At 37.7% G+C, this 233,162-nt stretch overlaps 5 protein-coding genes and 1 non-coding gene across 8 annotated transcripts; 3 read left to right on the top strand and 3 right to left on the bottom strand.

Moving 5' to 3' along the window:
• Window positions 1–8,011: 8,011 nt before the first annotated feature.
• On the bottom strand, window positions 8,012–19,248 carry LOC121317767 (spindle and kinetochore-associated protein 1-like). Of its 2 annotated transcripts, none has more exons than XM_041253898.1 (7): window positions 18,817–19,248; window positions 15,987–16,082; window positions 15,569–15,693; window positions 14,153–14,250; window positions 13,427–13,561; window positions 9,161–9,330; window positions 8,012–8,718 (listed from the first exon to the last, which is right to left on the bottom strand). In XM_041253898.1, the coding sequence occupies exons 2-7, from the start codon at window positions 16,072–16,074 to the stop codon at window positions 8,570–8,572; spliced, it is 765 nt and encodes a 254-aa protein (XP_041109832.1). In that variant the 5' UTR covers window positions 16,075–16,082; window positions 18,817–19,248; the 3' UTR covers window positions 8,012–8,569. The 2 variants fall into 2 exon arrangements, with proteins under 2 accessions (XP_041109832.1, XP_041109831.1); XM_041253897.1 differs by lacking the exon at window positions 18,817–19,248 and adding an exon at window positions 16,907–17,030.
• Window positions 19,249–21,378: 2,130 nt separating this feature from the next.
• LOC121317793 (tetraspanin-36-like) lies at window positions 21,379–33,876 on the bottom strand. The gene is made up of 7 exons (XM_041253902.1): window positions 33,683–33,876; window positions 26,173–26,364; window positions 24,874–24,948; window positions 23,811–23,906; window positions 23,410–23,562; window positions 22,539–22,622; window positions 21,379–22,238 (listed from the first exon to the last, which is right to left on the bottom strand). The coding sequence occupies exons 1-7, from the start codon at window positions 33,740–33,742 to the stop codon at window positions 22,149–22,151; spliced, it is 750 nt and encodes a 249-aa protein (XP_041109836.1). The 5' UTR covers window positions 33,743–33,876; the 3' UTR covers window positions 21,379–22,148.
• A 10,743-nt stretch (window positions 33,877–44,619) lies between these two features.
• cfap53 (cilia and flagella associated protein 53) lies at window positions 44,620–53,256 on the top strand. The gene is made up of 8 exons (XM_041253896.1): window positions 44,620–44,825; window positions 45,506–45,735; window positions 47,035–47,208; window positions 48,194–48,497; window positions 49,010–49,228; window positions 49,713–49,929; window positions 50,377–50,479; window positions 52,287–53,256. Exons 1-8 carry the CDS (start codon window positions 44,754–44,756, stop codon window positions 52,525–52,527), a joined length of 1,560 nt encoding a protein of 519 aa, XP_041109830.1. The 5' UTR covers window positions 44,620–44,753; the 3' UTR covers window positions 52,528–53,256.
• A 13,158-nt stretch (window positions 53,257–66,414) lies between these two features.
• Window positions 66,415–187,479, top strand: myo5b (myosin VB). Of its 2 annotated transcripts, XM_041253888.1 has the most exons (40): window positions 66,415–66,641; window positions 67,578–69,294; window positions 111,236–111,346; window positions 113,939–114,110; window positions 118,189–118,333; window positions 124,129–124,285; window positions 124,772–124,915; window positions 125,677–125,758; window positions 130,113–130,220; window positions 133,047–133,156; window positions 134,812–135,077; window positions 135,838–135,919; window positions 137,004–137,144; window positions 137,424–137,546; window positions 138,894–138,977; window positions 147,570–147,716; window positions 148,742–148,839; window positions 150,045–150,131; window positions 155,040–155,151; window positions 157,831–158,042; window positions 158,321–158,477; window positions 159,390–159,629; window positions 159,788–160,024; window positions 161,554–161,647; window positions 162,227–162,372; window positions 162,718–162,834; window positions 163,953–164,087; window positions 164,319–164,384; window positions 166,528–166,767; window positions 169,727–169,821; window positions 176,052–176,250; window positions 176,557–176,650; window positions 177,713–177,856; window positions 180,317–180,468; window positions 181,016–181,105; window positions 181,308–181,458; window positions 182,909–183,194; window positions 183,834–184,008; window positions 185,113–185,193; window positions 186,847–187,479. In XM_041253888.1, the coding sequence occupies exons 2-40, from the start codon at window positions 69,268–69,270 to the stop codon at window positions 186,997–186,999; spliced, it is 5,460 nt and encodes a 1,819-aa protein (XP_041109822.1). In that variant the 5' UTR covers window positions 66,415–66,641; window positions 67,578–69,267; the 3' UTR covers window positions 187,000–187,479. The 2 variants fall into 2 exon arrangements, with proteins under 2 accessions (XP_041109822.1, XP_041109817.1); XM_041253883.1 differs by lacking the exon at window positions 67,578–69,294.
• A 4,278-nt stretch (window positions 187,480–191,757) lies between these two features.
• On the bottom strand, window positions 191,758–191,841 carry LOC121325904. The gene has a single exon (XR_005951384.1).
• Window positions 191,842–192,860: 1,019 nt separating this feature from the next.
• acaa2 (acetyl-CoA acyltransferase 2) lies at window positions 192,861–208,125 on the top strand. Its single transcript, XM_041253874.1, has 10 exons — window positions 192,861–192,973; window positions 196,169–196,335; window positions 197,256–197,384; window positions 198,707–198,823; window positions 198,959–199,106; window positions 203,807–203,982; window positions 204,835–204,964; window positions 206,463–206,533; window positions 206,801–206,955; window positions 207,063–208,125. The coding sequence occupies exons 1-10, from the start codon at window positions 192,958–192,960 to the stop codon at window positions 207,145–207,147; spliced, it is 1,194 nt and encodes a 397-aa protein (XP_041109808.1). The 5' UTR covers window positions 192,861–192,957; the 3' UTR covers window positions 207,148–208,125.
• The last annotated feature ends 25,037 nt before the right edge of the window (window positions 208,126–233,162 follow it).

The following is a 233,162-nucleotide window of genomic DNA, read 5'->3' as shown; positions in this document are numbered from 1 at the left end:
AAACCACTGTGCTTTTATAATGAGAACAGGCCAGAGGTCAGAAAATGCATACAAAAGGGCCAGTACTCAGTGGCTTTTTATGAAAGCACCACTGCTGGACTGCAGGGAGAGTCTCGAACAATAGCTGGCACTGCAGTGGCTTTTGCAGTTATCTGATTAGGGAGGAAAAACAGTTCACCTCATCGTCCTTCAGTGGCTACTACTGGTCAAGTACACATGGATCTAGGCAGGGTCACATGGTAGCTAAGTAAAATCTGTTGCGTAGGTACAGCGAGTGAAAAGAGCCATTTGGCTTGACAGCGTGAATGGAGGTTGGCAAAATTATATTGTTGCAAATTAACAGACACATTGGATACCCCCTACGTAAAAAGGGTTTATATACAATCTAATGCCAGGCTAATTAAATATCTTGAAATTTAAGTAAAAAATAAACAAATAAAAAAGAGTATCACTGTAGCAGTTTGTTATAAAAAAGCTACTGGTATAAATGTCAGTGAACATTACCTATTTAGAGAAGAGCATGTTATGTGCTTGCAACATAGGTAACAATAAATGTTATGAAAATCTGGAACAAAAAGTACAGTATTGACTGTTGAATGAAAAAGTCAGTATAAAGCCGATTACCTTTTAGATTTATATGTATACATTGAAGTTAATATTTGATGCACAGTGGAAGGGATTGACTGATACTGAACAAGCAATAAAGAAAGACGTGTTATATATTGATTATTGTTGGATTTGATTTTCTATGTATTATTTATATACTATATGTATGTATCATACAACTTCCAAAGTAATTTGACTACCTTATTATGCAGTCATAATGCATTCTTATTATTTATAATTTTTGATACACAACAAAATTGGCTTATTTTTGAACAAGCATTAATTTAGCAAATTGTGACTGTATTCACAGTACAGTATGTTTTTTTTAAATTTTATTTATTTTTATAGGGGACAGCTATATGAATAAGTAATAAGACATTATGATTCAGAGCCAGACTCCATATTCCATTCTGAATCCCAGGATAAAGTATTCCTTACAGTGTGTTCCCCTACCCTACCTAGCTGTAGACTGATACATATATTCACAATGTCAAGCATATAAATGGACTAGGTATAAACACTAGTCTGGAATACAAATTGGTACCATTTTGGTACCACCAGAATAATGTCAAAAGCAAAGACCAATGAACACTTTTTACACGTTTAAAGTGATCTACCTTGATGGCCATCATAACTAGCGGTTCATGTAAGTAGCATTTGTAAATATGATTTTCAATGGTAAAAAATATATTGTAAAATATGTAGGCTAGTGTTTGAATTTAATAATCTTTTTGAAGGAAGTCCCAGACATTCTCTATGGTCTGCAGTGTGTCTTAGGATGATTTCCTGCCAGCACACGGTGGCTAAGGCTGGAGATACACGTGCAATCTCTTAAGCTATTTATTCTATGTAAATGAATTAAAAATAAGAATTGTCCTTTTTGCAATAATTGAATTGACAGCACATTTTTTGATTGGCAATTACAGCTCTGATTGGATGCTGGATCATGTATAAGGGTATTGGGATCAGAAAACAAATAGCCTTTCCACACTACCCAAATAATACCTGATCAAGATGCACTGTAACCATGCTACTGTGATTCACTTCATTCACTATCACGTTTTCAACATGTGATGATGGCACGTTCTGTAGGTGATGCAAGAGATCTATGGAAAAAATATGTCATTTGTAAGGCAGAGACATTTGTTACAGCTAGAAGAAGAAATAAATACAACACAGTGGAATTTTTTTCTCTAAAAAATGTGAAATGTTTTTTGTTGATGTTTGTATCATGACTCTAAGTTACAAAAAAAAGCAATATATATATATATATATATATCTATATATATATATATATTAAATAGATTAATATATAGATGGCAGGGAGGGGGTTAAAATCCTTCCCTGCCAAAACATGTGACAATGCAACTTGATGTAATTGTTTTATTGTTTAGTAATCCCCTGCACCTGGTGTTAATTGTAAATTATAGCCAGGTGCAGGGTATTTAAGAGGCAGCTAAACTGCTCAGGGCTGCTGAGTAGAGGGAGGCAGAAGGTGTGGTCTGCTTCTGAGCAGTCAATGCAAAGTGCTGTTTGAAACCTGTGGGGTTTTTTGTGTTTGGTGTCAGGTAAACGGCTTAGCCGTCCTGCAAGTTAGTTAGGGACCTGTTGGTGTATAGTCAGAGCTCCAAAATGGAGTTAGATTTTGTTTGTGTTTGATTATTTGTTTTGTGTTTACTAAAAGTGCGTGCAAGCGCCATAAAAATCAATTTCTGGGTTTCCTGCGTCTGTTGTTAAAGGGGCAACGAACCGTGAGAGTGCAAGGATCTTTCACAATATATATATACACAATATATACACACACACACACACACACACACACACCGAGCATAAAATAAAATAATCACTATTAACATTTATTTTAGAAAAAAATTGACGAAATGTTTTTGGTTTCTTTTTAATCACTCGATCATTCATCTTTGCCCATGACATGCTTGAGTGACTGTGACTGAAGCATATGCACTTAATCACCTAATTAGTGAGACAGTTAATTGGACACGGGATATGCAGTTATTTCAACTGTTGAATTGCAATTGTTTGAATAAAAGCAACGAAGAAAATCACAGAAAAAAAACAACAATATTCCAGGTCTGTCAAGAGAGCAGCGCCTTCGTGCAATTGGCATGTTGGAGGCTGGACTAGGGCAGCGTAATGTGGCTCGTCGTCTTGGGTACTCACAGCCAGCAACTTCAAACCAGATGAGGTGGTATAACCAGACACACTCTGTCAATGACAGGCCACGAACAGGGAGACCAAGAGTCACAACATCTGTCCAAGAGCGACAGATCATTTTGCAGCATCTTCGTGATGTCAGTTGTTAATCAGCACAATAAAAAGTCACTGCACCTACTCTAAAACAGAGTTTGTCATTTTTCGATCACATCTAGGGAATTTTATCCAAATATAAGCGATATGTTTCTTTTGATGCTCAGTAAATTATAGATAGATAGATAGATATAAAAATCAGGAACTGTGACAGCTACATGTATGTGCTCAGATTGTAAAAACAATGTGACAGACTGTTGTACCGATGCTGGAATAAAGCACACACAGCAGGTATTTCAAAGACCTCAGGGCAGGCAGCTTTGACATAGTTTTGAGTCTAAATACTCAAAGCGGCATGCATTGAGAAACATGACCAAATAAATAAATATCTTTTGTAACTGTGATCTAGAAGTGAAATACATGTCCTATTCTCATTTCTTGCCAAGATCTTAGAGAGCAACTGCTGCTGTTTTTATGCCAGTGCAGCCTGTAGCCTTTCTAGTTGTAATACTGGGAAAAAAGCTGCTAACTCTGGTCCCTGTTCTTATTTTATCTAACAAGGTAGAATTCAATTAACTTCCAGGCAGGCAAGCAGTCAGCTTATTTTTCAATAAAAAACAGCACCAAACAATCTTCCTTAGCAACCCTGGGGGGAAGGATTTGGGTGTCAGTGGAGTATTATTAGAGGCGTGCCAGAATATTAAAAGGGCTTTAAATATGGAGATATCCCTCCACATGGTAGAACAAATCACAACATTTTTTTTTTTTCTGTAATTTTTTAAGTCTCTAATATAGGAAAACAAGGGTTGTATCAAATTTAAATGTGCTTTATATATTTTACAATCTGGTTTCCATGGTAACCACCATAAATTGGAATCACATGCTCAGTTTATATAATTAGTTATATCTGATGTTTATGAAAATACAATTACGGTATCAAACTTTTTGTTTGTGTTTATCAGTTGTACTTGACTTATGCAAATTAAACACTTTCCCAGCTTTCTATTATGTCATGAAGCTAGAATTTAACAGAACAATTACATTTGTTCACTTTTATTTAAGTATTTGACAGGCCACATAGAAGAGGAATATGCAATACATTATCCTCGCAACAGTAATTTGTTGGAGGTTAAAAATTAGATGTCTAGAACAAGTTTGCTCCAATGGTTTTCTATAAATCCTTCTGCTGCGTCTACTGTATATTTTATTTTTGGTCTTTTACGTTAACACTGTTGAATAAAATATACTGCTCCAATATAATTTGGAAGCTTACAGTTCTCTCATCATGCTTATACTGAGTTTGCTACTGTAGGCATGGCTATGCTTTTAGCAATCTGTTTTAAATGAACCTCAGAATACAGTTAAAAGCATTCACGATATATAAAGAACAGCGAGTTACATAATGGCAAACACTATTTCCAGCTGATCATATATAATTTTGAGATGCGAGTCAGCATTTTTGCAGAGGGGAATGTTGAAGGTTTTCAATTGAAAGCAGAAAGGTGATATATATACACTATCTGCCAAGAAATAGGGGACCAAAACAATAAAGAGATGAGCTTGTGACTTCACTCCAAGGCTGGATATACCAATGTGGCAAAACAGAGCTCTATTTAAATGAACTGAAGTCAAGTAGTAACAGAAATACCCACAGTAACTACAGAAAAAATATCCTGAATAATTCTTGGTACCAACAGTTGTATTAAACTCAGCCTTGAAAAGTTCACTGTTATACAACATACCAAGACCAGTATGGTAAACATTGTTCAGCTAAAAAACAAAACAAAAAAAACATGGTAAATCTATGTTGAATAATAGGTGAGCATTGGATATTGCTGCTAAATCATTAATTAGTAAATCTGTGTATAAAGCATGGTAAAGTGTGAAACTATATTCGGCATTGATAATATAGGGCTCATTTGGCTGTAATTAAAGCATATGAGGTTCTGACATATAACAATGATCATAGCTTCCATGTGCAAGGAACAATTATCTAGAAGTTATCAACCACTGGTATCATTCAAACATTGAGATTAACAATGTGGGAGTGCTTAGAATCCCTTTGCCATTTAAGTTTCTAAAGCAGTACAAAATGCCTGTGTGCTCTCTTGGTGCATTTCATTGTTCTTTTTAAGATGCAGTGTCCTGCAGTGTACTCAGGATCAAAGGCAAGCAATTTGAGAACACTGCACATTAGCTTGAAGCTAGAAAACCCTGCACTGTTTGAAATTTGAAAGCATTGTACAGTACTCAAGATATAGTTTTGCATCTACTGTGGCTGTTACATTATTATTACAAATAACTTTAACCTTTTACTCTCCAAAATTACTATTAAGGAAAAGGGCTTGTGAGTTGATTTGTAAATGTATTTTTTCCTTTTTTTGAATCCTGTGCAACATATACTGAATTTGAACATGTACTCACTTTAGGATTCTGCAAAGTCGAAGAAAACATTAAGAGTTTATAAAGAGGTAAGAACTAAACCTAAAGATTTATAACCTATAAATACCATGTAATAATAATAATAATAATAATAAATAATAATAATAATAATAATAATAATAATAGCTGGAAATGAGGATTCAACTCCTGCTTTACCAACTGAGGAAACTTTTTTTTTTTTTTTTAAATGTCTTGGCAACTCATGCAGCCAGTGTCTCCACATAAAATAATAATAATAATATAAACATATAAAAAAAATAAAATTCCTGTTATTTTCTATTGTACTCTTTTTTTCTGAATAAAGGTGCCTTTTTACTTGGGTTGTGCACACCCCTGCTCTGTAACTCCATCAATACTAAGAGCTAGATTCTCAGAAGTACTTCTTTCCAATCATCATGATTTCGAGAAAGGAAAACACCACCCAATAAAGCTGCCAAACCAGAAATAAACAACTCAGACATTTAATTCAGGGGCTTTAAGTTGTTTGTTATCCTTTTATAAATTGTAATTGGTGTTTTATCTTTAATAAAAAAAATTACGATTTACCTAAATAAATGAAAGACAACCTCAGTATATCGTTTCAGTGCCTTAATATGGAAAAAGTTAATACAAAACTGTGGGGAAGTCCCCAGACCAGAACTGGTTAACTGGTCTGCTGGGTGGAGTTATTGTACTGGGCCTCTGCAGTGTTGAAAGAAGTAATAGAAAGTTTGCCAAGGAAGAGCCTACACTGCCATCAGGCACTTCCTCCCATGTCTATGTTTACTGCAATCACTGCGTAAGCACAGAGGTAATTCTTCATTACTTTTACATTAGGGAAACCAATTAACATCATAGTGTGCTTCCAGGAAAAGACCCATGTTGTCTCAGGGATATAACACGACGCACGTTGTCTCAGGGATATAACAGTTATTTTAAATAATTACAGTTTAGTGTTTCACCTTATTGTTTCTTGATCACTGTTTTTGTTTCATTATTTGATACTTCTATAAAGCCATTAAAAGGATAGCAAGGCAAAAAGCAAGCCTTAAGAATACATTTTCAAACATTTTTTTCATTCATTGTGTAGTAACAAATGTAAACAAGTATAGTGTTGATCCTGACAATTGAGTACATTTTTGTTTAGAAGATGGCGTTCCATGTTTTTACAGCAAATTATCCCTGATGTCATAGTGGTTTATTTTGGAGCAATCTGCACTGTCATCGCTGCTGCATCAAATACACCAGCAGGGTCTGGAAAAAAATATGAAGTGCAATCTTATAGCCAAAAACATTTTAATATGCAAGTTTTAAGTAAATTGCCAGGATCAACAACCTACTAGCTCATCTTTGTAATGTTGATCACAACATGGCGCTAGTCTTGAAACATGGCCATAAAGTGGTCAAAACAGACAAAAACTAAAATGTTTCTTTTATCAGCACTGCTTGTAATGCGAATCGTGGCAAGAACCATTGGAAGCACAGTGTTTAAGAACCTACGTAATTACCACTATGTCAAACTAACAGGTAGTGTAGGTGTTGAATATTAACATTTAAACGTGCCTTTTTAGTGACAGCATTTCCATAGTTATTTCATGTTGTTTAACATCTGCACTGCTAACCAGTGCCTGTTTCTTAAGAAGAATTTCACTGTTGCATACAGGACATAGAGATAGGTTTGACTAAGAGTTTCAAGCTCATGACACCAAGCTATGATTTTGAAAAATACACTGTATATGTGGACCAATGTAATGGTTGTCTGGAGACTCTCTGCGTGTATAGAAAAAACGCAAACAAAAGAAAACACATTAAATCAGCAGTGCCAGTATGCATAGAGCATTGGAATGTTGCAAACCTTCCAGAAGTATTTAATAACACTAAATCCTAGATTAACTAAGGGGCTTGTCAGCCACAGTGCTTTGTTACCTCTCTGTGATGGAATTAGTGCTAGCCCTGTTGGGGCGGGAACTACAGGGTGATTATGCAGATCCTTTACCACTAACTAGAAAAGCAGTGTACAGCCCCAGGGGTAAAATAATACCAACTTCCGGACAGTGTCTTTGTACTCATTCATTATTACCATCTGTTTGTGTTCATGTTATTTAAAAATGTTTGAACTCATAGGTTATTATTTTTATGATTAGATTAGCCAAACATTAAACAAGTATGTAATCTTTATTTTTTAATAAGTTGAGTTACTTTACCTCTAAATAACGTAGAAATCAGTACCATATACCACTACAGATGATTTGATTTAAAAATGAAAAACACCTATAGTATGTGTAATAGTATGTGCAAAATGAATGTCCACAACTGTACAATTAAACCTAATCAAACCCCATGCGATAATGTGTTGCTTTTACTTCCAAGAGAACTATTCACATTAACAGTATTATGTGTCTCTATATTACCCGACCATTAACTTAGATTAAACCACTACAAAAGGTGAATTACAATACAAAGTAGAAACTGAACGCTCACTTAACTAAATTATAAGGCTCTTGTTTCACAGCAAAGAAAACATTAGTTGTTTCTTTGATGTGACAGGTCAACATTTTTAGAAACAATATGCTGTAAATTGAGCCAACAGACTATTTTTTAGTACTGGTAATCTTAAATGAAAGTGTGGTGCTCTTGCAGTTCCTGCTCTCCATTAAATAAGCGGTTTTCTCATTTAAAAATCAAACCTTAGTTTGTATTATTATAATTATAATTTTTATTAGAAATGGGAAGCTTAATGGGAAAAAAAACTAAAAAACAATAACACTGTGCAAGTCTTTAAATGTTTTACTAGAGCACTGATTGCTGCTAAAGGTTGTGTGCCCAAAACTAACTACCAATGTAACAAGAAAAAACACAATGATCATACATGAAAGCATCTACATTTTTAGGAAACCAAAAGTGCTTCTAGGACCTACTTCTGCTTTTAAGATCACTGTAAATTCATGGATTACATTTAAGGGCCTACCATTAATACATTACAAAGTCACGCCCAGTATGTGTATATATATAAATAAAGCACATCATTCTAATTGGATGACAAAGCTAATGTATAATGACAGAAGGCAATTGGTTTGCCAATGGGCCTTTGCTTGCTGCAAATGCCTCTGACTGCTTTGACTGAGCAAGCAATGCAGTCTACTGTACACCTTTAAAAAGGCTGTATGAATATTGCATGACACACCATTCCATTGCAACAGTCTGTGTCACAACGCGATGATTTTAACCTGCTACAATAACTTTAAGAAACCTTGAAATAAAAAAAGATATGCATGTATCACTGCAGCATGTAGCGGATGATCCCTCCCCCCCTGACCTCTCGAAGTCTCTGGCAGTGCCGCAGCATGTTCAGAATCACATGGAACTTCTTTTCCACCTTCATTTGGGTAAACTCCTTAATATCAGCATCCACAATAAAATATTGACCTGCAACATTAGACAGCATACAGCATTAGCATACTAACCTTCTGGGGCCTGAAATCCGTATATATATATATATATATATATATATATATATATATATATATACACACACACATATACATATATATACAGCCATATTTGTTTTTAAACAAACCGAAAATAAATGTCTAACTGTCATCCATTAAAGAGATATTTTCACTACTTTGCATAAGGCATTCGTGAATTAAGATTTATGCAGATCATTAGAGTATAGGTTTAATCCTGCAGGTAACTTTTAGGAAGATAGTTTGACTTATGTTCCAACATTAATTGTCAGTGCAGATATAATAATAAAAAAAGGCATTAAGCAAAATTTTCAGCAAGATGTTTAGCACATTTAAAATGTTCGATTAGCAATATGGACTGAAGTTCTATGGTATTTATCCTGTAGGCTTCTTGGACTTACCTTTGGTTTCTTTGCACTCTTCATCCTTGAATCGCTGGTAAAGTTTTCGTGTTGCATTGTTCATGGATTTGAGAGATTGCTTCAAAATCTTATACTTGCACACCACTGCTTTGTTAATGTCTTGAATAACATTGTTGATCTGGTCGTAGGTAAACCGCCCTTTCATGTATCTAAGATTGAACAGAATGTATTAAAAATAAGTCTTGTTAAATATTAATGCAAGACAACTCAGTGCACGTATTTCTACAACAAAGAAGAGAAGCAAAGTAGTAAATGTAATGGTGTGAATTAAATAAACCTCTGTTTTAACAGCTCCAGTTTCTCTAGGATGAAAGGCAAATAGAATTACTGATGCTAAAAAATAAATAGTTTCATCCTTTCATCAGGGAGACAGATGTATGCGGGTGTAGAAAGTACCAGTAACCTCTCCTAAATTTACCAGTACCTTGTTCCAATTTATCTCCAAAATTACTTGACCTACATACAATAGAAACATATTGATGTAACCATCAATATACTCAGTGGTCGTGTCAATTCCTCTCCCAATAAACCTACACCAGTTTAACGTAATATTCTTTTCTGAAGCAATCACAAAGAAATTGTCTCTCTTCGAAGAGTTCTTTTTGGCCGACAGACAATTGAATATACTTTTTTAGTGCATGGTAGTATAAACAATTTTACAATAGGACCAACCTGTCTATACCATATATGTTCTCCAAGAAGATTGGAATTGAGGTCACATCATGAGCAATAGTCATGAGTTATAAAATATTAGCCATTCTGCATAAGGTTTAAGGAGATTACTAGCCAAACCAGCTAAGCATTTAACTTATTTCCTGACAAACACATTGGCAATTTCATGGTAATCATGGTAATTTTTTCAATTACTGGTGGCATTTCCTTTGTTTCCTGTTTTTTTCAGTCCTAATTAGCACACTACACCCACCCTTTGATACCATAACGTTTTATCTTGGCTCATCTCCAACGTGAATCCTTGTCAAATCTTCTCCAGTATTACCACAACCTTTGACATAGGCAGTCAAATCTGCACCCAATGGTGCCTATAACAGAATCATTCATTCACAAACCACTGAACAGGTGCCTGTTCCTTTCTCACACCAAATACTAGCTTCCTCTCATTTATTATGCCACCTACATATTTACTAAATCAAGCCATCTATTCATAAATCCATTTTCAGGAACTTTGAGCTGCAATAATGGTGATTAACATAATTCATGTAGACAGCACCTGATGTAGACTTAAATTTTCCAAACAGAAAGAGGTAATCCCATTTGTTCTAAAAGTGGGACTCGGGAGGTCTTTAACAGATGGCTTTTCACTGATCAATTCTATGAAAAGTCAGCAAGTCTCTGTGATTAGCTGGTATTACTGTACTCCCTTGCTGGGAACAGTCTGTCCCAACATATAATCCTGTTTGGAAGCACTATTTATGTAAAAGTCCTGGAGAGGTTTTACATCTATATAAAGAACAGATGCTGGGGTGATAATTATTAAAGTAAGCCTTTCAACAACTTTGTGGAGGTAAAATGGTACAGATCCATTGTCATTACTACTGTGCTGATTTTTTTTTAACTTAATTTTGGAATCTCATAAAATTAAAAGGAGTGCTAAACAATACTTAATTTCCTGGCTTTAACATTATTACTTGTGCAAATTTTATTGTGCCAGCATTCCTTTTTATTTATTTATTTATTTATTAATCATCAATTCAGGATTTGGAAACACCATTTCAAATGCATCCCGGTTCCTTTGCTGGAGGTCACATGGTCTGACGACATGCAGTGCAACAAATTAGGCAACCTGACAGTCATAATATAAAAATAACCTCAATATATACAGTGCCTTTGAAAATGTTCACCTTTTGTTGTGTTATAGCCTGGAATTAAAATTCATTAAAATAGCTTTTCTTTTTTCATTTACCTACACATCCTACCCCACAACTTCCAAGTGAAAAAAATATTCTAGAAATTTGTAGAAAATTAATGAAAAATAAAAACTGAAATAGCTTGGTTGGATAATTGTCCACCCCCCTTGTAATAGCAAACCTAAATTAGCTCAGGTGTAACCAATCGCCTTCAAAAATCACACACCAAGTTAAGAGGCCTTGTGACGGAAACATGAGTTCTGGTGATGAATCTTCCTCCCGACCTGTGAGGGCGCTAAAGAACGAGAGGAGAAGTATCTTGAAGGGCTGGCCTGACAGTTCGTTTCCGGGTCGGGGAAGTGGGTCAGCCTGGAAAGAAGCGCGACTCTGTTGTAAGACCATATTGATTTGAAAGGTAAACGAGAGACAGCTGCAAGTAATAAGGCAGCTGTAACCGTTTACCTAGATATCATGCGGGATTACATATAGGGGCCAGGGTAACACTGATCTTTTCCTTTGTTTGGGTAACGTGAGGAGAGAAGGACTGAGAGGGGAGCTCTCGGAGCGTATTACGTGTTGTGTGTTGTCTTTGTTTGTTTATAATTGTCTGTCTTTTTCGCACCACTAGACAGTTAACGCACACCTCTGGAGCTATCGCCACGTAAAGCACTATCCAGAGCACCACTGCACAGAGCACCTGCACGTTTGAATATCACCCAGGACTGGTGACCGTGCTTTTATTTGTGTGTGAGACTGTACTGTGTTCACCATCCCCGCGCTTTACACATTGTTGTGTACTGCCGGGGATTTATTATTTAACGGTTGCCAGACCTGGAAACAGCACAAATAAATCACTGAATCACTGTTGTCTGTTCATCACTCCTGCACCGCTTTACCGCTACACCTGTTCCCCTTACCAACCACTTTGCCACAGGCCTCCACCTGTGTTAAATTGTATTGATTCACATGATTTCAGGATAGATTCAGCGGTTCATGTACATTCCCTCTGCTTGTTGAAAGGCACAGATCAGGGGATGGATATAAAAAAAAATATCAAAGGCCTTGAATATCCCTTACAGCACGGTCAAGACGATTATTAAGAAGTGGAAGGTGTATGGCACCACCAAGACCCTCCAAACTGGATGACCAAGCAAGGAGAGCCTACCAAGAGGCCATGGCAACTTTGCAAAAGCTACAGGCTTTTATGGCATGTGTGCATGTGACAACAATATCCCAAGCACTCCACAAATCTGGCCTGTATGGTAGTGTGGCAAGAAGGAAGCCATTACTCAAGGAAACCCACTTTGAATCCCGTTTGAAGTATGCAAAAAAAAAAAAAAAAAAAAAAAAAAAAAAAAAAAAAAAAAACCTCAGGAGATTCTGTAGCCATGTGGCAAAAAGGTTTGAAGATGAACACACATGTGCAGTCAGTCGACCGCTTCTTTACACACATCAGCTTCACAATGCAGCCACCCAGGAGCTAGAGGACAACACAGTTCCCTGGCAGATAACAGGCAAGCCTGCAGGTGCCCGGCCAGACTACAGGGGTCGCTGGTGCGCGGTGAGCAGAGGACACCCTGTCCAACCTAAACCCTCCCCCTCCCTCTTCCCCCTCCCCCTTCCCCCTTCTGGGAACTCTCGTCCATGGTTGGCTGTGGAACAGTCCCAGACTCGAACTGGCAATCCAAATTAATGTACACGGGGGATCTTAGCGTTAAGGACCGTGACAACATAATGTCCTGGCATCACACATTTTAAATTTAGATCTAGATTCAGATATAAAACAGTATACATCTTTATATACAAGTAGTTTTACAGTCAAGTAGCCAATACAACATTCTAATATCTGTAGTATGATTATGGGTAATACCAAATCTGGCTGCATAGTTTACCATCAGCTGTAACCAGTTTAGTGGTACATATAGTGAGACGTAATAAATCAACCATCGAGGAAAAAAAAAGCATTAATTAATCAATTTTAAGATACAATATGTATTTTTGTAAACCCCCCCCCCCCCCCCCAAAAAAAAAATTATTTTAAAATACTGTAATCCAATAGAGATTAATTTACTTTCACCTTCGGCCAAAGATACGTATGCAGGTCCATAATGTCAGCTGTTAATTATAATAATATAATTATTATTATTATTATTATTATTATTATTATTTTGGAGGAAAAACAAATATTTCAGGACAATGCCTCAATATCAGTTTGAACACAAAATTTGTTTATCTACTTGACTTTCCCAAAGTTATGTACGAGACCGTTCAAAGTTACTTACGCTGGAATGTTTTTGCCTCAATATCAGTTTGAACACAAAATTTGTTTATCTACTTGACTTTCCCAAAGTTATGTACGAGACCGTTCAAAGTTACTTACGCTGGAATGTTTTCAAACTCTGTAGTTGTGAGGAACAGCATCTCTCGGATACAATCTTTGTGTTTGGAGGGTTTCTTTGAAAGCTCCAAATCCTTATTACTTTCAGGTTCTTGGCTTGTTTTTAGCACTGCAGCACTGTCAAATATGAAAAAAGATCAGCGTGCAAACAAAGATTCCATGTGAAGGGGTGGCATTTCCCAGTCCAATGTTGTAATCATGGTTGTATGTGCAAATCTTCCAAAACAAAAGGTGTACTAACTGCAATTGTAAGAAATTTAGAGTTAAACACACCCAAGTACATATGGACATATGGATGAGGCATAAGATGTGAATGTGTATATTTAATTAGGAAACCTTGAGTCATGGCCAATTGTGGGTGAAAAAGTGTACAGTATGTGAAAGCCTGCTAATTAAGAGGTATCTAACTGAAGTCAGCTATGTTTTACTGTTTGAAGTTGTACATCTGCCAAAACAAAATAGACAGAAACTTTTTAATTGTAGAGGGACATAAAGCACTGTTAGTGTTTTTGTTGAATAAAATAAAGTGTCTCATTATTATCAAATGTGGGTATAGGGTGCAGTGCTATGCACATCAACAAAAACTATGAGAAGTAAATGGGGTGGAAAGTAGGCTGTAGCACAGCTGGGAGGAGATATTCCAGCTGGCTATTCATGTCACTGTTTGATAAACTACCACACATAGTATTTAAAAAAAAATAAACCTACCTGCTCTGAACAGGCCCCTTCCTGGACATGTGGGGAGGAATATTCTCTTTGAGGTGCTTTGCTTGTTTCAAATCCTCCTCAAATAATTTCTCTAACTCCTACAACCAATTAAGAAAATTCACCCGTTACTAATGCTCTAAACAGGATTTATGTTTCAGATTGTTATTATAAAACATATGGCTCTCCTTTATGCAATGTTCAGTATATGTTCAAATAAATACAGACTCAATCTCTGCTCTCCATTCCAAAGTGCTTTAAGGAGACCACAGACGACAGTATATATAACAATATATAGATTAGCCTAAAAGCTCATGGAGGTATTAAGAAAAACATAGCCATTTTATAAGACTTGCTAATAAAAACAATAAATGATTTTAAAAGGTGCAGTCACACAAGCCAGACCTTGTAGTACTTTGCCACTCTAGAAACTAAAAAGACATGCTCCTGCAATTACCTGCAGACTTTTTACAGGAAACCCAAAAAGAAAACAACCTTCTTTAACATGTAAAGATTATGTATTTTTATAATCTAACGTGGCACTACATTTACATTTTGTCTGTGCTCTATAGAATTTAAAATACAAGTAAAATATATGTAAGAGCAATGAACATTTCAGAAGTACCCTGTGCCAATAGCAATTCAGCCACTGACACTATTCTTTTGCTTATCGGACAGTGCCCCCTGTTGGTTTATTTATAATATAACCTTTTTGTTTTGTTTTTTTAAACTGTAGTAAGTGTAGTTAGTAAATCTAGTAATAAAAAGGGTTTACATATAGTATGTGAACACAAGGGGAACAGAACATAAGAGTACTTTAACTGCAGAAAACATGGTCCCTCTTGCATTATGTAGATGTTTGGGCAAAACCTGCATGTGTGTCTAGCAGAGCTGAATTTATGGATTGAATAGGTTCTTCTTGCTGCCTGTGTCCCAAGGACAAATCCTTCTGAGTGAAATTTCCTGTATGCAGCTGCCCTTTCTTCAGAAATGTTCTTGTGCTAGACACTCACAACTAGTGTAACAAGTACTGTTATAAAGTTTGATTGGCCATTAAATAGCCATAATTGCATTATCATGCAACTATAGTACAGTACTTCACATTTTCTTTAGAAAAAGTACAAATCTCATGACATTTAAAAATACGCACTTGATTGGTTACTTCACATCTACCACTACTGTTCATGTACGCACTGGTGCTTTATCAAGCACTGATGGTATTGTAATCTTTTTTTTTTTTGCATTGGTTTGATAAAGTAACTGGTTGTTTGCATAGGACCCAATTGTCAGAATTGGAAGCTCCCACACCACAATTGGCTTCAAGTTTGTAACTTGTTTCAGGATTTCAAAATGCAGTCTTCCCAAGAACAAAACAAAGAAAAAAAGCACAAATAAAAAATAAAAATAAAACATAATTACCTTGAGCGATTTCAGTATCTCCTTTTGCTGGTTAACCTGTGCTTCAAACTGGTTTAAAAGGTTGTTTATAGAGAGAAGATCCTGACTTATCTTTTTCAGCACATTTCTCTTATCAGGGTCCTTAGCTGAAAAGACATGAACCAGTTTTTTTTTTTACCCTAACGATTCAGTTTCTTAGTCTGTATTGAAGTTGAGGATCAGCTGATCCCCAAAAACTGTTCTGCAATTTTTTTTTATTGCAATTGACCAAATCATTCAGAATGCATTTCACCATAGCATTACTACAACTATATATATCAAATGATGTGTTTTACTGTAGTGCTTATAATGATAGAATGACATTTGGCACATGCAAGCTCGCCCACACTATTGCAAAGAAAAAAAAAATCCTTAAAACTGTACACCCTGCAAACCATACCCAAGGTCCTTAAATGGAGGATCTTCATGACACGAGATATCTTGTCATTGATGTGCTGGGTCAAACCTTCTAGGTCAGAAGATTCCATTATGTAAACTAGATGTAAACAAAGAAAGACAAATACGAATTGTTTAAGATATATTTAGCCTCAATATTCAAAGCTTTTTTAATTATTATTTGTTATTCTTATTAAAAACAAATAGTTTTTAAATGCAGGTGGAAAAGTATGTCTTAAACCACAGGTGAATTCTTCCTGAGTGCTTGCTCCAATGTAGAGGTATGTAGAATCAAACTCTCTTTCACTCCTCCAGTTAATGTCACCTCACCTCCCACTTAACACATTTAAACTTACGTTTCAGTAGATAAACAATGAGGACACTTAACAGACAGTAGGCCTATCACTTCGGATAAAACATTAGAAAGTTTACATGTAACTTAAAAGTGTAGTGTTAGTTTCAGATACGCGTTAAAACGTGGTACGGAGCGCATTACTTAGTTGTACTGATGAAATGCTCCGACATGAACAAGTCGTGCAATATACTGTACAGAAGCAAAAATAACAGTGTAATGAATGTTTTATCGTTCCGCTTTCTTATGCTTATGCAATGTGTGCCCGTTTCACGTTGCACTGCTAACAATGGGATACCTATGTACATTTGTTGTGTCAACACTCTGTATTAAAGTTTATTTTGACAGGAAAGGTGAGCCCCTGGATGTATTGTACTGGCTGGCTGTAGAACAAAGCAGTTGTTAAATCATAATGTAATTCTATCTTTCATACATAGTAATTATAGTATTTGTTTCTGTAATGGTTGTCGTGTGTAAGTTTAGCGGACTGTTAAGATTGTACTGCGGAAAATGTTGCTGGTATTATAAATACAATCCTGATACTTGTATAAAATGTGAAAATAAATACTTACTTCAGTTTGTATTTAAACTCGCGATACGTCTTTTCGCTTCAATCTCTTTGTTTGTATGCTGAAAATGTCTGGTACCGTACCAACGGTAGTCGGTTTTGCATTTCCTTCACATTTCAAAACTCCCTCATCCGTTCCTGCGAGAAAGCGCCCAATGACACTCTCGCGAGCCTTATCTAATTACAATGTATGTCGGGAAATGTAGTTTTCAAAGTGATTCTAATGCCGCCAATTGACAGGACTAGTAGCCAACACGTGTTCGAAATGTAGATTTAGGGCCCCATTCACACTTGGTTTATATCACCGTGTAACAGATTTTTTATTTTTTTTGGTTCCTGGGTAGTAAGTGTTATTTCCTAACTCCTTATGCCTCAAAAGTATAGAAAATGGCTATTATTCCCCACAAACTTTGCTTTTGTGACCAGGACAGTGATATTTTGAAATTTACCTATTTTCCAGAACATTCCAGATAGATTCAGTGCTGAGTAAACTTGGAGTAACTTCTAGAACTTTCTAGAATTTTCCAGTAATATAAATAGTAGTATAAATACAGGGGCCTTAAGCCCACTAGTTCAGTTTAGTTCCAGCTGCCTAAGTGAATACATATCTGCATTTTTCTGAGATGCCATCAAGAGGCTGCAATGGTGGCATTCCTGATGGGACTCCAAGGCGGTTTTACCAAGTTTCCCTGCTATCTTTGCCTTTGGGACAGCAGGGACACCAAGGCGCAGTACCACAGGCGGGACTGGCCACAGCGGACCGAGTTCTCTGTGGGGAGGAACAACGTCAAGTGGGAGCCACTGGTGGACCCCCGGAAGGTGCTGATGCCACCACTGCACATCAAATTGGGCCTTATGAAACAATTTGTCAGAGCTCTAAATAAGGAGTCGGCAGCCTTCAAGTACCTTCAAGACTTCTGTCTGAGGCAAAGGTCAAAGCCGGTGTCTTCGTCGGACCGCAGATAAAGAAGATCCTGGAGTGCAATGAATTCCCCAAGAAGCTCACTAGTAAGGAGAAAGTGGCTTGGAACAGCTTTGTCGCAGTGGTTCGGGCTTCCTGGGCAATCACAAGGCCGAAAACTATGTGGAGCTGGTTGAGACTCTGGTAAAGAACTACGGCACAATGGGCTGTAGGATGCCCCTCAAAGTCCATATCCTTGATGCTCATCTTGATAAATTCAAGGAGAACATGGGAGAGTACTTGAAGGAGCAAGGCGAGGCTTCCACCAGGATATACTGGACTTTGAACGCCGCTACCAAGGACAGTATAACGAGAACATGATGGGAGACTACATTTGGGGGCTAATTTGTGAAAGTGATTTACAGTATAATCATAAATCTCGAAAAACTACTCACTTCTAAATCTTTTGTAGTCATTTTTGTATTACTTTAGTATAAATACATGTTAATTTGGATTCATATGTTGTTTTTTTCTGACTTCTGCGAAAACAGTTTTCTCATTGGAAATAGGTAAATTTCAAAATATCACTGTCCTGGTCACAAAAGCAAAGTTTGTGGGGAATAATAGCCATTTTCTATACTTTTGAGGCATAAGCAATCAGGAAATAACACTTACTACCCAGGAAGAAAAATTGTGTTACATAGTGTATTCCGGTTCCCGGTACGGTTCGTTTGAGTTTGGAACGTTTGCCCTTAAGTTGGAAAGCTCCAAACGTTACCAGGAACGATTAAAACGAACCGTCCGGAGACCACATGAAAGAGGTGGTCTAGGCACGGTTGTATTCGTTCTGGGGACAGTTCGCTAATTTTTGCTTCAGTGTGAAAGAAAAAACGTTCTCGGTTCAGTTGCGAACGTCCAGTGTACCAAAGTGTCATTTATATTTAGTTCAGTAACTGATGTAACTGAGTTAGGATCTTGTATACAATAGTATTATTCCGATCATTGTAGCATACCTTGAAATTGAAGATGTCACTTCATGAAGACGAAGAAAAGCATTCCGTTGCCTCTTCTGCAGCTGTAGAAATATTGTATAAAAATTAAAAACCGCCACATTTAAAACAATCGAGAATTAAGAATATTTAATTATGTCATATATATTAGGCGGGCCTATATAATAAACAAATGATAACTTAAGATTTGTTTTCGTAGTAGTGCCAGTAGCTGAGAGACTACTCCGGGTGAGATTTTGTGCAAACAGCAGATTCCACAAGAAGATATAGTCTGACGTGAATACGTTTTAATTAAGATGCGTATTTGTCCCAGTGCTTTAAAGAAAACAAGTGCGTTGTGTTCGGTTTTGCAAAATCGTGATATTGCTACTGCATCATACAGATCAGCTGCATAAGGACCTTTCTACCACAGAATAGAATATGTTTTTAAAAAAATGCATGAATTAAGTGGCTTATGAACAGTAAGTGCAAAATGTTTATTATTATTAAATTATATTATATTAAATTAAGGCTGCCAAATGTTAAATTCATGTTTTTACGCATCCTGTATCAAACTGTACCGAGTTTTATGTTATTTGCTATTCATTAGCTATTAGCAGTTTTTTGTGTCTTGGTATAATTGCAGATGTGTAATATGAAAGGGAAGTGTTCTCGGTACGTTTGAAAAGATGGAAGTGAACTCAGTACACATCCAGTGTGAGGAGGTTTCCACTGAAAAGCGCCGAGAACACTTGGTAAGTATACCGTACTTGGTACACTTACAAGTGTTTCCAGTGTGAAAAGGGGGTTAGATTGAACAGTATCAGTGACATTAATGACCACCACACTAAACTGAGAAAAATGCCACTTGTGCAGACATTTCGAAACTATCTGAAATATTCCCCGCTGTAGAAGTCTTTCTTGTGCGACCTGAAGTAGGGGTTATACTGTGCTAAGCCCCCATAACACAGGTGTCTACAGCGCTGCACCCCTAATGTTTCTGCAGTACCACTTTGATAACAGCTTTCATTGTGAAGAGCTGTGCTATTTGAGCTCTTCTTTCACTGGACAATGGTATTTTATTTATTTATTTATACTTAGGCATTCTTTTTTTTTTTTTTTTTTTTTTTTTTTAAAGTTCAGTGGTAATCAGGAGCTCTGGTAATGGCTGCAGCCACGAATATATAATCCATTAGACGTTGAGATTATTCATTTAGGACAAACAAATCACACTAACAGAAGAGTTCAAAAAACCACTTGACTGTGCAATTTCAGACTGAAATTGAATGACAAAAAATGAGAAAACCAAGATTTATGTATACATGTATTTGGATTGTGTATAGTGTTTCACAATTGGAAACTTGGATTTCTTCACAATCTAGGCAATTAAAGGACTGTTGAGGTCAGACATATGCAGTTTATCTGTTGGGAAAATCTGAATTTATTAATGGATTTTTTCTTTTCTTTGAGGGAATTACTGACAATTGTCCTATTGTGATGAAACTTGCTCTTTAGTTATATATAATGTGAAAAGGTATAGTACTTAAGTGCTGATTCAGTCGTGATGAAACTATGTATGGATATACTTTAGTGAAAACTATTAAGGGCATCAAAATAAGGGGGTATATGAAGGCATTTGTCTGGTCTATCTATGTCAAACAAATTTTCATAGGTGCCAGTGTCAATAGGTCATTGCAATTTGCTTCTTTTTGTTGCTTTTTTTAAACTATATCTCCTTCAGTCCTGATTTTATCTGTCCACTCAAAACCTGGGATGCCCACATTTGTGGCCCCAGAAGCTAAAAGTTCATAGTGTTGTTATTATGCTGTCATAAGCACCAATGATTAACCTGTTCTGTTATGTAATCTGTATTTTCTTTTCTAGTAAGAGTTTTATTCCTTAGTAACCAATGCCAAGTATTCTGCTATCCCTCTGTGATCAATGACAAGTTTCTTAAAGATGCTATAGCACAAGTGTAACAGGCTGTGCGCACATCTGCACTTGTGTTAATGGTGGTTTTAACCTCATCAACATGTTACTGAATCCATAACGACTGTGCATCACACCGCAGTACAGCACTACCAACCCAAATTCCTGTTGGTTGTACTGTTACTGCACTGTATGCCACCGCCAGTTTAATGGAACATCAAAGATGCAATGTCCTACTCTTCTGTATTTATATATTTGATAAAGTTATTAACAAATAAGCCCTTGTTTAAATCTATTGGTGTTTCGTGTGCAATGTTAGAGTATAACAAACAGAACTTAGAAAGCTGAAAACATCCTGCTTCTGCAGCAAACGGATGGCGCATACCTGTTAATGTCATTGTAGTGACAAGACGACTTCAAGAGGAAGATGTCTTTCTGCTGAAACTACCTTAAAATAAGACACGCTTGTTTTTGATGAAGACGAGTGCATTAAAGGGTAAACAAGTAAAACATTGAACAGGTTTGAACACATTCCTTCATAGCAGCTAATGCCACACAATATGAATTCTTAGTCAAACTGGAGCATGTAAAATGTGTCCATTTAAGTTAACGCTCTCCTCTCATCCTTTGTGTTTTGTGGAAATAAGGGATTCAAAGTAGTCTATAAAGTTTATTGATTTTTTTTGTTGTTAAGTACATACTGGTCAATCAAACGCTTGGAAAGTAAGCAAAAACAATAAAGTTTCAGAATTCATATCTTTAACAGGATTAATTATATTTCTCTACGTAATTTAATTTTTAAAAATGAAATAAATCTGTGCATGTGCTCACATCTCCATTTCTAATGTGTAACATTTGGCTACAATGTATTAAGACCAAGTTAAACCTGTCAAGAAATTAAATATGTCCAAAATATGTTTCCTTATTAAAAACAAATGCATTCCTAAGGCAATAGCAACTTGTTCAACTTCAGGAATTGAAGAAAATGTGCCCATTATATTACATGCAAGCAAATGGACCTGCTAGTTACAAGCAAAATAGGCCCAGACAACCCCAGTCCCACAAACAATTCATCACAGCTTACAAGTAGGCACACTGTACAGGAGGACCATTTTCAATACTGGAGCCATTTTAAGTGCAACTTGGCATGGGTGGGAAATATCAGTTATCTTAACTAACGTATTCTTCTTGTTGGATAGATTCACTTTGTATTATTTTCAGTCATCACAAAAACTCAACAGAAGGTGAACTGCAAATGAAGCAATCAGAAGATCTTCCTCTTTTTCTTAAGCTAGTTTGAAAAAAGCAATAACTCTGTTAAACTACAATAGCTGTATTTGTAACATGCTGGATACAGTGTACAGTAAGTGTCCCTCAGTAAAAGGAGAACAGCTTTGGATGCTCTCATCTGGGGCTCTCAATACTCTTTATGCATACGTTCCCGAATACAAAGGCTGATATTCACGCTGTCTCCTGTTCCTGCATGTAATCACGCACACACTCAGCATCCCGAAAAACTGGAAGAGAAGAGAAGGAAACGTCAGCCTAGCATCAGCATTAACCATGTTGTCCTTGCAATATTTCCTGAAAACGGTCAAAAAGGTTGTAACTGCCAGCGCCTGGTTTATTCAGGCAGTAAATCACATGTAGTTTTGACAATGCTGCATTAACAGCTGTGATCTTAAACTGGACTTAAAAATATTTTTCTACAAGTTAGGAATAAGATGCACATTTTTTTTTTTATTCCTTTCTATCCCATTTTAGATTTGTTTCTGGAGAGATCCAACACCTTTGTACGTTTTTAACTGAAAGATTACCTTGATAATGGCAAATCCCAGGATCACCAGCATGGCATAGCTCAGCACATCTTGCAGGATGCGCGCCAGCTTGGATTCACAGCCCTGTGCAGTGGTTGAAGATCACAGGGTTATAACATACAATAGGACTGCGCCATGTCTACTTTTTCACTACTGTGAAATATCTAGTTACATGTATGTAGATGTAGAGGAGTCAACATCTTGGAGTTTGTGGAACAAAGTTTCAGAGTTGGGAAAGCAGTTCTGATAGTTTTGCTTTCATCAACCAGACCAATCAGAAGACAAAACTAATATGCAAAGGTTTGCAATGAAGCAATGGCTTAGTAAACTCTTATTGGGGGTCTGTTTTAATTATCTAAAAACAGCAGCAATTTAAACCCTATAGGCCTTTAGCTCTACAATAATACTGTTGGTGTTTCCCTCTGTGACTATTTAACTCCTTTCTTAACATTACACAATTCAATAAAAATCTGGTTGGAAGAGACCCTTGATGAAGCAGGTTTATTCATTTAAAAAGTTTCAATATTCAGATCTACCGGTATTTAGATCCATAAAATGGGCCTTGTGTTTTTATCGTGATATTACATCTCAAATCATCCATATTTCTGTAATGCAAAATAAAAGCAACCAGGCTGAAGTTAAAGCTTCATAACTGTCTTAAAGCTATGCAGCATGACTTGGTAACACTGCAATTAATATTTACTTGGTTACACTGCATGCATACTGAATTTCAGTCGTATTCATTTTTACTGTGCAGCCCAATAATGTACGTCACTTCAAAATGGTGTGTTTGTCTGTGAAAAACAGTTGAACACTTTGTAAAGACTGTACACCAATACTGATTCCATTCGGTGGATGAGCCCTTCTTTACCAGAGTGTAGATGTTTTCTGTTTGGTCCATGCTCCCGGTGCAGTTAGTAAAGCCCTGTTTGCAGCAGCTCTCAGGTACAGAGTGGTTACCAGTGGAGTTGTACCACTGAGTGGTATTCCAGTCAAGGTAGCTATTGATTCCACAGCACTGCACCTGCAAAGAAAATAAACAGCACACACATTATTACCACACGGGGGCAAAATGACACTGAGCATATGGGTCCCCTTTTTTAAGAATAATTTTAAAAACAATGAATCAGGGCCCTTTATTGTTTGAATATGTCTCACGGCGTCTGTAAGCACGAAAATGAAAGATATCACCAGCGCTTGCAAGCCTTAGTATAGCAGCCGTCTAATACAACTATGACATGCTTGTATACAGTCTTCTGATTTTCAATTTACCTGTTGTTGCAAGTAATCCACTGCCCTGCTTTCAGCATTATTCCCATCATACTTCTGGAATACATCATTCATTGACCTCTCAATATCACTTTTTATCTTAAAAAAAAAAAAAAAAAAAGTGTTAGATAAAAATTAAACCAAAGCCAACACTTGCAACTAAACAATGGTTATCCAACAGTTACATCAAAATAATACATAACCCATTATCAAACTGTACATTGGGGATTTAAACATCAGCCATTTGGTGGTAATTTAGAAATGTGTGAAGTCTACTGTATCTCCAGGGAAACAGCTGTAAGTGGATAAGGGGTATACTGTATTACCACTATTGCAGTAGTCATATCTTTGGGTGGCACTGCACACACAGCACTACAGATTTAGAACCAACTCATTATTTTCCATTGACACTGCCTGTATTATAATCTGAACGGACTGATTATTTTTTTTACTCTACCATCTACTGTGGTAAATCACATGAACAGTAGTCACAGAGGCTTGTAGTAAGGGGTTCAAGAAAAGTAGCAGGGTTCCAAAAAATAGTATTATACATCGCCACAGCTATTTAAGTAACAGATATAATTTCTCTTTTCATTGTTAACATCCTGACAACTTTTTAAGATGTTTGTCCGTTTCAAAGTTATTTTAAAAAATCCTAATAGGGGCTCTGGCTTTTCTGTTCCATACCACATCATGGATGGTTATTGCTTGTAGTACCTGTTTGACAACGTGGGCACCAGAACAGACAGTTTGAAAAAAAAGCTTTGAAACCGACTAAGTGTAAAAAGTTGTCCCCCATGTTAACAGTGAAAAGAAAAATGACATGTACATTATTTAAGCAGTCGTCCTAACACACGGGGATGTGGAATGCAAGATTTCTTGCAACCCTGCTACTTCCTCTTCATTCAGGAAAATCCTAGATCCCCAGGAATGCATATTTTTCCCCATTCCTGCACAACTAACCTGCTCTTTGTTAAACATTTAGAAAAGCCTGAAAAAGGGCTACTTATTTTATACTCCGACTAATTGGAAATGATGGGCAGTAACTAATCCTGGACTCACTTACCCGTCCCTGGTAGATGATTGCAAGCACAAAGGCAGCAACTTCAGCAGCAAAAATTATCAGGATAATGACCAGGAACTGTGGGGAGAAAGCAAGGAAATGTAACAGCAAATATTGTCAAATAATTAAAACATTAGTTATACATAATGTCAAACACTTAAATTATTTGGTGAGTACTAAAATCGAAATTCAGCCATCATCTTGTTTAAATGGAACATCGGTTTGACTACTGGGGTAAGCACCTTTAGTTTTAATAAAAGCACTTAGACATTAAATGTTTTGTATTAAATACAAGAAAAAAGGGGCAAGCCAGTGCATTATGTAACATTATTTAATTTACCCTACTGAAGATTCATTAAATACTTAAGAACCTGCAATATTACAGTCAAGGTTGTCTACCCTTGCAATAGGTTATTTTACCTGGTCAGTGAAGTTCTAACCAACATCTTTTTTTTCTGACATTATCCTACTGACTGCTTCCTTTATGACTAACCAGCTTTGGAGTCAACCTTTGACCTCAAACGCACTGCTGAGATGAAACAACTTAAGTGCATGGATAGAAGAGTACAAGAAAACATGCAGACTGGGAGCTTTTCTTTATCGGTTTCCAGATAGGATTAAAAAAATGAATGTGTTTGCTACAACATGTGCATCTTTCAAAATTGCACATAAACATATCTGTCCTACCAGTGATGTGAATAAAAAGGGTTGGTTTATTTGCCATTTTTTATTTTAGAAAAACAGAACTGAAAACAAAAAAAAAGAATTTTTATCATTTCCAAAAAAAAGGAAGCATAGTGGTATTGTTTTTTTTTTTTTTTATTTTGGAAATATTTCTACAGTAACCACACACTTTTGTATAGTTTAGGGCAGCAACCTTTCCTTTTTTATTTTTTTTTTCATTTCAGCCAAATTCTCTCTCATTTTTCATTCTTCTTTCACAACATAATCTATTGACAGTTTTGAAAGTGTAAATGTCTGTCACATGGACCAGCTGAGTGTACAGTATAGTTGGTCAAAACAATTTCCAACACCATGACAATTATTTAATGGACCATCGATCATTTCTAAAGCTGGATGGAATGGTATAAACTGTGCATGACGCACAGTAGTTCACTTTGCAGAGGGAGATTTATTATAAACCCAATCTCAAATCACCCCCCCCCCCCCCCCCCCCCCCCCCCACTGTACTTTAACATATAAAAACAGAAAGTAGAACCTTTTCAAAACGCAGTTACACGCCAATCTGGTCTGCACGTTGTGTGTAAATTGCAAATCGACAGAGAAAAGCAATTTACTTACAAATCCCAGTCCAACGCGGGACTCCCGTAGTGTGGCGCAGCAGCCAATAATTCCGATGATGAACATCACCGTGGCAACAGCAAGGATGACCACTGCAGGCAGCAGAGTGTATTTGTCTTCCAGGAAGTTGTCATAGTTTTTGTAGCTGGTGAACACATAGGATCCCACGTAAGAAAGAGCGGCACCTGCAACCTTAAATAAAAATTTAAAAAAAGTATAAAATAATATTGTCGATGATGTACAGAATGAGCATTAGACCTAGTGGTTCTCAAGCCACTAATACACGGTCCAACAGACTGGTAATATAAAGGCAGGAAGTACAGTTAGAGGAATAACAATGCAAGGCACCCAAATCATGATAACAGTGCAATGGGCTGAGATGTAAGCTATATACTATAGCAGTTACCATTACTGTCGATAAAGCGATGGTCTGGTGACCACTGTACTGTATAGTTTTACTGCAGAATTCCAACTACTACGGAATTCCAATGAAAGTGACAGATTAAATGAAAAAAGGTATATATTTTTTTTTTTTTACCAAAAAACAAACAAACAAAAAACCACAAATCTGCATACTGCATCTGGGTTTCTCTTCCATCTGGTTAAATTAGTTGCAAATATACTGCCCTGTGTCCCCTCTGCCCAAAAAATCTGACAGTGTTACTCATGTTATTACAACACCAAATGTTGTCCCCCCCAGCAGGGGATTTTACAATCCGAGGTTAACACTGGGAGGGGTTTTATAAAAGAAATCAAAAATCAGGAACATTATGGTTTCAAATGAAGGTTAACCATCAGAAAATTACAGAACATGCCCATATTCAACAAGCAAAGACCCCTAACCCGTCCTTCTGATGAGACGTAAACCCGAGGTCTTATTATAAGTGACTCTGCATAGTTCACCTCCTAGTCTCTATAAGTCGTTTTGGATAAGAGTCTGCAAAATAATAATAATTCATTAATACCAATAATAATAATAATACATAACCAGCCTGCAGTCAAACAGTGTAAGCATTTACCTTTGAAAATAAGATTAACTGAATATAAAATAACTAATTTTACTTCTGTATCTAACATAGGTGCATCTAATATCTGTATCCAACTAGTTTCTGTGGTGTTCAATGTTCCTCCAGCCATTATGGCTTTGTTTAAACTGTATGCATGTGACTGCATACTGTACCTTACAAGTTGTATTCATGTGACTGTGTAGGTTACAACAGGAAGGAGCAAAATTAAAAATATTGCTCAGTTCATCACCACTACCCAGCTGACTGTCAAAGACGTTGCCAAATGACGAGACTGGGTCATGTGCTTGAAGCCATACATCAAAACAGATTTTTTAAAAATAGCTTCCTCCTTTATTAAATCACACCAACCAAACCAAACAAAAAAAGCAAGAGGCAGCTTATCCATTTCCATTTAAATATTTAGGGACTACATTATGCTTTACAGTATATGTAAATGTTTCTTTCTCGTATTACATTTTGTGTGTCAACAAGGCTGGATAAACATCTGTGTTCACAGCCATAAGGAAAGTCAATCAAAATACCCTGGGAATGCAAAATGAATAATATTGCATAAAAGGGAAAACCCTGTAAGCACAAGCCTGAGGCAGCACAGAAACAATAAATCTGACCAAAAACCATTTACACATCAATACAAAACAAACCGGGAGCCATTTAAAAGACAAGTAAAACAGGAGGGCACTGTTTCATAACAGAAGAAACATGCAGCACATTAAACCAGAAAATTGAGTTTGCGCAACATCGGTCAACGTGCTTTAAAACACTTGCTTCTGCATGCACTGTAGTAACAGAAACAAACAGCGATGCTGTGCCAGGCAAGTTTCAGGAGGAGAGGAAGCTTGCGTTTCTGCTCTTACAGCCAGCTGTCTGTGGGGACTGTAAACAGAACGTATGGCGTGCATAGAAGGCCAACATGTGGTAACATTTAGTAAACTGTATGAGAAATTGAAAGGACCAAGTGATAGCAGTTTATTTATTTTTGTTCTGTATGGAGGGAATGTAAATGTATCAGGGTACCTTCTAATCAAGAGAAAGTCAACTATGTATAATGTAAATACAGGAAGCTAGACTGATGCTGGTTTCCTTTTGCAGCATCCCATGACTGGAATAAGCCCACTGGAGACATGCCAATTACTGGCAATGTGGATTTGATTTCATCAGCATTGTTCTTGAAATAAAAAAAAATAAAAAAACACCTTTTACAGTATAATTTCCCTTTTCTGGCACCCACTGTACAGTCTACTCAAAGTTTGCATGAAATGCAATTAAATGTTCAATTTCTGTACAGTTGGAGCACAGTTCTGTAGCATGCTCCGATTGTGTAAAGTGAGAGGATATCAGGTCTACAGTGCACTGCTGGATGCAAATATCCACACAGAACTCCAGCTGACCTGGCAGATACCACTGTGTGTCCAAGAACCAACTAAATCAGCATTTATTATTATTACTATTATTATTATTATTATTATTACTATTGTATAGCCAATAATGCACTTAACAAGTTCATAGATATGGATTTTTTTATTTATTTTTTAAATAAATTTGAAAATCCCTTAGCATGTGACCTATGCAAATATATGTGGCCACAATATACATCATGTAATCCACTAACCCTATAAGCTGTGTGAAAGTGTGCCATTTAAGGTTTATGGACTAGATTTAATATTTTTTTCAAACAGGACACAAACCTATAAAAAGGGCTTTATTTTACTTATCCTGAACTATAAAAAAAAATAAAAAAATGACTGCTCATAATTGCTACATTGCAACTTTGCAAGAGATGAGGGGGGTTGGTGGGTTAGCTAGCATGGCTCACTGGAATTCTATGCCAGAACACAGCCCATTAAAATTGTCTTCCTCTATAGATCTTTAAACTAACACTGAAATATACATATGTGCTTCACCAGGACATTTATGATTGGTTTAATATAATTGTATAATGCCTGGGGCTGCTGATGAGAGAAAAAAAAAACAAAAAAAAAAAACATTAAGTGTTTAAGTTTATTTTACATAAATTATAGCTATCACCACAATCTGTTTCTTCCAGCAATAGCTTACAATAAATATTAAATTCCTGTTTTTAAAGTCAATAAAAATTTTAAAAAAGGTGCAGATCAAGCTTTTTTGCTTGATTCATCTTTTTTGCTTTACATTTTCAGAAACAGATGCTGATTAGTGTAGCAACACATTGGCAAGAGGAGCAATCTAACCTAATGTTGGTAAAACTGCACATAAGACAAAATTAGTGCTTTGTTGGAACACAAAGCTGATTTTCTTCAACTCTACGTAACAGATTTGTAACAGAAATGAAACTAAAACCCACAAAACAAGCCTGGGTTTTCCCCCACAAGAAGCAGTGTTCTTGTTTAATCATGTATCCCTTTTGTAACTCTACAAGTCAAACTCCATTATCTGTGACTTGCTGGCGTAATGACATAAGGATTTTTCACATTTGACATGTCAGAAAGTTTCCTTGTCATTGCATTACTGGAGATGTAATCCGTCACAGGGAAAACTAAAATAGTCAGTAACTTCCAAGAGCAACGTCACTCTGTGGTGCTATGAAATCCTCACACCTGCAAATGTTTTACCAGTAACAACCTTAAAAGACATTTAAAAAAAAAATGAAAAAGGCCAGTTTCCCCTCAGACAACATTAACAAAACTCCTCCACCACCTTTAATGTTTATACGTTTAGCCCATTAAAAGCATTCCAGGTGCAAAGTAAACCATGAATTATACAACAATAGAACAAGCCTCTACTGTATATAATAATTACGGAAATTCCATAGTTTTACCCAGATATCCGCCTTGCATCAAAACCAATCTTTTCTTAAATATCCAATGGGATTTATATTAACCAATTCCATGTATTTGGAAACTAAATGATGTATGAATCAGACAAACAATGAGTAATTAAGATTCAGGGTATGTGAAAAAGTAAGTGAACCCTTGGTTTTTATCAGCTCAATTAAGGGGACAATTAGCATCAGGTGTTTAAATAATTAGGTAGATCTTCAGGGGTGAGTTTGGGAGGCCCCACCCTATATAAAGATCAGAAACTTTGTGAGTTTGGTCTTCACCATACAGGTGTGTAGAAACACGTCATGCCACGATCAAAAGAAATGAGGACCTCAGAAAAACAGTGACTGATGCTCATCAGTCTAGAAAGGATTACAAAACCATTTCTATGGATTTGGGGCTCCACCAATCCACTGTCAGACAGACAGTCTACAAACTGAGAAAGTTCAAGACCACAGTCTACCCAGGAGCAGTCGTACTACCAAAATCTAAGAACAAACCGGAAAATCATTAAGATAGCGTGACAAAGTGCCCGCCCGTGTCTATTTTTCTGTTATATGTTGCGTGTGGTGTGTTAAATGTTAGTGTATAGGCATTGGTACACGGGATATAAAACGGGTCTGTGTTCACGTGTGTTTAGAAATGTATAATTGTATTTAGGCACGGGATTGTACATCACTTCACGTGCATTTAAAGTAGTTAATATGTGAGCACGAGGCTGCACATAATTAATTCACGTGCTGGGATTCAAGTGAATTATTAATTAGTAATTGAATCCCAGCACAACAGTATATATAGATGCACGTTTTACTCATTCAGGGTTGGGTGTTCGGCGAGTAGGGAACGGGAGAGAGAGGAGGAGAAGGAGTAAGAGCTTAAAATCAATTGCTATTGCATGCTGGCGGGACCAGCACGATACCTGTTTATTTCAAACTCACAGTTTTGTTAGTCTATCTGCTCACCGTATTTGTTTAGTATAGTCCGTTCTGTGTGTATTTATTTTGGTGTAAAGTGCCGTTTCCTGTTTCCTTGAACCTTTTATTTACAATAAACCGGCGCAAGCAAGCGTCTTCGCCATTTCACTTAGTTTTGTCTCCGTGTATTCCCTTCCTGGTTCTGACGTCACCCACTCCGGCCGTCTTTGTGACAGGTAGTCACAAAGAACCCCAGAGTAACATCCAAGGTTTTGCAGGCCACTCTCTTCTTGAATAATGTGAGTTCATGAACTCACATATCAGAAAAAGACTGAACAAAAATAGTGTTCATGGAAGGATAGCCAGGAGGAAACCACTGCTCTCTAAAAAGAACATTGCTGCCCGTCTGAAGTTCGCCAAAGCGCATACAGATGATCCACAAGACTTCTGGAACAATGTTCTCTGGAGAGACAAGTCAAAGGTAGAATTTTTTGGCCTCAATGAGGAACGTTATGTTTGGCGAAAACCAAACACTGTTTGAACAGAAGAACCTCATCCCAACCGTGAAGCATGGTGGTGGGAGTGTGATGGTTTGGGGCTGCTTTGCTGCCTCAGGACCTGGACGGCTTGCCATCATTGACACAACCATGAATTCTGCATTGTATCAGAAGATTCTAGAGGAAAATGTCAGGCCATCCGTCCGTGAGTTGAAGCTGACAATGATCCTAAACATACAAGCAGATCAACAAAAGAATGTCTGCAGAGGAAATTCCGTGCTTAGTTGAAGTCATTACTGCTCAAGGGGGTGCCACCAGTTACTGAATCTAAAGGTTCACATGCTTTTTTCCCCACATGGATATTGAATGTTGAATCATTTGTGGATAAATGAATGTTGAAAAAGTATCATGTTTTTGTGTCATTTGTTTTTCAGGTTCTCTTTACCTATTATGAGGACTTAGATTAAGATCTAATAACATTTTAGGTTTGAAATATGTGAAAATCCTAAGGGGTTCACAAACTTCCTCGGCATTGAATTTTCCTGAGTTTATTTAGGGAACAACTATCAATTCCGTTTTCAATACTGAACCCTGGAGTGAAGGCCCAGTCTGGATGGTCTTGGCCTGAGCTCCTCTAGCACCTGATCCATAAGGGGTCACTGAAGCAGGAGATGAACTATCCCAGCCAATGTCCCTCTCTAACCCACAGGAGAGCAAAGGCAATGCAACATTCTTATGAGCCCCTGGCCTGGAATATAACTTGAAAAATGCTCACCAGGGTTGGGGTCAATTCCTGTTTTTCAATTCCATTTCCAAACCCTTTCAAATCAATTCCAATTTGAAAAATAAATTAGAATTCAAATATATGAATTAACCCCAACCCTGGTGCTAACATAACTCACCTTGCACCCACATTAGTGTTTTCATTGGTGAGACATCTTTAGTAGCATATTTTTTAAATACATTTACCAGTTATTACTTTTCGGATTTTCACAAAACAGCGGCAGGACTGGTATTAACCGCGTAAATGACTGATTACACCTCAAAAGTATAGAAAATGGCTATTATTAAATACAGTATAATCGTAAATCTCGAAAAACTACTCACTCCTAAATCTTTTGTAAATACAGTATAATCGTAAATCTCGAAAAACTACTCACTTCTAAATCATTTGTAGTCATTTTTGTATTACTTTAGTATAAATACATGTTAATTTGGATTCAAATGTTGTTTTTTTCTGACTTTATGTGAACGAAAAGACACACATTTGCCCGTTTTCCCATTGGAAAAAGTGATATTTTGAAATATCACAGTCCTGGTCACAAAAGCAAAGTTTGTGGGGAATAGCAGCCATTTTCTATGCTTTTGAGGCATAAGCAATTAGGAAATAACACTTACTACCCAGGAACAAAAATTGTGTTACATAGTGTTAGTTCACGTCATAACGTCTGCAAACTGTACCATGTGGAGTGATCACATGATAGTGTTACATCAAGGATTTGAAATCCCAATGAAAATGAACGATAGATTCCACTTCTCACGCTCAACTCAGTGCATGTAATCAATCCATTTTTCAACTCGTGTGTGACTGCACACATAGCAGGGCTAGATTCTCGAGGCTATCCAAATCGTCATTAGCGCAATTATAATTATAAAACGAGATAGAAACAACTTAATCAACAAGCCTGCAACAGTAAGTAAAGTCGTGGTTGTTTATATCTGGTTTGATAACTTTGCTGGGTGCGTTTCCCCTTCTGGAAATAAAAAATGCTAATGACGATTTAGCCCACAGTATCAATTACCATGTAAAATGTATTTTTTTTTTTCTTATTACTTCTACAAGGTAATGGCCTGTCTAAAATAGCTTGTGTGACTACTTTATTCTGTATTTCAGTCATAAATTTATGATAATTTCACCGATCACGGCGAATTCACCAGAAACCGCGACATTATAAATTTGACTTAATAGGTTTCCTGGTTTTACCTTATTAGGTTTCTACAAAATATTTCTTAACCATGCAGAACTCACACTACACTGAGAAAACTGCAGACTTATTTCATCAGTTTTCTGATAAACACACACACACACACACATTATATATATATAACAGTAAATATATATGAGGTTGAAGAAACAAAAAGCCCTAACGTTGCCTTTTTTGTAAACACACCTCACTGTTCGTTCACCCATTGTATTTCCAAAACATATTCGAGGCGATTTATTTAATAATATTATCGACAACATAAAATGAACATATATAAATCAAACTTACCCAGAATATTACACTGAGAAAAAGTAAAACCGATTTAGAAGTTATTATTCCACAATCCATTGTTGATTTGTAAAACTATATGCTTAGTAATGATGTACGCAATAAACTCGACTCCTACGGCTCCTGAAGCGTAAAGTGTGTTTTATAACTACACTTCCTTGTTAAATTGTGTGAACTCAACAGCACCGGACCACTTTGAATTTGAGTCATCGTCACATGCTTGCCTCCAAATGGGATTAATAATCGTCTTTGTGCGCAGGGTCCTAAGGCACACATGTATCTATCAAAGCTACGTTTTTGCACAATGAATACCCGAACAAAGAAAGGCGGTTGGTTATGGGGTGCCTTATGTAACAAAAAAACGTTAATGTCTTTTTTTTCCAGATTTAGATTAAATCTTGTATTTTTCCCCCAGATTTATAAATGTTGTGAAAAAAAAAAAATTAAATGTGTACATTCAGATGTAATTTATCAATCTAGTTACAAGATTTAACATCTAGCTAAATAACTAAATCTTAAATCTCTTAATAAGATTTAACATCTAGCTAAATATTTAACTATATCTTAAATGTCTTGACAAGATTTGTGCTTTCAAGCGATTTGATTGGCTCTTGTAATGCGGAAATGTCCATATTCCTCGATGAGCATTACAAGAGCCAATGAAATCAAAGAAAGGCGGTTGGTTATCTTTGCGAAATATTGAAACTGTTCAAGGGAATCCATGCACCAAAGCTCTTAGTCAGGCTAATCGAAAAAACTAGACGTCTTAACAGTGAATTTCACACTTAAATACACTGGACTAGCAATTCCTTAATGCAACTTTACAACATTATTTCCAGGTAAAAGTTAAGCTTTATCGACTGGCAAGTTTGTTTACATTCCCCAATTACTTTTAGAAAAATTGACATAAGCTTTCTATACTAATTAGCAGAACCTTCCACTACTGATACATTCTGGAACTTTCATAACACTGTGAAATTCTGTAATATACACAGGGTGCCTGCAAAGGCAGAAGGAAATGGAGTGCTTGTGGGAAGACCTGTCCAGGCAGCTTGCCTGGTGGTAGGGAGATCCGGCTACCCCGGACGGACAGAAAGGTACCCGGACCTGGAAAAGAAAAAGACCCAGCCAGGTCCAGTCCGAAGCACCGACCTCCATCTGACGTGAGCCCCGAGTTGAGGGCCGGGCACCCACGGATAACTATCACCCCTGTGAATTTTAGCTGAGGCAAATTCTACCCCTAAACGCCCCCCCCCCCCCTCGTGAATCTTAGCCGATGCTAATTCTCACCCTGTAGTGAGAGTTACTCTACAGGTGACAATTTGCCTCGGGGTGGAAGTTAGCCGAGGGCTGTGACACACAAGTTTGCTTATTTTTGGCATCTTGGAAGACAAAAAGTGTATTTCCATAGGCTCCCTTGTGTAAGGGGCTTTATTTACTTCATAAAGGTGGTTGTTGGCAGGAATGGGGTTAAATTCTGTCCCTGCCAAAAACATGTGAGAATATGGCTGCTCCTTGTGAATGTTTAGTGATAATTGGGAGCAGCCACATCTCATAAAAGGAGAGCTCAGGTCTCCATTAGGAGAGACTACCAGGGAACTCGAACCAGAGAGGTTTGTGATCCACTTCTAAACAATAAATGTTTTTTTTTTTTTTTTTTTATACCGGAAAACAGCTTAGCTGTCCGGTATAGCTTATACCCACAACAGTTTAGTTAGTACTCCTGAAAGGAGTTAGGTTTTTGGTTTTGTTTATTTTTGTTTTGGAGTTTAAAATAAACATACAGGCCTGCCCTGTTGAAAACCTACCTGTGCTTGTGTGGAATACTGTTCCTTTTACACAAAAGACAAGTGAAGACAGTCCTGCGTGTGGCAAGCTCAGGTTTGTCAAAGTACCCTAGCATCAGGATCTGTGTTGTTATTAAATCTGTGCGGCGCATCAATACCCACTGCTCTGTGTCTGATTCTGTATTATTCTGTGATGACCCACTTATGTAACATTGTCCTGTTACAGACAGTGAGAGATCTTTTAAGTATTTTAGAATGACAGGTGAAAGGTTTGACAATCTGTTAAACAGATTGGAGCCATTGCTTCTATGCAGAAATACACATGCAATGCCAATGACACTTGCAGAAAGACAGAAACTCACACTACACATAGCTACTGGAAATTCCCTGCAAAGGGTGGCAGCAGGCTTTACATTCTCTCCAGTCCTTTTCTATTTTTTTTTTTCTGAATAATACACACCAACGTTGTTTCTATTATTTGGGCATCTATATTCTTCAAGTGAGGGGTTATATAAATAGGAATGTTTATAAACTTATTCTATTAAAAGTTCCTTGACGTCTTGCTCCATGATGGTTATCAGTGTATGACATTTTTCAACATCATCCGACCTCATGAGATTTCAGGCCACAGACGCATGCGAAAAGGCTGTATGCCTTTCTAAAATGACCCAGGTCACACAGGGTCGGAGCCTGAAGTATGAACCAGCTTTTAGTTATTCACTGCCCCATGTTAACCCCTTAAACTGTGAATTAGCCAGTTCTTGAAACAAGTGCTTAATTTATTATGCAAAAAGCTTAACAATAAGTCACTTAATGTTACTCTGAGGTAACCTAGAACTTTAATTCTCGCTGTGTGTTGAACAAATCCTTCGAATAAACTATTTGGAATTATTTGATGTTAACCAGAATTAGCTCATTATTGTGCTATGAGTTTTTTCTGGAAGATGAAAACAAAACAGCATTTCTTGTGCTAAAGAATGGCCTACCAAGTTTCATCCCAATCTTGAGATATGTTAACAATTTAGTGTCTGAATTATAGCATTAAATATCCCCATTTCACGAATGTTCATTTCAGCAAACAGTGAAGGCTGAATATTGGAGGAAGAACTTGGGCAACTTAGGGTTTAAGAAATATTAATTAGACTGCATTCAGGGTGAGCTATTTAAACATGTTTTATTACTGAGTCAATCAAAACCATTTCAGTTACGATAAAAGTTCAGAATGGAGTTGTCATCCAGTAGTCTTGATTTTAATAATTGTTTTCCTTCATAGGTGTTCTTCCACACATTTACCACCTTTGTCCTGATGACAGATATACATGTTATTTGAAAAAACTATAAAAATATTTAACAAGTGGCATCATCCCCTGCCAAGGCTGTAAATACAAAATTAGAGCTATCAGTATCACGGAAAAGTAAATCCACTTGACCTACATTCAAGTTGTGCAACAACAAATGAGTACTTCTCTCGAAATGTGTTAAATGTTCATGTGACATATGTTCCGACGATGGACAGGCAGACATGCAGAGTGTCTCCATAATACTCTTAACACAGTAACTTGTGCAAACTAAGTTTCATCACAACTGGACAAGCAGTTCTCTATGTAAAAAAAAAATATGTGACATAAATGTATTCATATATACCCCGTTTCTGATACCCTCTGAATTTGTGTTAAAGATTGCCATTAGCACATGATATTGTATTAGGGTCTCACAAGATGCTCACATGTCTTCCATTCCCTCATTGAGAAAGTAATTCAAATGAGAGCTGACCTCAGGGCCAAACACTTCCACATTAAAATAATCTGCTGCATTGTCCATATATTTGTTTAATGATTTTTCACTTCCCAATACGGGAAATTACACAAACAGGGTAGGGAGTGGATTTGGGTATTGGATTATATCTGGTTAAAGATTACTCAAATTTGTGTTTGATAATGATTAGCTTTCTCCTACAGTTTTGTTAAAGTTAACATTCGGGGCAAATGCCTGGCTTTCTGAGAGTAAGCTGAACAAGCAAATCTGGCAGTTGCTATGGGTCCTGTGTTTTATGGTAGGTACATTTGCTTTCTTGTAGTGCCGCACAAACTGATTATTTGATTAATTAGATTGACCATTCCAAGTGAAACAAATGAAGAAACAACTGTTTGGATTTGCATGGATAACTATTCTCCATAGTTTAACACTCCTTCCACAATGGCATGCTCTACCTGGGTCAGGACCTACCCGGGTCAGGACCCGGTGTCATGTGGGTCAGGTATGCGATTTCACACTGCTTTTGATAAAGCAGGGTTGACCTGGGTGACACACGCAAGTGCACAGTGCGCGTCTCAATGCCCCGGAAGCAGCTTGTTGCTGATGCTTTCATCCAAGCTTCTCTGGATTGAACCGTCGGCACAAATGTTGATTAGAGCAAAGGTTTCAACATTCGTGTTGCAATCTGGCTCATGCTCTGTCTCAATCAACAAAAATATGGCAAAACAGAATAAACAAAAATGTTCCTTGCAAAAGTGAAACCTTCTCACAGCAGTGGATGTTTATTATTTTTGCCGGCTCACAAATGGCCATCATGAATTTTGTTTCACTCAACCCGGGTCAAAGCGTGTAGACCTACATCTTGAGGTGGGTCGCTGGGACCCGGGTAACCCAGGTACATGGGTAGCCAAGGCCCAGGTTTGGACCTGGGTAGGAGTGCCAGTGTGAGCAGGGTTTAAGCTGATCAACCGAGCGAATCAGGGAACCTCAATGGCCTGCAACGCTGCAGCACTCCTGCAACACTGAGAATTTTTTAAAAAGCTGTGTAGTTATTTTAAACCCTCCTGTCTGTGCTGTAAAGCAGCACAGAAACTACAACACTCCTTTTGTCCATTGTTGGGGTGAGGAGAATCTACTTGTTTTTAACATTATTTTTTTTTTCTTAATTTTCTTTAAATTGGCAGTAGCTGTCTATTTATACAACACAGAATTAATTTAAAATGATAATTCCCGCTGTTCTACCCTAACTTGACTGGCTGGTGCATGTTACTAAGGAAACAAGAAAAGATACAAAAGAAATGTGAACATTAATATTTGTTGAAATATGCAATAAATGACACAAAAGAAATGTGAACATTAAAAAAAAAACATTAATTGCAAATGATTCACAATATGTATTCTCAGAATTAGTCTGCAGAACATCACCCTGCTACACCACATCTTCTGTAAGTCATGGCCTGTGACCCTGTGACTTCACTTCCTGTGGGGCATGATGATGACCATGGGGTCTGAATCTTGAGGATCTGTAACAGCTGCTTGATCATATTGCCATAAAAAGAATGTAAAACACAGGCACACATACCTCTAACACATTTAAATTAAATCCTCCTTTTACTGTTTTGCAGGTTCATATTTTGATTAGTGGGAAGCCAGATTATTGCCATAGAATAGATTTACAATTAATGTGTGCTGAGCCAGGGCCTCATAAAAAAAAAAAAAAAAAATATAATATATATATATATATATATATATATATATATATATATATATATATATATATATATATATATATATATATATGGGCAGCTGATATTTGAGCTATATATATATATATATATATACACACACACACACACACACACACACACACACATACACTGAGTGTACATAATATTAGGAACACCTGCTCTTACCATGAAATAGACTGACGAGATGAATCCAGGTGAAAGCTATGATCCCTTATTGACGTAACCTGTTAAATCAACTTCAATCAGTGTAGATGAAGGGGAGACAGGTTAAAGAAGGATTTTTAAGTCTTGACATGGATTATGTATGTGTGCCATTCAGAGGGTAAATGGGCAAGACAAAAGATTTAAGTGCCTTTGAACGGGGTATGCTAGTAGGTGCCAGGCACGCCGGTTTGAGTGTCTCAAGAACTGCAACGCTGCTGGGTTTTTCACGCTCAACAGTATCCCGTGTGTATCAAGGATGGTCCACCACCCAAAGGACATCCAGCCAACAGCAGGCCAGTGGTTGAAAACGGCTCATTGATGAAACAGGCCAAAGGAGGCTGACACGAATTGTGCAGGAGGCTGACACGAATTGTGCAGAGCAACAGACTGGCTACAGTTAGTCAACTGATAGTCCAGTACAACATTGGTGCCAAAAGACCCATAAAAGAATGCACAACTTGTCATACCTTGACAAGAATGGGGTATGGCAGCCGATGGCCTAACAGAGTTCCACTTCTTTCAGCAAAACACAAGAAACTGTGGTTGCAGTGGGCTAAGGAATGAAAACTCTGGACACTGGAGGACTGGAAAAATATTGCCTGGTTAGATGAATCCCAGTTCCTGCTGTTTCACACTGATGGGAGGACTAGGGTATGGAGAAAACCACATGAGTACATGCACTCATCATGCCGCATGTCAACATTGCAGTCTGGCGGTGGTGGTGTGATGGTGTGGGGTGTGTTTTTCTTTGATAAAAGTGGAGCAATGTTTGAATGCTACAGGATATCTGAACATCACTGCCAATCAGGTGCATCCCTTCATGGCAGCAGTGCATCCATCTGCTAATGGATTTTTTTCAGCAGGATAATGCCCCATGCCACAAGACTAGGATTGTCCAGGAATGGTTCCACGAACATGACAGTGAATTTAGCTTACTGCTGTGGCCTGCCCAGTCACGAGATTTCAATCCAATTGAGCATCTGTGGGATAAGATGGAAGGAGCTATTTGGAGTAGAGATCCACTACCAGCCAACTTGACACAACTGTGGGAAGCATTGGAGTAAACATGGGCCAGCATCCCTGTGGAATGCTTTCGACACCTTGTAGTAATACATCTCAGTGAAATAATGCTTCATTTCTCCTGAAAAGTGATGAAATTAAAAGCTATTTTATCATGTATACTAGGTAAAGGCTACAAGACCATCTCCAAGCAGCTTGATGTTCCTGTGACAACAGTTGCAAATATTATTAAGAAGTTTATGGTACATGGAACTGTAGGCAACCTCCCTGGGCGCGGCTGCAAGAGGAAAATCGACCCCAGATTGAACAGAAGGATAGTGCGAATGGTAGAAAAAGTATCTAGGATAACTGCCAAAGAGATATAAGCTGAACTCCAAGGTGAAGGTACGTCAGTTTCTGATAGCACCATCCATTGCTTTTTGAGCGAAAGTGGGCTCCATGGAAGAAGACCCAGGAGGACTCCACTTTTGAAAGAAGAACAGAAAAAAGGCAGACTGGAATTTGCTAAAATGCATATTGACAAGCCACAATCCTTCTGGGAGTATGTCCTTTGGACAGATGAGTCAAAACTGGAGCTTTTTTGGCAAGTCACATCAGCACTATGTTCACAGACGAAAAAATGAGCTTTCAAAGAAAAAAACACCTTACCTACAGGGAAACATGGAGGAGGATCGATTATGTTTAGGGTGCCTTGAATCTGTGCAGGGCACAATGAAATCTCAAGACTATCAAGGCATTCTGGAGCGAAATGTACTGCCCAGTGTCAGAAAGCTCTGTCTCAGTCGCAGGTCATGGGTCCTCCAACAGGATAATGACCCAAAACACACAGCTAAAAGCACCCAAGAATGGATAAGAACAAAACATTGGACTATTCTGGAGTGGCCTTCTATGAGTCCTGATCTGAATCCTGTCGAACATCTATGGAAAGAGCTGAAACGTGCAGTCTGGAGAAGTGACCCATCAAACCTGAGACAGCTGGAGCAGTTTGCTCAGGAAGAGTGGGCCAAACTACCTGTTAACAGGTGCAGAAGTCTCACTGAGAGCTACAGAAAACGTTTGATTGCAGTGATTGCCTCTAAAGGTTGTGCAACAAAATATTAGGTTAGTGGTCCCATCATTTTTGTCCATGCCGTTTTCATTTGTTTTATTATTTACAATATTATGTTGAATAAAAAATCAAAAGCAAAGTCTGATTTCTATTAAATATGGAATAAACAATGGTGGATGCTAATTACTTTAGTCAGTTTCAAGTTATTTCAGAGAAGATTGTTCTTCGTTTTTTGTGGAGGGGTAACAACAAATTTGAGCATGTGTATATATATATATATATATATATATATATATATATATATATATATATATATATATATATACACACACCCCTGCTTCGTGGAGGCTTACCATAAGGATGAGGTGGGGTCTCCAGAGGAGTGGCTTTGCCTGTTTTCTCAACAGCAACTGCCTGCCCACATGCAAGAAAAGTACCATATGCTTCCCAAGCCCTGTGGAGCTACTGATTGGAAGCCCTCCTCTGCTGCCTGGAGGACCATGGTTGGTGCCTTGCATGCAGGGAGTTTGGGCATACGGTGGTATGCTGCCCCCTCCAAGATGACGAGGGGCTACTTGCCCGAATGCCAGAGAGGGAGGAGCCACTGCCATCCTGAGTGCCAAAGAGGGACGAGCCTCTACTGTCAAAGGGCCAAAGGGGGAGCCACTGCTGTCTCAAGGGCCAAAATGGGAAAAGCCACTCCCATCTCCAGAGCGACAGGGGGGAGGAGCTTCTGCTGGCTCCAGGCTCAGAAGGGCAACCACCAGTCCAGCCATGGCTGCCTCTACACCTGCTGCTGAGGGGAGTGCGGAGAAAGCCAGCTGCATATCCGGTGGATCCAGCGTTTGCATGACGGGAGGGTCCGTAGTTCGCATAGCCAGTGTCCAGTATCGCAGTTGCCAGTGCTGCCACTGCCGTAGTGCCCGGTCCCGCTGCTGGAGGATGTCCCAGAACCACTGCCAGTGGTGCCACCACCAGCAAACCAGGGGCTTGCACCTTCACTGAGGCCACGCTCTAGAAGGGAGCCCTGAGAGGGGAAAAAACACCCATTGGGCTTAGGGGGTAGAAAGTGGGTTAAATGGGCACCCCCTCACCAAAGACCAGGGGTTTCCACGGGGGTTAAACAGTCGCTTGCATCTTGCTTCACTTCCCCTGGTGGCCCAGGCGCCACTGCACAGTTGCCGGGGACTCGCAACTCTGCCTGTGGTTGCACCTGCCCGGTTGCCCCGTCTTTGTCAACTGGGTCCCCCCAACCAAGGTGGACACATCTGGGGCCAGTCATTCACTTGCTCTCCTGTCCTGATAATTGCACAAAGGGATGCAAAGGTTTCAAATGTTTCAAAGCTGCCTTAAAGTGCACAGCCCTTTGCAAATGCAGTGGAGAATGTGAGAAGGACTAGACACATTATATAAATTCCTGTGTACATGTTTAAGAATTGTCATAACATGGACATGAAAAAAGTACTCATTGTGAGCTAGTGAAACATTCTGTTGTGTTTGAATGTTGTTAAAATAATGTAAGCATTGCTAGATTACCAGTGAGTGGAGCTAGTTTTATTATTTTTTTTATTATACACCATTTGTCCTCATACATCTGGTTCAGTACTTTTAGCTGTATTTTTGTAAAAATTGTTTGGAGATGCATGACCTTTAAATAGACCCTTAAATAAGCTTATAAAAAGTAAACATCAAGCCATAATAAAGACAAACTTGTGATTAACAGAAGTTAACTGTGATAATTGACAGCTAAATAAATATACAAAATATACAACTTTGTTTACAAAATACTATTTAAGGACATGAAAGATGGGTCTATAGCAGCATTTCAAGTAGAAAAGTTCTGGAAACTCGTCAACATCAAGAGAGAAATATATATGTGTGTGTGTATGTGTATATATATATATAGAGCCAGCAGAAGCTCCTCCCCCCTGTCGCTCTGGAGACGGGAGTGGCTTTTCCCATTTTGGCCCTTGAGACAGCAGTGGCTCCCCCTTTGGCCCTTTGACAGTAGAGGCTCGTCCCTCTTTGGCACTCAGGATGGCAGTGGCTCCTCCCTCTCTGGCATTCGGGCAAGTAGCCCCTCGTCATCTTGGAGGGGGCAGCATACCACCGTATGCCCAAACTCCCTGCATGCAAGGCACCAACCATGGTCCTCCAGGCAGCAGAGGAGGGCTTCCAATCAATAGCTCCACAGGGCTTGGGAAGCATATGGTACTTTTCTTGCATGTGGGCAGGCAGTTGCTGTTGGGAAAACAGGCAAAGTCACTCCTCTGGAGACCCCACCTCATCCTTATGGTAAGCCTCCACGAAGCAGGGGTGTATATATATATATATATATATATTATATATATATATATATATATATATATATATATATATATATAATTATATTATTATATTATTACAATATAATCAGAATAACTCAATTATCAACTGTACCTTAGCATTAGCACAACATAATACAGGGATGGAAATAAGACTCCTATTGCATAGCTGTTTCTCTTCAGGTTTTGCTACGAGTTCAGATAGTGTATTGGTAACAAGCTCAGGTGTCTCTTATTAAATTCATAGTAAAAGCAAATGGATGAAACTGCTATGCAATGGGAGTCTTATTTCCATCCCTGTATTAACTTTAGTTCCAAACGACTATTACGTTGAGTAATATGCAATTATTCATGGATCTAGATAGTAATTAGCATCAATACAAGTTCCACTATACTGTACAGTATTTAGTGCAAAAAAGCCAATAGCAAAATACATTCAAAGTGAATGTATTACTGAAGTGTTTCAATAAAACAAAGAGCCCTAACTTGCATTTATATTAATTTGTTTAAGAAATGTGTAACCTGGAATAGATAAATGGAAGTTGTTGCCTAGTTTATAATGAATTCAAGGGGGTACTGATTTTTTTTTTTAAATAGTGAACAGATTGTACATCTTAATGTATTTGTATTGTATTTTTTAAACTTCATACCGATACAGCGTGTGTTTAAACACGTCTTAGTTACCCCAATACAGTACTCCCACATCATAAATGCTGCTTACAAAAATTAATACATAAATAAATAAAATAGACACATTTTCTGTCTATTAAACCAAACGCGGGTACATATAAAGTATGAACTAACGGGATTTTTGTTGTGGTGTTACACGGTCCATATACAAGGTAATTAACTACCGGTTTTTAGTTTCATATATTATACAAGCACTGGACACCACAACGTCTCCAATGGCTTATAAAACTTTGCCCCATTGTCACGGGGCTTGTGTCGGACTGGTAGGGAGAGGAGGCCAAACACCATACGCATTCATATTTCTATGGCAACAGTCGTCACTTCCTCCGGCATTGTTTTGGTTGCTATGGAAGCAAAACGATGGTTCCACACACAAATACAACTTTTGCCATGACTAGCAGAGGCTGATTATTATATAGGACACCGTATTGTCCTTCTTTGTTTTTATCTACTATTTTCTCATACTTGGAAAATAAAACAAACAAACAAAAAAATATGTTGGTGGGTCAGAGAAGCAGACCGCGCTGCAGGGAGTTTACAGGACCAACTCCACATTCAGTAGCTGTGGTACGTAGCGCTGTTCAACACTGGATACTGTTCTAACTGTTTTTTAATTTATTTACACAGAATACAAACAACAGAATAAATACATGCGTGGTTCAAACTTATTCAGCAGCCGACAAAAACAAAACAAAAAAACAAAAAACAGAAAACGGACACATCTATATGTTAATGTGGACTAAAGGAAAAGCAATGGCAAGACGCTCTAAGCAATTCCCAGATACGATCTTTATAGCCAGAAAAGGAGAGATTGTCCGTCTTCATACTACAAATAAAAGAGTTCCGCATTTGTGTTCATTTTGTAGTTTTTGCTAAAGGCTTCCCATTCCCTGCCTCCTCTTGTGGGTTCTGGTTTCGAGTCTGAGGAAGTTGTCAAATGTCTCATCTAATAATACATCTGACACTACAGTTGTATGCTGTAGTTTATGTTACAATTTGAGGGACAAGGCTGGATTTTGTAGGAGCTGGTGAAATGATGTATTTAAATGTTGTGTGTAAGACTGATATTAAAAAAAAAAAAAAAAAAAGTTACATTTTTTTAAAGTAAACTGAACTTTAGGATCTGTCTGTGTCTGTGTGTGTGTATACATAGAGCTGTTTGAATTCCCCATAAGAAATATTGTCATGGAGAGCTTTTGTACATCATAATTTAAGCTAATTACATCTAGCTCCCATCTTTTTTTCAGAGAGCAAAGTTCCCATCTGCAAAGCCACCAAATTTTTTAATTCTAGAAAGAAGACGACACGATGAGGCCAGAGAGGAAGTCTTGGCTTTTACTAAATACCACAGCCAGTGTGCCATGAAATCCAACTGGGAGAAGATCACAGACAGGCGGATCATGCAGGGCACCGTCCAGAGGAGGGTCCATGAGGCTATGCATCAGTACAAAATGGGGATCGAGGAAAGGAGGGAAAGGTTAGACTTTGCTTTAAAAGATCATTTGAAATGTTCCAGGCACTTTTAAGTAACAAGAGCGCTTAAAAAAACACTGTTTTTGTTTAAGACTGGTAATGACTAGCTCGCTAAACATCTGTTTCTGATGAGTGTAGCTTGTTGTTCCAGGGCTAAATGATTAACAAAAAAATTATAAAGATAAATTAATGTAGAAATTACAATAAACTGTTCTGACAACATAGTGGAACACTGGCTTAATACATTTCTCATTGAAGGACTCCTGTACACAAACACATGTTTTAAATGATCTATCAATAGTCTATACAGTAACAGTGAATGGTAACACCCTACCCACTTATTTATCATTGCCAGTCAGCTATGGATCTAAACTCTTAAAAGACCAGGCGCGTTTAGATCTCCGTTTTGCAGGAAAAATACTGTGTGGTTTCCCTCCAGTGGTCACCCAGAACCTTATTCCTGAAATCTGACTCCTAGGTAAATTAATTCCTGCTGGTGGGGTGAGTAGGTTCCGGTGACAGCTGTGGGACTATACAGCATCATTGGCCTTAGAGGTAAAAATGAATTTTAAAAGTGCAAAAAAAGAGGATTACCATATTAGTATTTGAAGTAATCAATCTTTTGAACAGTACTGTACAACTGTACCTTTGTGTCTACACTAATGCTAGAAGTACCTTGCTGGTTGCATTATGTTGTAACAAAAGGAAACTAATATGGTGACCCTTACTCAACAAGTAGATGTAAAAGGTAAGGTGAATTCACTTCTACCTACACTCTGTACTTTCGATTGTATTTGAAAAGAAACATTCAGCCAATGAAAGATTTGCACACCATTGTGGTGATCAGTCACAATGCTATGTGCTTCCAGAGGCATATTCGACATCAGCCGCCACTTGCTGATATTATCCACCCAGTCAAAAGTGTGTGAAAATAGGCATGCAAGTGTAAACACACAGCTTAACTTTATTTGTTGCAAAAGCACAGTCTCCTTCCCTGTATAGTTGCAAAGTACACTGCAGGGTCTGCTTTCTTTTAGTTAGAGAGCCTATAGGGTAGGGGATCCTCCAAATATGTATTTATCATGTTATTTATCTCCAATATTGCTTAGTGGGATACTTTTTTCCTGCCAGTTTTTAAAGGGTAAAACACAGCACTGCCATATACTTAGTACAACATTGTGACATAACATGTCATATTACAACAAACAGTAACAATTAATGCATGCATTTTTTTTCTTAATGCTTAAATAATCATTTGAAATTACATTTTGATCTTGTATAATGTATTTTTCTTCTTGTGCAGGCTACGTGATCTGTTGGACACTGAAGAGAAACTTTATATCACCGAAATGGAGTGCATGGAGGAGACAACATTAGAGCGACAGGCTAAAATGAGAGAAAGAGCCAAGACCCTGAGAGAGAGAAGAGAAAGCGAGAGACAAAAATTAGTTGTTGAAAAACGAGATCAGCAGTTCAGGTAAATATATAGTTCCATTGCATTGTTGGGAATTAAAGAGTATATATATATATTTTTTTATTGCAGGTCCTTCATTACAAGGTTGTGTTAAGCCATGTCCAAACTGTATTGTGACATGTTATCGCAGGATAACAGGATTTGAATGTACAATGTTAGTCTTAAGAGTAGTGATTATTTATACTGGAACACTTCTGTTAAATGAAAAAATGATCTAAAAATCATGTTGCTATAATTTAGGTAAATAGTACATATTTTAACATACTAATCCTTTAAACAATATTGAAAATCACACTTATTTGCGCATTTGTAGGAATACTAATAGCTTTGAACCTTTTCTTTATTAAAAAAAAAAAGTCCTTTACTGTAGCCGTGCCTTGTCGTAATAATTGTTAATTGCCAATTACTGAGTAATTGTTAATCACTGAAATTGATACAAAATTATAATGCGATTTGATGTCAGTACAAAAGACTAGCTTTACTAGTTCCTGTACCTATGTATTTTTGTATTCCATTATCATCTGGTGTATTGTATTTGTTATAAAAAAGAACTGTACAAGAATCTCGTAAACTGACTTAAGCAAAACACAAGATAAGTTTTAAAATCAGTGGAATTAAATGAATTCTATGTGGAGACAATCCGCTTAAGCCATTAGTTGAATTCATTTAAAGGGTTTAAAATGATTGCACAAAGCAATAAAACATACAGCTTTTTCATTTGGCTGAAAAGGGCTGAATACTTTTTGAGGTTGTGCTTCTTGTGCTTTAACTGGCTTGTGGATATAGAGGATACTGAATGGTCGTTCGTGGTATATGGCTTTTATTCACCACAGTAGGATGGTAGTGGTTTATGTAAGGACATCTTCCTGAAGTATGTTAGCTCCAATTATTGTGTGAATTTATATTTTCCCCACAATGCTTTTATCAGCTTACTAATTCGTTGAACTGGGATTCCAGAGTTTGTATAACTGTGTGCGTACATGTTTAGGGAGCAGTGTGAGGAACTGCGTTCTCTGGTGACACACCGACGGCAGGGTGAGGTTTGCTCTGAGAGGAAGGTCCAGCTCACGATGAAGGAGGAGATCCGGAAGGCGGAGAAGGAGCAGGAGAAGCTCTTTGCTGATCTCTGGGACAAGGACAGGCTGGCCAAAGAGGCGCGGGAGGAGCAGGAAGCAGTGAAACGGATGGAGAGGAACCGGGAGGTGCTGGATGTTCTCCAGGTCCAAAGGGCAGCACTTGAAGCCCAAAAGACAGAAGAAAAACGTCTGAAGGCAGAGGAGGCAGAGCTGCTGGTAAGGGAGTTATGTTTGTACTAGATGAGAGAATAAACGCCTGTATTATATATATATATATATATATATATATATATATCTATATATATATATATATATATATATATATATATGCTATTATACATGCCCATTTATTTATGGATATGTATTTCTGATGCTCAGTATCCTGAATACTAATAGGAATTTAAAATGCATGTAAACATCCAGATTATCATGTTCCGGATTCGGGGGAAACAGTACATGTTGTTTTCATGGCAAAACCCGATTGTGAAACAGAGAACCAATGATATTTTAATGAAAATATCAAAACAAGTATGCCAACTACTTTTAGACCTGCCTCCGTTTAGATCATTAAAATACCTCATGGACGTCGAAAGATCTGATAAGGCTCAGTTTTAAAACCTTTTAAAAGTCTTCTGGGCATTGAAGAGGATTTCATTATTGGAATGTGAACCTGAGACTTTGTTGTTAAGAAGTGGGTTAGATTGTAAGTGCTGTTTTCTAAAATTCAGAAGGAGCAGCGGGAGTTGCTGAAGCTAGAAAAAGAGCGTGAATGGCTTCAGAAGCTGCAGGATCAGCAGCAGACCAGGAATCTCCTGGACGAGTCTCTGCGTCTGAAGATTAGGCGCCTGGGCAGGGAGTATCAGGAGGAGGTCGCCCTGGACATGAAGATCATGGAGCAGGTTCTTAACGAGGTGCATGACGAGACAGAAGAGAGACACAAGAGGAAGGTAAGCGGCATGGAAAATCATCAGATCGTAGTTCTATAAACCGGGTACATGTATATTCCTAGTGATTGTGGCTTAAGTTATGCTATATCTATTAAAAGTAACTTGTTCAATTGTTGGGGAAAAAAGTTTCAGTGAGAATCTTAATGTCTTTATATGCTAGGTTCTAGAAGTACTTAACTTTTATTAGTAATTGTTAATTGACAATTATTGAATAATTGTTAATCACTGAAGTTGATACAAAATTATAATGCGATTTGATGTCAGTACAAAAGACTAGCTTTACTAGTTCCTGTACCTGTGTATTTTTGTATTCCATTATCATCTGGTATATTGTATTTGTTATAAAAAAGAACTGTACATATAAGGCTGTAGTTCCATTATGGGTTGTGGTGGTAAACCACAAGAGCAAGAACCCCCAAAGATGTATAATATTATACAGATAAGAGAGTATCACACTCAGCTGAGCTGTGGTTGGGTTGTGTAGATAGAACTCCGTGAGGAGCAAAAGAGGTACCGGCAGTACCTGGCACAGCAGCTGCAGGAGCAAAAACAGCAGGAGAGGGAGTTGGACAAGCTACTCGAGGCAGAGCTCAAGAAGTCCTGGGCCAAGAGAGACAAGCAGTGGAATCTGGAGAAAGAGGCGAGGAACCGTCTCATGAAGGAGGTCATGGAGACACGGAAGGTTCAGATTCAGGACAAACGTAAGGAGTCTACTGTTTTGCTGTCCATGGGCATTACTTAAAAATTAGCCTATGTGGTAAAGTGTTTCCAAATTTCTAAATTGCTTGCAACTTTCTATATCTTTGGTAGCTTGCTAAGAAAGTTGTTTATATAATTTTATGATTACTGCTATAACCCTTGCTAGGCTTTTAAATACAGTCCTAAAAGTATTATTAATCACATAGATTTTAAAATTACTTTTGAAATGCAACCTTGCAGAATTTTAATGGTTCCGAGATACTGCTGAATACTTACATGGAAAGTCTATGAACATATTTCTTAGATTTTAGAGCTGTAAAAAGAATGGTTCTTTCTGACATTTTTCACTTTATTCCAGACATTTCTTATACTAATATTTTTGTAAGCATTTAAATGTTACTCCTGGGAATTAATGTCCATTGATGAGTATTTTATCTGTTTCCCACAAGTGGATGGAAATACTCAAATGCAGATGGAACTTGCCAAAGACCGGGAACTGTTGGCCAAAGCCATTGAAGAGCACAACGCATTGGAAGAGGAACGACAAGCTAAGTATGTTCACATCTCTTGTAATGTATTGCTTTTCTCTATTTCCCTCACTGCTTATGGTCTTTGCAATTACTATGAGTGGTACTGATTTATGTTACTCTCTAATACCGAGTTATTTCCATTTTTCTCCAAGACTGCCTTTACTTGGTTTTGAGTTTGTATGGAGAATCCTAAGCCTTCCTATTTCTATTCAAATTACAGGACAATGTAACATTTCAATTGTGCCAGTCCCATCTACTCTTTCTTTTTGTATTCTGTATGTAGAGTAGGTGGGGAAAGCAGAGCAGAAAAGCCACATTGTCACGTTGTTTGAATGGAATGAGGAAGGCAGTTCAGTCCAGACAAGCTCAAAGCCATACAAAAGTGATAATAACTTAATATAGGAGTACCATAGCACAGAGTCACTCAGCATGATTGCAAACACCATCAAACAGTAAAGGAAGTAATATTTCATGCGTTAAGTGATGGCAATGGAAGGCGAGTGAAAGCAAATGGAAGCAGAGTAAACGTAAGTTCAGAACAGAAAGCTGGAAGCACCTTTTTTTTTTACACAGAGAGATGTGCAGAATTATAATAGCTTGTAAAGTAGTAACATTTAACACTTTTAGAATTTTAAAATAATTGGATTGTTCTCTATAGATGGGGCAAATTGTGTGCTAGCAAGTCTTGTTTGTTCCGTTTCCTATGTTTTTATGACCTTTGCTTGGGGAGGTTCCATTACTAGCTATTCGAAAAGGTCATAGGCAAACTAAGCGTTCTGTTTGGTTGTTAGTGATTACACTACCATGCAGGAATTTTTGCAGGACCGCGCTGGTAAACTTTATTTTACCTCATCACATTTTTAAAACTTAAATGAACTGCATAAAGGTCAAAGCACCTCTGGGTCCACAACTTTTAAAAAGTGAATTTCGCCACCATTACAGGTGGTTAAGAACGACAGTACAATAATTGCAGACACCAGTGTGTATTAAAATAAAGTAAACAGTTTTGTTTGTGTTGACTATGAGTAACACACCAGCAAGCAAGCCTGCCTGTCTCTCCGAATTGTGCTGACGTGCTGAGAATCTGATGACTGGTGGTGAGAAGAAATGCACGCTTGCCATTTAAAATGTAAAGGTGCAGAGCGTCATTAATGTAACCATCAAATGTACATACCAGCGTGTATAAAACGTAGGGAAACAGTTCTAGTCTTCCATTTTTTTTTGTTTTACTACAAAACAAGACATTCAAGCTGCTGTATAGAAATAAATAAATAAATCTATACAAAAATAAAATAACAATCAATTCAGCAGTAATAAGTTCTTCAAGCTTGTCTCTACAGCCAAGGTATAGGGACTGTTTTGCACTGGAGGTAAGATACATTCAATACAAATGAATTTGAAGTTTAAAATCTAGTGGGGTTTTTTTGTTTTCTTTTCATAAAATTAACAAAGTAATGTTATAAGCGCAATAACACACACCTCTCAACACACCCACGACGTGCTGTAATTTTATAACTACTGCACGCCCTGCTGTGTGTTATTGCTTACATGTATTTATAGTAATATAGTAATTGTCACATTGTCAAATATGTTAAATAATGCTGTTAAATAATAATATATTACAGAGTATATAGGTTTTCTTACTTAGTGTGAAGAACTCAATGGAAAAGTGAAAAACTCTGTTCTTCACATTTTTCTATTACATGACTTTAAAAACAAGAAAACTAACATTCGTCCTTCTGTGTCCTTCAATTTGGTCACACCCTTTAGTGTGTGTGTGTGTGTGTGTGTGTGTTTGTGTGTTAATTGTAACTATTTTGTATTTAAAGACAAAAGAGAGTCAGCCTGGAATACCAGGGCGATTTGTTTGCCCAGATGGCATACCAGCAGCAACTCCGAGAGGCTGAGAAAGCTGAGGAGTGGCACGAGTTTGATGCAGGGATCAGTTCTCAGCAAACATACCAGAAAAAGCTGGAAGAAATCCTTTCCCGTCCATATATGAGTAAAGAACAAGTCCATCCCTTCAGAAGAGCCAGAGTCTCCACGCCTAAGGACTGGCTCCCAGCTTAATTTAAAAGGAATGAAAAAGTGGAGCATATATATAAGTGTATGTCATTAATATATTAATACATGTTCGGTGTTCCACTGTTAAACTTTTTTGTAACTTTTATTAGCTGTGTACTTGCATTAAATATTTATCTGGTAAGAGATACTGACATTCTCTTCTATGAATCCCTAGTTCCTGTTTTATTCCATCTGAGTTTAAGAATCAATAAGTGTGTCTTAAATAAAGGAGGTGTATATTGTTTTTGATCAGCGGTATTTTTCTGTGATGATAGACTTCATTCCTAAAACCCTTCAAGTCAATAGTTGTTTGAGACATTTTCAAACAATTTTCCCACGGAATTCAAGCAAAACATCAGAACAGTTCAGATTTTAATAAATTACTTGAAAATGTCACATTCATCTAGTTCCTTCAACAGTCAGGGAAAAAAACAAAAAACTTTTCTGAAATACTTATACTTTGTAGTGCTAAAGAAAATACTGTGTTGTGAAATTTGCTGTGTTTTCTTGGTGTGACTGTGTTTAAAGCTTGACTAAGGAAATATTACATCTGTATATACTGGTTATGAATTGTAACCTTCCAGCAAAATCAGAAGACTGAACTTACAAACATGGAAATTAATTAGAGGTGAGGGTAAGTAATACAATGCAAAATCAAGTTAAGATTAGGGCTAAGAATAAAAAAAATAGAAGTCAGTGAAATTCACCTATGATTTGGTACATTGTTTTTTTGTTGTAATTCCAAAACTAACAATAAATATGATAATGCTTTCAAATGTGATTTTCTTTTTTTTCTTTTCTTTTTTTTTTTTTTTTACAAAGCTGGTTACAGGCAAACTGTTAAATGAGTCACATTATGAGAAAAAAAAAAAAAATGTGAAGATTGAGAATACAGTAATCCGTCGCTTATCTGACTGCGATGGAACCAGAGTCAGGGCGGATATGTAAAAAAGGTAAATACATTAATCCTGTTTTAAATACCATTATACACAGCTGTAACAATTACTGTATTCACACATTGTTGTTTTGAGATGCAGCTTTTATTAGGGAGCTCCCCTAAATCCCTCGTTTAGAAAGATATAGGGTATTAATCAGTGGCGTAGCCACAGGTTAATACATATATATATATATATATATATATATATATATATATATATATATATATATATATATATAAACTGTGCACCCCGAAGGCGGTGTTTAAGTTTAGGTCAAATATGCAATTTTTTAAAATGGCGCAGGCTTGAGCCAATCAAAAAAATAGTCATTGTGATGCAATATTTAGGTGGGATCTTCCTCTCCCACAACGAATCATGTGCAAACCACGTTTGATTGACAGCTTGCGAGACACTTGGCGCGATCTGTTGACAAGTCTTGGACGCTTATTTTAATGTGCATTTTTAAAGTAAGTTATTAGTAGTGAGGCGGTCAACACGGCAAACAAATATGCACGCACTTTTAAGTTTTGAGAGTTTAGTAGAAAGGCTCGAGGGAACAGGATTAAGATAGCTGGCCGAATGCTGACAAATAGCTTAAAATTCCTTTTCAGCTTCTTTGAATTTACCGTGAAAAAAATTGGCTTTATTTTCCTTACAGTATTTCACACTGTGAATTCATACTTTTACTGGCGCCATGCATTTGGTTACTGTGGCAACGGGGTCAAACAAATACCGACTTCATGATTGGTGTTCGAGTCATAGTACAATGACCCAGCGAAACAGTGGCACATGATGATATAACTTATTAATAACTTGAAGCTAGCTGTGGTTTTAAATTTTCATAATTATTTATGCGTAGTATTAGAAATATAAAGAAATACAAAAACTTGATTTTTGTCATTTAAGGTTTGCCGTTTACTTTTCTCCCGAAGATTTACCTAAAGGCGGCAAATATGGAAATTGCACGTTCCTATTCATTAATGTGTCAACATAATTTGAAAAGGTTTACAGAACTTGAAAATGTTGCTGAATTTGTCACTCAAGGTTGTTTAAAAAAGTCTGTTTTTGTCTGATTGTTACGTTTTTTTTGCAGTCAACGCAATATCTTTACTTAGCTGTACCTGAGAAAATGCAGTGAAAACGAAAGCAGCCATATTTACCTGGAAACGAGGTATTCTCAGCACAGCTAAGATTCTATTTGGTTTGAAGGCAGGAGGAGTTTAGCCTGATTTTAAGTTTTTGCTTGACAGACTCGCTTATACATGGTTATTTCAATGTAGCTAAGAGATTACAATAAAGCTAAAAAACAACAACAAAAAAAAACCAATACAGCTTTTTTGTTTGGTGATTCTTTTAGTTTCTGTTTGCACTTTCCTTGTCAAATGAAACGGTTTTCGCAGTTATTGTGCACAGTGTGTGTTTCTGTAGGTTGTATGCATATGTGCTTTGTATTTGTGGTGTATACGTGCAACTGCTGTTATAAACTGCAAAAAAAATATTCGCCTTGCTTCACTCGGCACCATACATTCTCAGTCTTGGCTACTTTGCTCTGCTCAAACCCCGGGGAGATATTTGATGTATTCAGAGTTTTAATTGATTTAAATCAAATTTTGTAATGTAAACTATTTCCTGTGACACCAGACCTTTGGTACTTGCCCATCCACCCGAAGGTGGGGCCCAACCAAATTACCTTTCGTAGCTACGCCCCTGGTATTAATGCTTGTGACAATGCCGGCTGCCTGTACACTCGCTGCTGAGTGACAGGCAGGAGATCGATCTGTTCAGTAATAAACTAACGTTGCTGAAGAGATTGATCATGCCTGATAAACGTTTAAGATGGATATGTGACGCGACAGATTACTGTATAAACTACAGTATTACCAAAACTGAACTTCTTATATTCACCACAAGAGGGCGCATCAAACTCGGTAATTAGCTACTATAACTGGGAGGTTTTAAAGCCCCTGTTTTTAATTTTTGTAATAATTTTCTCTATCCTTCCAACATGGTACGCAACTAAGAAAGGGCAAGCAAGAGAACAAAAATAATTACTAATCAGTAAATACTATTGGCTAGCAGTAACATATATAAAAATACTGCTGCAGTTTTAATCACTGAACTAAGAGACTGCCTTTGCACACTTTAAAAGGCAAACATACAATAAACAGACGGATTGGTTTTCATAGACAACCATCTAAACAGCATTTAGATCTGTCACTGCTTGGATTATAATTGCAGTGTACACGAAAAAACACGAACAAAAAAAAAAAAGTATATATCATATATATATATACCTAAAAGAAACTATATATGCATAATATATATAAATAGTATATATATATATATATATATATATATATATATATATATATATATATATATATATAAAAAGCCATTATAACTGCACTTTAAGTGTTTAACATCACACCTGCAAAGCCCATGCCTTGCAGTAGTGTTTTTTATTATTTAAAGATGTTTGACATATGAAATGTAAAGAAAAAAGGGCAATAGTTCCGTGGAGACTCACAAACATTGTATACAGTAGGTGGGATTTATATTTTGCTATTAGTTTATAAATATACTAGGAAAAGCACACAATGACGCCTGTCTGTATGTGATCAGTAACACATTATTGTATGATAAGTTTCAATTAGATAATACAGCTAGTGGATGCTATATGTACTGTTGCAGGGATTGTGTGACAGCATCTAACAGTGGCCCCTGTCTGAATTTACATTATTTCTGCCAGTTAAGATTTACAGGCCTGACTGATCCTAGTCTGTTCCAAGGATATTGTCTGGGCACTTTCAAAATTGAAATTGCATATTCAGTAAATGCCCTTCAAGGTAACAAATTATATAATCAGTTGGGATTATGAAATAATAATTAAGGTAAACTGTTGACACTTACTTATAATATGATTAAATAATACAAAATTAATTGATACAACACATGTTAATTCATTTTTGGTCATTATTGTCTGGCTTACATGAATTATTATTATTTTTAATTTTTATCTGAAGCAATAATAGTCATATTAGTAATGATAGCCAGGGCATCCAATTCATTTGAGAAGTTGGACTGGAAACCTAAAATACAGATGTAAATATTGAATTTTAGTTACAAATTGAATATAGTTATAAAGCCGCAGTTTGCTATACAGAGATTGAGATAATATAGCTACAACTACAGTATCTGTACTTTATAGTATCAACTTTCAAAACAGTAAACCAGACGACCTGAGTCAGGTCCTAACAAGTACTGTTAAAACTTGTTTTTTCAGGGCACAGCATTCTCTCCTGACACTAGGGCTTGAAAATAGAAGTAAGCCTCACACCCACACTCAAACACATCTCGTTTGTATCGACGCAAAATCGCCCACATTAACTTCCACAAACACACACAATGTACACATTCACACGCAATGTACACTTTCACACACAATGTACACATTCACACAGTCATCCACGTGATAATGTACACATTCACACACAATATACACAATCACACACAATGTACATATTCACACACAATGTACACATTCACATAGCCATCCACATTATAATGTACACATTCACACACAATGTACACATTCACACAGCCATACACATGCTAATGTACACATTCACACACAATGTACACATTCACACAGCCATCCACATGATAATGTACACATTCACACACACACACACACAATATACACATTCAAACAGCCATCCACATGATAATGTACACATTAACACAAAATTTACACATCACACACAATGTACACATTCACACATAGCCATCCATGTGCATGTTCACGTCTCTGTCCGATTACAGTTACAAAAACAGAAACAGTAAAGCTTCCATTCCTATAGGCCTTTCCTTATACAGGTTCATGTCAGTTTGCTGCATTTGTTCCCTAACCTGACAGACAACATGGTCTATATTTAGATTGTTACAGTAAAACCAGATTAAGAATAGAAGAATGGCTTCCTAATTAGCGTTCAGTCCAGGGCTCTTTATAAATCATTACAGTTGTACCTCACAGAAATGTATATCAAAATCACAGCTTAAATCCTGCACTCACAGTCTTACGCACACGGGCCTGAATTGTGTGTTAAGGTAAGGATTGTAGGTGGCTGAGAATGGCATTATGGAGTGTACGGTCTCATGAAACCTTGTCTCTAGCTCTGTCTGCGCTGCAGTTATTCAGTTTATAAGCAAGATTATGTAAACAGGAATCCATTATTGTCCACGGTCTACTGTCATGCATTGTCTTACAGTGCCACATCCAGTACAAAAATATATAAGATTTCCAAAAACCGGTATAAACAATACCATATTGAGAACTACTCAAACGAACCTTAGTGGTGGTCAGGACTATTATGCGCAACCAAGCTAGCTGACATTAATATGAATCTTTGACCCTTATCAAAACATATTGCTATATAGTGTGATAACGGCCTGCATTTTCCACCTTCCTTTAATACGTTGTGTTGAAAAAGCCCCTTCATTTAATTTAAATATCCCAGTGTAAAAGGACACAATATAAAAATAAATGTAATTTAGAAGAAAAAGGAAAATATGAAACAAGTGTAATCATAGAAAGTTAGGTAACTCTTGCATTTTCTCAAGTTACTAGGTAAGTCATGCCTTGTTGTAAAAGTCATAAACTGCTTTATTAAAACTGTCCCATAACCACACTAACAGCCCCTGGTTAAGTCTCAGTTTTCAAGGAAACACACATCATGGCAAATGTATATTTCAAACTTTTACACTTTAGCCCAAACCAGTCTAAAACAGTAAATATCAAGCAGTATTTTATGAATAAAAGAATAAAGACAATAAAGATTTATGCACAGTGTAAGGATAATGGTTTAATTGACTGTTTATTAAATCTTACTCCTGCACAATGTATTCTCCTGAACATTATACTTTCTTAATAAAGCATAATCACGATTCAAATTATTTATGATTGGCATACACTTTAATAAACAGAATTTAGACAGAATATTTAACAGGTTAGACAGAATTAATTGGTTTCAAATAATACAGATTATCATAATTTGCAAACTTTAATTCTAGGTGAACTAAAGCAGTTACACTAGCTTTTAAACAATGGTTAGATAAGTATATTCACCTTTCCATTGGGAGCCATGTGGCGATAACTGCATCTTGGGGCATTCCGATATTTATACAGAACCTATCATAGTTCTAAATTGCTTCAGGTTATACAAACAGTTTTATTTGCAGCACTTGCCCCTAGGTATTCATAGGGTGTTTTGAGTTCCCGCAGCAGTTCAAAGGGTTTTATTGCTCTTTAGGAGACTCTTTTGAACTAATTGCTGCTCCCTTAATCAAGATAATCACACCTTTGATCTAAGTTAAGGAGTTATTATACATTTGCTCTACAAAACTAATGATGTAGTAGTTGATAGTTAATAAGACTTTGTGAAAAAGTAATTGAGAATATCTGTACCACAAATGCAGGCCAACCTTTATTTCCTGAAGAGACAGAACGTTTTTGTCTGTTTAAGACAGGTGGCTGCTTACTCAGGGTGCCTCGGTCATATGAAAAGAGAAATTCTATTCCAGGGTTAACTGGTTGCTAAGAACAAGTGGCTGCTTAGTACAGGTGGATTTGAATACTGTAATTCATATAAAATACTATGCACTCTACATCGTTTTGAAAAATGAGCAACATGATACTGCAGTAAATATTGTAGTAAAGGCCAGAGTAAATAAATGACTTACAACATGGGAATGTAGTTACATGTGAGGTGTGCATTAAACTAGGTCCATAGTATTCTAAATAGTACCATGCTGTTTTTGATGAGGTAATTTCAGAATGTCTGCAGGCGATGCTAGCTTTAATCAAGCAGTTCAACCAAAACTGAAAAGGCCACTAACAACAATAGATTATTTTATTCTAACCCTAATTGTTTAGGAAGTGGTTTGTGAGAAGATGCAGATAACACCGTGTAACAATTTTTTTTTTTTTTGTTCCTGGGTAGTAAGTGTTATTTCCTAATTGCTTATGCCTCAAAAGTATAGAAAATGGCTATTATTCCCCACAAACTTTGCTTTTGTGACCAGGACAGTGATATTTCAAAATATCACTATTTCCAATGGGAAAACGGGCAAATGTGTGTCTCTTCGTTCACGTAAATACAGTATGATCTTAAATCTCGAAAAACTACTCACTTCTAAATCTTTTGTAGTCATTTTTGTATTACTTTAGTATAAATACATGTTAATTTGTATTCATATGTTGTTTTTTTCTGACTTTATGTGAACGAAGAGACACACATTTGCCCGTTTTCCCATTGGAAATAGTGATATTTTGAAATATCACTGTCCTGGTCACAAAAGCAAAGTTTGTGGGGAATAATAGCCATTTTCTATACTTTTGAGGCATAAGCAATTAGGAAATAACACTTACTACCCAGGAACAAAAATTGTGTTGCATAGTGTAATGGATTCAAGAAAGCATGAAACACAGCGACACAAGAGTCTGAGCCGAATTAATAACCACAGAGACACATAAATCCCTTGTGTTTGTTTTCTTAACTCAGTCATGCTGAAAATATAAATAAACAAGAAAAAGAAAAATAGAAATAGACTACTGCAGAGAATGCCAATTCCTATAGTGATTTAAAAAGCAACAGGCAGTACTCTCAATGATGGCAAGAAAAAACCCAGGGAATGATTTGTTAAGCTGTCATAATTTGCGTTCTCAACAATGTAGCTTTAGCAGATCAAATCTGAAAGAGCTCTCAATTTGCTACTTTTCAAAGCTTCCAGAAAACAAGAAGGAGAAGACCAAAAGAAATTGTTTGACCTCACCTCCTTGGATCAGCTCTGTATATAAAGATGGATAAGTTGGAAATATTAAAGCTTCAAACCCTTTGCCTCATAATCAGAAGCTTTTGATACTACCAGGTTGTGACCCATAGTGAGGACTTTTGACAGCTTGCAAATTATTTGAAATCAACACCAAACTGTGATGTCCGATTGCTTCAACAAAGCTTCTGTACACTGTTACGGAGATATTGATTGCTGAGGTATTCCCAGCAGGATGGACATGGTTTATGTTCTGCACATCTTCATATAACTCTTACTTAAGTGATAACTACAGGGCGTGCAGGGTGGATACATCCTAGATGAAAATGAAGATGTTATACTGCAGATGGCTTCTAAAGTTCTTGGGTCTGTTGTTGTTTTAAGGTCCTGGTGTTAAGTGCAGTTAAGTGCTGCTTCCTCTCTGAATTTTACAGTAACTGAATCGGTTATCAGCAAAATCACTAAGATTTATTCTCTTGTGTGAAAGTTGGTAGTGTCTACCTAGACATTTAAGAGATTAGCAATACCCTGCTAGCTTTTGGGTCAGAGCTAGTGGCTTTGTGCTTCTGTTCAGGTGGGAAATCTTGTTTTTAATAATTGAATGGACTGATTGATTGTTTGTATATAGTTAATTACGTAATTTAAACAACTGCGTTCAATTAGAACTTTTAAAGTCTGTGTGAGACAAGGCTCTGGACTGCTTAATTCAACAAGCAAGGACCTGGTCTGAACAAGATGCTGGACTGGAATGGATAAAAAGAGCGAGGGACACTGCCACAGAATGATGTATTACCAACTAACATTACAACCTCTAGTGGACATTGAACACATCCTTTTACACTATTACAGCTGCAGTACACATTCCTCTGCTAGCACTTACCACATTGAGGTAACTGTCTTCAGATTTAAGGTCCCAAATGGCAAACAGATCAAGTGTCAAGTGACAGTGTCAAGCCAAAAAAACGACATTTGCAAAAAGCTGTGAGATTCAAGTATATTAAGGTATACTCTTTCTATTTGAACAGGTGAGTGTAGAAGTGTAGGCTGCATCTTTCTTTAGGGTCCAAGCTATTTTTGCATGCTTATTATTATTATTATTATTATTATTATTATTATTATTATTATTATTATTATTATTATTATTATTATTTACTGTTGTTAGATTTGTGGCTATAACTCTTTAACTATAAAGAAAACGAGACGCTTTTTAGAAAAAAAAATGTTTGCAAAAACAAATTATTTGCATGACAGGTCAAATCTGACAGTGTACAACATGAAACTTCGACATGCAGGGAAAATCCCTTTTAATTATTTTAACATTGGATAACAAAACCTATTGAATTATTTCCTTAATACCTGAAAAAGGGACCAAAGTTCCCTGGTTTTCTTTTATTATTTAAATAATAATAATAATAATAATAATAATAATAATAATAATAATAATAATGTTTATTATATATATATATATATATATATATATATATAGATATATATATATATATATATATATATATATATAAAATAAGTCCTTGTGTCTTAGATGTCGCCATTTCTCTTACTTTGTAAAGATTTTTTTACTTTATTGTAAATGTTTGTTTACAGCATCCAGTAGATCTCTCAGCTCAGCAACAACACTCACAACTACTCTCGTTCAAGGCTATCTCCTAATATGAACATCTACCTTAAATACACAAATAGGACCTCGTTTTAAAGCAGGGTGTCTCTCACAGTGCCTGAGTAAAAAAGATTACAAAAGGTCACCAGCAGGATATTTTACATTGGGCGGACCCTAAAAAGTTAAAGTGAATTGCCACTCCCAATACTGACAGAAGCTAATGTGTCGATTTGAAAAGAGGAAAACAAAATATGAGTCACTTAAGAGTTACTGAACCAAATGTGTGTGTGTGTGTGTGTGAATCTATGAAAAAGACCTAGGAGTTTTTGTTGACTCAGAAATGTCATCATCTAGACAATGTGGGGAAGCTATAAAAAAGGCCAACAAGATGCTTGGATACATTATGAAAAGTGTTGAATATAAATCAAGGGAAGTAATGTTAAAACTGTACAATCCATTAGTAAGATCTCATCTTGAATATTGTGTTCAGTTCTGGTCACCTCGCTACAAAAAGGATATTGCTGCTCTAGAAAGAGTGCAAAGAAGAGCGACCAGAATTATTCCTGGTTTAAAAGGCATGTCATATGCAGACAGGCTAAAAGAATTGAATCTGTTCAGCCTTGAACAAAGAAGACTACGCGGTGACCTAATTTAAGCATTCAAAATTCTAAAAGGTATTGACAATGTCGACCCAAGGGGGTTTTTCGACCTGAAAAGAAACAAAGACCAGTGGTCACAAATGGAGATTAGACAAAGGGGTATTCAGAACAGAAAATAGGAGGCACTTTTTTACACAGAGAATTGTGAGGGTCTGGAATCAACTCCCCAGTAATGTTGTTGAAGCTGACACCCTGGGATCCTTCAAGAAGCTGCTTGATGAGATTCTGGGATCAATAAGCTACTAAAAACTAAACGAGCAAGATGGGCCGAATGGCCTCCACTCGTTTGTAAACTTTCTTATGTTTTTATGTGTGTGTGTGTGTGTGTACTACATAACCTGTTCCTACTATAATAAATCTGACCGATTCGTTGGTACAGAAGTATTCATTTGAGGTTTTACATGAATGTGTGTCACAATGTGTTCAGAGAGAGGCCATTAATAAATACACATTTATTTACATACATCGTGCCAGTCTCTCTGGTCATGAGGTATCTATTGCACAATGTTTATGAAGGCAGCTTATAAATACAATTGCAATTGTTCCAAACTAACACTGCTATTGTGCACTTACTGGTACAAATCTTTTCTGAGTTACTGAGAAAACACTGAATTAATGTTTCCCATCATGAAAGGCAATTTTGGAGCCGAGTTCACTGATGTGCTTGTACCATGCAATAAAAAATGCAATTTTTTAAATACAAAGTTTAACATTACCCAAATTAGTCCCTACAAAAAAGTTTGAAAACTGCAATTGGGATCCCAATATGTCTATCTTACTAGTGGATTACTGTAACACAGGCCTGTCCAATGGCAGTCTCTTGAGCCATGTGCCATATTGGTTGTCTTATGGAATATGCAGTGAAAATACACAAAACGAACATGTGAAGCCAGAAAATGCTAAAGTAGTATTCAAATTTAATCAAATTTCTTTGGTGCTATTTTGTAGGCTTTTTAGTTTGTGGTGGCCATTTTCAAGAGCCTACTGGTGTCTTCATGGCTCTTTAAGCCAAAAAGGTTTCTTAGCTTAGCAATATTACCACATTGTTGCAATTTATATGCACAATGTATCGTAATAATAATGACCAGAGGTGTGTATTAGAAACAGCCTGTCAAAAAATACTAAGCTGCAGTAGTAACCCATAATGTACTTATAACTTGTAGGGGAAACATTGTTTTCTACATAACTAAACCAAACTATACCCCGGTATTATAAACAGTACTGGTATATAACTAATGCTATTATAACTATTGAAATTATTTTTTAACCCACTGCGTGTGTTGGTAGCAGAACAAATGACACAGTAAGAGAGTATGCACTCTTGTCGGCCTCAGAAACTGAACAGGGTCGGGAGACTGTAACTGGAGGAAGTGTTAGTGTGTGGGCCATCACTGAATAATAATGAGTCAGACACGGAGCACTGGGTGTTGACATGCCACACAAGTGCACAGATTTCATTCAACACAAGTGTTGACATTAGGGTACCAGCAATGTTATCCATAGTCTTACATTTAATAAACAAAACAAAAAAAAACACAAAGCTAGAAATGAAAGTTTGCCACACAAGCTGAGCTCTAGTCCCACTAAAAGGAATGCCTTGCTCCAGGAACCTATTACACTAGGCAAACCCTCTCTACACTGTTTGGGATCAACATAACCTAAACAAGGGTTTCCCAATCCTGGTTCTGGGGACCCACTGTGTCTGCTGGTTTTCATTCCAACTGAGCTTTGAATTACTTAACTAGACCCTTAATTTAACTGATAATTTGCTTAATTAGACCTTTTTTAATTGTTTTTAGATCTTAAACAGTTGCAGAGTTGAAGTTACTTAAATAGTATTATAGCTAACTTGAAATCCACAACTGTTTAAGAGCTGAAAACAAGTAAAGAGGTCTGATTAAGCAAATCAAAATAATAAAAAGTCAGAAACAGATCTGAAATACAGTACGAAATACAAATGATTGATTATTCACCTTAAACATCACAGTCGAAATATACTAGTCTATAAAAATAGCAAGATTACTTAAAGCTCTTCATGTAAATACATGAGTTAAATTCAATTGCTATTTCTTTATAAATGTCTATGCAAAGCTTGAATTATTCAATCAGTTTTAAAATAGCTAAATTGAAAGCATTTAGATTTTATGTGTAAAGATACAGATCAAAGGCTACTCTTAACAATCCTTAATGCTTGGCAAACCTCCTGCTGGTTGAGAATTGTCCTGTTAAGTGTCCTACTCTTCTGTACTTCCATGGTGAAATCTTCAATTTTCAAAGGAATCCAATAACAAGGTCTATGTGTTTGGTCTGTAGAATCTTCAATCCCTATGTGATATAACACAGTTCGTGCTTCCATAGATTCTAACTTGTTCAGCTGAACAAGACTGGTTGATTTATGACAGGTTTCACCAGTCGGTCTCGGTCACTTCATCCTGTTGTGCAGTGCAGCCTGCTACCTGTGTCTCAGTACAGTTGTCAATGGAGCTTAGCGGCTAATGATTGAGTCAGTACTGTCAAGGTACCCGAGTTTCTTCATCTTCGTGTTTTCAGTCTCATTTCCATGGTCCCTATATGGTCAGGTTGTGCATCTTAGCTCTTTGTTAAGCATCTCAAGAGCTGTTTCATTAAAACTCTTGAGTTTAGTTAACTGTCTCTTCATGGAAACTGACCCCTTTACAGGTTGTGGTTGACACCTTTTATTCTAGGCCCCTGCAGAGGTCTTAGAGGAAATATGTGTTGTTCCACTGTTTGCGTTATTGACACTGTTCTTGTCTTGAGTTTTAAGTTTCTGCATCAGTGACAGATGTCTTTACTTTAACCCATTGTTTTAATTAACCCTTTACCGGGTACAGTTCCTACAGCTGTTGCTCCCGAAGTCCTGGCCTCCCAGCAACTTTGAGTCGTTGTGACGGTCCTGGCTGAGAGGCTTCACAGGCACCGCCTTGCAGTTGAAGGGTTCCGTAGTAGTTCATTCTGTGGAGAGGACAATCTCCTCTCTGATGAAACAAAGCGCCCATCTGTGTAGCATGGAGGTGCAGTCACCTCGAGCTCCGTGTAGCCTCCCCAGGCACGCCTCCCAGCCAATCAGGCCCACCCGATCAGCTCGGCGCCGGGAGAGCATAACTGAACAACAGTTCTGTTCCACGTCCCAGCTGCACACATTTGCTCTTTCCCTGTCACAGTAACGTACAGGAACCAAAGGTTGCTTGAGAAATTGGGTTATTAATAAAAAGGTAAAGGTGTACAAAAATTGAAAGAACAAAAAAAAACCCAACATCTTCATTTACTGCATGAAATGCCAATCAGTGTAATGCAGTTTATTGAAAAATTGCTGATAGCATTGTGAATATCGAGGTGATCTGGGATCAAGACCAGGCAATAACATTGGTTACAACCAAGTTGGTGCTATGCAGAATTATTGACAGAAATCTATTTGACCGAGGGTATCTTGCTTGTATTTTGTGCTGTGGACTGCTATCCACTGTTGATTAGACTATTGGATTTAAACCCAGGCCTCTAGAGATGAAAAGCAATTGTAACAATCTACAGTTGCTAATGAGAGTCCCAGAAAGTTTTTACTAGACCAGACACTTATACTGTACATTCTTTATTTCTGTGAGGAGATTATCAAGAAAGGTTTGTTTGTAAGTGGTTACACATACTGTAATGTGGCCAAACTGTATACAAATCTTTCACAGGCTTAACATATTTGGTATTTCAATTGCAGTTAATTTTAATGCTCCACTCTATCCTACATTGTTGTGACTCATAAAACTCCCCATACCTTGAGAGGGAGTGGAAAGGAGTGGTACAGGCAGAGTGGCGTGATTAACAATAACTTCACTTGCTATAAAGGAGGTTCAACCTGAAACAAACAACCTGAATACATTGAGGGGGAAATCATTGACCATAAAAACGATTACCTAACTACTACTGCATGTGTTTAAATAAGGAGCATTTGTTATCAGATCTCATGAATTTGGGTGTTGTTTTGGATTCATATTTATAGTCTTTTTTGTCATCTGAAGAGAGAACATAAAGGTTGAAAATATGCCAGAGGAGTACAACTTCTACGCTAAGGTAAATGCATGTTTCTCCCATCTAATGTAAACTGGGGCTGAGCCCATAACTTGATTGATTTAAAATTAATGCATAACCCCGTAGAAGACATTTCACATCTGTGATTTATTAGACTTATAAACCATGTAATATTCTTAATGTATATCTCAAAAACATATTTGCATGAGATATAAAATGATAATCTTTGCCATATTCACTATGAGTGCTAAGCACAAAAGGATTTGCTTGGTAGGATTACTGACACAAACACATATATTTCCTATATAAACTGGGAATAAAGTATGCAGGAAAGTAACTACTATGTAGCTAACTGTAGTTAATGTGCCAGAATTTTGAAGTTTATCCAATAAAATAAAAACATGAATATTTTGAACATTTTGAAAAACCTAACTGGTGACATTTTGTTTAAAATTTTCCACAATTGTCTGTTTCAGAGGATTGCCAATAAAGGACTTGTTAGTGTAAAATGGTCTACAAATAAAGTATTATGATGTATTTATTGACACATGCATTGGTTCAGTACTTGAATTAATTACCTTTTGCCATTTTTCTTCCTGTTCATATGCAAGTGGAATCTCAGCATTTTTTTTTGGTGATTCATATATTTGTTTAAGCACTGTTAGCATGCACTAGCTTGCTTCAGTACACAACATGTTGACAGCTTGGCATAAGTCCAGTTTACTGACATGACAGCGAGTGAGTGGCGGAAGTGACATAAGCACAAGGCCACTACTATTTTTATTGAATGAACAGAGCTTAAATGCTTGACCAAAAAACTGTGACTAGTGGATAGATCTTAAAATAAAGACCATGATCAGGACTGGACAAAAAATTGAAATGCCCACATTAATTCCTAAATGATTACCACAGTTCATTTCTTCAGGAAAGTTATGGGTGCAAATCTACAATAAAATCTATCTCCAATATGTCCCATAGATTCCTCACTTTTGGCACTGCTCCTTGAGAAACATCATATGGACACATCTGCTAACCAAATGCCTCCTGTCAGCCCTATCAGCAGGCTTGCCACACATGGATATGCACCCTTTATATAGTGCAGAATATATAGTGGGGATTTGAAAAGCAAAGGAATCAGTGATGTCAGTTGTGCATGAGAGTGATACACATTTACACAATCATGTGTGCTACAGATGACTATTGTGTATGTTGTCCAACCCCTTCTAAGATTTGGTCTCGACACTTCTGCCCTCTCAAGGTACAACAGTTTAAAGCAACCCTCTTCTCTGTGTTAGTTTGAACCTCTTAATCCCTTGTGCTTTTTACACTGGACAGAGAGGGTCCTTTAGCAGATCTCCACTCACAATATTCTGTGCCATCTCTTTTTAGTGCAACTGTGGGACAGAAAAATCACTGTATAGCACTGTCAATAGGGACTTTGCCAGGCTCAGAGAGCAATAGTGGATTTTAATACACAAGGACCAACATGGATACCAGGGTTTTTGTATAAGGCTCTACCTCCAGAAATCTTGACTTAAACAACAATAACAATGGCAGTGAAGGGGTTAATAAATAATTATTTCAAACTTTTAAAAGACTGCATTAATGTGGACTTCAGAAATGTTACATTTATACTAGAACTGGATGCTAACTGTGTGCACGTAGGCAACAATATGAAATCTTAATTGTTATAATTAATTCAATTAATGCACAGTCCTAATTTAATTAAACAGAGAATGTACACCTCTATTCTATACACGTTTCTCTCTGTACAAGTCAGGAAATAGCAGACAACAACACACAACTCTTAATAATACATTTTAAATGATTAATTGATACAGTCAATATGCAAACTAAGGTTGATTGAGAGCAGTAAAAACAAAAATTGGCATAGAGTACCACATAGCAGCATTGCTGTATATGTGCTTTTTGTGGCTAATATACTTATTATATCATGTATGTATTGAGGGTGCCCAAGTCCTAAAAATATGAATTATTTCATAAAATATTACACAACCTAAACTTTGCTTATATGGCAAAAGACATGGCAAACAGACTTGTATTAATTTCATGGGAAAATGTAATCCAGATTACCGAATGAGATACATAAACAATCATTTATCTTCGGTATGGAATATCCCAGTTGGAGTGCGCGCACGTGCGCTTTGCCTAACAGCCAGCAGGTGTCACTTCTGTTGTGTTTGGGATTCCGGGGGAGACGGGCAGAGTTTAGGTGAGACTCTGCATGGAAGCCCAGACAAATGCATAGGCACGGGAAGGAAACAAGGGAGTAATTGTTTCGTTTAGTTTCGGGTCTTATTTCTCTTTACTTCACCTAGATAGATAAAAATAAGATTCGAGTTCATACCTGGACAGGGAGCGGCTTCGTTGGGAGGAGCAACGGTCAGAGGAGCGATAAACATTATTGAAAGATAACTTCACCTGCTGTAAAGGGAAGGTCAGCAAAAAAAAAAAACAAAAAAAAAAACAGCTAACAACAAAATCTGACAAGCAAAATCAGGAACCTGAAAATATTAGGAAACATGGCGACCGGTCAAGCATCTATCTAAACCAGTGCTCTGCTTTAAATGGGGATTATTTTTAATCTGATTTGAGGGATTTTGTTCATGTGTTTCTGTAACCTGAAGGAGTGATCAGGTGGAAAAAGATGTCAGTGAATGAGCTCTACACCAAGGTAAGGCAGACCCTTTCCGGGTAGCGAACTCTTAATTTGATTCTGAAACATTGTGCTAATTGCAGTTGCTTATGAGTTACTTTGGAATATTCAAATGAAAAACAAAAATCGAAACTGATGCGTACATTCCAGGTAGACTGGACAGTCACGGTATTCACTGTAACATTTTTTTGATTGAGACCAACCCTATCGTTTTTATTGCTGCATACTAATTTTATTTAATAGGTAAAACGGGAAAGTACGAAATCGCACGCTCATCTATTTATACTTGTGTTTATTTTTTAAAATAAAATCTGGTTTTATCATCTTTTCAGTAGTTTTACAAAAGATTGCATGTTGTGTCGACGCTTTCATGCAGATTTGTGTTACTTCAGTGTAACCCATGGTGCCCAGCGGACAGTTTTGTAACTTGCTGCTGTTATATAAATGAATACTTCTCATTAATAGTAATAGCCATAAATGGATAACGCGTGGGGACTAGAGAGTTGCTTAAGGAAATTGGAAATTATAGTTTGCATAACTGCTAGCATTGGGCGTTACACCTTTTGGAAATATTTAACTTAAAAAGGAAAGGCAAGTCGCGATATCGCTGTGTGACATTTCAGTCACAACAATATCTATTCTGTGATCTAATTGTGTGTTTTTACTCTATTTTATTAAAGTACTTTAATAATATAGTAACACGTTATTGTTAAATTAAAAAACGTATAATGAAAATTCCCGGATATAAAGAACGAACGTGTCTAACATACTGCACTGAAACATTATATTCAATTACAGTCAGGTGTTATACCAACAGGTGCATTTTTGGTTTCGCTCTGGTTTCGGTAGTATAGGGAGTGGGTAACATTTACGAGTTTAATGGGATTCTGAACAAAAATGTCGGAATACATTTTCATTACATTTTTTTCAAGAATATGCACAGCTTTTACATGTATCGCTGTCTTGAATATTTTAAACGAGTGTGCTTTAAAAAAAAAAAAAAAAAAAAAAAAAAAAAAAATTGCAAACGTTTTCTTTGTTAATCTCGCCTGTAAATATCTAAGCACCAGAGTTGGTTTGCGTTTCATATTGTCGTTGTGTTAGTCACATCACATTTTCGTCGTGTTGAGAATTTGTGGATGGTCCCTCCACACGTACAGGTGACGGGGGGCGGGACACGACAGCGACGGACACGTGACACACATCTTTTAAATATACATTATTTGAACAAGCCCTGGAATTGCAGTTTGTATTCTCTCTGTTAAAAATTCACTGCAACAGTACATCTGATATTTTCTTGAAATCTTTTAGTCTCTGCATCCCACTGGGTGGATGTCACTTTGTTTTTTAAGCAACCATAACTTTATTTGTTTTAATTATTTTAGAAGGCAAGATAAATAGCACTGGGAGATTTACCCTGAAGGACATTTAGAAATATTACCAGAGCTTATGCACATTTTAAATTGTATCAGCTTTGACCGGGGCAGCATATTATAATTGTTTGGAGTTGCATGACAAACCCAGCTATATCCAGCACAATCCTGGATACCAAATATTCAAATGCCACATCTGCATTACACAAGATGACATTTTAACATGTTCACATTATGATGGTATTGCAACGATTTGATACAATACATGCTGGTAAACCATTACACTGCCATATCTTCAGCTGGTAAATTATGCTGTCTTTAAGGTTTCTATATGTTAATATGCTGGCATGATATCTCTCTGGTAGTTTTCAGACTTTACCGAAAGGGTTGTCTGCATGGACATTATCGTCGGCGCCCTGCATATAATGTGTAACAGTGATGGCGAGCAGTGTTTTTCTATTCCACTATTCCATGTCATTTTTTGTTTTTCACATCTAACACATACTGTAGATTTTTAGATTCAATATGTTTTTTTCTAACTAAGGGAACCTATGTGTATACAATAATATATCATATACTGGGGTTAGTGCAACATGCTATGCAATGGAGTTGACCCACATGACATTGGTGCCTAGAGCAGTTAGCTGGCTGTAAAGTGTATGATCGTCTTTATATTACAGCATGCAAACTCTTTAAAGACCCAGGATGCTTGAAATCCATATTAATATCTTCTACATGTATCATAGATATTATAGTTAAAAAAAAACCTTGGTAAGGGCACTCATTTCAAGTTATTGAGACTCATAAATCTGTGGACAAAAGAAGGCAACTGGCCCTCTGTCTTTTGGAATGTAAATACGTGACACATTTTTATTTGCACAGTAGCTAGAGAATCACTTATCCAGCTGTGATTAAGTACTGTTGTGTTCTGCTCTTTATCATTCGAATTCCTGTAGTTTTGTATTTTTAGCTGTGGGGGGTCGTGCATGTTTCAATCATGCTTGTCAGAGGTGTCCACCATCACCTGAATGTCTTTCCTTGACACTGTGCTGCACATGGTTTGAACTCCATCTGTGTAACGTCTTATGCTACTTGCATGTAACCAGGATATTTTTTTGTAATCCTGTGCTAGTGCAGCTGAAATGTGAATTCCATCTGCTTGTAAAAGAGTCCCAGATTTCACAGCATTACCCCATATTCTGAAACGCATCACCGTGTCCCAAACAGAAAGGTCAAGGGATGTTTGTTTTTAAGCCTGTATTTAATTTAATTTATTTATTTATTAACAAAAACCCACTTGGTCAAAATGGTTTGTTCAAATGAAACTATAGACAGATAAATATAGGGTTTTTTGTTTTTTCTTTGTTTTGTGAAATAGGGATTCCGAAATATTCTGCTCTGCCTATAAAATAGCTAATTATTGTCCAGGATCCAAGCCATTTCAGTTCAGAGCACTAATGTTGTCACAGTAACTCTGATTAGTAGGTATACTTGCTTCCTTTTTTAAATTGGAGAGTATAGTATAGGAGGGTCTTGAGTTCAGGAAATTTCCACATAAAAAATTAAAGAGGAAAGGACGAGAACCTGTTGGAGTGGATTTACATCAAAAGATAAAACATGGCAGTTTCATTTGTGGGATTCACCGACTTTAACAGCAGAAGATTGAAAATGCCGGTCCCCTATAATGCATGTGTTGATCATAGAGGCCGGTCCCCTATAATGCATGTGTTGATCATAGAGGCCGGTCCCCTATAATGCATGTGTTGATCATAGAGGCCGGTCCCCTATAATGCATGTGTTGATCATAGAGGCCGGTCCCCTATAATGCATGTGTTGATCATAGAGGCCGGTCCCCTATAATGCATGTGTTGATCATAGAGGCCGGTCCCCTATAATGCATGTGTTGATCATAGAGGCCGGTCCCCTATAATGCATGTGTTGATCATAGAGGCCGGTCCCCTATAATGCATGTGTTGATCATAGAGGCCGGTACCCTATAATGCATGTGTTGATCATAGAGGCCGGTCCCCTATAATGCATGTGTTGATCATAGAGGCCGGTCCCCTATAATGCATGTGTTGATGGTAGAGGAATAATTGGCGGTCGCTTAAATACAAAGATTTAACTCAGTAACCGAGCAAACCCTTACCAGATACATGAATTTGATTTATATTTGGTTCTCTACCCAAAGAAAAGGAACAAGTTAGATGTCTACCGTTATGTGTATTCACTGTGTTTTATACAATATACATGTTAGAGAAGACCAGCTTTAAACCTGGGTTATGTTCAGTTGGAATGTATTTCTACCCAAGTTTGAAACTGGGGTCCCCTGGTTTATAACATAGAAATATGTTTCCCAAAAGTAATCACATTTGAACAAGTTGCGGTTCTGACTGGCAATGAAAAAACCTGCACCTGAGAAGGTTGGTTCTTAAGCAAAGCTACGCTGATGCTTGTGCACAATTCGTTTAATTAATAACAATTTATCAGGCAAAGTACACTTGTCATTCAGGAACACCGATTTCTACAAACAAGTGACAGTCTGGAACAGCACACAGGTTGTCCCAAAAGCAGAACTAGGATTTTGATTCTTGATTAACTTGCAGTTGAGTCAAAAGAAAAGAGAAGAAACACTGTTTAGAAATCAATGCACTGCCAACTGTATTAGCCAGGGAGTGCCTTCCTAAGCTTCCAATGGGAAGGGTTGTCGAATTGTAAAACAAGATTTGCATGGAGGTTGTTTGGCAACGATGAATGCACAGTGTTCAGTAGTTTGTTGTTTGCCTTGAGTGAATAATTGTTTATGAATGGTTAATGTTTTAGGAAAATAAACACAGTACAGATGAGTTTTTCTGGAAACTCAGTAGCACAGATGATTAAGTGATGACCCGTGCTCCATGGTTGTGAAAGCCTATGCTATTTGGAAGAGTCATTTTGATTACTAAATGGAATGATGTCTAAAGCTAGAAGTCAATGGAAATGTTTCATTACAATTTTTTAGGCACGGTACTGTATGTCAGGCTGCATTAGAGATGCACATTTAGCTTGATCAAGCTTAATAGTACAATGCAAGATATTAGCTACTTAAATGTATCTGATGTCACGTTCATTTAGCCTAGCATTCTAATTTTTTTCATGCAAGCCCCCATTGTGGGGTTTATAAATGCAGTTTTAATTTTTTTTTTTTGTGAAAAAGAAAAATCACGACTTAGTTAACTTGCATAAGGGTTCAAATACACTTTCCAGACATCTCTGTCTGAAGTTACTGTAGGAACTGGATTACAGTACTATTTATATTTGTGTTCAGAATGGACACATTTGTGTAAAATAGTATATATGTCTGAGTTTGGGCTCACTACTGCTAAAACCAGTCCACAATAACTGTTAAATACCTGTCTGCCAAGTATTATTGAGAAACCTGGTTAATTCAGTCAATGCAAATATGAGTTACAATTAGGATGTGTGGTTTTACATGTTTACTACATGCATAGAAAGCAAACAATATTCATGAATTTTATGGTAAATAAAATATCATACCATCTTTTAGTTTAAGTCCTTTTTGTTCTCAGTCCCTTTTAAAAACATATTTTGGATCTGCTGTGTTCAACACGACCAAGTAGTCTCTCACAGCAAAAACAAAACAGACAAAAAAAAAGATTAAGAAGGGCTTCTAGTCGAAACATTATTGAACTTAAGTTTGTTTTCGTATTTCAACATTCGACACCATGTATTGTTTAGTAGTTATGGATGTATATGTTATGTGAAATGCTAGGAAATACTGTGTCTCCAAGCACAACGAATTTGCCTTGTTTCTTTTGTAAAGCTTTAGTCCATACTTTTGTTCCCTAATCACTTGAAGCAGATCACATGGTCTGAATGCAGCAATTAGTTTCATATCTGCAACAAAGGAAACAGCACTTCTAATAGGGAAGGGATCAACAGCACTTCTAATAGGGAAGGGATCAAATTGGAATTTGTATTTCAGTTTGTATTTGAATTTGCTCAACCATAGCAGAAAATGTGCCACTTGTCATACATAGCCCCCATTCTGTATTCATTTTTCAATTACTTTTCTTTTTATTATGCCAGCTGTATTCTCTGTGTTCTATCCCACATGAAATGGATCAACCCTTTATATGATCATCTCTTTATATGATGATCTGTCTTGTACTGCCTAAAGTGTCCTAGCTGTTGTAACGTTTCCATGCATTTGCATAGGAATGACTGGGGGTTTGTTGCATTTGCTACAAACCAAGTTCATCATTGTACCATTCTACAGATATTAGGCACCTGTGCTCCTGCCCCAGTGCAACAGTGAGTCCATTGTGAGTCCCTGCTTCCCTAACTGTGCTTGTTTGTGATTCCGCTTGGCTGCCCTAGTGGAAGCAGCTTGGTCACGTTGCTACGGAGATCCTTAAATGTGTAAACAGATAGTGATAGGCCACTGTTCCTCTGGGAGACTTGGCTGTAGTTTGTGTCTGATTGGCTGGAGGTGATTGTCCGAGGAGAAGGATTACAGGAAGAAAAACTGTTCCGTGTTCAAAACGTACTTCCTAGACACGCCTTGTTGAAACATGCTCACAAAGAGTGACAGTGCAGGTGCAATGAGACAAAAGGGTTGTGTACAGCATGTTATTATAGGAACATTAAGTGGTGGAAAGGAATGGCCTGGGAAGGGGCGACCTGCAGACTGACTAATGATCCTTCGCGTAGATTCGAATTAGAGACAGATAATTGCTTTATCAACATAAGAACATAAGAATGTTTACAAACGAAAGGAGAACATTCGGCCAATCTTGCTTGTTTGGTTGTTAGTAGTTGTTTATGGTGAATAAACAACATGCATAGGACAAGCTGCGATAGTCCATCCATGAGAAGAACAACAACAAAGACCAGTGTTGTGTTTTAATTTGGACTGACCGGTACGAGGAACTTTTTTCATCTCACTTTCCACTTCCTACCTGAAGAAACCTTTGTGTCTGTGTTTTCTGTATTCAGATGATTCTATTAAAAGGGTAACACCTTTGATAAAACTTTCAGAGCTCTTTTAAATGACACACACAAATTCATTCAATGAATAATAAATAAGGGCTTTTTAATTGCCCCAGACATGCAACCATGGGAATCTGGTAGTATGTACAGTTAAATGAAATATTTGAAATTATCTGAAGTCATTTTAACAGTTGTACAACATTATAAAATCTTTATTTTGCTTTCTCCCTTATGAATTCAGTTGTTTGCATAATGGAACAAATAAACAAGTGCATTTAATCTGCTGGACAATTCCAGTCTCATTTCAATATACCTTCCTCTGTCCACGGAACCTGGAATAAAGCCTTTTTTTCTGTTCTGTAGTTTTGTGATTGTTGAATGTAGAAAGAGCTGTTTATTAAATGTACTGTATGTGTATGTAAGTGTGTATGAGAGCTTTACTGATTTCTTCACAATTCTAATAAATTAAAAAGGGTGGCTGATGTGGGGGCAGATGCATTCATTCATCAAATACTGCACAAGTCTGCTCATACAGATGCCAGCAAATGGATTTTGTACATTGACCCCAGGTTATGTGTGCTGACAGCATCACATTGTTGGCACAAGCCATGTTGTTTTTTTTTTTCTAAATTTAGTAGTTACCAACTGTTTGTATTATTTTCTCCCAGTCTCGAATATCCAATTATATTTAGGCTTAGATCACCACCCCCGCGCTGATTCGGGAGGGAGAAGATGAACAGACGCTGTCCTCAGAAGCTGACTGCTTTCTTTTCACACTTCAAACTCACTGCGCACCCACCTCAGAGCTACAGTGTTGGAGGACAACGCAGCTCTGGGCAGCTTACAGGCAAGCCCACAGGCACCCGGCCAGACTACAGGGGTCTCTGGAGCATGATGATCCAAGGAAACTCGCTGCACCCCCCTGGGTGGCGCTTGGCCAATTGTGTGCTGCCCCCTGGGAGCTCCTGTCCCCGGTTGGCTGTGGAATAACCTGAACTCAAACTGCTGACATCCAGGCTACTGTAGGGCTCATCCTGCAGTCCACGAGGAGCACCTTAAAAGCAATGTTTTATGATGCAGTTGTATACAGTGGAACTCTGTCTCTAATTTTATGCTCTTTTAAGGCAAACATTGATCATTCCAGGTAGTAAGAAATAATGCTTATATTGATAGTAAATTATTTTCAGTGTTGGGACTCTTCCAGGACAAGGTTTAAAGAAAGGGGAAGCTATTCAAAAAGGGTTTTTTCCAGCAGGCTTTGGAACACTTCTTGAACTCAGTATGTCTTCTAGGATTCTAGCAACCAGGAAATGATACTTAAAAAATTTTTTGAGTTGAAATTTCAGAAGCGCTTGATGATGAAGTATTATGTTATTTTCCTTTGTATATAAATGTAAAAGAAGGTGGATTTAATTAAAAATGTTCATTTGAATTTGATACGTTAGCTCATACCTTCCCACAGGCCCGGTGTCAGGTTTGCATGGGCCCCGGGCAACAGAGCTCCAGTGGGCCACTCCTCACCTCTGCTGCCGAACAAAACAATTATTACTGTCAGAAAGTTTGAATAGTTTTTAATTGGAACATAACAGTAGTGAAATAACGATGGACAATATAGAGATGTTATTTAGTAAATGTGAGCCAGATTGCAACAAGGACGAAGACACTTTTGCTCTAATCAACATTTGGGCCAATGGTTCAGTCCAGACAAGCTTGGATGGGTGACTGTAATAAGCTGCTTCCAGGACATTGATATGCTTTTTGTTTACTTGCGCCTGTTAGCCAGGTCAACCCTGCTTTATCAAAAGCAGTGTGAAATCGCGTAGTCGACCCGCATGACATCGGGTCCTGACCCGGGTAGAGCACGCCAGTGTGAAATGGGATTTAAACGTCTGTTGTAAAACATCGACCTATTCCATTACAAGCAGTTTTCTAACTGAAAATGTGACGGCATCATCTAATCATTTGACAAGAGTTCACCACAATCAACAACAGAGAGTGGCTGCTTTGGTTCCACATTATTAACTGTGAAAGTTCACAACAAATACCTCTCATCACCATTTCTCATTTCTCTGTGATTCAGTGGTACAAACAGATTGATACATTAGGATGATGCGATTGAGGGAGTATTGTGGTTGAGGAATCATATCGTCATAAAGAACAACTGTTCCACATGCTGAAAACCGGTGCTCTAGCACACACACATTACAGCTATGAAGCTATAAAGAAGCTGGTGGTGTTATAGGTATTGTAGATACATAGTTTTATACAGCATTCATTAAATACCTAAGGCTATTTGACCATTTATAATCTTTCATCACAGTCTGTAGTACTGCATGTTTATGGCAACCAATTTAAAATGTGTTTCCTAGCTTAGACAGTTGCTTAACTGCAGTCTCTACACCATCTGATACATTTTCCCAGTGGCTCTTTAGCAGCTGTTAGTGTGCTGGAGTTACCTTACTCGGCAGTCAGTCACCAAGAAGTCTGTGCTACTCAGGACTGATTGGGATTGACACTAACCTGTGAGGGTCGCTTGTCTTATTGATGGCTTTGCAAAAGCTAGGCAGGCATTTCAGTGATCAATATAAAAAAAAATGATCTTGGCATAATTGATGTATGTTCCAACTTGTTTGTGTGTGTGTTTGTGCAGCTTGAATGTTTCCCCCGTTGAATAATTGTACCATGGTTCAAGTTTAATTGAAGCCATTCTGTGCATTTTTTCCTGTAGTCCTTAAAAATGAATACAACTATTGAGTTTTTTATTATTTTATGTAAATACAATGGACTTTAAAGGAATGGGAAAGGAGATTACAGTTTAATTAGCTCAGTGTATGAGTTGAGGTAATAAATAATTACTGCATTGTTGTCTTTCAGGGTCCATTTCATTTGACAAACATTCCCTTGATTGCATTGACCAGAGTAGCTATGGTTTGTAATAAAAAAGCCATTTAATTAAGTCAATTGTAATAGTGTAGAAGTAATCAGGAGAATCTGCAAAGCCTTTAACACTGCAAAAGACTGCATCAGTGCCCCCAACATAGTAACTTATTATTCTTTGCCTACATTTTAACACCGTGTTTATAAAAAAAATAAAAAGCACAAGCCATCACACCTGAGAGTTTTGTTTTCATTGTTTAATTAAATTCACCCGGATAGAAACAGCAATGTCCTTGAATGTAATTTGTGCATATTGTAAGGGGAGGGGAAAAAAATTGAGATTCTCTCAAGAACAGTAAACTGGTTTTCTTGTGACCTGAGCCAGATTCCAACCCATGCCTCCAGAATTCTATAAAGACTAGTGAATTAGCCTGCTGCATCGCCTAGCCCCCTTCCTGATCATTAGAGAAAGCTTCAGTGACTAGTAACTATTTTGACTGTAACTTGATTAATGGCAGAAGCAACTGAAGATCAAACCCTAAACTCTTGAGACCAAGAATCCATAAAAATTGTCGTGTGCAGAAATCCAGAATTAATGTCTCTGGGGGAGTGGGTGGCCTTTGCGTCTAATCTTTTGGGTGGCTGACGAAGGTTGACTTTGCATTCTTCGGTTATGGACTGCAGTGATTCAGTGCTCCGTTAAGGGCATATACAGACTTTTTTTGGATCTTGGTACATTTTAAGTTTAATTTATATGAAAAGCGCAGTACTTGCATTACTGTGTTGGAGCCAAAAAGTCTTGAATATGGGTTTGTTTGAAGGTTCGCTTTTTAGCTGCCATTGCTGTCAAAGTCCGGACAAGCAAAAATTGAGTCGGACCAGCTTCGGGTTGCTGTTGCAGCCAGTCCAGTCCTTTCTGAGAGTATTCCATAGCTTCACTGTGTGTTTTGTTTCCTCGTCTTCCTTGTCGCTTTCTGTTTTGTTGCTGTTACTTCCATTTACTGCATCCACCATCTCTTTATCTAAAAGTTGATAGCCAGGATCTGCTTCATCACACTTCACCCCCTCTTTAATTTTTATTTCAATTGTAAGCACAACTCGCTTTCTCTTTCCTGTAGCCATTTTGCATTAGCGCTGTACACGTGAGTGATGTTGTTGAAGTGCTTGATCATGGCGGATAAACGATTAGGGTGGATATGTGATGTGCGGATACATGACAGATTACTGTATATTTTCCTTGGAGTTAATGAGAAGTTGCTGTCTTGTGTGGCACTAAATTCCTTTGGTTTGGAGATAAACTGAACTGCAATGCTATTACTTTACTGTGATCGCCGATTGTCCATAAAAACATTTCCCATAATAAAGACAATTTTAAGTCATTAAATGGTCATTACGCTGATATTAAAAAGAATTTATCGGAATGAAATGTCTTATTTTCTGTACAGTAATGTAGACAACAGCTCTTTTGGTAACTATGGTAGGAAACAAAACACCAGTGCCTATTTTCTGGTGACTACTGTTTGTGCTTCAGCAACTTCCCTATCCAACACAGCCCTTTATCATTCTGCTTTTCCATTCTAAACATCCTTCAGTTTTCCTGTAATGTTTCCCTGGCTGCCTGTCTGTCATATAGTCCCTCAACAGGCTTGCCAGGTTTCTTGACCAGTAGCTGTTTTATGTTCTTTTCCTCCTCTGCAGTGAGTCAAAATGAAGAAATGGGAAAAGTCTCTGAGGTGGAAGAAATATTGCCTGATGGTACTGGAGTCAGCAATTTAATTAACTTTCACTTATTGTGCCTATGTATACTAACATGCTTTAAGGCAGCAGTGTCTATTGATATCCATTTGTGTGTTTGAAAATACTTTGGGGTCTGTTTTTCTTTCCTTACCCCAGTTTCTTTACAAATTCCAAAGTTTTTTTTTTTTTTTTTTTTTTTTTTTTTGTTATTTTGGGAGTACATGCAAGATTACATGCCAACATTGGGACTTGTTTTGAACTCTTATGTCCTTGAACTCTTCAATGTTAGTGAGTTTGGGATTAGTGTTACTCTGTTATACTTGTTCTAACCACACATATGATAATTGGATCTCTGTTAATAAGTTTTTGAACATAAAGGTTTTCTGTCTTTTTATGTTTTGTTTAAACTGTTACAGAACAGCCTGGAAAGTTGACAAGAAACACAATACATTACCTTAGCTTTTGTCCTGTGTTGTCTGTAGTTGTATATTTAAACTTATTGCAGGCTCTTTTATATTTGTGTAATCACACATCGGGGGTCATAAATAAACTACTGCCCCCTGCAACAATGCTGGTTTTCTGTTCCCATAATACACCACTCTGTTAAATCGGAGCAACAGCATGAACCGATTATTGAGAGATGTGCTTGTATGTCTTTTTTTTTTTTTTTTTTTTTTTTTTTTTTAAATTTGGAATCGCCAGTTGTTTCTTTACCCAATTTGAAATGCCCAATTATAAGCCTGGCTCACCGCTGCTACCCCCATGCTGCCTAGGGAGAGATGAAGACGAACACATGCATCCTGAGGTAGCCATGCATGAAGCTACCTCAGAGCTACAGCGTCGCAGGACCACACAGCTCTGGGTCGCTTGCAGGCAATCCTGCAGGCACCCGGCAGATCTACAGGGGTTGCTGGTGCGCAGTGAGCCGCAGACACCCTGGCCGACCTAAACCCTCCCCACCCCGGGTGGCGCTTGGCCAATTGTGCGCCACCCCCTGGGAGCTCCCGTCCACGGCCAGCAGTGGAATAGCCTGGACCCGAACTGGCGACCTCCAGTCTATAGGGCGCATCCTGCACTCCATGTGGAGCACCTTTACTGGATGCGCCACTCAAGAGCTCCTATCTTTTTGAAGGTACCGTATGTTCATACACATGTCGTACTTCTATATTTGCATGCAGGCCTACATACTGTACTGTGGATGTCTTTATTAGTGAAGGTGATCCTGATAACCCTAATTTCGTATTTGCATACAGTTGATTTGCATATGGTTGATAATGAGATTTTCAATCTTCGATCAGGCAAAAAGTAGTGGATTCAGATTAGCCAACCTAGTCTGCACTAAGACAAAAAAAAGTAAGTCAATAATTCTCCTCAAGACTAGAATAGCATTCCATTTCTGGCTTGCATATTATGCAGCCATAATGTAACTTAAACCAACTCTAGCCCAAAAAGCACTTGTCATTCCAATAGCTGGAATTTGCTTTACATTGTTCTGGTTTGGTCACCTTGCACTATAGCTGCATTCAAGATGTGTGACACAGTGATTCTGAGTTGCACTTGCAGTTTGACTAGCTCTCTCACTGCCCCTCGCTTTCTGATTCTCTACAGTGCTGTAGAACACGAACATTTGTTTTCTTATGGTACAGTGCTGCTCCACTGCTGTGCCTTTGCGACATGCAGTACATATTTATGGGCCTTTAGTCTTGTTGTTATTTTCAGAAATTACAACCTTTTTTAATACAAAAAAAAAAAAAATCTTCAATTCGTATGGCTAAGACCGTTGCTAGTTATTCAAGATTTTTAACAGTACAAATAATTGTGTTTTTTGAAGTTATTGTGCTGCAAAGAAAATGGTATTGGATTGCTACCTTCACCAGGAGCCTTTAATTGAGGGGGAGAAATTTCTATAAAAGATGATTGCCTATTGTGTCTAGTGTCCTAAAAGAAAAAAAAAAGACTTTTGTTCTCTATAGAAAGATAAGGAGCAAAATTGCTGAAAAAATACTATAGTGGAAGACAATGTGACCGACCTTTTGAGTTGGTCCCCAGGGGAGAATATACCATGTTTTTTCAAAGGAGTGAAACTTGACCTTTAATTTTCCACCTACCTGATCATATTATGTGTACACAGTGATACATAGCTCAATAACACAATTGTGCCCTTAGCTCTAGCAGTGGGTTAATATGTGTCTTAACGTCCAGGGTCTGTAATACACAGAAGTAACTATCAACTGTGCTCTTTTGGAATTGGGTCTAAAGAAGAGCACTCTAAGGTTGCATTATTCATGTCAAGTCAGCTCAAATCAATGCTGTTTAATTTACTGCTGCTGTTCTAGCATTTCTCGGGCTCTCCTCTGCTGGGAATACCTTGCACTGTCATTTCATTGACTGCAGTGAAGGCATTGCACTATTTTGTAGGCAAATCCTGCTGAAACCCACTGCAGGGATTGTTTTTTGCAAGTTAGCTGATATTCTTTTAGTAACACTAAACCTTTACTTGACTAGGTAGCGGGGGGTCTACAATTCAAACAAGCAATGAAGTGAAATTTGTCATGGTTGTAATTGAAAATTAGAGCTATCAGTAACATGAAAAGGTATATATCCACTGTAAAAGTGTGAAAGTGTAGTTGGATAGAGTTATCATAACTGAAGAAGTGCTTCTCTAGATATACTTAAAAACTGACAGAGAGTGGCAGACTGCGCTAAACTGTGTTCTTTTTCAAGTTTTGTTATACAGTAATTGGACCAACGGTTCTTAGAACATGTAAAAATGAAGGTGTGACATAAAGACAACCATTCGGCCAGACACACCTGCAGCATCTAATCCACCCCCCTCTTTTCCACTGTACAACCGGGCCGCGCCGGGACCATGCCACACCAGCCCGACGTGACTTAGGAGCCTGGTTGTTCTTCCACTGCAGAGCCCGAGCCGTGTAGCTGTCGCATGTAGGAGATGCAACATTAAGAGGCACTATATTCGAGCTGAGAATGGTGGATCCAGAGGTTATGGTTGTGTTTTCCTTCGTTTTCATTCTTCATATGTTACTGAATACAACTGAAATGCAATGATGGGCTGATTACACAAAGAGCAGAAGAATGCTTCTCAGAGAGAGCATTTGGATATGACAAGCAAGGTACAAGTGGACTGACAGACGCAACATCATGACAAAAATCATAAACCTTGCTCCTGGCCCGGCAAATACAGTGGAAAACCACCTGTACTATGAGGACCTGAGGTCCTCCTGGCCTGGAAAAAGGGTATTACATACTATCAACCTGTGCTAAGAATGTACTTAGCAAGTTTTTCTTTATGGGCTGTATGGGGCAGACATCCCTTTGGACCATATTTCTGTTTGAGGGATCATGCTGCATACAACGATATCTTTCATGCATGGTATTATTCAGTGCCAATACAACATGCATGTGGGCGAGCCTATTACTGTATTCCTTTGAATATAAGACATACTTTTAAAACAAAAAAAAATGGCCTGCATCTTAAATTTGGGTATTATGATATGTGTATTAAAATTGCTAACAAAAGATGTGGCAGCCGGAGTACACAAACAACAACAAGACGTTGCTGCCCGATCTCGAATCATCCATGACATAGTCAGCTATTCTCAAAGAAACGGCTGTCATTGTCTGGAAGATGTCAAGCAATAAAGAGGACTCCTCCCAACTCAGTGGAAGATGATTAGGAGAGATGTGTTGTTGTTACAGTCATGTTCATTTACCATGTAACATTTCATTGCAAAAAATTGAGTATTCCTTTGTGTAAATTGATCTTATTTGCATAGGTAAGGTTGTATCTTTGTAAATGCATCTTTATTTGATGTTTTATTTTTTTCTTCAAATTGAGGGTGGGAAATCTGGGCTGCCTCTTAAATTCAAAGCTGTCTTAAATTTGAATGAATACGGTATTTTATTCCACAACTCATCATTTGAGCCGTGCTGGCACCTGTATAGCATCCCTTCCCCCAGTCATTTCCCACAAACACAAAAAAACATCTTTAATGAGGACACTTCACTGAAATGACCAAGAGCTTGATAATAAAAATGAATCTCACAGTGGGTATTTATTGTAGTCCTCAGCTCTGCCCTCATCATTACGACCACGGACAATGCAAGCTGCTGCCACTGTTTTTACTGTACAGTTATTTGTACAGACTAGCATGATGAGGTTTGTAAGGCATGTTGCTTTGTATCCACCTTTTGCTGTCAACTTTCCTTTGCCCCAGTACTGATGGATACTCTGATAAACCCAGGCCACTCCTTTAAGTATATTGTAAATTTGAATTTATTTCCTGCTGTTCATAGAAATCAGATAAGACCGGCCCCTAAAAAAAAAACCAACCAAAAAAAAAAAAAAAAACGTATACGTATAAGTTTTATTAATTGCAGTGCAATAACAAATTCAAGGTTGAAGTTTGCACAGTGAGATAAGCCTATGCAGGCATGACAATGTATGAAAACTATTTTTAAAAGAAGCATATTTTCAGGAATGCTGCTGCTTTTCAATACAATTCCTATAATAGTGTTTGATAGAGCTGAGACAAATATTCAACATTTCACACAGTCACTGATTGAAGTGTGTTCTGAAGAAAACAAATGACCATTAGCTCCAGAACACAACTTAGCAATGTGCAAAGAGTACAATATTTATTTAACTCCCTCAACATGTCTTTACTGTAGTGTATTATTATTATTATTATTATTATTATTATTATTATTATTATTATTAATCCTATTATTTTGCAGCTAATTCAAGTTCAAGAATTATTGAGTTTGTGTTGAATTTTGAGAGTTGTTGAATATAAAAAAAAAAAAAAAAGCCCCCCCCAGTAGTGTTTTTTGGGTATGTTTTCTTGTGTTCTACTTCCAGTACATACAAGGACATCTGTCTGGTGTAATCTCCTAGGGTTTAAAACAGAGGGATGGCACAAGCCGCAAGTTCTGATGTGTGAATAAAATACATACAAAAATACCCACAATTCCACTGTTATATAATTCTTCCAAAGTATTGTAAAAAGGGAAAGATTAATTGGAATAAAGTTAAACGTTTTAATGCATATGTATTGAAAAAAGGTTAATGTTAATTTATATCATGTGATACATGAAAAAGGAGACTGGTTTTCCATCCCAGTAGACTGGTTTTACATCCCAGTGTGTGGCAGGGTGGCAGGGGCTTGCGGTCAGTCTGCCTTTTAGAAATAATCACAGATTGCAGATGGATGCAGATTTATCCATTCTAATTCCTGGAGACAAATACAAAAAAAGAAAGCACATGAAGGAATTTAAAGTAGTTTATGCAGAAATATAGGTGTCTGGCAACGTTTTTTAAAAGACAACGACAAATAATGTACTTTCAACTGGCAAGCGCTTTCAGGTTTGTGGAAAGTGAATATATTTCTGCAATTTCACATCAAATGTGCCATGTGTGGCGCTAAACTTGAGAATCCGGGTGCTGCCGTGACTGTTGTAATTTCTTTACGTTTATTTTATATTGCTGTAAATGCCTTTTCAAACAAACATCACAGGTGGAAACAGAAACAGTTTTGCCTGTTCTTGTATTTATTGAAGAGTGTCATTGTGTTTATGCTGTCATGGTGTTGTTTTTGTTTCTCATACACCCCTTTGAATTGATTTTCCCCTCCACGTTATTGTCTTTCTTGATCTTCAGCCAGTTCCGTCAGTCTAACATTTTAAGTATATGGGAAAACTACGAAGCGGTTTGCAATTCACTATGTTAACCTAAGATTATTCATCAGGTTTCATTCGACTGAAGCAAAAATAATTATTTCCTTGGGGTGATGCAAAACTTTTGGCCATAGCTGTAGATTCCTATAGAACGACCGTTGGCAGGCTCTAAATTAGCTGTCTATTAGTGTGTATTCAACTAGATGTGCTCTCTGTATAGTCCTCTATAAATAAAATAGAAGACCCTTAACTTTCTAGCAGCTTGTGCTGGTAACTCAGGGGTGGGCAATTCTGGTCCTGGGGGGCAGGTGTCCCTCCCGGCTTTTGTTCCAACTTTGTCCTTAATTACTTAATTGGACCAATTATTACCAATTGTTGGTCTAATTAAGTAATTTAGAGCACAGTTGGAACAAAACCCAGGAGGGACACTGGCCCTGCAGGACTGGAATTGCCCACCCCTGTGGTAACTGTTTCCAGTACTTTCACTCTTGAGTATGGCAGAACCGTGGTTGGGGGAATTTGTTTTGCAATGCAAAACACCAGTTTTCTGCTGGAGGGTTTTGCATAATAATTTACAACATTGGGAATAGGACAGGGCAGCAGGATCATGTAAAATGAGAATGGATATGACTGACCAGTTCAGAGGGGGTAGTTTCAAACACATCCTGCTTTTCAGGTTGTGTGGCTTGGAAGCTTCCTTGATGTTGTAACTGGGTGGAAAGAAAAACACATGCATGCATCTTTTTGTATGTATGCGTTTACATAGTTGTACTGCAGTGTTCATTGAGGGTCAGCTTCTCTTTTTCAAGAGCACAGATACAGTAGTACTGTTTCTGAGTGTAATGACAATACACATCCACAGAGTATGTAATCTAAAATACAGTACATAGAGGTACTGCACCTTCATTGGTTACAACCAGCGCTCCAGATAAGCTGCACACTGGGTGTTTTCATGCATTGAAAAAAATATGAGTTACGCATTAGATTTCAATTGAATGCGTAAAGAATATGCATAGCAATTTTGCTGTACAGCTTGAGTTTGCATGTTTGAGTTTGCAAAGCTTCATGTAGTTCGCTGGTTCCCACATTCTCAGTGGTCAGTTGTTAATATACTGCAAGCAGTAGCTGGAGAATGACTCAAACAAATACTAGGACAGCTAATTGTAACCTACCTTGGAATTGCCAGAAACACGTGAACAATAAGTCCAGGTTTTCAGTAAAAAATTATTTAAAAAGTACAGTTGAATCCATTCACATGCAATGCGTGTTTGTGACTGGTGAATAAGCGGCTGGATTCTTGATCTCTACTCTGTCTTAGTCCCTCTCAACCTAACCTACCAATTTACCTATCTGTCAACCACAAGTACATCTGTATACAATATTCTGTGTTAGGAGAGAGTCGTGGTACTTTATATTGATATAGCAAGGAGCTCAATAAGGAATGCAATGTTATCGTTTCTTTATTTGCATTAGTGCAGTATCTGTACAGTTATTTGAAAGGGAAGTTCTTCGTTACCTCTGTCATTCTGATTGCAGGGTTGGTGATCTGCGTTTGTTTAGACAATGGGCACAGCAAGACACTGGTGCTGTTCAGTATACTGATTTATTCAATGTAATTGTGGGGCTGGAAACGATGCTTCATGAAAAGGAAGAAAGGGCACGTTAAAAGCAGTCTGAAAACTGATACATTTTTACTTGTATCTAGAGGACTACATTTTTATTTGTATGAAGAGATAGCACAAGAATATTGCAATATAAAGTATAGAGGCATCTCCCTCCATCTGTATTTAAATGTTTACATATGTACAGTTGTCACACTGAAACTGCTGTGCAATGGGGGATTTACTGGACTATTTTGTTACGTTTTGTCACAATAAAGGAGGTACGTGGACATTTGTGGAATGATTCAGTAAGAGGATCCTGTGATACGGAGCGTTTCAACAGCTGTAATTTTAATGTCTGATTCCACAGCAGTCCTAACTACTCAGGCAACTCAGGAGGTAAAACTCAGGAGAAATTTAGCTACACAGTTGTTCCTAATAGAAAAAGAAAAAGGAATCTCGAAGTGAAACAGCCTACTTGCACAGAGCATGTATTTTCCTATGTGCTGTTACGGAGTTCCTTTGCTGATACTATTTTAATTGCCGCCCTGCTGGAGACCAGCAGATTTGAACAGAAAAAAACTATTTAAACCACCACCAACTGGCATCCTTAACAGGGCATCATTCCACCTAAACCATATAGGCTGAATAAATAAATAAATAAATAAATAAATAAAGGTGTGGTCTGTATCATTTCTTTCTTTTGTTTGTTAAAATAGCTTTAGTTTTGTTCGAAATATTCCCAAGGTTTGCCTATATGTTCTCCATGTTTAGTTTCCTCACACTTTAGGAAATGCTTCTCTAGAAGGTTCCATCTGATTTACATTGACTTTATTGTGGATACTGATGTAAACTTGGTTTGAAGTATACACAGGTAAAAGGAGACAAGCCTTTAAAATCTCAGTTCAGTGCCTGCCCAATTTATTGTCCTTTTAAATAAAGGGCATTCCAGTAATCTAGAGAGGCCTGTTTCAGTTCTACTTTGTTAAACAGACAAGAGAGAGGATGGCAGTCTAGCCCTCTTTTGTCTGCGACCTCTTTTTTTTTCAATAAAATAATCTTTCACTATTGTTATCCTAGATGAAAATGCCACACTTTGTGAACCTGTAGTTCTGCAGGTTTGAGCAGTACAAGCAGTAGCTGTGAAAATAGCCTGGATGATAATTCCTTGACTTCCACACCCGTCTCCATGACAAGACTTTGATGACAGAAGCTGATAAGCAGTGAAGTGTAGGAGTGGGTTACCTCAGTAAACAGTGGGTGTGGGTAAGTGGGTGGAGCTTCCTCCAGGGGAAGAATGTACTGGCCAGACTAGATGAACAGCATTCTATATCTTTTGTAAAAACACACTCCTGTTATCCCTAATGGAATCTGAGAGCAAAACTCCTATGTTCCTTCCAACACAAAAGCCCAAAGAACTTGTCAAACTATTTTATTGCTCTTTAAGGGGATAGTGTTAGACAAAACATTTAGGAGGCCTAACAGAATACCACTTGGGAGTTGATTTGATTAACTTGTACCCAGCTTGGATAAGCCACAGCAAGATTTTTAGAGCATTTTATAGCAAAGACGAATCACCCTGGATTGGGTCAACCACCCCATAAAAGTACTGCTATTAAATAATCCATCAGTGGCTTAACTCGGTGGGCTATGAGATAATGAAAGTATGATTGTAGGGTAACTTGAGAAGTTAAACATTTGCAAGCAGGCTTGAGTCATGTAGGATGGCTTTTTTTTTACAGGAGAGCTGTCAATATTTAAGGTCATCTGGGTTGTGGTAGGCAAATCATTTTGTGTTCCAAAGTTCATATTGATTGTGGGTAGTAAGGTGAACATTTGATGGAGAATAATTAGTCACCACAAGAAGTGCCAAATTTGGTATAGTATAAGCCTTATATAGTATTATATAATAGTATTTTACTATTAGATCTGTTTATACAACTAATAGAAGGCCTTCTGTATTAATATTATGTTTTTCTTCAAGATCAGTGTCAGTGTGCAATAGCAATCCTATGCTTGACAGATACACTGTACTGTACTCAAAGCAATTTGTTATCAGGGATAATACACACTTCTGTTCACTTAGGGACTAAAATATAAAGACATTTAATGAACGCACACCTTGCTATATGTGAAGCAATTGTTTGCAGTAAAAAAGGGCTCTTTTAAAAAAAAAAAAAACATGACAAGTCTAATCAGTTTTCCTCTCAGACCAGGAGAATAAAGTGGTATTTGTCTTCATGAGACTGAGACTTAAGTGATTTAGTAGCAGTGAAGCAGATTTAGATGACATCTCATCAGTCAGGGCTACTGATGCTGCCACTGCCTCCTGGAGAGAACCACATTAGAATGCTTTGCCAAGTGTTCTGCTATGTGGCATTGGACCTCAGTCCATCCAGTCCAACCACTTGCCCTCTGAGCACCCCGCTTTTTGATTTGATACTCTGCCTCTCTTCATGAGAAGGAAAAGCCACAGTTGTCACATTGTTCTAGTTTTTATGGTAGGTGCTTAGCTGGTCAGAAATGCACTGTAAGCATCTAATCAGCACTATATGGGCCCTCGCTGCTGCTCACAGCAAGAGCAATTTTGGGAAAAACTGCTTATTCAAACCTGCATGTATTGTTTTGTTTGCGTATTGCCAGGAGGGAATCATAATTCAAGTACATTGGGGTGCTGTATTTCAAAAGCATTAGCAATGCAGTCCTCTGTGCTAAGCAAATACTGCAAGATATGTACAGTGTTCTGGATGCACATTGACTGAGTTGAAACTTGTCTATAACGGAATTATTCAGTTATGGGGTCTCCCTTGTCCCAATAATGGCACCTTCTCTGCAGAACAGTGCCCCCTAACAGCATTGTGTGTATTGTTGGGCTCTGGCTCTTAGGAAACAGTGCTCCATACTCCATGCAGCACATGAGTTTCCTTGGATGTCACCCTTCCAAGAGTTTATGCTTGAAACAACTAAATTGTCTTTTAAAATCGACCAAGCCTTAATTATTCATTTAAAAGCAGAACGTACAAACGTTATGTGTAAAACTGTATTTACAGTAATAAAGATTAGTCGCTTTTGCTTTTAAATGAAAAAGTAAAACTTATAATTTAAAAACCCATTTAGTTGTTTCACAGAAAAAAAACCCTGTAAATTAAATCAGTGTTATTATTAACATGTTTCTCAGTTGTGATTGAGATGCACAAATGGCTTAATGGGTATCAGTTGAATTCTTAAAGGAGTGTATAAGTCAGGGTAAAACACCAAAAACCAGAAAACCTATTCATACCTTTTCCAATTCATACAAACAGGAATATGAACTGATATTCTTGCAAGTTTGAAGCTGCCAAAGTAACGCATTGTCCACACTCATGTGTGATGTTATGTGCACTGCAGCACATGACATCACTCCCTTGAAGCTACAGCAGCTCAGTTATAAATCAGTAATACAACATCAGCTATGTTTTTATGATTACATTTAGAATTTATCTTTTAGATTATATGTAACTTACACTATTTACTGCAAATGTAAACTAAACATTACTGCATAATGCCAGCTAATTTTACATATATATATATATATATATATATATATATATATATATATATATATATATATATATACACACACACACAGTGCCTATAGAAAGCCTACACCCCCTTGAACTTTTTTCACATTTTGTTGTGTCAGTGCCTCAGAGGTTCATGCATTTAAATGAGGATTTTTTTCCACTTATCTACACACCATAGTCCACACTGTTAAGGGGAAAAAAGTTTTATATTAAAAATACAAAACTGAAAGATCATAGCTGGATAAGTCTCCACCTCCTTGAGTTAATACTTGGTGGAAGCACCTTTGGCAGCAATTACAGATGTGAGTCTGTTGGGATAGGTCTCTACCAACTTTTCAATATTTGGCAATATTTGACCATTCTTTAAAAAACTGTTCAAGCTCTATCAAGTTCCTTGGGGAGTGTTGATGGACAGCAATCTTCAAGTCATGCCACACATTTTCAGTTGGATTTAGGTCGGGGCTCTGACTGGGCCACTCAAGGACATTTACCTTTTTGTTCCTTAGGCACTCCAGAGTAGCTTTGGCTGTGTGCTTTGGGTTGTTGTCATGCTGAAAGGTGAACTTCCGTCCCAGTTTCAGCTTTCTTGCAGAGGGCAGCAGGTTTTTTCTCAAGGACCTCTCTGTACTTTGCTCCATTCATTTTCCCTTCTATCCTGACAAGTGCCCCAGTCTCTGCCTATGAGAAACATCCCCATAACGTGATGCTGCCACCACCATGCTTCACAGTAGGGATGGTGTTCTTTGGGTGATGCGCTGTGTTGGGTTTGTGCCAAACATAATCATTTGCATTTAGGCCAAAAAGTCAGACCACAAAACTTTTTGTCACATGGCTACAGAATCTCCTGTGAACTGACCAGATTTGTGAAGTGCTTGGGATATTGTTATCACATGCACACTTTGACCAGTCTTGGCCGTTGCCATTGGCCTCTTTGTAGCCTCTCTGATCAGTCTCCTTGCTCGGTCATCCAGTTTGGAAGGACGGCCTGATCTAGGCAGGGTCTTGGTGGTGCCATACACCTTCCACTTAATCATCTTGATTGGGCTCCAAGGGATATTCAAGGCCTTTGATATTTTTTTATATCCATCCCCTGATCTGTGCCTTTCAACAACTTTGTCCCGGAGTTCTTTTGAAAGCGCCTTGGTGCTCATGGTTGAGTCTGTCTAACCCTAACCCTAATCACTACAGTTTAATACAGGTGGAGGCCACTGAACTTGTTGTGTGATTTTGAAGGTGATTGGTTACACCTGAGCTAATTTAGGATTGCTGTTACAAGGGGGGTGGACAATTATACAACCAAGCTATTTCAGTTTTTATTTTTAATTCATTTTCTACAAATTTATAGAATATTTTTTTCACTTGGAAGTTGTGGGGTAGGATGTGTAGAGAAATGAAAAAAAAGATATACTTGTTTACATGTAATTTGGCAATTTCAAAATATTTGCCTACATGTAACTGGAAGTTAGCAAAAGTGCGCCATTTAAAATATTAGCTTAAATTGCAGTTTGTGGTGTTTTATGGGTTGGGAGGGTTCAAAAAAGGGTATTGATGCATGTCTTATTGTTTGAAATGTCAAGATCTATTTGTTTATTTGATTCACTTTTTTAATGATTGATTAATTGTTGTTTTTTGACTGAGAATAATAAAGTAAAATAACAAATAAATAAACATGTCCAGCATTAGAAATTTCTTTAGCTTTCTTCACCTTACATCATAACGCTGTTAACAGGAAACACTGACTGTATACACTGTAGTTAAATCACTAAGCCAGACCAACACTTTTATCTGTATAGATTGTCTGGTACTATTTAAAAGAAATAAGTTGAATAAAAAGTAAATTCTCCTTGCTTGCGACTAAGATAACAGGATCAACTTGTATTAAAGCTCAAATGTTGCAAGTTGCAGTCTTTTTTTCTTCATTCTAATATATTGGGTATACCTTCCAGTAAGTACCCTCCACCATTTTTCAAGATTTGTTTTTCGCACACAATTTTTTTAAACCATACTCAGTTATTGATGGACTGCTATGCAGCAATTTATTACATGCTGTCATAAACAGCCAGTGTATTAGTATCCTTTTTTGGCAAATGTTTAATGATTATAAAAACATAAGCACCTGTAACTAATCTGATATTTGGATGGTGCAAATGTCTCTTTTTACTTCATGCTGGAGAAGATCACTTCCCTTAATGCACTAAGCCAATCATGAGCTGGAATTTCCTTAATGGTTAATTTTTACAGATTTTGAGAACCTGTGATATCTAGTCTGAACAAATCGACAGGAACATTTAGTTGATAAAACATTATCTTAACCTGCTCATGTTCATAAAATAGATATAATCTGTGCCATGCAAAAAGCCTTTTGTCGTGAGATATGGACAGGTGTTATGTCATGGGTGCCCTTGAAAATGCATGTATCTACCTATATATACCTTTATCTAACTTGAGTGTATTTATTCACAGGTAGTGAGTAGGCTGATTCAGCAGAGGGCATGGAAACCTGAGCCTAAGTGACTTTTATTCTCACATTTTAACTGCATAGGAATACTATTTGTCAGCTACAGTATATGTTTTACAAAAACTTAATTAAAAATATTTATGGTTTAAGCTTGAAGCAACAAAAGCCTGAAAATTCCTTACAAAAAAAGGACAAATTAACTTCAGTGGTGCAGCTTGAAGCCACAAAAAGTCAGAAAGTGCTATACTGCCATTATCTCAGCTGCATCCAGGTTTGTCTTTTCGCATAGATACCGAGATGTGATGTGCAGGGTAGCATTCAGTGATAAGGGGAATTGTGATAACAGCAGAAGTAAGAAAATGAATTTTAAAACCTTAGCAACAACATCTTTAACTAGGAAAAAATCCACTAAGTAATGATAAGGGGAGCAGTGAAAATCTTTTTGAAATAACAAAACATCAAAGCAAAACACAAATACTGACTGTTAAAATATTTATTCAGCATTGCGTAAACCAGATTTGTATTGTCAGTAGCTGACAAATTGTAGCAATTGATGTATTTTGGATGCTCAATATTTGAATAGTATGCTTTTTGAATGTAGGTTATTTCTTTCTCTGTAGTCAAATTTTAGACCTGGGTGAGATTTACAGTTTCTGGCACAAAAAAAAGTGATTTTCATACCCAGTGATTTTCTCAAGGTTTTTTTCCTCTGTAAGTGATAGTTGATTCCCTATTTGACATGACTGCCGGAGGGTAAAACCCTAAGCTGGCCTGCTCAGTGTTTCAAAAGCAAGGTATTAATCAGTTGCTGATGATTCTGTATCCTGACGCTATCCAGCAAGTGAAGAGGCCAGTGGGGTGAGCGCTTGTCTGCTAGCAGGGTTGCTCTGAACGAAGAGCTGGTTTGAGAAGTCTTGTCTGAGGCTTCCTCCAGTTTAGACCTTTGCCTAATGTTGACAAAGACATATAAAAGAAATGTTCGTTTAAAAGGATTTACAAAGATTACTGAGGAGTTTTTGAAATCTTGGTTATTTATGTTAAGTAAATATTTTTTGAATCTCTGGAACTTGAAAAAGGCTAATCATGTTTAAAATGTACAGTTTTTTTGGAATAATTTTATAAAACGGCATAAGTGTTATTTATTCCTCAAAGCCCAAAGTTTCATAAAACCTCCTCAGACTAAAGTCCAATAAGAAAAGACATTTACTTACATAGTAAACAGGAAATATCAAATTCCCAAACAAATACTTTTTAATGAATAACAGTTTACTGTTGAATACCTTCAAGTTTCTGTAACACACGTAACTGATAACACACTGTGCTGTGCACATGATGTTTTGGAACTCAATGCTGTCAGTTAGTATACTCTGGATCCTGGATCTCAGGAGCTTATGGCATCGCTTTCCTTTAATTTGGTGTGAAAGATGTACCTGCACTGACGTAAACATTTCCTGACCCTGTGTAGCTGTTGACTGGAGGTTTCCAAAAACAAATCTAACCAATTATTGTAAGAGGACGATTTCCAGAAGAAAAGTGTTTGATGTTAGTAAGATCATCATTTACTTACTTAAATGCAGGCGTTTGTTTGGGATTCTGCTCATACATTTGATGTCCAAGCATATACAAATCTGATACTGCAACAGTGACTATAATTTCCGAAACAAAGTATACAAAACGCTTAACCTGATGCGTTATTTTCGATCTGAAAACCAACCATCTAGATTTTAAAAATCTTGATACCAAGAGGTGTCATAAAGAGAGAATGATTAAAATGTTAAGGTGTGTTTAAAGTGTACTCTCATATGCTGTACATTGTGCCTGTAATGTGTGCTCATTGAAATATTTTTCCAATTCAGTTACTTGTTCCAGGATACCAATATGTTTAGTACATACAGGGTTAATGTGCAATACCTTTCCCACCCCTGCTGTTGTAACCTATACACCTTACCTTAAAATATGGTAGTAATACCTCCAAGGATTAGCTAAATGCATGAATAAACCAGTCAGAATAATTTTATTTGAAACCTGCAGTTTGTACAGATGTAATGTGTGTAGTGTTACAAAGAGACATTTAGTTACCTTTTAGTTTCTGCTCCCTTTTTTAGCCTTATTGGGGTATATGTCTGTGGCAAAGTGGTTAACATTGTGTAGGTGATCAATAAACAGATAGACAATGATAATTCAGGTGCAGAGGCATTTTATGTGTATATTCCAATGGTCTGATGACAAAAGACAGTAAATATATAATAATATATATATATATATATATATATATATATATATATATATATATATATATATATATATATATATATATATATAATAATGAGAATTGGCAATACAGCAGTGTGTATTGCTCCATTTTAATCTATGCTTTGGTCCCAAAATAATAGTCCCAATCTTTAACACCCACACGCACCAAAAACACAATCAAGTCCACAGTGAGAGCTATAGTGCTCGTGGTGCAAATACAGTTAATCGTGAACAATAGTGCAGTGTTTCCGGGTAAGAGCTGGTGACAGCTCTGGATCATGTTAGCCGTCTAATAACAACAACCAAGTAAAATTAGAAACAACAAAAACAAATGAAACACTCAAGATAACAATATGGGTTTTCCTTCCGGTTCAGCATTAACCATACAAAGGAGCAGATTACTTTGCTACATCCCCTTTTGTACCATCAATCATCACCCTTTGGTTAACGAGTGCAACCACTCCTCCAATCCGCGGCTGCCACATTGTTTCCCTTCCGAGTTGTACCGCAGCTCTGCTCCTTTCTTGATGGCTGACTTCCACCTAACCCTGGGAATGAATTGTCTAGCCATCCAGTCCAGGGCACTGTTCCCGTTACACAGCGCCTACACAGGCCGAGAGGGAAATTTATTGTCACAATGCCCTATTGTCAACTGTCTGTAAAGATCCGCCTTCTGTAAGGAAGTTAGTTCCCAATCATGACTACCATGGTTAAAGGCTACTATCCATTGTGATTTGTATCATCCCTTATTGTTAATGTTAATGTTAGGATAGACTTTGACCCACTTTCAGATAGACTTTGACCCAGATTTAATTTGAGTCACAATTTATTTAGAAAAAAAAAAAAAAATATATATATATATATATATATATATGTATGTATATATATATATATATATATATATATATATATATATATATATATATATATATATATATATATATATATATATATATATATACTGGAGAGCAACAGGCCATTCAAACAGCACTCATGTTTGAATCTTCTGTCTATTGAATAGTCATAAATAATATACTGACTAAAAAGAAGCACCTGCATATGTGTGTGTCATACGAATGAGACTAGACATTTACATCTTCTCGTGGGAAAATTCTGCATTGATTTATTTCAAAACAAGTTATTCAATGAAGCAGCATCTTCATAATACGCCTTAAATATAAATGGATGGGTATGCAACTCTGGGAAATGCTTGTGGCATTGTGTGGTACAAATTCCAAATTATTTTCACGTTCTGCATTTATAAATTATAAACTGTAAATAATAGCTATGTCTTTGCTTTTTTCAGGGATCATAGAATCATAGAAATTTCTGTCTAAAATACTTACCATTTTGGCTTTCATTGAATCAATTATGAAATGATTTGTGATAATTCATACTAAATCCAGGTGCTTGAAGAAATGTGAAGGGAACATGCCCTTACCATGCCATTTTCTTTAAATATATTGCCAAACCCCAGGTTTATTAGCTTAAAACAATAAAAAACGAATTTTCTAAATCTGTCTTGGGTGTTTTTTTTTTTTTTTTGTTGTTGGTTATTTTCAGTTCAAATCAGAAATTTCAAGCACTAATGCATACCTCCCAACTACAAAAGCTTGGCCAACACTATATAAATTTATTTTAATTGACAATACCATGAAATGTTGTCTATTTGGATAGCATGCAAAACACAGTACAAACCATGAGATTTGAAATTTTGTCTGGCTTTGATAGTCAGGTGTGAAAATTCAAGCTTCAGAACTCTTTCAGCTTCACCAGTCTTCATTAGCCAAGATGTAATGGGCAGCCCTTTGTGTTACTTAATGAATATATAACTATATATGATATATATATATCTATATATTATATATATATATATATATATATATATATATATATAATAAAAAAAAAAAAAAACATGTAGATGCTGCCTTGCTAGGTGGGAAGCAGTGAGGCTGTAATCATGCTATTAATGGGGACTTTTTAAAAATAGTTTTTACATTAACCCACTTCTAATTATTTATTTATTTTTTTCATAAAAACAATACATGATATACGGGTGCATTGAGCATGAATACAAAGTGCAAGCATGTACTGTACTGTACAGCTCCATACAGTATATAAAAGACCAGCTGCTCATTGGTACCTCTCCGCCAGTCCCTTTCAGTTTGGAGACTAGTAAGTCTTTCAAGACCAGACCATTTAAAAGTGTAAGCAACTTTAAACTACGTTTTTTTTGACATTTTTTATATCTTCCCTCGTGTGGCTTTTAACAGTCAATATGGGACATTCCCTGAGGCATGAGCTGCTTGTGGAAATCTATTGCAGGTATTGAATTTACTTAAGCATTACCTATGAAAAATAATTGTATCATAACAATTAAAAGGGCAATGCTCTACTCCAGCGGAGCTTACAGTAAATAGCAAATATGAGAAGCAGCGACCTTTGATAAAGTCACTGTTCACAATTCTTGGTGGTTTACATTTGAACACACTTTCTAAAGTGCCCCACTTGTAAACAGACAGGTTGTCTAATAACTCGCACTTCACTTTGGAGTGCCCTTGGGTCTCAGGACCACCTGGCAATTCTGCACGTCCCATCCACATTGTACCTGCTTGTGTGGTGTTGTGTAAAATGTCCTTGAATTGTCAGTGACCTGGTGCAAATATATCCTTGCAAACAAAAGTCTAATGGCACCAGCCGTTGGACAAATATCTGTGCAACACATAAACACTGTATCAGCAGCTGATGAAATTCACCTGCTTTATACAATATAAAACTTTATTATTGCCGCACTCTCCTTATACATTGTTTGGGAATCAAAGTTAAGAGGCTGTGATGTTTGTGTTCTTCCTCATTTAAGAATGCAAGTGTAAGTGAAATGGCATTAAATTGCATGCCAGGAACAGCTTCATATAGAAAGCAATGCACTCTGGTATGTATAACATTTTGAATGTTTTTTAATTGGGTGTTTAATCTTGACATTTTCTATTTTCCAATCATGACCAATTAATCGATTTTATCACACGTTTGCTTGTGATATAAAAATGTTTATCTCTTTTAGTTACATAATATGACATTTTCTTTTGGGCTGTACTGCCCATCTACATTTCAAATGCCAAGATATAAAATACATCAAGAGTGTATGTGTCACTGTCAATTACCAGTTGCACTGCAACCTAGAACACCATATTTAACAGGTCAGTTTTTATTGTAGCGTAAGCTTTCAAGTTTCAGACTAACAAAGGTAACTTGCTGAGTGTTATTTGGGGTAGCAGAAGAGAAATGTAATTTATTGAGTGTGGTTTTGTTTTAGTTAGCTGCTGATGAAAGTACGATATAGCCGTTAATTTTCTGATACTGTTTGAAAGAAATATAAAATAAAATAGACTAAAAAGAGAAATCAGCTTACTTGCAACCTGAGATGATACAATACACTTGTACTGCTGTGAAAAGAAAGTCTTTTTTTAAAATTTATTTTTCATGCACGTTTTTTTTTTCATTTTTTATGCTGTACTCAGGTAGACAATATTAATTGATCAATTCTTTTTTAGTCTTTTTTTTTATCAAACACTGTAGCCTACTATAGAAATGCAAAATGAAGACATGTCAATTAAACCAAGGAATGACAGTAACTTTAAAACAACAGGGTTCATACCAATAACAGAAGAATTTAGAGAAGCTGCAAAATAAAGGATTTGGAATAGGAATTGATATTTTGGAGATTTAATAATTGTTATGATTGTTTAACTGCTGTTTGAAGCCAATTGAATTGACTAACAGTGACTTCCATTTTTAAGTAATATGTTGCCACTGTGAGAAGCTCTTTTTAACAGAATACTGCTCATTGCAATTCTGATCAATGATGTGCTAGATTTGGAACTGGATTTGGAACTGAAAAACAGGAATATGTTTAAAACACTTTTTTTTTTCCTTTTATAAATCACAGTGAAGATAACAGTAAGTAAAACCCTCAAAAGACGAGGGTATTGCTGCTAAAGACAGTAACACTGCATAGTTTAATAATCTAATAAGCCTTGGAAACGAAAGCTTACTGCAGTGCAGTGAAGCATTGTACATCTGTAGCACTATATAGGCAGAGCTGTCATACCCTTGAAATCTGGCAAGGGATCGGCTAGTTATATAGTTATAAAGTATAGATGGCTTTCAGGGAACTATCATCCATAAGGCAGCAAGACCACATAAGTGGTAAGTGCTGGAGTCACATCTGGGATATGGCCAGACTTTATATTAATGATATATGTAATAGGCTAGATGTTTGGAATTGGGGACCATTTGTCTTCTGAAGTCTAAAACCAAGTGTTGTTTCACTGTGATCTCAAAAAAGGTTTCTGGTAATCCCACTGGACCTCAATTGGACTTGCGCCTGTTTACTGAGTGGGTCACAGGGTGTTTCTACAAACCTCCTCTAATCTGCTAACCCCAATGGATTTTACAATAGACCTGAGGGGGAAAAAAAAAACAACTCTGCATTGCAGGCAGATCTGTGTCTTCCATTATGTCCTTTCTCCAGGTTCTGGTCACCTGATCTTTAGCAGTACGTTGATCCTCCCACTTTATTGATGGTGCACCCCATTGAGTTAGTCTGCTGCAGTGTGCTCACTGTGCACTGCTCTCCAGTCTCAGACCCATGGCTATAAGGCTCATCAAGGAACAGATTGAAATAGTAATTCATACTGTCGTTCATTAAAATGTAGGCAAATGTATTTGATTCAAGATCCTAGCCATCAAGTCGATCTGTATCGGACAGATTTGCGTCTGATTCAGAATCTGACTGTTAACTGTGGTTTGTTTTCTTTGGCTTGTATTTTAATACTATCAGGGAGAGACTGGCTCACAATTATAACACATTTCTATGTTGTCCCATTGAGTACAGTGAGAATATGGTTTTTAATATTATTGTTTTTTGCATTAAGACATTTGTTCTGTAGTTATAACTTGCTTGACTTAAGCATTTTGTTTTTTAATAAAGCAGTCACAAATTACACTGTATGTTTGAGGTTACTTTGTCGATAATTATATAAAAATGTATGTGAGTCTAGCCATATTACTGGATATTTAAATTGAAGGATCTAATTATTAGTGGCACTACTTTCAAATAATTTTCTGAGTGAGTAACTTAAGTGGGACAAAATGTACCTCAGTATTTATTAAACAAAAGTGCATTGCAGTCCTATTCATTTACCAGCATTCCGATGCTTTAAATTACCCTTAGATTGTTCAACCCAGTGATTTGGGTCATGGTTAAACCGTTTCCCTTTATAAAATAGGGACTGTCTGTGTTTCTACTTCTGCTGATACATCTGACGTTCTTTAAATATATTTGTATTTAAATCTGACTGGCATATATGTAGCATTACCAGAGATTCTTAATGAGGAAATGATGGACTCCTGGCTCTTTTTATTGATTTTTTTACTTGAATAGTTGTTGGGGGATTCACTTGAATAGGTGATGGGGGATTGTCACAAAGAAGGCTGAGTGGAGACGTCAGAACCAGGAAATGAATACACAACGACAGGACAGATGAGGTGAAATGATGAAGACGCTTGCTTGCGCTGGTTTATTGCAAATAAAAGTTTAAACAGACAAAAGGCAGGACACAGCACTTTACGCCAAAATAAACAGACAAACAAAACGGTCTCTATTAAACAAACACGATGAGCAGATCGACACACTAACAAACAGGGTGAGTTTAAATAAACAAGTATCGTGCTGGTCCCACCAGCATGCAATAGCAATTGATTTTAAGCTCTTACTCTTTCTCCTCCTCTCTCTCCGTTACCTACTCACCAAACACCCAACCCTGAGTGAGTAAAACGTGCATCTATATATACTGTTGTGCTGGGATTCAATTACCAATTAATTATTCATTTGAATCCCAGCACGTGAATTAATTATGTGCAACCTTGTGCTCACATATTAACTACTTTAAATGCACGTGAAGTGATGTACAATCCCATGCCTAAAAACAATTATACATTTTTAAACACACGTGAACACAGACCCATTTATATCCCGTGTACCAATGCCTATACACCAACATTTAACACACCACACGCAACATAATCAGAAAATACACACAGGGGCGGGCACTTTGTCACAGGGATTCACTTGAATAGGCGATGGTGGATTCGTTTGAAAAGGTGATGGGGGATTTGCTAGGATTAAAATGAGTCTGTAATAAGGCAAACAGTTCAGTTGTATCATTATTGATCAACAACAACCTAAAGGTTAAATCACTGATGAACTCCAGGGCAGCTTAATGAAAAACTTTTCAAGTGAGTGAGAATTTCATTGTTCTGGTCAAGTAACTGGAATGCATGCATTTTCTAGTGCTCACTTATTGGCTGCACTCTCATTGGGGAATATTCTATGTTGGAATTTAAGACAGGGGAATCCAGAGAAAGCTGTTAAGGGACAATCTTTGTTCTGAATGCATTTGGAAGCTGGAGTCAGCACTATAGAAAAGAGATTTGAGGAGTATAAAGCAAAAAGGTTAATACGTTTGCACAATGCTTTATGCATCAGCCTTACAAATGCTACACAAAACACTGCCATCAAGCTTAGTTTGAGATCAGAAGAGGCTTAGAGTGCTTCAGGCAAGCTTACAGTGCATACACAGAAAAATTAGGTATTGTGGCAGATAACAGCTTTGTAAATCATAAGATGTTTTATGTTCTAAGTGTATCTTTATAAGAACAGTGCTTTAATTTTGGTGTCCAGGCTTCAAAGTTCATTATATTAACGTGTAAAGAATTTAACACTTTGAATTTAAATATTCCTTTTACTTGAAATGCATGTCTATTGCTATTGCTCTTGGCTGAGACTCCAAGGAGATACTGCAACTCTGTGTTCTTGTTGTTAGGTATAGGCAGAGGGTGGGGCATAACACCGGGTGCCCAGATTTGGTCCCATTAGAGAACACACAGTAGGGCCTTATTGTTTTGTTGTAAAATACTGTAGGAATTATCTTTATCAAGAATTAAATGGCAGCTGTTGGACATTAGCAGATACATTATAGTCAGGTTTCGATTTTTTGCCCTTAAGTTGCTATTGCACCACCTTGGACAAAAACATGGTGGTTATTACCACTTGACTGCTATAGTGACATACTAAACACTTGCACGCATAATTGGAAATTAAAGAAATTAAGGCATTGTAAACAACAGTATAATCTAATAGTTATGATGACATTTTGTCAGCAAAAGTACAGCTTAGCTGAAAAGTGGGTAATAATAATTAAGTGTATAAGATGATACCTCTCAGTTTCACAGCACTTCTTGGTAGCAATCTTCTACAGTAAACCCAGATTGAAATGAAAAAATGTTTTGCTTTTAAGAAATTTCACTAGCTGAGTTCATTTGTACAAAAAGTATACCATTCGGTCTATAAATATTGTTTTGTGAAGCTAGCTAGCACTCAATTGCAAGAAGTGCTTTGTGGAACGCCCCAGTTTTTTAGTAATCGAATATGCAATGAAAGCTAAAAAAAAAAAAAGGCTAATAACTGATGTAAAAAATCTATGTGAATTCATGGCTAGATCGCTGTGAGTCACTAAAGATCAAGCCTTTCAAGAAGAATATGATTCTAAGGGGTTTGTGTGTATGCGTGCGTGGCTTTGTTTTTATAAATGTGACTGAACAAATATTATTCTCCAGTGAAGTGGAAATTGGCTTGTGTTGGTTTAAATACCATAATGGAGCTCCACAGCAACAGACTCACCAATAATAAGCGATCTGCAGCTGTGTTTTAAAACTTTTTTGTTTGTCCTCCCATATATATATTCTCATTACTGTAAGTAAGCCCAGTTAGCCATGCTGTTCTGGCTCCAGCTTTCCTGCAAAAATGGGGATCTGCTCTGGTAGTGTGTAAAGGGTTACCAACCACAACATGTCTTTATACATTCTGTAAACATTTCAGCCCTACTATACTCCCAGACTGTCACTCATTTGCTCCAGGAGAGACAAGCTGTACTGTATAATATTTATGCACAGAATGCTTTGTGTTGTCCGTGCACTGTACCAATTACACTTTCCATTTTTATATTGTGCATGGCATGTGGGAAGAGTTTTGCATCCATCCTTGTGCACAATGGCTTCCTACTGTAGACCGAAGTCTGGTAAACTTGGTTGCTTGCTTCTGCAGTTCAAATGGAGGTTGCTGACACTTGTATTTTTGAATCAAAGGGTGGTTAGTGGAAGGCTGTTTTCTTGTTAAAACATCATTTAAAACAAGCCCACTATAAGCAAAATGCACAGGACCTTTTAGATTAGAGGAGGAAGTGTGGTCCATTGGTTAAAGAAACAGACTTGCAACAAGGAGGTACCTGGTTCAAATCCCAGCTCGGCCACTGACTCATTGTGTGACCCCAAGCAAGTCACTTAACCTCCTTGTGCTCCATCTTTTGGGTGAGACGTTATTGTAAGCGACTCAGTGATGCAGAGTTCACACACGCTTTGTGATGGTGGTCCACTGTGAAAGGTGCTATAAAAATAAAGATTATTATTATTATTGTAGTATTGGAAGGGTAACTCAATGCAATCTCAGTACAACACAGACCTTTCCAGAAGGAAGAAATAGTAATGCATGATTTCATGAGTTCAGAAACAGTTGGAAATGGTGATTAGAATACATATATAATGTGGAGAATAAACAGAAACAAATTTGATTATAATGCAAATTCAGTGAGTGTGATGTATTCCCTCAAGGATAGATTGAGCCCTACAGCGTTATCAGTTCAGCAGCTTTTAAGTGCATTGAATTTATCACAAAAGTAGATGTGATTCACGTCTTCTCTAGGATCTGAGGAGGTTTGATTTTCTCATTTATAACACTGTATTTGAGTCTCTCCTGAATGATGTGTAGTCTATTTGCTATGTGAGGTGAAGGGAATAATAAAATAACCTCTTGGGGATATATCTGAATGGTTTGCCATGCTTTGCTTACTCAGAAATAGAAATATTGTTCTTTGCCCCAGATCTTCCTCTTTTAAAGATTATTTCTGAATAGATTTGCTGGATAAAATGCTTTGATCAAACCATGTGTTTCTGGTCTTGTGAGGACAGTGTGCTGTTTGTAGTGTGAAATAAACCCTGACTTTAGAGCCACCAGTTCCCAGCCAATATAAACTTTAGAAAGCAAATGGCAGTGACAACTTGCAGGCAAGCCTGCAGGCGCCCAGCCAGTCTACAGGGGTCGCTGATGGACGGTGAGCCAAGGACACCCTGGCTGACCTAAGCCCTCCCCACTCGGGCGGTGCTCGGCCAATTGTGTGCCGCCATCTGGGAATTCCCGTCCACGGTCGGCATTGGAATAGCCTGGACTTGAGCCGGCGACCTGCAAGGTATAGGGGGCATCCTGCACACCATGCGGAGTGCCTTTACTGGATGCGCCATGCAAATAAATTTCAGACCCATTTAAATTAATGAATCAACATGTTGGCTTTAAAGTGACTGATATGTTTGGCAGCATTTTTAAATAGTTTCTGATAAGTCAACACTTCTAATTTAAAATGTCACCTAGATTTATATCAGTAAAAAACTAAAGGTAGTATTTAGGCCTGCCGCCAGCCTCTCCCTTTCACTTGTTTTTCAGCTTCGCCCAGTTTACTGCTTTCACTAGTTTTACAACGGTCGGGAGCTCAATGTTTTATTTTCTTTAAGTACTTTGGCATTTGGCTGTTTGTCAATTTAGCATAATTATTTTAATTTTATATTAGGTCTACACAAAGTAATATAAAAGACGGGACAGACTCAAAAACTCTTTCAGAGCAAAAGGTTTAATAATAATAATAATAATAATAATAATAATAATAATTGATTTTGTATAGCACCTTTCGGGGATCACAAAGCACTTTACATACTTAAATGACAATAATCAAAAATAATAAAAGCAGCAGTAAAACCGCACTACAAGAATATTACAAGAATAAAAATATAAACAGAAAAAAACACGCACAGAACTAAAAGCAATTTAAAAAGCCATAGTAAAAAGATGTGTTTTTAAAAGAGATTTAAAAATATCTGGGGACGGAGCTTCCCTTATTGTGAAGCATGTTCCAAAGACGAGGCGCGTAACTGGCGAACACCTGATCTTTCATTGTTCACAACCTCATCTTTGGTCTTAAAGCATGTAGAGGGGCATGGAACATTTTTAATTCTTTTAAATAGGCTGGTACTGGATTATTCAGGGCTTAGTGCTGAAACGGCCAGTGTTTTCTCATTGTACAAAAAATGTGATTTCTGTTTCAGTTTGATTTATTTGGTTTGTTGGTATTGTTCAATTTTGAATTTTATGCAGATGTCAGTTTTGGTTTGGTTTTGGGTTGGGAAAATCATAACTCTTGCACCCCTACCATAAAGCAATCTTCTGTTATGAGATTATCAACTGTGTATACAAACCATTTTCAAGTTGGATAAACCATCACGTCTTTATAGCTTTATATTGTATAGAAAAATTGGACCAACAATAGTTGGACCCACTGGATTTGTGTGCTTTACAGCATTGTATTCCATAAAGCAAATAAAACATTACTGCTAATATTGATCAACTTTGAGATGGAATGACGCTAATAAATCACTTCTTTTGAGATATATATATTGTGAGCAGGGAGAGGGTGTTAATTTCCTCCCTGCTGGAAAAAAAAAATGCGGGTGCACATTTGTGTTTGTTTAACGATATTTGTGTTAATTGTTTTATTAGTAATTATCCCCTGCACCTGGCTATCATTGTAAATTAGAGCCAGGTGCAGGGTATTTAAAGAAAGCAGCCAGTGTGCTCAGGGCTGCTGTGTGAAGAGCCCGGTTGATGGTGCTTTCAACTCTAAGAAAAAAAGGTAGCGTGTAAAAGCCTTTTTGTGTGTTATGTTTTGTGTTACAGGTAAACAGCTTAGCTGTCCTGTCTTAATTAGGTTCCTGTGTGTGTTAGTTAGTGCTCGTAACAGCTAGGTGTTTGTTTTGTGTTTGTTCATTTCGTTTTTGTGTTTATTAAAAATAGCGCGTCGGCGCTGGAAAAATCCATTTCTGTGTCCTGGGTCCTGCTTTAAAGGGGCAACGAACTGTAGTGAGTGTGAGGATCAGTTACTATATATATATATATATATATATATATATATATATATATATATATATATATATATATATATAATATATATAATATATATATATATAAAAAATAAATACTTTTGATGGCCTTTTCAGTGAGGAAAGTAATGAGTTTGCTATGGTTTATGGGCGTGTGTATGTTCAGTCAATGTTACAACACACCCTGAGCTAATTTTGAAAGAATGCAGAAACATTACTTTACAGTAGACAGCATCTTTTGTGTTTATGTGGTGATGCCAAACTCGGTTTGGGTGTTGATACTGATGTCATGGATTTTAAACTTTAACCTTTATTTCCTTTGAAACCACTCAGTAATATTTTAGATATGCTTTGTGGGTTTCTATTACTGACTCTTGGAAAGAAAAAAAAAAAAAAAAAACTGTCTTATCGAATAAATCCTAATTGTCACTGAGTGGCTGGACCAAGTCCAAACTAGAGAATGTCTGACATTCCCAGCCATTTGTAGACAGACATTTTAAATAGAAGAGCCCCAGTTTTATAGAAGGTGTGCCAGGTTAATTAGATGTGTTGTTAATTAAAATGTGGTGACCTTACTTAGTGCTCAGTTAGACCACCTTGACAAGAAAAATTGGAAAATGTCAAAATCATCTTCCTCTTGAGCAAAGGTTTGTGTGAAGATAAATGTAGAAAGATAAATAGTAATGTGGATATAGCTAACCTGTATCTCTGTTGACCAGCTCACTGACTGATGGCTTACATTGGCAGGTTTGACCAATAATTTGGTCAAATATGTGGCATTGCCTACTGCCAAGAGGGGAATTTGCTCTCTGGTTTTCTAACATTTGTGATTTTTGGTAAGTGGTTTTGAAAATGGAATGGATTAACAGCACTGAAGATGAAAGCCAATCTCTGTCTGTGGAGAATTGATAGTAAAGACAGTGGAAAGCAGCAGGATTCTTAACTTTTGCTTTTTATAGTGCATCTGAACCTTGATCAGACATGACATGATCTCATTCTGCTGTGTAGGCCTGAGTCACCGTCCTTGGGTAAACCTAGATCACCTACTTTAATGCAGCAAAGGTTGTTGCAAGTTGTGGCAATCTGATTAGAAAAATGTGACATTTAGTTTTCCTGTGGTAGACATACACCTCTCCCTTGTGCAATAGCAGGTATTGTAACAACATTTAAAAAAAAAAAAAAAAAAAAAAAAAAGTTAATGGAAAGACCCATTTGTATTTGAAAGGTCATATTTAAAAAATGTTGTTCGATACAAAATGTTCAAAATTTCTTAAGTCAAGATACAATTGTTAACAAGTCCCCTAGAGAAAATAGACTATGTAGCAATAGCAAAGTATCTGTCAAAGTTCAGCTCTTCATCTTTCTTCAGATGTGGGGAGTTTATTAGAAATTAAAATTGTGTGGTTTAAATAAAAATCACTCTACTATGCATTTATGAATTATAAATACTATAGGGTTTCTGATTATTGGTTTAAATGGTGTGACTGGTGTTTACCCTATAAAAACTGAAAGCATGCCAGACCAGTGCTTGTGGTAACTTACCTCTCCGTTCATGATGCAGTTTACTGTAATGGTAAGAGGTACGACCTGTCCTCTGATTCCAGTCTTCACTCTTACCTGAATGCATAAAACGCCAGATGAACCGCTCGATTAACTATCGGATGATTTAAAAAAAAAAAGTCCTTATTAAATAAGTAATTCATACAGAATACTGGCAGCATTCTAAAAATAAACCATGAAAAAAAGAAGCCATAATTATAAATTAGGTATTTGGTTCAAATTGTTAAACATAAACTTTTATTGGCACTAAAGTCAGTTTTGAGGTACGTGAAGTCCATGTTTGACAACCTGGAAAGTCTTTGTTCTAAAAACTGAAGTCAGCTGATTTATACATATTGTTTGTATTAATGGGAAGTTTGGCCATGCTGTGCTTTGAAGAGGTCACTGAGTAGAAAGGACAGCTCTGCAGTGAGTGATTCCTGCACAGAACAGATGTGTGATCTGCATAAAGGTCCCAAGGTGACCACTTGCAGACAGATGGGCAAAACTGTAGGTTCACTGCACTAAGAGATATTTAAGTCTGTGCTTTAGCAGTACAGAGAAATCTAATTGTCTTAAAATATGCATAACATCAAATGAAAATTGCTCCAGGTATAGTGATTGCCAAAATTAACAAGTGGGATCTGGATGTATGTGTTTTTGTTACAAAGATGGCCGGAGTGGTTGACGTCAGACCAGAGCCAGGAAATAAGCAACAGAGAGGTGGAGTTTGGTGGAGCTGAGCGCTTACTTGCGCTCAGCATTTAATAAACAAACAGACAGACAGAAAATAAACAGTTGTAACAATACAAAAACAGGACATGGCACATTCGCCAAAATAAACAGACAAACAAAACGGACTAAACAAAACACGGTGAGCGGATATTTTCCTACTACTACTACGACTATTATTATTATTCCTATTACCTCCATCTCCAATCCCGTTCTCCACTCACTGAACACACAACCCAGAGTGGGTGAAAACATGCAGCTTTTATGCAGCTGTACCGAGACTCGATTGATCATTCAATTGGAGTTGCGGTACAACTGCATGTGAATTAATAAATTGCAATTCCCTGTGCTTGCATATTATTACTTTTTACTTGCACGTGAAGTGCTGTGCAATCCTCGTGCCTAAATACAAATATACATTTTAAACACTCGTGTAACACAGACCCGTTTATATCCCGTGTATCAATGACTATACACCAACATTAACACACAACACAAAATACACACAGGGGTGGGTACTTTGCCACGGTATTGTATTACTATTCATTCAAATTTTGTTCAGATTAAAATGTATTTACTAACCATAGCATGACAGGATCTATCCAACTGAATCTCTACCCACTTATCTGTCTTTATTCATTATCTGGTACGCCCATATATAATCAGTATATGTGAGATGGTGCCCCTTCATCTGCTCAAAAACATGTTATAAAACATTTCTCAACTTGTCAGTTTCAGATTTGGTTCCTGAAGCAGCTAGTGTAGCGAAGGTATAGTGTGTTACGGAGGGACTAGAAGCCTGAGGCACTTTCACTGATTACTTTTGTACTGGGCACTGTTTAAAATGACATATTCCATGATTCAATTAGAGAATGCTTTCCCCTTCATACAATTTAGTTTCCCAAGTGAAGGTAAATGACTATAATAGCAGTAGAGTTTTAATACCTTGATAATCTTTTTATTGTAGCTCTTGTGATAAAACAATGGCAGGTAGATTAAGTAATTGTTAATCCTGGAAAATAATTGACCCATATTAGTCTCTGCTGAACTTTGTGTTGTGTCCCCGATACTGGTGCCTGAACAATTGCAGGAGTTTAAGCAGCAATGTAGGAGTTGCATCAACAGTATCCTAAGCTTTTTTTGTATTGAACTTGAAACCGCAATCCTTAAAAAGGTTAACCCACACCTTCCCATTTTATTACATCATTGTAAACATTGACCGTATTGATTATTGTAAACATTGACTGTACAGGTTGTCTCTGCTCAGCATCACACAGTGATTAAAGCTTCTGTTTGTGACCACACTCTCCTCTCACACATCCACAAACACACACACCAGTAATGCCCACAGATATGCCTGCAGCCTGGCAAGGTGAAAGATGCTTTCTGACAAGAAGCAGGGTTTCATAAACACAATGAAAGCAATATATACGCTTTCGCTTCATCTATTATTCATGGTGGCTTAAATTGTATTGCAGGCAGGCAGACTCTTTGCCACAATGTGCACATGCCCTTTTGGACTGTATGCATTGTGAAACATACTATGCATAACACGAGGGATTCCCAACCTTGGTGTTAAAGGTTTTTTTCCATCAAACCACTTCCCTCAGGGGACCAAAAATATATGTACCTTATATTTTGTTTATAAACTATTATACTTATATGTATGCTGTACTCATGTGCCTATAAAAAATTATCATGCTTTTCGTTTAGGCCGTTTTTTGTTATAATTGCATATTGCTATTTGGCTATGCTGGAATTTACAGTGATCACCTGGAGTTTGCTAATGGACTGCAAGTGACCCCCAGACCATAGGTTGGAAACCTCTGCACTGTAAGAAGTATGCATTTTGTGACGTGTACATAGTGGCACAGTCCAAAAACCTTATATAAGCTGTTCTACAAGAAATAAATATATTACAGATGGGTATCAGGTGATGACCCAGTTGTTGGAAATAACTTCCTGTTTGTTTTTATTTATTTATTTATAAATTTTTTAAAATCCTTACATTATTTCTGTTTTAACGTTCTTTTGCAGTACACAAGGGTGTGGATCCCTGACCCTGAAGAAGTTTGGAAAGCAGCTGAAATTATCAAGGACTACAAGGAGGGAGATCCGATTCTGCATCTCAAATTGGAAGATGAGTCGGTAATGTACTACTGTTCTAATTGTATCTCTTACTAATATAGACATTCTGAGTTCTGTTTACCACCTGCACCTCATCAAAATCTTACTGATTTACTTACTAGAGATGTCTTTTAACACTATCATTGTAATTTGAGTAATCTTATAATTCTAGATCTTTAAATCCCCCCCCCCCAAAAAAAAAAAAAATAAATAAATAAAAAAAACACATCACCACCTGCCTAAAAACAAGCCTACTCTGTTTGGTCACCTGGCTACACCTGGTGCACCAATGGTATTTTGCAGATATTTTTGTCAAGTAAGTCATTTGGATATTGCTAAATAAAAGGCCATCTAATGCTGTGCAAGCTTGGACATCTTTGATCTTGAAGTGAAAATAAGATATTAGACTGGAAATCAATCAATCGGTATTTATTTTATATAGCGCCTTTCATAGTGGACCATCATCACAGAGCTTTACATGATACAGTAATAAACAATGCACAGTACATTAAGTACGGTAACAAAAAAAAGTTAGAACTAGCAAAGACACAACCGCTAATAACAGATATTGGGCTTAGAGAGCATGGAAAGCAAGAGAGAACAAGTGGGTCTTGAGAGTTGATTTAAAGTGAGCGATGGTGAGAATAGCGGGATTGTTGTCTGTTGGGTAAAATGCCATTGTGACCAAACAACTACCCAAAAAAATCCCACCTCCTTATCCAAAGCGTGCCAGTGGTATTGCTATGAATACATCTGATTTTATTGATCTACAGTTTCCATTATCTGGGTCCACACTGGCCTTCAGACTGTCACAGTAGAACACCTGAGCCAAGAATAGACCTCATTAACAGTTCAAGTACCACATTCTGAAACTGAGAATATTTGAATAATGTATTTTTTCGAAGGGCACCCTACCTTGCTGTTTTTTGTCAATGATTTGTGTCCCGCAAAACAAACTGCAGAACCACAAGCCACCTTAAAACAAGTCCAGTCATATGCAAGTGCTGAAAGGTAGTTCGAAGTGAAGTGCTTACTTGCTACCTCAAATTAACATAGACAGACATTTCCATTGCGACTTTTCAGCTTTGCCAAGTTAATGAACTCCTACGTTTTCATTATAGAGAGAATTAGTGGAAGGTAAGATGCAAGTGAACAAGTATTGCCCTGAGGCCACTGAATATGTAAGCATTTTGGAAGCTAATTAAGTGATTTCAATGGAATGACACACTTTGCAGTCAAGGACAAGGAAGAAATTGTTATGCTCCGAATACTATTTTGCCTGTTTAGTTTCATTTCTAGGTGGCGCTGTGCAAAGCTGCTTTGTCAGTTTCCTCGCTAGGTGAAAATTTGGGCGTATCTGTAAGCCCTTGCCTGAGACATTTGCACATCTGAATGGACTAAGTTTAAAACTTAGGTTTGGGAGGAAGGACTGCCCTACACACATTGCACCATCCAATTCTGGCCTATAAGAAATATAAATAAACTAGTAACTTATCCCTAGACTGTGTTGGATTTATTTATTTATTTAACAATCAGTTTTGGGGAAGTTGTTAATTTCTATATGTGGCATAATCATCAACAAAAAAAAAAAATTAATTCAAATTTCTGTGATGTGGGTTTTTTTCTTGATCTACAGAATTCTTCTTGTTAGCATGAACAACATTATAACTGGTCCCCTTACAGTTAAGATGAAGATCTATTTGTTAATGAAGCTGTATCGATATTGACGCCTATTTAAAAGTATCAACTCTCTCCAAAGGTGTATTATTACAAGTAATAATACAATTGGAATTATTGTTTCGTATAATTTTCTATGAACCAAATAACATGTTTGTTTTGTTTTCTTCATTTAAAATCAAACCATTTTTATCAAACAAAACTTGAAGTTCAAAAAAGTAATTCTGTAGTGTTAAGTCATAGTCATATGTACCGAACTTTTTCTGCAGACTATTTCATTAGTTCTTACTCATCTTACGTCATCACTATTGCTTGTGCTATCTCTTTCCTGTTGTGCAGTTGTAAGTAGCTGTTGTTTTGCATAGAGTACCTCATGGTGTGTCATCTGTTTCTAAGTGGAGAGAGGGAGAGAGGGAGGGCTCCCTTTGTTGGTTTTGATTTGATTTTAAAGCCATACCTTTTACAAAGAACACATTAAGCAAAAACATTTTTGTGCAGGCTAAAATATGAAATTGTTTGTGGCAAGCTTGTCAGCTGACAGACTTTCTCTAAGGCTTGTCCAAGGCAAGCAATGTTTATTGATCTTGTAACATTTTGAAAGTCCAGGAATTTCTCCATCCTGAAATTGCTTCCTGACAATACAAGTTGACTTTTATGTCGTTAGTTGAATACACCTGTAAGTCGTTTATAGATTTTCAGTCAACAAAATGGCTACATATCAAATCACTCCCTGATGGCGAAGAGTAGAAACAGCCTGATTGCTTATGGTGGGGTAATGTTCAACATATTATTAATGGTGTGGGCTATATTTTTTTTTTTACCAGATTTACTTGCATACAGTGTTTAAAACAGTCACAAGGACTTAACAATATACTGCCTAAAATCAATAGAAAAGACCACCCTTGTGGCTGATGTGCTTAATTCTTACCTTCCCAGACTATTGAGTATGCCATTAACCCAAAGACCAACCAGCTGCCATTCCTACGAAACCCGGATATCCTGGTGGGGGAGAATGACCTGACAGCGCTAAGTTACCTCCACGAACCTGCAGTCCTTCACAACCTGAAGGTGCGCTTTCTGGAGTCCAATCACATCTACACATACTGTGGTAAGTACCACCCACCAGCCTGAAATTCCGAGGAACATGACCATCTGCTTGTGGTGAATGTGGCAATATGCTGAAATTGTTTTTAATGTGTGTGCACACATTTTCCATTTTACTTGAGAGATCTATACTAATACATAACAACTTAAAGAAAACTTGTAGTTTCTGTAGCTTGAAGAAGACTTTTCAGTTAACCATGTTCTCGTATATCGAAAACTTGATCTCTCACACATTTTACCCTGCACACAAGGCTTGCTTTATGGTCAAAACTGAAATCTCTAAGGTCGATACCATAGATAATACAAACTGCTGGCTGGTCTGTCTGGCTCTCTGCTCTCCTCATATTGGCATGTTAAGTATGTGAGATACCTCGTTCCCATTGTTAAAGTTGTACTCAGCCTTAACTCAAACCCGTGTTCCTTTCCAGATTCTCAGTGGTTTGTTAAATATAGTTTTATATTACAAGGTCATTCATATGGGTCAGTTTACAGGATGAGTAAGATACACTTCACTTGATTGTCCACTTTCACATTATCCAAAGTGGACACTTGAAACATGTTTGTTTTAATGATGTCTGCACACAGCTGTCTGTTGTGTAGTCTTCATGGCCAACAAGATGGCTTAAAATTGTGAATCCTCATTGGAAAACATTTAATTCAATTTTCTTAAAATTGAAAACAGAAAAAAGGAGAACCATTTTACAAAACTTTGCTCTTTAGTCTTTTGCCAAGCCCCATGTACTGATTTACGGATGTGTTTAGTTGTCTCGGTCAGCTTGCTGGTTTTCTGTAATGTTATCTGTAGTAATTTATAAAAGTATTTTACATTATATATATATTAATTAATTAATACATTTTCTGTTTGTTTGCACACTTCTAATAAACATTTATTGAAATGTATTTAAATAGTTAATTTTAGGATATTTATTTATTGTTCCTGTTTAACAAATGTGTACTCTTGTTAGAAATGTCACCTCGGACCTAATAATAATAATAACACTGTGTAACAAAAATTATTATTTTTTTTTTTTTTCCTGGGTAGTAAGTGTTATTTCCTAATTGCTTACGCCTCAAAAGTATAGAACATGGCTATTATTCCCCACAAACTTTGCTTTTGTGACCAGGACAGTGATATTTCAAAATATCACTATTTTTAATGAGAAAATGGGCAAATGGGTGTCGTTTCGTTCACATAAAGTCAGAAAAAAAACAACATATGAATCCAAATTAACATGTATTTATACTAAAGTAATACAAAGATGACTACAAAAGATTTAGAAGTGACTGATTCACTGACTGTGAATGAAAAGACACACATTTGCCCATTTTCTCATTAAAAATAGTGATATTTTGAAATATCACTGTCCTGGTCACAAAAGCAAAGTTTGTGGGGAGTAATAGCAATTTTCTATACTTTTGAGGCATAAGCAATTAGGAAATAACACTTACTACCCAGGAACAAAAATTGTGTTACAAAGTATAATTAGAATTCTCATGTGAATTCGTTTCCTTACTGTACTGTGTGATGTTCTCCAACCCCCCCCCCCCCCCCCCCCCCCCCCGATTTGCCAATGATAACGACAAGCTTTGATTGACACCTTAGGCTAACTAATCGTAATATTGTCATAATGCATCGGTCTAGACTTTTTTTTCATATTTTTTTCTGTTTTTTTTTCTCTTAGCCATGCACTTTCTGGTTTCAGGTTGTGGTGGTACACCTGTGTTCAAAACAGGATGGAATTTAATGGCAGAATTAACCTTATTTACTGATCTTATGAAGCACGAGGGTATTACAGGACGGTGGTGAAGAAAAAATACCATTGGCATAATACTAATTAAAATGTCCACAATAATGTTCCAAGAGTAACCTTGTGAGACCTTGTTTGTCATTCTGTGATTTTTTTTACCGTAGATCCATGTTTATCTGTTTTCCATTGCTGAACAATTGGTACAGATGAATAGTGCAGTCAATTATTCATGTAACCCAGCAATAAGTAAAGGTCTTTGGGGAAGATGGAGTTTATTTTGCAATCTTTTTGCAACAGAGGTGGTCAAAAGTACTTCTGAGTGAGACAGTCTAAAATGCAAAAGGGAAGTGGAAACCAAAGTAGTGGCAGTTCTTCACCTTTGGGTCTACAGTCCTGCTTTGTGTTACCTGTGATTTGTTTGCCTGGGAAAGTTATCACAGCCAATTTAAGATAACTTAATAATTGTATTGGAATGAAGGGATGTTTCTCACTGAGATTGCTCTGTGTGTGTGTGTGTGTGTTTTACACCAGGTATTATCATTAGCACAGTGTGTTGCGTTGAATAAACTCTCTGTAACAGCGTGCACCATTGTTGGTCCACTTGTAGAGGAATTTTTGTGCCTCTTTGTGGCTTGGCTGTGGTGTTGGTCTGAGAAGGAAACCACATAGCTTGTTTTCTTCCCTTGCATTGATGCAGTAGAAATAACCCTTACTTTGCTACAAGAGAAGGCCATTGAGAGGAGGCCTTTTTAGCCAAAGAGAACTGCTCTTTAATATTAGCAGAGAGCTGTCAGAAGGTATTGTAGTGGAAAGGCTTTAGGCTGTGGTCTGATTCAAAAGCTATCCAGTGTGGTTGTGGTTTGATGCTAGATGCAGACATTGGCAAGATGGAAATGGGTCATTTGTGTAGCATAAGAAGTTTGGCTATAGAAATAGCCACAAATTTTTATTTGACTAATTTCACCCACAGAATCTCAGCATAATTCAGTCAGACACAAGATTTTAAATTGGCTCGGCCATGATCAATTTAGCACCTGCAGAGCTGAAACCCCTAAAATACATGTTTCTCCATTTTATTTATTCATGCCATGATCAATTATTCAATCAACACAGGTGCATTTGACAGGGATGGAATTAACCCCATCCCTGCTAAACTTAAATACAAAATACACACTATTTACATGTGCAGGGCTTACGCTCTGTCACAAGGAGCTTATGGTTATTTTAATCCTACATATCATTTTTTCTTTAGGACAATACTGATAAGCACAAAAATGTTAGATGAAATCATACCAAACCACATGAACCGCCAATATGACCTGGCTTCAATCGTTTGATAAAAATAGGGAAGATAACAGTTATAATTTTAACTTTTGACCCTTATGTAGGTCTGTGGCAGTGTGGCAGGGTGAAAGTTGTGACAGTGCATGGGTGTATATATGGGGAGTATTGGATGACAGGGAGAGGGTTAAATTCCTCCCTGCAAAAACATGTGGAGATGTGGCTCGAGCCGTCCATTAAATAAAGCTGCAGGCATATTTATAAGGTGATCGCAGGTGTTAGTGAGAATAGAGATGGTGAAGGTACGGTGGTGTTTTGTTAAGTGTTTGTTTTTGATGGTAAATAAATGCGCTTGAGCTCTTGAACTCTAAGCTTTCTGGTCTCTGAGTCTCCTTGCCAACGCCACCCATTCACAAGGTCTCATGTCTCGCAGTTTAATGACATATGGGTAATTTTTAGTGTAATGCCACTAACTTAAAATGGAACCATTTTGTAATGTATTGGATAGTTGAAAATGTACAAACGCTCATGTACTAAGAAAGGAATCGACACATGCTTAAGATGTCAGTTGGAGAAAGAACATTGTTTCTGTATTACAAATGCAAAAGTTTTTAACTTGACCATATCTGACTTTAAGGATTACACTTTCAAGGTTGAGACTATAATTAAAGAAAATAGACATTTCAGGAAGCACCTTGGTTAAGTCTAACTACTGTATAACTTTCTTTCCCCAAATGCACATGTTTTATGTAATTCTGTATGGTGGGGGCATTTATTTCACAATGTTTTGTCAGTAGTTGTCAGATTTAACAAACTGAACATCTAGATCAGATGTTACAAAATGGTAAAACTGGCTTTGGGAAATGTCTACAAAAATCAGAGCTACCTAATAAACTGACAGTGAGTTGCTTGAACTGCACCTGCTGTATAGGTGTTGAATGAAGAGCCAAATATTCCATACAACGGCATCCCGTATTACTACCAGGTGTAACAAAGTAAGCATCTGCATTTTTCTAACTGTTTTTTCTGTGTGTGTGTGTTTTGTATTTACAGGAATTGTGCTGGTTGCCATTAATCCGTATGAACAGATGTCCATCTATGGAGAAGATGTCATTTACGCTTACAGTGGGCAGAACATGGGTGACATGGATCCCCACATCTTCGCAGTGGCAGAGGAGGCTTACAAGCAAATGGCCAGGTAAAGGTCTTGTGGTTTGGCTTGCTTCCCAGGGAGGCAGCACGACTTTCTGCTTTCACAGCTCCACACTGTGGAGTTCTGTCAAAAAGATTTAAAACCTATTTGCTTGACCTGGCTTTCGCATGATTATTAGTTTCTGTGTAGAAGCTGTGCCTGGTGTAAACACAGGTGATTGTGGTGTATTTTACAAAAGAATAAACAAACAAACAAACAATACAATCTGAGTTAATGGCCACCTGCTGTTATCCACCCTCAAATCCCAAACCTAAACTACATATATTTTAAATTATATGTGAATAACAGAAAACTGACACTTATATTATGTAGCCACACACTCTCAGTCCCTGGTGTTTGTTGCTCCATGGTGAGGTGACAATCATATTGAGACATTTTAAAGCTGTCATTAGTTTGCTACAGTAGTGTGTGTCTCTGTGTTTACCCTGTATAAGACTCACAGAGCTCCAATGCTAAAGCCTAAAATATGATTTTGCAGATGTGTAGTGGTATTGTATGAAAATGCATTGTTAAAATATGCCCAAGCAGCACTGAAAAAAGAAATGTGAGGCTTTTCTGTTTTCAGTTCCCCACATATGTTTTAGACTCCAGGAATCTAACTGTTCCCCCACCTTGTGGCACAATACAGTCCCTAATAGTTCAGCTGAAGTTATTTCATCATAATAAAGCTGTTGACGTTTGTCTTCTGGAATTTTCCCTGTGCTGTTTTTGAAAGTGAAGTGGCTGTCTTTAAAGTTGGAATTCCAGTTTCTGAGCGTGCTTGGCATTATGCCTGGAAGATAAGTGTTTCTCTGGCTATCAAACAGGAGGTCAGATGCATTCATTTAGACAATCAAAATGTAATTGCTGGGGCTCCCGCACCCTATATCGCCTGGATGGTCGCTGATTCGAGGCCAGGCTATTCGACTGCCGACCTGCTGAGCATCGCCTGGGTGGGGAGGGCTTAGGTCGGCCAGGGTGTCCTCGCCTCACCGTGCACCAGCGACCCCTGTGGACTAGCTGGGCAAAAAAATAAAAAAAAATGTAATTGCTCATGAGTGGCACAGCTTCTGTTATCATAAGTTGCACAGTTGGGTTTGGTAGAGGTTGGCCAAAAGTGGCGTTATCATCTCAATTTATTTGACATTTTTTGCATTTTAAGCACCCACCCCTTTTTTCTACTCTATTTAAAACGTCTAATATTAGTATCTCCTCACTTTTTTTTCAACCCACTTAACGATTTCTAAAAGATCAACATGCAACCTTTGTTTTCTCTGTTAACCTTCTTTTTTCACACACTGCACCTCAGCAATGGATGTGACCAGGCTTCAGAACCCTGGAGGCAAGGGCTCAGCCCAGGAAGTTTCCATCTGGACTCAGTGGATGCCTGACCGGTAGAGGTTACAGAAGCGTGATGAGATGAACTTGCCCAAGCTGCCTTTACTCTGCAACTATTTATAAGTGTACTGTATTTTATTCAGTGGAGTGATTGGTAGATAAGTTGTGCTGTTCTGCAGAGCATATGCTGTTGTTGAATTACTTTGACCTTATTATTGAGCATTGTTTGCCTCTGGTGGTTCGTGACATACTATGGTCTTCAACTTGCCTGCACTTGTACTGTAGCTGAACCCTGAGCTCTGTGTCACCCCTCCACTGAGTGCTAAACTGTGCATAACTTGTATGGAAATATGTTTTGGATCACATTAACTTGAATATTTAATGCCTCTCCTTCTGTGCTCTCTAACTAAAGGTATCTTTTGATACCTCAAATATGTGCAAGTGGTACCCGAAATCTTACTACTTTATATATTCTATTTAGTGTGCATGTGTTTTGACGGAAAACATTACTGTTGGAAAACCTTACTATTAATCACTGGGCCACATTCATCAATTGATCAATGTTGTGAGGCTTTAACAAGGTGAAAACCTGGTTATCAATCCATCGCCTACTGGTATGTGATTTAATTTGACAGAACTTCTGCAATACCTTTTAAAGTAGGGGTGATCAACGATATGAAAATTGTATATCGATATCATGCACATATTTTGATATCGATAATATCGAAGTCTTCCAAAACACAGAAATATAATAACACAATTGCATGATATACATATATAGACATTCACAGATTTTTCCATATGAAAAGTAATAACTTGCTATAACTTAATGGTGCTTTGTTTCACAATATCTATGGAGAAAAACAAGGTCTCGTTATATTGGTATACTATTCCATTATCAGCCACCTCAAAACCGAAACATTGCTATACTTTACTGCACACAGACTTTCTAGACGATCCGAAAGTAATTAAGTCTTCGGCTGCTGCATGTAAATGCTGACTCACGGCACCTCTAAAAGTATTAAGTATGGTGTCTTGCTGAATTTTGCATTATTTTTTCGATCTGTTTTGATGTTTTAAAAGTACATCTCGTTTATAATACTGAAAGTTCACTTTTTAAAAATACCATAAGTAATCGCACCGACAAAATGCAATGAAATGCTAGTGCATGCTCTATCTCAAAATAATGCCAACAGTGCTTAATGCAGCATGCAGATAGCAGTTTGGTACCTAAACGCCAATCAATGGAATAAAATGGTTAAAAAATACTTTAGTGTGTGGTGTTTGCCTACAAGACTGACAGTGATTGGTATGTATAGGGTTTGTTCTATCTTATTATAAAATAAACTTGATTATACTGTGTTTATATTTTTAGCAGCATTAGCAATACAAAGTATGTCTCTGCAAGTGTATGTGAATTTTTTTTTTAATCCCATGATATTGCGATATGGAAATTATCGATATCATATCAAAATGTCAACATGGGTGCCCATCCCTACTTTAAATTATTGTTGTTGCTTTAATGTCGTACTGTAGATAATTAGTACAGTAATGATAAAAGGCACTTTTTCTGTTCTGAGAACAGAAGGCTTTTTTCAAACAGCTCTTTGAGGAAGCTGCTTAGTTTTTGTGAATGGACATGGAATACAACAGAAACGCAACAAACCGAAAACAAAAGCCCTTTGACTAATTGCTTTTGTCTCCAGTTATTCTGCATAGAAAAGCACTTTTTCATAACTGCCCACTCGGCAGACCGGAGGGGCTGCTAATAGGCCTCAAGGGGCAGCATATGTTTGTAATAAACAATTTTTTGGATGGATGGATAATATTGAAAAACAAGTTGCAATAGCATTGAATCATTTCAAAGGAGACACTTCCTAACTCTAATTATAAATGCAGTTTCTAAAAGCATGGTTGAAAACCAGTGCTGCATATATTTTGAATATTCTATTGATTGTTTCTTTGAATCGTTGAATATGTGGATAATATGAACATTTCAGCAGTCAACAGTAAGTTAATGTGCTGACATCTGGGGGATAATTGACTTTAATTGGGCTAATGCATTGGAATATATTGAATAGCTGGTGTTTGAATTTGTGCAGATTCCATTGCTGTCTTTAAAGTCAATGCTGTAGTTATGTGGCTTATTTGTTATGTGGCTCATTTTAATGAAGTTTGAAGAAGTTTTGAAAAGGTTTATACATCAAAAGGTGCATGTCTTCACTGGAAGTTTGCACTCTCGGATTTCCACAGACAGACAAAGACGAGAGAGACTTGCAATGTTGAAATGGCGCTCTTTAATTTCAGAAATTAGTGAGGCCTAACTTTGCATTTCGCACCTCATGCAATCTTTAGTTTGATTTATAGCCCAAGGCAAGTTCCATCTGAACTATTCCTTAACTATGATACATTAAAGAGTAATGGGTAGAGTACTCAACTCAACAGATCAATTGAAATATTTATTATGTACATCATTCCATTTTATTGCAATGTAATTTTACAGTACATTTTGCTCAAGATTAATGGAAATCAAAATTGAAGAAAAGTATGCTCCTGTTTATCTAATTCCCTAAATATATCTAACCAGTTTTGAATATCTCTCATTAGTGCAGTGGGGGCATTGTAATAGAAAAAAAATATATAAATACATGTACACGTGGTTTGATGCATGAACTGTCCACTACAAGCTTCAGTGCTGGACATGCAGTTCTAGAACTTTGAACCTAATCTCACCTGAACAGATCTAAAACTCGACATTAAATGCCACTGCACCTATTCTGCTGAGAAACAGCTCAGCAGCTTAACCTAAATATTAACGTAAATGTTCACAGTGCAAATGCAGTCTTGAAATAGAACTAGCAAGAAACAACCAATCAGGGTGCATGTATTATAGGAGCTCTTACAAGAACCACCTGCTTTTGTGGAAAATTGGCAAAAAATGCATGTCTAAATTACAGTACTCTTCCAACCAGCTGGGAAGCACAACTAGAGGCAATGTGTATAATTGCTATTTTTGAATAGCAACGAAAAATATTGTTTATTGTAGTACAATAGACTGCCCTACAGTAAAATCCTTCCACCGGGCTTACTGTTTTGATTGGTATTTTTTTTTTTATAGAATTCTGCACAACTGTGAAATGAAAAATCTGCAGTGCTTAGGGGAGAGGGGAGAGGGCTTAGGTCAGGCAGGGTGTCCTCGGCTCACTGTGCACCAGCGACCCCTGTAGTCTGGCTGGGCATCTGCGGGCATGCCTGTAAGCTGCCCAGAGCTGTGTTGTCCTCCGATGCTGTAGCTCTGGGTTGGCTGCATGATGTGCCTGCAGAGCAAAAAAGAAGCTGTCAGCTGACGGCACACGCTTCAAATGACAGCGTGTGTTCGTCTTCGCCGCTCCCTAATCAGCGCAGTGGTGTGGTTTGTGAGCTGAGCCTAAAATACATTTGGACATTTCAAATTGGGGGAAAAACATGGTAAAATCAATTGGTGACTGCTAAATTTATAAATAAATAAAAACAGATTTTTCAATGTGTACTTGTTCTACAACTGACCCTCATCCCTCAACTCAGTCTTATGTACAGTATGCTGTGAATTTATTCTGTGTCTTTTATTTGTGCCGTGCCAATATAACACACATTTTCATAAAACAATGCAAATTAAAACTTTAACAGATTTTTTTTTAAGTATCTACTAACTATTTACAAAACAGAAAAGCAAGACTGTGTAAACAACATTCAGGGTGATACAAAACATTCTTCTTACTCACAGAACCCAATACATGTCCAACCCAGTAGACATGTAGTAATGACATCATAGAGCGCCCCCTCTAATCAGTATGATTGAGGTATGAAAGTTCACACCACATGTTGTAACTTCTACAGGTATGTGTAGCTAGGAGATGCATTACAACACATTTCAAAACACTGTAAGAGCTAATAAAACATTTAGGCATAATAAGGAAGCAAAGCAGTCAGACTTCTGTTTTTAGAAAGCTTTTTATTGCAATCATGCAATAGAAATGACTAAAATGACACAAGTAGGAAATTAGGAACTTCCTCATAGAAACGTATACTCTCCTGGCTTTGTCTGAAATGGAATTTTGGGAAATCCATTAGTAGTGTGTGCGTATGGAAAGGCAAAGCAGGATCACACTTTAAATACCACATTGGGAGTTCATGGCTCCCAAGTGCACACGCCTACATGATTCATGGAATTATCATGCGCCCAATACTGTAGACACATGTGAATACGTACCAGATGGCAGTACTCTTGTGAAGTGTTTCCATGTAGATGAAGGACAAGGAGATGTGTTAATCTGAGCCCACATCACATCTGATTTAGTCAGTCACTCTGTTCATAATGATTTATCTGACACTCTTTGTATGGCTCCGAGTAAGGCCTTGTGATGCTAAAGTGGCTCAAGTACCTGATTTGTCGACTGCTAACTCGCTGTGTTCTTGATCTACAGAGATGAGAAGAACCAGTCCATTATTGTGAGTGGGGAATCTGGGGCAGGGAAGACGGTGTCTGCAAAATACGCCATGCGTTACTTTGCTACAGTTGGTGGATCTGCCAGCGAGACCAACGTAGAGGAGAAGGTGCTGGCGTCCAGTCCAATTATGGAGGTAAGGAAGGAGAAATGCATTATGGATCGCTACCTCATTAATTTTTTTTGTCCTGCAGGTGAGCAGGTCACCTGAGGTTTTAGCTGCCTCCTCCTTTTATATATTGTCCATGAAAAATGGAGGGAAAACTAGCAGAGGCTCTTTCTTTTGCATTTATACATTAACTACATTTTAACAGAACAACTACAGAGACTATAAATACAGTATTGTATAGGTAGACCAGATAAATTAATGTTTATGGTTAGTTCATGTTAGACACAGCAGCTTGTGGAGGCAGACGCAACAGCAGGCTGTTTGTTTTGTTTGTATCCTCTCGGACAGGTACTGTTTGCTATAGGAACGGCCTGTGCCAAACACAAAGGGTGAAGTGCTAAACTGAAGTACGAGCATAAAGATGAATACCAATTTGTTTGTATATTTCTGAGCTGTCTTTGTTAGGCAATATACAGTACCAAACCCTCTTCTTCATTTCATTTTCTTTACAAGGCCATTGGAAACGCCAAAACGACAAGAAATGACAACAGCAGCCGCTTTGGAAAATATATCGAGATTGGCTTCAATCGCCAGTTTCACATCATTGGTGCCAACATGAGAACTTATCTTCTGGAAAAGTCAAGAGTTGTCTTCCAGGTAGGTATTGCAGGATACATGTTGTACCACACATAAGGTTATGGCCGGGAGCCTTGGCCTCTTGCTAATGGTTTTTACATTAAAAAGCAACATGAGTAAGAATTTATATTATTTTCATGCCTGATGTTTAAGTGGTATCCAACCTTTTCTGGAATAAATTCAAGTTACAATTTTTTTTTTTTTTTTTTTTTTTTTTTTCAATTAAAGTACCCTAATCCATTGCAATTTTTTTTTCTTTTGTGACACACACAAAGCCTGGAGTCTAGGATAACGGATAAGATGACCTATTTTTTAAATCAAGTATTTATGGTTTGTCATACCTGTTTACCTTTTGGAAGAGACAGACACACAGTAACTAAAGAAAAGCTTCCAACTCTGAAGCAATACCCTTGAAGCAAGGGCAGAGATATGACCAGCAACCTGCTGTCAAAAAATGTAATTGGCTAGAATGTCTGGGCTTACAAAGATATCAAGTTTTTGCTCTAAGAAAGCTAGCCACAGTTGTGCAATTGAACTGTTTGCATATTAAATACTTTTAATGGTGCAAGTCACCACACTATTAGATTCTGTGTATTACAATAAATCAAGCTTTATATTTTTACTTATATGGAAAATATAAAGTTGTTTGATTTTACTATGACTAGGTAGATTTAAATGATCTGTAAAAAGCTATTACAGTAACTATTTTGAAAGCAAGCTGTCTTTTTTAATCTGAAGCCTAGAACCTAGGTCCCTAGGGTCACAAATATTTTCTGTTTTAGGCAGAAGAAGAGAGAAATTACCATATATTCTACCAGCTGTGTGCCTCTGCCAATCTACCTGAGTTTAAGGACCTAGCCCTGAGTAAGTGTATTGTCTTTCCATCTCTAAAGTTTTCCATGGGTTAGATACAGTAAATATGCTCTTTGGCTGGGTTTGTTTTTTTGTAATTTGTACAGATACACAATTTGTAGGCTTACTCAGGTTTTCTACAAATGTATAGTAGCTTACCATAAGGACGACGGTTTTCTCAGTGATCTTTCTAGGTTTTTTTTTTTTTATGACGAATACCCTTTTTCTTGCATTTATTGCATTTTATTAGATGACAATTGATCATTCATAACTTCAAACACTCAATCATAAATGCCCAGGTAAAACTTGTCAGTAGGTAGATAAACGGTTTGGCTAGGCTTGTCTTCAACTGTGTCCATTAGGAAAGGTTAGCCTTGTCCTAAATGATTGGGTCTGTTGCAGGAGTGGCCAAATCTAGCCCTTCGTCCTGGTCTTTGTTCTATCCCTGTTCTAAATTGTTTAATTGCAACATTTAAATCTCCACCCAGATAGTTAGTTATCTAATTTTACTTGTTAAACCTGGAGTGGAATGGCCTTCCAGGACCGTGATTGGACAATTCTGGTCTATTATAATTCCAAACTTATTTTTCCTAACCATTTGTAAGCACTTTGATTCTTGAAATGGATGCACATTTCTGATATTACACAATGTCCTGGCTAAAATGACTGGTATGGCTATAAAGATTACTTTAAGTAGCGGGGTTCCAAAAAAAAATAGCATTACATGTCCACAGGTGTTGAAATAACGTACCTGTAATTTTTCTTTCCATTGTTAACATTTTGACAACTTTTTACACTTACAACTTTAAAGTCTGTTTCAAAGTTATTTTCAAAATGGATTCATGATGTGGCACAGAACTGAAAAACCAGAGCATTTGCTATGTGTTTTAATTCTAGTTTTTCTTTTTATTCGCTCTTTCTGCAGTGATTTTAGAGGACAGTTCTCAAACCCTAGTGCTCTAGAGCAGCCATTTTGAAAATAGCTTTGAGAGCAAAAGTGTAAAGTTGTCAGGATGTGACAGTGAAAAGAGAAATGACAGGTACATTATTTAAACAGTTGTAGCAACACGTGGGGATGTGTAACGCGATATTGTTCCGCTCTTTAAGATGTTCCCCTTAAATAGTTGTCCATATTCAGATCCTTCCTATGGTGTCCCATTTTGTGAAATTACAAAATGATGCATACACATTTTTTTAAACTTTAATATTTTATTCAAAACTTGAATGTTCAAACTGAAGAGTAAGATAAGTTCTAATGGTAAGATAAGTTACAGTAAATGTCAGCAAAAACTAAAGAAAAAACTGAAATCTGTTGATTGCATAAGTATTCAGACCCGTCAACTCAATATTTGGTGGAAGCACCTTTGGCAGCAATTATATCCGCAAGTCTTGTTGGGTAAGTCTCTACCAACTTTGCATCCCGGTTTGGTGTATTTTGTGCCCATTCTTCTTGGCAGATTTGCTGAAGTTCTCTCAAGTTGCTTGGGGGTCGCTTATGGACAGCAGTCTTTCCACAGATTCTCAATAGGATTCAAGTCAGGACTTTGACTAGGCGACTCAAGGACATTCAATTTCTTATTCTAAAGCCACTCCAGGGTAGTTTTGGTCTTGTGCTTTGGATCATTGTCCTGCTGAAAGGTGATATTCGCCTCAGTTTTAAGTCTTTAGCAGACTGAAGCAGATTTTCCTCTAGTATTTGCCTACACTTCCATTTTTCGTTCAATCCTAACAAGCTTTCCAGTCCCTGCTGAGGAGAAGCATCCCCATAGCATGATGCTGCCACCACCATGCTTGACTGTAGGGATGGTGTTGACTGGGAGATGTGCTGTGTTGGGTCTGCGCGGAACCAAAAGGTTCCAATTTTGTCTCGTCTGACCACAACATCTTTTGCCACATTTATGCAGGATCACTCGGGTGCTTTGTTGCAAACTCCATGTGGGCTTTGAGATGGCTTATTTTTAGTAATGGCTTCCTTCTTGCCACCCTGCCATACAGGCTACTTTTGTGAAGTGTTCTGGATATTGTTGACTGATGTACATTTCTCCCATCTCAGCCATTGAACTCCAGCTCTTTCAAAGTTGTCATTGGCCTCACAGTGGCATCCCTCACCAGTTTCCTCCTTGCCCGGCTGCTCAGTTTGGAGGGACAGCCTGATCTAGGCAGTGTCTGGGTGGTACAATGCACCGTGCATTTCTTGATGATTCAGTAGACTGTGCTCACAGGGATATTCAGAGACTTCGATATTTTTTTGTACCCTTCTCCTGATCTGTTCTTTACTTCTTTTTGCTTTTACTTTGAATGTGTGGAATAGGTTGTATATATGAGACATATTAATTCCTACTTCAAACTGTCATGAATAGAGAGATGATTTGATTGTAATATATATATATATATATATATATATATATATATATATATATATATATATATATATATATATATATATATATGCAGGGCATCCAAATCAAACTGGTTTGCCAACTTAATTATCCTTACCATGGAAGTTTGCAACGCTGCACCCACACCTACTAAAAAATGTTCTTTATACATTATAGTAGATGTTCACAGGTCACAGCCTATGAGTAACTTGTTATTATCATCCAGTTTTGCAGTTGTACTTGTAATTGTATTTTGAGGGCCTTTTAATAATCACTGTTTATTTTTTAAAAGTATGCAAAAAAACACAATAAATGACTGACTTTTTATTGTAGTAGCACATTTGTTTTAAGCAGATTGGGGCAGATCTACATTGTTGGCAGAACTAGAGGCATCTTGAACAGTAAAACAAAGTGTACATATGCATTGCTACATGTCTTTCTGGTTCGCTAACAGTCATACAGAGCAGGTATTAAATCTGATTGACATACGCCTTTCTACCCAGCCACACTCCATGCTGTATTTTCATGAACTTAAATACACTACTTTAAAATTGAGTGATTTATTACAGTAAAAAATAAATGGAAAAGCATCTGCACTTGTCCAGTTTGGAGTATAAATGCACATGTTTTAGTTACATGCTGTTTGTTGTCTGAGAGAAAAAAGAAAACACCAAGAAAAAGGTGCATTATAATAATTTCACAATTTTGTGAATATATTATTACTACTGAGAAACATACTACATCAGTAAAAAGGTTTTTAGTACTGAAGGCTTAAAATCTGGGCTGGGTGCGTTAATGGATTGGAGGCTGAACTTTACATGCATAATCTCTCTGCCTGCTAATGTTAGAGGCGTGAGTGCTTTATTTGATATCTACTTAAAACAGCATTAAAGCATCACATATTAAAGTGGCTTATTAGGTCAGTGAGTAGAACGGCAAGTGCTAGACCTTTCCATGTCTTTCAGAGTAGGAAATTCTATAAGCACACATATAAGTAATTATTATTGTAAGGGAATGATAAAGCAACACATTTTCCTGACCCAAATCAGTCTGTGTTTTATTGTGAACGTTTGTCATTTTATTATTTCTGTTATTCAATTTCACAGCATTCTGTATTTAAATTGAATAGTAAAGTGTTGCCGTGTATTCACACATAGTAAAAATCAGTTTGAAATAGTTTTGTTTTAAACTTAAACAAAAAACAATTAGACATATTTACATCTTATAGGATATGTTTAGCCTTCTGTAAACCTAAGAATCATTTGCAAATCTGTAATTTCCTTAGACATACTTTCACTTTTATGTATTCCATGATTTTTCTGCCTAGCCTTGAGTCTATAGAAAATCCAGCTTACAACAAATTTCAGAAGCAGTTGTTCATCACAAAAGGGCCTGCAAAAAAACCCCAAAAAACAAACAAAAAACCCTGATTAAAGTTATGTAGAGGACTGTGCTACCTGTGATTAAAAACCTATGGCTGATTTCATTTGTTTATTTTATTGTTGATAAGAAGAATTATTCTCAACAACTTTTTTATATAGATAAAGACAAACCTCATTATTTGATATATCTTCTGATGTTTCAGAGGCAGCCAGGATCACAAAGTGATACAATCTGCTATAATCCAGGTTTCTGAATTCAGATGGTTAATACTGTGGGTTAATGAGACGAATGGGGTGAAATAAATGCAACTCCTGTAAATAAATCCACCTGGATCTGGGTTACTGCCTTTTTTAAGCATCTCAAAGTGAATAATTAGGGCTTTGTTGTACAGAGGAGTGGGCAGGACTGGCAGGTATTCTAGATAATTAAGTTTATGAACTGAACTGTCCAATGACATGTGACGCATCAGGCAGTGAATTTTAACAAGACCTTTTTCTGTCTGTCCCCCCCCCCCCCCCCCCCCCCCCCCAAAAAAAAAAGTGTTCTCGTGGATATTTGTACTCCTTTTATTAATGTCTGTTCCTGTTGTGTATCTTAATCCTCAGACAGTGCAGAGGACTTCTTCTACACCACCCAGGGTGGTAACATCTACATCGAAGGGGTTGATGATGCTGAGGACTTTGAAAAGACAAGAAATGCCTTCACATTGCTAGGTAAGGGGAAGAAGTATTTTAAAAAGTGAGGAAAGAATGGGGTTAACACCTGATAGAAATATAAAAACAATATAAACCAACTTTAACAGCAGCATGTTTTATGAATCTGTGGTTGTGGGTTTTGGAAATGTGTTTGTGGAAAGAAAAGTGTGAATTTACACAGTCAGAATTTATTAAGTACTGTGGTGTCCTTCAGAAATTCAAAAACGAGAACCCTGTGGTAAAATTGTGTTTGTCATGTGTCTGTTATGCAGTTCCACAGACGACATTACCGAAATAAATTGTTGGAACCTCTGTTGACAAACAGTTGGCTGTTAGTGGCAGCAAATTCTAGTAAGCATTTCAAACAGTCAAGCAAAATGGGATTCAAACAGCTAAAAAATGACCTTCAAAAAACACCACTGTTAGGAGTGCAGTATTTACCACAATTACACTTTTATTCATTTTAACACTCTAGTGTGTTCTGCCACTTTGGGGCCAGGAATCCAACAGCAATGCATTGCTGTAGGTATTGTAACTAAATATTTGTGTTTTGAACCCCTTTCCTACAATAGGATTGGACTGTTCTGATACCTCCCAAAACTGACTAAGCTTGGGATAGTTTGTCACAGTGTGAATTATAGGGTGTAAACTTGAAGGAAAGAAGGGAGGAGGTTCATGAAACATACAGGGTGTTTGATGGTATTGTGACAGGATTTGAAATTATATTATTTTAACAAGACATGTTTCTGTAGGCCAGTTTCCATGCAGGGCTATTTACACGTGAAGTGGCGGTGTGAATCAAAGTTGTAGCCGAAAAAAAACGGCCAGAGAGGGATAGGGTAAATCTCATTTACTCGTGTAAATGATGAAAAACACGGGAAAACCACGGCCATTTTACTCAGCTCTAAATATTACAAGGTCACTTGTTATTGTGGGTTCCAGGACGGCAGAAAGTGGGCGATTTTAACGTTAGCAGTGGTGTATTTTACCTTAATGATAATGCGGGCAGCTTTTTTTATTGTTATTTTTTGCTGTGTGTCTGTCCTGTCATGCGGTATATCTCAAGTGGGTTTACAGTTCTGAATAAAACAACTGGGAAATATACCATGAACTGCAGTGTACACTTATAGTATTAACGCAGCTGTTTGAGAATTCTCTTGCTGTAAAAACTACGCTAAAGTTAAACATGAAGAGCAAGTGAGCTGCTTAAATGTCTGTAACTGAATTAATTTCTGTGCTTTTTTTGATCCCAGTTATGTCTGAAGACAGCGCGTGTCCGCTCTCCATGGTAATAAATAAAGTTGGTGAACTGGATGTCATCAGACAGCTCGATCGCCCAAAACTGTGCAACAGATATACCAACAAGTTGTTGATGCCCTCTCAGAACTGACCAATTAAAATTGCAAATGAACGTATTGATTGTGTTTTATTGATTTGCATTATTAATATTTAACACAACGGTAAATCCAACACAACTTAAAAGAAAGGAGAGACTCTCTGACAGCACAAGACCCCTCAGATTGCTGCTGTTCAGTTGAAACTGGCGCTTGAGGTAACCTTCCCCCGTCTGTCTCACAGGCAGCCACTGATTCCTGAACACTTCATTTTGTTGTTGACAAGAGTTTGTGCAGGATATAGCAGGCAGTGTTAATTTTGGGAACAAACATGCTGCACTTTAGTCTGTTTCATCAGTATCCGCCACCTCCCTTTCAAGTGCCCACTACCCGTATTTGCCCAAGCGTGGTGTTGAATGCTTCCTCAGCAGCTGTCAGCTGTCCGTATGGTAAGGGTTTCATAAGCAATGAAAGTAGTATACGCATCACCTGATCCCCTATATGCTATATTGCCTGAATGAAAGGGAAATGTCTGTAAAGTCTCCGTCGGTTTTCAGTCCTGGTGATCTGCAATACCTTTTGGTCAGTTTCATGTTGTACCTCCGAGTTCATTTTTAATCAACGAGTCGTAAGATAAATTAGTTTAAACAGTATTAACTACTAACGACATGACACCCCACTAATGACATTTGAAAAACAATTTGGGCAAGAGCAGTAAAGCACATTATTAACCAACCAGGCACAAGGTATTTAGAAGTTGCAGCTTAAATTCTCTTGTGCACCAGTTCTCTGTGTGCGCATGGAAACAACATAGCTAATTAACATATCAACCCCCACCTTTCCCTTTCATTTGCATGACGTCGGGTGAAAAGCCTTGTTTTCTCGAGTAAAATAAACGGAGCGAATGGAAACCCCAAAAAGCATTTTGCACAAATCATTTTTCTTGAGCTAAAAAAAAAAAAAAGACATAGATGGAAACTCCACCTACATCTCCGTTTTCAAATCTTAGAGTTTGGTTTTATAAACGTATACCCCGCTGGGATTGAATTTGACATTCCAACACACTGGTGAATCTTTTTGGGTGTTATCAACCACCTAAAAGTATTTTTAGGAGTAATCCTGGGATAACCGCAGATAGCTGGTTGATGCAATTCGGGGGATTTTCTGGTGTGGCTGGCTATAGGAAGATCCGATGTAGAGTTATCAGTTGATTCTGACAGTCCACTAATTTGAACATATCTCTCTTTTGGTAAATCGACAGCTGATTGATTGTGCCAAAGGTTTCACTCTATTATCGATTGCCCGTGATTATTCTGGATTGAATCAAGTGTAATACAGGGTATATAGAAGGAGGAGGACTCACTACAATAAGGTGTTAGAGCTTTGTATTAATGTACCGCAAAAGTTACAGCACATACACCATTGACTTTCAATTATGAAGTTGTAACTTTTAAATGTCAGTTTGTATTTTGTTTATTTTTTTAATGTCTTTGTTTATACTTGTTTTCAGGTGTCAAGGAAGCTCATCAGATTAGCATATTTAAAATAATTGCATCAATCCTCCATCTGGGAAATGTTGACGTCCGTGCAGAAAGAGACGGGGAATCGTGCAATATCTCAGTAAGGAAAATCCACTGTTGCAAATGAAATGTACAGAACAAGCACAAAGGCTTACAGGGATTTGAATGCGCTTCAGACCAGGAACTGTTATAAAGTATTAAAAAAACACACACACAATACAACTGAAAAGGAGGCATTTGGAAAAAATTACATTTTTATAATCCAAAAAACCACATGACTAGGCAAATGCATTTAAGACAATCAGATCTTCAAGGGCACATTTATATTTTTGCATTCTTAAAACAGTTTTCATATGCCATCCATAGTTATCTCACAACAATCCTTTATTACAGGCGGCATACTTCTGTAATAGAATGAAAGGATTGATTAATGTTGGTCGTATTTCTTATCTTAGCTGAGGGACACTTTAATGATTTATTTAACATGTGCAGCCTGGAGTTGATCACTTGTGTTTGGGTGCTTTAGAGCCCACTGGAGAACTTTAATTAATGAAAGAACTAGAAATGAACTGTTGCATAATTGAATAGCAGGTTAAGTGTAACTAAACGTATCAGAATGTGATTAGTCAATGACATTGATAATTTCATTTAGCTTTACTCTCCATCACTAGCAAGCATTGGGTAAGGGAACAAGGAAGAATACTTAGTAAAAAGGACCTGTCACCAACTATAGTCCTATGTGCCATAAACATCGTTTAGCGCTTCAGGTGAGATTCTAAAACCTTTTCCACAAGAGTCAATCTGCAGGATACTGTAAATGCGCTTCACTTTCTTCAAAGTTAAAACAAATACAGAAACCTTTCTTTTCCTCTTATACGCATACTGCATCTCTATCAGTACACAAGTAACTCTCTGTCTTGTCACTTTATACTTTGCATCTTGGTGTCCTTCAAGCACCACCACTATTACTGTTCAGTTCATTACACAACCAGTTGGCTACCCGGTTACTGCATTTCACTTTTTGTTTTAATTCTGCCGCATCAGCAGAACATCTACTGTAAAACTGACCTGTATAAAAGACATCTGCTTTTATTAAGAGGCACGGTATTATAGAAGAGCAGTCGAGGCAGACCGCATAGTTGTACACTTCAGTCTGTTCTGCAAGGTGCTCAACAGCATCTGTCCTGTATAGTGCGTTAATGAGATAAAGAGCCATTTAGTGAGCTTAAGGATAAAACAATCAAGTGCCTAAGGGGATTAAAAAGACTGAAACTAACACACATCACCCTAAGAGGATTCCATATTCAGAGCAAAGTTGTTTAAGTGAAGCTGAACGGGTCCTGGGGACCAGCTCCAGCTTTCATAGTTTTGCATATGAACGCATCCGGGTTCTGAAAGATAGCTTCAGTGACAAGTTGTTGTATTATATCTTTTTAATTTACTTTTTAAAATTTTTTTATTATTATTTTATTTTTTTATAAATTCATAGTCAGCAAACCCCCAAAAAACAAGAGTAAGTCACAATAGCACAAAGATGGCCAGATCCGTGGTGTCCAGGTTGATTACTGAATTGATGATGGACTTCCTTTAGAGGAGAACAAAATCATTAAATAAGAAAATCGAAGCTGTTCTGCATGTTTATGATGAATTGGGCGAACAGTAATCTTTGAGAATGCACTAGGTACGGATTCTTTTCAATACGGGAAGTCACCTCTTTCGTTTACTCAAGTCATTTTTTGCTGCTGTTCCTCTCAGAAAGAAGACGCCCATCTCAACCACTTCTGTGAGTTGCTGGGGGTGGAGCACGATCAGATGGAGCACTGGCTGTGCCACCGCAAGCTGGTGACTACAGCGGAAACCTACGTCAAGACCATGTCCATGCAGCAGGCGGTCAATGCCAGGAACGCTCTTGCCAAGCACATCTATGCCCAGCTCTTCAACTGGATTGTGGAGCACATCAACAAAGCCCTTCACACCACCAGCAAGCAGCACTCCTTCATTGGAGTGCTGGATATATACGGGTAAGAGTCCTGCAGTCTGCCTAGCAACAGCTAACTGGTCTCAGAGCGTTGCCGTGGTTTCACATTTAAATTTAATTGAGTTGTACTTGGAATCTGTTGTCTGAGTGGGCGGTAGAACTATTTGGATGTAGGCCCTCTGGTATAAGTGGCAGGCAGTGAGGGCTAATCAGACACAAACATGTAATACTTTTCTATCTGAGATCAATGATCCAAATAGTAGACATTTCACTTGCAATAAGTACTTAAAAGTCAGTGTTCTACCTTTTGGAGGAAAAACTACATAGGAAACAAAGTCAAGTATTAGACAAACATTTTAATAGAATGTCTTTTTCATTCTATTTCTTACACTGTAGTTGTACTTCAGAATTTAGAATTAATTGTTTTATGGATAATTGAGGGAATTCTCAGTTAATTTGCACCATTTTAAGTAGAAAACTACCTGTTAATATGCATAATTAGTAAGAAATGGGGTGTTTATTTTCTTCTTGCTGCACTGGGCACACAGCAATTGCTTGAATAAAAACACAGAAAGAGATGAGTTGAATTTTGCACCGATCTCTTTAAACTTTGAAAACCACCATTACATGCCACTAAGTTTTGTTAACATGAAATCATGTTCTGTAGGCATGTGTTGAAAACATTTTTTTAAGCATTATCATCCTAACTTTTGCCTAAAAAACATAGGCATAAGGTGGGCTTGAAGTGATTGAGTAAATATGTTTTTATTACACATTCTTTTGTTTTTTTTCCTTCATACCAGGTTTGAGACTTTTGAATTCAACAGTTTTGAGCAGTTTTGCATCAACTATGCCAATGAAAAGCTGCAGCAGCAGTTTAATTCTGTAAGTTGACTCAGTTTCCACTAGTAATGGGGGGGTGACAATCTGGGATAGGCAGTATGGAGACTACTTAAATGCGTGTTGGGGAGATAAGGGAGGACAGGTTATTCATTGTAAGAGGGTTTGGTATTGGCACCAATAAGGTTTGAATTGCAGTATCTGGGAGAGGGCTGCTACTGAGCATTTTTTCACACAGGTATTTGGTAGCATGCATATTGTTGCTATAGCCACAAGGGTTTGAATTGTTGCATCTCAATTGTCTAGCCTGTTCAACAAAAAATATACTAGGCAGAAAGGCATTTCTTTAATTTGCTGGAAAAAGTCAAATTTCCACTGTCCCATGGGTTGTAGTGGAGAGACTGGATAAGTAATACCCGAATATAACAAGTAATGTTATGTGAGAAGAAAATGATATTATTTAGTAAGACAGCATGGTCTGAATTGCAGTGATGTGCCTTGGGCAAGTGACAGTAAATTGCATTTCTACAAATAAATCCCCAGGCACCTCAGCATTATACAAGAAAAATAATCACTCATAACGCCTATGCCTATGTTGGTAAAACATTATCAATCTCTTTTACCCATGCTGCATGGCAATACAGATATAAATGTGTAATAAAACATCTTAACCAACGGAAAGGCATTTGTCCTGCATTGCTGACATAAAAAAACACCACTACAGACACTAGAGATAATACAATTCTGTATGTAGCTCATGCCACATTGGCAGGAACAGCACACTTACCCATAAATCATGAACAAGCAATTTTTGTAAACCTTTCAGAATGAATAGCATTTAATGCTATTTAAATAAAAATACAATAGTATACAGTAGCTAAAACTAACCAGCATACCATAAGTTATGAATGGACTCTGTCCAGGGGTATTTTGTGGAAATGCATATGATGTATCTTTCTCTGTCATTCCGCTTGCTGAAGTGACTCTGGAGCCTCAGCTCTGCATTTTAACACCTAAAGAAACCTTACAAACATAGATCCTTTATAGTAAGATCAAGCTGTAACCATGGTAAGCTGTCATAGTGAACATGCAATTTTAATACAGCTCTTCCATTCCTGTTGTGTTTTAGCATGTCTTCAAACTGGAGCAGGAAGAATACATGAAGGAACAAATCCCCTGGACACTTATAGATTTTTGCGACAACCAGCCCTGCATTGACCTCATTGAGGCGAAGCTGGGTGTGCTGGACTTGCTGGATGAGGAGTGCAAGGTAAGAGGGCATACAGCAGTTGGCTTTTATATTATACCTTTAACATGAGAAGAGGCCTGACTTGGCCTAGGCTTACCTTTGTGCCACAAGTTCAAAAAGCCTTCCAGCAGAACCTGTTGCACCTCCTATGCTGTGAGTGTGCAGGGACAGCCCTGTTCAAGATCCTTAAGTGTGAAAATATTTGAATCCTGACCTAAGTCTCCTGGTCAGATTCCTGAAAAGGCTGTTGTTTTTTGAGTGGGAAAAAAATAAACTAATATGTGACTTCTGTTATTACAGGTGCCAAAAGGAACTGATCAGAACTGGGCCCAGAAACTCTATGACAGGCATTCTGACAGCTGCCACTTTCAGAAGCCCAGGATGTCCAACACCTCCTTTATAATTGTTCACTTTGCTGATAAGGTGTGTCTGAACCTGCTTTCAGATTATGAAAAATAGCCATTCATTTGTTGACATTTTCTGATGGTTCAGTGCCTCAAACTTTATTTCCCTCTAAGGTAAAAAGGAAAAGTTGGACAATAATATTTTCTGTGTCTAACCTCAGTAAAGAATAAAACAACATGTCTATGAATAATAGGGCTGTTTTTTTTTTCATGGCACAAAATGCTTTATTTCACCATTTTAAATATAGGTATTTCAAGATATTTCACGATTTAAACATCACGTTTATGAAAGCAAAAAAAAAAATAAATAGCATTATCACATTCAAAATTGATACTTTTCGCTAGAAATGTTTCTTAATATTTAAATGCTTACCTGGAAAACGGTGAATTTTAAATTGTAGAATATTTTGTTTTTTATATCTTCTTTGTTGGCCATTGAATTAAGAACAACCACATTTGAAAAGTCAGTTTCCCATCATTCTGTTACTTTAGAAATGAATCTGCTGTTGTATGTACAGTATGATTTCAGTTTATAGAGTCAATTTATAATTTGCAGTGTGTTTGTCTAGAGTAATCCATTTCCAGTATGTCCCATTTTTCCCTGTTGATATGGAGTCTGCTGTTTAAGATACTGTAACTGGTGCTTTTAAAACTTTTAAAAATAGTAATGCAAACTGACATTAACTTGTGTCTGATGTGGGAGGTATAGAAATCTTAATTGATGATGTTTTATTGTTATTGGTTGGTTTTGGATAAAAACCTGTGTTAGAAATGTTTGTGAGCCATTTGTCTTATTATAGCAAAGCTTGTGTGTATTTGTGTATACATGTGTGAGTGCATGATTTGTTGCCCTTGTTAATCTTCCCTTTCTAGAGTCACGAGTAGGGAAAGTCAAAACCCAGGCCTTTGTTGTTGCAGTAAAATGAATTCCTGTTGGCCGCAGATTCAAAATGAGTGCACCACAAATACTAACAGGATGCATTGTTACATTGTGCTGTGTTTTATTTTACCATGGCTGATGTAGTTTCAGCATTCAAATTGGACTACTCTGATCAATAAATAAGGGTCTGTGGTCAGGTTAAGGTCCATTTGTGCTAAAGCTCAAGCAAATGTATGTCTGGTGGTTTGAATGGTCACCTGAAATGCCAGAAGACAAATCATACATACAAATGTGTATGGAAAAAGTGTTTCATAAAGACATGAAGCAATAGTAAATACAAAAAAATTACTGAATATGTTATGAAACTGCGTGTGACGTCGCCATCCTGTTGCGAAGAGTAATGTAACACTGATGTCATTCTATCTGCAGCTCTGCTTTATCTTTTAGCTTCTGGTTTCAGCTTTATTGTTTGTTTTTTTTTGGCAGGTGGAGTACCAGTGTGATGGTTTTCTTGAGAAAAACCGGGACACGGTGTATGAAGAACATATCAGTATTCTGAAAGCCAGTAAGGTAGGTACTGTCTGGGTCTGGATATATGGTAGATGCTGCAGCTGTGTTTTCTAACTGAATGAATATTTGGGAAAAAGAGCAAGGAAAGATTCAAGACGGTTAAATCTGTTTTTGTCAATGAACAAGAAAGCATGGCTAATTACTGATCAATGAGATAAGGAGGTCTATTCACCTGATCTCAGCGTTGGCTTCCACTAGATACCATTGTTGTGATAATCATTAAAAAAATGGGGATTAAAGTCTCTTAAGTGTGTTTTTGTCATTTAGTAACTGTTAAGATCAATTGAATAGAAAGTGGTCTGATAAGCCTCCAGATTCATTTCACATCAGGATGACTTGTCTAATGGAATGAGCTCCGCCCAGGTAGCTCTACTGACTGTGCTATGGCTGGTGTTTTTTTAATTATAATTTTTATATTTATTTTGTATTAATTCAGCAAGTAACCTCTGCATGTAAGTCGCATAAAACACACACACACACACACACACACACACACACACACACACACACACAATGTGTTACTGGGGGTTTAAATACAATACTGACTTTACTGAACTTTTGTCTGACAAATGTTTTTTTTTTTTTTTTTTTCTGTGGTGAGAAGCATAATGCAGTGCTGTGTCTGCAATACTGACACTGGCTGCACAGGAGGTAATAAAATAAACTGCAATGTTCAGAAGTGGTAATGCTCCCCCCTGGGATGTGAGATTTAATAAGGCATTAACATCACACTATATTGAAGTGTTGCTGCAAAGAGTTTCTGTTTATTGTTTACTAACTTAAGTTTCAAACACAGTGACTGCCTTTTCTATGTGAACCACAGTAACACAGCCTGTATATCACTCCATATAGTAAACAATGCTGACAGAGGGTGAATAGCTAATCTGGATTTATGGCAGATCAACCATGTTGTTTAGTGGTAATGGTTCCCAAGTAGATTTTACTTCATAAATAGTTTAGCTTTAGTATGTTTGTGGAAAAATGGTACATTTATAATGGTTTTTTTTTTTAAATTCAATTTCTTTCTTTTCTGCCGTATTAAAATGTTCTTTTCTTAGGCAGTCTTCAGTTCTTTTTATACTGTGGCATTAATACATGTGAATAGCATGTGATGAGGAAACCAATGAGCACATTTGTAACTATTGTCAATTTTAAAGAAATCTTGGTGGTTTACCACCTCAAATTTACCACCAACTACTTGCACTTAAAAGAAGAATGAAACAGTCCTGAGATTAAATAAACCCTCTCATAAAAAACTGAAAATGATTATATATACTGAATATGCACAATCAATGCCAGCACACATTGCCGTGATTTGCCAAATTTGGCAATCACCCCTTTATTTTTCTATAATCATTTTGTCTACTTTTGCATCTCAATGTAGAATATTGCACTTGAAAAATAATGTGGGTAAGGATCTCCATGGATATTTGTCACTTGGTCTCATTATCTTGTTTGGGAGAGAAGCAACATGAAACCAACTGAGAGTGAACATAGACACAGAGCATGTTTGCCTCCCAGGAGAAAGGGCAGGGGCAGAGCGATTAGCGGGAACCAAGCTCTTGTACAAGAGTCTCAGTGTGGAACCTCCCTGACTGACCTTGAGAAGGCTAATCAGAAGTGTGAGAGGGGAAAGAGGGATCTTCTCCTCTCTGCTTTCACTGACATTTCAGCAGCTAATTTGGGGAAGCCCGGAGAGCCGAACATCCAGGTCCCTGCCAGGAACACATCCCCCTTCCCTGCCAAAAACAATTCAGCCAGCAGCCTCTGAGGCTTTGATTTCCATTACCTTTCATTGAAAAAGGGAGAGTCTATCAGTGAGGTTAAATACCATTTTCAGCAAGTTATCTGCTCTGAACAGTTGGCTCGATATCGCAGTCCCTATGGAAGTAGTGCTGCCTTAGTAGGTTAGCATCCCCAGTGCCACTGCAAAGAGTTTCTCTGCAAGTCAGCACTTGGCACATGGATAGTGACCTCTAAAGCAGACAGAGGAGTAACATAGCAGCAGGGAGACGTACGTTTGCATTTGGGGAGAAGGCAGCTTTTTGTTTTTCCTTTCTTCAATAACAGCATTGATTACAGAGAGCAAATAAAATGTTCCAGCCAATAACAAAAACAAATACCAGATTACTTTTTGTTAAAATGTACAGCTTTGTGTTTTATACACTGAATAGTTAAATTGATTAAATACTACATGGCTGCACTGATAGTATTTTATTGCAGGTTGAGCTGTCATGCCCTTTAAAGCTCATTTACTGCATTTGGCATTAGATTATGACATGATTTATGATTTAAAGTAATATTGCTTGATTATTACTTAATGGATCTTAGTTTTTTAAACAAGACTCTTGGCTTTAATAGAAAAAAAAAAATGTAACCAGTCCAGTGCAACCTATTGACTAGAGAACCCATTCCATACCCTCACACTCTATGTGTAAAGAAGTATCTCCTTCCCTCGATTTTAATGTACAGCTGTGCTTCGATTCACTTCGATTCAGAAAGTTATTTTCTGTTTCTATTATATATCCTGGTGACTTTTTAAAACTGGGAATTTTAAAACACCACTGCAGCTTTTATAAACATGTTTAATCTTCAAATACAGCTGATATACCAAATGATTAACCTGCCCCTGCATTAGTGAATGTAATAATAATACAAAAAAAAAACATTAAGAAACACCACTTTGAACAAATGTGGTATTTTTTACATCCACTGTAGGCAGAGTGTTGCAGGGGGACATGTTATTGGCTACACTTACAGTGGCTCTGAAAAGTATTCACCCTCCTTGGACTTTTCCACATTTAATTGTGTTACAACAGGGAATCAGAATGGATTTAATTAGGAGTTTTTGCCCTGATCAACACAAAAAAAGTCTAAAAAGAAAAATTTACAATTTTTTCTAAATTAATTACAAATATAAAACAGAAAATAACTGATTGCATAAATATTCACCCCCTTTGCTGTGACACACCTAAATAAGCTCTGGTGCAACCAATTGTCTTTAGAAGTCACGTAATTAGTTGAATGGAGTCCACCTGTGTGCAATTAAGGTGTTTCACATGATTTCAGGTTAAATACACCTGTCTCTGGGAGGTCCCACAGTTGGTTAGTACATTTCCTAACAAAAACTACAACATGAAGACAAAGGAACATTCAAAGCAAATCCGGAATAAAGTTCTTCAAAAACACCAATCAGGGGTAGGATATAAGAACATTTCCAAGGCATTGAATATCCCCCGGAGCACAATAAAGTCCTTTATTAAGAAATGGAGAGAATATGGCACAACTGTGAATCTGTCTAGAACAGGCCATCCTCAAAAACTGAGTATTGTGAGTGCTATGTTTAGCGCTAGCCTAACAGCGCACATCATCCTGAGAACACCATCCGTACCGTGAAGAATGGTGGTGGCAGCATCATGCTATGGGGATGCTTCTCTGCGACAGGGACGGGAAAGCTCGTGAAGATAGAGGGCAAAATGGATGCAGCAAAATACAGAGAAATCCTGGAGTTAAACCTGCTGAAGTCTGCAAGAGACCTGGGACTTGGGAGAAGATTCATCTTCCAGCAGGACAATGACCCCAAACATACAGCCAAAGCCACATGGAAGTGGCTTAAAAACAAAAAGGTCGATGTCCTGGAGTGGCCCAGTCAAAGCCCGGACCTCAATCCAATTGAGAATATGTGGAAAGAGTTGAAAATTGCTGTTCACCAAAGGTCCCCATCCAACTTGATGGAACATGAGCAATTTTGCAAAGAAGACTGGACAAAAATTGCAGTGTGCAGATGTGCAAAGCTGGTAGAGACTTATCCAAATAGACTCATGGCTGTATTTGCTGCCAAAGATGCCTCTACCAAATATTGACTCAGGGGGGTGAATACTTATGCAATCAATTATTTTCTGCTTTGTATTTGTAATTACTTTAGAACAATTTGTAGATTTTATTTTTCACTTTAATATTATGGAGTTTTTTTGTGTTGATCAGTGGCAAAAACTCCTAATTAAATCCATTTTGATTCTATGTTGTAAATAATAAAATGTGGAAAAGTCCAAGGGGGGTGAATACTTTTGAGAGCCACTGTATATGCAAGAGGACTTGGTATTGGTTACACTTATTTTGTTCCAGCTGTACTTAGAGAAGGCATATTTGAGAGCTTTATAGGGGCCACAAGGGTGCTTTTGAAAGGTCACCAGGAAGTTATGGCTTGAAATTATATAAAAAGTGATTTTAAACAAGAACACATGAGTTAGGATATCTGTAAGTGTGATAGTTATGACCTGTTCCAACTTTTTTCTTGTTTCTTTTTTCTTTTTTCTTCTTTCAAATTAACTTCTGACTTAGGTTTAACATAGCTCTTGCTGCAAATTAGATGATGTCTAATTAACCCAGGCAAAATCTTCATGACACTTGAGATGGCGTGCAGAATGTTTGAAAGTAACATTTATTTTAATTGAATTTGCCAGCAAGTCATCTCATTTTAGCAAAAACCCCAAGCAGACTACAAGACCATAAAGATGTAGTGCACAATTACAAATGGTCATCACAAAATCCATCACATGGATAAGATAATCTGCTGACTCGTTTGTTCTTGTAGCGTAATGGATTGTATTTCTCTACATGTTGTACTGATAGGTTTATCACAAAGACATTGATAAAGGCTTCTCATCCGTGTTATGAGACTGACGTTAGGAAAATGTGCTATTTTTTCAGGGCATACTAGCTGTTTTAAGCATGCTCTTTTTAACAAATTCACAATCTGAAAAATCATTGGCCGCACATCCAATCTCTTTGCTGAGAATAAAACTCATCCACAGCACTTTCATTTTTTCTTCTTTTTCAGAAAAAAACTTTTCATTTAGATTCTGTAGCTTCTTTCAATTCCAGTAAAGTCAAAATACGTTGCTTTGTGCAATGTGTCATACTAGTGACGTTGCATGTTATACTATTTCATAACTAACCGTTGCACTGCAAATCAAGTATATTGCATTGCCGTCAATGCAACTGCACTTGTTGAATACACGTGTTCTATTAAAGAGGTGGGTTGTTTTAAAGAAGAATTCCAAAACAGTACAGTACATCAATGCAATTTTAGAAACTAGGAAGTAGGCAGACAAAAATTGCTTTTGATTGTAGTCACATAGCACTGTCACCCCGATCCATGGATCCTATTCTGGAGGGTGACAATGCCAACAAGGAAGAGAACTGAGGCAACGTCTCATCAGTCAATATTTCTCAAGTAAGCAGAATAAAAAGAAAAATATGCAGTTATGCATATATATGTGCCTCAATTTCATGCATTTAAATGAGGATTGTTTTCCTTGAGGACTGTTGATGGAAAGCAATCTTCAAGTCATGCCATAAATTTTTGATTGGATTTAGGTTGGTGCCCTGACTGGGCCACTCATGGACATTTACCTTTTTGTTCCTTAGCAACTCCAGTGTAGCTTTGGTTGTGTGCTTTGGGTCGTTGTCATGCTGAAAGGTGAACTTCAGTCCCAGTTTCAGCTTTCTTGCAGAGGGCAGCAGTTTTTCCTCAAGGACTTCTCTGTACTTTGCTCCATTCATTATCCCTTCTATCCTGACAAGTGCCCCAGTTCCAGCCGATGAGAAACATCCCCATAACATGATGCTCCCACCACCATACTTCACAGTGGGGATGGTGTTCTTTGGGCGATGCACTGTGTTTGGTTTGCGCTTCACAATTAGGCCAAATTTTAGTTTTGTCAGACCACAAAACTTTTTACCACATGGCTACAGAATCTCCTTTTTTGCATTGTTCAAACAGAATTCAAGGTGGGCTTTCTTGAGTAATGGCTTCCTTCTTGCCACCCTACCATATAGGCCAGATTTGTGGAGTGCTTGGGATATTGTTGTCACATGCACACTTTGACCAGTCTTGGCCATAAAAGCCTGCAGCTTTTGCAAAGTTAAAATTGGCCTCTTGGTAGCCTCTCTGATCAGTCTCCTCCTTGCTTGGTCATCCAGTTTGGAGTGATGGTCTGATCTAGGCAGGGTCTTGGCAGTGCCATACACATTCCATTTCTTAATAATCGTCTTGACCGTGCTCCAAGGGATTTTCAAGGCCTTTGATATTTTTTTATACCCATCCCCTGAGCTATGCCTTTCAACAACTTTGCCCAGAGTTTTTTGAAAGCGCCTTGGTATGCATGGTTGAGTCTTTGCTTTGAAATGCACTACCCAGCAGAAGGAGCCTACAGGAACTACTAAATTTATCCTGAAATCATGTGAATCACTACAGTTTAACACAGGTGGAGGCCACTTAACTTGTTGTGTGATTTTGAAGGCGATTGGTTACACCTGAGCTTATTTAGGATTGGTATTACAAGGGGGGTGGACACTTATCCAACCAAGCTATTTCAGTTTTTATTTTTAATTTTCTACAAATTTATAGAATGTTTTTTTCACTTGGAATTTGTAGGTTCAGGATGTGTAGATAAATGCAAAAAAAAAATAAAAATAAACTTAATGCATTTTAATTCCAGGCTATAAGGCAACAAAAGGTGAAAATTTTGAAAGGGATGTAGACTTTCTATAGGCACTGTGTGTGTGTGTGTGTGTGTGTGTGTGTGTGTGTGTGTGTATATATATATATATATATATATATATATATATATATATATATATATATATATATATATATATATATATATAATTAGTTGAATTCAGCCTTTACCAGCTATCAAACCCACTATACATAACATTTCCTAATCTGTTTTTTTTTAATGCTTATTTAAAAAAGTATGATCGAGGGAGTCCAGATTCATTCCTTGGCTAACTGCCTCTTTGCTTGTACAATCTGCTGTCATAAAGAAGTATTGCTGTAAATCATGCAGTGGTGACTATACAGTATATCATAAGTGAGCTTGGTTATGTGTTTTTCTTTTTCCTTTAAAAGCTTTTTTCTTAGAAATCCCATCTTCCAGGCAGTAGAGCGTATTATTTCTTGTGCTTGGGTGGAACTAAAACAAAACCTGAAAGTAGTAAAAAATGGTGGGTAATTAGCTTTAAAAGTATGTGTCCTTCAAGCAATGACATCTGATGTGAATACAGTGCCCTGACTTGGTCAGAAGATGGGTTAAGTACTTTGATAGAGTATGCTGAATGCTGGGGATAATGAACGGGAAGACTAATGCAAACCAGTGGTTATTGAAGCAAACCACAGAACTGTTCCACCTTGGCTTGGATTGCTGCTGATTTGAAAAACTTTAGGTCTGGGAAGTAGTTTGGTTGAAGGACTCTTTTTTTTTTTTTTTTGTCTTTTTATAAATGTTATGCCACTCGTTCATATTGGTAAAACTAACTAGAAGTATTATTAATAACGATAACAACAATAATAAGCTACAATATAGTGTGCTCTAATAATTTCCTTTCTGAATGTTTTTTCACCCTGTCTGAATTGTAAATAAGGTCAACAGTCGTCTTGTCCGGGGTATGTTAATTCTATTTCTCCAACCTGTAAATGGGGACAAGACATTGTAATGATATTTGTTGAAAAGGCTGTGAGAAGTGAAAGGAAACAGACGAGTCAGCTGACAGAGGAGATTCATCTCTGACTCTCAAACAAGTAGCAGATAAGAAAAATGAAAAACAAGATGGATGAGGTACAGGTGTTTGCAGGAATATGATGAACACGACAGCATAGGAGAATTTGGGCAGGAAGATGTTTTTTTTTTATGGCAATGTACAACAATATTTATTATGGTACTGAATGTCCTTAATGCTTTAAAGAAAAAAAAAAGATTGTGGTATGTGTGATTGGGATTGTATCTTTTTGAGTGAGTGTGGGGAGATTGAACCCTTGTGATCGCTCTGATAGTACAACTGAAATGGCAGGTCAGTGAAATCTGGCAAATAGCTAAAGAAACAGCTCACTCAGCATCAACACTGGTCAGCATTTTCTCCCTTTACTGTACATGCTTTTAATGAAACTGGTGTACATTAAAAGCAACCAGAGAGTGTAATTAATTTTCTTCATTTGGAAGCCCATCAGTCAAGTATTTCTTTGATTTACATTTTGTCTGAAATATGTCTCTTTGATTTGGAAAAATAAAGTAGTTGAAATACCTCATAGAGGTCTTATTTTTTGGTCAATTATTGCATCACCAGCCACTAACCTTCCAAATAAATACTAATTTAGGGGAAAATGTTGATTCAATCTTACATAAAAGTGTGTATTGAGCTAACTATTGTTCAGTTGAGCAAAAATTGACATCTCAAGAAACTTCAGCTTTACTGTAACTTTAAATACTCAATAAAAAAGACTAGTTGGCAAATGTTAACACAAATAAAGGCAATAGACAGAATGTTTGTTTACTTCCCTGGGTTACTTCTATTTAAACATTACTAATCCTTCATGAGGTCAATCTACATAGAATTGTGGCCACCCCATTTTAAGTTAATTTAATAGCAATATGTAATACATCTTCCAATTGCACTGCAAGAAGGTACCTCCGTTTCTTGTAGCCCTTGCTTGTAGTTTCACATCTGAATACAATAAGTAAGCATGCTTGGTTAATGTTAAGGGAGACTAAACCAGTCTGACTGAAAATATATCTGTTCCACCTGTTTTAGTTCCAGCTGGTGGCCGACCTTTTCCACGATGGCAAAGATCCTGTTCCCACCACATCCACCACAAAGACTTCAAAGGTCCATGTCCGGTCTGCCAAACAGATCCCCAAAGCCCCAAATCGGGACCACAGGAAAACCGTTGGCCATCAGGTAAGTGATTCGCTGAACACGATTCCAAGCATTTCTGTCTTTAGACGACAGAGTACTGATTAGGTATTCACTAAAAAGAACAAGAAAATACAAAAAAGCCTGATCCTACCTTGAATATTTGAAGAGCAGGAGAAAAAAAAATCAATGAATTTAACTTAAACCATTATTTTGTTTTCTTTAGATATTTACTGTAATTGTTCTGTTTGAAACTTCTCAATCCCCCTGCATCCTAATAATACCTTATGAAAAAATAAATAATTATTTTTAAATACTGTACACTAACAACACACCTAACAGTGTGTTATTCCAAAGAAAACGCACCTTGGTGTTTCTTATTGCTTTACTATGATACAGTGTTATCCTTGATAATGTGTCTACATATTTGCTGTTCGGTGTCACTTTCTCTGAGGCTCCTTTTACATTTTCACATTAAAACATTGTCCTAATGGTGTTTGTGTTCCCTGATGTTGGACACCATCAAGGTGTGTTATTATTGAATGAATTCAGGCACAGCAATATTTCTCCTCCCACACAGCAGTGAAAATTTAAAAACAATCAAGGTAGAGCATCCATTCTGAGAACAGGAAATTGCTATTTTCATAATGTCAACAGTGATAACCTGCACCATTACATGGTAGCCTAACAGTTACCATTGAAGGGTGGTATTGCACAAGTGAAATACAGCGTGACAAATTAGCCATGAGACAAACATGACCCAAGAGTGGAGTACCAAAAACGATGGCCTATCTCCCAGAATGTGTAGCTATTGCTGATGCTCTTTGTTCATAGGAGCAGCAGCTAATGGAGTTACAAATTATTCTGGGAAATCTATCAAGTCGAATATCCAGTGGAGTGTGGTTCTTTCATTACTAAGAATTTCAGACATGTTGAATAGCACTGTATTCAAGCTAGGGTTTACTAAGGAGCATATCGAGGTGGTGCGAAATAGAAGTCTTTCAAGTTCCATAATGTGAGTGGTGTTACCAAGTTTTACTGTAATATGTGATGCTTGTGTTTTTCTCTAGTTCCGAAACTCACTTAATTTATTAATGGAAACTCTGAACGCCACAACTCCCCACTACGTACGTTGTATCAAGCCCAACGATGAGAAACTTGCTTTCTCGTAAGTATACACTTTTTTTATTAAATTATACCATATCCTCTCCACATTCACATGTATCACATACATCTGAAATGATTTAGGGTCAAAATTGTTGCAGGGCTACAATGAGAATGAGGGTTTTGACCAGATTATTTATGTTTATTATAAATTGTATTTTCTGGACAATATTAGTTTCAGGCAGGTGATCTACTACGCAAATACATCCTGACTAATTTTATTATCCTCTCATATGGTATGATTTGGTAAATAATTTAGATGTATGTATATAAAGTATTTAATTTACTCTAATGGTTGTCCTTCCTCTTCTGGTAAAACATTTGTTGTGTTCATTTGGGATGCAAGCCAGTGCATATCTCAAGTTTGACATTGCAGCTCTCCATTGCAGGATTTTCAAAAGCTTGTAAATGATAACTCCAGTGTTAATCAAGAAATCAGTATGAATTGAATTTGGTATTTTCAAGCTGTCATTGTGCCTATTTCGTTATTAAATAATCATCCTAATGTGATTTCTGAAATGATGTTGATTTACGAAATAATGTTAATATCTTAACAAGCAGGGATTCTTGCAACTATTTATTTTGTTTGCGTGGAAATTTAAAATCAAATCCATGTTAATTGTCAATTTATCAGGAGTTAATTTGCACTTGGAAAAAGGTTGAAACAGACATTTAACAGACCGCATCTGTGACGCCAACGATAGAGAGAGAGAGAGAGAGAGAGAGAGAGAGAGAGATTGTACAGGACCAGGATTAATTTCGTACAGACTACCTCGATAAATCAGTATTTGTAGTTATGAAAATATTGTAGCCTTTTCTATACTTGCAATTATGAATTAGATGTAGTCACTTATTTTAACCATTTGTAACATTACGCACTAGAATGTGATCGACATAGATTTTGCCTAAACTTATTTTGTTATGTTGTCAGACTCTCCCCACACTTTGTGTACAATGTACACTTTCACCTTGTTTGTATGCATATACAATGTTCTTATAATACTGTAAGTGTTCGGTGGCTACTTCTAATCATGTTGTATGTATTTATTGTGGAGGCCAAAGAGTAACGGAGAAGAATTCACTGACCAATTAAGTAAACAAATTGTGGATTGAGTCAGGGAGTTCTATTGTAATTTTAAAAGCTTAAGAATTCTTAAAACATTCATATGTTTGTTTATTTTTTATTTTTTTCCAATTTTATTTTTGCAGGTTTGACCCCAGCAGAGCAGTGCAGCAGCTGAGAGCCTGTGGTGTGTTGGAGACCATTCGTATCAGTGCAGCTGGATACCCTTCCAGGTATTTCCTTCAGACCTATTATTTGGTTTAAAAAGAAAACAAGATTGTCAGGCAGGCAAGATATGTAGATTTCATCTGACAGCTAATGCGGTAAAGTAGATTAGATTTTTGATGGAACACAGAAGTCTCTGAAATGTCTGAAAAATTAACATTGCATCAGAGATATTACTCAAAACAATGCTTTCCAGCTTGAGACTCGGTTGTGAAGGCGGGTTGTTATGGGGGACTGTTGTGTCAGCACAGTGAAAAGTAGCATTTTATAAATTGAACACAAACATCTGTGACAGAGAATTGCTAAGTGAGCTGCAGGTGTATGTTAAAAATATCAGTTGAAATTCACTTGGTATAATTTTCTGTTTTAAAAACGCGATGTTTAAAGCAGCCATTCAACCTCAGCTGAGCTCTTGGAAACAAATCTAAACTACACCAGGTACAGCAGATTATAGGTATTAACCTGCCACACGCTGCTTTATTTGTAGGAGTTTCCTTCCTGTGCATGTCTTACATCCCCAAGAGGCAGTGTTGCACTTGGAGGTTAAATATGTTTCCTACGGCTCTGAGGCTGTAACATTCTGAGTTTTATGTGATGAATGATACAAAGTAACTCTTAACATTATATATATATAACAATATATTATGCAGGATAACTCTGATAGAGTTGGACGAGAGAGCATAAATGGACATTGCGCAAAAGAAAGTTTAGAACAGAAGTCGGGAAGCACTTTTTTACAGAGTTATACTGTAAATGCATGGAACGCCCTACCAAGTAAAGTAATAATAATTAAAATACTAGTAACAATCAATAAACAATGAACTCCTTTTAAACTTTATACTCTAAGTAGGGACACATGGGGCAGGATTTTCAAAAGGTCGTAAATGATAACTACGTTGTTAATCAACAAATAGGTATGTAGCATTGATTTTGGTATTTTCAAGCAGTTGTTTTGCCTATTTTTGTTGTTAAATAATTGTTCTAATGTGCTTTCCAATGTTGATTTGCAAAATAATATTAGTGTCTTAATGAGCAGTGCTTCTTGCAACTATATTTCTTTTGTTTGCCTGGAAATTTAAAAGCAAATCCGTGTTAATTGTCATAATTTATCAGGAGTTAATTTGCTCTTGGAAAGGGAGGGTTTTAATTAACAAAAGAGTTTATAACTCACATTGAAACAGAAATTTAACAGGTTGCGGCTGTGAAGCCGATGATACAGAGAGAGTGTGTACAGGACCAGAGTTGATTTCTTACTGTCTAGATAATTCAATGTTTATGTAGTTATGAACATATTTCTCATGGAATATTTCCTGGAGCCCATCTGCCACAAATCCCCCCCCCCCCCCCAAGCACATCTTAAAAAAAAAAAAAACAACTAGTTAAGCTCGTACATTCTCAGGCAATGTAAGTGGGAATGTTCTTTTTTTTTTTTTGTAAAAATATAGCGTTGATTACATGGTGCTTTATGCATGGTTAATTCACAAAGTTACATTTTTGCTTCACTATATGTGCATTATAGGAGGGAGTTATTTTGTGTTTTGGTCAGATGTGTGTTATGTGTCCCGCGGCACCCCAACCCCCCCAACCCCTGCCCCGTTTATAACGCTCTTCGGTTATAACTCTCATTATGTGTCCCCCGAGATCCGCGTTATAACGAGGGAGCACTGTAGATACGCTTTGCAAGCCAGTCCAATTGTATTGCATAATAAAAGGGGTAAAAGCTTTTGGCACCAGTTCCAGTTAAATAGATTAATCCTACCTGTTTCATGCAGTTTATTGTTAATTGTGTCTCAATCCAAGCTTGAAGATGTTTATTAGAACTGAACACCTCATCCCAGCCTTACCATGTGCGTAAATAGTGCAACCACCCCCCCCAAAAAAATGCTATGGTCTAGATTCTCAAAGCTATTTACTCAAAGTCTTTATTAGCACCCTTTTTTAGATTGTGTTAATTAAATAAATCCACCTTTTAGAAGGTTAAAAAGGAAGGAGTTATATGTACAAACCTTGCAGCTACCAACTCGACACTCAAATTAGTATATACTGTAAGTAATGTGACGGTACTGTCAGTATTTTTTTTAATTTTTTATCGTGACATGGTTATAGCCTCTCTATCCTGAAGCGATTGACCTTTGACAATCCTGTGTTTTTTTGAAGCTCCAATCAGTAAAGTACTTGCGCTTTGTGTTTTCGTCTCCACTTACACTGCACACTTGTATGATCCCTGTCACTGTTGCCTTCGAGGGTTTTAATAACATGGTCTAATTCTGTGAAAAATGAGTTTAATCTTTGTATCCAGTGAGGCTGTGTTGGAGTGAAATTCCTCACTTCTTGGTGTGGTGCTTTAGTAAATTATATAGTAGTAGTAGTAATAATAATAATAATATTTCCAGACTTAAAATAATAAATAATACAGACTTCCAAGCTCAGTACCAGTTGAGCATTTTGGAAAGCTGTAGCATTGCGGCACAAGTGTTAGCAACAGATCAGTTTTATGGAGCAGTTTCAGTTAAGAATACTGCATTAGTTCATTATCTCATGATAATTTTAAACACCATAGTAACCATGACCCTATCTACACTCTGTAAGGAATTAAAAGCTAGTTCTACATTTGACCTTAATGAGAAGTCAAAGGTCACAATTAAGATAATTTTTTAATAGAGCATGTATGGGTTCTTATATGTGTTCCATAGTAACCATTAACCCTTTGAGTAGTGAGTTCTAAAATGCACTGCCAGTCCTACTGGAGTGAGTTTTCTTTTCTGCCTTCTGCATGCGCTTGATTGTTACGAGTAGAGCGTACAAACAAGCTGAAAGCTACATGTTTGCATGTATGTAATGAATACTGACGAAATACAGACAAATTGTTTTTATCGTAAATAAATAAAACAAATAAATATATTTTTTTATTTAGTCATGGGAAAGGTTTTGACTAAAAAATAACATGTAGCCAATAAACAACAGAGTGGAACAACCACAACAACACTTCCTAACAAAACAAAGAGCGAGAGCAAGAGATGAATAAATCATATCCGGGTATACAGTTGGTGGGGGCGGAGGGAGTGAGAATGTCTAATGCTTCAGTGTATGATACTCCTTGAAGCATGGAGCAACGCACAGACTTTAACACTGCCTATTCGCTGTCACTTGATGTTAATGGCAAATATTCTTCACTTATGTCTTCATTGAAACACTCAATGACATTCGATTCAGTGGAAGAATTGTATGTCTTTAAATTTAAATCGGAATCTGAATTCAGTATTAATACTAATACTTCTTTCTCACAGAGCGATTTTCGCCAGTTTACAAACACTGTTGACATTTTTGGGACTGGTGTTATTATATGTAATTCAGTCAGTATCTGGCAAAGGGCTCAAGAGACCAATAAAAGGTGTTACAGAAGCCTAGTGTTACAATATTATGTGATCAGGGGTTTTGTCAGCTCAGTAATTCAAGTTTAAAGTTGCAGAACGGACCGGTACATTCATACTCCCTGGGGACAAGAGAACAGCTAACATACCGGTATATTTGAACTACTCAAAGGGTTAACCTGTCAGCACTTTGTCAGGAGTTATAAGCTAGTTTTACATTTGACTGAAAATTTTGAAAGGTTTTTAAAGAAATGCGTCAGGCAGGCATATTGGTTTACGCACAACACCATTTTTGAAAAAGTCAATTGTATTGACACAGGAATGATGCTTGTCAACTTTGGATTTAATCAAATAAACCATTTCTCAACTGAAGCAATTTTAAAAATTAAGAAGGAAATGTAGGTCTGGCTGCCATCTTGTTTTGCCAAAGAACACCATTTTGCCATATTTGAATTCCATTGCCCCAGGATGATGCCTACCAAGTTCAGAGTTAGTTGGTTAAAGGATTTTCAAACAGAATCAGTTTGATGTTTGGGGTACGTTTCTACGAATTTGGTGGCAACCATTTTGATATTCAAGTTTTTTGCAGAAACTTAGGCTTTGCAAACTTGAAGTGGATTTTGTTGTTGATGACATATGACAAGTTTTAAAAGGTTACACGGTGGTCAAGCAGAAGCAGTTTGAAATTGTGTGGGGGGGAAAAAAAATAAAATAAATAATCATAAAAAATCTTTACAATAACAATAGGCTTCCCCAGCCATTTTGGCTTTGAAGCCTAATATCATTTCTTATTCTTTTTTTTTCTTTTCATGACCTACATTCCAAAGCTGCTTGGCATCTCAATCCAGGGCAACAGTAATTAAAGGCCTGTTTAAATTTCAAAAGATTTAATACCGTGCAAATAACATTGCAAACATTTCTAAACTACATGCCCAACCTTCATGTGTCCTTAAATGTGTTTGCTTAATCAGGTTTACAGTCTTGAGGTGAAATACCACATTTACTATGCTTTGATATATGCAAATTTGTAACTGTCATATATCTGTCTTGAAATTTTGAAATGGCAAACTCTTATTTCTATTAAATTGTTTGTGTTTTGTAACCCTTGTCTCTTTAGCCAAATGGAATTCCAGCAAATGAAAATGCAGTCCATTAGGACAATATTGTAGACATTTAAATCGTATTTTGTAATATAACAGATGCAGACAGGATTTTGTTTAAAAAATGACAGAATGACCTTTGTTAACTACTGAGTGCTGTGATCAGTCAGCAGGTGCTGCAAAGCCTTTGTTGTCTGAGCTGAACATATTTTTAATGTGTATTTGTGCTGAGTGTGGTCCTGCCTTGAGTGTATTCCTGGTTTGATATGATTTATTATTTTTCCGTTGAGTTGTTTTGTGCTGCAGCCAGCATGGCTGTTCTATAAACGAGAGCTTCCATCTAATTGAATGTCTAGAAGATTTTTTTTTTTTAAACCTAAAAAGCAGCTTTTCAAATTCTATTGACAAATAAAGTTTCAGACATTTTCCTTCTGTCCTTTTCCAGATGGACATACCCTGACTTCTTTAACAGATACAGAGTATTGATGAAAAAGAAGGAAATTGTTCTTTCAGACAAAAAGCTCACCTGCAAGAATCTGCTGGGGAACCTGGTGAAGGTGGGTTATCTCAGTTTTTCACTATACACATTTCTACCTGTGCAGCAGTGCCTTTTGGGGCTTGCCTGGAAACATCATAAAATAAATTAAATAAATAGTGTGGGTCATAAATAAGCACTGTTTTTTTTAATGAAGTCCACCCCATTTTCTCACCACTTCAGGTTATTCTTGAAAAGGGTTCTGAGATGTTTTACTCTCTCACTCTTAAATGTCAGTAATGTTTTCTTTCCCCTCACTGTTTCTCTGATCTTTGTCTTTGTTAATACAGTTTGTGAGGGAAAAGTAGAAGCAGTATTCTAGCTTATTGCTACTCTTGTTGTCCTATGGAGTCTGAACAAACTTTCTGGACTGTGGCTTTTTTTTAACCATGCGTTGTTTTCAAGGTCTGGTTGAATTCACTCTCCCTTAGAAAAGAATAAACGATTCTGACTAGCTCTTTCTGAAAATTGTTCACCGCACAGCTTCAGGAAAGTAAACCACAAATTAAAAGAGTATCTTCACCTCCGGCAGTAGTGTAAGAGGAATAGGTTGAACTTTTTAGTAATGTATACAGTAATACTTTGGGATTTTTAGTATACAGTAATATATTGGTATTTTGCTAGAATTGTTGCACTTGCTTATTTAGCTAGACTTTAAAAATAATAAATTAGCCATATTGACAGGAAAGTGATTGATTGTAAGCAAGACAGACTCTATGCATCCTTGTCACAAAGACGGCTGCAGTGGGAGACGTCAGCCCAGTAACCAGGAACCAGGAAATAAACAACAGAGAGGTGGAGTTGTGGGGAAGCTGAGCGCTTGCTTGCGCTCAACATTTAATGAATGAACAGACAGTAAATAAAAAGGTTGTAACAAAAACAGCACACGGCACATGAGGCCAAAATAAACAGACAAACAAAACTGACTATACAGACAAACACGGTGAGCTGATATTTTAACTATTATTATTATTACCTCCGTCTCCAATCCCATTCTCCACTCACTGAACACACAACCCTGAGTGAGTGAAAACATGCAGCTTTTATGCAGCTGTACCGAGATTGGATTGATAATCAATCATTCAATTGGAGTCGCGGTACAACTGCATGTGAATTAATAAAGTGCAATTCCCCGTGCTCACATATTACGTTTTACTTGCACGTGAAGTGCTGTGCAATCCTCGTGCCTAAATACAAATATACATTTTAAACACTCATGTTACACAGACCCGTTTATATCCCGTGTACCAATGACTATACACCAACATTAAACACACAACATACAACACAAAATACACACAGGGGCGTGCACTTTGCCACAGTCCCATACCAAGGACATTTAAAATCCCACTGCTTAGTGGTGCACACTGGTAAATGTGTTATTGATCCATTTCAGTTAACTAGATGGTGCAAGTGACAAGTTTTAGATCCTGAATGCCTCCTAGTTTTTTACAGTGACTGCAACTCTCAGACCTTTTTCTGTTCTTTTGAAACCATATGAGCTGAACCTGAAAATAAAAGCTATTTGCCTGGTCATTAGATATCCCTGTTTTACATGCTGCCTCATGCATTTTTTTTTAACATTGCCGAACACTTATGTGAATATTCCAGGCATTTTACTTGGCTAGATCTCATGCTGCTTTTGGCTGCCTGAACTAAGTGAAAATTGAAAATTAAATTATTGATAAAGATTGTTACTCCTTATGAGGAATGTACATCTATAGAAACAGGCAGTATAGTGGAGTTGAGTATAATTGTGCCTGGATGCCATGCTTACATTTATAAATCTTGAGACCATTCATCCAGGTATGATGAAAGCTGGTATGGGCATGCGTTTGTCAGCTCATTTCAAGAATTAATTTAGAATTATGCTGTACACGTATTTTCATTATTCAATCACTAATGTCAGTGCTTCACCATCAACCTTAGTTTATTGTGGTACAGTTAATCTAAAGATATTCTTAGTGTCATCAAAATGTCACATGTATTCATCAGCTGTACAGAATTATTCACGTTGTTCATTCATATGTATAATCAATCTTTTTTTTTAATAAAATTTTACCATCAAATATATTAAATCGATGATGGTGAAATCCCAGTTATTTCTTTTAAGTTGACAGCGTTTATACAATGTCAGTCCCCTCTCTATCTCCCTGCTGTCAGCACCTACATGTCCAGGGAGTTCTGTAGTATCAGAAAGTCTTTCTTTGTAGAAGTTTCATCGAGACACTCGCTTAACCACAGCCTTTTCTAGTTTATTTGACTGGATTCACTATAATGTGAGGAACGTTTCAGTGTTCTGCTACTGGGAGTGTATTGAATAAGAATTTTTTTTTAAGGTATTAATACTGACTACATCATTGCCTTCCGCATGGAACAAAAGCATGCCTACTAGACATTTCATACAGTATTAATAAAACTCATAAGTTCCCCACATTAATGTATGTGTATCTATTTGCATGCACATCACTATTAGTGGAAGCATACATACAGTGAATTATATGTTAAAATGCAATACACGGTTTACAAGACTTTGTAAAACAAGAGTTTAAAAAGAGAGGTGTTCCGAAGGACTTCCATAAAAGGTTTACAATTATTTTTATCTACTATAAAGTATTATGTTGGCAGAAGTAGAACTTCATAGCAAATTGGGTTATAAGGAATAGCTTGTAGGATTATAATGACTGATTTTCCTCTACAGGATCCAGACAAGTTCCAGTTTGGAAGAACCAAGATCTTCTTCCGCGCTGGTCAGGTTGCCTACCTGGAGAAGCTACGAGCAGATAAGTTCCGCTTTGCCTGCATCATGATCCAGAAGACCGTTCGGGGCTGGCTGCAGAAAGTGAAGTACAGGAAGATAAAGAAGGCCGCCATGACAATGCAGAGATATGGGCGTGGCTATCTGGCACGCAGGTCAGTCAAAAACATCATGGGTCATTCTAGCTTAAGTGGACCAAATTCTGTGGGGATATATAAACCACACATTAGGAATAAAAGGGTCTTGTGAAAGTCATGCCACTTGTAGGGAGAACATGTCTGAACCCAATTTAGTGAACGTGACAAATCACCTTGGTATCTTTAGCCTGTTTCAACAAAAGATAATACCTTCACATAGTTCATTAAACAATTAAACAACCACCCTTTCTTTAAAAACTAAACGCTTTTATGCCATTGTACGTTTCCACTTTTAGACTGGCAGATCAGCTTAGGAAGACCCGAGCCGCCATTGTGTTCCAGAAGCAGTTGAGGATGCTGCGTGTCCGTAGGGCCTACCTGAAGATTCGAAACGCTACGATTACCATCCAGGCTTACGCAAGAGGCATGTTTGACAGGCAGCTTTACCACGAGGTAAGGGTTAGAGTTAGTTCTAGCTCCACTGCTGCATCTTTCACTCTATAGTGAGAGACACAGTGGTAGCTGCTACCCCTTTTGCGGATGGAGAAGTTAGATCTTTGTGGAAACAGCCGGACCTCTCATCGTTAAGGATATTAGGTTTTTCTCTGGAAGTTTGTTTGCAATCGTTTTAAATGGTTCTGGGTTTTGTCCATCCAATATTGAGTTAAACTATTTTGTTTTCTCTAAATATCTCTTTACCTGGCTTTGAGCTTGTATGGAAAATCCTAAGGGTTTGAACAGCCTATCTTGCACAAATAACATCATGTGATAATGAGACCTTTCAACTCTTTGTCTGTATAAATGTAGAGTAGGTGGGGCTAGAAAAGTTGAAAGGCCAGATTGGCAAATGATTTGAATCTAATAAAGTAGACTGTTCAATCCTGGCACTTTGTATTCTCCTGGCAAGCTCAGGTGAAGGGAAATTTAAAGACAAATAATAACTCAGTAATAGAGATTAGATACCCAAATCACTCCGAGTGATTGCAAACACCATAAAAAGCAAGAAATATATAAAAAAAAGACAAAAGAAAAAGCTATTCAAATAACATTTGAAGCTGCATACTCTTTAAATACGTATGCTAAGATTTTCTTTTATACATTTTGCAATATATATATATATATATTTTTTAAGCCAGGATTATATAAGACTGCGTATATATATATTATAAAAAAAAAATTGGTCCACCAAGACTGCGTAATACATTTTTGGTCCCATAACCTTTAAACGATTATGGGACTGGATGAGCAAACTATATATGAAAAACAACAATAGAAGTGCTGCCATTGGCTCACAGGCATTAAAACTTAATTCAGTCTCTATTTAGTGTATTACTCTTTTGCTTGTTTTGTTTTGCTGTCCCCTAGTTCTTGTTACACCACAAGGCAATGATCATTCAGAAATATGCCAGGGGCTGGATGGAACGAAAGAAGTTCAAGCGTGCCCGAAATGCAGCCGTCGTGATCCAGTGTTCCTACCGGCGACTGCAGGCTCGGCGTGAACTGAAGCAGCTGAAGATAGAGGCACGCTCAGCTGAGCATTTAAAAAAGCTCAATGTCGGCATGGAGAACAAGATAGTGCAGCTACAAAGGAAGATGGATGATCAGGTAATGACTAAAGACTAGTGCTAATGGGGTCTGTGAAACCAGCCCTTAGTGTTTAAAGTTATAGATGATCTCCCTAAGGATTCTGCTAGTACTTAAGATCCAGCTTCCTCAAAGATGCCATGCCCATTGTTTATGCACTTCTCCCTTTCTCCTTCCAGAGCAAGGAGTACAAGAGCTTGAATGAGCAGCTGAGTATGGCCAACATGGCTTACTCTGTGGAAGTGGAGAAGATCCGTAAGGAGCTGGAACAGTACCGTGGCAAGAACGGTGAAGAGAACCAGATCAGCAGCCTGCAGGAGGAGGTGCAGAGGCTCCAGACCAAGTTGAATAAGGCGCAGGCTGAGAAGAAGCAGCTGGAGGACACATACTACACTGAGAAAGAAGATCTTCTAAAGGTAGGCCACCTCAGGTCCACAACCTGCACAAATAAGCCAATCAAAAGAACCAATTACTCCAGTATGATTGCCTTATAAGTGAGATATTTTAATGGTATATTATATCGGTCATTGGGGCACTGCAATCTTCATTAGAGAAACAAGTATAGTAAGTGTACAACTGGTATTTTGTATAAGAGGGAGGGTGCTGCATACAGTCTAGCTTCTCTTACGATATAATACTTGAGTACTTTTGTTGACCCTAAAATCAGACAGAAGCAACTGTACATATTACATTATTATAAATATAATTGAAAAGAAGAGCAAGGAATAGTTATTTTGTTGACTTTTTTAAAGGAAGTCGCGGAGACAGAATAAACTGTACTTATTAAGTTAATATAATCTTAATTTAAAAGAAGAGCATGACATACATATATTTGGTAAACACTTTTTGTAAGAATATATTTTCCTTTGATAGCTGTAGAACGTGCTGTTTCTTATGCACAAGAACACGGTTATGCTTTGGGACTAGGGCTTAAAAGGAAATATTAAGAACAATTCAGTGTGGCCGTGTCTCTAGCCTCCACCCTCTATTGATATTTGAAAGGTCCTTTTTCTAGCGCTTTGAAGTTCCCAAATCCATTCAGTCTTGGCTATCACTCAAAGAGCTAGCAAGCCCTAAATGACAAGCTTTGCTTTCTTCACCTCCCAAGTCATAGATTCTGTCATTACATCCTCTTTACAGGGGAATAACCATACCCTTGTTTTCAAGGAAAATGGCAAAAGTAAAACGATAGCTGCTTTTGTACGGATGGTCTGGCTTCTATAGAGAGAGAGAGGAAAAAAACACCTTTTATTGAAAATAATAAAGTCTTTGTTGCGTTTTTCTTTCTGACAGAATAAGCATTAACCCACACCTCTCTAATTTGGGGGTGCCTATTAACTTTTGGCAAGTCTCTTTAAGATATTGCTTTTATTATTTAATCCCCATGACAGGTGTTTTATAAAATAAATGAATATAGTTTTCTTAATACATATGTTTTGAAACTCCAAAGCTCTTAAGATGTAGCCTGCCTATATAAATAAGATAATACAAAAGAGGTCTTTATTTTTTTTGAAACTGTGCAGTACCTGGCTATTACAATTAAGATGTAAAGGTTTAAGCGATAATCAAAAATAAAGATCCTCAATGTTGATCTGAAAATGTACTTTTTTGTGAAGGTGTTGTCATTTATTTTAAACAACTGTAATTAAATACTGTGTGTGAAAGTCATTGTAAAATTTGAAATAACTGAATCCCTGAAATGGCTATAGTGTAGCAATTCTCAGCTAGGAGGAGAGCTTACATTGCTCTGCTGTGGGTCCCTCAAAGAAGACGACTGAAGCATGTTAATGCCCAGAACAGGTGGGAGTGCAGTATTCCTGGGGTTTGCAAAGAGAAATCTGACCCTTTGTCTCACTCAGTGGTGTGGAAAGAGCCCTTGGTTAAACACTAACTTGGTCTTCTGGTAGGTACAGCAGTGATGTTGTGTTTGTTTACTTTTATGCAGAGATTGGGAGATCTCGAGGAAGAGAATGCACTATTGAAACGTGACAAAGAAGAGATGAACCAAAAAATACTGAGTCAGTCTAAAGACTCTGAAGGTAAGACCCAGAGCATGGAAACAGTGATAGACATTTAAGAAGAGCTCACCAGTTCACACTACTGACACCTGATTGGCTAAACTATTTAAGGCTATATTTTGGGAACCGCTTGCCACAATTTGATTAACATGGAAACAAAGCATAACTAGTTACACTATTGTGCTGCTATAATGTATTTTTAAAACTGTAGCATCCTTTGATTTTATTTTAGTTGTGAAATATTTGTGGACATTACAACTTACTCAAACTTTAATATCATAATTGTTCATTATGACCCACGACATTTGTAATTCAAGCTCATTAACTTGCTGTAGAGAATAAAACAAGTTCATGAATCCCGTGGACATGCTAAAACAAGTGTCTTATCTACTGAAAAGTTTTTGGTTTAGAACAGACATTTAAAAAAAAAAAAAAAATGTATTTAGTATGTCTTACAGCTCAGTCCATATTTTATGACAGATGTGGAAAGACTACTACTGTGTTCTGGAGCCATGCATATATTTATTTATAGTATTGGACAAGTGTCATGGCTACTGTAAGCTTGGTTTGTGACTGTTGTCTGTGTCCTGTTCCCCTCAGACCAGGTCACCAGCAAGACACTGAAGGAGAGCCAGCAGAAAGCTGAACTGGACGATGAGAGGGCGCGCTATCAGAAACTGCTGAAGGAGTATTCCCGACTTGAGCAGAGATACGACAACCTCCAGGAGGAGATGTCCCTGGCCAGGGTACACCATTACCAATTCACAGATATGTCCCCTTCGGCCCCTTAAACAAAGAGCGTTCTGGCTCCTGAGTGGCGCATCCAGTAAAGGCGCTCCACGTGTAGTGCATGATGTCCACTATAGCCTGGGGATCGCAGGTTCAAGTCCAGGCTATGTCACAGCCAACCATGACCGGGAGTTCCTAGGGGGTGGTGCACAATTAGAGGGAGAGCTTAGGTTGGCAGGGGGGTTGTGAGTGGTGAGCCGAGGATATAGATAATAGTTGGGCACAATTGGGGATCAATACATATGTTTTACTGGTCCAAAAATAGTTACAGTAATCTAAGCCCTATTCTGTTTTTTCCCCAGTTTCATCCAGGACACAGGAGAAACCCCTCCAACCAGAGCAGCCTGGGCTCAGACTCCAACTACCCATCCATCACCTCTGAGGTCGGAGACACGGAGGACACCTTACAGCAAGTGGAGGTAACAGGAGTCCAGGACACACTTTTCTTGGTTTTCAACATGCATTTTGAATAATGTAGGATTAGACTATTTAAAATAAATAAATAAATAAATAAATAACATTCCCAGAATTCAAGGGGTGTTGTGGTATTTAACACATTCAATTCACATTACTGTATATAATAAAATGTAAAGCAACATATTCTTGTTACTTTACAAACAATGAGTTGGACCCCCCACTATTAGTGCTCTGGAAAGTCTTATAAGTATATGTGTTGTTGGTAGGCAATAATGAGGCATTTCATACATTTATATGCAGTAGGGATTTAGATAGGTCTGCATAACTAGCGTGTATGGACAGCTGAATGTTTATGGTGGATGGCAGTTGTGTAGCACATATAGAGAGAGTGATGGAATACTATACTTGTTTTTTTCTTTTGTGAAGATCTAGTGATTAGAGCAATGCAGCTGAAGTGAGGTGTCCAAATCCAAGCTTATCCACACTGGGGTCTATTTTAGTTCTCTAAACATAGGAGGATCTATTTTAACAGTCTTAGCACACAGTGGAGGTTTCAAATCGCTATCCTCTGTGGGAATACGTCCTAGAACAGCAAGACAGTGGAACATTCTGCACCGTGTGCCTAAAGCAGGGCGAGCGCTTTGACAGAGAATTCATTTTGGGTGTGTTCAGAGAAAAGGGTGGAGTATGTTTATTGCAAGATTGTACTTGCTTTTGCACTTTTTTTTGCTTTACTTTCACTCATCCACTTTTCACAGCTGAGGTGTAAGATAAGGTGTAAGAAACAGTTTTGGGTGGCTGCTGTAATTGAAGGGGGATTCCTTGGCTGCCAAAAGCTTACTATTTAATAGTTTCATTAATCATCTCTTAGGGTTGTATGTATTGCTTAAATGTATGGATAGCTCTGCTGTGATTCCAAAAAAAAACATGGGCAGGTTAAAATAAACTGGTGTGATTTTTCACTGTGGGCCAATTGCCCATGTAATGCATTTACAATGGAAGGGTACATTGTTTTATAGTACTTTTTAATGAGTGTTGAAACTTACTGTATACCAGTTTTCCCAACTTCTTCACTGTCCCTGTTTGTTCTTGATCCCTGCTATTTTGACTCACTCCCCAGGATATGGGCATGGAGAAGGCAGCCATGGACATAACCGTGTTCCTGAAGCTGCAGAAGAGAGTGAGAGAGCTGGAGCAGGAAAGACGCAGACTGCAGGTCGACCTGGAGAAGATGGAAGAGCTGGCCAAAAGAAAGGTCTGCTTTTTTTATATGAAGTGTTTTGAATTAACTCCCATTCCTTACCTGGCTGGTCCTGCAAGTTGTTTCAAAGTGACACATAATAATAAGCTTGCTAGTCTCTGCTTGGGAAACCAAACCTGTAAAACTGGGATGTTTTCTTCAAGCATCTGAGTTATCTAATTCCTTTTTTTCACTTTAGATGCATTCTATTTGTTATAAGAAGTCATTTTTGTTTTTGACTGGTAGGGTGATGAGCACAAGGACACAGCAGATCCAGACCATGATGCAGATTCTGCCTACAACAGCCTAAAGGTAAAGATTTAGACATTAATATTAAAGATAATAGTTTTTTGGTGGTGTTTTTATTTATTTATTTATTTTGTTTTTGAGTCATATTTTAATTTATTTCAAAACAGTTTTGTGTAGATTTGTAAATACAAATCTTTCAGTACTAACTAGCACATCAGATGGCTAAGCCGTTTACTGATTTAAACAAAACAATTTTACACGCACGCAAACAAAAAGCCACTACTTTTAGAAAACCCACACAGGTTTCTTTACAAACGACAGCCTGTCTCTTCACACAGACTGGAGACTGCCCTGAACAAACATTTGTGAACTTCCTTTTTCCTGTCTGCTTAATCACAGGCAGATGACACTCCTTATTTATTAGAGCCAGGTGAGTCTCACCCTGGCTCCCATGGCATTCTGGGGGATGTAGTCCTTTAGCACCTCATGGACTACATTTTTCTCTCCTCCTCCCCCTAGTCTGCCACTGAAATGGCAGACTAGGGGAGGAGGCTTTGTTGCATTGTGTACTTCAGTAAACACCTTTGGAGTGATCTAATGAGTGTATTTATATTGTGGGCCATCAGTCTTACCTTGCTGACTGTCTTCTATCCTACGGAGAGCACAAAACTTATTTTATAAAGACATGTTGGTGAAAACATGGATACCCTTATGAATACTGCACTGCACGGGGACACACAATAACCCAGTGTTTTCACACGTGTCAAGAGTTTTAAGAGATCAATTTAATGTGAAGCAACACAACTAATAACCCCATTGACTAAGCTATATGTAAACCACAAGGATTACACTGCTGTTCACTAGTCTGCCAAGCAACTACAGTTACATAAGCCAATTCACAAAGATTAGAAAAAACAACTAAAACTACTGTATATAAAAGTATATTGAAATTAGCCGTCTCAGTTATACTCAAGGTGTTAAGCATAGCAGCTGTAATAACGACATGGTGAAGATGATGCACATCTTGAGCGGTGAACTTTTAATATAGCAAGGCTTCTTTCAACTGTAAATATCATATACAGAGTAAAGTATTTAAGACAGTGTGGTTAGAATTGAGGTTAGCTCTCAAAACCATTTAAAGTTTCACAACCGTGCTTCATTAGGACTAATAAAGTGTGGACCCCTGGAAGAATTGTAAACGTGGTTGCTTTTCTGCAAGGAGAATCCGCCCCTAACCAACCCGTCATCAGCAAGCGCATAAAAGCTCTGTGTGTTATTCTCTCATGTCACTGCTTTTTGTTTCGGCCTCCATCCTCCTAAGCCACCACCTTGCAATGTGCCCTCGTCCTGGGAGAGGTGACCCATAGCCACTTCCTATCTGCGGCACTGGGATGCATGTAACTGTTCATGTATTTCCAGCCGGCCTCACGCAGGTAGCAGTCGGGCACCAATGGACGAGGCCTTCGGACAAATTTATCTTTCACTAGGGCCCTGCATGCCCATCACAGTCATCGGGCCCTGAGTGCCCTTCACAGTTCATAAATCATCTGCAATTGCAATCATCATCATTCATTCATTGCGAATTCTCCGTGCTGAAATGCAAAATGTACAACATGTGCTACATAATTCATTCCTCTTCCCTTGCATTCATTATGAAAAGGAAGATTGTAAAGGGGAGGCATCCCATGTGAACACAGACTGTCAGAAATTAAATTTGTCCTGATAATATGCCTCAGCGTTTAACTGGAGGGACAAGTTAGAGGACCAGGGCCTTAACGTATTTAAACAAAGGATAAGAACATAAGAGAATTTGAGAAAGAGAGGAGGACATTCGGCCCATCGGTGGTTGCCCGGTTCCTCGTAGCTGTCTGATCTGAAAATGGTCCCTCTGATTCAGCCTTAACAACATGGCTTGGTAACCCATCCCATACACTCACAACTTTGTGAGGTAAAGAAGTGTCTCCTGCCTGCAGTTCTAAGTCTGTCTCCACTTCATTTCCATCCTCTGGTTGTAGTTTCTGTGTTAACTAAGGTTAACTTTGTCAACTACTTTAAATATTTAAAAGACTCAATCAAGCTCCCCTCATTCTTCTTTGTTTTAAAAGTAAGACCAAACCATTCTATCATTCCAAGCAGTACCTGTGATAGCACAGTTCGTCTGCATAGATTGTATTTATCAGCAGGTGATTTTTCTTGTTTCACACAGAGACAGGAATTGGAATCAGAAAACAAAAAGTTGAAGAATGATCTGAATGAACTGAGGAAAGCCATTGTGGATAGGGCCACCGAGAACAACTCCTCCAATGAACTTCAGGATAGCTACAACGTGCTGCTCAACCAGCTCAAGTCAGCCAATGAGGAGCTGGATGTGCGCAAGGAGGAGGTGCTGAACTTGAGAACACAGATAGTGAGCTGCTCCCAGCAGAAAGAGCCCATCACACACATTGTAAGTGACACTCTGTTGTTGTTCTGTATGTCTTTGTAGCATTGGCTGTTCTGTTTAGCTTTCTATGGCAGTTTTTCCTTGAATTTGTGTTTGTTAGAGATCAGGATTGAACAACATGTGGCGGACTCACAGGGGGTCTATTTTAATGATCTTAACAGTGACTGATATTAATACCTCAAATGTATAAACCTGATTTTCCGCTGATCTCATTTCTGTGGTGGCTTATCAAGGACAGGGGACCTCTTCAAACCTTTCTGTCAAGATCACGAGAAAAATGATCTCAGGAACATGACATTTCAAACTGTTATGTCGAGATCAGAAGATAATGCTTCTTGTGATTTCGACATAACTCATTTATAATAATCTTTATTTTTATATAGCGCCTTTCATAGTGGACCACCATCACAAAGCGCTTTACAGAGGTAGGCTGTGAACTGTGCATTGTATGCAGAGTCACTTACAATAGGACACTGATTTAACATCTCATCCACAGGATGGAGCACAAGGAGGTTAAGTGACTTGCTCAGGGTCACACAGTGAGTCAGTCAGTGGCAGAGGTGGGATTTGAACTGGTGAACTTCTGGTAACAAGCCTTGGACTTTAACCACTGGACCACACTGCCTCCTTGTGTTTAATGTTGTTAATATGTGCATCAGTAAATCACCCCTGGCACAAAAGACCAGTAGGATTAAAAAAGAGCGGTGATATTTATAATGAGCACATGCCTTTCAGTGTTTGCACCAGATCACAGCCAGCATGCAGAGTTCAAATAATAATTGCACTTAATGATCAGATCCTGAATAGCAACACACTTGTCCTGTGAACTAATTTGCTTACTGTATATTTTAGTAGAAAGGACCATGAGTCCAGGTTTGATTGCATAAAATATTAACTACACTCTGGTTTAATCTGAATAATACCGATGTGCATCCAATTGGATATAATAGGTTTTCCCAGCTTTACTGGGCAAACCCATTATAAGATGGAGTCCATTGAGTGCTGAATGATCCATGACCCAGGAACTTGCAGCACTGCTTAATTAGAAGTGCTTAATTATACTGTGAGTTATTTAAAAAGAAAGCACGAATTATCATTGCACACAGCTCAGCTACTTCAAGACACAATTACCTGGTTCCTTTAGAATCTGCATTAATGGTGTTTTTTTTTCCCTGCTGTCTAATTTTTCAGTTGCCTATGTTATCTAATATGTGTAGTTTTTGGTATTAGCTTAGTACATTTTGACAGTGAAAGATGTACACAAAAAATCAAGGATCATAAAAATCCCCTTAAAGTGTTTTTGCATATCAAGGCAAAGTAAAATTTGTCTAAAAAGTGTGTGTGTGTATGTACGTACACACACACACACACTTTTTAGACAAATTTTACTTTGCCTTGATATGCAAAAACACTTTAAGGGGATTTTTATGATCCTTGATTTTTTGTGTACGTCTTTCACTGTCAAAATGTGCTATGCTAATACCAAGCTTAGTATATATATTAGAGAGAGCTCTATCTATCTATCTATCTATCTATCTATCTATCTATCTATCTATCTATCTATCTATCTAATTAGGGGTTTACATTTATTAATGATAATAGGTAGGTCACACCTGTGGGCTATGATCAATTAAAAAAAAAAAATTGATGGATTCAGCTTGTCTACCTGAGTGTGGTATCAAAAAAACAGTGTATGAAAAAGAAATCTTGAAAAATGACAGATGATACTTCTAAAGACCTTGGCAAAAGGGCAACTGGAAGATATACCCAATATTTCACAATATCTCAAAATGAATTTATATGTAATTAATACTGCAGCAAGATTTGTTTATCTGAGTACACTACAGTAACTTTAACTTTGCCGCTAGAGGATTTTCGTCTCTACTTCCTAGCCTAATTGTTGATGCATAATCGGACAGTGTTCTTTTGAAGATTTATGTTTGTGCTCCCTGAATATTCAATCTTCATTCAATACTTACTTGAATATGTATTCTGTTTGAGCTCTTTCTTTCTTCTCTGTCTTTCATTGTGTATCAAATCCTAAAGTTATCAGTGAGCTACAGGGTCCTGTTAACACCTTCATGGTAAGAACTTGTACAGAAAGTCAGTATTGAAGGGGCTCTGATACACTTCTAAAACTTGAAAGAACAGACAGCCCTATCACATGCCAACATTAAAGTATAAAACCCAATGTAGTAAGCTTTTGCATTTCAAAATAACTTCATAATAACCCTGTGAGGCCCACGTATATTTCCAAATAGGTTGAATATATTGCAGTGTAAATATCTAATCATGTTATACCTTTAAGAGGGGAAATCTGTTGTGGTTGTGGTGGAACGTCAAGGATCATAGTGTGCCTGAAGATATACATATAACCACGCTTGGCCTTTCTTGTATACATTTGCTGGACTGTGAACTTGTCTAGAATATCTATGCCACCCATGAACTTACTCTGCTGGTAAATGGTATGATCAATGGTATGATCAAAGTCCATGTGCATTGTTTTTTTTTTTTTCCCCAGCTAGATACTTAATCAGTTGGTTGTGCATCAGTGTAAGATGACACAGTGTAACTGTTATTTATTTGCTGTTAGGATGTTTACCTCGCAGAACATGCTATAACTTCATTATTAGGTGTGCTCCATATTTGCAGCATGCACAAAATCAATCAATCAATCTTTATTTTATATAGCGCCTTTCATAGTGGACCACCATCGCAAAGCGCTTCACAAAATGCAGCAACAAGAAAATCCATAATACTTATGGCTGACAGCTGTAGTATATCTTCTATCTACAAACAGGTCACATTAATTTATTTTCAATCCCATGTAGGGAGATGATCCACATGGAGGAAGCTTTTGTTTCCTCTGCAGGTGGTAGCAATTACTGTTGCGAGGAAGCAACCCTCGGTCTCAGGGTATAAAAAAATGTTATTAAATGTTAAAATGTTGTTATTACTGCAGGAAAACAAGAAAATACCTGACTGGAGCAACAGTAACAAACACATGGACAGAGACGATGCCATTGAGGCCTATCAGGGAATCTGCGAGACTAACAGGTAAGCTGCTGTTTACGATACGGAACTGGAATAAATTAAATTACTAAAAACAAAATAAGAGTTACAGACTTCAGTCTTGGCTCTCCAAGCAAGTACTCCTGTGGTAATTTTGTGATATTATTCCTGCTGCCACATGTTGCATGTCTGAACAGTGTGGCACAGCCGAAGGAGGTTGGCATGCACGGATACCCATAACACAAACACTGTTGTATTGTTCGCACATTTTAAAAGCATGTTTGATTTGTATCCTGGCAATATCGAAAATATCAAAGGAAAAGATTATTTAGCATGCAGTGACACAACTACAGTACTGAATAACCACTGTCTGGTTTAGCACTCAAGTAATAATCCATGTAGGACTCACCCACAAGGAAGCGCAGTAAACCATGCTCAGTAAAACTACAATTCCCACAATACAACATTTAAGGGTTGGTATCGGTACCATAAAGTCTACCTCTTTTTGCAACACTCAAACCATGTCTAATTACATTTGTATTATGTATTTATTTTGGTGAAAATATAAAATAGCACTTGTGCAAAACACTTAAAATGCTGGTGCAAAGTATCAGAGATACTGTATTTTAAAATCTCATGTTAAAAGTATACTAATTTGAACCTAAACAAACTTTGTTCACATGGTGTGTACATTAGAAATGCATCTGCAGAGAGCAATGGTTTGTGTTGTGTATTGCAATCTCTAGTTGAAACTTTTACCTGGGTGATTTTGATCCTTGAATGATATTAATGTGTTTTGACAAGAAAATTGATTGTCAAAATGCATTAATATCATTCAAGGATCGATGTAGATTGGGGATGTCCTACTAATCATTTTACATAAATTTGACTATCCAAACAAATCTAATTACAGTTCCAGAGCTACACTATTTGGTACATGCTGCTGTTGATTCTACAGTGCAAATTCTCTTGAGGGATTCAGAAGCGGGACTAATAAATCTAACTGGAATTTCTTAAAGCGCTAGCAGGCAGATTTACAGTGTGAATATCACATAAAGTGCAAGAGTATCCTTTTGAGTAAAACAGTGGAGGCCAGTTATCTTCCTCTTAAAAAGAGTAATATCCTCCTGGCCTTTAAAAAAAAAAAAAAAAAAAAAAAAAAAAAAGCCAAATGTGCTACATTAACTGATGCTAGTTGTCCCCCGTTGCTGGATAACACATAACAAATAATGGGGCTCATACTGTTTCCAGGGAGGATTCAGATCTTAAAGGTTAAGGTTATAAAGCAAATGTTTCAACAGCACATGCTTGGTAGGCACCATTGATCTCTGAAGTGAAATATGTGCTAGCTACGAATAAAACAAAACAAAAAAACAGAAATGTTTTCTGAGGACTCGTTACAGCCAAATAGACATTATAGTCAAATAGCCTTGGGCTTTTTAAAACAGATGGCATTTAAAGCTGTACTTTAAATGGGATGTTACTCACTAGTATGACAAACAGTACTGTCACACCTTAATTCCACTGGTATTTCTTATTGGCAACGTCATGTCATGCCACGGATATTGTGTTTAAAATCCTATTTCAAGAATTGCCTCTGGTAATGTGGGCCTGCATGGACCGGGTGAAGGAGGCCAGGGACTATTTTCATCTTTTAAAGAATCACAGAAGCCCATAGAGCTACACTTTTAATCAATCAGTCAGCCTTTATTTTATTTATTTTAGTGCCTTTCATAGTGGACCACCATCACAAAGTGCTTTACAAGATGCAGTAACAACAAGAAAATCCATAATACTTTAAATGAAGAGAAATGCATAATACATGATATACAGTAAAATCTCTTGTATGCAGAGGTACTACACTGTGTAACAAGTGAAATGAATTTGGTGGGCTCAAACACTTTGGATAGCAGTCTGAATTGCAAAACCACTACTCTGTACAATTCAGCACAGTTTGGCAGCCCCAGCTTAGCAGTGCTACAGGCAGGACAGGGCCTTCACACCTGAATTAAGGCAAATAAGGAGAGCTTAGTAGGTAGGTTTGCGTAACACTAGCCTGACTGCAGGCAATCATTGTAGCCCATTCGAAATTCCCAAAAAACTAATAAAACTGGAAAGAATTGTATTAATTTTAAAATATTTATGAGCCGTTTCTCTCTCTGTGGTGCACATGCTGCACATCATTCCGCTGACAGCTCATTCAGCCTATGGTTTTGCTGCCTCAGGAGGCAGAAACACAGATTTTGTTTTTAACATTGGTATTAAACTCATTCATGTTCCCTGTCAGTAAGTCTGTATGTCAAGTGTGGACGAGGAAGCGTTCCTGTGGGTGGTGGAACAGTTTGAAAGCAGTAGCTCTGTTTGGCCTCCTTCACGCACTGCAGCGCTCCTTTTTCAAGCTGATGTGCTTCTTGATTTTTCCTTTCTGGTGCAACTGACCTTCTTGCTTTGTTTTTTTTTTTTTTTGTATTCCTTTTCCTTGCCTCTTTCTTTCTCTCTGTCCCTCCTCCCCTTGGTTTCCAGCAAGGCTCAGGATTGGGGCTACTTGAATGAAGATGGGGAGCTTGGCCTGGCCTATCAGGGTTTAAAGCAAGTTGCCAGGTTACTACTTTCTTTTGCTTTTTGCTTGCATCTGTCTTTTCTTTACACATAGGGTGTGGGGTGCAATGCAAATTTTTCACGTGTGCTATTGGTAACAAGGCTACACTTCATTGCAGAACTTTTGTTACTGTACCAGTGCACTCACGGTTTGCAATAGTCATTTTTTTTAACCACTGTTTGGTGATATAGCAGCTGAGGCGAGGAATGTTACTATCGGGCACATTTGATGTAATGTTTAAGAGAAACTGGAATGACAAGTTGTTATGGAGAGTGCAAAGGTTGGCCAGCAGAGGGCACTCTAATGAAGTCAGAAAGAGATGATGAGAGATTGCTGATTTTTCTCTGTAGCTGTAACTCCCCAGAAAATATGATTCTGCACTCTAACAAGCACTGCACTAAAATATCAATTAAATAGTTAACATAGTCTGAAGCAGTGGCCTCTGTTTAAGCACCTCATGTCAAACATCATTAACAAAGTAAGTTATTTTCATGTAGGAATAACAAACAAAACATATCAACATTAAGCACATGATGAATTTACTCAAATAAATAATATTTTTAGAATGCATGAATTAAAACGATTCACTGACAGATTATTCCATCACACATAATTTTCTTCACAATCAATATTCATTCACAATTCAAGACCCTTAGTTAACCATCTAACCACTTTTTGCCACTAAAACCCATCTTTTTAACACCGACACTGTGCATCCAAATACAGCAATGTTAAGCGATGTATTTTTTTTTTTTTTATCTGTTTTACTACCTTCCATGCTGTAAGGATTGTTCTTAAAGCACTTATCGCACAACAGGAAAAAAGCATTAACCATTGTAGATGGAAAAAAATAAATGTGGTTCCATTTGGATAATGACATTTTAAAGATATTTCCACATGCAAGAATCATCTTCCCCTCATCAAACTGCTAGAGAGAGCTGTAGCTCAGATCACTCTGCCAGCATGGGTCGATCCAACTGCTGGGCTGGGAGGACAACTGTTTGATATTAATATCCCGTACTTTTTATTTATTTGTACAGTTTAACTTCTTCTTCTTCTTCTTCTTCTTCTTCTTCTTCTTCTTCTTCTTCTTCTTCTTCTTCTTCTTCTTCTTCTTCTTCTTCTTCTTCTTCTTCTTCTTCTTCTTCTTCTTCTTCTTCTTCTTCTTCTTCTTCTTCTTCTTATGATTATTATTAGTTATTGTTATTATTAATAATAATAATAAAAAAATGAACAAAAATGAGAAACTTATTGAACAGGACATTTGATATTACAAAGAAGATTAATGTCATTGTCAAGACATTCAATAGACACTTAACATTTATTTGCATTAAGTGTATCCCATGAATGCGACTGTAGATGGGCTGATTCATTTTTGTAAAAGAAAGCTTTTGCATGAGCAGGGCGGCACCATAAAGCCTAGAGGACATTCTCATGTTTTTAGTCACAGCACACTCTTGTCGTCTCCCAGGGTTAGTGTTTAAAAAATGACAGTAAATTAGAGCAGTAAATGGGGAACACAGTGGGTATGTAAAACTGTTCTCTTCAGGAGAAAATCCATAAGCAACATGTACTATTAGAATATTTACAGTTGAATTTAACAAATGAAGGTTATTGAGTTGTGCTTATTACAAGTGTTTAAAAATAGGTTCCCAGTTAATATTTGTAATAAATACTTATTAAGGTAAACATTTTGATGATTGAAGGAGACGGTGTTGCATGCGGCAATCATATTTTAGTCCATGGCCACTAATAAACTCCCAATATGCGCCCTTGTGTGGCACTACTAGTTGCACCCAGATATTAAACATGCTACAAGTAGGAGCCTTTGCAATGTGGCAGATCAATAATGTTTTCTGGGGAAAAAGGAAAACTGTATCCTTAAACTAACATATGTCTTATCAGGTTGTTTTTTTATCACTAAGACCTCTGCTCCAGACTGTTAACTGACTATCACCTTCACTTTTCCCCTACTTTCCCTACATTGGCAGTCTGTATCAGTGGACTTTACTGTTGAGTGTCACAGTGGAACTCTGTTTATCTACGTGCGCATGGGTCCAAGGATGTGCGAAATCGGTGGATAAATGAGGTGTCATTTGCGAGTGACTAGAATGTATGAATAAAATACAGAAACTAGTAATGTAAACTAAATTAGTGCATAATGGAGATGTATGCAATACAACATATTACAAAGGCAGAAGAATGTTTTAAAATTAGTTTACTTTGACAGTGATACTGATCTTTTCAAAATGCGATACACCTCCAACCCGGTTTCCTTAGCTTTTCTGCTAAACCAAAATATATATATATATTATTAACAAATATTATATACTAAAGAATACTACAAAATTACAAGCTCATAAGACATTTTATGATGGGTGTAAGCTATTCAGACCCTCACAGCTCACAATTTTCCTGTAAACGAAGTCAATTGGCTAGTATTATCGCTAATTTATTTAGCTAAGTGTTGCTAGTTTTCTGGTATTTCAAACAAAAAATACAATACTATATAAAAAAAAAAAGTAAACTTGAAAACTAAATAAACAAGCCTGCTGTGTAATTTAAACTTGTCTTGCATTTCAACAAAATACATACTAACAGAAGTTTGGTTTTCATAACTTTTTTAAACAATTCACTGCTGCAAGTTGTTCTTTTGAACCTTGACAAAGTCCATCATAGTGTCTTGTTTCAGTGAGGCAAAATATGTTTGCTGGGCTTAATTAACTAATTTTACAGAGTCCTTCTGCTGTACATGAAGCGCTGCTGTCTTGGCGTCGAAGCCACAGGTTAGACTGACACGTGCGTTTTTATGTGTGTCTGTGTGGACCACGGGCATTAAGTCTACATTGGCAATAATGTATTGTATTGCAGAGATAAAACTCATCAAGGCGCTGTGGATAATTGAAGTCGCGGATGAACGAAGTGCAGATAAACAAGGCTCTGCTGTGTTAGTTCATGACTTCTCCAGCTGTTTACAAAAGCCTTTTCATTTCAATTCTATTTAAGCCCTGAAGAGTGTACCTTGCTCAGAGAATCCTAACTGTGCTGTGCTTTATCAACAGTAATACTTATTTTTAATTAAGTGGTCCTATTGTGTCATGTCAGAAATAAAATGAATGAAAAATAATTAATAAACTTAGCCCCGCCAAAAATACGATATTGTATGGTGCAGGCGATTAAAATGTTCTTTAAACATCTTTCGTTGTATATTAAGATTCACTCTTCAATAACTAATAAATTATTTTGGATATACTTTATACACATACATTGTACACTCTGACACAAGCACATCTTATTATCCATCGTAAAACTATAAGAAACTAGGTGAAGGAGGCAAATATTCGAGCAAGTGCCTCGTTTAGTGTCAACTACTTACATTAGTGCTACTCGACTACCTGTTGGTGTCGCAGACCCCAATTAGCTTGGATCTTGGATTAACTTCTCTATTGTTAGGTCATTTTAAGTAGCCCACAACACTGCATTGTGTAAATCTTTGGCACTGATAATACTGGCGTAAATGCAGTTACGTTGGCGCAAGTTAAGTCACAGGACATTTGGACATTGTGTGGGATTTCTGCATGTGCAACAACTTTGAGCTTACTTGACATCCTGTGTGACACTTGGTAGTGTAAACATATGTGTGATTGTTTCATTTAATTGTATGCCGTTGCCCTAGACTCCTGGAAGCCCAGCTGCAGTCTCAGAGCAGGCAGTATGAAGACGAGATGGAGGCTCTGCGTACTCAGATCGAGGTTTTCAGGGACGAGATTGAGAGGAAGCAGGAGCTGCTCTCCCAGACCCTGCAGCTCTCCCCCGAGGCTCAAGTAGAGTACAGCATACAGCAGGAGATCACACGCCTCACCAATGAGAACCTGGTGAGACATCTCAACCCCAGACTAGCTCTGAAGAGCCAAACAGTGCATCTCCAAGTCATGGTCATTTGTGAGATCGCCCTGGCTAATGCAACCATTGCAAAAAAAAATGCACATGTATACTGTGCAGAAAACTGAATTGTGTGGCAAAGGTGGGCCAGAGATGATAAAATCCCAAAATAATTTACTGTGTATCAGTGGACAGGCAAACAATGTAATTTCAACCAGGGTATATGTGGATTGTCACCACTCAGTACTTTTGTTGAGTTTCTCTCTTATGATGATGATTATGGTGATGTTGTTGACTAGGACCTGAAAGAGATGGTAGAGAAGCTGCAGAAGAATGAGAAGAAGCTGAAGAGACAGCTGAAAATTTACATGAAGAAGGTTCACGAACTGGAGGGTAAGTTTCTTTATCAGAAGTCCAGCAAGAGTTAATCTTCACCCCAATGATTGATCAGGGTTACAAAGCATTGTGGCTTTCTGATGGAAGTCTACTCCAAACCTGGCTGCCTGTGTCTTTTCTGAAAAGCCTTATTTTAAACACACCATACAGTGGATTCCTGTGCCACTTGGTAAGACTGTTCTTTTCTGTAACAGAGATGTTCTGTTAAGAGCTCTGTTTTAGCACGTTTTTCAGAATACCAGTATCCATAATGAAGCAAAACTTTGAATAAGTTTGTTTTCACAACAGGGATTGCCTTTAAGAATACTGATTCAGAATAGAAACAGAACACTGAATTTATAGAAGTGTGCTGAGATAGAATGCAGTAGAAATACTTGCATTATACACTGACTTGGCATTGGGAACCGGACCCCTTGGTCTCTCATTTTTTCCCAGTCAGCTGTTTTCCCTGTGCCCATCCATGTCAACTGGAGCAATTGTCACAATGCATTGTGAACCTGCAGGCAGCCTGCATGGTTTCTGGTGACACTGATGGACGCACTACACTAATGTTTCTATTTTGTGTTTTCTCTGGCTGGGAGCCCAGTGGGGCAGGTTCAATTGTAAATGTCAACATTTGTGTATTATAGCAAAGTGCAGCTACCTTGCAAAATGTCAACACAGCTCAGTGTTAGATATTGCAATGTTGAATATAACAGACTGCTGGGGAAATAATTCCAAGGCTTTTCAAAAACTGACTTTCAAAGTTTTAAAGGATTTTCCAACAGTTGTGGTTTGCAGATAACCTAAACGACTGATGTTGTACCCTCTGACCAGGGTGACCAAATTGTAAAAGGACATGGGATCACTGGGGACATGGCATTAGGGAACTGTAGACTGGAATACCCTAAGGCCAATTTGAATGTTATGTGCTTATCTTTGGACCTCGTTCTGAACACTTAACGAATCCATCACACTAGGTTATATTTATTGGGTGTTATATAATGTTTCCGTGAGCGGGGATGTTTAGCATGTGATAACAGACAAATCCTTATTTAGTTTATTATTTCATAATTCCAGCTGCTGAGCCTGCAGTGCAGCCTGAGAGGCGCCGCCATGAGCTGACTCGGCAGGCGACGGTCCAGAGGAAGGAGAAGGATTTTGAGGGAATGCTGGAGTATTGCAAGGAAGACGAGAACATGCTGGTCAAAAACCTTGTCACAGGTAACGTGTCATTCCGAACAGCAGCAGTGGCATCTTGAATGACCATGATTCACGCAATCAAAGGAGAGTGTAGACAAATGCAAAACATTTTGATAAATGTTTTGCTCAACACCAGTTGCGGCATTTGTCTTGCGACATTGTAGAAAGTAAATCGTTTTTGATTAATGTTTTAGCAAGAAAAGCGCTTCTTTCCCCTGACGCTACAGCCAAAAGCAGATGTAAGGACAATACTGAGGCTCGGATACAGGTCCAGTAAATGTCCCTATACAGATGTAGCTGAGCATTGCAGGAGGCGAGGATGATTCATCGACTGGAAACGCATTCATTTTAATTTGTTTCCAGGCTCATTCAAAGACACAGCTCTATGCATGTGATACACTATAGATGCGCTCAGTTCAATTTTGCAGCACAAACGGCATGAGCAAGCAAACTTTGTTTGTAGTATGTTGAAATGAGTTCATTTTTAAATGTTTTACTGTTTTTTGTTTAAAAAATAAATAATACATGCTGAAATAAACTTTCACATGGCTTTAAAACTTTAAAGTTTATGGCCTATGGCGTATAGATAAAAAGAACAGTAAAATGGCTAATAAGTAATTCATTAGGGTTTAGACTTTTTTTTTTTTATAGTAACTGAGCCAGGTTAACAGGGGTCCCCTTGCTGCCTTGGGGCTCCATGTAATTGCAGGGGTTGCATGTGCCTAAAACCACTACTGCTCAACACATTGAGTTCACTTCTGTTCATCTATATAAAGCTGTTGATGGGAAAATATTATTCTGTTCAGTGCTTTTGAAATTTAGACTAAGTTATATTTTTCTTCATAAAAAGGTTAACAAAATCTGTTTGGAAACAGACTGGAGTATTTAATACCAGCGCTGTTTTTGGAAAGAAAAAACAAACTTTCACTTACTTTTTCTTTTTTAAATTAGTCTACTGTAAATTTAGACCTACAAGCAATTTTAGTTAGTTCTTTAATTTGCTACATTAAATATGGCAGGGTGAGCTTTCTTCTGTATTCCTTGTTTGTTTAATAATAAAAACAACCCTGCATTCTAATCTAGGTATGTGCCTATCTAGCCCCACCACTTCTGCAGTCACCTTGCAGTGCACATCACAAAGCAGTATAATGAAGCACTTGCTTGATGCTTACTATTGCTGAAGTCTGACCTAACTTTTCAGGACTAAGATCTGTTGAAAATCCATCTTCATAACTCCTTCATATTTCACTGTTATCACTGTTTGGTTTGGTTAGTTGTGTCATAAACTCAGTTTGAATTGGATGACTGTAAATGTTAAAATATTAACAAAACATTTATTACAAACCATTTTGGACAATCCTTCATGAAGTAGTTCACCAGCATGTGAAAAGAAAATACAGAATGTGGAACACATCGATATAATCATTTGGTTTAAATCAACTCTAAGTTCTTTCGTGGACTGTGTGTTTGAACTTACCGTGCTTTGCTTCAATCCCACTATGCCCTTATAAAAGTTTTTCATGATATTTTTGCAGTTTTACAATGCTTTTCCAATGGTAATACTATGCATTTACCATAGTTTACCCTGGTTTGCCATATTTATGAATGTACCATACGTTGATGTTCTTTACACTAGTTACCTGTGCTTTACCAGACTTTCACTGTGCTTTATTACACTTTGCTAGGCTTTTATTATGAGAAACTTACAAGGATGGCTGGCACACAGACTTTATATTGGTGTGCTCCTGTTTTAATGGTATTGAATAAGAGCTTTTTTTACTTCAGCTCAGAAGTTCTAATATTTGAAATTGACTGCAGACCTAGCAGACACTAGTGACCTTAACGTATGTATCTAATGTGGCAGGTCTTGAATCAGTCAGGGTTAGCGGCATTATGTGGAATTTATTTTAGAAAGTTTAGCGCTTAGAGCCCTGAGCAATGGGAATTTGCAGCTAGTATTTTTTTTTTTTTTTTTTTTTTTTAAGTTTACGCATATTTACCCTATTTCACATTACCACTGCTCAAAAGTAGAATTTAAAACTCAATTTGTCAATAAATTTCAAAGAAAAAAAAAAAAATTCTACATGCAGTGCTATGCAAGCTTGTCAAATTGAACAGAAATGTACCAGACACTTTTGAGCTAGTTTTAGAGTGTTTTTGTCAACTGTATAAAAATTAAAATATATAAATGTACGGACCATCCATTGCCTTCAGTTCTTGGACCTGTCCACGTCGTAAAAACTGCTAACAGCAGTTCTTGCAAGCAGCAAGTTGGTTTGATTTATCTGGATTCCTCTCAACTGTATGTTGAACCATTTAGTATGTTATCAAATGGTTCATTTATTTGAATTAATCACATTTAAAAGTTCTTTGAATGAGGCCAGTTTTCATCCATAATAACTGCTATTATGGCATTGCCTACAACTTACTGTGCTTCTGCACGGACACTGGAGTGTTTAATGCTCTGTGCTACTTTGACAGATATGAAACCCCAGGTGGTGTCTGCCACAGTGCCCTGCCTGCCAGCCTACATCCTCTTCATGTGCATCAGGCACGCAGATTACATGAACGACGACCAGAAGGTGCACTCCCTGCTCACCTCCACCATCAACGCCATCAAAAAAGTATTAAAGGTAAATACCATGCTGTCCCGGCTTGTTTGATCCATTCAGGTCATGTAATCCACGCTGCTATGCTTTTGCAAAGTGTAATATTTTTATACTGATCCCAGAAAGTACGGGGACAAAGTTTTGGTTGATGTCTAAGGACTTGGGTGGGATTTACACAGCACCAGTTAGTGCAAGTACTGTAAATAGTGATTTTATATACTTACTTATTTTTGCAACCAGGCTGTAATCTTGTTTTACGCTGTCAGCACAGGGCCTGTGTTCATATCTATTTTCAGCTTGCCACACTGTCATATTGCGGTAAAGGAGTATCTGTGCTGTACTGAACTGTTGTTTGTTAAAGCCACAGTAGATAATGAGTTCTATCTAGCCATATTTGATAGAGTTATTATAGTGGAACTGACAGATTTGTCGAATTTTAGTTTAAACTAATTCTGTGCCATAATGCATCCACTGGAGCTGAGCCAAAGTTAATAGGAGAAGCTGCTTCCTTCACGGCAGTTGATTCATTAAGACACTATTAATAATGCTACATTGTATTACCTTGTTACAGAAACACAATGATGACATTGAGATGACCTCCTTCTGGTTGGCTAACACCAGCCGCCTCCTGCACTGTCTGAAGCAGTACAGCGGAGATGAGGTGAGGCCCTTACTTTGCTAAAGAATATCAAGTATGTGGAGAGGAGAAATAAAGGTGGATTGTTGTGTATGAAGATAGTTCCATCTGGCAGGAGTTAGACCCCAAGGAGGGCTCATTTCTTCATAATTTACAAATACCATTTAAGTGAAATGTGAAACATTTGAATCTGTAAACCTTGTTGTTCTGTCAATGCCCCACTCAGGCCTTCATGACCCAGAACACAGCCAAGCAGAATGAGCACTGCCTGAAGAACTTCGACCTGGCGGAGTACAGGCAGGTCCTCAGCGACCTCTCCATTCAGATCTACCAGCAGCTCATCAAAGTGGCGGAGGGAATCCTGCAGCCCATGATAGGTGAGATCCTCTTCCTTTTCTTGTTTTCTGTGATTTGATTGACTCACTTCATACTGTCTATATACTGTAGGCTTCTACCTCGTCACCACACGTCATCATGTGTCATTTATTTTTGTAAAAGAGAGATCAAAAGACTGTGTGAAATACATTAACGCATTGATAGTCAATAGACGGGCCACGGTCCGATTAAGGACCGCCAGTACATTTTGAATGTATCGCCAAGTTATATGTCAGTTTGTGCTTTGCTTATATTCACACATAGTTCTTATGAAAGTGTGGCACAGTAGGTGTCGCTGTGATAATAAAGTAGTAGATACACAGCGGGCGCTGTGAATTTGTGTTATTAGCAGCTATAATCTTGCAGTTTTGCTGTGTCAACCTCTCCCTTCTCTATGGCTAATAAAATAACCGTCACTAGTACGCTTTTTTGCAAGTAAACAATTAAGATTGAATATTCATACCTTCCGTATGGTTCGTGTTCTGAAAATTGCCCCTCACAGAGTGTGTACGAGTACTACAAAGCCCATTTTTGTTAAGTAGCTTTTCCAAGTTGAATACAAATTATTACCGATACCAGTAAAATCTATGATACTGTGCTTTTTTTTTTTCTTTAACAGATGCAGATCTTTGCATCTGCCTTTATTTCTTTTGCTGAGCCTGGTGCCCAGGCAACCTGGGTTTTATTCCAAAAGGACTTCATATATTTCTTGCAAATAAAGTCTCAATGGCAGCGCTGAATGATCTCATGAGGAACAGAATAGTGCATATACAGTAGTGTGCAAATTTACTAGAACACCTCAAGATTTGTCATTTATATCCTTTATATACCTACCTGCATGAAAACCTCAGGGTGTGAGAATTTCAGTTTTCTGTCAGTAATCGGTTATAGAAACAACAGGCAGTTGTGTGAAAATGTTAGTTTGTGCTTTAATTAGGCATCTTAAACAACTTCTAAAAAGTATTGATTGCATATGCACAACAAATCGAAACTACAGAAGCATTGGGCTGTTCTAATGCATTTGCACACTACAAATGAGTGACTCATTTTAAAGTAGGTGTCATTCTGTTGAGGAAAGTGGGAGCTCACCTCAATCGGGCAGACATGAATAATATAGATCAGCAATACCTTATTAACACCAAGAGGCTCTTTATATTGTACTTAATAAAAGAAACGTATACAATTCACTGACAAAAGCAGAGGATGGAGGTCTCATATGAATATTTCCGAGAAAGTGCATTTCTCTACATTACTCCAGGTAGCCCACTTCCAGTTGTGACCTATTGATTTACCATGCTTTATTGCTCCCCAGATCAAAAACCTCCTGTCCACTCTGTTACTTTTATGATTGCATGTTATTTCAAGCACCTGTTTGTCCTAAATGATATATGCTGTCCTGTGCGTGTGTGGGTAAACAGCAAGTAGAGTAGTAAAGGGGTCTTATCTTTTCAGTGTCTGCCATGCTGGAGAACGAAAGCATCCCAAGCCTTTCTGGTGTCAAGCCCATGGGTTACAGGAAACGCTCCTCCAGTATGGTAGATGGAGACAACAGCTACACCCTGGAGGCCGTCATTCGTCAGCTGAACGCCTTCCACTCCACCATGTGTGACCACGGCCTGGACCCCGAGATTATCCAGCAGGTCTTCAAGCAGCTCTTCTACATGATCAGCGCAGTGACACTCAACAACCTGCTGCTGAGGAAGGATGTGTGCTCCTGGAGCACTGGGATGCAGCTCAGGTACCTCTGATACCTCAAGGACATCGTCCAGCGCTAGACATTCGGGGCCAGGCTTTTGTGATAGTCCTGGATATACAGCTCTGTTAAAAAGATTTAGGAGGTTATGACAATGGTATATGTTCCTACTGGACACTGGAACCATTTAAACCACTGTAACTGAAGCAGGCTGTCAGTAATCTGTACAGCCAGATTACTGATGAAGAATTATTGATATATAAATATGTTAGCTGAGTTGTTTGTCTGTTTGAGGCTTTGCAGATCGAGAATATTTCAATTAATTTATTTTTTGAGGCAAGTCGAGTCTGGGGAACTTTAATTGCTATACCATTTTTTTACAGGAGAACACCCATCACATAATATTCAGATAAACCTTTTATACAGTACCAAAAAAAAGCACTTGGCTAAATTCACTCCTCCTTTTATTTTTTTATTTACATTTTTTTGGAGTAGTATACTGCAGCATACACTAGATTGTGACAAATGATGTCGCAATTGTAACTGCAGGAGAAACGTAATCGGACAAATAAAAATTCCCATTGAGATCTTATTTCCAAGTGGATCGTTGAGGTTGACTACAGAATAGCTAACAGTAGGTATATGCGGAATACTGATTGGTTGTGCTGCCTGTGTGGATTGCAGGTATAACATCAGCCAGCTGGAGGAGTGGCTGCGGGGGAAGAACCTGCAGCAGTGCGGAGCGGTGGGCACCATGGAGCCCCTCATCCAGGCTGCTCAGCTGCTGCAAGTGAAGAAGAAAACCACAGAAGATGCCAGAGCCATCTGCTCCCTGTGCACATCACTCACCACCCAGCAGGTAATCCCGACTTCAACGCATAAGGATAAGGGATTCACTATGTCTTCATCTCTTGCATCAGAGGCGCAGAACAGCGTAGTCAATTGACAGTATTTAGTTCTGAAACTTTGACGCTGCACTTAAGGGGAGCAAACATTCCACTTTTCTTGGAAACTTATTTGGTTCTTTGCTTGTTCAAATTCAATTTTTTTCATTTTTTGAGATATTTCAAGACATCACATTATGATTGAAAATGCATGTAGCAGCAGGGTACAAAATCACTTCGTGTACTGTAGCTCAGGTTCACTCCAGTGGCCTTCCTCGTGTGACCTACAGTATCATCTAGAAAACCAACGAATCCAAAAGTATAAAACAGTGATAATATTTCAAAGGTAAGAAAATGCATATTAAAACTTTTGCGCTCACTGCTTTGATAGAATATGTCTGAATAGCACTGGGATGCAGCTCAGGCACATCCTACACCTATCCTTCACTGACCATTAAGGGCTAGGCTTTTTTTTTTTTTTTTGGTAGATCTGGATATATCAGTACAGCTATGTTAAAAAGGGTTCAAGTTATGAGGTAATATCAACTGTATATATTTAGACTGGACACTGGGGTAAAAGAACATGCACGTGCTCGTGTAAAACCTCAGGGGTGGGTTGGTTTAGTGGATTGATAGCCATGATGGGCTTGGGCCCTATTGCATAGACTTGCATTAATCTTGATATGCAGTGACAGGAAGCATGATTGTTATGATTAATAATAATAATAATAATAATGTGCAAACACACCTCCTCTGCAAAAACGCATATGGTGCAACAGAATTGATAATGGCTGAGTATTTGAATCATTAGAGGCCTTAAATGAGCTTTTAATGGCAATGTTTCAGCATTATGACAGTTGATTAACAATACCATATTTTGTACATCTGTTCAATTGAGTTACAAACGTCTGTGATCCCCTTCAGTTTCCTATTAACTGATTAAGTGCAGATGTGTGACATTTAATACAACTGTCAAACTGAGACACCAAACTATTAAAAAAAAAAAAAAAAAAAAAAAAAAAAAGTTCTAATACCTTGAGCACATTCAGTAAACTTTTTTTAAAAACTTTTAATTGCAGATTGTGAAGATACTGAATCTGTATACTCCACTGAATGAGTTTGAAGAACGTGTAACAGTGTCTTTCATAAGAAATATCCAGGTGAGTTTTGTTGTCTGGTAGAACAACATGCTGTACACCATGTGTTTATAGCTTTATAACCTAAACCGGTTGGCTGCCACAGTAAATAGAACGATGTGTCTTCTGGTGTGCCTGTCTGACTGTCTGCATTGAATATTCAGTTTCATTAACAGCACTGTCGAATGCTGATCTCTTCAAAATAATTAAGTTAAAGGATATTCCATGAATGTGCATGGAGTACTGTAACACCAGTCCGTGTAAGTTTGAGTGTTTTGTTTAAATAACAATTAATGGAATATAATATGGAAAATTAAGCACAGTGTGTATAATCGAACTGTAAATTGAACTGCTGAATTTTGTGAATTACATTCTTTCTTTATATTAAGTTGTGCATCTGCTTAGCAATATGACGCTATTTGGAACAGTACTATTTGTTAGTAGCTCAGAAGGAATGCAGATTCCAAAATGAGCTACTCTACAGTGCTGAATACAGAAAGGTTATTCAGCGCAAGATATTTCAATGCTTGTTGTTTAAAACAGTACAAAAAGATTGCAATAAAGATGATTTTCTAAACTGAGGTATATATGTTTGGGTAAGAAAGATGATAAATGTCTGAAATTATGAAGAAGTAGACTGCTTTTCAGACATTTACCGGTTAATCTTATGATTTACAGAAACTTATTGGTAAATGTAGGTATATCATCCAAGAATTTATTTATTCGTGCATATAAATGGTCAACATAATCATTAATGTCAAAGAATATATTTATTTCTGCATACACATTTTCCATTAAGAAAAAAAAAACATTGTCTAACAATATATTTATTTCTACATACAGATTTTTCCATTATGAAAAACATTAATGGTGAACAATATGTGTACTTCTGCATACGCATTTTCCATTAAGAAAATAATCATGAATGAGCTTACAGTAATGCACAGTTGAACATTTTAAATTAGTTCAACATGGTACTGAACAACATTGTGATCCACTTATGTAGAACAACCAACATTCTGCTAAATTTGTGTATAAAACAATTCACAGTGGCATTAAAGAACATTGTACTCCAAATACACAGTAGTTTGAAGAAAAATAACATTATGTTAAATGCAAATTAAATAATACAGGACCTTAGTTTTTTCAACAGAACATTACACTTTGGTTATGAAACAAAATGACTCCTGAAGCCTTACAATGCGCGAAAGCAAGACATTCGGTCACTAGCCAAAGGCACTTGGTTACTGTTGAGATTTACTGGTAAATGTCAGAAGAAAGGCATTCTCGTGTTTATTTTGGATATTGGTAAATGTCGACATTTACCAGTATTTTGACTCTTACCGTAACACATACATGTATGAGTACTGTAACCAGCTGCATCGGCACTGAAAATATTAAACCATCAATAATATAAAGCAGGCTACTACTAAAAATAAACTTGGCTGGAAAGTAAACAGGTGTATTTTTTAATGTTTGTTTTGTTTTAATGTGTTTTTAAATATTCTTGGTAACAAATGTGCTTTAATGAACTTCCAGCCAACATATGATTTAAATATAGTTTTGAGCTGTAATGATTTGTTTTGATTTAACATTCTCTCGCTTTGCAACTCCAGAAAAACTGTCAGTTTTTTTCTTTAAATAATACAAATTTGTATTTTGTTTTTTTCTTCATAGGGTCAGCTACAAGGGCGCAATGATCCTCAGCAGCTGCTGCTTGACTTCAAACACACGTTCCCTGTCCTTTTCCCTTACACCCCTTCAGCTCTCAGCCTGGAGACCTTGCACATACCAGCCAGCCTGAACCTGGACTTCCTAACCAGGGTTTGATTCCTCTGCACTGAACAAGACATGGCCGTCACAAGCCCAGTCTGCAACCTGGTGAAAAAAGCCTGGATAAGGTGGAGGCTTCAGGGCCAGCTTTGAGCTCTGATGGGACTTCCTATATAATGGTAGTGAGCCTATCAGAAGACTTCCAACTGAACTTGTAGTAACATTAAGCAGTTTTTTTTATTTTTTTATTGTCCCTTAATAGTGGCACTTTATTATGATCAATATATGTGACATATACAACGGCAATGTTGCTTAGTACAGTAGAAAAAGCATGTCTGTGTTTGGAAATACTACTACTGCTGCTACTTCTTAATAATAATAATAATAATAATGGTTATGTAGGAAATGTATTATTACTATTATTATTATTAGTAGTAGTAGCAGTCGTAGTAGCAATATTAATAGAAGTAGAAGCAGTACTTACAAGCTACTCAGAAGTGAATGCATTGGCACAGTAAAATATACTCTCCAACACCCTAGTGGCTATTTGTTTTCAGTTAATAGTAAGAGAGGAAAATATTCACATTGTTGATAAATGAATGAAATATGAAGTTGTTGAAGTTATTTTTTGAAATTTGCATTCTTAATGTCGCTAGGTTGTCCTTGTTTTCCTGCCTCTGATTTGTCCCTGTGTATCGTAAAGAGCCTCCAGCCACCCATTCTGTGCCAGAGATGACCATTCAACTGAAGTAAACCTTCATAATAAAGTGACACTATAGTACAAGGAACTGGGTCCTCTAGAAGCACACAACAAATAAACGTCAGTCAGGCATGACTTCTCACTGTACATTCACACAAGTTAATGTAAACTTCAAAGTACTTGTTTGTTTCAGCTTATGGTGAGACACAGTACAATCTCATATAAGATGCCTTATAGACATTCTAAAAGGGCTTATTTTTAATATGGAAACAGCTACCGTGTTTAATGGACTGGGCTACTTGATTTGAACCCAGGCATAATCTTCCAATTCCTGTAACAACCAAGACGTTTCTTGTCTGAATTAACATAGGAAATGTTTACTGAGTAGCATTATGCTAGCCGTATCTAATCTTCCATTTCATGTCTATGTGGTGCCTGTACAACCTTCAATGTAACTTGGTGATGATGGTCAGCCACATTTATAGTAAATGCGCTCTTTTGAATCATATTTGTTGTGAGTATATTATTTGGTTCATGCCTAATCTGGTGATCTGACATCTCCATCCGTGTAGATGCACCCCTTTATGTAACGCTGGATGTGGCTCATGATAGTCTCATTCAGTTGTTCTGTAAGAACAACCAACACTTATTTGCCATGTAATATACACTACCAGTAAGGCAAGCCAAGCATCTGTTGTTACATTTGCAACAAACTTGCAAATCTTGACGATCCATTAATGACTTTGTTTGTAATTACATACATATAGCATACAGTATCCTGTACGTGGTTGCTTGTATTCTGTTTGGACATATTCATGAAGAGTAAATATCTTACAGTGTACTGTATGTTTGGTGTGCTTTGATAAATCAATTCTTGGAATGGAAGATAGATCACTGTTTCATGCACTGCATTGTATTCAGATATTCTTTTGCTTTTTTAAATGTTTACATCACCTCTGTTTGATTTCTCATTTCTCAATTTCGTTTGGCGGGTTCAGCGCATGTTGATATACCAAGCCTTACAGATCATTTTGTGCCACGCAGTGGAAGATGCAGCGATGGGTAGATACACATTGGAATGTCCTTCCTTGTTTCACCGTTGTGCACAAAGTGTATCTGGATACAATATTGGTGTATTTATGCCTGTATTGTGATATTAGTAGTAAAATGATACAGATGTAAAACAATGTGTATACAATTCAAACCACATATATACATATATATATACATACACACACACACACAGAGATACATGACATGATTTCTTACCAGCGGTATGGTTAGCTAGCTCGAGTCCTGTGACCACCTAACATAAGTTCTAGATGATTGAAAGCTACTGATTTTTGTGTATCTTACATAATGATAATATTGAAAGTGGAGTTCAATATCACAAAACCCACAGATGTTTTCAAATGAATTGGCACAACTGACAGTCGCTGCTCAGGCGAGGCCAGGACTACATGTCAGAGGTAATTATTCAGGTCAGGATTGAAAGTGAAGCGGTGGAGCTCTGTGGAGATGCTTGCATGGTGCCCACTGGTACTATCCCTGACTTTAGTGTTGTTGTCCCTCATCCTTCATGAACACGACACAAACATTGTGTGAACTATTATATATATTTACATATTGCCTTTCAAAAGGGGTGGGTGAGGTATATTATTATGTCTGGGTATATCTGTATATGACTTGTACTTATGAGAGAAAAGTGATTCAATTAAAAATGATGCTAAAGTTTTACCTTTTGAAGAAACATGTAAACTACACATATTGTCTTCTTTCTGAAAACAGTCATAGAAAACCTCTAGATATATCAATTAAAAACATTTTAAATAAATTGGAAAATGTCCTTACTTTCTTGACAAACAACATGCCAGTAGTATTTTACATCAACCAGCAGCACAGTAGTTGAGGGAGTAATGAATTCTCCTTCACAATATTATCCTGTTTTCTACTACCACCAGAATGATCCATTAGTGCTGCTATTATATTCACCTCTGGTTTTAGCTTTTGTATTTTAGGCTGGGATTCATCTAACAGATTATTACAGCATGAATTTTCTGAAAAACTTTGAATAAGCAGCACTTTGTTAATATTGCCACTAGGAGGCAGACGAGTGTGGGAAACAGCATTACTATAATAGCAGTTCCATTTCAGGAATATACTATAATCTTTCTTAGTCAGTGAAAAAATCAATATCATTAACTTTAGTGCCATACTATGTTCCTAGATATCCCGAGTATTGCTACCTGCAAAGCAGAGGAGAGTGTGAAGCTCTTCCAAACTGAACCTGTTTCGACTTGTCCATTAGCCAGGTACAGCAGTGACCTGGACAGAAGTGAAAAATAAATTGCATTAAATTAGTCTTTGGCTGTGTTAAAATACAAAAAACCATCCTGACTTCCTATCTATGTGTTCTAGCTGCACCCTTGTCTTCCAAAAGCATTTAATGGAGGCCATAGTGGCCCTTTCAGTGTCAATCATGTGATTTATTTGGAACATTACTTGGGTTGACTCACTGCAAGAGGTCAATGACAGGTCAATATTCTCTGCAAAGATTCTTCCCCAACCACAGTGGGACACTGACCTCAATTTACAGCAACAGGACCATACCTCACATCTATAGAAATGACACTAATTCAGTAATATATCACTACAAACTACACGGTGCCATTTCTGAGGCAATACAGCAGATTAACATGTATATTAATTTGATCATTCATTTTGCTGTGGTTAGTAAATGACCTACATCTATGGCCAAAGGTGAATTACCCTACAAAATTAACAAATTTTGCTTCATAAAGGTGACTGAAACCTGCTAAATGTTAACATAATGAATTACATACTGCTTTGTAGTTTTTCATATATTTAACGAAATTGAAAAACGTGACATTTTTAAATCTAACATGAAATAATGTACTACTATTATGGCTTCCAGTAGCCTTTTGCGGTATAATTTTGTAGTTTCTTTCATTAAATGATGTTAAATAAAAGATTGAAATTATGTCCACACAGTTTTGGTTTTTTTTTCTTTTTTGGAATTGTCTCAATCCTAAAATTCTAGGTAAAGCAAAACTTTTGGCCATAGCTATATGTATCTGCACATTACTTGCACTGTAATATTGCAAAAATAGGCGCCTGGTCTTATGCATGGGTACACACTGTTTACTGTGAAAATGAAGTTGCTCCTGTGTGCATAAATAATCCCCCCTTGGCTGATGATGCCTGCAATTGAAAGGTGTGGGGGCTGAGATGTATATTCATTAACATTACTTTACAACAGCATGGCAAGCAGTGTGGCATACCAGCACATCTTGAGTGTATGCACACCTCCCAAACAAAAGGCCATGTGCCCAATTGTTTGTCCCCCCCAGGGCAGGCATGAGGGCTGCTTTTGGGCCAATAGGGGATGCTAACATTACCACTGCTTGAACCACCCCTAATCTGATAATTAACAGAGGTCTTTGCTCTGCAGTGGTCACAATTCAGCACCTTTCAAATCATCAAAATATAAAAAGGAAAAAAACTGGGTATTTATACAATAGAGATGTGTTTTTCTTTCTTCTGCCAATTAATGTACCCTAAATATTTAAGACTTATTTGTTAATAAAGACCCAGAACAGTTGTAAAATATGGCAGAGTTTTAAATGATTTATTTGTAAGTGGGGTTACACTGTGATGTGCATACATCAAACTGACATAAACAATAACTATTCCTACAATAACACTACAAAGAAAGGCTTTCATAGACTGTGAAGTGTGAACTGAGACAGATGACTCCTCCACTTGTTAACTGAAACGATCCTTGGCAAACATCATTTTAGATACTCCCATAAAAGGAGTAACTCACATGGATGCGTGCAGGTGTTTTCAAAGCCACAGCATTTCACATTAATCTGCACAAGATACTGTCACGATCAAAGAGAAGCTTCAGCAACCAAAAGACAACTCACATCCACATCCACATTTTAACACTCACTGGTTGTATTCTTTTTCTAAGAGGGTGCATAAAAACAAAAAACAAAACAATAACCCGCTACACTGACAATAACAAATGAATGGCTTAAGCATTAACCTATTGAGAAAGTTGACTATTCAGTTAAGACTTGGTAGTATAGTGGTCTCAGCTTTTGCAACAGCACTAGTTCCATCAGGTTCACCTTGGAATTCAGATTGCGCAGTGGGCTAGTCATCATTGACCACATAAGTCTTAAACACCGAATGTAAATCATATAACAAACCATACGACTATCAAAAAATATATTATTACACCTCCAGCAACAAATAGTCCTATTCTGGCTAACAAACCCAAAAAAACAAAACAAAACAAAAACAAAACCGATCTAAAAGATTCAAACAACTCGATAGTTTCTGTGTGGTACGAGCTCTGTTTCTATTATGCCAATTAAGTTGTTTATTAAATCGTATAATTTAAAAACATGAAGTGTAGTAACACAATCACATCTTAATATTTATTTCTGAGCAAATCTAGCAACACACCGAGAGAATCGAGTCGTTAAAACTAAAACTATTTAAGATGAAAACATTTATGTCTACACACATTTCAGTTTGAAACAAACAGACAACCCCGTCACCAATTGTTTTCTAATCATTCAGATCTTCTATTCAGAGATCCTGGTCATATAAGGAAAATGACTGGATCATAAGGGTAAAATACAATTTATGCCCACCATCATAGAGGGCAATTTCAGCTTTATTCTTTATTTCTTCATCGAAAAAGCGCTGGATAGAGCACCATTCTCTCAGATGAGGTATATCAGAGATGCAAATTAACGTCAGCACTTTCGTTTGTTAATCGAATCCAGACATTATATAATAAAAACCAGAAACGCAATATAAGAACAATGCTATATTTTTTCAGTTTATTACGTTCTACAACTTCCATAAAATAAGATATGTACAAAAATGGGTCTATTTAACTCTATTTTTTTTGTTTTTTTACTGCGCTAAAGATTTAATACCAATACATTTCTGCTTTTGTAATAGTTAAAAATCGTCACCACATAAACCCTGCATTATATTCTCTATACGTTGTGATAGAATTTAAATTACATAAATAACAAGTGGGCGTTGATGTTTGTGTTGAATGTTATTCTTCCAATATAGTACTAACTTTTTTCAACTTTAGCTCCTAATTGGCTTGAGGAATAAGTGGGCGAGGTTTTATAAAAAGTACTTGGCAACCCTGCCCATAGATGTAGGTAAAAGGTCGCGCCGAAGAGTTTTAAAGCGCTGAATATATACAAAAGCAGACGGTGTGACCTCCAGAGACTATCTAGCAGCAGGAGACCAACACAATGTCGCTTATTAGAGGTAAATATTTAAGAAAGTTGCTTATAATATCCATGCTTACATATGACAAACCGTTTAGTTTTGATAGCTGGAATTCTATGTAGAACTGGCTTCCATAAAGATGGTTTTAAAACATGTTTTTCTAAATGTTAACGTTATCAGCACAGGGAGAAAATAGAAGATTTGACATTGCACAGTTGTATGCAGCGTTTGAAACGTGGGTGGGTTGGATGATTTTACCACATCAGCTACGGATTATGTATCGTTTTTAAATGCCATCTACAGTATGTTATTATTACGGGTTTTTATTTATGCAAGGCGACATACAGTCTAGGGTGTGTGAACTATGCATCAGCTGCAGAGTCATTTACCACAAGGTCTCACCTGAGACGGAGCACAAGGAGATTAAGTGACTTGCTTAAGCCAAGGTCACACAGTGAGGGATTTGAACCTGGGATCGCCTAGTTACAATAACCACTAGACCACACAGCCTCCTCGTCCTCCTTGTTTGTGTTTTAATGTTATACAACGAAAACATAACTTGTTTTACTGTCAATTGCTTTATATTTATCTTTGTATTCCAGATACTGCGGTTTATTAGTCCAGTAAACTTTGAATAATCTTGGACTCTGACAGCGATAAAAAGCCTTTTTCAATCCAACTTTTAAAGTCGGTAAAACGTATGCGAATAAGAAAATATATGCGACAAACGCTATGGATAACGGTTTAAGTTGACTTTTAAAAAGTTTCAGCTCGCAGCGACATTTTTTTCGATACTTGCATGGAAAACTGTAACGAGAGTATTTCTCGTCCCGGTGCCCTTCTTCGTCATTCCAGTGACGTCAAATTGTTTAGCGCGTCTGCTTTGATTGAAAGAACATGTCCAAATGGTGCGCCTGACATGGTTAGGGCAGGGGGGAATTTTGAAGTTGAATAACCTTATTTCAGATGTAGTTGAATTAAAAATAAGTAAATATCAGGTTTCTATGGTTGAACAGGTGAGGTTGAAGTTAAAAAAGAAACATTAAGTATTTAGGATGTGTAGAGAAGTTCAAAACGATACAAAGACAACCACACCACGAAGAGCATGGAAAATGACAGACACAGGGAATGTGACAACTACACAAAGATACATGTAAAATATAAAACTTGAAGAGAAAAATAAACAAATATAAAACCACAAAAACACCAAGTGAAAAAAAAAAAAAAAAAAAAAAAAAGATGTGCAAAAATGTGTAAACAAGTATCAAATTCCCAAATAAAATCAAACGACAGGATTAATTCCGGCACGTTACAGTCCATGTAAGCCGTAGTGGGCTTGCACTTTGTCCAAGTTGCACTGCAAAAGGCACATTCAAGTTAATAACGCTAACCGAAACGCAAGGTTTTTAAAATAATACAAAGAAACAAATAATTGTTCCTGAAATAGGTGGATCTAAATGGAGGGGAAAGTCAGTAATAAATAAACAAATAGATACTGTAAATAAAGAGAAGATAACTGGTAATCATACATAAATACAGTAACTAAACAACAATACACAGTAATAAACAGCAAAAGCAGTAGTAACCTTCCAAACAAGTGGTGTGCTTCCCTTCGGGGAGCCATTTGCGTGACTCGCTTTCAAGTACGCTGCTCCGAAAACTTTTTTTTTTTAAATATATTGCGTCAGCGCAATGATAACCATGTTGTGCCATAATAATAATAATATTTATAGCGCCTCTTATAGTGGACCACTATCATAAAGCTCTTTACAAGATACGAGACTAGGGTGTGTGAATTATGTATTCGCTGCAGAGTCACTTACAACAACGTCTCACCCGAAAGAGGGAGCACAAGGAGGTTAAGTGACTTGCTTGGGGTGACACAATGAGTCAGTGGCTGAGCTGGGATTTGAACCCGGGGAGCTCCTGTTTATAAACACGTTTCTTTAACCACTGGACCAGACAAAGTTCTATGACTCGCTGACCTTTTTGCAGTGAAGTTACCGAGTAACTTAGTCGATAAATGGATGTAAAGTGTTGAAACACATTTTCATTAAAAATACGTTATTTTTAAGTTCATTATTTACCTTATCTTTGTGAATGGTTGGTTGTTTCCGAGTAGCCTCCTACAGCACTGCCCCTTAAAAAAAAAAAAAAAAAAAAAAAAAAAAAAAAAAAAAGTTGAAAGGTCACAGCACACAGGCACCTACCTCAACAGTGCAAGAAACAGGGATCAGAAAGATTCGAAAAAAGACTAGGAAACAGGTAAAACTAAACGTTTAACAGGTAATCAACTCGTTTATATACAGTTTGCAATATATATATATATATATATAAACGTCATATTAATAGATATTATTGCAGTCAGGATTCCATAGAAGTTTAGCAATGTTTAGGTTTGGAGAAAGTGAATATTTTCAATAGACTACTTGGGTACACTGCATTGTATGAAAAAAAACAACCTTTCAAGAAATAAAATGTAAGTGTGTGCAACCCCACTTTTTTGTTTAAAAAGTACATTAGTAAGTGCAGTGTGTTAATGAAGCTCACAACCTGGAGTTTACAGAAAAATATAATCTGTGTTCATAATTTCAGCAGCCGTTTAGCAGGTTATGTGTAATTATACAACCAAGTCATTGTTGTGCATGTGTGTCAGATGGGAAGGCACTTCACTTTCAAAAGTGAAGCCGTAGTAAAGAGAGATGCTTTACACCAGGGGTCTCTAACCCTGGTCCTGGAGAGCCCCTATCCAGCAGTTTTTATTGGTGTCTTTACATCATCAATGACTAACGATCTCAAACACCTGTTAATGTTGACTAATTAAGCCAATAACTTGTTAATTTAAGTAATTTAGAGATTGGTTGAAACTAAAACCAGCAGCCACAGTAGCTCTCCAGGACCAGGGTTGGAGACCCCTGCTTTACACGCTCGAAACGGCTAACCAAATGTATGTACACTAACTATTCATAACATATTCAAATATATTTGTCATTTTGACCTTGTAAAACTAGTACACAAAAATTGAACGGACGAAATACAACACGAACCCTATTAGTAGGATTTGACTGGTAATTCCAACCGTAATTCATAAAATTCGCGGGTACAGTGACCTACGGAGGGAAGTGCTTCCAGAAAATAAGAGCATGACCTGAGGTGAAACATACAAGCTATGCATACAGTTGTATGTATGTATGTATGTATGTATGTATTCATTTATTTATTTTTGTATTTCAGGTGTATTTATTGTGTCTGCCAAACGTACACCTTTTGGCGCTTATGGAGGTCTGCTGAAGGACCACAGTGCTACTGACCTTGCTGAACATGCTGCCAAGGCTGCCCTAGCTGCAGGCAATGTGGCTCCTGAGATTGTGAATAGTGTCATTGTTGGCAATGTCATGCAGGTACTTCAGCTGTTGTTCAGACAACTTTTAAAATCATTAGAAAAACATGATAAATTGTTTAAACCTGTCGCTCTGAATCCATCTTGGAAACAGACTGACAATGGCAAGCTCTTGCAGGCTGAGCCCATTTTATAAGTTACTATTTGAAAATAAAACAGACCTATCATAAGGCAATGTTAGACATACAAATTGAATCATGTGACATTTCACAAGATTACTGAAAGGGGCAGGATGGGCATCTATATCACAGACTGCAACTGTAATCATTTAATCAAAAAAATACTGTTACAAGAATACTGTGTTACTGCCTGCACATAACAGTGATGACAACAGGGATGAGAGTAAACCTCACACTACATACCAATTTGAGTTGCTTCCCGTTTTAATGTTATATTCAGCTTTTAATAAGACAAGCTGCGGGATTCACAATTTCAACTGATTTTTAAGGGTTATAGCTAACGAAATAATTTAGTTTTCATAGCTAAAAATCATATCTAACTGCAAAGTATAACTCATTAGTGCAAGCAGCTGGTTGCAGAATTAAATTGTCTTTACCCCTTCAACACCTTCCTTCCTGTCATAATATTTCCTATGGATATTATTAAAAAATATATATCATTAGGCAGTTTTCTGCCTGTCCAGTGCCTTCAGAAATTCTAACTTTATCTTGACATGAAAGACAATTGCTGCTTCCCTTGCTAAACCCCATGCTGTTTTGGCAGATAACTTAGAAATTTGAGGTGGATTTCTAAAGTTGGCTGTTGTCCCCGGTGGGGATAGATTAGAATATCTACCACAGTTCATGCTGAAGTCTAATCCAGACAGACGAAAACCGCCTATAACCTAGAATCTAAAAGTTTGTTTTCTGGTTCTTGTGAATTATGTAAAGCCATCTGTTTGGATGTATTTCTCTGCTGCAGAGCTCCTCGGATGCAGCCTACATTTCCAGACATGTCGGCTTGCGTGCTGGAGTCCCGATTCCAGTCCCAGCTCTCACAGTAAATCGTCTCTGTGGTTCTGGCTTCCAGTCCATCATCAGTGGAGCACAGGTAACTAAACTGGAATCAATCGTTGTTTAGAAGTGTTAAATCCTGGGATCACTACTAGAGCTATGGATGCTTTTATATAAAGCATTGGGGCTCAGAATCTCTAACTGGGATATGGTGATACCTGTCTGTCTTTGTGTATGTATGTCAGTTAGATTTTAACAAGTACATTCTGTGGATTTTGGTCATGTTCTGCTTTTACATGTTACTGTATTTACTGATGTGGCAGGAGATGCATGCTACAAATATACTTGATCAAAGTCTCTTATTTTGACTAATTTTGTAGTGTTTGTTTGTGAAATTTGTTCTTGAAAAAAAAAAAAAAAAAAAAAACTACCAACAGTTCAATGAATATCAAACTTCATTTTAACTCATAGCACTAAATAGCTTTGTGTAAGTTTATTGGAGTAGCCTGCAGTTTTTCCTACAAGACTTCAGTGTTGAAGGAGTGCAGTGTTCAAAAACTTTTAAATAAATGAGTTAGAAACTGTGGGTTTCATCAAAAAAGCATGTAGAACAATTTGGTGAGGTATGAAAAGTTTTAACATTTGATAGGGTTACCCATTGTTTAGTCACGGTCTTTATTAGAATCGCTCAAATTAAAGGTGACCTAACAAAATGCATCAATCAATCAATCAGCCTTTATTTTATATAGCGCCTTTCATAGTGGACCACCATCACAAAGCACTTTACTAGATATAGTATAAAAAAGCATAATACATTAAGTACAGTGAAAAATGCATAATACATTACATACAGTGAAAAACAATGCTTAATACATTAAATACAAGGCTAGGATGATAACATTGTGGCATGATATAAGATATCGGAATTAAAGAGCATGGAAAACAAAAAAGAACAAGTGGGTCTTAAGAGTTGATTTAAGCAAGCGACGGTGGGAGCATCATGCATCAAAGCTGAGAGAGAGTTCCACAGAGTCGGAGCTATGAAGCTAACGAATGTACTCCAAGTGTGGTGCACTTTTGCTTGGGGATAACAAGCAGTCAGAGTTGGAGGACCTCAGCTTGAGGGCAGGGACATAGCGAGTCAGCAGATTGAGGAGGCACTCGGGACCTGTGTGATGAAGGGCATTGTAGGTGAGCAGGAGAGTTTTGAAAGTAATCCTGAACTTTACAGGTAGCCAGCACAGCTGCGCAAGACTGGGGGTGATGTGTTCACCTCTGTTGCACCCCTGCCAGGTCTTAGCCAGCATTTGTAAACTAGTAGTATATTTTTACTTGGTGAGAAAGTGTATAAATATTCTGATATCTTAAACACCAAAAAAATCTCATGTCTCATGTGTTTTTGTTTTCTTTTTGGCATAGGAAATATGTCTGAAGGAGTCTGAGGTTGTGCTCTGTGGTGGGTCAGAGAGTATGAGCCAGGCCCCCTATGCAGTTCGCAACATCCGCTTCGGAACCAAGTTAGGAGTTGATCTCAAGGTGCAGAAATTATTTGCAATGCAAACCAATAAATAATTTGTTGTTTACGTTGGTTACCTTTTTGCTCATTTTCCTCTTGTCAGATATGTATGTCGTTTTAGATTACAAGTTTTTTGTAATTGTGTTTCTTTAAAGTTGGAAGACACTCTATGGGCAGGCCTGACGGATCTGCATATTAAAATCCCAATGGGAATAACTGCTGAGAACCTGGCTGTCCAATACGAGATCAGCAGGGAAGACTGCGACAAATACGCACACAAAACACAGCAGAGGTGGAAAGCCGGTGAGTGTGGAAAGCACAATGAATTCTTAAAAATAATATGTCAGCCTTCAGGCAGTTTCACTCTAAATAACTTATTCAGGAACAAAGTAAATCAGGAACAAAACACATGTAATGCATACACAAGGCTTCAGAGGTGGTATGTCTGAGCTGGTGTAGGTGTAGATTTTCTGAGCCATGGCATCAGTGTAGATGTTTCTCTTCTGAGCTGTCATGGCACAGCGATGGTATGTCTCGGCTCTCATGGCATCAGAGATGTTTGTTTTCTGAGCAAAGAGCTTTATCACCTGGTTTTATCAGACACAGCTGCACTCTGATTTCTGAAAAGCTAGTTACTCCCTGGCATGGGTGTATTTCGGGCCACATGCCAAGTTAAAGAGCTACAAGGTAAGGGCAATATGTAGGCAAGCGTTTCAAAAGCCTTACATATGTATAGCACTAAAAAGGCTGTACATTATACATTTTCGCGGGCTTAGGCAGTGTTGCAAGCTGCAAGGTAGGCATCAGTAGATTGGTATAGATGCACCTCTTTGCACCAGGGCTGACCTCCACTGTGCGGGAAAGTCTGACTGGCTCAAGGGGGCTGTGAAACCGGTAAGAAGGAGCAGAGTGGTGCAGTTCGTTGAACGCTACAGTACTGTTCTCTTAGACGGAATTATTAAAATACATTTGCACCAGTAGAAGATTCTGGAGGTCACAGCGAAACTAAGCACTTGCTTTCTATACTGTCATTAAAGTGACAGTTGTTTTATTAGTTTTTTCCACGGCTGTACAATAAATCCTCTTTTTTTGAGGGGGTGTTACAATCGTGTGTATTTTACATCTGCCTCAATGTACGCATAGCGTACATTGAGGCAGATGTAAAATCAGCCAGGTACGTTTAAAGAAAACAAAAAAAGTATCTAAAAAAACAAAAAAAACAAATGCCCACTATAATTTAAGAGTGACATAATTGACATGTTATATATGTTTTGCCATTTCTTCATAACATTATTGTGATCTCAGGATGTATAGAAATTAGACTGCTGGGGTATTGAAACTTCACGCCATACAGACATGTTCGGGCAGCTGAGTTTGCTTTATTTGTATGGGTTTCATTCAGTTTGATGCTGATTCTGTGATTTCTTACATTATTTACTGTCAGTTTCATAGTACCGTTTTAAATTCTAAGGAAGTCTGCTGGACTTTTATGTGTCTCGTTTGTGTGTCTTTTCTGTCTTGTCCTGTGTATGTGTTGCATGTAGTGTAAGGGTGCAACCATGCCACATAGAATGGAGAAAGGAGCAGGGATAGACCTGGTTGGTCAGTCTGAGCGGAGTGGGCAGGAGCAGCCGAATGGGAGGGTATAAATACCGCTTGCATGGGAATGAGGAGAGAGAGTGGTGGGTTCGAGTGGTGAGTGAACGAATGGGATGAGACGAGACAATTAGAGTGGAAGAGGGCCTGTGTGAGAACGAAGCCTGAAAGGGGTGTATAACGAGAACCTGAGACTGTGTGTGAGGGAACGTGTGAGTCAGTGAGTAGGAAAGATGGGGGCTGTTACTGTGGCATGGCCTGGGCCCAAACATGGACAGTGTTTTAATTCAACAAATAAATTGGTTATTCATCGAACCTGGCAATGTCTCCGTCTGCTGCTTTATCATACACTATAAACAGACGCACCATTTTACTTTAAACATTACAGATACTTCTGTGTAGTAATAATAATAAAAAAACTAAAAATAGTATTCCTATTAGTTGAGCTATGAGTTAGTCTTTGCTATCTGGATGGCCAAGCTCCTTGACCCGATCTTATGGGTGATTTTTTTCTGTCGTTTTCGGCATCTTTAAACCGCTTGTTCAGTGGTAGGAACACACTGGACACTGAAGTGAACTGCAGCTACTTTCCAGCATGAATGTGACAGTGCATTGCGTTCAACCTTGACCTCTGTATACCAGAAGCAGTTTTATTGAACAAGTATATTTAAGTAAATTTAAAACAACATTGCCTGTGTTGATGGTGATAAATGATAAGTGTATTGATTTGGTTCTCAAAAAAAAGCCTTATGTTTTTTCCCTTCCCCAAGTGTAAAACAAACAATTCTCCAACAGTATTGAAAATCCGTGTTTTTCCACTTTATTCCACTGCAAATATCAAGATTCCGATGATTCCTTTTCATCCTGTAGAAAGAGTTTAAAGGAGTGCATCCTTCCGATATGTTTGATTGCTGTCGTAGCAGTATGGGTAAAAATAGACTGAATGGCTTTGCCCTGCTATATGTCCACAGAGACATGTCCCAGGAGGAAGTGTTACAGCACTTCAATAGATAAGGCAATAGGAGGATTAACAATGCAGCACAGCCTTCGAAAATAAATTTTTTTGCAGGATTTTTTATAACGGCAAATTCTTTGTTGACCACCTTCTTGGCTGATTTGATATGATGTCTGGTAAAGCTATATTGTCAGGGTCAAATCATTGTGTACGCAGAATCTTCCGCTGTCATGTCAAATTCACCCCCCTGAATCACATGACGTGTCAGTGTTTTGTTGCTATGTGCATCCCTGAGTCATGTGACATGTCAGAGTTGTGTTGTTATGTGCATCCCATCTTAGCTCCACTGTTGCTATGTGTGTACCTGCTTTAGCGCCATTGGTCGTGACACTGACAGTTTATTGATGTTTTAAAAACCGTAGAAAGTAAAACTGCAGAATAAATGAAACATTGTAATGACTTTTAAACTTGACCTACCGTGTTTTGATTGATTGTCTGAAGTCTGCCGAATGCTTTTATGCTAATATGAAAAAAATAGCACACTTGTCATTGTGTTTTCTTCCTTGCCTTATTCTCTGTAAACATACTGAATGCTTATTTAGAGCTACTATTACATTAAAAAGACCAAAATATGCCGATTTGTTCTAGGTTCCTTTTGAAGTTCTCTTTAACATATTGTGTTAGTTTATCTGAATAGGTAAACCACTAAATTCCAAAAATGTAACTTCAGGTTTCAATATTTAGGGAGTCTGGGCCAGCTCAGTTTTTTTCAGCTCTAACCAAATGTTGTATGCACACTCAGTTTATCATTATTGCAACACATAAACAAATTAATTAATTTAACATTTATTTATAAAGGCAAGAAGCTTCAGGACTACATGAAACAGTATGGGAAAGCAGGGCCAGGAATTGGTGATTTCTTAATGCCATCAATGTCAACTGTCAGTACCACATCAATTGTATCTTCCATGCCGACTACAAGTTCAACTGTTACATCTCAACTTGCAACTAAACAGTCAACCTCATCACCAAGCACCATGCGGTCTTTTGTCAGTTTAAATCCAGCTTTGGCTGTAGAAATTTGCTTGACAGCCAAAGTAATCACTAGTCATGTGAAGGGATCAGCAGGATTTTTCAATTTATGTTTAATTAGTGCAATAGCTAAAAGGCTCACTTGTGGGGAAAGAAAAACCGCATACATGCAACATTTGGGATAGCACCCCACTTACACTCGGCTAAAAAACAAAGCCAAGCAACAGTCAGGATATGAGAGTATGAACAGTGAGATGCAAAGTAATCAGCTAGATGTCCACATTGGATTCCGGAATGAGAATTGTGTGCAGTCGTCAGATTCTTGAATGAGAATTGTGGCCAGTCATCAGATTCACTTTTTTTTTTTTTTAATAAAAACATGAAGCAGCCAAGGATGGCGCTAGTGGGGAGGGACTAGTTAAATTGGAACTGTCCTGGAGATCGTTGACAGACTTGATATGCATTTGAGGTGTCTGTCACTGGAACTGGGTATTTGGAGTCTGGTTCCCACGCCATGTGGATAGTCTAGTTAAGGCTGTAGCTTTTTTCCTAGGTGTGAATGTGTCAATTATAGTTATCACATTTTTTTTTAACAGAAATTTAAAGTGTTTGATCTTGGTTTTATGTTGTTTTTTTTTTAATATATAAATTTAGTTGTCGCCAATTATAATTATTAGGCTCAACTCACTGCTACCACCCCTGCGCTGACTCAGGAGGGGTGAAGACTAACGCAAGCTGTCCTCCAAAGCGTGTGGTGTCAGCCGCCCGCATCTTTACACTGTAGACTCATCATGCAGCCACCCAGAGCTATGGCACCGGAGGACAATGCAGCTTACAGGCAAGCCCGCAGGCCCCTGGCCAGACCACAGGGGTCGCTGGTGTGTGGTGAGCTGAGGACACCCTGGCCGACCTAGCACTCCCTCCCTCCAGGTGGCGCTGGGCTAATTGTGAGCCACCACCCCCTCAGAACTCCTGGTCATGGTTGGCAGTGACATAGCCTGGATTTTAACTTGCGATCTCCAGGCTATAGGTCACGTCCTCACAGAGCAACTTTACTGGATATTTTTTAATTGTCAGTTTTATTAAAAACAACGGTACTCCCTGGAACCGGATCCTTGATATTTGTATCTGGATCATCAGTTCCAAAGCAGGAACCAGGTACCATACAGAGCCTGGAAACCCTGGAAAAATCAAGAGATTAGGTATGGCTCATCTTGTTAGCATGAGCTCCCTCGCTGCCTTTATGAAAAGTCATTTTTTTCAGTTGTGTGAACCCCTGTTAATAAGGATATTGTAACAGGGAAATGATGTCTTGTGAAGTGTAGGTTTCAGCTTGTACCTTGTAGAAACTGCACATAAACTGATTACAATGGAAGAGGAAATGTGTAGACCAAATGTATTTATTTATTATTTTTTATAGCTCATGACGCTGGTCACTTCAATGCAGAGATTGCTGCTGTGGAGGTGAAAACGAACAAAGGGAAACAGCCCATGACCCAAGATGAGCACCCCAGACCCCAAACCACACTTGAGCAGTTGGCCAAACTGCAGCCAGTCTTCAAGAAGGGTGGAACTGTCACTGCGGCAAATGCTTCAGTAGGTTTTATACAGCCCCTCCTCCCACACACTGTTGCAGAGGCAGCTGACAACAAAAGGGGGGCGATCTAATCTATGATTTAAATAGGGGGACTGATTAGAGGTTGTTAGTATAGTGTGTTCTTTTTAGTAAATGTTCCACTTATGTGGGTCATTCTCAGTGATTATTCAGACCGATGAGTGGTGTCCATGTTGCATCTGAAACCCCATTTACTGTAAATAATATAATTATTACATTAATATGATTTATTTCACAATTTGGTGAAATTGTACAAAAAATGCAGTTTGGTTGATCAGTCTTGTCCCTGGTGTTCTAGAGTTTGCTAGCTCATTGTAAGTGCAAGATGTATAACCCTAGTTGCCCTTGCTAAGTCTTTCCTCTTACTCGCCTTACGTGTTGAGTCCATGAAATATTTAAATAAATTAATGTACTGTGGTACTCTCTGTTCTATAGGATTAAATACCAGCCCACCAATTAATAGAAAACTGGTCTTTGTTGAACTGGTCACAATAAAGAGTTTACTGTATGTAATTTTTGAGGTTTGTGTATGACTGTAGGAGAATACATGTGTGGTGTACCTGTGTAGTACTATTCCCTGCAGTTCACGTTTTTAAACCATTTTTTGAAAATCTACAATATCAGTGAGTATCAATATCAATATCATTACCATAACTAGGTTTTTAAGACTCTTCCTGCATGCTCGACAGTTGCTCTAGGCGAAGCCAGGTTAAAAGAGCAAGACCTTTTGAGGCAGGACAGTGTTTCAGATAATACTGCTCACCCAGCTTGGCATGATGGTTTCTCATATAAATACCCAACTGTCTGTCCCATGCTTCTGTTGTAACTTTTAGGGTGTGTCTGATGGAGCTGCTGCTGTTGTGATTGCCAGTGAAGATGCTGTGAAACAACACAAGCTTACCCCATTGGCTAGAATTGTAGCTTACCATACGTCTGGGTGTGATCCCAGCATCATGGGAATTGGTAAGTGTTGCAAGGGATACTGGATTTTTAGATTTGATACAAATCTTCAGAAAATGTAATCATTTACATTGGGGGGGGGGGGGCATGACACAACCCCTTTTCTCTTTACTTCTCGGTTTTTAAGTTTAATTGAAATCAAGTTTTGTGTGAACTCCTGTTGGCTCAAATTTGAATGGATTTGGATTTGACTTTGGATTTTCAACCCCGCAATGATACATGTCTGCAACATACAGTATTATGATGTTGTTCTACGTGACCAGCAGATGCTGACAATAAGGAATTTAGGTGAAATACTGTATGTCAAGAATAGTTTTTTGTTTTACAAATTGTCATATTTTACAAAGCAAATAATTGACTGCAGTATAACTTAACAGATTTAAGAAATGTTTTCAATATACATTTGAGAGAGTTACAAATGCAAAGCAATCACTGCAAATAGAACTTGTCTTCAGGACACAATGATGGAGCATGCCACTGGAGGGGGTACTCGTATTGCTTGCACTTAAGTTATAGGCAGGCAGGTCTTGTACCAAACACACTAGTGTTTATAAGACCATTTAGTAAAGTGCAGTGTTTAAACTGTAAATGATAGAACACTGCATTTTTCACACCTACCAAATAGCTTTTTTAATTAATTAGTTATTTTAGCAATAAATAATTTATTTTATGGGAGAAATCTTCATAATTTCCAACTGTATACAGTTTGTTAATATTTTCTGGTACAAATCTTAAATCTGCTTTTTATTTTTTAGAGGGGACAGAAATGTTCACTGGTTATACAGGTTTTATGAAATTCTGTTTCTCTGGCCCCAAGAATATTTCACTTAGCTGACTGTGTTATTTGTTATTGCTGATCCCAAGATAGAGTGATAGTAAGTGATCATTTTTATTCATCCAGGCTTCGATCTTAATCTTCATATTGATTATGTATTAAATCTAGTTGCATGTGCAGGTACTGTAAACTAAGAGGCTGAAATAATCTTGGGTATGTGAAACTTGGTAAAACGCCAATAAATTGCTATATACTGTAATGGCTTGATTCTGTTACCCTTGAGACATAATTCAATCCAAGTGTTTTATTTCTTAACCTGGACAATATTATCTGTTGGCTTGAATTTAAAGCGCTAAAGATGTCACATTCTTGCACTGTACATTATAGGAATGTCATGTTTTTAGAAATTTCCTATTGCTGACTTGGAATCATAAATCTGACAGTCTCCCAAATTGACTACTCTGTAAGAGTCATTTTTAAAATAATTATCTTCAGTTTGTAAGGCTTTAATTTACGCTGAAGTATTACAGTATGTTAAAGCGCAGTGCAAATTGTCTTTTGTACATGGCAATAACACCACAACTTAATAATATAAACAAACTGGGGTCAACTTTAGTCTTTACATTTAGACTAATGTAAATTACACTTTTTTTCTTTTAATCTAACGATTTTGGTGTGTTGTTGTTGTGTTTTTTTTTTTTTTTTTTTTTAACATGTATAACTCAGGACCTGTACCAGCAATCAGCGGAGCTCTAAAGAAAGCTGGACTTACTCTTAAGGATATGGATTTGGTAGAGGTAAGTAGACAAGAAGAGCTCTCTTGGGGGTTCGCATCAATCATTTCTTCTAGTGAAACAGTGAGATTTTCTCATTGACATTCTTAACATTTATTTCAAAGCTTTCAATACCAGACTTGACTCTTTGAAGGTTTAAAAAACGATATCTACAGTTCTTTTATATTGGATACAACTAACTGCTGTACTTTTTTTAACTTTTACTGCACAAATGTTCATCCTTTGCTATAAAAGTTTTTATCCTGACCCATATACCCCCTACTTATCCAGGTAAACGAGGCGTTTGCACCCCAGTACCTGTCTGTAGAGAAAGCCCTGGGACTGGATCCGGAGAAGACCAATGTGAATGGAGGTGCCATTGCTTTGGGCCACCCTCTGGGAGCCTCTGGCTCAAGAATAACTGCACACCTTGTGCATGAGCTCAGGTAAACGGGCAACTATAGTCCTTGCACTGTGATCCTCAATGTATCAGTCTGAAAATGTTTACACAGTGACCAAGAGGCGAGTACCATTCATTTATTTTTCTTCCCAGGCGCCGCGATGGTAAATATGCTGTTGGATCAGCCTGTATCGGTGGCGGGCAGGGCATTGCCATTATCATTGAGAACACCCATTGAGCAAAGACATGAAAAGGGAAGGGCACCGCTATCCGCTTTTTTTTTCTTCTATTACTGTTTGTATTTAGAAAGCTGCAAATGGAAAATTGTGTATGCTAACAAGCAATTTTGACAGTATTTTGTACCGTATGGAACAGTTTGTTGTGCAGCTGTTTAGTAAGGCAGCATTCAGCCATACGTATTTAAACTTGGTTTGTACCCAAAAGTGATAGCTAAAGAGGTAAAAATGAATGTGCCTTTTTAAAATGAGTAATTAGAAGTGTTTTTAAAAATGTAATGATATGCCATACTGTCAGTAACTCGCTTATCACCGCAAAAAAAGATTGTGATGGCTGCTTTGGAGTCCAATGTCCATGCTTTTCATCGTTCACATTCTATTGTGCGAGTATTACGTGTTGGGCTGTGTTTATAACCACGCTGCCGTAATTCCCCGACGATGTACTTAAGTTGTCTGTTCGTTCACAAAATTTAACATGTTAAAAATCCCCAACAAAGCAGATGTTTCATTACTCTGAAACCAAGTAGCACTTCTACTTAACTGAAGAATAATTGAATACATTAGTTCAGTCTGTACCTTAATGGTGAATTAACTGTGACAGTGAATGTTACAGTTAGTGGGGCTGTATGAAGAATTGTTCTCAGTTAAATTGTTAATAAAATTTGAAGACAAAAAATCCCTGAGGATGGTTTCTTATTATTTCTTAGTGCCTGTACTCAGCTGTATGAAATGCAGTGTTCTAGTTACCTGCATAGAAGAGCAGCAATATGTGCAGTACTTGTAGCTGATGAATTGGTGATTTATCAACTAAAACAATATTTTATATTACGTGAATACCAAAGGGAATATCATTTTTGATTACAGTACGAGATTGGTTCAATTAATTGCACAATAACTTTTATGATCTGTTAAGTTGTGACATAATCTGAAGGATGGTTTGCGTGGTCGAAGCTAATAATCATTAAAAACATTTAATCTTGCTTTTTTAATTTTATTTTATTGCATTCTCACCTTTCTAATTACCCATCTTTCACATTTTTTAGCTTTGCTTTTTAAATGTTGAATTAAAGTATTGAATTGCTGAAGTAAAATAGTTTATTTTACATAACTGTGGTTCCCCATTCAGTTCAATATTCATATCAGAATATTGGGCAGCAGGATCCAAGGAAGAAAACCAGGCTGTTTTGTATTTTCATCTGTGTTCATATGAAATCGCCACCAATCCTTGCACACCTGTACACAGCACATGTACAGTACGCCTCCCTGCCAACGTGTTGGAAAACTGTTGACTTACTATATTTGATTTTAGGTGATGCAAAGTTGCACCAGTCCCTCCTAAAAGATTAAATCTTCCAGACAGGATTTACAACACATGCATCTGCAGACAGTTTTGTGGTCTTGGCTGCACTGCATTCAGCTTGCGGAGGAGCGCCCAGTATCACAGAGTTGGACTGAGAATAAAATCATTGTGATGATTCATGCATCAGACCACTCTTACACACACGGAGGTCTGGCAGGACATTACCATCTAGGTGCGTGCAACCGTATTACACACAGCTTCTTAGTCTGTATATGGGTGAGTCAATTCAAGGAACTACAGTATCTACTGTAGTTTAACATCCAAATGTAACTCATTGGTGTTTGTTTATAGCATTATAACATAGTTTTGACTTCCTTCTTTTATTTGTTTAACATTTTACAATTACACAGGTGCCAAGGTTCAGCTACAGTTACAATTACATTGAATTACAATTAATTACAAATTACACAACTACAATTGTAATTGACCCCAAGTGTAGATCAAAACTTTCTCCCACTTTTAAACCCTCTTGCCGGCTTGTCACTGAGCTAAATAAGTGTTCCTGATGTTTCTTACAGCAGTAGATATACAGGTAAAGAACGCAAGATGTGTATACAGTAGCACAGGAAACAGAATAAGGTGGCTTTGATCATTTTCTGTAGTAGCAGTGTTGGGTAGTTTAGTAACGATGTATGAACAGTAAGTGTTTCGGCTTTTCAGATTAAGCAAAAGTTCTTTATTCACTGTAGAGTAAACTGAGTGTACAGTAGATGACGTAATCTCTACTGTTTGTGTTGATAATACAGTACTCACTTTCGCCTATTTCCTTTCGTCACATAGCATTCTTGCATAATGTATGTGCCCTGAATTTCCTTTGGCACACTGCCCAAGTCAACAGAACAAGAAGTTATTAAATAGTTTATGTGGGAAGGTCCATTTAGATTCCATTGTAGTTTTTCATGTTGTAAAAGTGTGACCTGGGAATTTAGTGGTATTGTGGGAAAAAAAAAAATATTAGTTACTATCAGGACAGCTTTTGCCTACAAATACTTTTTTTTACATTTATTTTTTTTATGTTTGTAATACAGCAGTGTGTTTTCTTCACCACAAGATGGTGTGTTAGATCTTTTGATGAATTTGGGAATTTCAGTTACAATCTGTGTAGTTTGCTACATAGTATAGGACTAAAAATGAGGTTTTCCAAATCTGTATTATTTCCAAATAATTTCTTCTATAATTAAGCAAATGGCTGTGAAGTGTTTGCTGTTTATCTCGTTGAGCCTGTGAACTGGATTCAAGTGTAACATGAGATAATAAAGGTTATTTGCAGAACAGCAGGAATGGAGGTCATCTGTTAATCTTCAGTCCTCTTGATTGGTACTGTAAGGACATTTAAAATTTAGTATAGACAATGAAATGGATAATAAAAATGTATCTAAACAACTATATAGTGGTATTTCTTAACAACTTTATCAATGACAAGTATTCAACATGCTCAACCACATAGTAACAACATGTATGTGTACTGAGCCATACTGAACTCCTTGAAAACTTTATATATATCGATCTATATATATAGATATATATATATGTATTATATCATATTATATATATATATATATATGTGTATATATATATGTGGTAGATTTATATATATATATATATATATATATATATATATATATATATGTGTATATATATGTATATATGTATATATATATATATGTGATATATATATATATATATATTTATATATACATATATATATCATATATGTGTGTATATATATATATATATATATATATATATATATATATATATATATATATATATATATATATATATATAAAATAATGTGTGTGTGTATATATAGAGTTTACCTCAGGAGAAAGTGTTGGGCGTAGTATCTTATTGGATGTACAGCAGTGGACATTTTTATTAAGTTCTTGCAACAGGCTACTTTATAGTTTTGTTTTTTCTTTACTTTTGATTTTTGCCTTTGTGCTACAGTACCATATTAAACCATATGTTGGTGTGTTATGTGTCTCAGGGACCCCTATTTTTTGTGACTTTCCACATGTCAACCACCGAATGGCATGCAGTGAGCTCAGATTGCATAGCAGGGGGCTGGGTGGGTCAGTGGTCTTATTCACTAGATTATTATAGTATTTCACCACTGGAGGCCTTCAAATCCAGCTCAAGTCACCAATGAAATGAGTTTACTGTTGTAACAGGGTGGAGGCTGGGCGTGAACTGGCAACCTGACACACTGCAAGTGAGCATCTTAATCACAATGCAAAAGAGCTGGGCTCCCTACGTTCATGGTTTTAGAGCTTTTTAACCTCATGTCATCTCGCCGATGGGACAGAATCCTTAACAGCAGTGTATCACACAACACTGCCCATTACACTCTTCCCCCCTTTTGACCTTGGCAATCAGCTGTGGCCAATCTGTGAGATTTGAGTCACGGCAACAACATAAGCGGGCGCAGGCTGGGTACAGTAACCCCATGCACTGCAAGCGAGCATCTTGCCCATAATGCAAAAGGCAGTTTATCACACAACACTGCCTGTTACACTGGGCATAACCAAGCCCACAGCTGTAATTACTGTTCTTTGAGCCAGGCTTTAATTGTTTGGTTGATTGAATGATTAGTGTACATCAGAAAACCCCCACAGTTTAATTGGCAGTCTGTCGTTAATGGAGGCCCAGGATTGAATAGCATAACTGAGGTGCACTTGCAGAGCTGTGAGGGAAAGGAATCTTGCCACCATGAGTGACTATAGCCAATGCCATTATCCCTAATCTTTGTTAGGCATTGTGACAGAGAAAGAATGAATGCAAATCTCCCTCCCAACCAGAAAAGGCGCTGTGGAAGGTTGGTGGTATGCTTTCCCATTGCTGGGGTGACTGACGGTAGGCAGAAACCGGAAGTCGGACATCTTGCAGGAAGTGCGTAGTGGCAAGTATGCAAAACTAATCCCTTGCAATAAACTATGGGGCAGACAGCAATTGGAGAGACCATGGCACCAAGTTGATTGCAGGGAGGAGTCAGGTAGTACAACCCCTTACTCTGAGATCACAATCTAAAGAGGAGTGAGGACGCAGGTGCTGTCGCCATGGAGGCAGCACTGATCCCTGATCACGCCTTTCACCACAAGGTACTCGCACACACCATGATCCCCAACTTTTGAAGAGTACAGTTTCGTGCACTGGAGAAGTGGGATTACTGTTGTGTTATTATTTCTGGGTTTGTAAAGCACGCCGTGTTTCCCCCTGATACCATTGTTGGTAAAGGGGTGGTTGCAATTTTTGTACGATTATTTTGTTTGTTAAAAAATAAACACAGACAGTTCTGGGGATCAATAACTTGGTCTGGACGTTCTGTTCACTACACCACTTCACATCTTGTTCACATCTAATCGTTTGCAAGCTACTTTTACTGTGCCTCCAACACGAGTGGGGTTTTAATGGTAATTAAAAAAGCAGATCAACACTATTTTCCTGCTTCTGTTAATGCAAATTGGATATACCTGTTTGGTGAATTAGTATTTGCCCCAAGTTTCCCTGTTGCCTTCCCCCTAACACACCACTTGTCAAGAGAAATTACAATGAATGCATTTTGCTTTCATTGATTCAAATATCACTTTAATGGTGAATGGCTTAAAGCCAGCTCTTTTATGTTTAAATTTTGTCACTGGCTCAACTGAAAATAAACATTTGTTGTGTAAGAAAAGTAATTGCTCCCAACTTGGCCAAACAACAGTCCTTTGCATACATTTTTGTGCAAGGGGGACAGAGCAAAGCCATGGAAACTGGCAGAGTTTCAATCGTATTTTCAATCAGGCTTGGAGCCGAGACTTCACAGCTTGATAAAAGAAATCTAAAAGGTAAAAAAACTAGAAGGTTAAAGCCTTAGTTTGAATAATAAGGGGAAAAGTATGAATTTTCTCAGTGCTCCTATAGAATTTTTTTGTCAAACTGATGCAGTGCCCAAATAGTGCTTAATTATTCAGAGAAGAAAAAAGTTAAACTGTTTCCTCATTATATCATATACAGGGGAAATTATATATATATATATATATATATATATATATATATATATATATATATATATATATATATATATATAAGCATATCATCCTAACAAGTTGCTTTATTGTTGCTGAACAAATAATAGACACAAATGCCCACGTATGCAGCGACTTACAAGCTTAATCAGGTGTTCTAGTTACTATAATTCACTGTTCATCCCTGTGGAATTAACAGCAGCCTCCTTAAATTTACAGCCAGCAGGGTACCACATTAATGTTTTAAAATCGAAGGAGCTTCCATAGGGTTCAATGGAGGTCTCTGACAGCATGAGAACCCAAACAATACAGCTTGTAACCCGTACTGAACTTAAATTAAACTCCCCTGAAGTGTAAGCACTGTTACAATATGAATCCTTCAAGAAATGCTTTATGAGGACAATATTTGTTCACCTCTTTTGTAATTTCTGTTCTTTGAAGTTTAAAAGATCAGTTCATCAAATTAAAAAAAAAAACTCTTGTTTGCATTTATTTGATGCATTATGTATTGTCCTACCTATCCCCGCTAAAAGTTTATTGAATTCTGATGTTTATTTTTGTATCTGAAAACATGCTATAGAGCAGAACAGTATGTTTTCTTTAACACTATGGTTACTAAGCCAATTCAATGTGTGTGTGTCTACATACAGAGAGAGTTTATGTGCAGTTCAGAGCTGTCAAGGTTCAGTGTAAATGATTTGGATCCTTTATTTAGCTCTACAGCCTGCAGTGTTAGCGTTCAAACAAGCTATACTCGTTGCACAGTTTTGAAATCCAACAGCTCAGCTGTCAGCGGCTTGCAAGCTCATACTAGATTAATATGACGTTGACTATAAAATTCTAGAATGAGCTGTTCAATTGAAAGACATATAATGCCCTGAAAGCTGTCGTATCATTTATTTGTTCTATTTAAACAACTTACAGTGTTATCTTTGTCCCAGTAAGCCCTATGCAAACAGTAACGCCAAGAGGTATTATGGGTCTATACTGAATTGCACAGCCATTTTTAAAGTGGGGGTAAAATACTTTTATCCGTAACTGGTGCCTCTACCTGACATGTCTCAGTTAATCACTCTGCACTGGAAGACACAGTCCTGAAAGCATCCTAGCCAAATTCTCCCTTACACTCCATTCTACTTACGTATGTGACATTCTTCCCACTTGATCGCTGTCAATTCTTCCACTCTGAGACCAATCGTAACCATGTGTGGCAAAGTGGTTTGTAGTGCTCCGGTGTATAGGTGATTTGAGGTGCTCCAACAAAGGACAAACACAAAGTTTACCGGTCAGGTTTCTTTTAATGCCCTTTAAACCGGGTTTCAAATAATAAAGCTGGCTCTATCCAGCAATGGGTATTGCCAGCAAAAACTGGACTCAAAATAATAAAGCTGGTTCTACCCAGCAATGGGTATTACCAGCTACAAAACAAAGGGGTTGCAGTCCCGAAATAATAACCACAGAAAACACGTCTCCAAACTGGGTGCTCTGGTGCAGGTGCGGTGCTCTGAGTGCTGGTGCTCGTGCGCGTTCAGATCTGGGCTTCTCGCTGCAGCTCCAGCTTCATATCAGCTGTCTGGCAAAACAAACACAACACTTCTCAATGAACCCACACTTCATTCAAGGTTCCGTCCTTGTATCCTCCCATTAACCACAACAAAAGAGACGATTACGGCGTCACGTCCCCCTAAAGTACCCTAAGCCCCGCCCCCTCCGATAGCTAGTTCAATCACGTCTCCTCCAATTCATGACTGAAACTTCGCTCACCGTGCTAGGGCGATGACTCCAGGTACCGTAATGCCGCCCTCTTCCTGAATGGCCGGCTCCCGACTGTCCCTGGGATGAACTGCCCAACCATTCAGTAGGAAGCCCGCAGCTCCTGTTGTACAGTGCCCTCACCGGTCGAGAGGGAGATTGTTGATTCGGATTCATTCGCTTTCTGTCACATATCCCACTGCTCAAAGTGGAGCCGAAGGAACACTCGGCTGAATCTACCTTACCCATTACACCCCCCTCCCAGGAAAAGTAATCTGCATTTTGATGATCTTTCCCTGCACGGTGTGTCATGAAATACATGAAGGGTTGCAGCGCCAGATACCACCGAGTTATCCGGGCGTTGCTATCCTTCATCGTGCTTAACCATCTGAATGGGGCGTGGTCAGTAACGAGATTGAATGAATGACCCAAGAGGTAATAGCGTAAGGTCTGAGTGGCCCATTTAATGGCCAGACTTTCCTTTTCTATGACGGAGTAGTTGTGCTCCCGAGGGAGCATTTTCTTGCTTATGTAGAGGATGGGGTGTTCTACTCCGTCGACCTGCTGGGACAAGACCGCCCCCAGACCAACATCCGAAGTGTCGGTGTGGAGGAGGAATTCCTTATCAAAATCTGGTGTGATCAGGGCGGGGGCTCGGCAGAGTCGTTGCTTAATGGTATCAAAGGCCCCCTGACATTCCCCTGTCCATTTAATTAAATTTGGTGTGCTCTTTTTAGTGAGGTTCACTAGAGGGTTTACCACTGTGGCGTACTCGGCGATGAGTCGACGGTAATAACCGGCCAACCCCAAGAGAGACCTCACCTGGGACTTGGTTTTCGGGATTGCCGCGTCCATCAAAGCCTGGACTTTGGTGGCGACGGGTTTCACCTGCCCATGTCCCATAATAAATCCCAAATATTGTGTTTCTTCTTTGGCAAAGGCACATTTACCCAAGTTAGCTGTCGGCCGGGCTACCCTCAAAGACTGCAAGACGGCTGCGACCCTAGTCAAATGCTCCCGCCAGGTGGAGCTGTAAATCACCACATCATCAATATACGCTGCTGCATATTCATGATGTGGGCGTAAAACCTGGTCCATTAGTCTCTGAAAGGCAGCGGACGCACCATGTAGCCCAAACGGCATGGTTGTGAAATGAAACAAACCATCAGGGGTAGAAAATGCAGTTTTCTCACGTGATCTGCGGGTTAATGGGATCTGCCAGTATCCCTTCGTCAGGTCCAAAGTTGAGATGAACCTCGCCGTTCCCAGTCTGTCTAGAAGCTCGTCGACCCGAGGCATAGGATATGCATCGAACTTGGCAATAGCGTTCACCTTGCGGAAATCAACGCAGAAGCGGTTGGTGCCATCCTTTTTGGCGACTATCACAATCGGACTGCACCACTCGCTCCTGGAAGGCTCAATCACCCCAAGCTCGAGCATTGCCCACACCTCTATGCGAACGCCACTTCGTCGACTTTCTGGGATCCGGTAAGGTCTCTCCCGAACTGTGACACCTGGGGGAGAGATAATGTCATATTCAACAAGATTAGTTCTGCCGGGCACATCAGAAAAAACATCCCTGAACTCCTCAATTAACCTGCGCAGATCTCTCTGCTGATCTGGGAGTAACTGTTCCCCCATCGGAATGTTCTGTATGCTAGGAGCCTCTATACAGGGTCCAAAATCATCCTCTACCTCACCTGGGGCTATAAATAAGGCATCCCTTGCCTGCCAGGGCTTTAATAAATTGACATGGTAAATTTCCCGTTCATTACGGCGATCGGGCTGCCGAATTTCATAATTAACTTTCCCTATAGCCCGAATCACCTCATATGGCCCCTGCCATTTAGCATACAGTTTGGATTCCGACGTGGGAAGAAGCCGCATTACCTTGTCTCCTGGCCGAAAGGTCCGAATCCGTGCATTTTTGTTGTAATGCTGCTGTTGTCAGTGCTGCGCCAATTTTAGATTGTCCTGGGCCAAACGACCGACCAAATCCAGGCGATCACGGAGTAGGAGCACATGCTGCACTACGTTTTTGGACGAGCCTTTATGTTCTTCCCACCCCTCTCTCAACAGATCGAGGATACCGCGAGGTTGTCGGCTGTACAGGAGCTCAAAGGGGGAGAACCCTGTTGAACTCTGCGGCACCTCTCTCACTGCAAAAAGGAGGTAGGGGAGAAGAGATGCCCAATGTTTTTGCTCTTGATTCACAAATCGTCTCAGCATCTGCTTTAATGTTTGATTAAAACGTTCCACCAAACCGTCCGACTGTGGGTGATAAACAGATGTCCGGATGGGACGTATTTTTAATATTTTATACACCTGCTGTAGCGTTCGAGACAGAAAGTTAGTCCCATGGTCAGTCAGTATTTCTTTGGGGATCCCTACTCTCGACATAATCTGTACTAGTTCTTTGGCTATTGCAGCGGCACTAGTGGACCTCAATGGAACTGCCTCTGGGTATTGCGTTGCATAAACCACCACTACTAATATATGTGTATACCCAGAGTCAGAAGGTAGCAAAGGGCAACTATGTCCATTGCAATGTGCTCAAAGGGAGTGGAAATGATTGGCAGTGGGACCAAAGGAGCGGGGCACACTCGACCCGGCGCTATTCGCTGGCAGTCTGGGCATGTGGCTACATATTTCGACACTTCATTATGAAGTCCTACCCAATAAAATCGAGCCAATATGCGTTCCCTCGTCTTGTTGGCTCCCGAATGTCCTGCAAAGGGGATGTCATGCGCCAGCCTCATGACCTCAGGCCGACACGACGGGGGAACCATCAATTGCGTTACATGCTGTCCTGTGCCCGTGGCAGGGTTTACCCTATACAGTAATTGCCCCTTGATAATGAAGTGCGGCTATTCCAACGCCCCAGCGCCTTCAACATCCTTATATTCAATAGACCGGACCTGTTCCCAAGCGTGCACCAGTGTGGGGTCGTTTTTCTGGTCCCACACTAGGTCCACGCTTGAGCCCCACATGTCCGGTACGTTGAGAGGGGCTGGAGTAGCATCTGCCCTGGATGGCTCAGTAACCTCGCCCATTCGGTCGCACTGCGTACCGACTTCCTTTGAGTTGCGTTTGATACCATCTGCGCTCTCTCCCACCAGTCCCCAGCCTCGTTTCAGAGATGCACCTTCCCATTTTTTGATCCATCTCTCTTTCTTTGTTTTCCTAGGACAAAAAAGAGAATTAAACAGGTCGACTTGCAGGGGAAAAATATCACGTTTCCCCTGCTCTGTCTGCCACGGTTACGTGTGTGGTCGGAACTGCCTTTTGGAGCAATTGTCGATACTGTGGCCAGTCCCGACCCAGGATTACGGGGTGCGGCAGCCTTTCCACCACCCCCACTGTGAGGTGGCGTTGTGTCGAACCTATCGAGATGTATGCTTTTAGGGTGGGATATGTCGCCGTGTCTCCATGGATACAGGAGATCGCCACCTTGCCTTGTGGCTGCCACGACATACCGCCTAAGAGAGACGTTTGAATTAAGGTCTGTGCACACCCTGAGTCCACTAAATCATGGGTACTCACATTACCAACCACTACATCAATAATACAAGGCCCCTCCCGACCCTTTCCCTGTACCTTACCTGCCTCAGATGCCAGATAACATGTCGTCACGTTGCACTCCATTGCCGCGGGGCACAAGCTCATGGCACCTGAAACAGACAATCGGGGCAGAAGGCACTGGGGTTAGCTGTCTGTCCCTCTGCTGATACTGCAGCGGGTCGGGGGCGGTAAATCTACCACAGCTGGGGGCCAACCGCTGTCTCCATGGTAGGGAGGTGGGCCGGCCCATTGAGGCTGGTGATGTGGGAGGTCTGGTTCCCAACTGGAGAGACGAGGGCACTGAACCGCGGGTGATGGGCGTGACGAGAGGGGTCAGTAGTCCTGTCTTTACGGAGACCAGGGAGTCCTCATAATCCTCCGCAAGTCTGACGGCGGCCTCCAAGGTGGTCGGATTGTGGCGCCGTATCCATCCCTGGGTCTCAGCGCCGACCACATGGCAGAACTGCTCCAGGACGATGGCTTCTCCCATTTTCTGACCTGTTTTTTCTGCGGGGTTGAGCCAGTGCACCATGTGGTCACAAAGTTTTTGCGCGACCACCCTGGGGCGGGTCTCCCGTGGCCTCTGATACTCCCAGAACCGCAGCCGATGTGTCTCCCCCGTGATATTGAGGCGTCGGAGGATGGCCTGTTTGACCAGGTCATACTGGCTAGCCTCCTCGTTGGTCATGGCCTGATATGCTGCCTGAGCTTCCCCATTCAGACAGGGACCCAGTTGGCTGGCCCAGTACTCCTTTGGCCATGACGCAGTGGTGGCCCAACGCTCGAAGGCAACCAAGTACGCCTCCGGGTCATCCTCCGCAGTCATCTTTTGTGCCCGTGTATTCAGAGGCGCCATCACGGGTACTGCTGGAGTCCGGGGTGCGTTTCCAAGACTCTCGATCAGCGCCGTGTATCTCTCCTCCCTCTGTCTATCCTCTGTCTCCCGTCTGTGCTCCAGTGCCTGTAGCAGTGTGGTTAGCGCAGCTATGTCCATGGCTCCCGCTTCTGACACCACTTGTGGCAAAGTGGTTTGTAGTGCTCCGGTGTATAGGTGATTTGAGGTGCTCCAACAAAGGACAAACACAAAGTTTATCGGTCAGGTTTCTTTTAATGCCCTTTAAACCGGGTTTCAAATAATAAAGCTGGCTCTACCCAGCAATGGGTATTGCCAGCAAAAACTGGACTCAAAATAATAAAGCTGGTTCTACCCAGCAATGGGTATTACCAGCTACAAAACAAAGGGGTTGCAGTCCCGAAATAATAACCACAGAAAACACGTCTCCAAACTGGGTGCTCTGGTGCAGGTGCGGTGCTCTGAGTGCTGGTGCTCGTGCGCGTTCAGATCTGGGCTTCTCGCTGCAGCTCCAGCTTCATATCAGCCGTCTGGCAAAACAAACACAACACTTCTCAATGAACCCACACTTCATTCAAGGTTCCGTCCTTGTATCCTCCCATTAACCACAACAAAAGAGACGATTACGGCGTCACGTCCCCCTAAAGTAACCTAAGCCCCGCCCCCTCCGATAGCTAGTTCAATCACGTCTCCTCCAATTCATGACTGAAACTTCGCTCACCGTACTAGGGCGATGACTCCAGGTACCGTAACGCTGCGCTCTTCCTGAATGGCCGGCTCCCGACTGTCCCCGGGATGAACTGCCCAACCATTCAGTAGGAAGCCCGCAGCTCCTGTTGGTACAGTGCCCTCACCGGTCGAGAGGGAGATTGTTGATTCGGATTCATTCACTCTCCGTCAAACCATGCCTCTTGTGTTCCTTTGTGAATGTCTTAACCCACCTAATATGAAACTAAAACGTAGGCTCTTATTTTAGCAAGGTTCTCCTCCAGGTCTTATTAATCACAAGCCAGAGCACGTTGAGTGACTGCATACTCCTACACCATTTAGCTGTACGCACCAAAGAGGGCTATCCCCTAGCTTGCTAAACTAACAAGGCACATCATTATACATACCTTTGAGGAAACTGTCAATTTATGCACCACTTTCAAAGCAGAGCTCAGAGCTAGTGTTGTAGACACAACTGTATTCTCATGGTTCTGTCTGCAGCTTATTTAGGCCCCATGATGTGTAAATAAAAAAAAAAAAAAAAAAGTCAAAACAATCACGATTGTCTCATGCGGGTTAGAGCAAAGGTAAAGTAATGTGTTTCTTGTGATGTTACAAGGTCTTCTGTAAGCCTTTAACCTGCAGTACATTTTAAATATGTTTTCAATTGTTATTGCTTTCTGTACATCAAAATGCTGTTGAAAATACACTTTGAAATATGTTGAATTTTTTAAGGCATTCTGGAAAGGTTGTCTCTTCCATGCCTGTGTATAAATCTACATCCCTCTGTTATGATTCAGAGCCTGGGACAACTCTCACTGCAGCAATTCTTCATGATACAGGGCTACTATTATACAGCGTCTCACATGGAAAAATACTGAAAAACATAGCTAAAATGTAATGTAGCAATGTTATTCTACCCTGTTCTTGGTTACTGTTCATCAGCTTTTTGTGAGTATATGCAGTCTATTCCTCACAAGGTGTTGCTGCTACACTGTCTCAGGCACAAACTTTCATTTGAACATTAGCTTCATCTATTTGTCACCTGTGTTCAGAGTGCAAGATGTGAGTAATCTATGAGTTCAACATATTTCTAAGTAGATACAATTAATTTATTTGCATATTTCTGCCATTATGACAAATACCTACATGAAGCATCGATTTGGCTCAAAGGATCAGTATTTACCTAATAAGGCATTTTCTCTAACAGTAACAGGCTCTGACCTAAACTGAGGCCCAAACCAGTCCTATACTGTCTATTGCTAGCTGCATAATATTGTTTGCAATTGTTATATTGTCATATATTCTTGATGTTATTCAGTGTTGCATAATATGTATTAAGTTAAAACATGCTGGAGACATGTAGAAAAGGAAACCCCTCATTTACCTTTATCAGATTTAACATTTTAAAATAAATAAAGTACTACAGCGCTGCACTGTACAGTAGAGGCATCGCTAGCTGGGGTGCAAACTGGATTCATAGAAATAGTTTTGCCATTCAATTAATGAAGCTCACAGTACAATTCACTACTTTTCAAAGCTGAATGCCCCGCCTCTCTACGCCATGGATTGGTAAACCGGTTAGAAAACTGAAGGTTGCTCAGTTCAATTGCCTGTTATTTATTTCCTATATTGAATTGTCTTATATAATTATCAAAGTAAAGTCCTTAATAATTTGCAATTCATTCAAAGAAAGGGGCTGTTACTGACTTTTGTAGAATGCTGACACACCCATTACTTGGGAAGAATTTAAGATGAATACAGTATATGGAGAGAATGATTACGTTATTTTTTCTGTTTAGTAGAATAAGTGGGATTTTTTTTTTTTTAAACAACACGCTAGCACCACTGCTGCATAGACGTCATTGAAGTACCAACACAATCTCTTCCCCACTTGTATATAAACTATGGCTTTCCAGACATTCCTCCTTCTTATGCCATCAGATTCTTAGCAGGAGTTCTGGTCTTGAAACAGTTTACTGCAAATTTTACATTTACAAACTGAAACTCCTTTTGGCTTCCATGTTTCATTTATATGGGGTATATTGTTTGGACATGCCCCTGGTAAACACCTAAGAACTTGAGATGTTACTAAACAACGGAAACAGAGTCATATGCCACTAAACAAATAATATCAAACATTGAGTTTCTTAAGCAGGCTTTCATTACACTTTAAAAGGACTGTTGCCTAGAGGTTATGATCCACTAAAGAACCAATGTAGTATTAGTGGTAAGAACAGTACAGTATATAATACAGAATACTGTTTGTATAGTAATAAGGTTCATTTTAATAACATTCAGTTTGTCTTGGATATTGTGTGGTGTTGCCTTGTTTCTCTTTAATGGGAAAAGGGATTAATAAAAATAAGTTTCTTGCAAGGTTTAAGCATTCTGTATAATCTGTATGGTATTTCATGGTGGGGGAGTCTTAACATACGTTTCTACAGGGTTTACCGCTCATTTACAAGTTTTTTTTTAACAACAAAATTAGGGGTTGTCAAATATGAATTGCCATTCTTTATATTTGATTCCATATTGCAGTCCATTGGAGCCATCTCAAGCACCATGACTCGAAATGGAATAATACGTCTGACATCAGAAAAGCCCATTCATTATCCGGTATGTGGATAACTTCACTATACTTCCTACAATTCACTTTGCTTTAACCATGTAAAAACCTTTAAAGTACATGGTGCTACCAAAACAATTCCAGACAATCTTGCCTTATATCTGACACGCGGTGACATTGGCCTCCTAGTAAAGCCCCAGTTGAGCACTGTTATTATAAATATGTGTGTGTTTACTTTTTTGCAGTTTTGTATATTTTCTTTATTCCTTTATTGAGCATGTTTATAAAAGTATTATACTATTATAACTCACCTTTTATTTTGACACAGGGTACTGATCAGGATTGTTTGTGCGTGGAGCACTGGGCTGTGAGAGGGGAGGCAATGGGAAATGGAGGACAACAGAGCAAAGGCTGCTGGGAAATGTAGTTTATTTAGATGGGCAAGGTGAAGCACTGATTTAGGGTTAGGTGCGAGCTCTCATTGAAGAACAAGGTTGTGCATTGGTGAGGAGGTTTGAGGGGAGGAGTTAACCCCTGCAGGTGTGCAACAGAAGCAAAAGAGAAGACAGGAGGGACGACAAGAGAGCAGAAAAGAGAAGGAGAGGCGCAACCGGGAGATAGATGAAGTTCTGCACTTGGACTTGGCTGGAGATGCAAGAGGAACTGGAGCTACCCTGGATAAAGAAAAAAATCTGCGGGTCATAAAGGGAAGTGTCCATCGTGTGCACGCATAGCCATTTTATTCCCAGTTGTATTTTTGCAGTTTGTTTTTATGCTAGTTTAGCCTGTTTTATCCTGACTGTTTTATTAGTATTTTAACAGTTTTTAGTGTCTCTAGAGACAGAGTGCTCTTATTGGGATTTTAGCACAGGTTTTAAACAAGGCATTTAAACTGAGTGTGTTTTAGATGGCCATTTTAGTGTCGATTTGGCAAAGAGGGAAGAAGAGGTGGTGAGGGACTGATCGTTTTTAAAGCTTTTTACTAGCGTTGCTGTTTCTCTGCCCCTCCCTGACAGGTGCCGTGGAGGAGCCTCAGGGGCTGCTGGACCCGACCATCGTGCTGACGCTACACACCCAGGAGGATTGGACTCAACATCGGACAGCTAGGCCGGAGTCTAGTGGGCGGGGCCTCTGCACTGCCAGTTGTATTTTTCCCTCCGATTTTGATACTTTGTATCCCAGTGGTGGGCGCTCTTTTTGTTTTTATACTTTTTCACACTAGCCAATTAGTGGGTAGTGGCCATTCTGCTGAAGTTTCAATTGTTTTTGCCATTTTTATATAATAAACTTTGTTTTAATTACATTGCTGGTGTTGTCTGTCTCTGGACAGGTTGGTCTCCGTTCTCCGACCTATGTTGCAAACGGACAGTTTTATTGTTGTATACTGGGTCCTGGTGCCCACTACAACCAGGTTCCGTAGTCAGACTACATATATGTTTTTACTGTCACCACGACATGTCTATTACCATCACTTACATTTCTGAGTTAGTTACCACCTACACTCCTAGTCGTGCTTTGTGGTCCTCCGATGCCAGCCTTATGGTTGTTCCCCTGACTAAACTGTGTACAGTGGGTGACACAGCTTTTTCCTTCTATGCATCTAAGCTGTGGAACACACTTCCTTCTGAGATCCGTGATTCTGAGTCTCTTTTTAAATCCCGCCACAAAACTCATTTGTTTAAATTGGCATTCTTATGACTTTTACTGTCATTGCATTTTTAATTCCAACTGTTTTAATATATTTTGTATGTTTTAATTATCTATTTATTTATTTATTCTGTTTTCACATTTGTTAAGACTTTGCAATATTTATTTATGAAAGGCGCTATATAAAATAAAGATTATTATTATTAATATTATTATTATCACTTCACATTTTTTCTATATGAGATGCACACGTTACTGTATTAAACATGTATTTGATTTATTAATGGTACTTTTTTCATAGTATTTCTTAAACAAACAAAAAAAAATGACAAATGTTTTGCACCCTTTTTCATGCTGCACTTTCCGTTGAAGGAAAAAAAGCTGGCAAACATGACTTGCTTCTGGGAGCTTGAGTTCTTGCAGGAAAAACAATTCTGAACGTTTAGTTTTTTTAGACAGAGACTCTAAATAAACATTGAAGCACCTGTAAAGATCGCTCAATAAATAACAGCTAACACTAACAGCTTCAAAGAAATAAAAATAAATCTAATTCACCTTTACTACAATGTCTATGTATTTCATATTGGCAAATGTGAGAGCAAAGAAATTATGGCAATGCATATTATGTAAGATTTACTGGATTTATTTGATTAGCACCATGTACTTAAGGGGCAGAGGGAGAAAATACTAATATCAGTGTTACACATCTAAGATTTTGGGAATAGGCAGGCCAACATGTTGAATGGCAGAGGCCAGTCTGATAAAGCACAACTGCTATGTTGTCAGTTGTGATCCTGGAACAAGCAGTGCTGTGTCTAGTCAAGAAACTGTAATTGAGTTTGAACTCACAGTACATACATTACAGTCATTATTTAGTATAAAGTGGTCTATTGTGTGTTTGGAAAAAGAAGAGCTACTGTATATTTGTTTTTCTCATTTAAAATACTATGATTTTCTAGGAATCGTATTAGCTCACATTGACCACTGTACACACATGCCTTTACGCTGTGGGGAATACTTGATGTAAGGCATGAAGGAATCCCTGTGGCAGGCTAGCAGTCTGTCTGAAGAACAGTTCAATAGTACTTGACTAGAGTAAGAAACACATACACATGAACGGTTTAAACTTAACTCACCATGAAATTAGCTATTGAATTGTGACTGCTTTGGTGCCTTTTTTTATTATACAGTAGTTAAAGGATGGAGGGTCACTAAAAGAGCTTTACATGTTTGTTTTAACAAATTTTAAATAGTTTCTTGCTTGATTTATGTTTTAGCAATGGTTATGTTTGTGGTTATTGTCTGGAGAAAATTATACCGTGCCTCCATTCCTGAATGTTAGCAAGACTGATTGTTCCTTGTAATACTGGAACCTGGAAATAAGCAGTGACCCAGGGATAGGTTGAATTCAATGAAGCACCTTTATAGTACAGCTTGTGAAAAAGATACTTGCCAGCCATTGGCTAGATGATGGGGCAGGGCTAATTTGGAATATCAAATTGCTCACTGCTGACGGCAGCTCAGCTGTTTGTTTAACCTAACCGGTTTTACAAGCACTGTGTCTTACAGAGGTCTGACATTGCTATAGGTTGCTTCACAGGAGGGCAGCTGTCAACAGGCAAAAAATAACATGTATATCAAAACATTTATTTACATTAAAAACTTGATGTAAATAGTTTTTTCTTTTCAATTTAGGCATGGTATCATCTAAATTCCTGTTCTAAAAAAGCTAGATGTCTATATGGGTTACTTTGGGATTTGTGTATTTGTAATGAAGAATGTTTATATAAAGAAAAAATTATATCCAGAGACATTTTTACACATGAAATGTTTTTTTTTTTTTTTAAATCATTTACCCTAATATGATATCGTTAGGAAATAATTTAAACCATAGGTCTAAAAGAAGAGAGAAAAAAAGTAGCCAAAATAAAACTACAGTCCAAGAGAGAAAAAAATGATAAGACTGAGAAAAAGTTCTACTGGGCAACCAAATAAGTACTGAAAATAAATTAAGGATACATCTGTCTGTGTGCAAACTGTTCCAACAGACCACCCTTGAGAAAATGAGAGGTCTGTTACAGTAAACATGTTTCCTAAAATTTGTAATAGATTACATTTGGGTTGCTTTAGAAAAACAACATGACCAAAGCTGTTCAGACAAGACCTTATTTTTTTATCACCTGGGACATCATCCAAAGGACTAACAACAAGGTTTGCTAATGCAAGTTTTTTAATGTAAATGAAAAACTATCCATCAAAAATCAACAACTTCTCTGCAGTATAAAATGAAAGTCATCATTATCGCAGGCACTAGCATTGCTAGTTGTTACTGTGGTTTTAATTTCCACAGATTCAATCTTAACATTTAGGGGAAACGATCGTGAAATCATTACAATGAAAATATGACGCTGAGAGATTAGAGCCTAGTTTTTGCATGGATCTAACCCAATGAGAATAAACCATGACAGAGACTCGTAAATTACACACCACTTTTTTAACAAGACGAGGCAACCTATTGATACATTTTAAGTTGAGCTATCCTGTGAGGATTTCGTACGATATGAATAGAGAATGTCAGTGTCACAAAGAACTTTGTTAAAAAGGTATGCCTGGGGGTCTGATACTGTGCAAAGCACAAATTAAAGTTACCCATCAGAGATGAATGCACATCTCATCAGCTGGGTGGTCTTGGGGGCTCTCATTTTGTTACTGGAAGAATTGCTGCCTAAATGTACAGACCAAGTGAAAAGTAATTGCTAATTAACACCAGGGTCATTGTTAACAGGTCACACATTGTTCAGAACACCACAAGTCACAGATTTCACAGAAATAGCGACATTCGGTGGAGTCCCATACAGATTAGGTTAAGGACTGTTTGTTCTCCCCACTTTAGGTAATTTAATACCAGTCTTCAACTGTGTACAGCGGTACCATTTAAACTCAAAAGCACACTAACAGTGAGTCAGGTTGGTTGCATGAGCAGTTCTAGCTTTTGACCTCATCACCGGGGTCAGCATCTGTAATGGAAGTGCATCACACAGCCTTTTAAACTCTTGACCTTAGGCATCTCTCTCCACACAGTAACTACACTGTAATTGCATGTGTGCTTACATTGCAATTATATTATATTCACCGCTTGTGTAAATACAGTATAATTACAAACAAGGTCAACACCATTTCATTTTGTATATGTTGTTGCAACTCCATATGGAATACTATATGACAGTGTATGAAGAGACACATAATATAAAGTGTTGCCATTCTACTCACACATAAACATGCACTATCCTTGCGTACAAGAAAGATGTTGCTAAAGAGTTTAACATTTCCACACACACTTTGTCAACCATTCTAAAAACATTAATACAGGCTTATGAACAGCAAACTGTGGATGCAAGTCTTATTATGTAACACTGCCCACTGTGACATTTGTAGATATAACCTCATGTGCTTTACTCTGCCTGTGGCATTAGCTGTGATGGTGTCACGCCACATCTTTCTATGGAAACATGAGCTCCATGAGACCAGATGACAGATGTTAGTTAGGGGGAACAATTTTAAATCACTGGCAAGGACAGCTTGGTATCTCATGGTTTCCGTCAGCACAGCAATACTTCACATTACGTATATGCATATGCATAGAACACAGCAGATATAGCAGTAGATCGTTAGAAACAGTGCAACCACTTTTATTTACACACACAGACAAAACACTGTGCACTAAACAAAAATACGTACTGTTACTTTAAATCACACCATTTACAAATTGGCATGCCCTGAGAGGAGCACATATTTATAAGTCCTGGTCCTTTAAATACCACAGTCCTGTGCTTGACCAGTCCTTGGCAGCCAAAAGGCAGGAAAGAGCTCTGCTTAGTCTGACAAAAAACCCACAGAAAGGTTAAGGCTTTTATCCAGCACTGGTATCCTCCCTCCTCTATTCCATGAACACTGGACCACCCAGTGGAGAGACTACGTCTTTTGTACACCTTGGCTTTGCCCTGTACCCGATTACCCGGGTTTGGAACCAGGTGTACCTCATTCCACTCCACCAGCCTCTAAGCAGGCCGGCTCCTACAGAATGTTAGCCCCATAGTTGCCAGAACCTGGTGGAGGGATAAGTCCCCCATGTTACCCCTGCTGGTGGAAGGTGAACTTTTCAGTGCAGGGATTCCATCTACCCTGTCACAGGTAGCTATTGAGGTTTTTATATGACCGAGAAGTCCAGTAAATTAATTCCTGAGATAACCATAAATGGACTAATACAGTGTTGATTTCCTTGGAAGATAATCTGGTAGGCCTTACTTTTAGAAAGGAATGAATCAGCACATACAGGAATATAAAGAGACGGTGTGAAATGTTAACTTGGAGAATTAGGGGCCAGATCTGCACAGCAGACGTCGTTTATATTAGGCTGATTTGAAGTGCCAATATTCCTGAAATGGAAATCCAAACAGTGTGAGGGCTGCTGGAAAATAAATGCTGCTGTTTGGCACCGGGCAGCTCAGCTCTACAGAACTGATGATGCAGCATTAATTCACATTAGTAGTGGAACACTTGAGTCACAATTCATTCCAGGGAGGATAGGCTCAGTGTGCCAATCAAGTATATGGTTCTCTACATCCATATATTTATATATACGCACTGGTACTGTATCATAAGGGTTTATAAATAGTATTTTTCAACCCCCCACCACCACCTGCATTGACAGTGAAGCAATTCTGGAGGACTGTTTGTTTTAAACAGACAGCAAACATGAATCTTGTTGCATTTTAACATTTAAAAAAACCATTTGATTCGAACAATACAACAGGGTCTATTCAATTGACCTGATTGGCGGATCTATGTAATGAAATCATTAAAATATCTTTCTGATTGTTTTCATATACTGTATTTGTAGACAGACATAAACCTAACGTGTGTTGTTTGATGTTTAATGTTCATAAACTTGTGGCCCTTATTCATTATGAAACAGTGGCTGTGTTTTTAGATCCACCTTAATTTAAATGAATTGAATACTATATACCCCAACTATATTGCAACTACATGCAACTTACTTTTCTAAATTTGTTTTTTTGCTATTCGATGGCTGCTATGTGTCAAAGAGAAACACTTTAGAAGAAATCCGCCACATGAATTAGTAGTACCTAAAATGTAGTGCAAAGAGAAGAACTGGCCCTTGCGCTGTCTATCGTTACTGAGAGTCTGACAGCCTTGTGCAGGGGGGAGACTGAGTACCAGGCTCTACCTTTCTAGTAGTAGTGTAATGAGAAGGGAAATAATCAGGATATTATCACATGCTTTGAAAGATGCATTAAAACTGTGCCAGACTCACCACTGTCACATGTACATTCAATTAAGATGGCTCTTACTTATGAACAGTTTTTTTTCAGTGGGATTGTTTTGTGGTTAAGGTTTTTAAAGGCTTGGCACCTCCTGATTTAAGTGCTCTGGTAGAAAACATTGGCTATAGTTTACATTTCCAGGATTCTGTTAATTTTGCAGTTCAATGGGTTCGAACACGTTTGGGAGAATGGTCTTTTGAGTTTGAACCCCACGTGTTTTTATTGTTTTCCAGGACCCCCTTGTTAATGAGGCCTCGTCTCAATGGTTAAATAAATAAATACATAAATAACTAAATAAAACTATAGTTCGCCCCCTTTATAGCACAATAATCATGAGTATGTGTATTCCTCCTTATAACAAGAATGTAAGTGCTAGTGTAATAGCACTATGAGCCAAATGGGAGCCGTGACCATGTTGCTTTATAACTGGTACTGGGGTATAAATGGCCACCTAAACGGCTGGATCAGCACCTACAGGAATATAAAGAGACAGTGTGAAATGTTAACTTGGAGAATTAGGGGCCAGATCTGCACAGCAGACATAGTTTATATTAGGCTGATTTGAAGTGCCAATATTGCTGAAATGGAGACTAACTCCAAATGGGGCGTGAGGGCTGCCATTGCTGCTTGTGTGTTTGTTCAGCCACACTGAAAATAATTTGCTGCCTTAGAGAACAGAAAAGACAGAAAGAATCTTAGACTGTCCGTGGCGAAGGTGAAAGCTCTGCTGTTACCTATTCCAAATCCACACTCGGCAATGCTTAGTACTTATTGGTTTGAAACACTTTCCAGCTCCACCATGGTAGAAATTGCAGTCTTGATTCATTACATTGTTCCAGGCAGTGCAGATCTACCATGTTCACACATAAATGAATGTTAAGAAATAATGAACTGGGGCACAGTTGCACAACCCTCCCTGTGGGAGCTGCTTCTTGTGAACTTGCACCTCTGAGGAAATGCTTTATTTTAAGTGGCTTAAAATTGTATTTAATTGATATGTAATTACCTATTTACTGAAGTTTAGTTACACAGTAGTAAACAGTCAACAGGTATCCAACAGGTGTTCTTGTGTGTATCAACAGGGAATTGCAATCATATAAAACCAACAAGAAGTGGTATTACAAAACGTAATTAGTAACCAATCGTTTACATAGAAGTAAAAGCCAATACAATAAATACACACAGCACTTCCATAAAGGGTGGATTTCATATAAATGTATTACTTTATACCAAGCAATTTATACCTTGCTAAATAAACAAATACTTTTTTATATTTTTTTATATTTTTGAATGGGAATCAATCCCCACTGTAGCTGTTGTTTTCAAGTCTTTACATGTCCTTCTGCATCAGAACTTGTCAGTACTGGTATGTGTTCAGTAATTAAAGTGTTTTTTAACTGGTCAGAATGCTGACCAGAATTGAGTCAGTAGTGTGTTGAAAGGAATAACATGGTAGTGAATTTCCAATGAGGGTTTAGGAACAATGGGCAATGGAGGAATGCGGGTTTGTTAAAGCAAGCTGTCAAAATAAAATCAGATCTGGTATACCTAGCAGCCAGAAACTCTGCAGTAAGTGGCTAAAAAAACAAACATAATGTGGGAAATGACCATAAATAATTTATTTGAAAACATAGAACAAAGAGCATGCAGATCAACGTCTTCCATTCGACTTCACTTACTTCAAGGTAGTGTTAATATGTGAGGCACATGCATGGACCACCCATTCCGATTCACAGCTCCGCTCAGCGAAAAGCGATAACCAACCTCAGGTGTATTCAAATCTCAATTGTTCATTTAAATATCATGAGGCAAGACCAATAGTATGTCAAGAGGTATATGGAAAAATGAATGTAGGACTATTCCTTTCTTACTGCCCTCCTCCTCTATTGACACAATCTCTGCATCTCAGATCTTCACAGTAAAGTCAAAGTTTGATTTTCTACATTATATTGACCTTGGTTTTGGTTACTGCATTAATAAGATACAATGCAGGCTCAGTCTCAACTACAGCAGCTATTTATTCCACTCCTTTTTTTGCATACCATTCTCTGCCAAATATACATTTTTGTGTGGAGCATCACATGTTTGATATGCAATACTCTTAAGATTTATGACCTGAAAGGTACAGTGGAATTTACTCAAAAGTATGTATGTAGATTTTGTTCCATATGTTCACTGACTAATTGTTCATTTATTCTGATTCAGAGCAGCGGAATATTCCTCTGTGCAGACAAGCTGTGCATACTGTTCCAAAATCAGGAGAATGCACCAACTCATTACAATACTTTGCACGTTCAGATTATTATTCTGTAAACAAAATGCTGCAGCAATGAAAAAACTTTGAGCTATATACCAATTTGATATGAATGTGAGAAGGCTACTACTAAAATATAAATTTGGGTTAACATTATAGACTGAACAGTAACAGGAAGATAACAGGAGATTCTATTGGGCAGTCAAAGTGCTGATGAAGGAATACAGTATATCCTCCCCATCATTTGAAACCTAGAAATGCTTGTGATTATGTTGTTTTGTCATGCTACCAAATACAGTAGCCCTGTTGTTATAGTTGCAGTGCCAGGAGCTGATTATAATAACCTGATGTTTATCGTATATCAATGTTGCTGCCACTTCTCAGAAAATGCCAAAGGGGATTGGTACAGTACAATACAGAAGCAATCCTCCCCCATGAAGTCACACCATATATAACAATGTAGAAGTGATGTGATACAGTTAAACAGGAAGCATGAGAAAACCTTGAATACTGATTATGTGCTACTGCCATAGGCATTGAACAATAAAAAGTGTCTGGCTATCTTCACAAAACTGTAACGTTGGCTTCATTTCAGGACCGATTTTCCTTTAAAGTTTAGGAGTGTCTTGAAACATGAAATGGTTTTGTAACACAGTAAAAGGAAAGGCTCTCAATATATCATATATCTTAAAATGTGTTAAGACCTTTTTTTACAAGTCTAGAGGATATCTCTAAATATGAGTTTCATACTCAATGCATAATTTCTTTTCTACACCCTCTCGGTCAATTGGATTCTAAACAAGAGATATTTTGGACAATTGACCAAGAACATTCATGTATCGCCTCTTTATTTTGCTTCTAAAATAAGGTGCCATAGCAGTCCAATTGAATGAATTATCCAGGAGTAGCATTTGTTGCAGCTATGGCAATGACTGAGGAACAACAGTTGGAGCTCCCTGCTTAGACTATACAGGCCAAGCATTACAACTGGATAAACAGTTTTCCAGATATATGGAGAAATCCATGGCATGTGACATAAAAATGACTACCTCCACTATATCCCCTTTGAAGGGATTTCATCCCTAGCAGAGAATAATACAGGTTTGGGGTATTCCACAACTGTGTTTTCAAATAGAAAACCAGGCTCTGTTCACCGGTATGTCCATCTTTACAAGTCGTACAACTAAGGATAGTTCACTGAGTGGGTTCCCTAGGCAGAAGCATGGGTTTCAGTCAATTATAAAATAGAGCTGCCTGCTGCTGTGGGGAGATTAACCACATTGTCATTGAAGGTCTTAACTCTTAATTGTCATTAGTACATTCTTGTGAAAAATGAATGACGCAGACAATAAAGTTATCAAACCAGAAATAAACTACTCAGACATTTCCTTTTTAGGGTCTTGTAAACAATGTCAGGCTGTTTCTTATTAGTTTTAGAACTGTAATTGGTGTTTTTTTTTTCCTTTCTGAAAGAAAAAATGTGCTAATGACAATTTTAAGAAAATCCAGTAGCTTTGAAAATTCAGCTCAATGTGTTAACATCAAATATGTTAATGATTTTTAGTGCTTTTGAGGTCCAACACACCACTCATTAAAGGTACAAGGGGCCCCGGGTAGAGTGCCTTTTACACAATGTGATCTCAGAAGCCCCTGTAATACATATTTTTAAAACCTTTTTTAATAAAACTGTTACCAGTTAACTAGGACTTGTCATTTAATTTCTCAAAAAAGAATTCCACTTAAGAAATAATTTATTAAATATTTTTGTCTGGTTTGTAATGTATGTAAAAGTCAGTCACGTTTTACCATCCTTGTACTAAGAATAAAATCAATCCCCATTATATACTGTATATATCACCAGTTTTCTGATACAAAGCCCATCTCTTCAGGGTTACAATATATTTGATTATAAGTCACAGCCTGCATGTTTTTTCTTCTCGTACAAAATCAGTTTGTCT

The sequence above is a fragment of the Polyodon spathula genome, chromosome 1 (assembly GCF_017654505.1).
Source record: "Polyodon spathula isolate WHYD16114869_AA chromosome 1, ASM1765450v1, whole genome shotgun sequence".
NCBI lineage: Eukaryota > Metazoa > Chordata > Actinopteri > Acipenseriformes > Polyodontidae > Polyodon > Polyodon spathula.
Note: the sequence above shows the minus strand (reverse complement) of the source record. Positions and strands in the feature narration are given on the sequence as shown.

Bases quoted from the DNA above. Each gene is read 5' to 3' on its own strand.
- acaa2 (XM_041253874.1), top strand. The intron at 198,824-198,958 runs GTGCAGAAATTA...GTTTCTTTAAAG, and splicing joins AGTTAGGAGTTGATCTCAAG to TTGGAAGACACTCTATGGGC. The intron at 206,956-207,062 runs GTAAACGGGCAA...TTTTCTTCCCAG, and splicing joins CACCTTGTGCATGAGCTCAG to GCGCCGCGATGGTAAATATG.
- cfap53 (XM_041253896.1), top strand. From the start codon at position 44,754: ATGTTGGTGGGTCAGAGAAGCAGACCGCGCTGCAGGGAGTTTACAGGA. The intron at 44,826-45,505 runs GTACGTAGCGCT...TCTTTTTTTCAG, and splicing joins CTCCACATTCAGTAGCTGTG to AGAGCAAAGTTCCCATCTGC. The intron at 49,930-50,376 runs GTAAGGAGTCTA...GTTTCCCACAAG, and splicing joins GGTTCAGATTCAGGACAAAC to TGGATGGAAATACTCAAATG.
- LOC121317793 (XM_041253902.1), bottom strand. From the start codon at position 33,742: ATGGATTGTGGAATAATAACTTCTAAATCGGTTTTACTTTTTCTCAGT. The intron at 26,365-33,682 runs GTAAGTTTGATT...TTTTTATTTAAG, and splicing joins TTCTCAGTGTAATATTCTGG to GTTGCAGGTGCCGCTCTTTC. The intron at 23,907-24,873 runs GTAAGTGAGTCC...TTTTTTTTTAAG, and splicing joins CAATCATCTACCAGGGACGG to ATAAAAAGTGATATTGAGAG.
- LOC121317767 (XM_041253898.1), bottom strand. From the start codon at position 16,074: ATGGAATCTTCTGACCTAGAAGGTTTGACCCAGCACATCAATGACAAG. The intron at 15,694-15,986 runs GTATGGTTTGCA...ATGTCTTTTCAG, and splicing joins CCTCCATTTAAGGACCTTGG to CTAAGGACCCTGATAAGAGA. The intron at 14,251-15,568 runs GTAATTATGTTT...AATTGGTTGTAG, and splicing joins AGATACTGAAATCGCTCAAG to GAGTTAGAGAAATTATTTGA.
- myo5b (XM_041253883.1), top strand. From the start codon at position 66,612: ATGCCAGAGGAGTACAACTTCTACGCTAAG. The intron at 133,157-134,811 runs GTAAGGAAAATC...TGTTCCTCTCAG, and splicing joins GGGAATCGTGCAATATCTCA to AAAGAAGACGCCCATCTCAA. The intron at 135,920-137,003 runs GTAAGTTGACTC...GTTGTGTTTTAG, and splicing joins TGCAGCAGCAGTTTAATTCT to CATGTCTTCAAACTGGAGCA.